At 39.0% G+C, this 288358-nt stretch overlaps 4 protein-coding genes and 1 long non-coding RNA gene across 24 annotated transcripts; 2 read left to right on the forward strand and 3 right to left on the reverse strand.

The window, feature by feature from the left end:
* Window positions 1-1257: 1257 nt before the first annotated feature.
* SSBP1 (single stranded DNA binding protein 1) lies at window positions 1258-23408 on the reverse strand. Of its 15 annotated transcripts, none has more exons than XM_072652544.1 (9): window positions 22114-22244; window positions 21324-21392; window positions 21078-21129; window positions 20343-20404; window positions 16393-16453; window positions 13559-13699; window positions 11053-11140; window positions 5786-5874; window positions 1258-1423 (listed from the first exon to the last, which is right to left on the reverse strand). In XM_072652544.1, exons 4-9 carry the CDS (start codon window positions 20364-20366, stop codon window positions 1380-1382), a joined length of 447 nt encoding a protein of 148 aa, XP_072508645.1. In that variant the 5' UTR covers window positions 20367-20404; window positions 21078-21129; window positions 21324-21392; window positions 22114-22244; the 3' UTR covers window positions 1258-1379. The 15 variants fall into 15 exon arrangements, with proteins under 15 accessions (XP_072508645.1, XP_072508646.1, XP_072508632.1 ...); XM_072652545.1 differs by having other exon boundaries at window positions 21324-21445; window positions 22114-22225; XM_072652531.1 differs by lacking the exons at window positions 21078-21129; window positions 21324-21392; window positions 22114-22244 and adding exons at window positions 22939-23095; window positions 23282-23408.
* On the forward strand, window positions 23331-45826 carry LOC140533158 (uncharacterized). Its single transcript, XR_011976813.1, has 2 exons — window positions 23331-23418; window positions 45354-45826. It is a non-coding gene; the product is annotated as an uncharacterized lncRNA (long non-coding RNA).
* On the reverse strand, window positions 38727-62314 carry WEE2 (WEE2 oocyte meiosis inhibiting kinase). 2 transcript variants are annotated; one of them, XM_072652530.1, is made up of 12 exons: window positions 62170-62314; window positions 61437-61898; window positions 54592-54785; window positions 51704-51755; window positions 50661-50833; window positions 49042-49163; window positions 45483-45629; window positions 43714-43821; window positions 43505-43590; window positions 42254-42424; window positions 40304-40446; window positions 38727-39788 (listed from the first exon to the last, which is right to left on the reverse strand). In XM_072652530.1, exons 2-12 carry the CDS (start codon window positions 61860-61862, stop codon window positions 39623-39625), a joined length of 1788 nt encoding a protein of 595 aa, XP_072508631.1. In that variant the 5' UTR covers window positions 61863-61898; window positions 62170-62314; the 3' UTR covers window positions 38727-39622. The 2 variants fall into 2 exon arrangements, with proteins under 2 accessions (XP_072508631.1, XP_072508630.1); XM_072652529.1 differs by having other exon boundaries at window positions 50661-50872.
* A 13042-nt stretch (window positions 62315-75356) lies between these two features.
* DENND11 (DENN domain containing 11) lies at window positions 75357-131372 on the forward strand. Its single transcript, XM_072652548.1, has 9 exons — window positions 75357-75673; window positions 108428-108527; window positions 115356-115514; window positions 121703-121856; window positions 124677-124815; window positions 126134-126265; window positions 128309-128459; window positions 129302-129370; window positions 130984-131372. Exons 1-9 carry the CDS (start codon window positions 75358-75360, stop codon window positions 131177-131179), a joined length of 1416 nt encoding a protein of 471 aa, XP_072508649.1. The 5' UTR covers window position 75357; the 3' UTR covers window positions 131180-131372.
* Window positions 131373-138119: 6747 nt separating this feature from the next.
* On the reverse strand, window positions 138120-241122 carry AGK (acylglycerol kinase). Of its 5 annotated transcripts, none has more exons than XM_072652552.1 (16): window positions 240974-241122; window positions 233969-234101; window positions 202685-202724; window positions 196691-196770; window positions 189607-189682; window positions 187387-187479; window positions 185239-185271; window positions 183031-183125; window positions 178898-178967; window positions 169923-170002; window positions 155704-155761; window positions 153954-154101; window positions 153211-153308; window positions 149875-149945; window positions 142571-142655; window positions 138120-138507 (listed from the first exon to the last, which is right to left on the reverse strand). In XM_072652552.1, exons 2-16 carry the CDS (start codon window positions 234067-234069, stop codon window positions 138370-138372), a joined length of 1266 nt encoding a protein of 421 aa, XP_072508653.1. In that variant the 5' UTR covers window positions 234070-234101; window positions 240974-241122; the 3' UTR covers window positions 138120-138369. The 5 variants fall into 5 exon arrangements, with proteins under 5 accessions (XP_072508653.1, XP_072508654.1, XP_072508650.1 ...); XM_072652553.1 differs by lacking the exon at window positions 240974-241122 and adding an exon at window positions 240260-240404; XM_072652549.1 differs by lacking the exon at window positions 240974-241122 and adding an exon at window positions 239982-240260.
* Window positions 241123-288358: the final 47236 nt, after the last annotated feature.

Raw genomic sequence — 288358 nt, forward strand, 5'->3', positions numbered from 1 at the left:
CAGGTGAGAAACTGATGTGAAGTACTCTGCCCTGCAGAATAAGCATGTTTATCTGCAGTCCATGAGGATCTAGGAAGAATCTGTACTGTGTGCTTTTCCCCAGGGAGATGTGTTTTTGACTTTTTGTGAGAATCTACTGAGGAAAGAGATTATAACTATTAACTTAAGAGAAACTGAAGAAATGTTTCTTGCCATTACTTGAACGATGCTGAAGAAGAGAAATATCTTCTCTTAGGAAGCTGTTTTCAGTTCTATTTTATGACATGGGTTTAAGAAAAGTTTACTTAATATTTTGAGAGCGTTAAAGGAAGTAATACTGGATTTCCTTACAAATGAAGGAAATAAATTCCAGTACTTTAAGGGTCTGAGATGACTTTAATGGTGACACTGATAATCATCAAAATATAGTGGGGGAGGGGGGTATGCATCCATATATGTGAATGTGTGTGTCTTTGTATGATAGACTGTTTATATCCACATATAAATATACACACATACGAATATTTATTATTTCTTTCATTTGTTTAGTATGTTATTTCAATGTAAAAAATAATAATTGTTAATGCGAAGCACAATGATTGGGGCTCAATAGCTACAAAAGTATGAGTGTAGCTTTCCCAAAGGTCTCCCCCGAAAAGTTACCCTGAAAATAGTTGTAGCAGCACCCTCACATCTCAGGAGAATGAGGTTAAGGGACAGCCACCTGATATACAAATTAGATAGGGTTGTGATCTACTCAAAAGACTTAATATACCAACAAAATGATCGGCCCACTCAAGGGACAGCATTTCAGATTTTCATATTATCCTTGTGGACAAGATGGAGATATATGGGCTACATGAAAAAAAATGGTTGAATGAAGGACTCAGAGAACCATCATGAATAAGTTGCTGTCACCTTTAAGAGACTTCTGCCAGAACACATCCTAGAGACTCGTTATTCTTGGATATTTAAAATTTATAGTGAGCTAGATGAAAACATAGATGATGTGCTCAGAGAGGCCATAGCCTCTAGATTTGTTGAGTCACTCACTGGTTTATGGGCAGGAGGGATTCAACTTCACTGCATCTGTTTAGACCTTTCAGATTGCCCTGTATATATAATACAAGCAGAAAGTTGAACCGATTGACACTGCAAATCCAGTAAGATGTATGTTTGTGTATACAATTTATACTTAAAAAATGTGAACCAGGTTTTAAATACATAAGATACAGAACAAGTCACCCAAGGTTCACAGCACAAGAGACAAGAAAATGCTTTTTGTTCATTTTATATATATGTAAAAGTGTATTTTAATTCTTGTCAAAAGAAATTCCAAAGATCATACATGATTTCAAAATGAGGATGTCCCAACACTGGCCTTGAATGAGTCGTCCATCTCACTCCTTCTCTTTTATGTAGTCACTCAGAAATATGATATTATCTGCATGGAATCCAAAGAGAAAATGGTTATTTTCAGAATTCTATTCCATTTTACCTCTCTCTTCTTCATCAGTCTATCTATGACAGCCATCATTTACAAAGTACTTCAAAGTGTGCACTTTATATATAGTCTCTGTCAATTGGGCCTCACAACCATCCTATAAGGCAAATACTATCATCCCCATTTTACAAACTACAAAATAAGACACAAACATTAACTGACCTGTCCAAGATAACACAACCAGTGATTGCCAGCAACAGGATTTAAACCCAGCTCTTCCTGACTCCAAGTCTAGCACTCTATGCATTGTCATACTTCCTCTCATACATATACACTGTTCACTTGAGAGGAGTAAACAGGTCTCCCAAAAGAACTTGGGGAAAACTATTTTGATTAATCGATACTTATCACTATGTTGCATTCATCTTCAAAAATATTTAAAATTGTTGAAACTGCCTTGTTATTATTTAAAAAGTAGTTACAATCAAAGAAAGCATAGAGAGTTAATGCTATACTGGCCTTGTTAAAAGACCATCTAATATGTGAAGGGGAGATACAAATCAAGTTAAAAAGTAAAAGCAAACTACAGGAGCTAGAAGCTTCTTCAGTCCAGACTGACTGGGAAAAAGTATTGTCATGGAAGAACAGTAGGGGGTATCACCCCACCATTATGGGGAAGTAGCTAAAAAGTGAGGCTAGGGACCAATATCAGTCCTGAAAAACACTAAAAAATAGACATCCCTCTACTTGCAAAAGAGGCAGTAGGGGACCAAAGGCAGAGAATGTTGCAAATGTCACACACAGAGTTGATTTGTATCTTAATTGTTTTTCCTTGTCACAGGGAAAAGTTCAATAGTGGTACACTGGGAAACAACTGGTGTAAAAACAAAAGTCATTAATATAATTTAAAAAAATAAAAAATCATGGTAGAACTCTTTAACTTAAAGAGAAGGGATTACAGCCAAATTTCTGTTCTCACTGCCAGAATTGAAAAATCACACTAACTCCATCTGAAAATCCTCTAGAATAAGTAAGATCACTGTAGAAGCAGGGAAAGCAAGTACAAGGAAGGGTTCTTGAAATCTCTGACCTGAAACTAAGGAATCAATTTCAGACTGAAATAATCTGGATTTAACTGTGTACTCCTAAATTGGATAAAAATGGATAACATATTACCAGCAAGTGTAGGGGATGGCATGCCCTCAAATTATTTTTTCGCATGCCCTCAAATTATTTTTTCTCATTATGTGTCTGTATATAAATGAACAAAGTACAGACAATATAGAGAACTAGAAACTCTAATGTAAAGAGGCAAATTTTACCTCATCTATCACCGAGACTTGCTAGGACTCATGACTGGAAATTATCTTTGAAAAGGCCTACCTTAGATAAGCATGATTACAAAGAGGCAAAAAGGAAGCTGAAACCAATATGAATGCACAGCAAAATTGTCAACAAATTTAGACTTTAAAAAGATACAGAGAGAAGTAGAAGCAATGACACCTGAGAACTCAAGAGTAGCTTGGTACTATAAGACTTGTGTCAGAAACTAACTTCCAAATGATGTGAGACTGGCAATAAACACTAAAAATAGGGGGATAAAAGGCTTTTTAAAAACCCATCCTTGGTGTCAAAATAAGGACTAGGACAAATACTTGGGGTGGATGGGATGATGTTAATGGATAACTGTAAGAAGACTAAACTACTTAATTTTTACTTTGCTTCTGTTTTCTTCCCCAAGAGAAATAACCTTTGAACTGGAAAAAATGGAACAAAAATGGTTAATAAAGAATGGAAATGGAATCTGTGAGGAGACTCTCATGTAGCAATCTAAGTGCTCTCACTGAGTTCAAGTCACCAAGACGAGACAAATTATATGCTACAATCCTGAAAGAATTGGCAAATATGACTACTGTGACCCTGGAGGTGATCTTTAAATTTTGAAAAATAGGTAGGTGCTTGCCAAAGAAGTAGAGAAAGGCAATTGTTTCCCCAATTTTCAAAAAAGTCTTCAAGCACCCTTTGCTTAGGTAGTATGGTGTGGAAGATTTCATAAACTGTCAGATTTTTGGGGACACACTTATCAGTTTTGCAGAATTTTAAAAAATTGTTACATAGGATAGCTCTCTGGGAGTATGGAGGGGAGGGCCTAAGGATACAGGGGGAAATTGAGGCATCATGTACCAAATATTAACCTAATTCCCACCTAATAAACTATTTCTTGAGCCTTCAGTGGAAAAATAAGGCATTGGAGAATTAACAGGTACTCAAGACTTCCAATAGGTCAGTCACCAGATTCCTAATTCTTTTGGTCACAACAATTTATGAAACCACTAAGGTTTGAAGGAAGTGCAATTTACATTTATAGAATGACCACACAAATAAAATAAAAGATTCTTTGACATGTCACTTAGTGACCTATCAAGAAGGGAACAAGCACCTAGCTCTGATAGGGTGCTTGTGCTTGGACCCCACTTCCAAGATCACATTTTTCCCTAGCCACAAAACACTATTGCTGACAGTTTTCTCCCCAGCCCATGACAGAAACAAAATTCAATAATTCAAGGACCAAATTTTTTTTTTATAAGACCTTCACCAATCTGGTGAAACATGACAGTCTTCTCCCCAGCCCATGATAGAAACACTGTGCCTAGCAATAACTCATAAGCAGGCCTCAGTAAGGCAAACTCTTTCTTGCTGTTACAAGAACAAGCTGACCTCTGTAGAATTTCTCTTGTAAAAATAGGACTATCTTCTACCAGCGTAACTATCATGTACTGACTCCCACAGTTACCACATACAATCCAGAGGTCAAGCTATATGTCACCTCCCGAAGTTATCTTGTTATATAGGCAAAACAGACCAAAAATACAACCCTGAGGAAGCCTCCCCTCCCTCCCCCAGCCCTACCCACCTCTTCACCTACGTTTCCAGTAGTGAATAATGCCTGTGACTAGTTATCATCTAATTAGCATATCTGCCAGAAAATCTACTACTTTTCCTATGTAAACTGTAGCATCATTCCTGTTAGGCTGCAAGTTCCCTAAGGAGAGCTGCCCTTCATCCTGGCATTACAATAAATCTTTGCCAACTTGACTTAAAGAATGCTTGAGTCTCTGAATTCATTCCAAATGACCCTCTCCTGTATTTCACTCCTTCAGGGGTCCCTGATCCCCCCAAAACTGCATCAGTCTTGAATTATGTCCTATGGAAATTCATCGCAGCATCAAAAAGTTTTTATAGATTTGATAAATGGCAGTGGAGTTATACTTATCTTAGTTAAAAGTGAATAATGTATTAGTTCATTTGTGTAAGAAGGTATATAGTAGTGGGGAGAAAAAAACATCTGTAACAGTGGGTCATCTCTAAGGAGTGTGAAATTCTAGTTCAAAGAAAAAGGCAAAAAAGGAATGAAACTTCTGGACAGGGGTGGCACACTGGTACCACTTTAAGATATGACCTGTGACAAAAGCCCTCAGTTAAAGTAGGTAATATAAGTCCCATTGTGATTACTATTTGCAGCCATCAAATGGAGTGGTAGGAGGAAGCAGAGACAGAGAGAAAAAATTTCAACTTTAGCTCAGTTCTAAGCAGGCATATAGTATCTAGAAGTTTCAACTGAACTATAGGAAAGTACCTGAGAATTAATCCTCCTGGGTTTCCCATTATCTCTAGAAAGTGCCTTTTTTTAAACTACTTCCCTTTATTCCCAGACCTCACTCTACCCCTCCCTCTTCTGAAAAGTAACCAAAATCAGGGCTAAAAATACACCATAACAGAGAAACTATGCTACCAACTAGTAGTAACAATTCAATTCTATTTTAATGAAGTCAAAGACTTTTCAGACAAGAAATAAACCTATACCTTAGCTAAAGAGTATCACAAAATGAAAAGTTCAATTCAGTCCTATGTTCAGCAATTACACACTTAGTACTTGTCATATTTTAAGATAACACCTTAAAACTTTCCCCCACTACCACAGAGATGAAATATTCTTACTCAACTTTACAGATGGGGAAACTGAGGCTAAGTCACTTGTTACAGGCCTTACAGCCATTAAATGTCAGAGCCAGGACCTAAACTCAAGTCTCCAGATTCTAAGACTCTTTTTACTGTATCACATCGTAATTATCCTGAGCTCCTGGTAAATGTGCAAATTCTTCGGCAAATACACACTTAAAATTCTTCTGACCTGCCTGCCTTTCAAGTCATTTAGTATTTGAGTACCTCATGAAAATATCCCCAAATCCTCAATTCAAAATCTCATAGAACATGCTCTAGACTTTACAAAGCACAAAGAGGATGACAAAGAGTATCTTTCTTCCCCAAAGGATAAATGTTTTGAAGAAAAAAATTTCTCACCCGCAATGATTGTTGTGGCTTGTCGTCTCACATTGTTTTTATCCACGTATTCACCATAGTCTATTTTCCCTTCCACAAAAACTCGAGCCCTGACAAAAACAAATTGTAAACAAGTAAGTAAAAACAGCTGATGCATTCCAACATGTGCTTCTTATCTGATTTGGAAAGGTAAAAATACACACATACAGACACACAAGTATGAGAAAGGCTACTGACATACATAACCACGCTTAAAGTGACAATTTTTGAAGTTCAGAATGACAACGCAAGAGGCATGACTTCTCTAGCAGGCTGTCCTCCCAAGCATCCCCACTTTCTTTCATCTTGTATCTCTCCCCATATACTGGCTCTTCCCCTGATACCTACAAACATTTCCATGTCTTTCTCAACTTCAAAAAACCTTCACTTGGTCCACCTATCTCCACTACCTATCATCTACACATCCTTCTTCCTTCATGGTGAACACATTTTGAAAACTGTTCATTCTCACTGCCTCTACTCCTCTCCCTTCATTCTTCTAAATCCTTTGCAATCTGGCTCGCAACATCCCCATGCACCATGCACCTGAAACCGCCTTCTCCAAAGCTACTGAAGACCTCTTAACTGAATTCAATTAACATTTATTAAGCAACTGGCTACACCTTCACTCATTCCCCTGAGCTCACTGGTGGAGGCAGGAGAGACAGAATACTGCTTTCCACACAGTGCCACTTCGAGGCTCTCACCCTACCACTGCATGACACAGTGACCTCTCTTCCTTTGAGGTTTATGCTATTCACATCAGGGCAGCGGGTTGGTGCAGTGGAGAAAATGCCAGGCCAAGTTCAACTCTAACTTCAGATACATCCTAGCTGTGTGACTCTGGGCAAGTCACTTAACCATGTTTGCCTCAGTTTACTCTTTTGTAAAATAAGCTGGAGAAGGAAATGCCAAACTACTCCAGTGTCTTTGCCAAGCAAACCCCAAACGGGGTCACAAAGAATCTGATATGATTGAACAATTACTAACACACAAGAATGTTGTGAGCAAAGTGATATGTAAAAGGGACAAGGCCTGTCCTTTTCACCTTTGCAAAATCTCTCCAATATGTCCCCTCTTCTCTGACACTGCTACCACTCTGGTTCAGCTCTTCATCAACTGAAATACTGAAATAACCTGTGGGTCGGCCTGCTTGAAGTCACACCCCACTCCAATCCATCCTCCACTTTGCTACTGAAGTGATTTTCCTAATGGAAAATATATTTTTATTATTTTATTATATTAGATATACAGTAGAATCTCAGTTTATGAGTAAGCTGGTTTATGTATGCTTCGCTGGATTAGGAAAAATTCTTCACAAAATTTTTCTTGCAGACCAACAAAAATTCGCACTACAAACATCAAAATCTTATTGAAAAACATCACCCAAATAAGGAAGGTTGTAGCAATGAGAGCCACGAACATTTTTAATAATAATGCAATGTCACATTTCTGTGACATTCTGAAAAAATGTCAAAAACAAGTGTCGTTAGATTCCTAGTCAGAAGCAAACAAAAAAAAAAATCAGTGAGTCAAAACATGAAAGTGATTCTAAAAAACAAAAAATAAGTGAAGGCAGTAGTGTTAGTCTTACTTTTAGTGAAAGTAGCACAAGAGAGAACACTTGTGATGTTGTTCTTATAGCAGATTGTCCTTCTAAGCAATAACCCTTCCTCTTCTTCCTCCCTCTCATCTCCCTCATGCCAGCCATGACTCTTCTCAAAGGTAAAGTGCAGGTTAATTTATTTTCAGTTTATATTGTGTACTAATTATTGCAATTGTATTTCAGGCACATTAGGGACAAAAAACTTACTTAAAATTATAAATAATTATTTTTATATTACTACTTTTAGGGATGTGGTACCAATCATCTGCCTTTACATTATTTCTTATAGGAAAATTCACTTTGCAATACGAACAAATCACATGATGAACAGAATCTCGGAACGATTTAAATTCGTAAACCAAGGTTCTACTGCATATATAATAATATAATATTTTATTATTTTTAAATTTTCTTTCCAAATGGAAAGATCATGTCTCCCTCACCCCCCAACCTCTGACCACACTCAATAAACTCCAGTGGCTTCCTATCACCTCCAGGGATAAAATTTTTAAAAAATGCTCTGTTCAGCAAAGACCTTCACAACCTAGATTCTATCTTTCCAGTCTTCTTACACCTTCCTACCTGCCACACACTATTTGGTCCAGTGACACTGGCCTCCATGCAATTCCACAAACTCCATCTCTTGGCTCTGCGCATTTTCTCTGACTGTCCCTAGAATGCTCTCCCTCCTCATCTTCACCTATATTGCCTTTCCTGGTTTCCTTCAAGTCTCAATGAAAATTAATAGGAAGCTTTTCCCAATCCTTAATTCTAGTGCCTTCCCTCTGATAATTTTCATATTTATACTGTATACAGCTTATTTGTACGTATTTGTTTCCTTGCTGTCTCCCCCGTTGACTAGTAAGCTCCTTGAGAGTAGGCACTGCATGTTGCCTCTTTCTGTATACCCAGCACTTAACACAGTGCCTGGCCAACAGCAAGCGCTTAATAAAAGTTTATTGTTTGACTAAATAAAAGTTGATATTTGGCCTTATTTATCCTCACTGAAATAAAGCTGCTGACACTTAAAATGTACCCCTCCCATCAGTATTAAATATGGTACTTTAAGTCTTCTCTAGGATTTTCACTATAATATACCATAAACTAAACTAGTTGACCTTAAAGTTCCCTTTTGATTAGGATTGTGATTAGGATTATTTGGAAGTTACCAAATGACCATTTCAATTCAGTTGTACCCCATTCTATAATAAGTCATGCTCACCAAAATCCTAACAAAGTGATTTAAGAAGTCTAGGATGCCACAGGTAGCCAATGCATATAAATCCTTGTACTAAATTTCCTTACTTTTATTTAGTCAAACAATAAAACAATACTCGTATATTATTTCCTTACTGGCAAATAAAAGCCAATGAAAACAAGTATGAGAGTTGGCTGGTTATTAAAGTCAGAGACAACACACAACTATGCAGATGGCCATTAGACAACACAGCCTCTCCCCTACATCCCTAGAATATCTGAATCTACATGAACTGCTAAATTCGAAAGTAATTCCACATATATTAACAAAACTATATCTAGTTATCCATTAGAACATAAACTCCTTATAGCTAAAAACCATCTTAATCATTGTACTTTTACCCCCAGAGCCTAGCATAGAGGCTGCCCTATGAGGGCGCTTAATACTTGTTCACTGATTGATTGTTTCAGTCAAGTGCAAACACATACTACTCTTGCTATAAATTTTGGAGTTCTCTCCTAAAAAGGATTTTGCCTTAGTATAAAAAAAAATTATCTATTCTTGAGATAAGAAAAACATTTTTATGGGACTTTAGCAAATAAAACAAATATTTACTGAAACATAATTGTTTCATTTTCCCTCTTTTTTTTTTTACAGGTCCATGACATCCTTTGTACTATTACTGAAATCCTTAATGTACATTATGTTCTATGTCCCCAATTAAACTGCAACCCTCACACTGGAAGAAACTAACTTGTTCAACTTCATATCACCCATAACACACAGCAGAGAGGCTAACACAGAGAAGACATTCAGATATTTGTTGAAAAAGCCATTTCCCATCTGGCAAAGGATATAAAGTTTTCAAAAGAACAAATTCAAATCAACAACCATATGAAAAAGTCTCTAAATCATTAATTAGAGAAAGCAAAATTAAAATAATGGCAAGGTATCACTTTATGCTCATTAAGTTGTCAAAAATGGTCAGAATTTTCAGGGATGACAATGGGAATTGATAAAGGGGAACTGCCAGTTTGGAAATTCTCTCCACTCCTGCAGGTTAGCAACTCATGCATAATTATAGTCTTGGAGAGTTACCTGGGGCCCTAAGAAGTTAAATGACTTGATCATATTCACACAAACGTGTCACAGAAGGATCTGAATCCAGATCTTCCTGACTTAAAGCTAAGTCAAATAGTCACAATATCTTGCTACTACCACTAAACAATGTGTACGTGTATATGTATGTGTATGTGTGTGTGTATGTATGTGTGTGTATGTGTGTGTCCATGCCTCGTTGCCGAAGAAAACCATGTCATCAGAGAAATAATGACATGACTTGCACTTGACTTTGTTTTGAGTGAGGGAGGGCTGTGCAGATCACCAGCCTCACTTCTCCTCCAGAGCCATCTGGATCCAGTGACCAGATATTCATCAGGATGACCGGAGATGACCCAGGATGAGGCAATTGGGGTTAAATGACTTGCCCAAGGTCACACAGCTAGTGAGTGTCAAGTGTCTGAGGTGAGATTTGAACTCAGGTCCTCCTGACTCCTGCACTGCTGCTCTATCCACTGCACCACCTAGCTGCCCCACCACTCAACAATGACAGAAATAGTCAATGTTGAAGAACTGTGGGGAAAGTCTTATTAATACATAACTGTTTGAGCTGCAAATTGGTACAAGTATTCTAGAAAACAATTTGGAATTATATAAGAATTAACTGTCCACACCCTTTGATTCAGTGGTCACACTATTAGGTTTATGCGCCAAGGAGATCAATGACATAAAGTAACTCCCCTCCCCATCCCTAAGTACCAAAATATTCACAGAAGTACTATTCATAGGAACAATAATCTGGAAATAAATTAAATGCCCTACAAATGAGAAATGATTGAGCTTCTCTGTGTGTGTGTGTATGTGTGTGTGTGTGTGTATGTGTGTGTGTGTATGTGTATGTATACATATACGTACACAGACCTACACATATTATCATGCCATAAGGAAAAGAAATATGAACAACTCAGAGAAATATGAAAGATAGCATATGAACTGACACAGAGAAAAAAGAGCAGAACCAAAATAATATACACAATGACAAAAAATGATAAATGGAGACAACAGTAAAAGGTAAGAGAATTCAGGTCAAATGGAAAGTACAGTTTTGGTTCCAAGCCAAACATACTTTCTAGTAAGAAAAAACAAACTACAGGGGTGGAAGAGAGGAAAATTACATCACTGAGCAATTTTGCTTAGCTTTTTTATGGGATTTACGCCTCAAAATAAGATACATCAACAAAAAATTATGGAATGATCCCATCCCTGAAGGTTGTAAACTCTTTCTTCAACTACATGATTCCTACAATCTCCTTGAAGCAAGATGTTTTTGTCCTCAACTCTAGGAGGCATTTAATCCTTCCCATATGTCTTCCTTTCTTTACTTACCCTTTTTTCACATACTGATAGGCCAGATCCCTCAGGCCTGGCCTGAAAACTGATATTCTGTGCCATGTGGTCCTTTGGCTGATATCACCTAAATTACAAAAAGGGGTAGAAATATTAGCAGCCACCGCACAAAGTAGAATCACTGTAATTATTCCTAACACAACAAAAAAGAGAAGGTTCTTTTTAGATTCTGCTGCCTAGGATGATAGCACAGACTAGATCCAAATTCCTGGGTCTTATTAGAAATATACCACAAGTATAGGTAAAATTATTTAACTACGAAGGGAGAGAATGTGAACTCAAAGTTTTAAAAATGAATGTTAAAAACTGTTTTTGCTTGCAACTGGGAAATAAATTGTACAGACAATGGGATACAGAAATCTGTCTTGCTCTACAGGAAAATAGAAAAGAGGAGGATGGGGGTAGGTGATAGAAGGGAGGGCAGATTGGGAAAAGGGGTGATTATGGTGCATGCTGTCCTGGGGTGGGGAGAGGGAAGAGACGAGGTGAAAATTTAGAATTCAAAATTTGTGGAAGTGAATGTTGAAAACTGAAAAGAAAAATAAATTATATTTAAAAAATTATTTAACTACTTAGTTTTCAAGATGCTCAGGTGAGTGGCATCAATGAAGCACAAAGGACTATTAATTAAAAGGCAAGCAACAAACAAGATAAATGAAAAACAACTTAAGTTTAAACAAGAGTTTCTATCTTGACTCAATAATTTAAGGACCAAATTTTTTTATGAGACCTTCACCAATGTGTACAAAACTACTTTTAGCAGACAGTTGTGATGAACTGTTTTGTACAAAAAAATGATTACCTGGTAGCAAATTGTAATTCAGTTGCTCTGAACCTAAAAATCTTTTCAATAGTATTTAAAATTTCTTGACCACACTGCCATCAATTTCTGAGCACACAATTGTTTATATGTATGTTTATTAATATAATATATCTAATATATTAATGCCATGTATATTATAAAATATATGCAAAAAACATTTTAAAAGATAAAGTTGAAAAAATATTTTTAAAATTTCTTTTCTTTTTTAATACTACAAAAAACCTTTTTGTTCTCACTAAAAAAATCATTTCAGTGAGAACAATATGAACATACTATTATTTTTTATCTTGGTCTAACACTTTGTGATTACGATGTTTCAAAAAATCTATGTCAGGTTTATTTCTATAATTGCTTTCAATGGCTATTATAGCAAAGTTCATAAAAATAAGGAGATCCAAGCAGGTGCAACACTGGTCATACTTCAATTCCATCCACCAATTATGCAGTGGTTTGTGTTTGAAATTGAGCTACTTGAAAAAAATTTTCCTTTTTAAATGAACAGAAATGTTAACCTCTTCTTTCTATTCTCCACTCACTGAAAAAAATAGAAAAACCAAATTCTTTTAAAGTGTGCCTTCTTTGTAGAAAACTGAAAACAAACAAACCAACAAACCAATAAATAAAAGTGTGCCTTCTTCATTTGCTTCCAAACTGGAACAATGTTACAGATCTGAAATAATACTGTGAGCCTCAAACTCACTGCCTCTGATTCTTGCTGCTGCTTGTTTACACTCCTGCTAATTATCTATGGCTCAGCCCCTCTTTATTAGGAGGAGAAGGAAAGTTTTAACAGCTAGGTAGCGGGGAAACCCACGTGCCAGGACATCATCCACATATGGTGGCAGCAGGAGCATGGGAATGACTGGCCACTGCCTTTACGGAGAAAAAGGAGTTAAGAGGATGAAGTTAAGCCATATCAAGAATGGACTGCCTGATCACTGACCAGTGAAGGAACAAGTACAGCAGGCCATCTTGGGCAGCAGCCCACCATGTGCTTAAGAAAAGGGAGACAGCAGCAGAGGCAAGCAGCTTGCCGAATAACTGAGTTGCTTTTCTTGGTCCTCGTACTTTATGCGTGCATCCCAAAAGATCGCACAACTTTGGAAAACAGTGCTTTGGAAGATGTATGTACAGTATACTGCCAGGAATAAAGTAGGTTAGAAAAGAAGTTACTGAGGTCACTAAGGCTTCTCTTTTGAAAGTGTACAGAGGAGAACAAAAGGCCAGAAAGAAGCACAGGCAAACAATACAGTTTTAAAAACAACAGGTTGAACTTACTTGAAAAGAAAAGCAAGCAGTACATAAAAGAGATTTGCATTTTTATATAGGATTCTTTTTTGTTATCCTACCTATATGGAAAAGCCCATTTAGTTTTTATTCAAGTCAGAATAAAAAAACACACACACAAGGTGTCTCTATAAGGAAAAGTATTACCCAATTTGTCTTAAGGAAGTCACTATAAAAAAAATAGTATAAAATTGGGGGTCACCTTTGAAAAGAATCAGGATCTTCAGTTTACTTACATAGGATTACAACATAAGTATAAGAAAGAAGGGTGTCTTATAAATAAGATGTAAACTCCATAAAAATCCCATCTATCATCAAATATTGGTACCAAACTAATAAATATACTTGGTTCACCCAAAAGTCTTTGAAACTTACCCTGTTGGGATGTCTCACTTTCTCCCGATCGCCACATCTCATTTGTGGCCAAAGAAAAGATTGTGACTGGATTTTTTCCTTCAGATTGCCTTAGAACAGGATCCTGACCCACTCTTCCAAGTAACTGGACACGATTAAGAGCTGAAATAAAAAACAAAGATAAATGTACAACTGAAAAACAAAATCCTTAACTTGAGAGAAATACTCCAAAGAACAACAGAGAACTAAGTCTTACTATATTTTTAATGGGGGAAATGGGAAGGGAACCATATGCCATACACAGTGCTAAGAATTTTACTAATATTATCTCACTGGATCCTCAGAAGAACCCTAAGAGGTAGGTGTCACCATGATTCTCACTTTATATTTGAAGTAACAGAAGAAGACAAGTTAAGACTTGTACAGGCTCACAAAGACTGTTAAGGGTCTAAAGCCACATTTGAACTTAGGTCTTCCTAATTCCAGGCCTATCCCTCTATCCATTTCACCACTCCAAAGTGGAAGGTAAGAGAAAGTATGTCAGAACAGTGCTCAGGGAAAAAAGGTAGAGAGTAGACTCTGACTTCAGAAATTATTGGTACCAGAATAAAGTCTCAGAGGCAACTCATTACCGAGAAATGAAAGGATAAACAAAAAAACCCAGATATTTACACGAACACAGAACTGCAATAACATTACGATGGCAAGGTCAAACTGCAGCTGAGTGGTTTATTTCAATGAGGAAAAAGGAGAAAAGGTAGATTTCTGCTGATTACATAGAAAATAAAATATAATTTTAAAAAAACAATTTCTAGGATACATCCTGGATACATATTAAGCTCATTGTCCCACACCTTCCACATCTATACAACTGTACAATAAATTACGTTCACAATAACAGCCATGAGTTTTTAAGTAAAAAGTTAAACATACTTTGTTTAATAAGGCAAAAAAGGTAGTTACCTATAAAACTATGCCAGGTAACAGAAGAATTTCTAACTTACTTTCTTTTTCCCCTTGCCATGTTTCCTATAAAATAAGATTTCACAGGAGCCACAAAGGATCAGAGAAATCATTTGGCTCAATCTCTTCCTTTTACAAATAAGGGAACAGAATCAGAGTGAAGTTAAATTCTTGCCCACAGTGATACAAGTAGTAAGTGGCTAGATTAGGATTTGTACCCAGAGCCACTGATTGCAAATCCAATCATCTCCTCTGGTACCACTCCATCACTAACATAAGCTAAAAATCTGGGGACCATAAGCAAAAATTTCTGAAAGTCTGCCTTATTTCTACAAAGCAACCTCTTATTCCTCCACCTAATGTTATAACTTAAGATTTCAGGCCCCTCAAGTCAAGGAAGTAAAGGAAAAGAAGAGTAGGAACCCAAACACCCAACAGGGACAACTGTTCAATAACAGACTCCATTGTGATCAAATGCCAATCCCTGGGCCATAGGTTTTAATCAACAGATATTTGAAACGTTGTTGATGTTACCATTAAGATCAAGCAGAATGAGACCAAGGATGTCCATCAGCTTCCCCTCACCCAGCACAGGTTCTACAGGACTTCAGCTACAGGGAAGAAGTCTCATGATTGACCCAAGTACTGGAGAGAATTGTGATAAGGAGTTCAGGCTGGCAAATACAGGGAGGGGAAAAGGTAGATCGGCCCCTGCTATCTGAAATTCTGCTTAATTTGAACATGTTCCCTTTCTCCCTGAAAATGTTGGAAGGCATGTACATGCCAAGCCTCCAATCCCACATCCTCTTTAGCCCGTGCCCAAATGAAATGCACTATACTACATCATGGGTGTCAGTCTACTTCCCTGAAACTTTTTAAATCTTTAAAATTTTAAGCATTTTAATTACTTAAGAAGTTGAGTGGCATGTAGATGGTCACCCTTTCATCTTGTTCCTCTTCTCCACATTCCTAAAGATGCCAGTATTTCAAATGCTTCCTAGAAACTATAGCCCAATGGTAGGCAACTGACTGCAATGAAGTCTGTAGCTGATTATGATTTCCCTGTTGAGAATCCCTAGGTGAGGTAAAGCTCAACATCTCAAGGAAAAGACTAATTACAGGAAAAGTAGGAAGGCAGATACTTGAGAAGCACTTTGGCTAATGCCTGAACTACTCTTCCAACATCACCAAGTCTAAAGAAGGACCTTCATCCCCTTCTACTTCTCTTTTACTTGTGGAAGAGTGGATATCCTCTTCAAGATATGTTCAGTTTTATGTTCCCCTTTTCCTTTACCATCTCCTCTTAAGTTCAGATTTTTCAGGCAGCTTGAGCTCTAAATTGATCACATACAGGAGAGGAGTAGGAAGTTGTTTGGCAGAAAAAGAGCAGTCTCAGAAATGTCTACTAAGGAGGCCCTTCCTACCTTAGTTAGTGACAAATCAATGGCAGAGCTGATCCCTGTATTTGGAATCAAAGGTTCTGGGCTTAAGCTTGGCTCTGTCTCTTACTCTGTGTCGTGTTCAGCAAGTCGTTGTTGTTGTTGATTGTTGAATTATTCAACAAATAGATTGTTGAATCTATTTCCTCATCTATAAAAATCTTGGACCAGATGCTCTCTAAGGGTCGTTCTGACTAGAAATCTATTCCTCAGTGGATGGGATTGTTGGTTCAGGCACAAAACCTAAGTCAATGAAAGAATTCATAGATCATTTGTCACAGACAAATAAATTAACAGGTTATACCTATATGTATGTCTTCACACACATACATACATAAACACACGTTATATATGTTAGATATATTAAGCATATATAATTTAAGCTTAATTTAATTTAACCTTTAAATGTAAGCTTACATATATAACTTATAACCTTAGCTATCAGCTACTTACATCGTTCAAGAACTAAACCGGTACTTCCTTCAGAGTAATATCTTGCAAATTGACGAAGTACCTAAATAGAAAGAAACAATAGGATAGCTTTAATTTTCAGAAAGCACAAACAAAACAAGTAGCAAAGAAAAATCAATATTTGCTAACCAAGTAATGTTTTTTAAAAAATAAATAGTAAGTTGCTTTAAACAAACTCAAAAAACAATTGTCAACAAAATTTAAAGAAAATATTTGTTGGCTAAAAAAATTACTGAGTGGAATTTTCAAAACAATTCTTCATTATGTATTCAAAGGTACCCTCTTCATCACAAAAAGACTAAGCCTTCCCTCTCTCCAAGGGCATAACAGAGACTATCTCCATCACAAGACCCAATTATGCACTTAAAAATGTCCCTAATGCAAAAGAGAGTACCAGAATAAGACAGCCCTTGACTCTGTCCAGTTACTTCTTTAACTCCTATATGGTCAGAGTTCTTTTTAGGTCACATGGCAAAGCCAATATTGGCACAGCATGCAGGATGGAAACTTCACAGCAGCTTCATATACAAACTGTATTTCAGTTTCACCACTTGCAGGAAAAATGCATATATATATATACATAGGTCCCCTAAAATAAACAATCCCAGAAGAGATGGACATCATTCATACCTGAATGTAAACTACTTTAATCAGACACACAGCTTTGGCTCAGTGCTTAAAACACACAAAAAAGAGAATTCTGAAGGGGAAAGGGAGAGTCAGGAAGACAAGTTCAAACTCAACTTCAGACACTTAGTAGCTGTTTGAACCTAGGCAAGTCACTTAACCTCTGTTTGCCTCAGATTCCTCAACTGTAATATGCAGGATTATTGTGAGGTTTAAATGGGATAATTGTAAAAAGTGCTTAGCACAGTGCCCAGTACATAACACAGTGTCCAGCACTTAATAAATGTTTTTCCTTCCCCTCCCCTCACTCAGAGTAAGGCAAAAGGACGCAGGCGGTAGAAGAGTGGTTCATAAAAGGGGACAGGCAAGAAAGACAAACCAGCAATTTTGCTCCAGGCAGCTAGCTCACCAACAGAAAAATCATCGCTATAAATGGTTGATTGCTAATATATCAGATCTAATTAGGATGACTACAAAATTTCTCCCAATTCAACTCTGTACCCCAATCCACTTCATGCTCTTTCTTCAGAAGAGAAAATAGATATTATGTTGTGATTCTCCTCCTTTTCCTCTCTACTGCCATCATCTGTATCTACTTTGCACGGAATACAAGATACTGGAGCTGATAAAAAAAATTTAGATAAGAAATCTCCTACACTTAACAGAGCTCATACTTTATGATGGTCTTAGGATTGCTCTACTTCCAGGATATCAGAATATATCCCAGTATATACTTAAGGTACATCGTACCAGCACAACTAACCAAACGCACAAATCCTATTTTTAAAAAAGAGCTATAGATAAGTGATACAGTGAGTAGTCTACTGAGTCCAGAACCCTGATTCTCCAAAATCTAATTTTCCAACAGCTACAGTCCTCAAAAGTTCCCAGATATTCTGCCAACAGATTCAAAATCCAGGTCACCCTACCCTATCAAAACAAGTGGAGTTTTTTGCCATTAATTTTCCACTTCAGAAGTGACTACATTAAACAATATACAACTGGCTATTTTTAAACAGAATAACAGTGATCAATCAGGTAAAAGTCCAAGACTTTTTGGGCCTTCAGCAAATGTGAACATTTAAGATAAATAATGTAAGGCAGAACTTTGCTGTGTTATAGATCCCTTTGGCAAGCTGGAGAAACCTATGGAATCCTCAGAATAATGTTTTTAAGTAATTGAAGGAAATGCTAAATTTCAGTCAAAGATTAATGAACTGTAATTTTTAGTGAAGTGTAATTTTTCCCCTTAAAATCGATCTGCAAGGTAGTCTCTTTAAGCCATTTTCATATGCAACAGTTGATAAAAAGAGTAGAAAAAGTATTTGCTCTAAAAGATTTATATTCATTATCTAGTGAAGTTGCATGTTGCTGCTGTTAGGGATGAGTATTTTGATGTCTAATATGAGTAGAAAATGAACATTGTTTTACTATAAACTGCTAAAATATGTATACAAAAAAACTGCTTTCAGACAGGATTTTGGACAGTTTTGGAGAGAAGATCTATGGTTTAGATTCCAGTACTTAGAACTCTTTGTTAACAATGTGGAAGGACATCTTGTCTGTGTGAGAAAGGCTTGATATAAAGACTGAGAAAGATCTATTATTTATGAAAAACTAAAAAAAAGTTAAGTGCAAAGAAAGTTTCAGAGGCATCAAAGACGTGGAGTGCTTTGTTGAAGACTTAAAGGGAGATATATGACAGATACCTCATCACATTTGTACATATGTGATTTATGACTAAAGAACCCAAAACTAAGATAATGAGAAATCATATAAATATATGGAGGCTGAGATATGACTGAAAAAGAACTGTCAATCTGACATGGGAAGTTGTGTTTTTTCAGTAAAGAGTGAGTCACTGAGGGCCAGGAGGCTCTCATTTAAAAAACTTCAGTACAATGAAGAGAGCAGAGGGCAGCAGCAGGTGAGAAGAACTGAAGGAAGACTCAGCAGGGAGGCTGACACTCAGATGGAGCCTCCAGCAGTGAGAAAAGAAGCTTCCACGGATCTCCTGACTGGCCACAGAGAAATGACATCACTGCGAAGGAGCTCCAAACATCCATTGCTCTTCAGCTCCACCTACAGCTGGATAAAGGTAAAGTTTTTCTTCATAGGCTTTGCTCTCTAGAGCCCTGGGGCTAGAGAAGGAAAAAGCAGTGGGGTTCCTGGAGGCTATGGCATCCAGAGGACCCGGTTTAAAAAGTGAAGCAAAACTGTGTGATCTAGGCTACAACTGCACAGAACAGGTTCTGGCTTTAAGCACAAATTCTGGCTGCACAGCACACATCCAGCACAGTGCCCTACTCCTGCCTGGGTTGGTCTGTATAGCCTAGAGCAGGCCTTCTTAAACTTTTTCCATTTGTGACCCCTTCCAGGCTTCTCAAACTATGGGCTGTAACCCCATATGGGGGTCTACTAGAACACCTCTACTAGAGGTTAAGTACTTTGATGAACCCAGCAGCTGTCTGCCTCAAAGAGAACTACTACTCATATGCAAAGCTAGCCCTAGCCAAAGGTGAAGAAAAAATGTGCCTAAGCCATTTTCCAGGGGTGAGGGTCAGAACTGCAGCTTATTAACAGAGAAGCATTTCCATGTAATACAAATGTTCCTGAACAGACCCATGACAACAAGCCTGCAGCTTATTGCAGAGCTGCACCAATCACTTGTTTCTTTCCCTAACATGTTTCTTTTCTAGGCTGCTGCATGTGCCCACTTCACCATACCTGTGTGATCTGATAATACTATTTGTTTTGCCTTATTACTAAGCAAAAGGTTATGTTTCAGATCTACAAGCATCATTATTGTAGAAGGCTATACAGACAGAAAACATACAGGATAGGGGCTCAAGAGTTAGAGTAGTGAGGAAGAGAAATCCCCTAGGACTCTGAGAGTTTGAGTGTAACCATGTGGTGGTGATCTGTCTCTGGTAACTTAGACCAGATAAGTCTGAGTGAGTGTAGGTTGGTAGAGCTAGTCAAATTCAGACAGAAGTAGAGTCTATTACACACCTAAGTGAAAGGCAAGAGACCCCCAAGTCATGCACAGTGTAGATGATGACTGTGGTCCCCCATAACACCCAATTAGTCTTGTCACATTCTGAGGGCATTGGTAGAGATCACAGATTACTCCTTAATTGTCACTACATCCCCATGGTCCTCTTAGGAGTCCCTGGACCTCAGGTTAAAAATTCCTGGTCTAAAAGAGGCTTTGTCCCACCAAAGTGATGGCTTAAAAGTGCTCAAACTTTTGAAACATTTCAGATAGCAAGTGATCCCATTGCTGTTGATGGGAATAAAGTTACCTGTAAACCAGGTCTTCGAAACATGGCTTGTATTTTCTTCTTAGCTGGTTTGGAGTTTCTTCCTGAAGAATAAAAAACTGAATTATATATTACTGTCTATGCCAACTAAAATAGCTTCAAAGTCTGACTTCCGGACGATACATGTGTATTCAAGCTGGCACCAGATTTCTTCATATATAGGGCAAAGGGTTACTGATTTGCATTTTAAATCAAAAAAAGTCTGAAAGCTTCAGAAAATATTTGTAATGCTGTAAACCAGTACTTCTTAAATTGTGGGTCATGACCCCATATAGGATGAGAAAAAAATCTGGCAACAGTAAAAGGTTTCTGAACAAGCAACGCTAAAAATTAAAAATCAAACGAGTAATGAATTGGAGATGTTTCTGGCAGCACCTGCCCGTACTACACTGTGCAACTTCACTGCAGCCTTGGTTCTGAACACAGAGCATGCACACTGCACTGCAGATGCCTTCAGGTCACACAACTCTAACAAATACAGATGAAATGCAAACTAGGAAGCCCTGCTCTCAACAACCTGGCTCTGATGTATGGATAGTCTGTCCACAGACTATTGCTGTCCCACCCTCCCCAGCCGGAGGAAGACTAGAATAGCCTCAATGCCTTCACCACCATACCATCCACTCACTTCTAAAACCCTCTCAATTTATTTTCTGGTTTCATGCAACTCCAACTGCTCTCAACCCACAATCTCTTAACTAACTCCAATGGCCTTGCCTCAGTATTCATCTGCCTTGACTTCTCTCCAGCTTATGACTTTGTGGAGCTGCTGAAAAAAAACAAAAGTGAAATGGTCTCTGCCTTCAAGGATCTTACATTCCAAAGGAGGAAGACAAAAAGCATGTTTAGGATATATACAAAATGAATTCAAGGTAGCTTGAAAGGGCATGCTGTTCCAGACAGGGAGGAGAGATCAGGAAAGTCTCATTCTGTTACACTGCTCTCTTCTGGTCTTCCTCCTACCTGTCTGATCACTTTTAGTCTTCTCTGCGGGATGATCCACCTTCTCGCCCTGACTGTCAGTTCAGAAGACTACCAAATTGGTAGTGGAAGGAATAAGAGACAGACATGATAACTGTCTTCAACTATTTAAAGAAATATCACAGACAAGAAATTGGACTCTTTTTGTTTATCCCCAGATGGCATAAACAGAAGCAGTGGGCAGAAGTTACAAAAAGATAAATGTGGGCTTGGGTAAAGAAAAACTATTAGAGCTCTCCATTAGTGGAACGGCCTGGGGAGTAGGATAGCGGGCTCCTGAACGGCCATCTTCAAGCAAGCTTACGTGCCTGACACACATAATAGGTCCTGAATAAATGCTCAGTAAATTAAATTGCAACCTATATATCCAGCCATAAGCCCTCTTTCGAATGCCAGTACCGTGTTGCCAACTGCCTGTCCATCCCTACACCTAAGCCTCCCGGTGGTATCGCAATCTAAACTGCTTGAGGGTGGGAACATTTTCATTTTTTGTCTCCGCAATTCTAAGGCCTGTGCCAGGGGTACAGGGGGCGTGCAAATTTCATGTTACACTAAAACGAAGGACCAGTGTGGGGGCGGGGGGCATTATTAAAAGTCACACCCCCATCCGGGACATCCACACCAGCAGACAAAGGAGGAGGCAGAGAAGCCAGGTCCCTCATTTCGGAGCCGGGCCCTTTCGTGCTCATCTAGCCCAACGCCCTCATGTACTGTACTACGACTACGGCGTCCAAGGCCCCAGATGCAAACCCGGGTTCCGCCACGTCCTCACATGGGCCCTTGGGCAAGTCACTTAAGCACGGTCGGCGGCCTAGGTGTCCTCAACGGCTTAACGGGGAAGGAGGCGAGCAGCGGCCTCCGAGCCCTCACGGACCTGAAGCTACAGAGGGAAGAAACAGCAGCGCCGGGATTCGAACGCACCCCAGACGCACTTCCGCCGCGTCACGTGGACGGAAGAGACGCTGCTTCCCCGCCCCCTCGAGCTGCCCTCACCCCTCATCACTTTCCCCGCACGCGGTGGGATGGGCAGTCACCGTACCACTCGCTCCCACTCCCGAGGCCACGCGCGAGCGCCTTGCCCACGAGCTGGGCCACTGAGGAGGGCGTCGGCGTGAAAAGCCGGCCCGGCTCACCCCGCCCCGCTCTCCGCCTCGTTCGCTTCCTCCTTCCCTCCCCGCCGTTACCTAACGCGGAGGCCCGCGAGCGGCGCCGAGCCCGGGAGATGGGGAACCCAGATAAAACGTGCCGGAAACGGAAGTGTCGCCGCCGCCGCTACCGCGGCCCTACAGAGGCGCCGGCGCCCCCCCGCGGTCGGGAGGGCCTGAGGCAGCGCTTTTGCGCAGGCCCGAGACCCTGGAAACGAGGCTCCGCGGCGCCCTCGCGCGCTCCTCTCCCTCTCGTCCTTCCTACGTCGTCTCAGTCCCTCCCGGTGCATCTAATATTTATTTACGGCTACTATAGGTTGGCCATTTCGCTTAAGCGCTGGGGATACAATGAAGAAAAACAGATCCCGCCCTCAGGGAGCTTACGTTCGAACGGGGGAAGCCGGAAGTAGGGGGAGGGGACGGGCCCCCAGGGTCTCTGCCCCGGTGCCTACCTGGCGCGGGGGCAGCGCTCGGTCTGTACGACTTCCTTCGTCCGTCAGTCCATCCTCCCGGGGATGTCTGACCGGGCTGGGCTCCAATACCCATCTTCCCTGGGGCCGCTCCACATTGGCCAGATTACCGTCTTGTATTTTTTTTTTCCTTCTTGGCCTTGAATTATAATGATTTTGGAGAGAGAGAGAAAAAATTAGAACAGCCTAAACTCCTAATGATGTCTCTCAAAAAATTAATAAAATAATAAGAATAAACCCTTTGCAAGACAATTGTATAAGGGATCAAGTTAAAGTCATTTCTGAGACAGTCCTAAATAAGCCAAAATAGTCACAACGTGCTTACTCTTTCCTCATCTCACCACCGCCTCCAAAGAGTCTTGTAAAGTCGTCTTCTGTAACAAGGGAGGAGAACCAGGTACAGATGAGCCATTGCCAGTCAGTGACCCGGAAAGGCCCGATCCTTGGAATCCTCGTCCAGCCGTGAGCGCAGGGGGGAGGCGGGAGGGGGAGGGGAAGGGGGGAGGGGGAGGGGAAGGGGGAGGGGGAGGGGAAGGGGGGAGTCTCTGTTCTCTGAAGTAAACTCAGAGAATACCTCTGCCTATGTCAACAAGGCCAGATGGGGCTGACTTAGCATTCTTTATGAGACTCTTAAACCTGAGAGACTATCTTGAATAATGGGAATTTTTCCATATTTTAATATTTGTGGACATGTACTGTACTATGGCATGTCAGTGTAAAGAAAACACAGATATCCTGGGTCATAATTTCAACTGACACTTTGTCAACTCTCTTATCTTATTGTATTTACAATCAATTCAATTAAGAAATCAAATCAATTAAGAAAATTCCTTTCTCATGGCATAGTTAAATACATAGAGACCATAAATCTGAGGGACACAGATATCCGTGGATTGTCCTAAAACAGATTTAAATCTGGTCATTCTTATGTCAAACAGTCAGAGGTTTCCTTCTGACTTCATGATCATGTAACTGCTAAACAATACACATTTAGCCTGTTTGCCTCTTTTAACCAAACTTTCAGGTTGACAGGAGATAATAAAGATTTGAGAAAAAGAGGAAGCTCTGTTCAATACTCTTCTGATTTAGTCTGACCAGGACAGAGTTTAGTAAAATCATTATTTCATTCACTCCAGTCACTATGCCTGAAGGGCCCTAGGTCTCCCAGTGCATCCTGGGTCATCTCCAGTCATCCTGAGGAATATCAGGTCACTGGATTCAGATGGCTCTGGAGGAGAAGTGAGGCTGGTGACCTGCACAGCCCTCCCTCACTCAAAACAAAGTCAAGTGCAAGTCATGTCATCATTTCTCTGATGGCATGGTCTTCTTCTGCAACGAAGGATGAACACAATGCCTCTTGTAACACAACCTAAGATTGCATTAACTTGTTTACCTACCAGCACACCGGTTGGTGTACACTGAGCTTATATTCCACTAAAACCCCACAAATCTTCTTCATACAAACTATCTAACCAAGTTTCACCTCCGTTCCCCATCCTGGACGTATGTATTTGATTTTTTGAACCCACATATCAGATTTTACATGTATCCACTATTAAATGTCATTGTATTTGGTCCATCATTCTAGTGACAAGATCTGTTGGGATCCTAACACTGCCTGCCATCCAACATGCTAGTCATCACTCTTACCTTTGTATAACCTCAAAATTTGATGCATATACCATTTATACTTCATCCAAGTCACTATAAATAATTTAAGGAATATAGCTTATAAATAAGTATGTCACAAGTAAAATACCAAGGCCTGAGCCTTGGAGCAGAGCCCTGGAGTTCACCCTCCAGATAAGACCCTGATCAATCAATGGCATTCAAACAGTTGTGAATTCACCTACTCATTCTATTTAATCCATATCTCCCCTCTGGCACTATTTAACATTTTCATCAATGAACAGAATCATAAAATTGTTTGAAATGACATCAAATTGGCCAGTATTTCTAGCAATTTGGAAGATGAGATTCATCTTCCCAAGATAGGACAAGGAGAAAGTAAATGTGAATAAGTTCAAAGTCCCTGGGTGCAGAAGGAACTCAACTCAGAATCATCAAGAAAATGCCACAAATGAACAGAGTTGTGGGAACAAAGACTTCATCTCAGTTTTCAAAAAGGAAAAATTATGAATCCTGGAAACATAGTACTAATTAGTGTGACCGCAATCCTTAAAAAAAAAATTCTAGAATATATTATTAAATAGATGCTTTGCACACATTTACAAAAGAATGCAGTGAGGCTCTTTTTCTAGAGTCTACTGTAAACCCTACTACTTTGTGGGTTTCTGCATGCTATTTCAATACTTCACCACAAGATGGCTCCCTTATTTGGAAGGTAAAACCTTAAAACTAAACCTCCAATTATATAGCTAATTCATTTTAGAAAAATATAATTCTTTACTAATAAAATTGAATTGTAGAATCATAGGATATTGAACATGGAAGGAACCATAGGGATAATCTAGTCCAACCTCCTTCATTAATCACTCCATTCACAAATATGCATTCATTCTGTCAGAAGCATTTATTGAGAGCTCAGTCACTAGAGGCAATATATCCTGCTAGGTGCCGTGAGAAAAAGAAAAAAGACAGAGTATTGGATCTCATGAAGTTTACAGTCTAGCAGGAGAGATAGAGGACAACTAGGTGGTACAGTAGACAGAGTGCTAGGCCTGAAGACAGAAAGACTCATCTTTCTGAGTTCAAATCTGACTTCAGAGACTGTGTGACCCCTAGCCAAGTCACTTAACCTTGTTTGCCTCAGTTTCTTTATCTGTTAAATGAGCTGGAGAAGAAAATGGCAAACCACTCCAGTATCTTTGCCAAGAAAACCCCAAATGAGACAAATGTAACTAAACAACAGAGGATGTTTCCCAAATAACCAAATTAAATATTAAATGTTTCTCAAATAACCATATTAAAAAGCTAAATGTGAACACATAATAAGACATATAGAGGAATTGTTGTATGGTTTATATATCAACTATGAGAAAAAATCCTAAGTGGAACAAAATATAAAAGAACATAAAAAAATTTTAAGAAGAACATAAAAACATACACACAATAAGGACCTGACTCCCTTTGTAATGTCTCACACATAGCCTTGTAGAAATGGGGCAGAAACTCAGACTGATATCTTTTGCAGAATAAACTAGATTATATATGCATTAATGTGTCACAGATTCACTCTTCGAGTAAATAGACACCCACCCACGCCCACACGCAAGGTAGAGCAAGGCATGGTCACAGTAGACAAGAGATAGTATAAGAAACACCACAATTATATGTCCCCCTATTTCCATCCCTGACTGCCATCCTAGTGGATCATTGAATGAAATAAACATACAGAAGGACCTATTTAAGTAAAGGCATCCCTGGATACTCTCCCTAATCATCTACACTCCTTCCTCACCCTAAAAATTTACTTGAGTCAGTTGCCTCCCCACTGATAAACCAGTTCCAAGTGGAACACATCCTCAAGAGATAAGAGTCCATACCAGTAGAGGCAAACCAAGAAGTGAAAATGCAGCACCAAACCACAAATGCCCTCTCTTCCTGACTTCTAAGTGGTTACTTAGTGGTATTCTCCTAGATATTAGATATCTTCCTAAATAGACTTTTAGGTTCTTGTTTAAGTTCATTCGATATTTCTATCAATATAGCCTCCTCCCAAACCAAGATGTCTCTGTAAACTTGCTTTTAGAGGCTATCAATAAGTATCCTTTAGTTATTTCCCTACAGGCTTCAAATTGGGCTAGGAGCTGGAACTGAGCCCCTGCAGTACTCCTGGGGTCAAAGTCACACAGCTGCTGCTTCCTTCTGAACCTGTCCCTTCCTTTGTACACAGCCTAGGGTACATGAGCACTCCTGGCCCTGACACACTACCTTTAGGATCATGTCCCCTCCTCAGGCTGCCAAGATCTCTGACAAAGCTGCTAATTGATACCTATCCCTAAATCTTGAACAAGGAAGGGACCTTGCTTCATGAGGATGTTTGCAAATCCACTCTGTCCCCAGAGTCCAAAGACCTGTCTCCCTATACCAAGTAGGCTGGAAAAATGACCCACTGTGACTTTTCTCTTGTATTAGTCAATCAGGATTCAGTCTGGTGAGTTTTCTACTAGATCTCTTTGGAAGAGTTTTGGGGAGGACCTCAGATATACTTCTTCCTGCTACTCTACCATCTTGCCTCTACCTACCATTCTGGGCTCTAGCACTGAAATCACCACTTGTGTAGCCTGGTGGCACATATTTATTAAAGGATATTCTTTACAACCAGAGATAGAAACCGAATTCTTCAGGCCTCTAAACCAATATCCAGGTTGGGGAAATGGTGTGAGTATTCCCCAGTTTGGGGCAGTAGTTCCTTTTTGTATAGGAAAAGTCCCATCTCTGACAAGTGAGAGAAATGATTCTTCATGTTCAGTGACTTCAGGATGTTCCTTGGTGGGGTGCAAGAGATTATCTATAATACCTTAATTTCCAGACCTACTTTTGGGGATCTTTTATTATAATAAATGATTCAGAGGAGCAAGAGTAAAAGATGAGAATATTTTCCAATTTATTCAAGGTTAGCTAACAGGAGGCATGTGGAAGGTCTTATCTATGAAAACCATTTTGACCTATGTGGACACTCATCTAGGACGTTATTATTGGGAAAATCAGGTTTAGGAGTAAAAGCAAAAGAAAGTAAGAAATAATGAATACTTTTAGGGCACTAGTTAAATGATATGGGCACGATTCCTCCCAGGAAGGTCTGGCTCTTAAATTGCCTGACCTGTGCCAGTTATTTCAAGAAGGAAACCAAAGATCTTGTGGAAGTGCTCACAATATTTTTCCCTTGTGGTACAATTTTCTCAAGGATTTTAATTCTTGTCAAGGAAAAAAAATCTTCAACTCGCCAGTTTAGCTATCTATGTATGCATATGTTCATTTATCAAGCATTATTGATTCACCAATACTCCTCAGATTAAGAAAGGATACTACTTGCAGTTACAAAGTCTTAAGAAGTAAACATGTCCTTTTACACCTAGTAATAAAGGGTCATAGGAATGAGAAGCCAGACACTATGAAATGAATCACAGCAGTGCTTACTTATGACAGTTCTGTCTTCAGAGATAAGGAATCCTACCAAAAGTCAATATAATTACAACCTGTACTTCATCCACTCCACAAAGCCATCATGCTAGTGATAATTATTTAATGTCATTTTTGGACCTTAATAAGGGCCAGAGCCTGAATTAATCAACCAGAAAAAGAGCCTGAACCTAACAGCCTCTATGTTCTCTGAGTAAACTCAAAGAATATCTCTTCCAAATGTCAATAAAGCCAGATCCAGCTGACTTAAGTACATTTTTCCTCTGTTTAAGGATGTGATCCTTAACTGGATACACTATCTGGAATAATGGGACTTTTCTGTATCTTAATATTTTATAGATATATACTATGTTATAGCATGTGAATGATAAAGAAAACATATCCTGGGTTGTAATTTCAACTGATACTTTGTCAACTCTCATAATGTATTTGCAACTTATTCAACTAAGAAAATTCCTTCTTCATGATATAGTTAAAGACATATGGGGACCATAAATCTGAGGGACACAGACATCCTGGGATTGTCCTAAACAGATTTAAACCTGGTCATTCTTTTATCAGATAGTCAGAACTTACATTTTGGATCCTTGCACATACAGATTAAGCTAGCTTCAGTTAGCTTTAAGGGAATAAATATGAATTTACATATCACTTAGCCTGCTTACCTCTTTGACCAAACTTTCAGGTGGACACCTGATTTTTCTTAAATACAGCTAACTAAATGTCACTTTTGCATGCCAGAAAGGTGGTGCAATTACTTGGGACACACTTATCCTTCCAATAGCTCCAGTGGGTTTCCCTAATTACTATGCTAATATAGTTTATATTTCATTTCCTTCTCTTCAATTACTACTATTCTCCAATCAATTTCTGATGCATCCCAGAAATATCATTGAAGCTTGTAGCCTTTGTATTTACCAGGTGCTATTTTAGCCTTTTGTCTACCTAGGACAGGAGAGGCTGCACTGATACTAATCACAAATTAATTTGTTTTATACCTATTTGCATTTCTTGGCATCTACTCTACTATAGAGTATATGAAACTTGATGGCAAGTAGTATTCCTAATTCAGTTCTTGCCCTAAACTAACAGCATACACTGTGCATAAGAGCTTTTAATTTGTATAATGATAGTATTTAACCATCTAAGCTTGACTTCATATCAAAACAGCAGGAGTCAAACTTCCTTTGCTTATTCCTTCTTGGCCTTTCTAAGTGAAATTCAAAGGGGAAAATGTAAAAACTTTTCAGCCATCATTGCCACACTTCTGTCTTACTTACTTTTACAAATAGCAGTGCTTTCTTGACACTTCTACTTCTCCATCCACTTGAGCCCTTGCAATCTGACTTCAATCCCCTCCCTCAAATTTAATTAAAATGATCTTTCCCAAAGGACCAATGATCCTCTTACTGCCGTAGCCAATGACATCTTTTTAAGTCCTCAACCTTGACAGAGAATGTTGAACTTGGGAGTCTAGAAGACCTGAATTTGAATCCCATTTTAGATACTTAGCTGTATGTCCCTACACAAAGCATTTAACCTCTCTTAGCCTCATTTTACCCTTTTGTGAAATGGGGATAATAGCACCAACCTCCCAGGATTTTTGTGAGTCTCAACTGTGAAGTTTATTATTTTTTTTTCTTCCTTTTTCTTTCTTTATCAGCAGCATCCATATTTTTAGGATCTCCAAAGCTCTTTTGATGACCCCCTATTATTTGGATTCTCATGACTCAGAGTAAGTGTAAAAAGCAATTGTTTCTGTTTTGGTTAGAAATCCTGAGGGCCATCTCCTCCTAGACTGATTTTACTTTTTTTGACTAGGTAAAAGAGGCTATTCTTTGCCTCATTTTCACTTAGCCTTAATCACTGTGTTGCCTCAGATAACTTACATCCAATTCACTTGCATATCATGACATCTCCTTCTTGAAGTCATGGTCCTCTTTGAGAGTAAAGGACAAGCAACAACAGCCCTTTGGGGGGAAGGGGAGGGTACTCCTCCCTTTATGATCTTCTATAGCACTGCAACTCTAATCATTTTCCCTGTTTCTTTCTGAAGGATCATTCTCTTACTGCTCCTTCGACATGGAGAACTCAACAACTCTCTTCTTGACCAGTTTTTCTTCTATGTGCACACTCTCTTCCTTTCACGATCTCCTCTGGAAGCCATGAGTGGCTTCCATTACCATATCACCACAAATGACTTCTTAAAAGAGAGGGGGAGGGGGGAGGGAGGGATTAGGCTTATTCTGTTTGACCCTACAGGATTGAATTAGGACCAATCAATAGAAATTACAAAGATTTAGCTTCCAATTTAATATGAAAGGGAAGACATCCTAAAAACTAGAGCTGTCCAAAAAATGTAGGCTACCTCAGGTACTCCCCCTTCCCCACCCCCCTACTAGATCTGGAAGGCCATCTCAAGATCTACTTGTGAATTTCAACATATTTTTAAATATTCATTGTTTTTAAATTACCAAGTTAATATTCTCTTCCTCCTCCTCTCTGCCCATTATATATATACAATGAGAATGAAAAAAAGTAAAACTCACCCTTACAAAGTCTGTACACCAAAGAGATCAAAGAAAGAGGAAAGAGACCCATATGTACAAAAACACTAATAGCAGCTCTTTTTTAACATTAATTTATTTTTGGTTTTCAGCATTCACTTCCATACGATTTTGAGTTCTAAATTTTCTCTCCCTCCTTCCCCTTTCCCTACCCCAAAATGGCATGCAATCTGATATAGGTTCTACAATATATTCATATTAAACATATTTTCACATTAGTCATATTATAGCAGCTCTTTTTGTGGTAGCAAAGAATTGAAAACTGAAGGGGTGCCTATCAATTGGGGAATAAATAGCTAAACAAGCATATAAATGTACTCTTGAGGCACAATAGCTAAAGAAATTATGAAGGGGACAGTTTCAGAGAAAGCTGGGAAGATCTGCGTGATCTGATACAGTGAATTAATCAGAACCAAAAAATTTTATATGATATCAATAACATTGAAAAGACAACTTTGAAAGACTTGGAAACTGATCAACACAAATGATCAGCTATAATTTTAATGAATTTATGAAACATGCTAGCCACCTCCTGATAGGGAAGTGATGAATTCAGAGTGCAGATTGAGACATATCTTTTCGGACATGGCTAATGAAGGAATGTTTTGCTTGACTAGACATGTTTTTAAAGAGGTTTGGTAGGGGTCTCTCTGATTCAAAAGTTAAATAGCTTTTTGGACATAGATATAAATTGCTTTCCAGAATGGCTGGACCCAATTGTGCATTAATGTGCCTTTTTCTGCACTGTGCCTCTTTTGCCAATCTGATGGGTGTGAAGTGGAACCTCAGAGTTGTTTTAATTTATATTTCTATAACTACTGACAATGCATTTTTATATGGCTATTGATAGCTTGGATTTCTTCCTCTGAAAACTACCTTTTCCTATCCTTTGACCATTTATCAATTGAGGAAATTTCTTATTGTTACATACATTTGAGTCGGTTCCCTATATATCTTGAAAATGAAACATTAGTTTTTCTTCAGAGAATTTTTCCCACCTATCTGCTTCTGTTCTTTCTAGTTAAATGGCTTTTGTTTGTGCAGAAACAGTTTAGTTTTATGTAATCAAAACTATTCATTTTACCTCCTGCGATCTTTTCTATGTCATTTGGTCATGAATTCATCTCCAACCCATAGACCTGACAGGTACAGCCTCGCTTCTCTAATTTATTTATGATTCATTTGGAGCTCATCTTGATTAATGGTATGAGAGAGTAATCTATACCTAGTTTCTGCCAGACTGTTTTCTAGTTGTCCCAACAGTTTTTGTTGAAGAATGGGTTCTTGTCCCCACCTCTTATCAGCATAATTTAGACCATCTTAAGTATTTTTTGTTAAACACAATGAAATTGTGTTTTACACTGTTAGCTTTGATCAATTTTAAGTCTCAGTCAACTGACTTTGCTGATAGAAACCATTTTAAATATCTTCTTTTTAAACACAACCTGTTCTAAAATATACAGACCCATGTGGATCTTTTTGAATTATTAGTACATTAATTTCTTCCACTGTAAAATCAATGAACATCAAATAAGAAATGGGAGCATTTGGTGATGAAAATATATAAGATGAATTGAATCCTAACCCTCCCTTACTTCCTGAGACTAATTACTGGGAAGCAATGTTTTTTCCCCTAATTTAACCTTTTGCCTTTTTCATCAAAGGTAACATATTTACTTGTATGCTAACTTTATTTCTTAATGGAAGAATTAAGTTGCAATATGTTTTATTAATTGAGGCATCTCTGCACTCTGTACTGAAACTGACTCATAGATTCCTCCATCTGAGAGAAATAGAATGGACAATTTATTTTAGAAAAGTACTACTAAAATGTTGAAAATCACTGACTTCCTAAAAACTGATAGTGAATTTAGGTAGTGAACAGAATAGTTAAATCGATGTATCTTTGAAAAGATATTTTTAGTAATAATGATAAATATTATAGCAGAAGTTGGAATGTTAGAGAAAGGACACTGGATTTAGGGTCAGAAAACTGGGTTTCAAATGAAATGTGAGATCTGAGACACATCACATTTCTCTGATTAATGTCTTTCATCTGTATAACAAGGGGGTGAACTAGATAATTTCCAAGTTTCCTTCCAATTCAAAAAACCTATGGTTTTCCCTAAGATAAGGGAAATTGCCTTTCAAATGTGAGTATTGTGAAAGCAAGAATGATCTGGAGAAAAGAAAGTCTTTTTTTTGTACTCTGATAATAGTGGTATATTCAGAAACCAGCAAAATGATGGGTTCTGAATCTGCATTTCCCTTTCTTTTCCTTAAGGGGAGTAGAAATTTAAATTGGAATATAGATGAAACACTTCCAAATCCTCCAGGTAATTAAGAGATTTTTTAATTGGTTCTTTCTATAATGAACTCAACTGAGTATACCCAGATGTGTTCAGCTTATATTAGCATGGCAAGTTAAAAAATCTTTTCTATGACGTTTACTAGTTATGTGACTTTGGGCAAGTCACTTAATCATTAGATAGTGTTTTTCAGTTGTTTTTCAATTTTGAGACACACATAACAACCAATAAGTGTTTATCAGTTTGGGGGATCACATGCTACTAGCAGTTTATCAAATCTGAGAAACATGCATCATTGCATGTTCTTATTAAAGTTCTTATCTTATTACAGAACGACTAAATTATTTAGTCACAAAATGAAGCCTGAAAACAATGGAGTTGCTTATCCTACATTAACGTTATTCCCACAACATATACCCAGGAATTCATCCAAGTAAGAATTAAAAAACAACCCTCACCAATACATCAACTGGCTATTACAAATAATGTTCCACAGATGTAGTTTCCCATCTCTTTGGGAAAAAAAGGAACAATCTTGGGGTCCTCTCTAATTCAAAGATTTTTCCAAGGTAGCCTCTAGACTTCAGTGAAGAGTGAAAATAGGAACAAACATAACAACGTCTTGCACAGAGCATGAACTAAATATTTGTTGGACTCCTTCAGAGTCCAGGAAGGGATTAAAGATGGTAGTGTAAAGATACTAGCAAAACTTCAACCATAAAGATACGGAGGGCCTTGAGGAATAGCACATAATCCCTGCAAAGAATTATTTGTGACTTTCTTTATACATGTGCCCCATGGTAGAGTCGGCATTATGATTCAATCTTCTGCAAAGCTAACTAAACTGCTCAGGTTAAATATTTCAAGGACATGAAGTATTACACTGGCTATGGACATATATAACCACAGCCATTAAGTAACTAAGCACTGGGGGCAAGTAGCCTTTTTATTCTCTGTAAGTTTCTTGATTTTAAAATCATCACATGCTTCTAAAGGCTGTTTGTTTTGTTTTCTTCATGAAGTCCACTATCATTGGGAAATTATGAACTTTTGTGGTATAAACTCTTGCTAGTCAAATTTGTGTTTAACACCACCTTTGTACTGGATAATCCACCTGCCTGAAATGCTCTGTCCTCATCTCTGCCTCTTACCATCCCTGGCTTCCTTTAAGAATAAGCTCAAATCACATCTTTGGAGAAAACCTTCCCCAGGCCCATCAGCTACTAGTGCCTTTCCCTCTAAGATTACATTTTATCCACTTCTATATCCCTTGTCTGCACCTAGCTATTTGCATATCTCCCCTAAAAGAACGTGAGCAACTTGGGAGTAGTAGCTATTTCTGCCTTTTTACGTAACTCCAGTGCTTAGAACAGGGCCTGGCTTAACAAATGGTTGCTGATTGACTGACTTTAAATCCACTCTTTCAAAGTCCAATGCTTAGCGAACAGAACATCTTTCCCTTTCTTTTGACTCAAGTCCTCAAGTTGTGCTCCTTTAGGTATGTTGTAGCTTTTCTGGGGGGGATATTTTGTAGAGCCTTGAATCTTCTTTTCATCTCACCCAGTCTGTCCTTGGCACTTGATGAAGATACTGTCACCAGCCAATTCAGGAATATTCCTAGGATGCCAGTGGGAAAATGGAAAGTCTAGTCACTTCTGGCTCTCGACTTCACAAGTTCTCCCTTCAAAACAAGTCCTCAGGAATAGCTCTCTCTCTTCTCTGAGACCAGATGTTCGAGTCTCTCTGGCCCAATACATAATGTTCAGTATTTTATAGGTGACCCACAAGGTGTGACCAAATTTCCTCCAATTTCCTGTTTAACATAATTCCAGTTGATCAAGGAGTTTTTCCACACAATCTAAAGCCTACGATTGATTGACTCAGTAGAAGCATTTTCACCTGGTAAAGGTAACAGGGCTCAAGCATCTTAATATTTTAAATATTTACTTAATCAGCACCTTCAGACAGCAATTTGAGGGTCTGGTTCCAAGTTAAATTAATTTTAATACCTAGTTTGAATGGCTCTCAGAACTCAGAGATCCCACAAAGCTACAAAGATCCAAATGTAAATGTATAATTTGTTATACTTCCTTAAGCACAATACTCCCTTTTTGGTCTCATCCCTCAGTTACAAAGTTTTGTTGAAATTTAATTAAAAACATTTCCATCTTCACTAATGTCAATCAATTGTTCTTGCAAAAAAAATTTGGGAGGGATTGCATTTTCAAAATTTTAACAAGTGGGCTCAAAACACATTAGCTCTTCATTTGCAAAAAACTTTCTAAAAGTGTTTAGAAAATTGTTTCCAAGTTCATCTGTACAGATGTGTAATTCTTTAAATAACACATTTACATAATTTTTGGCAATATAAGCAGGTTTTAAAATATCTAATTATGATGGCTTCATGCTATCAACTGATCTCAAAAGAATAGCATATTTGCAGAAAGGTTCATCATTGATAGTGAATATAATCCACCTATGATAATTAAGATTCTTGGCCAATGTCTGTCAAGTTTGAATAGTCATCGTTTTTAAACCTCGTGATGTGTGTAATGAAGAACTCATATTATGAAAATAAAAGGTGTCACCTCTGCCACTTTATTGCTCACTTGTACTTAGTTTAGTAGTATCGTCAAACTGTAGTTTCTTTGTAGGAATCTTTTTAAGTTATTTATGCATTGTCAGGTTTAGTTTAAACTAGATAATGTGATCTATCAATGCACTTAACTGGATACATCTATCATAATAAGTCACAATGTACCATAAGCAAATAAGTAAGGGTGTCATTATCAATCCTCCCAGACTATGCACCTCCCACTCTTCCCTCAGGATACTCTGTATATCTTGTATAGGAGACAGTGTGACCATCTAAAATACATACCAAAAGGGGGAGGGCACTAGTATCAGCCTGCATATTTAATATTTGTAAAGTTGATTTCTCATTCAAGATGAGAATAGAATATTTTCTTCCTGCCAATGGATTTTGCATACTTGCCATACCGATAGAAAAGGTGTAGGAATTTGTGAAGGTACCAATCAGCATTAGCACTGAGCCCCCAATCCCACCACCCACTACATTTTTTTGTTCTATATTTCATTGGGGTGCTTTAGTCATTTAGTCTGATGGAGTTGGCTCCCTAGGGAAGTGGTTATGCTCTATATAGTATTTTTACTCTTAACATAGAATCAGTAAGTATCATAGTACTTAATAACCTGAGGCACAGTGTATAAGACAAATTACCTACCAAGCACCTGTGAATTCACTGCTCTTCTAACCCCACAAATTCCCTCACCATTCTTCAATGTAAGATGGCACTCTTCAGGTGTCATTGGTCCTCTTCAAGAAAAAAGAGCCAATAACAACTTTGAAACCAGGAGTTGCAGACAATGTACAATTGGAATTCCCCCTTGCACAGGAAGGCAGGGCATAACAGGTAGTGTAGTAGAGTCCTGGGCCTGGAGTCAGAAAGATTCATCTTCCGGAGTTCAAATCTTGCCTCAGTCACTTACTAGCTATGTGACCCTGAACAAATCATTTAACCCTGTTTGCCTCCGTTTCTTCATCTGGAAAATGAACTGGAGAAGGAAAAGGCAAACCACTCCAGTATCTTTGCCAAGAGAACCCTGAATGGGGTGATGAAGAATCAGACACAACTGAAATGGCTGAACAACAATGACTACAGAAGATGTTTGACTCACATTTCCCATAAGACTGATCATTAGGAGCTCTGGAATTCTCTGCTCAGTGAAGCCAGGTAAACTAGCATTTGAGATCCAGTGCATCCCAAGAAAGTTGGTAATCTAAGGTGCACTGGTTTTTTTACCTCATCTGGTCACAGGTCACCCATAGTAGAAAAGGGAGAGTAGAACCAACCAAGTCTAGCAAGGAGCTTCAACCCAACCTGTCCTTGCTTTTCTTTCTTTTTGAACTCATCATTCCCTAAAGCTGCTGGACAGCATCATTTCCTCTTAGTCTTCTAGTCACAAAATTCCTGCTGTCGTTCCCTCATAGTGCAGGGAAAAGGAGAAATGGTAACAGCTGGAGAACTGGGAACATTGCAGCAAATTACTATGCATATATTTAGCATTTACTTATTTGTGCACCACTAATTTGTGTACCCACTAATGCAGCATAAAACTTTAAGGGTAAGGATTGCTTCATTGTCTTCCTATCACAGAATTGGAGCTTTGGAAAGGACTTTAGCAGTCCATCTCATAAGTGAAAGAAATCCCCACTATGACATACTCAACCAGTCATCATTCAGCCTCTGCTTGAAGACTTCCAAGAAGAGAGAAGATACCATACTTCTCTTAGCAGATCATTTATCTTTGGGACAGCTCAAATTGTTAAAGAAGTTTTTTCTTGACATCAAGCCAAAATTCACCTCCTTGCAAACTACTACTGTTTGTCTCTGGGGCAAAAGAAAGCAAATCTAATGCCTTCATATAAGTGAAGATAGCTATCACATCCCTCCTGATTTTCTTTTCTCCAGTTAAACATCACCAGTTCCTGATATCCCCAGCAAGCATATAGCTGGGGCCCCATAAAGTTTGTTGAATAGGTGAAGCCTGTTATCACAGGGCATGATGACTGAGTTCTTCATGTTCTTAGCTTATAATGGAAACACAAGTACTCATATACTAATATTATTAAAAAAGAGTGTGATATAATGGTGTCCCAGGCTTAGTTTAAGGAAGACCTGGTTTCAAATTGTGTCTCTAGCACTTAGTAGCTACTGATCTTTGGGCAAATTGCTTAAGTCTATGCAATTTAGACAATTTCCAAGGACTTATCTACCAAGTCACATATAGTTGAGATGACAATTCCCCTATTCCAAGGGGATTAAAGATTCTTTGTTTATTTCCATACTTATGACTAAGAGCAATAAGACAAAAATATAACCAAGGCCTCCTATGCACAGAATATGGCATTATCCCTACTTCTATCCTTAATTCTTACACAGCAAGGATAATACTTAAATTATTTGGGTGTGAATAAAAGGAAAATGCTTGAGGTGGTTGAGGGAAAGCAGGAAATATCAAAGAATGATGGGAAGAGAGTGAACACCAAAAAAATATCCAGAAAGTACCTTTTTTACTTTTAGATGACAGTTAATTAAAAAAAGATCCCAGTTCTTCTGAAACTTTGGAAGGAGGCACCATGCCTCATTTCTTCATCTAGTTATTTTATAGCAGGGGGGGAAACTACTTCAGGACTTCTTCAATTTGCTTCTGAAAATGGGAATGGGATTAAGAAAAAGGAGGGACAGTGAGGTGATTCAATGGATAGAGTATCAGGCCTGGAGTCAGGAAGATCTGAGTTCAAATCCAACCTCGGAATACTTACTAGCTACGTAGCCCTGGGCAAATCAATGCCTATTCCCCTCAGTTCCTCATCTGTAAAATGATGACACTTTGGAGAAGGAAATGGCAAACAGTATCTTTGCCAAGAAAACCCAGAGACAACATCTATGGGGTCACATAGAGTCAGACACAACTGAATGACTAAACAACAAAAATAAGAAAAAGGACATATATATTCAAATAGAGTATAACATTTAGACAATTAACAACTATCTTCATTAGACCTGGAGATATTTTCAAATAGATTTTTCAAATGTTCATGTAGACAATAGTACAGAGTAGGCCTATGTTTGCTTGTTAGAATGTAAAAATGTTCCAAAGACTTTTCAATATCAGCTTCTTGAACTCTTATCCAAAAAGTGCTTTTGTCAATGATTTTTCAAGTTACTGACTGTCCTGTCCAAAAGAAAAGAATTTTCCCATGTTTGGCTTTGGAAAAATAAAATCTTTATTTACTTATATGTTCTGTTCATTTTAAAAAGATGGAAAGGGGAAATGACTAAAATTAACCTCTTTAAAAATCACTAGAAACAAAGCCAAATTCTAGTTTTAAAATCAAAAGAAACTAGTGATTCCTAGGGGGGAAAATTAAAGCCAAACAGCCACCAGAAGGAAAAGAGCAAGATTGTGAGAAGACAACAAAATCAGATTCCTCTTCCAAAGTTTTGTCACAGCTTGTTGGCAAGTGTTCCTATTTGCAATTATAACTTCCTATTTCAAATAATGGCTAGACTATTCATGTAACTATAGGAAGAACAGAGAATGTTCTCTCCCTCCAGAAAATATATTAGAAGAATCACTAGTTCCAAACCCATTAGGAATTCTCTGTTGGGAGCAGGCATGACTCAAGTCTATTAGCCTTATTTTCAAAGTTGAGGCAAAGATCCCATCTCTCTCTAGGTAAAATGATATCTTCTGAGGATTCCTTTTGGAAGTGCTACAACAATCACCTCATACTTGAATATCTTACCATTTCATCAATTTCTTAGAGTCCAAAAATTCTTTTGTATCTGTGCTCAAATGCACTAAATGGTGGCATCTAGGGGTGTGAGGGTAGGCAGAGAGAAATGCCTACCAATTACTATTATTTTTTCAAGTCTGTATCCAATTGAAAAGCCAATATACCTTTAGGGGAGAGCTAGACCTAGGATACAAAGTCCAGAAAGAACTTGCAGCAGGAAGTTGCAGTCATTCCTATTTTCCACTTTCCCATTTCATAGCAGCAGTAACTAGTGTCAACTCACGGAATGCTTCTAGAGCCATACCTTCAAAGTGGGGCTGGTTACCATGAGGTTGTATGGAAGGGGAACAGGACTATGCTTACACAGATTTCCCAAAGGTGAAACTGTGTGACCTTTTGGTTTTCCCTCCCACCAATCTACTGAAGCTACTTGATCCAGTTTCAGCAATGAACCCAAGGGATCCAGGAGAGCATTGACTGGTATCTTCTTGGTGACTCTGGGCAAGATGAACTTCTTTTAGTTCCCTAAGATAAAAAAAATTGTTTCATTTCATCCAGCCAATTATCAGTTGTGGCAGGGACATTTTTACCAGTCAAAAACTGTCATCAAAATAACAAGAGAAGAAACTATTAATACCACATCTCACTTTAGTGTTTTCACAATGATCAGGACCAACTACGTGGCAAACAAGAACTCATTTATAATCATTTTTCCAGTCAGATATAACCAACCAAAATGGGAAAACAAAAGCAAAATCAAAAACCAAAAAGAGCACCAATGAAGTAGTAGGCAGCCATCCATTTTTCCCATATTATGAGTAAAGCAAGAGTGTACTGAAAAGCCAAGATTGTCTTTCAGGCAAGACTGGAAGTTATTCAAGACAGGTTTCCTCTATTAGATTGTTGTAGTATGTGATTCCATAGGACAAACTGGAATCATTGGATTCTTTTGGTTAATGGCAACTGTATACATGACTCCAAGTTATAACACAAGTGCTCCTTGACTCTATTCTTTATTGCCTCCAACATTTAGAACCTACCTCTCTAGCTCAGCCGTCTTGGACTTTTCTCTGTCCAGCTCCTTCTGAAGCTTTGCAGTTATATTCAAAGAGGGTCTGAGGACTGAGTTCCTAGCTAAAGCTGCTGCTGTTGGTCTATCCTCTGGTTTAGGATGGATCATAAGCTGTGAAAGGAAGTAAAGTATTAGTACCTTAAATGTGGTCTTTTTGAAGATTTTAAAACTTCTTGATCCCTCTCATACAATAATTATTTATTTAATAATAGTAATTATTTAACAACCAGATCTCTGAGGAAAAAATGCATGTGCAACACACTTTCTTAATATTTTCTCCATCCCTTTAAAAGTCTAGACAATCAACAGAAAAATAAATCAAGCCCTGATTTGTAGTAGTTTGTTTTAACTTTTCCACCTAACTCCAGCCTCATATGTACCTCTTACTAGACGTTTCTAATTAGATGTCCACAATCTTAACAGGCATAAATTGAATCCTTTCTTCACCCTGCATAAAAATGCTTCCTTTTTAGACATCTCTATTTTTTATGAAGACACTACTGTCTCTCTAGCCAAAGCATTAGAGGAACATTTAAAGCTTTCTTTCACCCTTCACATCCAGTTAAAGCCTGTCATTTGTCTCTAAAGAATCTCTAACATCCAGCAACTTCCTTTTCATTTTTACAGCAACCACTCTTGTCCCATTTTCTTAACTATTCATGTCCGAATTATAACAATAGTTTTATTGCTATATTGTCTCTGGCTTCTCCCTTCTTAATCCATTCTGTGCAAAGTTTCCACATAATTTCCCTTCCAGTTCTAAAAATCTATGTTCTTTTGCCCTTCTTTTAAATCAAACAAAAAAAATTATATGAATAAGTCCCGCTAAAAAGAGGAAAATCGCCAATTATAAGCCAACATTTACAAAGTAATTTAAGATTTTCAAATTACTATATGCACATATATGTGTGATATATGTGCAGGTGTGTGTGTTTGTGTATGTATGTGTGTGTATTATAATTGACCCTTATGACAATCCTGAGTAGATGCGATTATTATTCCCATTTTAATATTCACAGAAGGACAACATAAGAAATCCCTAGCTTCCACACCATCATTCGATGTACTTGATTAGTATCAGTTACAGGTTAAGTTTAACTTGGCATTTGAGTTCTCCAACCACACAGACCCAGTCTTCCTTTTTTCTTTTTTCCTGCCTCTTCATTCCCTACATGTACTACATCCTCCTATTATGATCTAAGCTCCTAAAATACAGAAGCTGTTTCATTTTAAAATTTGAATCCTCAGTGCCTGGCACATAATAAATGCTTGTTGAGGGATATTGATCATGGGGACTATTTCAATTAGTGGTGGCCAAATTACCTCAAATCATTCCTATACATCTTTGCCTTTGGTCCTGGTTTTCTCCCTACCTGTAAACACTGGAATGATCTCCCTACCTGGGATGGATCTACTGAAACAGAGAGGAAGAGGGAATATAAAGAAACGCAGAAGTAGCAAAATCAAAATTCATTTGTAAAGGGGGAGGAAAGAGAAAAGCTCCTTGAAGACAGGGGCTGTAGACTTTTTCTTCTTCTCCCTCCTCTCCCTACCATCCAACCTTAGCATAATATTCAGTGTAAGTGGAACACAAATACTTAAACTTAAAGTGCCTTTCCCTCCCAAAGCACAAAAAGACAGATGGCCTTTTTAGAGTGTTATGAAAATGACAAAAAAGATCCAGACAGTAAGACAACAGCTTTTAACTCTTCCCTCTTACACTCCAAGTTCCAATCTGCGTAGCCTCATGACCTTGATCCTACCTTGATGTCTTCCCCTGTTTGCTCTGCTCCTTGGATCATCCTCTTCATTCTTTCCCCTTCCTTCCACTCTCAACTCCACCAATATGCTCTATTCTTCTCATCCAACTTCTATCCCCACCTCCCAAATGCCATCCCAATGTTATAAGAGATTCCACCTTAAGCAAGTTGTAAAAGTCTTCAGAGAGTTTCTGTGGGAGAGCTGGAAGGTTGCCTCGACGGATATGATGCCAAGGCTCATCATTGCCTGGTAATGCCTTTGCCCCTCCAGCCACAGCAATTGTCAACCCAAGGGCAAACACGTCTGCTTTGGGCAGGTATCGATAGTCCTTCCAAAAAAAAAAAAAATGAAAAGAAAAGAAAAAGTAAGGAATCTATTAATGGTAATGAAACTGGGCAAATGGTCTGGGAGAAACTTCACTTGTTTTCTCAAACACACATGAGTATATACATTTTGGACTTATAAGTTAGTTTCTTTGTTCTGGGAGGGAAGAAAAAAAGACAATTTTTTTTTTATACTCAGCTCTTGAATATAAAAGTGCCTTTTGAATTTCAAGGAACCTGACAGAACCATGATATCCTCCAGGAGAAGGATATTTTTAAAAAAAAAAAAAAGATAATACATATAGATAACAGGAAAGAGGATTCTTTTCCTTCCCCCATTATCAAAATCACTACGGGATGCCATGTTATTCTACATTTCATGACAGATATCTTCAAAGAGAAGATTTCCAAGACCCTTGCAGTTACAAGGAGCACTCAGCACTACTGGAAGTATTAGGGGGTAGAGGGGAGGGGTGAAATGAAGGCTTTACAAACAGGAACTTCACAGGAAGATAAGATCTGAATTCATCTGACCTATTGATATTTTATCTCAGAGCAGCATGAAACCTTCTTTACAAACATGTAAAGTCCTTCAGGGCTAGAACAATTTTTTTTTTAATCTTTTGTCTTTATATCACCTAGCATATAACAGGTACTTAATAATAAATACTTAACCTGTACTGATCCATAATAAATAAGAGATTTATCTACAGGTTCTCAAACTATCTGGTCTTGGGACCTTTTCATATTCTTAAAAATTGAGACCTCCTCCCAAAAAGCTTGTGTTTATGTGGGTTAAGTCTGTCAATATTTACCATGCTAGAAATTAAAATGTCTTATTATTATGAAAATAGTTTTGACCTCTCAGACTACTTGAAAAAGTCTCAGGCTCCCCAGATCACACTTTGAGGGCCCCTAATCTAGGAGAATACTTATTTATAGTCTCTCTCCTAAATCTGAGCTGAGAAAGAGATTCTATATTATCATAGGGATACTTTTACATTTCCTGCATATCTGAATGTTAGCAGGTTCAGCAGTGGTCAGTATATACCATCCCCAACTACCTCCCTGATTTACAGTTGTACCTCTTGTAAAATCTCATTGGCCAAGAAGCGGCTATCTCCTTCCTCTACTTGGGGATTCTTGATTGAAGTCACAAGGCCTAAATCACCTAAGAAAAAGAAAAAATCACTTTAAAGGAGATCTCTCCTAGAAGGTCTACAACAAGGAAGGAATTATTAGCACAGATTTCTTCAGACCACTATCAAATGGTACGGAGAGAAGGCAGCCTCACCAATTTTATACATCACATTAGCAGAAAGGAACCAGTCATCTTCATTCTCCCCTTCTTCTGAGACATATGTGACATCATCTTCTTGTTTTTTACAGATGAAGATGTTACCTGTACAGAGTTGGACTTATTAAAGAAGTATCTCTTCTCCTCAGAGAGGAGAAAAAAATTCAGAAAATAATTTGTTTTGAATAAAAGCTCCTGAAATTTTTTTAGCCTATAACTACATCTTTCAGAACTCTTTTTTCCCCTCCTCAAATTCCCTTCCTTTTCATTCTTACAACTATGGTTACTGTCTCTTCATTAAAATTTTCTCTTATCTTTAACATGATGCAATTCAATTAGATTGGATATGGATTATGGGCTATGACCGGAATTTGGCATCTGCTCCTCATGGAGGAACACTCTCTTTGTTTTCATTAGCCCATCTTTTTCAAGTGCTAAACTACCTAACGAGAATAAATGAACACTCATAAGAATGACAATTATGGTTCCTTGAGAGCTTTTTTATGCGTATCTCCACCAGCACTTAACATAGTGCTTGGTGCATTTGTTGTTCAGTCATACGGAACTCTACATGGCTCCATTGTCTTGGTCCACGAGCTTTTTTTTTGTCAGAGACATTGGAGTGGTTCCCAATTTTCTTCTCCAGTGTGCCCCCCATTTTACAGATGAGGAAATGAGGCAAATAGGAGTTAAATGACTTGTCCAAGGTCACATAGGTAGGTGGTGTCTGAGGTCAGAACCGAACTCAGATCTTCCTGACTTCAAGACTGGTGCTCCATCCACTGCATTACCTAGCTGTTTCCTAAATCCCTGGGGGCATTGAGAGGTTAAGGTATTTAACTGTGGCCACCCAGCTAGCTTTGTATATAGTAAGCACTTCATTCAGTTAATACAAGTTGATTAACACCTCTCCCCCAAAATGCCAATTATCTTGATTAACATAAAACACATACTACCATTACACACACACACACACACACACACACACACACACACACACACACACACACACACACACACACACACACACACACACACACACACACACACACACACACACACACACACACACACACACACACACACACACACACACACACACACACACACACACACACACACACACACACACACACACACACACACACACCCTGGTTTTATATAACCCTCTAAGTTCACAAAATATTTTACATTTATCATCTCATTTGATCCTGACAACTCTTTGAGGTTGGTTCAACAAGTGCCATTATTCTCTATTCCCATTTAACCAATAAATAAAGTAAGACTCAAAGAAATTAAGTCACTGGCAAATCATACTGCCATTCTTTCCTCAAGTCCTAAAAAGCAAGAAAACATGTTCTGGGGCCAACTCCTAATACTCCAGTTATTAACACTTGACTGTTCAGTTAAATTCCCACTCTTAAAAGCACACTACTGCATTTTATCCTAGCTATTTCTTCACTCAAAAAAGTGAGGAAATAGTATAAAAAACAGGCATACAAGCTTACTCAATGTCCAGATTTTTGCCAACAATTGTAGTAGGACTTTCTTCTTTTGCTTTCTCAAGGGAAAAGCATATGTAGTTTTGTTTTTTTCTCCCACTTTGACTTTTTTCCCCTTTTTCTCTCCCACTGAAGGAGAATTGTGTCTGATGTTATGCCAATGAACAGAAACATTTGTTTTCATATACCCACGTATTCTGACAACAATGATATTGGAAGGACCTGACAGTAGTAGCAAGGAGAAGAAAGCAGATATGTACTGACTGGGCTTGATGTCTAGGTGCACCAGACCCGACTGATGGATATACTTCAGCCCCATGGAGATTTGCAGGAGCATATTCTTGAGTTCTGGCTCTTGGAAGAAACGGCCAAGTTTCTCATTTTCAGACACAGCAGCCTGCAAGCTCCCACCTAGCAGAGAACAACACGCTGAAGTCAAATGGAGAGAGTTCAAAGGCAATCATGAAGCACAAAAACCAATCTGTTAAAAAACAAATCCAAATCCCTGTGCCTTTGTGTGTAAGAGAAATCTTCTGGGAGAGGCATGAGGAGAAAGTAAAGGCTTTGGGTGAAATAAAAGAGAATAAAAGGAATAGTTTTCTAATACCCACCACAGTACTGGAATAACTCTGCCCTGTTTCCCATTGTGCTAAACCACCGCATGCTCTTTACAAATGACTTGAGCTATGGCCCTCTTTTAGGGAGATCCATGAACAATTCTGGAGTGGAATTATTAATGTTTATAATGCCTACCTCCTGAGGAAGTACATTCAAAGTACTTTAGAGTATCCTAAGTACTATACATTTCTGAAATCATTGTAAAATCCTAAGGACCACTCTAGGAGGTGAGACTAAGGCAGATGACAGATCTATAAGAAGGCCGCTGTATAAAACTGCATTTAGACCCAATTCTGTTCAAAAGTCTATTTTCTATGACTTGGAAGGGAAAATACATCATTCTCCTTCTGAGGACCAGAGTGGTATAGCAGTTTATTACAAAAAAAAAAAATGTTGCTAGAAACTTGCTTGGGAAGAAATAGTTCAATATAGATGACCTTTTCATAAGAAAGGAAAGGAAAAAGTGAGGGATGGATGACAGGAAAAAGAATAAATAAACACACACAGAGAATTGGAGTCCCTCGGTAAGTTTTAAGCAACCCAAGTGATTACATCCTGCTTGGAAGGTAAGGGCATAGACAGTGTAGGAGGAAGAAATACTCTATGTGAATTTCATGCTTTTTGGAGTCTCATTGTTATGATTCTGGGAGATAAATTGGAAAGTAATTTCCCAGAAAAGAGAGGAAGCACACCAAAGTGAACCTGAAAGTCACTTAATACTTAAAGTTGCAAGCAGAGTAATTATATTTTTTAACTCCTCAAGAGCCAGAAGACTCTTTCTCCTTTTTCTATTTTCTCCCTAGTCAAACACTTGATTAGAGACTACTTATGGTTTGTTTTAATATTTCTAGGAATACACTGTGCCTAGCACAAAGCCTGACACCTAGTAAAGACTTATTGCTTCTTGCTGAATTGACTTAATATGGGACTCTAATGGCACTTAGTAGCCTCAAGTGAAACAGTTCTCTTGTTAAAGGGCTTAGGCTAAGGACACATAGCTAGTCAGTATCTGAAGTAGGATTTGACCTCCTAAGTCCAGGTCCCATGCTCTATCCACTAGGCCACCAAGATGACTCTAATTTGGACAGCTCAAGGTATCCTGAGCAGCCAATAGGTGGGCAGCCCTTTGGTCTCCCATATTAGGGGAGCATTTCCAACACGAAAACAGCCAGCCTCTTGAAAATTTGGGCTTCTTTTCAAAAGTTCATCAGGTAAATGAAAACTAACAATCAGAGACATTTTTGGTGGTTCACACCTGTGTATTCATTAGCATGGGGCATTTATCCCAAAAACCAGTGTGGAAACTCCTCCCAATTCCCTATCCATAGCAGTATTTGTAATTTAAAGTTCCCTGAGACACATCAGGCAGCTAGCATATGTGAGAGGGAGAATTTGAACCCCGGTTTCCCTGACTCCAAAACTGGCTGTCTACCTCATTATGTTATGAATACTTCTCTACCCAATGTAAGATTAAACATACAGAATATGGTACTCTTGGGAGGGCAATGAATTAGAAGACAGAGTATCTGGTTTCAAATCCTGGATGTTGTGAGAGACCTGAGGCAAGAAGTTCATTTCTCTGGTATTCAGTTTTTTCCATCTATAAAAGAAGGAGGTGGAGATGAGAATTCTAGATAACTTAGATCCTTTCTAATTCTAAACCCTAGAATCCTAGATTGGCTAGAAGGTACCTAGGTTGTATTATTTCCTTAAATCATACTATAAGTTTATCAAAAACAAACCATACAGAATAGTTTATTAACAAAAGGATAAAGAATTACACTTTCATAGAAAGAGCAATGTGAATTGTGAGATGACTCATGATTCTTGACTAGTTAGACCTAAAGAATTTACTGCACTCAAAATCCAAGGCACTAAAGCTAGGTCACAATTAAAGTGAATAATGAATCTCCTAAAGTAGTTCAAAGTATTTGAACTGGAACTCTTTGAAGCTGTAATTATATCAGATATGCTTATTGATTCCAGTCCAATTCATAAACAAAGTGTGAATTTCAATAATGCAACCACTTTAGGAGAAATCACGCGTTCATACTCATTGGGACCTACCTTTATAGCTTATCTGGTGTGGCTACTAAAATCGCAATAGTGTTCTATGGAAGAAATAACCAGTTTTTTGTTTTTTTGTTTTTTGGAATGGGGCGTATAGGAGGTGAGGCAGGACAGAGAGATGGAGGTAGAGCAAGGATATTATGACCATCACCACTAGGATCCATGACCTTTTGAGAGAAATCTGTTTTAAACAGAGGCAAGTCCATTCAATATAATGTTATCCTTCAGATCCTGGGGATTTGAAACCAATCTACATTCAAAAAGGATCCTCTAGTCCTCTAAGTTTAACCTACTGTAGGCCTATATGAAAGGTATAGATGTAAACAGATTTTCTGAGTTGATCCCACATTTAGAGGCCTTGAAAGTCAACTTATACAAGGGGGGTTTTCTTAACCTTTTTTTATGTCACAGATCCCTCTGGTGAAGTCAATGGATCTCTTCTTATAAAAATATTTTTCATTACATAAAATATATAGGATTATAAAGGAAATCAAGTATGTTGAAATACAGTTATCAGAGTATTAAAAAAAAGTTTATGGACTCCAGGTTAAGAACCCCTACCCATATATCTCAAAGATTCCATCTCTGTATAGCCAGCATATTGAAGATGGCTTTATAATGTACAACCTGAATGTGATGAGCCAAGATTCATTTTTCATCTTGGTATTTCCAATACATGGTAGATATAGGAGAATTTTGCTGAATTATTTTCTATACCCTACATATATGATCTATCCCATATCTACCCCGACATAAAAGTATGTGAATTTTATAAATTTAACAAGTTGTTTAACAATAACAAGTTTACAATTTATAGAGAAGCAGCTATGGAACTTGGATCAGATGTTGAACATAAAACAGGAGGAATCAATAGCCATATGCCAGATTTGGATACCATCGAAGTCAAGGAGCAGAAAATGGATTTGCAGAGTTCACCTACTTCATTTCCCTACCCCTCAGCAGCAGTACCATTGAGACTGTTCCATAGCCATGCTGCCTCTGTGGGTCTATAGTAGACAATCCTTTTTGTAAGTCACCAGCAGCTAGCATAACATGAGGTACCATCAATGGAGGATAGTTCCTGAAGACCTGGGATTTCATTTCACTCCCCAGAGATCAGAGTTCCAGTACTCACCATTGCAGTACTCATTCTGAATGATCATATGGTCATCCTCTGCCCATGCAGAATAGTAACGAACAACATGGGGATGCTGTCCAAGCACTGCATGAGCGTAAACTTCTCTCAAAGCTGAGGTTCTTAGAGACAGAAGGATAACACAATAAGAACATGTACAAAATGTTTTAGAAACATTCACACATATAGAAAATAAATACCAATATTGATGGCTTTAGGAGAAAGTTTCTCAGTGGTTATTGCCAGGAAGGCAAGGGTGCTTCTATTTCTAGTCCCAGTACAAAGTGGAGTGTGAGGGGTGGGCAGAGGGGGAAGATTTGAACTGTCACAATAATCCGTCATGCTTCAATAGGGAAAAAAAAGATACTTTCCTCCATCTTGGAATGACTCTTTAGAGTTCAGTGAATAATTGAATTTTAGTCTTTTGCCCTACCAACAAAACTATAAGCCAGCCAAGAGTATATGACCACATAGGGCTAGTCCTTAAGGAAGGGTGAAGAATATAAAATGGGGGAGAGGAATGGGAAATACATAGAACAGGAGAGTATAATGCTTGGTCAATTTCAGCTCAAATACCAGGACTGTATTTTGGACCTACATCTTTAAATTCTGTATTACCAATTTCTCTTATTCCATCCCAACAGGGCTGTAAAAGTCATAACTAACCTAATTCATATGTCTAATTTCCATGAGAAGAACAGCAACTTCAGTATTTTTATACTCAAGGCTAATTAATGTTTTGTACCGCTTCACACAAAAATGTTATCTGACTCTAGCAACCCAATGCTAAATGCAGTTTCATTTTCCCGATGCCATGGTCAAAGCAAAACTTACATTCTGATTGTTCAGTTCTAGGACAAGAAATGGAAGGCAAACTTGCTAATTTTTCCTCATTCATTAAACATGATCTTGGATGCTTCAACTGTTTATACAAAAGTTAAAGGGAAACTGCCTTAAGTCAACATGAATGTTTTATGGACAGAATTCCTGACCCATTGGATATTTCTAGAAAGGTCCTTTCAAGGCAGGCACATATACAGAGAGCTAATTTGTGCAAAGTTAAAAAACAACAGCTGTGTACAAATCACATTGCTGACTGTAAAGCATTATCAAGTTATTCTGGAAGATTTAATTCCCTGCCTCTGCACCTGAAGTCTTAGCAATGTTATAATAATTAATAATAACAACTAACATTTATATAGTACTTACCATATGCCAGACACTGTGCTAAATGCTTTACAATACTATCTCATTTGATTCTCAACAATCCTGGGAGGTAGATGATATTATTATCCCCATTTTACAGGTGAGGAGACTGAGGCAGACAGTGGTTAAGCTACAAAGCTAGTGAGTGTCTAGGGCTGGATTTGAACTCAGATCTCTCTGACTCCAGGTCCACAGCTCTATTACTGCACCACCCCTTAACTGCCTCCGTGTTGTAAGCGTAACAAGAACACTGAGAAAAAAGCAAGAAGATTTTGTATGGAGCTTCAAGCTGTGCTGTTCCAATTAAGTATCTAAGGATATATTGAAATATTACCATCTTATGAGATTGTGATGGAAATCTTGAATGTTCTGGATGAATTCCTCTACTTCACAGTAATGAAATTTAAACTTACTCATTTGAAGATCCTCCCAAACGTCTTGTTGAGCGTTTAATAGCATAAATATATCCATCCAGCCTCTTGATGCACTTGTAGACAGAGCCAAATGCTCCTACCCCAATTTTTTCTAACTCCAGGAATTCTTTTTCATAGCGGGAAACCATGTTGCTTTCTCTTATGACACATCTCTGAGAAGATTGAAGGAAGGGAGGATGGAATGAAATGTGCTAGGAAGGACATAGAAAGGGATTTTAGTCATCTTGACTTCCTAAAACTATTCTAAGGTCATCAGCACTCCTCTAACCAAATCTAAAGGATTTGTCCTTCTTAAACTTTGACACCAATAATATCAGTGACTTTCTTCTCATTACCTTAATTTTCAATAACCCCATATTCTACTAATTTCTTCTTACACCCCACTTTCTTTTCTTTTTACCCCAAACAATTACTACAGAGGTTTGCTCTCCCAAGCTCAATCTTAGGCATTTTGTTCTTCCCCTATTATCCCTTTAAAGAAATCCTTTACCTCTAATGTTTAAACTGCCCATACACAAATGATTCCTAAAATTGTACTTGGTTTTTACAATTCCCAAAGTCAAACTGATCTTTAATAACATAGTATTGAGGAAATAGGGTGGCAGTAATACCATTTGTACAACAGGGGAAATTGAGAAATAAGACCTCCAAGAAAAAAAGTTAACTTTGCCTTGTATCTCCTTAATTCCCCAAATTTCAATCATTAACAAGTCTTGCAGGCTTATCTAGTTGAAATACGTGTTCCCCTTCTAAACTTCTGATTCTTTATCTCAATCAGTGCTTACTTCTCCCTAATGTCAGATGGGGGCAGAAGCCATTATATTTGGAAAAACATCTGAGCTAATGAAACTGTAAAAGAAATCCTAGGTTTAAAAGATATAGATGTTAATGTAATAGCAAAAAGACCCTGGATTAAAATCCAAACAGATCTAGTCACTGTGTGGTATCACAGACAAATGGCAAATCTCACGAAATAACTCGAATCAGAATAAGAACACCAGGGTCTGGAAATCCTCACTCACCTTGGCAGGAAGTCCTTGCACTCCCTTGTCTTCAGAGAAGTCAGATTCCTCACTAGAAAACCAAACAAAACAACTCAAACAGAACGACTTACACATATAAGAAAGCTGTCCCATATCCCACAACTCCATAGTTAAAGTAACTACTTCTTCAATACCTTTGTCAGGTGAGAAATACTTTGATTGAGCTACCAAATTAACAGTGTAAACAATTTCTAGACACCTATATTGAATCAAGGTATAAAGAAGGAAGAGTCATGTGACTGGTTATAGAGAATCAGTAATGCTCTGTGTCGAGACAGCCATATTGGAGCCCAATTTTTGCTAATCAGTCAGCCCAGTGGTGGTGGAACACTTCCAAGCTCCTTGAGAGGGTAAACCCAAGAGGTGGAGGAAAGAGTGTGTCTTTGCCTCCAACACCTCTTGTCCAAAAGAAAATCTTGAGACCTTAGAAAGGTCCTCAAGATTTAGTTTTCCCAGTCATGGTAACAGTAGACACTTTAGTCACATTTACCACCAGCTACACTGCTTTTGGATTCCTTTGAACTTTTCCATCATGTCTTCTTTCTGTAGTAAATTCATATTTGGGAAATCTCATTCTACAAGACTGAATCTGTCTGGTACTCTCCTCTCATCAGTCCCTTCAGCCCCTTTCATTGGGACCTCTGACCAATGAGGCTGGGACTACGGGTTCCAAGGCATCTATTTAAAGAAAAATCTCAATGCAATCTTCTCCCCGTTTACCATCAGCTACATTGCTTTTGAACTTCTTTTGATTCTCTATCATGCTCTTTTTCCCCAAGTACCTTCTCCTCTCCCATTCCTTTCACCCCCAACCCCCATTGCCTTTTATGTGTTCTCTTCCCTCATTAGATTCTAATCTCCTTGAGGCATTGTGTTTGTATCCCCAGCACGTCACATGGTACCAAGCATATAACAGACATATTAAATGTCTATTGACCAACAGGAGGACAGGTAGCCTCAGGATTCTTCTGGGGTACTTACTCTCTGAACTCAAAGCTCATCTAAAGTGAGCTTCATGTGGACTATGTGAAGGGAAAAGAGGGACTTCCCTTTAACCACAAGCTGTGAGTTCCTTCTTTGCCACTTGGGGATGTTTTTTACCAACTGTTACATCACATTATTAAATAGCCCTAACTAAAAGCTAATTAACTCCACATGACTGTTAAATAATGGGGAGCATACTCCCAAGATAGGAACTTGGAAGAAATGGTATTAGAAGTCAACCCCAACTCCTCAGGGTTACCCCTAGAAACCTGAGGTAAGGAGTAATCTGCTCCCTTCTAGGAACCCAATCAACCTATGGGAGGAGAGTAACCCTAGAATAATGTAAGGTAACAGGCCTCAATAACCACTTACTGGAAGTGACTCATAATTGAGGGGAGATTTGACTGTGACATGTTAAGGTTCTTCTCAACTCAAGAGTCTAAAATAAGTAGACTTAACATGGGTTAAATATACAAAGTTTCTTATAAGACAAGTTTAGCATAAGATAACATCAGGTTCAACAGTAACAAAAGTCTGCTTTCTTGATGAAAGCGATATGTTTCTAGCACTTTAACAGCCTTGGGGACTTGCTATCAACTGGTAATTTCCTATTTAACTAGAGGTTCTTGTTAAATGCTAAATTCTCTTGGGTTTCCATGCAGCTGAAGGCAAAGGGAATGTCAATTCCTTCTAAATTTCAGCACCCAGAGATATGAATCTGCCCACCCTAACTTTCTCTCAGACAATTTCAATGACTAAACCTTCTGAGGATTGATTTTTCCTGCCGAGGAAGGGGATGTTGAGGAAAACAGACAACCAGAAGACAGGATTCACCCAAACATCCATGCCTTTACTTGATCATTTGGGAGTGAAATTTGAGAACATGTTCATATGTTTGAACAAAATCTAGGGTGGGTATGTGTATTTAGTTGAAGCTAATCTCCTTTTCAAGGTCCCTATATTAACAACGGCCATAAAATTCACCACCTTGACTGTCAGAAGTTTACATTAAGTGTTATTTCCAGCTTGTAGTGAGTAATATATACTGGACAAAGGCTACATTTCAAAGAGAGCCTACCAGCACTGGAAGCAGACTAATAATAACTTGTGCAGAAGTTCTATTTACTGATAATTCTGGTGACATTATCCTACTAATCTACACCGGTTAAAGCAATAGACCTAGTCATAAAGGAAATAAAACCCAATTTGAAACGTGAGCATAAGGAGTATCTCTTAACACAACAGATTGCTTCTATCAGTAGACTTTCTTTCCCTGTCAAGGTTTCATATGTTAACAGGGGCACACACAGAGAATTTTAATTTGATTAAAGTGGAAATCTCAATTGTACTTCTGAAAATTCTTCACTATACCTCATAAGACAGATAGTTAATTATTCTTTAAAAAAAATACAAAAATGTTTTTAGCAGCTCTTTATATAGTAGCCATGACAACTTAGAAAGGAGTCTTGTTTGTATATGAATTTATCTGAATATTATGTCATAAGAAGTTCTAAAATAGAAGGAAACTGAGATTTCAAAGAATGGAGGAGAGTAAATTGAGCAGAATTTGTACACTGAAAACATTAGCAAAAACCAATGCTATTGAATGCAATGACAACCCATGAATTTAAAAAGACTAGAGTTAAAACATGCTCCTCCTTGCAGAGAGAGATGAACTTAACTACAGAAAAACATACATTTTTAGGCATAATCAATGTAGGAATTTGTTTTGCTAGATGATGCATATTTGTTATCCATTTTCTTTCAATTTTTGATTTTTTCAATTGTTCATTGGAGGGAGAGGAGCCAATGAGAGGGACAGATTATGAATGCACATAAAACAAATCAAAGGAGGAAAACCAGAAAGGTATGATGATACTCACGGCTCTTCTCCTATTTTCCTCTTGCCACTGGACTGAGAGACCATCCTCCTATAGGATTCTGGGGTGAAGGGGTTCACATTGACCTGATTTGATGAAGACATCTGGTATGTGCTAATGTCAGGTGTAAGTCGAAAGTGCTTAGAACTTCTTGTACATGGCTTTCCAGAAGAACATGTATTACTTGTTAGCAGGGTCTGATTTGAAACCAACAACAAAATTAAATTCCAAAAACATGTCAGGATTGGAACGAATTTTTTTTAAACCTATGATTTCAATGGTAAAGGGAGCTTATGGTGAAACTGCTGAGGCACTGAGACGTTAAGTGACTATCCAGAGTTAGGCAGAGGCAAGACGTAAATACATGTCTTCCCAATTACTAGGCACTGCTTAACATTCTTGCACTTGTTCACTTGGGTGACTCTGTCCCCCACCCCACTATCTAGCTTCTCACTGCCTGTCTAAACATTTCTCAGTCACTGTTCCACGTTAGGTAAATGAAGGTCACCACACAAGACATGCAGGAGCTGGAAACCCTGGCCCCAAGACACTTATTCTCTTTCTTATATAATCCAGGTCCCATCGTTATGTTGCAGTGACAACTCTTTTTAAAAAAAGTGATAATTCTCTCAGATCATACAAATCAGCAGAAGATTTTACAAAGTGAAGGGCTTTTCCAAAATTAGGTCTGTGAGTTATGAAAAGGGGGATGGTGGAGAAAGCAAAATAAAAGGCCTCCAACCTAACCATTCCCCATAAAACAAAGCCAAAGTGGGTAAAAAAAAAAAAAAGTCTCATAGTAGAAACTCATGATGACTTGGCATCTGTGCCTGGCAAAAGGTTAAATCCTTTGTTCTACACTTTTCACGAGGATATGGGAAAATATAGACATTAATATACAGGAAATTCTCACAAAGTACAAACTGGTCATGAATTGGCCCCAAGTATAACTGAATTCTCACTGAACTATGTGAGGAAAATGTTTCCTATTGGAGAAAGAGCCAGCCTCAAAGTCAGTAAGACCTGACCTCAAGTTCCAACTTTGATACAGATTGGCTACATTGGTCTATTCGAAGTTCACTGAACAGGACAGGGCATTTCTGTCTCTGTTCCTTTGTATGTTCTCCCATGCCTGGGGTGCTCTGCCTCCCTCACCTGACTTTTACTTTAAGATTCAGCTCAGATTCTACTTTTGGTAGGAGATCATTCTTAGTTTCCTTTCTAGCCCGTCCTCTGCTTATTAGCAGAGATCACCTTCATATACCCTGTATATATCTTCTGTGTACTTAGATAGTTTTATGCTGTCTTCCCCCACTGGAATATAAACTCTCAGAGAGCAGGAATATTGAGCAGAAAGTTGTTGATTTTCCCCTTCCTGCCTATTTTTTTTGTATCCTCAGTACTTAGGATAATGCTTGGCACATAAGCTAGTGCTTTCTGATTAACTGTCTGAGTGTAGAGCCTGTAACAGAGCAATGTTACCTAGGTGTGTATCCAAAGAAAGAATACCTAAAGGAAAAAGAAAAAGACCCATGTGTTCAAAAATGTTTGCCTCAATTTCCTTATCTGTAAAATGAGCTGGGGAAGAAAATGACAAACCACTCCAGTATCCTCACCAAGAAAACTCCAAATGGGGTCATGAATAGCTAGAAAAAACAACTGAACAATTGGTGCGATGGATATAGAGCACTGACCCTGGAGTCAGGAGAACCTGAGTTCAAATCCAGCCTCAGACACTTCTAACTATATGACTCTGAGCAAGTCACTTAACCCTGATTGCCTCCAACAAAAAGAATACAGTTGAACAACAACAATGACAGAGGGAGTTTCCTCTCTGGTTAGAAGTAGGAGGTCCAGAAAAATAAATAGAATACTATTTAACCTCAAGAGGCAGCTGGTAACTCAGTGAATAGTCAGTGGAGTCAGGAAGACCTAAGTTCCAATCCAGCTTCAGAAATGCCTTTGTTATGTGACCTTGGGAAAGGCATTTAACCTCCATTTGCCATCAGAAGGAAAAAGAGCAAACCACTCCAGCATCTTTGCTAAAAAAAATCCCATTGGACACTATGGTCCATGGGGTTTTGAAGAATTGGTTAAGACTGAATAATAACATTTTACCTCAAACGATTGTTGTGAAATATCAAATGAACCAATGGGTAAGTACTGTAAAATTTATCAAATGTCATTCAAAACCAAAATGACTAAAAATGCATTTTGGTTTCAGTTCAAACATTGAGCACATAATAGATTAAAAACAACAACAACAAAAACAACTTTCCTGACCAAAACATGGTGGTGTGTAAAGAGCTTTGGATTTTAAAGAATCAAAAATAAGAGTTTGAATTCTGGTTCTATCACTTTTGCTAGTTGGCTAAACCTGACAACCTCACATCCAGTTTTCATTTCTGCACAATGAGGCCTTTGGACTAGATTAGGCATTCTTAATATGGGGTCCATGCATTTTAAAAGTAGTTTAATAACTATTTCAATATAATTGTGTCTTTTATAATCCTACATATTCTATGTATTTAAAAATTATATTCTGAAAAGAGGATCCAGAGGCTTCACCAGATGGCCACTAATAAAAAAGGTCCATGATAAAAAAGGCTAAGAACTAACTAGTTGATCTAAGATCCCTTCTAACTCTAGAAGTACTAAAAATTTCTTCCAGGACATCTCTTTTCCATGCCCATTCATTTGCGGGAGACATAAACATTCATTAAAGTTAATTGCCTTGAATTTTGCTACCGGATGGAAACAGTTAACAGTTCATTGAGTTTCACTTCTTTGAAGGTCATTTTAAAACCTTATTCCTGGTCAGCCATAAATTATTGAATGCCAACCACATTTTCATTTTATGTACAGTAGGGATAGTTTATACATTCTCTCACAGCTCTTATTCTATAGAATCAAGGAGGTTAATTTTACTCAACTGTTATCAGGGACAATTCAATGAGGAGGAAAGGGGGAAGGAAGATATGTTGGCAAAATGACAAATGTAAAAATATGGGATGCACAGTGGAATGGGTTAGGCATATAACACGCAGCAGTCAATGACTATAGTAATCTAACGTTTGATAAACCCAAAGACCCCAGCTTCTAGGATAAGAACTCACTCCTTGAGAAAAACTGTTAGGAAAATTGGAAAATAGTATACAAAAACTAGCATAGACCAACATCTTACATCCTATATGAAAACAAAGTCAAAATGAGTACATGATTTAGATATAAAGGCTGATACTATAAGTAAACTGGGAGAGCAAGGAATAGTTTTATCTATCAGATTTGTGGATAACAGAAGAATTTATGACCAAACAAGAGATAGAGAATATTGTGAAAAGCAAAATGGATAATTTTTATTATATTACATTGAAAAGTTTTTGTACAAAGCCAGCAACCAAGATTAGGAGGGAAGCAGAAAACTAGGAAAGCAGAAAACAATATCTCTAACAAAGACCTCATTTCTAAACTATGTAGAGAACTGAGTCAAATTTATAAAATGCGAGTCATTCCCCAATTGATAAATGGTCAAAGGATATGAATGGGCAGTTTTCAGATTAAGAAAGTAAAACTATCTATAATTATATGAAAAAATGCTGTAAATCACTGTTGATTAGAGAAATGCAAATCAAAGCAACAGTGAGGTACCACATCACACCTATCAAATTGGTTAACATGATAAAACAGGAAAATGATAAATGTTGGAGAAGATGTAGGAGAGTTGGAACACTAATTCATCGTTGGTGGAGTTGTGAGCTGATCCAACCATTCTAGAGAGTAATTTGGAACTATGCACAAAAGGTTATAAAACTATGCATACCTTTTGACCCAGCAATATCACTTCTAGATCTGTATCCCAAAGAGATCATACAACAAATGGGAAAAGGACCTATGTGTACAAAAATATTTATAGTAGCTCTTTTTGCCCATCATTTGGGGGATGGCTGAACAAGTTGTGGTATATGAATGTAATGGAATACTGTTGTGCTATAAGAAATGATAAGCAGTGGACTTCAGAAAAACCTGGAAAGACTTATATGAACTGATGCTAAGTGAAGTGAGCAGAACCAGGAGAACATGGTACATAGCAGCAGTCACATTATGCAATGGCTAACTTTGATAGACTTATCTCCTCTTAGCAATGAACGGATCTAAGACAACGCTAAAAGACTCATGATGGAAAATGTGGTCCACATCCAGAAAAGGAACTATTTAGTCTGCGGATTGAAGCATATTATTTGCTCTTTTTTGTTTTTTTCTTTATTATGGCTTCTCCCATTGGTTCTATTTCTTCTTTACAACATGACTAATGTGAAAATACGTTTAATATGAATGTATATAGTGAGTCTATATCAATTTACATACTATCTTGAGGTGGGGAGGGGAGAGATGGAGAGAAAATTTGGAACTCAAAATCAGATGGAAGTGAATGTTGAAAACTAAAAATAAATATATTTTTAAAATATATAGGATCCGTACAACTAGCCTTCAAGGGATGAACTTCCAAAAAGTAAACTATATTTTGATGTCACAAATCACAAAGGGAAGAGAAGGGTTTTTGCTCAGTTGTTTTTCGATTATGTCCAACTCTTCACAAACCCATTTGGGATTTTTCTTGGCAAAGATGCTGGAGTGGTTTGCCATTTCCTTCTCCAGCTCATTTTATATACAGATGAGGAATTGAAGCGAACAGGTTTGAGTGACTTGCTCAGAATCACACAGCTAGGAATAAACACTTATACGGTACTTACTGAGTGCCAGGCACTGTGGTAAGCACTTTTTACAAATATTATCTCATTTGATCCTCAAATAACCCTATTCTCTTCATTTTACAGTTGAGTAAAAGAGAAGTGATTTGTCCAGGATTACAGAGCTAAGTACGTGTGGTGGCCCCATTTGAATTCTGGTCTTCCTGACTCCAGGCCCAGTGCTCTATCTACTGCACCATGTCTGGGAAGGCAGAACAAAAGGCCAACTATAAAAGATGATACAGATGGCAGAGAACTAAGTCTTGGAGACACTTTAAGAATGAAGAAACTGCTTATGTGATTAAAAAAAAAAAAAACAGCCCAAAACAAAAAACAGCAAATGAAATACCCTAGAAGCATGAGGGAAAAAAACTCCATCCTTGTTTACTGATATCAGCAACTGATCATCAATCAGACAGGATAAAGGAGTCTGAGCCCCCTATCCATTTAATAGGTACTTTACAGTAGAGCTTTGCTATTCTTTATATGATCTGAAAAATATATTGGAAGGTCCAGATGGTTAAAGGATAGGAGCAAACACTCCCCCAAAGAGAAACTATTAATAACCATAGGAAAGAATGCTTCAAATTGCTAAATAAGCAAATCAAAACATCTGAGGATTTCCACCTCATACCCAGTAAATTACCAAAGATGATAAAAGAAAGATATGTTGGAGGGTAGTGGAAGGACAGGCACACTAAACCACTGTAGGTTAAGCTGTGGATTCTAGCTATTCAAAGAAGCAGTTTGGAATTAGATAAATAAAGGGACTAATTCTTGGCCTCTTAACCCCAAGGAAGTCATGGAAAAAAAAAAAGAAAAAAAGGTTCCTTTAAAAGTACCAGAATATTCATAGCAGCACTTTTTGTTGTGGCAAAGAACTGGAAAGAAGGCAGACAGATGCCCATCAGCTGGAAAAATGGCTGAATAAATTATACAAACATGCTATTATTGTGCTATAAGAAAAAGTAAGCATAACAAATACAGAGAAGTCTGGAAAGACTTGGAGGAACTGATGCACAATGAACTAAACAAAACTAGGAAAATAATACATACAAAAATACAACAACGTAAAGGGAAAGAATTAAAGCCTAAACTGAATATTTCAGAAATATAATGATATAATATAATAATAATCATATAAATATAATGATGAATATAATGACCAAGCTTTGCCTCAAAAAAGGAGGCATAAAGGCACCCTCCCTTCCCCTTGCAAAAGTTGGATCCACAAATGTGGAACATTGTAATAAAGTTAGACTTGTTTTAATGTTTGCTTAATTTCTCCCCTTATGTCTTCACTCCTTTTTTTAAAGGTTTTTTGTTTGTTTAAATGGATGGTTTTCTATAGGAGGAGAAGAACAGAAGGAAATGTAGGAACTATGAAAAGAAAGATGTCAATAAAATTCATTTTTAAAAAAAAAGAATAAACTAGAAATGCACCTTAATGTGGATAAAATGTGACACAAATTTCATCTCAAATCTTGCCTATCTTCATTTATGGTCTGCCTTCCCCTAATTGATTTTTTCCAATTTATCACTAGTTTCCATATAATTGTTTGCTATGTCTCCCCTGTGAGCTCCTGGAGTGTAGGGGCTGTGTTTTGCCTGTTTGTACTATGCTTAGCACAGTTAAGCTCTTAATAGATGTTTATTGAAGGGCAGCTGGGTAGTGCAGTGAATAGAATGCAGGCCCTAGAATCAGGAAAACCCAAGTTCCAATGCAGCCTCAGACACTTCCCAGCTGTGTGAGCCTCGACAAGTCATTTAACCTGGTTTGTCTCATTTCCTCATCCGTAAAATGATCTGGAAAAGAAAATGGCAAACCACTTCAGTATCTCTGCCAAGAAAACTCAAGTTGGTCACGGAGAGGCAGATACAACTGAAATGACTCGACAACAAATGTTTGTTGACTGACTGATTATCTCAAGAAAAGGTTAGAGTGTTTCAAGTTTGTTAAGATTCATAAATAGAACACTAAATGAAAATATAAAAAGTGATTATGCTTTTTTTCCCCTTCAGAAAATGAAAAACACATTGTATCTCCAAAAGGGAAGTATTTAAGACAGACTTTAGCTATCATCTTTCTAACATGCTTACCTTGGGTGTACGCGGAGAGTCATAAAGTTGCAACTTTTTCCAGGATACTTCTGGGGTCCTAGAAATGTGAACTACAGGGCGTGACAAAGGACTCTGCAGCAAGAAGATATTTGCTGTCTGGTCAGGACTATCTCTGGAATTGCTGTGGGGAGGTGTAGGTTGACTGGAGATCCACATGGGCATCCCCTCAGGAACCACACTAGTCAATGGGGACTGAGGCACGACAATCTTCTCTGGGGTCCGAAATGAGGATGCAGGCCAATGGGAAGTTGGTGAAGAATGTGGAGTAGAGCTCTGGGATGCTTCCTGGAATTTCTTACTGTTTTTTCCTTCCTCCCTTCCTCCTAGATTCCCCACATCTTTTTCACTAGGGAAGGAGATATTCCATTTCAGCTCCAGGTCATCCTTGTTCTTATTTCCTTCCATCTCAGCTGAAAGGGCTTCAAAGTACTGGTCAGTAGTCTGCAGCAGAGAGAAGAGGAGAAGATTTGGTCCTCAAGGTGTGTTTCCCTCTATCCAATACAGTGGTCAAGATGCACCACTGAAGTACTAATTGATACACCTTAAATATTACCTACCAATTGATACAACTTAACCACCACCCACCTCTGTAACCCTCAGCTTATGCTTACAGGACTCACTTGTACTTGGAATAAAGAAAACCTCTTGGAGCCTATGAAATATTAAAACCTACACCCCAACCTTCTAGGTCCTCCACTCTTTCTCCCCTTACCCCTATGTTTCACATGTTAGTCAAACATGGATTTCATTTCCTAGATGTATTTTTTTAATCCCACTAGCAAAAGCTTGGGATGAAGTCCATTCTCGCAGAGAAAAAAGTGAGCAGTAAGCCTAGCACACACTATTTATAAATACTCACCTGCCCGTGTTTTAAGCTAACAGCTTGTAATTACCATTCAGCCCACCGGTACTTAATCACCATAGCTAAAAAGCCTCACATAGACTTTGGCTCTAGCTCAGGTCCCTAATAGGGCAACTTCTCTGGATCCTCTGACATGTTCACCCCAGTGCAGATTCACACGGACTGTATAACTTCAATTTTCAGAGGAATGAGTGATCAAAGGGCTGTTAGGAAGGATAAAAGGACAGACCAAAAATATTCTTAGGTTTTCAGAATTGTAAGGGTCTTTAGGGATCATCTATTCTGTCAGGTAAAAGGCAAGAGAGGAAGATTAACCACTCTTAGAAAATGGATAAAAATTACCCCCAAGAAGACTGCTACTATTACTAAAGCTCTATTTTCTGTAATGGTTTATACTTTCATTTAAAGATATTTATAAGGAAAGATATTTATCTTTCACTACAGTTTCTCATTTCATTCTCATGATAACCTGGGGAGTGGAACAAATATTGCAAAGAGAACCGAAGGGAATAAAATGAAAAAAACTATCACCCAAACTTCTAAAATCAAGCAAGAACATTCGTGGGAAAAATGAATGCCTCTTTTAATTAGACTCTCTGAGTACTTAAGGAAGAGATCCTAAAAGTCTTGAAAGGAGGAGAATTCTCCATTACACATAACAAAGATGGAGACAGAAATAGTTTTCCTCCCTCTCCTTTCTTTGATTTTCCCTCCTATAGAAAACTCCCAAAGGATAAACCTGGAAAGGTTTAAAGTAATTAACACTAAAGTACGAATGACTGATAGGCTTAACCCTTTTAGAGGGGATTTGTTTCCCAAACTACAGGCTATTACAGTTTCTGGATTTAAATCCCACACCTACTAGTTGCTTTGGTCTTGGGTAAATCACTTTCATCATTGGGCACAGTTATGTCTTGTGTAAAATGAGGTAGTAAGAGTAGAACTTGAAAGCCTCTCCCAGTTTTCTATCTAATTCCAAAGATCTCCAAGGGGTATTTGCTGGTTTTTAGCACAGTATCTTGCTTATATGCCTTGGCTACTCAGGGTGAGTTCAGCCAGCACTCAGTTCCCTGGGAAGTCAGGGGATATAAAACGCAAAGAATGAGTTTTATTTATCAGCAACCAGCCCCACCCCACCCACCTGCCCTTCCTCACTTTTGGAATCTATGCTTGCTGCATCTACCCCCCCCCCCCTTCTGAAAAAAACAAGTCACTAAGAATAAAAATCTTTTCTTTCTGGGCCACATTTGTTTCTACCATATTGAAGGCAAAGGTCTAGGAGTGAGATTTTTGTTTCTTTGTTTAAATGTTTGCTTGAAGATGTGTTTTTATTGACAATTACTTTTTATAATTTCTCTCTTTTTAAAAATCTCCAAAAGAGGAGAGGGCCTGGGTTTGTACAGTGTGGGTTGGAGAAGTGATGAGGAAAAGAGACCAAACTTTGCAAAGAACTATACGTGAAACTGTTTCTTCTGTATGTGAAATTGGGAGAGGAGACTAGAAAGAGGGAAAAATCTTAGTCTTACTACTCACTTTACACAAGAGAAAACTGAGCCCAGTGATGAGGGGAAGTGATTTACCCAAGACCATAGCAACTAGCAGGTTTCCAGCATAGCATTTGGGGCCAGGTGATCTGCCTTCTGGCAGTGATATTTCTCCTGGTCCATTTAATCCATCATTTCTGCTTCCCCATCCTAGAAGTCTGGGACTGCTCCTGGGGAAAAAAATAAGACTAAATATAACTCACTGTGACCATATCACAGTGGCCTAAGGAAAGTAAAAGATGACTTGGAGGAAGGGAAATCTGGACCTGTGATTTCATCGTGTAAAAAGCTAGCATTTATGTAGCACTTATTATATGCCAGGCCCTGCACTAACCCCTTTACGAATATTACTTCTTTGATCCTCACCACAACCCTGAGAGGTAGGTGCTATTATTCCCATTTTACATTTGAAGAAATAGGGGCAAACACAGGTTACGTGACATGCCCAACCTCATACACCTAGGGTCTAAGGCTAGATTTGAATCAAGTGTGGGAATTTTCTCATTAGGGGTAGGGCAACATTCTGTTTTCTCTGCAATTTATAGTCTCAGAGAATTGCCTGGGACCCTAAGAGGTTAAATGACTTGCCCCTGATCACATAGTAGGTGACAAAGGTAGATCTTGTCTTCCTGTTTGTGAGGCCAGCTCTTTGTCCACTGGGCCATGCTGCCTGTTTGACTCTTAAAGTTGCTTAAATTTATCATGCTGATTTGACTTCTCCATGAGCTGCTTCTTTGTTCCACATTAAAGAGTGGAAAGATGGTGTGGAATCAAATGCCAGACTCCTCCATCACTACCTGTGTGACCCTGGGAAAGTCATTTTTTATGTTTAATGGGGCTGATGAGAGGTAGAAGGGTGGGGTGGTTTGACCCCCCAAAGACTGAAGTACCAAGGGCAATTTGCCTGAAGAAGAATTCACAGGCTCAAGCATTCACGGACTCAAGGTCAAGGTAAAGATTTGTTATGCTTTTCAGTAGGCAAGAGTTCCTAGACAACCTGCAACCTTAGAGAGGTATAGGTAAAGTTTATATAGGATATTCCACACTAAAGCATGTGCCAAATATGCTAACTAGGTGTTTTGGGGTGGGATTAGGGAGTGGTTAAAGAGTGGTCAGTTCTTAAAGGAACATGCACTTTTGGTATCTATTGCACAGCTATTTTACCTAAAATTCATGAGGAAATAGCCCAAGGGCAGGGGCTACCTGGAGGTGTGGTTTTAGGCCTGAAATGTCACTAAGTGAACTAGTGTCAGGGCTGGCTCAGAAATACCAGGTTGCTCTCATCGATGTCTTGTTAGACAAGAGAAATATAAGGGAGTATGTGGATGTCCACGTCTAGGATACATATGATTGGTTGGTGAGTAGTAAATGTCGTTATGACTCAGTGCACAGTCAGTTCAGTCAGCACATAGTTGGTTCAGACTAATAAGTTTCATAGGTGCAGCTGGCTGCTGTATCAGGAAGGGAGATAACAGTTGTTGCTGGGGCAGGCTGTGTCTTTGGGCTGGGGAGAAACTTCCTGGAGTAGTGTTTTGAGGCTAGGGAGAAATGTGATTTTTTAAAGAGAAATGCGATTTTAGAATTGGGGCCCAAGCACCCCATCATGTCCAGTTTCCTCATGTCTAAAACAAAGGGACTAGATGATTAGACCAGAGATGTCAAATATACTTTAGGCTGCCAGCAAAACTGCTGAGTGTGGCCCACACTCAGTGGGATTAAAACCTAAGTGGGAAACACTCAAAAAAATAAATTAAAAACACAATAAAGCATAGATAACATTACATTTCTGACTCTTCATGACCCAATTTGGGGTTTTCTTGGCAAAGATACTGGAATGGTTTGCTATTTCCTTCTCCAGTCCATTTTACAGATGAGGAAACTGAGGCAATCAGGATTAGCCCAGGGTGACACAACCAGTAAGTGTCTGAGGCTGAATTTGAACTCAGGTCCACCTGACTTCAGAGTCAACCCTCTATCCACTGCTCCACCTAGTTGCCCATACATTTTATAACTCAATCCAACAAAATATCCCTCTAGATCCTTATGTACAGACTACTGACTTCACTTTGTATTTAATACCACTGGACTAGAGGCTAAAGTTATAGCTTTGAGTCTATGATCTTAAGTATAGCTTAATTTATTATATTTAGCATTTATGGAATTCTTTTCAGATTTACAAATCTCTTCACATGTATTTACATGCATGACATCCTTTGATCCTCACCACATAGAGAAGCAGACATTATAGATATTTTAAACCTCATTTGACATATGAAGACACTGAGGCTTAGATAGTTTGAGGGGAGGGTCTAATTTAATAGTATTTTATTTTTTCCAATTACATGTAAAGACAATTTTATACATTCATTTAAAAAAATATGAGTTCCATATTTTCTCCCTCTCTCACTGGCCCCTCCTTGAAATGGTAAACAATTTGATACAGGTTATGTAAAACATATTTCAGTATTAGTCATATTGTGAAAGAAGAAGCAGACCCAAAGGGAAAAAAAACATAAAAAATAAAGTGAAAATAGTATACTTTGATCTGCATTTAGACTCCATCAATTCTTTTTCTGGATGTGGATAGTATTTTCCATTATGAATCCTTTGGAATTGTCTTGGATCATTGCATTGCTGAGAAGAACTAAGTTAGTCATAGTTGATAACTTAACAATGCCACTGTTACTTTGTCCAGTTTTCTCCAGGGTTGTGCTTTGTATCAGTTCATGTTAAGTCTTTCCACGTTTTTCTGAAATCCACCTACTCATCATTTCTTATGGCACAGTATTCCATTACATTCATATACCACAACTTGTTCAGCCATTCCCCAGTTGATGAGGATCCTCTCAATTTCCAATTCTTTGCCACCACAAAAAGAGTTGCTTTAAATATTTTTGTATATGTAAATCCTTTTGCCTTTTTATGATCTCTTTGGACTACAGACCTAGTAGTGGTATTGCTGGATCAAAGGGTATGAACATTTTCATGGTCCTTTGTGCGTAGTTCCAAATTGCTCTCCAGAATGGTTGAATCAGTTCCAACAACTCCACCAACAGTGTAGTAGTGTCCCCAATTTTCCCACATCATCTCCAACATTTCCCTTTTCTGTCATATTAATCAAGATGCTTTTAAAATAATGATAGTTAACATTTAGGGAGCATTTTAGTTTGTATAGTGCTTTATAACCATCTCATTTTACTTCACAACCTCCCTAGTAGGTGCTATTATTATCCCCATTTTACAGATGAGGAAACTGAGGCAAACAGGTTAATTAAGTTCTTTGCCCAGGGTCATACAGCTAGTAAGTACCAGAGGCAGGAGTGAAAGGCAGATTCCCTCCTGATTCCTAAATCCAGAACTTTATTCACTGCCTACCCCTTTTTCAGTCTTGTACCCTGCATGCCAATATGCTGCTATGATTCTGAGGTGCTTCTTGCCAGACTCACTGTTAGCAGCAGTAAATTTTCCTGAAATGTTCCTGATAGTGATGGCTTTCATTACAATGTTCACACTCCCACATCCTTGTTACTCAGCAACAGCACAACTTAGGACCTGGTTGGTTTACTTTATTCACTTGTTGTACTTGTTTTGCTTTGTTTTTACTGTGAAAATCTGAGCTAAATAGAATGATTGGTGGAACATCATGCCCGGTTTCATGCTCTAAGGAGGATATTTGTGTTCATTTTCATTTCCTTTACCACAGCTATATTAAAGAATATTTGGGTTATGCCCTTTCTAGTCTCAGAAACAGATGGAATTAATTTATGTAGCTAGGCTGAAATTATGGTGCTTATTGAATCTTGGAACCCATTTTGTTGGAAAAGGCCCTGTGAGTCTCAAAATAAGTAGGGCAATCACCTATACTCTAATGATAAAGTAAAGTTTGCCTGGGAGGGAGATGGAGAGAATAAGCATTTATATAGTGCACCAGTGTTAAGTCTTTACAAATATTATCCTATTTGATCCTCACAACCCCTATGGGAGGTATTATCCCTATTATCCTCATTTTATGATAGAGAAAATGGAGAGACAAAGTTAAGTGACTTGCCCACACAACTAGTGTCAGAGGCAGGATTTGAACTCGGTGCTTTTTGAACTTAGGTCTGGCATTCTATCCACTGTTCTTAAGCTCTCTTCTAGATCCTACATTCAATGTCCCTATCTAATTTTATTTTGTAATACAATTAGGTCCTTGGTTACTTATTGAAAATTTGTATTCACTTTAAGGATGATTGAAGAGTTTGGTTGACTATATCCATCTGCCCCTTAGAAATTACTTCCCCGTTGGTGTGTGTGTGTGTGTGCGCGCGTGCGTGCACACATGCATGCATGTGTGTGGGTATGTGTAACTGAATGGGTATAGTCATATGCCTATTTGGATGTGGGGAGCTGGGGTTCCCCTGTCTGAATGGCCATTACTGCCATTGGCTAGGGAGGGAAATATAAATGCAGAAAAAGTGTTCCCTATTTTTTTCTTCCCTTGGGAGAGATTTGATTGAGGTGCAGGAGCTGGGGGATGGTACAGAAACAGAGAGCTGGCAATGGCAATCAGTTGTGAGTCAAACGACAATAATGTCGAGGCAAAATGGGATAGAATATAAAGCTCTGATCTTGAAGCCAAGAAAACTTGGGTTCAAATCCTACCTGTGACACTTACTGGACAGGTAACATTAGCAAATCACTTAACTTCTTTCTGCGTTCTAGGCAACTAAGACTAGGTATACTACAGAAAAGGTGCCAACCTGCTTGGGCAAAAATGAGTTTATGCGTTAGGAGTTCCTTATAGTAGTGAAATCATAGGTCCAGTCTCAATTCTTAATAATGTTAAGAAGGTAAAACTCACCTGGAAAGGAAGAAGTTCCCAGTTAGATTTCTCTGGCTTCCTCCCTTAACCCAGGAGTTGGAGTCAAATCAGAAAGCTGAGAGATTTGCCAAGATTTAAAAGGGATGAGATGTCATGGTTTTGTCTTCTGGGTAGGCATTTGGAAAAGACAGACTGCTCTGCTCTCTGAGTCACTGGAGCAGTGGAGGGCTATGAGGGACCATGGAAAAATAATGGGACCTAACTGCCAGAGAGTCTGCCATGGAGGGAGCACCTTGCATGGTAGTAGTTCCCTATCCCTCCCTGTAGGGAGTTAGAGTCCATAGGACAGAGAGGGAGAGACAGAGACAGAAAGGAGAGAGAGATCTCTGTGACCACAGTCTGTAGTCAGAGTTTGTGGAAGCTGGCAATTCATCCACTTTTCTCATTGAGATATTGACTGAAATATATGGAGGGAGACAAAATACACCATTTTAGAAGCATCCTCTGTGGCTAAAATGACTTGTTCTTTCTTTAGAAAGGGCATTCCAACAACTCCACTAACCTAATTAAACAAGTAGGTTATACAGTAAGCTGTTGAGCCTCTGGTTACTGGAAATTCAATATGGCAGAACAATACCTCATTAGGTCCAGTTACCAGCATGCTGCTGATGTGCTTTATACTCTAAGAAGTTTGAAAAGCCACATTATCCAAATTGGTAATGGGGGTAGGTAGGTAGGTGATCCTGTGTAGTATACTAGTAAATTTCTCTTCTTTTCCATTTGGCTACTCAATTTATTTGACGTGTAGAATAGTGAACCCACTCCTGCACTAGAAAGTGAGATTCTATTTCTCTAGAAACTCAGGCTGAGAAATTTATCCCAACAAATGCTGGTAGTTCTTACCTAATAAAAGCATCCCAGCTCACCTGATTATAGGTATTGACATGAAATCGAGGAGGGGAGGAGTCCAGATTGCTAAAACTTGGTGGTCTTCCTTGGAAATCTATCAATTCTAGTCAATTTGGTGACCAAGCACAGTTCCAGAAGTCTCAGGATGAAGCAAGTTATCTATCCATCTTCTGACAGGGAGGTGATGAATTCAAAATGCAGAATAAGACATTTTAAAATATGGCTAGTATGGAGATTTATTTTGCTTGATTATGCATATTTGTTACCAGGGTTTTGTGTTTTCCTTTTTTTTTTTCCACGAGTGGTAGGGAGATGGGAGAGGGAGAGAACATACATGCTTGTTAATTGAAAATCAAGCTGTTAATGAGACAGATGGAGGTGACTGAGTTTTTACCAGAGTTCTGAGCAACTGCTTAATAAATATTTGTTGATTGATTCTTTACATTTGTAATCCCCCATTGCCTACCACGGTACCTGGCACATAAGAGGTGCTTAATAAATGCCTATTGATTGACTGATAAAGCTTTCCTGCTACTTTTGAAATCATATCATTTTGTCATCCCTGTGAGTGCTGTACACCGTCATACACATGGATATTCTTGGAAAGAAGCCAATTTCAAGGAAAGTAATGGGCCCATTCTAAGTGTTGTGTCCATATCGCCTTGACTTTTCTTCTTGTCATCCTGGTACCCAGTGACCCTCAAAGTCACTAGTAACTAGCTAAAGTTAGTCCCCAAAGTCCAGTCTCAGCTGTTTAGTTCCCCGATGAATTTCAGCTAAGTAAAAACTGAGAAGGGTCATTTGATCTTGAGAAATTCCCTGCCTTTCCCTGGGTCCAAGTTTTACTATTCATAAGAAAAATAATTTAAAAATTCTCCCTTTATCTACCTCACAGGGATATGATGAGGAAGAATGAGATCTTTTCTATAACACATTTCAATTTCCTTCAAGAAAAGGGCTATGCACTATTTACTTATATGAGAGTCAGTCCTGAATAATTGTTGCACATCAATTAAAGAATTGGAAAAAAATGAATTTGTCTGTCTCAAATGCCAGGGAAGGGATAGAAGAAGCATTTATTAACCCTTTAAATATAACTGTATTATAGGTACTATGTTCTCACAAGAATCTCATTTGATTCTCACAACAGCCCTGTGAGATGGATCCTATTATTATCCACATTTTTATAGCTGAGGAAACTGAGATAGACAGAAGCTAAATGATTTGCTCAGGCGAATAAGCATCTGAGGCAAGATTTGAATCCAGGTCTTCCAGGGACTTTACAAAGCTAAGGAGGGATTAAATATTGCCTACATGCCTTTACATCTAATCCCTCTTGGCCATTCCTGGCTTACTTGAGAAGAGTGGCATTGAACCAGGATGGTGTTTGCTCTGCCATGCAATCTAAACTTGGGCAAGCAGTCCTGTCAAGAATGGTGTCAAGTATCAGATAATTTTACAAAAATTACCATTGCCTTTACACTAAAAACAATCCATTTTACATATAGGTTCAGATGGCACCCAGTCAGCAACCTATTGTTTGCCCACCTGGCATTCTTATAGTCACGTGTGCAGATACAATTTTTCAGACATAGTTGCAGTTGGCTTGTTACAAAGAACTCCTGGTTCTGCTCTTTTTACTGTGCATTATCATGTATTGATCTTTCCAAGTTTCTGTTTGCTCTTTGAGTTTGTCCTTCTGTGTAGCCACGTCATCCTCACCGCCTTGGTGTATCTAACACAGTCTGCTTAGTCATTTTCCAATTGTGAGACATTTAGGTTGTTTCCAGCTTTTCCCCATTACACCTAGCACAGTGATAAACATCTTTTTACAAATAGGTCTCTGTTTCTCCCTCTTTATGCGCTTGGGAGAAATGCCAAAGGATGGGATCACGGGATTCGGACAGTTTTATGACTTTTGTTGCTTGCCATATTGCTTTCCAGAAAGACCGGGCCGACTTTCATGGTGACTATCACTTGTGAAAAGAGAAGTGGTAGGTACCATGGAAAGAGCTCTGACTTGGGAGACAGAGGATCTGAACTCAAATTCTACCTCTTATACTTACTACTTATATGACCTAAGCAAGTCATTCAACCTATCTGTACCTCAGTTTCCTTATCTGCATAAAGAACAGGTTGAATTCAATGCCTTAAGGTCCTTTCTAGTTCAGTCTTGATGTTCCTAGGACCTGCTTCCCCATTTCTTCTATAACATTCCATTTTGTCCAATGTCATCTTTCCCAAAGTATAGAATCACAGAAGGTTAGAGCTGGAAAGGATCTTAGAAATTCTCTAGTTTAGCCATCTCATTTTACAGGTGTCACAGAAAGTGATTTATTGAAGGTTACAAGGAAAGTTAGTAGCAGAGTCCAGGACTTGAACCTAGGTCTCCTAGAGTCCTTATCTTGTTTCACACTATGACATATCTTTTATGTGAGATTGAGCCTCATGGTTCTTTTAATTCACATTTCTTTAATTATTAGTGCAACTAGACATATTTCAGCTGTTTACTGTTTGGTTTTCTTTTTCGTGAATTACATGATAGGCCAGGGTTTACCACACCTTGGCATGTGGGTTAATTTTTTTCCTAGGAATCTAGGTAGCATCCTAGGAAGACTCTCAAAACTTGAGGAGTTCAGTTCCCAAGGAGCTAAAGACTCAGCTACATAGTTGTTGAAGCAACTTTCTAGTGGCCTTAGGTTGTATTACTGAGACTCCCTGTTTCCCTTGGGCCTGCACATGTGGAGTCAGGGACCTTCCAGACTTGGCAGATTTCCCAAGGCTGAGTGAGGCACCACACCCGACCCTGCTTACTGGAAGCATTTCTATATGGAGGTTAGGGAGGCTGAGTCTTCCAGGTTCCTTATTGAGTTACTTTCTCAACAAAGCTAAGTAAACCTCCCCTTCTTAACTGATGAATAATACATTCCAATATGCAATCTAAACTACCTGGAGATTGGCTTCTTTGACCTACTCCATCACATATCCTTTGACTAAGCAGTGAGGATTGGTAATTATCCTTATAAATTTGTATAAGTAAATTCTAGATATTATGCTTTCATCTGGCAAGTACTTCACAAAACATTTTTCTGAGTGTGACTCCTGGCCCACTAAGTCCCTCTCCACAACAGGTTTAGGCTTTGAACTTAGCAGATATGTTCATGGTTAGGGAGGCAGGGAGGAAGGTGACTGGAAGTCAAACCCCTCTTTGGCTCATGGAGCCAACACTAGAGTAAGTCAGAAAAATCTCTAAAACAAAGCTTACGTAGGACCTACATCTAAGCTCTCCTTTAAAGCAGATAATAATGGTTCTTTCTAGGAACAGTATTCAAAAGGCAATGTGAATATGTGCTTTGGGACAACAGATTATGTCTTTTAGCATTAAAAATGCTAAAGACACAGAAGTACTAGAACATGCATATTAACAAGTCAACATAAAACTATAATTTATCAAATGCTATACTCTCCCAATAGATAAAGACAATTTTGTGGAGTTACTAAACAGATATTTAAGATATTTCCTTTTTTTCTCAGATTTATACTGTCGAAATAACTCCAAGAACAAGTCAGCTACTGCACAGCTTAGACTTTTAGTCCTTCTGTTGCAAAGAAACCCAAAAAACCAAAAATCAAAACCAAAAAACCCTCCCAGCCACAGTACTTTTTTCATTTGAGAAGTATTATGGTGGAAATCATGTCTTACAGGGCATCCTGCACCCAGCTAGGAAACATGCAACTTCTTGAGCTTATGAGGTTACAGCCATGTCTAGAAAACCCGTTTTTAAGGATTGCTAGTGGTTGGATTAATTTTGATCAGAGAAAGAAACAGAAAGGCTCAGAAGAAGGAGTCAAGGTCTTGAGATTTAATTGAAAGCTTGTCCAGGCAAACACATTCACATTGCCAAGTGCTTATTACTGCCATTGCTGCTTGGGGAGGGAGGGAAATAAATCTTTCTCTACTCCTGTACCCATTGGTAGAATTCTGTCCAAGGGAAAGATGAATGTAGGGAAGGCCCCAAAGGGCCAGAAAACATTTCTCCTTGTTCTTCTTATGGATGATTCTTCCTTATTCAATTGTCAATTGTTTTCAGTGCACCAACCATCACTGATGATGGTGAACACCAATGAGTTGCCAAGTCATCCCAAAGCACTTGTCTTTTCTGGAATGGAGCAAAGCACTTGCCCAGCTCCATAGGATTTGCCTCCAGAGCAGCAATCACATGTTTCTCCTGACTATCCCCATTACAATAAACTTGCATTTTTATTTTGATACTATTTTATCATGCTATTTTCTTAAAATTACATAATTAAAAATTATTTGTAGTTCAGTTGTGTCTGACTCTTTCTGACTCTATATGGGGCTTTCTTGGTAAAGACACTGGAGTGGTTTGCCATTTCCTTCTCCAACTCATTTTACAGATGAGAAACTGAGGCAAACAGGGTTAAGTGACTTGCCCAGGGTCACACAGCTAGTATCTGAGACCAGATTTGACCTCAGGTGTTTCTGACTCCAGGCCTGGTGCTCTATCCACTGCACCCACCTAGTTAACCTATCCCCAATAATTTCTTCTTTTGCTTTATTCAAGAATTTAATCTCTAAGATATTTTCCAGTTTTAGATCTATGATTCTATGGATTGAATTAAATTGAGTGAAGTCAAAATAACTTAAGGCCATCCAGTTTCAGCATCAGGTGCAGGAGCTCAATGATGCTCCCTCTCTTGCTGTTCCTATCAGGAAACTGCACATACCTACCTACATAGATACATACAACCTTTCTTCCAAGAGTGGAGTCTCTCAGTTAAAATAATACAGGGACAGACAGAGGGCCTCAGCTCCATACCCCCACCTCTTTCTCCCACCTCTTCAGGGTACCAAAGCTTTGACAGGTATTACATTTGCATTATAATATACAGGGTACATACACATATATATTGTGGTATATGGGAATGCTGTAGAGAGGCCATGTGGTAGAGTGGGTTGGACTGCCTCAAAGTCAGGAAGACCAACCTCTGTGACCCTGGGCAATAAGTTACAGCAATTGTTGATCTATCATAGTGGGACTTTCCTCACCTAGAATTTTCGACACCTTCTGAACAAAGAAAGCATGGTATTTATGTAGATAAATACATGTTGTGCATACATAGATACATATACCATAAGGGCATAGCCATATATGGACACACAGTGTTTAAGTATATAGCTGAGACAATTTGTATACGGTATCAAGCAATGTATTTATGTTTAAATGTATATTATATTTAAGTATAATGCACAATTACACTATATGTATCACATGTAAATGAGTAAAACATATGTATCGCATACAGACTTGCAGGGTATCACTGTGTATATCCCGAGTACGTATATGGTACGCACAATGCCCCCAAACGCCCATCAGCATTTCCAGGACCCAGTCTATACACGCGTGTGTGTTTGGGTGCACATGGGCCAGCAGCCGCAGTCGGGGAACAAACGCAAAAATGCAAGGGTGCCCGTCCTCCGGGGCTCGCCCGCAAAGAGGCACCTGGCCGGAGGAGGGAGGGTGGCCCGCTGGGTGGGGAGCCGGGCGCAGGTGAGCTCCGCGGGCGCTGGCGGGGAGGAAGTGCAGGAGGGAGAGAGGAAGAAGAGGAGGAGGGAGAGGAGCAGGAGGAGGGGAGCCGGGGGCCAGGGCTCCAGGCCAGAGAGGGTCCCTCCCGCCGGGCCGGGCATCCCCGCTAGCCCGCCCCTGCCCCCGCCCCCGCCCCCGCCTCGCCCCGCCCGCGGCTCCTCCTCGCTTCGCCATGGTGGAGCAGGGAGACGAGGCGCCGCTGCTGCGCTGGGCCGAGGGCCCGGCCGTGTCCCCGCCGCAGGCCCCCGAGCTCCAGGCCGGCGGCCGGGGCTGGGGCGCCGGGGGCGGCGGCGGGGGGCCGGGGAGCGGACCTGCGTCCGGGGCCCGGCGGGCTGCAGAACCCGGGAAGAAGGAGGAGGAGGAGGAGGAGGCGGAGGCGGAGTTCGGTCCGGGGCAGCTGCTGCGGCGGCAGCCTGGCCGTCTGCCTGTGGAGGAGGAGGAGGACCAAGTGGTGGCCGTGTTCGTGGTCACTTTCGATCCGCGCACGGGTGAGAGCCCCGCCGGAGCCCACCTGGGCTGTCGGCCTGGCGGCTGAATGGGGGGCCGGGGGGAAGAGGCTTCGCTGCGCGCGCATCGCACCACACACCTGCACCCCAGCCCCGCAGGGCCCCCGTTGGGAGCCGAGGGAGTTCTGTCCTGGGCCACTGTCCCGGGGATTTCTGGCCCCGCGGGCTGCGGAGTCTGACATCTCAAGCCCCTGAGTCCGGGTCTGGCAGCGGGCTTCCCCCCTTACCTGAGCGGGGAGCACGCCCACCTCCGGCTGGGGGGCGAGGTGGGTGGGTGTGTGCGGCCAGCTCGCTCTTCAGGGGACTTCCCCAGCATGGGGTTGCAGTAACCTTTCCATTGACTTTACAGATTCCCAGCCCCTGGCTTCCTAGCAGGTCCTCAAGCCCAGCTGTGCCCACAACCCATCCCCACCTAGCGGTGCTCGCTCTACCTCATTTATCCTGGACGGACCTGACTGGAGGAGTTCCCCTCCTCTGTGCCAAGAGAATTCCTCTAACTACCTTCTCTTGAAATGTGCCATTAGGTATCTTCTGTCCCAGTGGCTAAGTGCAGTTTTCTTTGATCTCAGGATCTCCTGAAGTTAGAAGCAGAGTAAAGAGATTAAGTTTGAAACCTCTTTAAATAAGCCTCTTCTAGGCTATTGGGAGTGGGGGGAGAAGGGAGGAAGAATTTTTTTAGAACGACTGTGTGTCTTTATGTATTTCATGGAGTACTGACATAGTGAGTATTGATTTCTCCTGGGCATGTCAAACATAACATAAATCAAACAACTCATTATCCTTCCCCTTCTCTTATCCACATATTCTTTAAATTTCGTTATTTTTCTTGAGAGCACTACCCTTCCAGTTAGTCAGTAAACATTTATTAAGCATCTACTGTGTGCCAGGCACTTGGTTAAGCTCTGGGGATACAAAATGATGCAAAAGATGGTCCCTGGTCTTAAGGAGCTCACAATCTAATTGAGGAGATGACAAGCAAGCAAATATACAAACTATTTGCAGGGAAAATAGGAAATAATTGACAGAGGGAAGGCAGTAGATTAAAGAGAGATTGTGAAAGTCTTCCTGTAGAAGATGGGATGTTAGCAGGAACTTAAAGGATGCCAGGAGCAGTGGGATTTTAGTTAGAATTTAGTAAGATGAGAAGGGAGAGCATTTCAGAAAGGAAGGGGACAGCTGGAAAAAAAATGGTGTTTTGTTCATGAAATCGAAATGAGACCAGTGTCACTGGATGGAAGAGTACATGTTGAGGAGAGTAAAGTGTAAGAAAATGGAAAAGGTAGGAAAGGACCAGGTTATGAAGGGCTTTGAAAGCCAAAGAGCTGATGTGATACTTAAGGTAATAGTGAGCTACTACAGTTTGAGTAGTGATGATACCTTGGGGTCTGATCTTTAGGAAAATCACTTCGGTGACTGAATGGAGGAAGAATGGATAGTGGAAAGATTTAAAACAGAGAGACCTGCCCACAGGCTTATTAGAGTAAGTCGGAGTGAGGTGATGAAGGTGTACACCAGAGTGATTGCAGTGGCAGAGCAGAGAAGCAGGCATATTTGAGAAATGTTGCAAAGGTGACGTTGGATAGTCCTTAGCAGCATAATGGGTGAGAGATAGTGAGGAGTTGGGATTGACGCTTAGGTTATGAGATGGAAGAACTAAGAGGATGATGGTGTTGCCGTCTTTAGCAATAGGGAAGTTAGGAGGGAGAGAAAGGTTTAGATAAAAGATAGTGAGTTCCCTTTTAGACATGTTGAGTTGAAGATGTGTACTGGACAGTCAATTCAAGATGTCTGAAAGGCATTTGGATATTGGAGATCATAGGTCAGCAGAGAGTTTAGGGCAGGATAGGTAGATTTGAGAACCATCAGCATAGAGATGGTCATTAAACCCCTAGAAGCTTATGAGATCACCTATGGAAAAGAGAAACATCCCCAGGACAGAGCCCTGTGGGACACAGGAGTTATTCCGGTTACACTTAGTTACCCCAGTTTCAAGTTTGGTGTATTACCCTTTTTTCCTTTTCTCAGTCACTGCAGCATATCTGTTCAGATGACAAATCTTGTCATTTTTCCACCTCCTGTTGAGGTTTGTGGGGTGCTGGGGACCCTGAAATACCAACATGCCAGATCCTGCTTGAATAAATTCGACTCAAGCCTTCTTAAAGTCAAAGAAAAACAAAGTTTATTAAAGATTAGCCTTTCTGGGTTTACTCTTAAGGAGCCTAAGCATTTGTAATGCCTGTATTCACAAGGGGGCCAGATAGAATCTCAGCTAGACAGAGTCTGAGCTGGATTGAATCTGAGCGCCTTCATGGAGGCTAGATGGAACTTAAATACAGAAAAAGACTGAGCGAAGAATCCTGGTGCCACCAAGTAGTCTGGGGCCCCAGGGTTGGTGTTGATAGGGGCGGTCAACCTGGAATGTCCAGAGGAATTGATAGGAATGGCCAGGACCCTGGGGTGAATACAAATTGAATCTAGGGAGGATCTTGATGGGAGTGGCTGGCAGTCTGGGGAATGGGATTTTGATAGGATCAAGGATGGGGAGTACAAAAGAGACTTGGGCACTGTGATAATGAAAAGCTTATGGGCCCTAAGAGACTGCCCAAAGATTCAAGGAGGTTCTCAGAGTCAGTACCCCATTACTCCAAGTCTGTTGCATCCATCTCCTTTTTTCCATTCATATAGCTCCTACCTTCATTCATCCCCTCTCACTTCAAGTCTTCCTTGTCCAATCCATTCTGCACACGACTATCAAAGTGACTTCAATAAAGGAAAACTCTGATCATGTCAGTCTCCCACTCAATTAGCAGTGTCTCTATTATTTCAAGGATAAAGTATAAACAATTTTGGCATTTTAAACCTTCCAGAATAGAAGTTCCTCTTGTTGATGAAAACTATGGTCCATTAGACCAAATTAGACTTACTGTTTTCCAAACCCAACACACTTGTAGCTCTCCATTGGTTTTCTTCCATGCCTGAAATGCCCTTCCTGCTCTACTCTGCCTCCTAAAATCCTTCATTTCCTTCAAGGGTCAGTTCACAGGCCAATTGAAGTCTTTACTGATGGCTCTCTTGTCCCATCAAATTACCTTATGTTTAGAGGCAGAGTTACATTGTAAATGAATAGAGAGCTGGCCTGGGAACCCAGAAGATGTGGATTTAAGATGTGGATTTGTCCTGGCCACATGCTTTCTCTGGGAAGCCACTTAATCTCTTAGTGCCTCAGTAATTTAAGACTTTAAATTCCAGAGAAGGTATAAACCTGAATTGGAAAAGGTAGTTGTTTTTTTTTTTTTCATCTGAGAACTCTCTTTGCTAGTGAAATCACAGATCAGGTTTCTGTTGCTACAGTGCACACAGGTTATCTCTCCTAGCCAGGTCATAAACTCTGTTTTTTTAGGGCAATACAGAGTTTTTTAATTGAAAAATTTTGTTTTTCCACTTCACTGTTATCATCATGTCTCCAGCGTGTAGTACAGTGCTTGGTTGATCGGAATGTTTCTAGGTTGAAACTGAGAATGTATATCCTTAATCCAAAGATCTCGAACTAGTGTGATGGCCACTCAACTTAATTGCTGAGTTGCTACTTGGTGTACTAGTAGAAAGAGAAAGGATTTCAAGTCCCGAGTTCAAATTCTTACAAAGCTACTTATTTGTTGTGTAACCCTTGGGCAAGTTACTTATCTATTATGAACCTCAGTTTTTTCTTCTATAGTGGTACAACTACTTAGACCTCCTGTTGATGATTGTTAGGCTCAAAGGAGATTATGCATGTAAAGTGATTATCTGCATGGCAGATGAGCACCTATTATATGCAAGGATAGGATAAACATATCCTTTACCTTTTGGGGAAAGACTTTAAAAGATGGGATTATTATCTTTCAGCTCCACCTAATTGGGAAGTGGGCATTAAGGATCTCTAAGAGATGTTGGTTCCTGTTGGTAGGAAGAGCCTTTTGTTTAAGGACTAAGAGCTGTCCTGGACAAAACTAGCCAGAGAACTAGAAATAGTTGTATCATCAATTCTAGATTAAAATGGATACTTTTCAAAAGGAAAATTCTTCATGCCTACCCACTAATAGACTTGAGCACAAAATTCTGCTGTTCCTGGATAGAGTCTTAGAGGTACTGGGAGAAAAAGGGGTGGCCAAGAGTGGCGAGAGAAAGGATAAGAAATCCTCCTTTAGACTTTTTTTTTAGAAGGGGTACTCTTTAGCCCATTTGAATTTATTAAAGGTTTGTGCAGTGAGTGAATTTATACACTAACTGTATCTTTCCATTTGTGGTGCTAAACACATTTTACAAACACTACTTATGCTTAGAGCACCATTGATCTTGTAGAGGAAGGGAAAGCTACCCTGACCCAGTAGCCCTTGGTGAACAGAAAAGACCAGGACCAAAAAGAAGGTGGTGCCCATCTGTCCCCAATTATTTCCCAGTTAAGAAAAGTTGGGTTTGAGAGGGGTGTGTGTGTGTGTGTGTGTGTGTGTGTGTGTGTGTGTGTTCGTCCTTCATTACTGAAGAAGACCATGCCATCAGAGAAATGATGACATGACTTGCACTTGACTTTGTTTTGAGTGAGGGAGGGTTGTGCAGGTCACCAGCCTCACTTGTCCTCCAGAGCCATCTGAATCCAGTGACCAGATATTCATCAGGATGACTGGAGATGACCAGGATGAGGCAATTGGGGTTAAGTGACTTGCCCAGGGTCACACAGCTAGTGAGTGTCAAGTGAGATGGACTATCTTGGGGGATGGAGGGAGAGAGGTGACAGTATACTTGTATGTCTAGAAAAGAAAAAAAATCTCTTCTAAGAGATTGGTTCCTGTAATGTTAATGGATAATGTTCAGTGATAGTGTACATCAGGAACAGAAATGGTGGTATGGGTCAATTTATCCCAAGTTCCTTTTTTTATCAAAGCTGTTCTCTGTCATTGGCTCAGATAGGAGGAAGGTGGCGTGAGAGGAGAGACAGTCTTGATAAAGGACATTATCTACCTCTGTTTCTTCCCTTTTTTTGGTAGGAAGTAGCTCTTCTGTTCTCTCAAGCTATTATTATGGGCCACAGCACTGTGTCCCCAAATACTTTAGGGCAGATATAAAAATGTAGGAGACAAAATGGAAGAAATGCCCCTAAGAGGTGATTTTTTTTTCACCCTGTAAGTGTTCCATCTTCTGAGGAAACATTTTGCTGATGTTCATTAGCCCTAGGTTAGCATTAAAAATTTTTTTTATTAATTAATTTATTGTTTTCAACATTCATTTCCACAAGATTTTGAGTTCCAAATTTTCTGTCCATTTCTTCCCTCTCCCTACCCTAAAACAGCATGCATTCTGTTTACCACTTCCCCCAATCTACCCTCCCTTTCATCACCCACCCCCTCCTCTCCTTCCCCTTCCATTTTCCTGTAGGACAAGATAGATTCTATACCTCATTGCCTGTATATCTTATTTCCCAGTTGCATGTAAAATCAACTTTTAACATCCTTTTAAAAACTGAGTTCCAAATTCTCTCCCTTCCTCTCTTCCTACATACCCTCATTGAGAAGCCAATTAATTCAATATAGGTTACACATGTGTAGTCATGCAAAACACTTCTGTAATAGTCATGTTATGAAAGACTTAACTCTATTTTCCTCCATCCTACCCCACGCCCTCTTTATTCTATTCTCTCTTTTCATCCTGTCCCTCCTCAAAAGTGTTTGCTTCTGATTACCCCCTCCCCCAATCTGCCCTCCCTTTTATCATTTCCCCTCCTCTATTATCCCCTTTTCCTCCTACTTTCCTGTAGGGTAAGATAGAATTCTATACTCAATTGAATGTGTATGTTATTTCCTCCTTAAGCCAGATCCGATGAGAGTAAGGTTCATGCATTCCCTCTCACATCTACCCTTTCCCTCCACTGTAGAAGCTTTTTCTTGCCTCTTTTATGTGAGATAATTTACCCCCATTCTACCTCTCCCTTTCTCCTTCTCCCAGTACATTCTTCTCTCTCACCCCTTAATTTTATTTTTTAGATATCAACCCTTCATATTCAAGACATCCTGTGCCCTTTGCCTACATATATATATATACATAGATATCTATATCTACATATATAGATATCTATGTATATATGTATGTTTTCCCTCCAACTACCCTAATACTGAGAAAGGTTTCACAAATATCATCTTTCCATGTTGGAATTAAACAGATCAACTTTAATAAGTTCCTTATGATTTCTCTTTCCTATTTACCTTTTCATGCTTTTCTTGAGTCTTATATTTGAAAGTTAAATTTTCTGTTCGGCTCTGGTCTTTTTCATCAAAAATGCTTGAAAGTTCTGTATCTCATTGAATGTCCATTTTTTTCCCCTGAAAGATTATAATTTGTTGGGTAGGTGATTCTTGCTTTTAATCCTGCCTTCTTTGACCTCCAGAATATCATATTTCAAGCCCTCCAGTCCCTTAATATAGAAGCTGCTAAATCCTGTGTTACCCTGATTGTAGTTTTTACAATACTTGAATTGTTTTTTTTCTGGCTGTTTTGCAATATTTTCTCCTTGACCTGGGAACCCTGTAATTTGGCTGTAATATTCCTAGGAGTTTTCCTTTTGGGATCTCTTTCAGGAGGTGATTGGTGGATTCTTTCCATTTCTATTTTACCCTCTGGTTCTAGAATATCAGGGCAATTTTCCTTGATAATTTCTTGAAAGATGATGTCTAGGCCCTTTTTTGATCCTGGTTTTCAGGTAGACCAATAATTTTTAAACAATCTCTCTTGGATCTATTTTCCAAGTCAGTTGTTCTTCCAATGAGATATTTCACATTGTCTTCTATTTTCATTCTTTTGGTTTTGTTTTATAATTTCTTGATTTCTCATAGAGTCATTAGCTTCCATTTATTGTATTCTAATTTTGAAGGAATGATTTTCTTCACTGAGCTTTTGGACCACCTTTTCCATTTGACCAATTCTGCTTTTTAAGGCATTCTTTTCCTCATTGGCTTTTTGGATCTTTTTTGTCATTTGGGTTAGTCTTTTTTTTTTTCACAGTCAATGTGGTGATTTATTTTTCACTAAGATCCTCACTTGTTACAACAGAAAAGGGGTGGGAGAGCAACATTGATATAAAAGAAAGTATCAGTGAAACATTAAAAAAGAGTAGGGACAGTACACTGGGACTCAAAAGAAATAACATGGCCATTAGGATGCTTTAGTGACTATATTCTCTTCACAACAATATTAGGCCAAGCCATATTTACTTACTAGTTTTCGACCATGAAAACCTACTAAGGAAGCTTTTCAGAGGAAATGGCCAAAATGAATGCTTCTAGGCATTGTAAGGACAATTTTTCTGTTGATTTATCTGATCTCTTGAGAGAAAGCATGGTGCAGTTCATGCTGTTTGTGGTCAAGGTTAACCTCCATTCTGACTGGAGTCAAGCATAGCTAGATCCGGAGCCGTACACATTTTCTTGTGCTTTTGGAGGTAGGATAACCTGACTGCAGGACAGCAATTAACATTTACATAGTACTCAACAGTTATGAAGCATTTTTGTGAAGTGGTCCTAATGATTAATTTCTTAACTCCATTTTTAGAGACATTTAGGTGAAGTGACCTCCTCAGGAAAACCCTACCTCAATTAGCTAAACCTTAAGTGAAACCACTAAGGAAGCAGCTGCACAGGAACACTGCTGGCCACACCCTGCTCTTCTCAAGTCAATGGTTCCCTGTTGCTTGCTAAATAAGGACAAACTTCTTTGCCTGAGATTTAAGGCTTTCTACCACGTAGACCCATCCTATTTTTCTTTTTGGTATTTATTTTTTTTGTTACATTTTGGGTTGGGTTAGGCTATTTTTAAGGTGTTACTTTCTTCACTATTTTTGGGGGTCTTCATTAGCAAACGACTCATTTTTCAAGATTTTCTTAAAGCATCATTCTCATTTCTTTTCCCAATTTTTTCTCTAATTCTCTTACTTGATTTTCAAAATCTTTTTGAGCTCTTCCATGACCTGAGACCAATTTATATTTTTCTTAAAGACTTTTGATGTAGGAGCATTGACTTTTTTGTCTTCTTCTGGTTGTATGTTTTGATCTTCTTTGTCACTAAAGTAAGATCTATAGTCTGAGTTTTTTTCCCTCTGCTATTTGTTTGTTTTTCCAGCCAATTACTTGACTTTTTAACTCTTTGCCAAGGCAGGGCTCTGGTTCCACAGTGGAGAGTGTATTATCCCAAGCTTCAGGTGTTTTGTCCAGTTGGTTTCAGAAATAGTTCCAGAAACCTGTAAATTTTCAGTTCTTCCTAGGTGGTATGATTAAAAGAGGGGTGTTTATTTTTCTCCTGACTTGTACTCTGTTCTGTGAGTGACCACAAGCACTCCTTTCTGCCTTGGAACTGTAAGGAGGATTCCCTGTCCTCCACCACCTCCACAAGCTGTGCCATATCAGCATTCCTCCTCTCTCCAGGACTGGGACCCAGATCCAAGCAGGCAAAGCAAGAGAATCCTGCCTCAGTTCTATCAAAGAGATCCCTGCAATACCCCCTTTGATCAGTCGCTAGATCTCCCCACTGTCTGTGGACTGAGAGCACTTCTCTTTCACATAGGTCCAGCAGACCTTTTCTATTGAACCTCTAAGTTGTCTTTGGCATTTGTGTGTTGAGAAGTCTGGAAACCACCACAGCTGCTAGTGATTCAGTCCCCTGAGGCCTGCTCTGGGTTTGCTGGGACTCGATCTGTGTTGGTGTGTTTTGTGTTGGATTGTACTCTTCTCTCAGCCTGGTGCAATAGACCTTTCCTGTCAACCTTTCAGGTTGTCTTGGGCTGGAAATTTGTTTCACTCTGTCATTTTGTTTATTCTGCTGCTCTAGAATTTGTTTAGAGTCATTTTTACAGGTATTTGGAGGGGTTTGGGGGAGAGCTCAAGCAAATCCATGCTGGCTCTGCTCCTCTGTAGGTTGACATTGTTACATTTTTTGACTTGAGCAGTCCACAGGCAGTGTGCACACCTGTATGTAGAATTTGCCTCAGGTGATACCTTTGGCACAGAAATGAAAATGAGAGTATAGACAGCTGAGCAAGCTTGGGGAGAACAGTTTTCTTTGAGGTGTTACTGCTTCTTTTTGATGTCTGGGGCTTCTTTTTCATTTGAACAAACATCTGTGCACTGTGAGAGAAAACTACAAGGTCTGGGTCCTCAGGGAAATGATGCTCTGGGAAGGAGCCTGGAGTGAACACGTATGCAGGTGAATCTGATGCAAATTAGAAAAAGATTAAGTGCAAGGCAGAGGTAAAATAGAGATCTGTTTATTGGGGTGATCCGAGAAGGATGCTTGGAGGTAGCTACTGAGCCTAAAAGGAGGGGAAAGATGCTAGGAGGCAGAGAGGTTATTCCAGTCTGAGAGATTGGTGTGTGCAAAGTCCTTGAGGCAGGAGCCAGGAAGAGTGAAATCAAAGAAGTTTGAAGTGGGCAGGGAAGGGGGGCGGGAAGAGGAGGGCTGTGAAATAAGCTTGAAAAGCAAGGTGAAAGCTGCAGTGTAAAAGACCCGGTCGTGGTCACCTCAAAAATCATCATTTTACTCAGCAGGCAATCTTATCTGTGTATTTGAAAGATTACTTTAGCAAGGGTGTCAAGGATGAAATATAGGAGAAAGACTGGGAGTCAGTAGGAATATTGATAACACATTTACATAGGACTTTGCTCAGCTGTTTCAGTTGTGTCTTATTCTTTGTGACTCCATTTGAGGTTTTCGTGGCAAAGATACCGGAGTGGTTTGCCATTTCCTTCTCCAGGTCTTTTTACAGATGAAGAAACTGAGGCCAACAGCATGAAATGACTTGCCCAGGATCTCACAGCTAATATGTGTGTGAGGCCACATTTGAACTCAGGAAGATGAGTCTTGACTCCAGGTTGGCACTCTTGGCACTGTGGCGCCACCTAGCAGCCAGTGTTGCACAACTACAGAATCTCAGCGTTGGAAGGGACTTAGGAAGCCATTTAGTCCTACATCAGTTGGAGCAAGAGTGTCCTCTACAGTGTTTCTGACATGGTTATTCAGATTTTGCTTGAAGACCTTCTGAAGCAGTTCATTCTACTTTGGAATTCTGCTTTAATTGTTATGAAGGTTTTCCTTACAGCAAGAAAAGGAAGTTTTTTCTTTACATTTGCCCTCTCATGAGTTGTACCCATTGCCTGTAGGTCTGGATGTCAGGCAATTCTTAGTTTTCCTCTTCTACTGTTTAACAAATTCTAAGATGAAGTGATCATTATGTCCACCCTAACAAGTGATTCCTCCTAGTTGGTACAAATCGGATCCAGAATTGACTTTTCCCCTTGTTTGTTACTCTTACCTTTTCACAAATGAAATTAGCATTAAGAAAAGTTGGTAATTTTTTCACTCCTTTTCCTTTCGTAAAGAGTTCCAGCAGGTGTATGGATAATGGAAATTCCCATCACTACCGTATATCATGCTAGGCTTATGGTCCCTTTCTCAGACTCCTCATTTCATTTCTTCTACCTGTGCAGGTGGTTTGTATTGTCCTGTGATGACAATATCATTTTTGTTTCTGCTGCCATTTATTTCTTCATCCAAATGCATGAATGTACCTCACCATTCTACTCATGGTTTCTGAATTTCCTCACATGAGTGACATGCTATTCTACTATCACTACTTACCTTTGAGTAAGGTATACATCTCTAAAACCTTCCATTGATAGGTCTCACTCCACCAGGACTCAGTGAGATCCAGGAAGTCAGACTTTCCTTTTTTTCCCTTTATACAAATATTAGAATTTCTAGTGCATCTTGCTCTGGCTTATTTACAAAATGTTACCTATATTTGTGTGTAGAGACATCTGAGATGAAGGGATTTTTTGGAGTTTTTTTTTTTACTTTTGTTTTCTAGTTTATTGAGATGATAGGTTTTAATAAAACCCAAAGACTCTAGCTTCTGGGATAAGAACTCACTATTTGACAAAAACTTCTGGGAAAACTGGAAAATAGTATGGCAGATACTAGATTTAGACCAACATTTCACAGTGTTTACCAAGGTAAGGTCAAAAAGAGTACATGATTAAAGGGTGTTACCATAAGTAAATTGGGAATATTGGCTCCTCACTTGAATAAGATCTATGAATTTATGGTATGTCTGTTGTCGTTTTTCCTATATTATAGTTACGGTCTTTAACTTGGTATAGAGTCCATTATGTCTCATTGCCTCCCTTTTTGATTGTGTTTGTTAGATTTTAGGCAAATATACTTCTACCAGTTTCTAAGGTGCATATTTCATCTTTGCCTACGAAAAATTGTTTTTCTTACATAGACCAGTGTCCCAGAAATCCAATTCTCATTCTCATACATCATTTTCTTAACCAGCAACTCACTTTCCAGATCTCCTCTTTCTCTTTTTGAATATTCTGCCTCTGATGAGCACCCATGTCCCCAAGGTATTCAGTTCCTTGCCAAAAGCTTCATAATTTTTGGCAAGGCTTCCTAGGTTCTTTCTGGTTTTGTAATTTGTACCCACACAAATTGCCAGAATTGATCCAGTTTGACAAGTTTTGGTAGGTTCTCGTCATGCCCTAGATATGTGCTCCAGGAAGATAGCCCTTTACTATTGGCCTCATCCCTAAATAACAACCACATGACCTGCAGTAGGGAGTCACCCATCACCATAACTTGTCTCTTCTTCTGACCTTACTGGATCATCTTTCACTCAACACCTTTGAATCTATAATGTCATTCCTTGGAGGTCAATAGCTGCTAGTATCAGAGCTAGAATTTGAACCAGTCTCCTGACTCAGTTGAACATTGTTTCTTCTACACATCTTCTTAGTCTTATGTTTTGGCTTTGGCAAGGAGGAGTAACACTTCATTTTTAAGATGAGAAGGAAAGGGAAAAAGGTACTTTTTCCCTTTTTTTTAAATGGGAAAGAAGAAAGTTGGATATCTTCGTTCTTCTCAGTAAAGTAGAGAACCTGATTCTTGGCTGAGATACGCTTAGAAGCTTGAGGAAGAAAGGGTTTTATTAGGGTTTTCTCTTTCCCTTTTAAAAATCCTGTGCTTATTAAATATATACATACAGTTGAAAAGAGGAATATATATGTATATAATATACATACATGCATACATACATAATTCTATACACACACAGATAAAACACTTTCTATGTACAAATGACTTTTCTTTTTATATAATAAATTCAGCAACCCTGCTTGCTTGTTTGCTTCTGGCCTTCCCAGAAGGAAGTTTGGAATGTATTTTGTGTAGAATGAGAGAATAAAGGAATTCACTTGCCTAGTCAGTACAATTTTAAGACTTTCTAGAGTAGCTGCTTCTCGGCTCAGTAGGGAACTGAGAGTTGCTTGGAATATGGGGAGTGATAGATTCCTGGTCAGGGATTAGCGGCAGACAAGTATTTATCTGCCTTGAGATTTAGAAACCCAATCAAAGGGGCTTTAAACTGAAAAGGAAAGAAGTAGAGCTGTGGATATCCACTAAGCTAGACATGATACAGAGTAGTTACTTTGTAGAAAGAAAAATAACAAAAGAGAAACTCTGAAATGTGTGGGAGACAAAAATTAAAGGAAGCCAGCAGCAATACTCTTGGCCTCAGATGGCCATACACAAAAGCACATAGTGCGGTTAATAAGCACAGATTCTAACATAAGCAAATTTGATCTCTTAAGTATTAAGGACACTTGGTGGGCCGGGATCATTGACTGTAATATGGCTTCCAAAGGGTATATACCTTATTCAAAATTAACAGGACAAGTAAATGGCAGAAAATGGGTGGAAAACAGACTAATGCTATACATAAATACAGTTATCTGATAGTAGAGATTACTTTATATTGCACTATTAGTTCTAATTATGATTTTTATTTTTAATTTATATATTATAATTAATATATGTTTAGCAACCAGAGGGGAAGTGTGGAGGGGGACATTTGGGTGAATATCATCAGTAACATCTGAAATAATAAATGTTGTCATCAAAGTATGTTGTAAAACACCTAGAAAAAGGATATAGGAATAAAAGCATTTTATTTGGAGTCAGGAAGTCTGGTTTTAAATCATGGCTCAGACACTTGTCACTTGTGTTGTTGTTGTTTCAGTCATGTCTGACTCTCCATGACCCCAACTGGGGTTTTCATGGCAAAGATACTAGAATGTTTGTCATTTCCTTTTCCAGGTCATTTTACTGAAGAGGAACTGAGGCAAACAAGGCTAAGGGACTTGTCCAGGGTCATATGGCTAGTAAGTGTCTGTGGCTGGATTTGAACTCAGGTCTTGCTGACTATAGGGCTGGTGCTGTATCCACTGTGTCAGTAGTCTATAACTTGTGTACATTTGAGTAATTACTCTGAGTCTCAGTTTCTTCATGTGTAAAATAAGAGGGTTGGACCAGATAGTCGAATACCTAGACACCCTCAGGAACTCTATATTTTCCAAAACCAGAGCAACTAATAAGGTTGACTTATCTTGGTGGTGTTTCATCTTTTAAAAGGTAGCATAATCAACAAGGGAAATTTCCATTTGATTGTCACCAACAAGAAGGAACTGGTTCCTGGGATGTAAGTGATGAGAACTTTGGTTGGGGGGAAAGTAGCCTTCAATCCTAGAATTGGTGATAGAAGAGAGGAAAGCCATGATATGACCCTCAGATTTTGGGAGATAGGACCTCAAAGATTTCAGAGAAAGGAAAAGTAGAGTCCCATAGATTAAAATTCTACAGGAAATGTCAGGAGGGGTGGGAAGATCTCTAGAATAAAATACAGGGAGAGATCTAACTCCCACAATGCAGATGAGGGGGAGTTGTCTAAAGAGAACACTATGGATGCTCAGGAAAATCATTGACCAACTTAGATTTTGACAAAAGGTGAATGCAAAAGTGGCATGGTTGGGTAATCATAGTGTCTGAAAGTTGGAATGAGCCAGGGCTAATAGATAAAATTAAAGACAGGAAAAAAAAGACTTAAAAAATTTATCCTTGGGGGTTGAGGAAGAGCAAAGAAGAGACAGGACCGCTGCTTGATGTGGTTAGGAGCATGATCATGGATGGCAAACAGGACGGAACGTTCAATTCTTAGTTTGCCTATTGTTTCTCTGCCAAGGAAAATGATCCTTGCATTGGAAAGGGCAGAATAAAAGTGACTAATGAGGAGCTGAGCCCCCACATAAACAAGGAGTACTTAACCTTGAACTAGTAAGAGAGCACCTAGCTGTTCTTAAGGCATTGATGTAAACAGTCCCAGTCCTAAGTCCCAGGGTACTGAAAGTACTGGCAAATATCATTGCTGAGCTACTGCCAGTGATCTCGGAGACACTGAAGCATAGGGGAGCTGCTGCAGGATTGGAGGAAGATAAATTAAAAAAAAAAACGCTAGAATCTACAAATTAAAGGCCAGAGAACTTGACTTTGATTCCTGGCAAAATTCTAGAACCTTATTAAAGGGATGATTAGTTGAACATCTAGAAAATTAGGTTGTGTTTACAAAGAGCCAGTGTGATTTCAACAGGAACACCAGGCTAATTTAATTTCCTTTGTTGATAGGTTTACTAGATTGATAGAAAAGGGGACCACTTTATACATAGTTTGTCTAGATTTTAGCAAAGTATTTGACAAACTCAAATTATTCCCGGACAATATGGGGAGGCGTGGTCTGTGTCAGTCATAGAGAGGTGATAGATGCCAGTGCAGATTGGGATATATTTTCTAGATGTGACCAATGCCAAACATTTTGGTCTCAGGATGACTTTACATGTTTAAAAATTATTGAGGCCCTTAGGGCAGCTAGGTGGCACAGTGGATAGAGCTCTTCTGGGAGGTTCTAGCACTGTACCATGACAACCACTGAGTTAGCACTGTCCAGAAGTGGACTGGGCTGTTTCTGAGGGCAGTTGGTTCTTCCTCACTCGAGGTCTTCCCTTCAGGGGCTGTTGGATATGATGAAGGGTGAGGGGGTGGGGGAATTATTGTTGGGGTAAGTGTTGGAGTAGGCGACCCCCGAGTTCCCTTCCAACTCTTAAGGTTCTATGGAGGTTGGTTGTGGTGGTGGTGGTAGTGGGGAGAGGGTACAGTTATCCCTTCCACACAGGGAGGGAAAGGTTGGGGAGTGAGCAGTTGTTGACCTTTGTATTGTACCAGAAAAATAGTCTGAATTTTTTCTTTTTCTTTTATGGGGTGTTTACAGTGCTTAATTGTAAAATTTGGGTTAAGTATTTGGTCATAAACTGTGTCATCTGTGACTTCTGCAAAACTCCCCCAATTCCAATTCAATTTCTTAGGCTGACCGGCACTATATCAATGTAGAAGAGATACCTGTATTTGGTTTTCAGGATTAGGAGAGAGGGAGCAGTGAAAGAGGAAAGGGAAGAGAAATTCAAGGGGAGAAGGAAGTGCAAGGGATGAGTTAACTGAGGCTTAGAGATTTGTATGACTTGCCCAAGGTCACAGGGCTACTGTCCACTGCGGTAACTATTAATAGCTAGCATCTGTATAGGGCTTTAAAATTCACATAGCACTTGACATGTATTATCTCATTGGATCCTTCACAACAACCCTGTGAGGCAGGTATTATTACTATGGTGATCCACTGGATAGAGTGTAGGACTTGGCGTCAGGAAGACCCAAGTTTGAATCTTGTCTTAGACACTTAGTTGTGTGACACTGAGCAAGTCACTTAACCTTTTTGTGCCTCAATTACTTCATCTATAAAATGGGAATAATAGTACATATTTTACAGGGTTGTTGTGAAGATTAAGTGAGTTAATATTTGTAAAGCCCTTTGCAAACCTTGAAGCTCTTTATAAATACTAGCTATCATCTGTTGTTCAGTCATTTAGTCATGTCTGATTTTTAGATTTTCTTTTTAGATATTTTAGATTTATTTTTAGATTTCCTTGGCAAAGATACTGGAGTAGTTTGCCATTTCCTTCTCCAGCCCATTTTACAGATGAGGAAACTGAGGTAAACAGGGTTAAGTGACTTACCCAGGATCACACAGCTAATAAAGTGTCTAAAGTCCTGTTTGAACTCAGGTCTCCTGACTTCAGACTCGTGCTTTATCTGCTGTGTCACCTAGATTCCCAGCTATTATTATTATTATCTCTATTCTATAGATGAGGAAACTGAGGCACTGAGAGCTTAAGGAGTAGTCTTCTTAAACTTTACTCCCCTTCATATACCCTACAACCCAGTGACACTGCCCTTGCTGGCCTCCAACTTGGCACTCCACTCTCTGCCTCTATGCATCTTCACTATCTGTTGTCCCTGTCTAGAATCTTCTTTCTTTCATCCTCCTTGCATCCTTGGCTTCCTTTAAGTTTGAGCTAAAATTCCATCTTTTGTAAGAAGCCTTTCCCACTTCTCAATGTGAGATTATCTCCGAGTTGTCTTGTATACACAGTCAGTTTTGGTGTAATTCTCATTTTGAAAACATTGATTTGTTCCCAACTGATTGATATATTAAGGAACAATTTGAGTACAATGTAAAACTCAAGTTTACTTAGTTGATTCCCTCATCGTGAAACTGCATCTTACTGAACTGAGCACAAAATGCACACACCTCAAAGTAGCAACCTCAGTTTACCACCTTATTCTGCAAACTTGGATAGTAACTCTTCACTCTAACTTGCAAACTACAACCTGTCCCAAGCCTACGTCCGCAACAAAACTTAAGAGCTTTTTCAAGGTGGAGTAGCGTATTTGTTGTCTGTCTTTGTATAGTTGCAGCTGTGCTTGGAGAAAGGTTGACCTGAACCCACAAAGTCTGATGGTACCACTGTTTATTATATTATTTATGTATTAACCATTGAACACCTGCAAAATTGCTGCTTTTAAAAATTAGTTTTCTCTATTTTTTTATGTCACTGACCAAGTTTTTGAATGTTGTGCCTCTAGCCCCATTTTCCCCATAAAGCCTTTGGTTTTTACCTCACGATTTTGCATATTTTTAAGAGCACATAGTTTTACTTATAGTAGAATTGACTGTATCTTGTTTGTATATAGTTGTTTGCGTGTTCCTTCCTCCTCCCCATCATATAATGATTTTCTTGAGGACCAAGACTCTTTTATTTGCCTTTCCCTGGATCTCCAGGTGCAGCCCCTAGCCCGTAGTAAGCTCTTCATAAATGCTTAGTTATTTGACCTAGTCACAAGTTATGTGTCTTGGGTGGGATCTGAGCTCAGGTCCTCTTGACTCCAACCTTAGTATGCACATTACCCCAACTAGGCTGACTTTGTTCACAAATGAGCGCTCAACTTTTCTCCCTAGTACTTTTTGGAGGTGAAGCAACTTGAGAACAGAAAGGAGGAAGTATGAAGTGGTTCAAGATCCATCTCTGGGATAAGTTGATATAGATGTGTATATATTGATTAAGGAATTCTTCTATGCTGGTGGGAATCCATGCCATCAGTAGAAAATTTGGATGCTAGAAAAATAAAATCTAGCTAGGAGCCCTACGAGGTAGCTTAAGAAATAGCGTGGCGAAGCATGGAGAGCATTGGAGGACTTGGAAGGTAGGGTAAGGGAATGAGGAACAAGCATTTAAATATTTTAGCTCCTGCTGGGTACTAAGCACTTCACTAACATCTCCTTTGATCTTTGTGATAACCCTGTGAAGTAGGTGCTGTTATCATTCCCATTTTATAGCTGAGAATACTGAGGCAAATGTGGTTAAGTGACTTGCCCAGGGTCACAAAGCTAGTAAGTGTCTGAGGCCAGATTTGAACTCGGGTCTTCCTGATTCCATGCCTGGTGCTCTATCTGATGTGTCTCCTGGCTGGAATCTGAAAGGCCTAGATTTTAATGCATTTGAACACATTTCCTACCCATTTGACCTAACCTCTCTTAGCGACAGTTTCATCATCTGTAAGATGAATGCATTGGCCTTGATCACCTCTAAGGTTCATTCCAGCTCCAAATTTATGATTCCATGCTAAGTTTTACTACATATCTGAAAGTGCATAAATTATACCTAACATTTTGTTAATTTATGGAGATATTTGTCATTACCTGTTTGAAAGATTATATTAAATCTGTTTACATACAAAATATGTAAATACTGTAGCATTGCTTGACCTTGTGGTCATTTTATAAACAATAATTATTACTCCTTGGAGCATATTCATGTAGTCAGTGAGGTATGTGCTTTTGCTTGTTATCTTATTTGCTTCTCTAAACAAAAGAGATCACAGGGTTTAGAGTTCAAGAAATGGGGTTGTTATTGTTCTGTTGGTTCATGGCACATCTTGGAACAGAGCCCAGGTCATCTGACTCATGTCAAAGAATAAATTACTTCCAGCGACTGGTGGAAACAACATGGCGGATGGATGAAGGAGAGTAAGACAGAAAGGCTGTTTGGTATAATATTTACATTTCTGTACAGGCCACTCTGGACTTCTACCATGCCCCAATTCTTCGTCCTGTAACCTCCCTCACCTGCAGTTCCCACGCTGGATGTACCCTCCATCCCTGTGTCTCCTCCCTCTGATTGGCTGGCTCCTTCTAAGACCTCCCTTTAAGGAGGGTACCTAGACCAGTCATATCTCATCCTCTCCAGGCTGCACACAGAATTCCTCTGCTTTGCCCTTCTCTTCCAACTTTCTGTCCCACCTCCCTTTCAGTTTCTTTGTTTGTGTTAGGACAGGGACTGTTTTTTATGTTTGTTTTTCTTCCCTGTGCTTACTACAGCGCTTAGCACCTAAGAATAGATTCACAAATGCTTATTGACCGTCTGATTACTGAGATTCTTTTACTTAAGCAGAGAGCAAACTTAGGAGGGAGACAGGGAGAAAGCTCCTTCTATCTAAAAGGAATCGTCTCAGTGAAATGCTTATTTAACCCTGTCTTCCTCCTCCCTCCTTTTTTTCCCCATTGGGTTTGGCAGTGAAACCTGATTGTGGCCGCTTTTCATTTTCCTATTAATCTCACATTGACCACATCTTTCCCAGGTTGCTGATGATTCACCTGCTGAGCTTGTGGTTTCCTGGGGAAGTCAGTTTGTGGTCATTGGCCATGATTTCTATTTTAACCTTTAGGAACTCAGTGGAGAATTAAGTGAAATAACAAAGTGTGTATGAAGTGATAACCCACCTCCCACCCCCATTGAGGACTTAATCTAATGGGCTTTAGACACTGGGGAAAAGCTAGCTAGCATTGATTTAATTTCCAGCTTCAAAATTTTACCTTCTTTAGGTCTTTTCTTAACATTGCCTTTGCCTTCTGATGTACAGCTAATATTTTATGCTGTGCTCTTGCGTACTTTTAAAGTCTTTTTTTGGGAATGGTGTCTGGGGCAGGATCTTAGGTTTGTTAGTCTACCCTCCTCATTTGACAGATGAGGAAACTGAGGCTGAAATAAATTAGGTGACAGGCATAAAGCCAATACAGAGGGCAGAGCTGAGGTTTCAACCTAGATTTTCTGACTCCAAATCCACCCCACCACTCTTTCCACTTTACCAGGCTCTCAAGAGTTATTTGTCCTGGTAAAGACCAGACCAGATCTCAAGAGGGTTTTCTTTAGGCCTCTTAGATTGTGTAATTCTTTAAAAAGAATCTTCATACTGTTCATTCATGTCCAACTCTTCATGACCCCATTTATGGTTTCCTTGGCCAAGATAATAGAGGGGCTTAGCAGTTCCTTCTCTGGCACTTTTAGGAAACTGAAGCAAACAGGGTTGAATGATTTATCTGGTCATGGAACTAGAAGTGTCTGAGGTCACATTTGAACTCAGGAAGAGGAGTCTTCTTGACTCCAGGCCTGCCATTCTATCCACTGTACCCCAGTAGCTGCCCCTTTCGTTAAAAAAGAATATGAAACTAGAGTTCCAAGATTTTGGTAACAAATGAACATCCCACTTCTCATTAACTGCTCATAGCCTGGCTTCTGATTTTATCATTCCACTGAAACTGCTCTCTCCAAGTTATTAATGATCTCTTAATGGCCTTTTTTCATTTCCTTCTAGATCTTTCTGCAACCTTTGACAGTGTTGATCACTCCTTGATACACTTTTCTCTAGATTTTCAGGATACCACTTTCTTCTAGTTTTTCTTCTACTGTTGAGGTTTAGGGGTACTTGGACCCCCCAAAATAGTGACATGGCAGGTCCTGTCCAACAGAATTTGACCCAAGCCTTCTTTTAGCCAAAGAAAAATAAAAGTTTATTAAAGAATCCTCCATTTTGGGTCGACTCTTAAGGAATCTGAGCATTTGTGATGCTTGTGTGGACAAGGGGTCAGATTGAATCTAAGCCCTTGTGATAAGGGCCAGGTTGAATCTGAGCATTTGTGATGCTGGAACTAGCAAGCAGGCCAGAATGAATCTGAGCACCTTAATGGAGGCAAGATGGATCTTACGTACAGAAAGACTGATGGAGGGATGTAGGGGTGGCCAAGTAGTCTAGGGGGGATCTTGATGGGAATGGTCAGTAGTCTGGGGCCTGTTGGCACCAGGAACCAAGAGAATGAGAATTTGATAGGATCAAGGGTGGGAACCAGCCCGGGGCAATCTGGAGGTAACAGAGATTTGGGCTTAGCTATAACCAAAGGCTTATGGCCTCTGGTGAATGGCCACATAAAGTGGGAAGATTCAAGGAGAGTTCAAGGGGGTTCCCAGAGCCTGTACTCTGTCACTACCCATATGATCTTTCCTTGTCTCCTTTGCTGAATGTTCTCCCAGATCACACCCACTAATAGTAGGTGTCTCTCAGAGTTCAGTCCTGGGCCCTCTTCTTCCTTTCCAGTGCTTCGTAAACTGTGGGTTTGGCCAAAGTAAAATGTTTCTGAACGAGCAGCAACCAAAAATTAATTAAAGATCAAACAAGTAATGAATCTAAGGTGTTTCTGGCAGTACTTGCCTTTGTGTATTGGGCAACTTCATGCACCCTCGGTTATAAACATGCCCTCAGGCCTTGCGGTGCCCAAGCTGAGTGGAAAAAGTTTAAGAAGCCCTGCTCTATACTACTTTACTTGGTTATCTCATCAACTGCCATGGATTTAATTACCTGCTTATTGCTGACCAGTATTCTATATACTTATCCTGTTCCAGTCCCCCAACTAACCTCCAATCTTGTATCTCCAACTGTCTTTCAGATATCTTGAAGTGAATTTCCAGTAGGCATCTTAAACTCATATGTCCAAAACAGAATTTATTATCATTCCCTCTGAACTGTGTCCTACTCCTACCTTCCCTATTACTGTAGAGGGCAATACTATCCTCCCAGTCCCTCAGGATCACAGCCCAGGAGTTATCCTGAATTCCACATTCTCTCACCCTCCCTTCCCATCCAAGCTGCTACTAAGTCAGCCTCTCTTGAATACTCCCCCTTCTCTCCTCTGACATTGCCACTTCTCTACTGCAATTCTCTACTGCTGGTGGGTCTGTCTGCCTTAAGTCTCTTCCCACTCTTACTCCATTCTCCATTGGGGGCAGCTAGGTGGTGCGGTAGATAGAGCACCAGTGCAGGAGTCAGGAGGACCTGAGTTCAAATCTCACCTCAGACACTTAACACTCACTAGCTGTTAAGTGGGCAAGTCATTTAACCCCAATTGCCTCATCCTGGGTCATCTCCAGTCATCCTGATGAATATCTGGTCACTGGATTCAGATGACTGGAGGAGAAGTGAGGCTGGTGACCTGCACAGCCCTCCCTCACTCAAAACAAAGTCAAGTACAAGACATGTCATCATTTCTCTGATGGCATGGTCTTCTTTGGAAACGAAGGATGAACACACGCCATTCTCCATTGAGCCACAAAAGTGATTTACTAAAGCACAAGTCTGATCTTATCACCCCCTCTCTTCCAGTCAGTAAAACTCCAGACCTTTCCTGTTGCTTCTAGGAGCAAATACAAAATGCTTTATTTGTTGTTGTTGTTTTAAAAAATAATTTATTTTTAGTTTTCAGCATTCACTTCCATAAGATTTTGAGTTCTTCATTTTCTCTCCCACTCTCTCCTCCCCCAAGATGGCATACTATCATGATATAGGCTCTACTTACATATTCATATTAAACATTTTCACATTAGCCATGATGTAAAGAAGAATTAGAACTAATGGAAGGAACCAGGAGAAAGAAGAAACAAAACAAAAGGGGAACAAATAGTCTGCTTCCATCTGCATTCAGATTCCCAAGTTCTCCAGATGTGGATAGCATTTTCCATCATGAGTCTTTTGGAGTTGTTCTAGATCCTTGCGTTGCTGAGAAGAGCTAAGTCTACCAAGTCATTCGTTGCACACTGTGTACAGTGTTCTCCTGGTTCTGTTCATTTCACTCAACATCAGTTCGTATAAGTAGATTTTTTCTGAAGTCAGTCTGCTCATCATTTCTCATGGTACAATAGTGTTCCATTACATTCATATGCCACAACTTATTTAGCCATTCGCCAGTTGATGGGCATCCTCTCTATTTCCAGTTCTTGTCCACCACAAAGAGAGCTGCTTTAAATATATTTGAACATGTGCGTCCTTTTCTCATTTGTATGATGTCTTTGGGATACATACCTAGAAGTGGTATTGCTGGGTCAAAGGGTCACAGTTTTATACATAACCCTTTAGGCATAGTTCCAGATTGCTCTCAGAATGGTTGGAGCACTTCACAACTCCATGAACAATGCATTAGTGTTCCAATTTTCCCACATCTTCTCCAATATTTATCATTTTCCTGTTTTGTTGTGTTAGCCAGTCTGATAGGTGTGATGTGGTACCTCAGAGTTGTTTTGAAAATGTCTGTGTGGCATTCAGATCTCTTCATACCCTAGCCCTTTTTTATCTTCCAAACTTCTTAAATCTTACTCCCCAACAGGGTACTCTTTGGTCCAGTGACACTGGCCTCCTGGCTGTTCCACAAGCTAGATACTCCATCTCTCCATTCTAGGCATTGTCTTTGACTGTCCCCATGTCTGGAATGCTCTCTCTCCTCTGCTCTGACCACTGACCTCCCTGGCTTTCTTCAAGTCCCAACTAACATCTGCCCTTCCACAGGAAGCCTTCCCCAAACCCTCTTAATTCAAATGCCTTTTTTCTGTTGATTATTTCCTATTTATCTTGTATATAGGCTGCTTTGTATATATTTGTTAGCATGTTGTCTCTCCTATTAGATCATAAGCTCCTTGAGGGTAGGGACTGTCTTTGACTCTTTTGGGGGGAAGGGTATCTTCAGTGCCTAGCATAGTGCCTGGCACACAGTAGGCACTTAAGAAATGTTAGTTGGTTGATTGATTCTCATCCTCCATTCATGCAGCATTTGCTAAGCACTTCCCATATGCTGGGCACTTTGTTAGGAGCTGAGGACGCAGACTCAAAACTGAAATAACAGCCCCTGCTATTTGGGACCTTACATTCTGTTGGAAGGGGAAAGCTTAACATGTACTCAGAAAAGTAAATACAAGTTATATACAGGGTATCCCAAAAATCTTAGTGCTGTTTTATGCTTAAGATGGCGCTAAAACTTTTGGGACACCCTAAGTTAGATACCAAGATGTTTCCGAGGATGTGGGAGGTGATGATATCTGGTAAGGGGAGTGGGGGAGGAATCAGGGCAGACTTCTGGGAGGATGTGATCCTTGAGCTGAGCTTTGATAGAAGCTTGAGATTCAGTGAGGCAGAGATGAGCAGGCATTCCTTCCCTACTTGGAATGACAAGTGCAGGAAACAGGCTCTTCTCCAGCTTGAGTACCTCTTCACTTAGTAACTCGATCTTCTTCTGGACATCTGTAATGAAGTCCTTTATGAGTGGTGCTTCAGCCAGCCCTCAAAACTGAACAGAGAGAGTAAAAGCCAGACTATGTTAAGGAAGACAATCATTCCGGCCAGACTTTTTAAATTAGGCCTTGGGCTTCAATGTCTTAAAGGTGAGGTTGGTAGGTGGCTCTGTGATCCTGGGGCCCCCAATGCTCCCTGTCTTTGAAGCTCCTGTGCTGTATGATGAGCTAAGAAAAATAATCCTGTTCCAGTCTTCAGGGAGCACTGGTACTGAATGTGAAATGACCACAGTTCTAAGCATATTCTACTTCACTGCAGGGGGGAAACTCTACTTAAGTTTAGAAGAGGTCTTAGAATCTTTGAGAACTGGAAAGAAAAATGAATGGAGGGAAGCTTATTGATTGTAGCAACAACTAGCTTAGGCACCACCTGTGTGGGAAGTTTCCTAGCCTGGGTGAAGTGGCACAGAGCTGTCTCCTTGTCCCAGCTCCAGCTCCTTCACTTTTAGGCCAGGCCAGGCTGGCTACTCATTTAGAAAACGAAACAGCCAAGAATATGAGCAAGTAAGGTTTCCCTGGCTTTTGTTGCTGTTTTTAGTTGGGTCTGAGTCTTCATGACCCCATTTGGCGTTTTCCAGGTAAGGATATTGGAGAGGTTTGCCGTTTCCTTCCTCAGCTCATTTTACAGATGAGGAAACTGAGGCAAACAGGGTTAAGTGGCTTGCCCAGCATCACACAGCTAGTAAGTATCTGAAGCCAGATTTGAACTTGGGAAGATGAGTCTTCCTGACTTCAGGCCAGGTACTCCCTCCACTTTACCACCTATCTTGTCCATAGGTTTCCCTGGTATTGAGTGTCAGTTTGTGATGAGGGTCATTTCCTCATCTTTAAAACAGAGATATTAATACCTGAACTTGGGTGTCTCCTGAGCTTGTAAGACACACAGACATATGAGTAGTTCTTATTCAAGAACTACTTATTCAATGTTCCAAAAATGGAAGTTGACTATAGGACTTAAAGATGGCATCTTAGACATCGTCTGGTTTGGCCACTTCATTTTCCAGATGGGGGGGCCCAGGAAGGTGATATTTAGGATGACTAGAGTAGTATGTAGCAGAGCTGGGACTGGAACCCAGGTCCTCTTACTTTTAAGTTGGTCCTGTGCTCTATAGTGGTTTCTAAATTGAGAACTCAGCCAATTCTCTTTTACCATTTTCCTCAACAAGTTTATTATTATTAAGGCAATTGGGGTGAAGTGACTTGCCTAAGGTCACACAGCTAGTAAGTATCTGAGGCTAGATTTGAGCTCAAGTCCTCCTGACTCCAGGGCCAGTCCTCCATCTACTGTGCCACCTACCTGCCCTCTCAGCTTATAATTGAGTTCTTTCTGTGAGAATTAAGTCATGGTCTCACTAGTACTGCATCATTTTGTCATCTAATTTCCCTGCCCTCTCTGGGGTGGATTAACAGCCCTTCTGTCCCTTGAGCGTAAGGGAGAACATTTCTCAGATAGGGCTTTTAGAACCTTACCTTAGGATCTCAAAGCTGGAAAGGATCTCAGGAGCCCCCTTTCCAAGTGAGCCTTAATTCCATATGCCTCCCTTTGCTCCTTCCCCTCCTCCATCTCTGTGCCCATGCAGAATGGAAGCCTGGACTTAGTAGTGTGTCTGCCTCTGGAGATAGAATTCTTTTGGTTTCTGCTGACAGTGGACATGGGAGATATGAAAGTGAACATGTTGATTGTAAGATATAAGCTCCTCTGAGGCAGAAACTTGTCTCCCTTTGGTTTTTATATCGATAGTGTGTAACACCCAGCACAGGGCCTGGCAGTAATAAGTATCTACCAAATGCCTCTTGGTTTTTGGCCTGATTGGTGCTTTGACTGAGAACAACAACAAAAGACTTGTGAGGACACTAATATGTGTTGGGCTTCAAGCAGCAGGCATTACGTTTCTTGGGTGGCAAGTGGCAAACTGGATAGCATGCCCGGCCTGAAGTGAGGAAGACTCAGTTTCCTGAGTTCAAATCTATCCTCAGATGTTTACTAGCTGTGTGACCCTGGGCAAGTCACTTAACCCTGTTTGCCTCAGTATACTCATCTGTAAAATGAGCTGGAGAAGAAAATGGCAAAGCACTGCAGTGTCTTTGCCAAGAAAACCACAAAAGCAGTCAGAAACAGTCATCCATGACTGAGCAACAACTAAACAACAAAAATTGTCATTTTACTTATTTTGTTAAATATTTCCCTCTGTCCTGTACAACCTGGCCCCATTAAATTTCTAGTCTTATTGCGTATGACTTACCATCTTACATGCTGTGATTCAAACTGACCTTTTCTTACTTCCTCACATGCAATATTCATTCTTTCTTCCTTCCTTCCTTTCTTCCTTTCTTCCTTTCTTCCTTTCTTTCTTTCTTTCTTTCTTTCTTTCTTTCTTTCTTTCTTTCTTTCTTTCTTTCTTTCTTTCTTTCTTTCTTTCTTTTTCTTCCTTCCTTCCTTCCTTCCTTCCTTCCTTCCTTCCTTCCTTCCTTCCTTCCTTCCTTCCTTCCTTCCTTCCTTCCTTTCATCTATCTATCCATGTCATTATTCCTCCCTCTCCCTCTCTCCCTTTCCCCTCCCCTCATTGCCCTGTCCACTCCACCTGCATTGAGTCTACCCCGGACCTGGAAGGTGCTCCCTCCATACCTCCTCTGCATTGAGTCTACCCCGGACCTGGAAGGTGCTCCCTCCATACCTCCTCTGCATTGAGTCTACCCCGGACCTGGAAGGTGCTCCCTCCATACCTCCTCTGCATTGAGTCTACCCCGGACCTGGAAGGTGCTCCCTCCATACCTCCCCACCATGGTCCCTCTGTTCTTTGAAGATGTATCATCCTCTTCATGAAGCCTTTCCTTATCTGCCTCTACTCCCAGCTACTTTGTATTCTACCACTTTATATAGATTTGTATTTATTAACTTTGTATTTGTTAAACATACCTATATATGCTTATGTTTTCTCTTCCATCAGAATTTAAGTTCTTATCAGCAAGATGGTCTCCTCCTTTGTCCCTGGATCCCCAGTGCCTAGTACTGTGCCTGGAATGTAGTAGCCTCTTACACTTACTGATTGGCTACTTTTGTGATCCTGTGATTGCTATTTTGAAGCCCATGAGATGAGCAATTGAGTAAGGAATTTGTTCCGACTCTGTAAGGAATTAATTCATGCTGTTTATCTGATGCTTACAGGATTGTGTCTGCTACGGCATTTCATTATTATGGTATTTTCCTTGTGAAACTCAAATTTTGACTGTATGACAAGATAATTGGAAGTAAAGTACCGTGTTCTGCTTCATCCATTTTCTGAGAAAATGCTATCACTATTATACAGAATCTACCAATTCAGTGACTTATGGAATGCCTTGAAGTGTAACCTAAAAGACTCTTTAGGTACCATCAGATTTACAGCTCTGATGTGTAAATAGTTATTGAGTAAATATGTCAACATTTAGAATAAAGCTTTTTGCTTCAGCAAAGACGTTCTATCTTTAGAAAAATCATTTTGCGTTTCCATTAGTGTACAGAGAAACAATCATAAATGTTACACAAATATTGTATATACAAATATTACATATACAGTAATAAATGAGCTGTTAAATCTAATTAATAGTTGAGTATTCCTAGGACACAGAGAGGCAGTTAGAGGCTCAGTGGATAGAGTACGGGGCCAAGAGTCAGGAAGTCAGGAAGAAATCTGGCCTCAGACACTTATTAGCTGTGTGACTCTGGGTAAGACACTTCACTCTGCCTCAGTTTCCTCATCTGTAAATGAGCTGGAGAAGGAAATGGCCAAGAAAATCCTATAAGGGGGTCATGGAGAGTTGGACATGACTCCGCAACAACCACACAAGGCATTATCCTGCGGTGGGCATTCAGAAGTGAGGCTATCTGGCTTAAAGAACAGCATTGTCCTGGGAGAGAGGATGACCTACTTTTAGCCCTGGCTCTGTCACTGACTAGTTAAGAGACATTATAGAAGTCACTTTGGGTCTGAGGTTCTGATTCTGGAAAATGATCTGTATGGGCCTTTTGAGTTGAGTATGAGATGACTGGAATGATGGTGGAGGAATACAAAGTATGTACCACACAGTTAATGGGGAGGGAGGGAGGAATGTCCCATGTATAGTAAAATACTGAGAATGGCATTCTTTGTAGGATCAGTTGAGTGCTGAAGTTGGTAGAGCTCTGTGCCTTGAGTCAGGAAGATCTGAATTCAAATTCAAATCAGACACATCCTAGCTGTGTGACCCTGAGAAAGTCATTCTCTGCCTCAGTTTCCTCATCAGTAATGTTGCCATGATAATAGCATATAGCCCCCAGGCTTGTTGTGAGGATAAAATGAGATAATATTTATAAAGGATTTTGCAAACTTTAAAGTGCTATATAAATACTACCTGTTATTATTATTAATAGAAAGGCTAGAAATTGTTGGGTGAGACGCCCATCAGTTAGGGGTTGGTTAAAGAAGTCGTGGTATATGTACAAAATGATATATTCTTATTTCAGAAGAAATGGCAATATGAGGAACTCATAGAGACATGGGAAGGCTTTTGATGAAGCATACAGACCCAAGAGAACAATATACACTGACATCAGTGATACACCTAACACTAGAAGGGGCCAGCTGATCTCTCTTGATTACTTGCAGTGACAGTCTTTATTTAGGAGAACAGAGCATCCTATCTCTCAGTAGAGAAGTGGGAAACTATGAATGTGGAATTCAATATATACTGTCTGACACAATTGCCTTATTTGTTAGACTTTTCTTTTCTTCAAGGGAAGGTTTAATGGTGGGAACGGGATTTGAGTATAAATGCAAATTACTGTAATGTTAAAAATCCACAGATGGTGTTCAGCCAAAAAAAAAAATTAGGATCACAAAATCTTAGACCTGGTGCTGGAAGGGACCTAAGAAGCCTGGTTGCCCAACCCTCTCATTTTAAAGATGACTGTCCTAAAAGTGACTTGCCTAAAGTTACAAGTCTAGTATGTGGCAGAAGTGGGATATGAATCCTGGTCCTCTGACTCTAGAGTCTCTTTTTTTCTTTTCTTTTTTTTTTTATAGTAACATTTCATTTATTCCATGTTGTTCTAGGGCAGCAGATTTCAAACTTTTTTCTTTGCAGGACTCTTAAAAATTATTAAAGATTTCCCCTTTCCCCAAGTTTATATTTAGGTATATTATATCTATCTATATTTACTGTATTAGAAATTAAAGAAGTTTTGTATTATGATGAAAATAATTTTGACCTCATGGACCCCCTAAAAGTGCCTCTAGGACATCCAAGGGTCCATGGGCCATATATTTTATATTATTATTTTTTTCCTTTATTTATTTATTCAACTTTTAACATTCATTTTCACAAAATTTTGGGTTCCAAATTTTCTCCCCTTTTGTCCCCTCCCCCCACCCCAAAACACCGAGCGTTCTAATTGCCCCTGTCTGCCAATCTGCCCTCTCTTCTATCATCCCTCTCTGCCCTTATCTCCATCCTATACCCCTTTACCTGTATTTCTTATTTCCTAGTGGCAAGAACAGTACTCGACAGTTGTTCCTAAAACTTTGAGTTCCAACTTCTCTTCCTCCCTCCCTCCCCACCCCTTCCCTTTGGAAGGCAAGCAATTCAATATAGGCCAAATCTGTGTAGTTTTGCAAATGACTTCCATAATAAGTGTTGTGTAAGAACTAATTATATTTCCCTCCATCCTATCCTGTCCCCCATTACTTCTGTTCTCTCTTTTAATCCTGTCCCTCCCCATGAGTGTTGACCTCAAATTGCTCCCTCCTCCCCATGCCCTCCCTTCCATCATCTCCCTGACCCTGCTTATCCCCTTATCCCCCACTTTCCTGTATTGTAAGATAGGTTTTCATACCAAAATGAGTATGCATTTTATTCCTTCCTTTAGTGGAATGTGATGAGAGTAAACTTCATGTTTTTCTCTCACCTCCCCTCTTTATCCCTCCACTAATAAGTCTTTTGCTTGCCTCTTTTATGAGAGATAATTTGCCCCATTCCATTTCTCCCTTTCTCCTCCCAATATATTTCACCGCTTGATTTCATTTTTTTAAGATATGATCCCATCCTCTTCAATTCACTCTGTGCACTCTGTCTCTATGTGTGTGTGCGTGTGCGTGTGCATGTGTGTGTGTGTAATCCCACCCAGTACCGAGATACTGAATAGTTTCAAGAGTTACAAATATTGTCTTTCCATGTAGGAATGTAAACAGTTCAACTTTAGTAAAGTCCCTTATGACTTCTCTTTGCTATTTACTTTTTCATGCTTCTCTTCATTCTTGTGTTTGAAAGTCAAATTTTCTTTTCAGCTCTGGTCTTTTCATCAAGAAAGCTTGAAAGTCCTCTATTTCATTGAAAGACCAATTTTTCCCCTGAAGTATTATACTCAGTTTTGCTGGGTAGGTGATTCTTGGTTTTAGTCCTAGTTCCTTTGACTTCTGGAATATCCTATTCCATGCCCTTTGATCCCTTAATGTAGAAGCTGCTAGATCTTGTGTTACCCTGATTGTATTTCCACAATACTTGAATTGTTTCTTTCTAGCTGCTTGCAGTATTTTCTCCTTGACCTGGGAACTCTGGAATTTGGCCACAATGTTCCTAGGAGTTTCTCTTTTTGGATCTCTTTCAGGCGGTGATCAGTGGATTCCTTGAATACTTATTTTGCCCTCTGGTTCTAGAATATTAGCGCAGTTTTCCTTGATAATTTCGTGAAAGATGATGTCTAGGCTCTTTTTTTGATCATGGCTTTCAGGTAGGCCCATATTTTTAAATTGTCTCTCCTGGATCTCTTTTCCAGGTCAGTTGTTTTTCCAATGAGATATTTCACATTCTCTTCCATTTTTTCATTCTTTTGGTTTTGTTTTGTGATTTCTTGGTTTCTCATAAAGTCATTAGCCTCCATCTGTTCCATTCTAATTTTGAAAGAACTATTTTCTTCAGTGAGCTTTTGAATCTCCTTTTCCATTTGGCTAATTCTGCTTTTGAAAGCATTCTTCTCCTCATTGGCCTTTTGAACCTCTTTTGCCAATTGAGTTAGCCTGTTTTTAAAGGTGTTATTTTCTTCAGCATTTTTTTGGGTCTCCTTTAGCAGGGTGTTTACTTGTTTTTCATGCTTTGCTTGCATGTCACTCATTTCTCTTCCCAGTTTTTCCTTCACCTCTCTAACTTGATTTTCAAAATCCTTTTTGAGCTCTTCCATGGCCTGAGCCCATTGAGTGGGCTGGGATACAGAAGCCTTGACTTCTGTGTCTTCGCCTGATGGTAAGCATTGTTCTTCCTCATCAGAAAGGAAGGGAGGAAATGCCTGTTCACCAAGAAAGTAACCTTCTATAGTCTTATTTTTTTTCCCTTTTCTAGGCATTTTCCCAGCCAGTGACTTGACTTCTGAGTGTCCTCTCCACCCCCACCTTGCCTCCAGATCCGCCCAGCCAGCACTTGGGGTCTGAGATTCAAATGCTGCTTCCCAACCTCAGGGCTTTGGGCGGGGGCAGGGCTGCTGTTCAGTGTGAGATTAAGTTCAGGTGCTCAGGTGGGGGCAGGGCTGCCTCTCGGGCTCAGTTCCCTCAGGGGGTTTATGCAGAGACCTTCAACAATGGATCCAGGCTCCTGCCTGCTTGGGGAGCCCTGGTCTGCTCCCGCCTCCACTGCTGCCTCCCGAGGGGGCCTGAGTTATGGGGGCACCCCACACCCTTCTTGACCCGCCGAAGAGACCCTCTCACTGACCCTTGTCACCTGTGGGTGGGGGACCCGCACGGCCGCTGGAGATTCCGTCCCTGAAGCCTGCTCGGATCCGCTCCTTCCCGCGCCACACCGCTGAGGCAGGATTGGGCTCTGCTCCAGGTCCGGGGTGCGAGGGACCTTTTGGGAGAGGTTTTCAGGCTCTCTGGAGCAGAAATCTCCTCTGCTCCGTTGTTCTGTGGCTCCTGCTGCTCCAGAATTCGCCGGTGGTTCTTTTTTTACAGATATTTTATGGGCAGTGGGTTCGGAGGTAGCGTATGTGCGTCTTTCTACTCCACCATCTTGGCTCCGCCCCCCTCTTTTTTCATTGTTCCATGCCAGATACAAAAAATATTTTGAAGGAAGAATTGATCAGACTTAATGGGTTACATAAGATGACAGAATGAAGAAAAGACTCCAGGGGTTCAGTCTTTGTTGACTGAGAAACTGGTTATGCCAATGATAGAAAGAAGGGAATTGTGGCACAGAAAGATTTGTTTTTGTTGTTGCTGAGGAGGAGGATGAGTCCATGTATTTGCTGGTTTTTGAACTGATGGAGTTGTATATTCAAGTAGAAATGTCTATAAAGGACTACAGGAAATTCAGGTTTAGAATTTGGGAGAAGGATTAGGACTGGAGATTGAGATTTGGGATAACTGCTGGGTAGAAGTGATGGGGTGAGAAGAGAAAGATAAACAGAATTGAGGACTGAATCTCAGGAACATGTGTGGAAGAAAGAAATAACTAGTATAATATACTATGGAAACCAGTGGAGTAGAAATTTTCATGAAGATGTGTTCAGTATCAGCAATGGTAAGAAATAGTAGAACAGGGAAGGAATTGTTGGATTTGGTCAGACTGTCAAGGTCCTCAGAAAAGTTGATTTTAAGCTAGAGTGGTATGGACAGAAGACTAGTCTTGAGGAAGACTGCTGAAATGAGGGCAGTGGTACAGATCTCATGTGACAAGTTTGGCAGTGAAAGGAAAAAGGGTCTGGTTGGTGTAGTCAAATAGAGCAGCAGATTCAAGAGAAAACACTTATAGGACATAGAGGATGCTTTTGCTCCATGTGTAAAACTGAGGAACAGATGTTCCTTTGTAATATCTATTTCCATATCTTCCAGTAAATATTTGATTGCATGAGTGGCAGGGGAAATCACTTTGACATTTTGGAGGGGTTTGTTTCAGGCTGAACAGCACAGGTCTTGAGTGGCCTACCCTACCACACACTCTTTATGGAGCATTTTCTTCCAGGCTGACCTGTAACCTTTATGTTCCATAGGTAACATGCTGGAATGGTGTCTGCCTCAAGATATTGATCTAGAAGGAGTTGAATTCAAATCTATGGCCAGTGGGTCCCATAAAATTCAGTCTGACTTCATGTAAGTGTTTGTGAACTCATATCCTTCTTCTTTTTGTTTCTCCTCTCCCCTCCAAAAAATTCTTCTATTTTCTAGAAAATTAGGAAATCTCCACCTCACCTCTCACCCCCAACATAGTAGTTTGAGATTTTTCATCAAAGAATGATGTTTTCTTTGTGTCTACATTAATATTATATTCTTAACACACCTCACTTCCCACCCTCAACATAGTAGTTTGAGACTTTTCATCAAAGAATGATGTTTTCTTTGGGTCTGCATTAATATTTTGTGTTCTGGGTATCAAAATCCAGCTGCCCATTTTAATGTGAGATAGACTTTGAGTTGCTGTTTAAATAAGGCATAAACTCTGGTTGTCTGATTCTCTAGTCTCCTTTCAGTTGTAGTACATCAGATACAAGAAATATTTTCAAGGAAGATTTGTTGAGACTTCATAAGGTTGGGTACCTGTACCACTGACCTCCGTAAAGTCGTCTGAACAAATGACTTTTAGTGAAAAGTAGGCTGAAGGGAACTCAAGTGAGTTCTAGCCCTCTGGAATCAATGGCCTGTAACCATGACTAATGCCAGGCCTTGAACAAGGGAAGGAAATAGCATGGCCCCACTGACCACAAGCTCTACTGCCCTGAGAGAGGAAATAAGGAGAGAAAACACCCCGTATAAGGCAAGGACCGTTATCTATGTCACGAACACAAATGTGGAGTGGCCTGATGATTAAGGCTACTGCTGTACATTCTACAAGAAGCCAGTTAGCAGTGTTAACAGAATCTGAAGATATAGGGCTGGAAGATATAGGACTTTAGACTTCACTTAGTTCTCTCTCTTCATTTACAGATGAGGAAGTTGAGGTTTGACAAAATTGACACTTTAAATAATTTTTTTTAAGGTTACCAAGGTATGTCAGAATTAGAATTTGGGTCTTCTGACTCAGAATTCAGTGCTCTTTTTAATATCATATTGGTTGAGAGGCAGTAATGGAAAACTGCTGTTTATAGGGTCAAGAGAGATGGTTTGATTCCTACTTTACACACTGAAGTATGTCTCTGACCATAGGCAAGTCTCTTAATCTCCCTGAGCCTCAGTTTTCTCATCTGTAAAATGGGAATATTACCTCTAGTATTAATAACCCTGACCCTAATAACCCTCTTAGGGTTGTTATGAAAATTAAATAAGATCATTTATGTAAAGTATTTAAAAAATAAAGTCCCAAATACATGTTGGCCATTATTTAAGATTATTATTATTTAATAGGGAAATTGGGGTATAGGAGGGCAGAGGGACTTATGTCCAATCATATAGCATGTGAGTGGAAGAGCCAGGCTTTGAACTCTTGGGCCTTTCTGTATCATAGAGTCATAGCATCATTTTAAATGATTTTTCCTATTGATCAAGCCCTCCAATTTAGGAGGATGGAGGAAAAAAAGACAAAAGATGCCAGCTATAGTGTTTTTTTCCCCTATTCATTGCCATTCTGACACTGGAGCATCATGGGTAGGAGTCATTTGGAAGAGAAATATCATTCTTTTAATCTAGGGCATCATCAGGCTGTAGGGGTTGGGGAGGGCAGGGAGACTTTGAACTTAGCAAAAAGACTCTTAATGAGAGATGGCAATGATGTTCCCTAAACGTACCATGCTAGCATGTGTTGACCTTGTGACTACATAACTTGTTTCCTTTAATAGCCTATGGTGGGGACAGAGTATCACCTCCACATCCCCTACCCACACTCTGGGACCATGGCTTTCTTGCCTCTCACCTTACACCAAAGGCTGCATGCCGCTGTGCAGGGGAAAAAACATTTGGATGTGGAACCTCTAGGAGCCAAGGTTTGAGTCGAATATGTTTTTGTTGTCTCCCTTGGTCAGGTTATTTAATCTTTCTTGGCATTGATTTCCATATTGCAAAAATAAAGGGAATATACATGCACTGACTCCAGGCACTGAGAAGTCATGCAGGTACTATTTGCTCCTTGACAGGTGTTTGAGAATAAGCTGACCATTTGTTAATAAGAAGACAAAACAACTTTTAAAAGAAAGTAAGAGTATAATTTCTATGGAACTAGTTTCCACTTGTCGGTGCTTATGGTGTAGAAAACAAATATTTTTTAGGCACTTAACTGTGTGCCAGGCACTATACTAAGCATTGAGAATACAAAATGCAAACAAAGGTCAGCCCTGCTTTCAGGGAGCTTATGTGATAAAGGAGAAAACTGAAAAACCAGCAGATGGGAGAATAGAGAAGTACTTGCTAAGGGGTATGGTAGAGAAAGACTGAGAGTCCAGAATGGAATCCAGAGAAGAATGAAGACATGGCCAGCCTACATGTTTTCCTATAAGTGGAGGTTTTGGGAAGAACTGCCAGTCAGAGGAAGGGATTACTGGGGCCCAGTGTTCTTCCATAGTGAGGAGGCTGCTCTGGCATGATGCAGAAAGTGTCTGGACAGTCAATTACAGTATGTGGAATGAAGTGCATTCCTTATTCCCGTAGCCAGTGCAATGTTCATTTCCTGAAGATTGAGTTTTTTTGTCCATTACCTATCATGCTACCAGCTCTGGAGATGCTGACTACTGAACTCTTCTTTTTACTATCAGTTGTTGGACTTCTGACTCATGAAGTTTTTGAAAAGGAACAACCCTGCATCTAGAGCTGGGTAGTTATGGTGGCTAAAAATACTATAAAGTAACCAAACCACATCATTCTTTACCTTTGCTCCATTCTTTCCCCAAGAATGGGCCTGTTTGCCATAGGGAAAAGGCAGAATTGATCCATCTGCATTTGCCGTCTTGTGGATGAGACTGAGAGGGGTGCTTCCATGAAATCAATTGCCAGTTCTAAAATAGAGAACTTGAGGTTTCCACAAGTTAGTTAATGGAAACATTTGAAGATAACTCAGCTGTTTAAAGACCTTTAGCATCCTTTCTAATTCTTCTAGAAAGTGACTATCAGTTCCCCAGTTGTGGTCAGAGGGACTAAAATAGCACCATTTCCTTTCTGTGTAATGGGAACCCAAATCTAGGATGATTTGTTCAGTCAGCCCTTACTGAAAAGGGTGCAAAAAGAAATCAAATTTCACTCAACCTTGTATTTAAGCACTGGCCTTGAAGGCTTAGAGATAATCTTCTTTGAGTGCTCTCCCTCCTTTTTTTAAGGGGGAAGGAGGAAATGGTCCTGGAGAGTTTTCTAACCATTTGATGAGCTACCCTTTGCATAAAAGATGGAAGGAAAAAGAGGAAAAGAAGTCCCAAGTTCTCATTGATAGCTAGCTAACCGAAGCATTTATTAAGTATTTAATATTTGTCAGGTGCTATGAATAAATGAAGGCCATTTGTTTTATAGGTGACATTTCAAAGGAGCTTCTGTAACTGCGAACCAATTCATCTGGGGGACAGGTTTAGTCACTGACACTTAATCAGGGTAGTTTTTAATAATTTAAAATTTTCTTTTTATTGTGAACTTAGTCATTGGTACGCAGAGTAAACAAAGAACAAGAAAAATGATTGTATTATAATAAAAAATAACATTTATATATCATTATACAAAGCCCTTTGTGGCTATTATTTGATTCTCACAACAGTGCTGTGAGGGAGGTGCTGTTGTTAGTTTAGTACATATTATTAATATAAAGACCTATATACTAATGTTATGTATAGCTTGTTTCTTACTCCATGGCCAAAAACTGCCTTTTTTCCTCTGGGTTTACTGGCTGTGTTTCTTGCTCAAAGATCAAGCCTTTAACCCAGTTCACTGTGACAACAAATCCCCACCCACCTATCACAGAATGGACTTTTTTACCCAGGAACCCTGAGAGGTCTTCCCCTCCCAGTTTTTTTTGTTTTTGTTTCGTTTTGTTTTGATTAAAGGGGCTATCCCCTTGAGTAACTTAAAGAAGCCTATTCATTGAATGGGTGTATCTCACTCAAAGTAAGTCTGAAAGGGCCAGGGTCTCCCATTGCATTCTGAGCCATCTCCAGTCATCCTGATGAATATCAGGCCACTGGACCCAGATGGCTCAGGAGAAGAAAGTGAGGTTGGTGACCCTGCACATTCCTCCCTCACTCAAATTAAAGTCTACCATAAATCATGTCATCATCTTGATGTCATGTTCCTCTTAGAGAATGAAGGACAAGCACAACACAATGTGCATATGTGTATTCAGTTAGTCAATCAGCAAATAAGTGTTAATGCAAGGTATCTACAGAGCAGACAGAAGATATTCCTAGCAGAAGGCACTGGCTGCTCATTTGAACTAGTAAAAGGCCTCCAGCAGGTGAGTCCTGAAGGAAGTCAGGGAAACTAAAGAGGTCAAGGTGAAGAGGGAGCGCATTTCAGCCATAGGGGCAGCCAATACAAACCTAGGAGATGGAGTGTTATGATGGAGGGCAGCAATATGCTGGTAGAGCTTGATCTTGGACTAGAAAAACATAAAGGAACCAGATTGTGAAGGGCTTTAAATGCCAAAGGAGTTTGTATTGGCTCCTGCAGGTCATGTGGAGCCCTGTGGGTGGCTAAAGGTGGTGGTGGGTAGCAGTTAGGACAATCACATTAGTAGCTGAATGGAGGATAGCTTGGAGTGGGGATTGGATTACAAGTTTCTTGAGGACAGGAAGTGTCTTCTGCCTCTTTTTGTATCCTTAGCACTTAGAACAATGCCTGAAATATAGCAGCTGATGCTTAATGTTTATTGATTAATTAAGAAATGTGCAACAGAAAGACCAGTTATAAGACTGTTAAAGTGGTCCAGGGGAGAGGGGATGAGGGCTGGTCCCAGGCTGGTAGTTGTGAGTACAGAGAAGGGGATGTATATGGTGATGTTGTCAGGATAGAAACCAGATTTGCCAGTGGTGTGTGTTATCGAGGGGTGGAGAATGCCATTAAAGTTGTGGACTGGGTGATGGGGAGGATAAGCAGCTAGGTGGAGCAGTGGACTCAGGGAGAGCGGGAGTTCCTATTTTGCTTCAGGTGCTTAATAGCTGTGAGATTATCTCCCAGGGTTGTTGTGAGGATAAATTGAGTTAATATTTGTAAAGCACTTTCCTTATCTGAAAAGTACCTTATTAATGCTGCTATCAGTACTATTATTCTTAATAACAATAAAAATCAGAAATTTAATGAAAAGATATTGTGTTCCCTTTTGCATTTTTTCAGGTTTTCTTCCTTGCATTAAGAAAATGAAAAGTTTTACTGATGAGTTTTTTTAAAAAAAACAGTTTTTATTTTTCAAGTTCTTTCTGTCCCCTTACCCCTCCACTACCCATTGAGAAAGTAAGAAATATGGTACCCTTTATACATATAAAGTAATGTGCAACATATTTCTACTTTAGCTATCTTTTTTAAAAAAGTAAGGAAAAGAAAGGAATAAAAATATACTTCAGTCTGGACTTTGAGATCATCATTTCTCTCTCTGGAAGTGGACAGCATTTTACATCATAAATTCATTGTAGTTATAGTGGATCACTGTATTGATCAGAGTAGCTAAGTCTTTCATAACTGATCATTGTTTACAATACTGCTGTTACTCATGTCTTCTAAAGTACATCTTTGTATAGGGATATAGTGTGTTGTTTAACCACCTGGAGCAGAAATGATTGGTGGAGCACTTGCTTTCATTGTTTATGCAACATGCATTCATTTCTTATATAAAATATAAGAACACAGTCCAAATTAGAATTCCACAAATCCTGTTTTCTGCTTTCACTGGTCATGTTTCTTGTTTGGGGTTTGTTTGTTTGTTTATTTTGTTTTGTTAATTGTAGAGTAAGATGTTGGATACTGTAATCTTCATGTTTATTTTAGCAGGTAGTGAGTTATGCTGTATATATATTGATAAGCATATTGTTTAGATTTTTTTAAACTGCCATATGGCATGGTTGACTTATTATTGCAAATATCTGTTCATGCAAAATAGGCTAGTCCAGAATAGTGATGAAATTTGTAAACTTTGTGGTATCAAGAGTTTTAAATATAAATTTTATGGAGTCCTGTTTTTACAAAAGGTTTCTGTTGTAATTTTATTTCCAGTTTTCATTTGAAAATGTTCATCATAATTAAAGTTGCTTAAATATAATCGCTTTACTACATTTCACGTACCTGTCTGAGTATTGTCTGAAACTGTTGTGCTACCCAAAGTAATGTTATTAAATCATTTCCATACCTAATCCATTATTCATATTGTTTACCTGCACTGTTATGCCCATGTGAAGGGGCATCTAATTTGATACCACCACCGTCATATTAGATCGTTTTGTGCATTTTGGTAGCATTTTTCAAAAAAACAAAAACAACAGAAAAAGTACTCAGGCAAAGACGTCTTTTGTTAAGAGACAAATGTATTTCCATTTAACTATGGGAAAATATGACATCTTACTGGTATACAATGTTTCCTAAAACCCCTGAACATTTCAGCCATTAAAACATTGTACATTGTAAAGTGAAAAGCCAAAACCAATATTGCTTTTACTGTATAGATTGTTCTCCTGGTTCTGACCACTTCACTTTGCATCAGTTCATGTAAATCTTCCCAAGATTTTTCTGAAATCATTCCCTTCCTGATGAGCTTTTTTGAGTATATCATTACCCACTAACCTTCTCGTCTATTCTCCTCTCCCCAAATCTGGAGTAGTCTTTTACAAATGCATAGGGCTACACCTTCAACGGGGAGGGAGAAAACCTCTATCTTAGTTTCAAACTAAATGTCACTTCACAGTAAGCTTAGTAGAGGAGGAGACTGCTTTGAGCCAAGTCCTTTCTCTCTCAATACTTAAAAACAATTGTTCAGTTTCACCTCGTTTCTGAGTATTCCTGACTTTTTTTGACCATTTTGATTTCCCTCAGCTATTTCCGGAAAGGGCATTTCTTTGGCCTTGCCTGCTTTGCTAACATGCCTGTGGAGAGTGAACTGGAGCGTGGAGCACGTATGAAGTCCGTGGGCATTCTCTCACCTTCCTATACCCTCCTTTACAGATACATGCACTTCTTAGAGAATCAAGTCCGGTAAGTTGTACCTTCTGTGTATGTCCACTTCTATAAACCCCGCCTTTCTTAAAGTTCTTATCCACCAATTAGGTTCCATTATGACAGTACAATTACAGAAGGCTTTTTTTTTCCTAACAAAAGAATTTTAAGCCTGTTAAAAAAAAATTAGTCCACGTTCACAGTGTAACAGTCAGTCCTGGAGTGGGACTTTTCTTTCATATCCTATTACTTATATTTGTAGTTTAATCAACATATTCAGCAGCTTGAACTTTGTTTACCCTAACCAGAATAACCGCTCCTTTGTCTTAGGTATGTAAAAGGAAGCACGCTTTTTTTTTAGATCATTCCTTGTATTAATTTGAGAGGTTCCAGTTATTCCTTATCTGTTGTGCACAGTGTGGAAGAGTGGAGTAGACTTGGAACTCAAGAGACTTTTCTAGGGAATCTTTATACATGTACAACATGGTTGTTCTTTGCTTGAACATATACCTGCATTCAGAGATGAATACCAAAATAGCTTCTAAAAGCCAAACTAACAGCACAAAAATAATTTCTGCTGCAAAGCTTTTACTCTGAGGCTGGAGGGTTTTTAGTGGTTTTGGGTTTTTTTTTGGTGGAGGGGGGTTGCTCTTTTGGCATTTAAAGGGCTTACTTAATTCTCCCCTCTTAATTTTCATGACTATTTTACTATCCTGCCACCAGGTGGCAAGTGAGAGATGTGATTCTTAGAACTGGAAAAGACCATAAGGCCACAGGAGGGCATTTGAATCTAGGGCCCCTGGCATTTTATTGATGAGGAAACTAGACCCAAAGAGATTTTGTGACTTCTTTGCTTTGTACAGCTGCTAGTCAATGTCAGAGCTGGGAGTAGACCAGAAGGCTCCTCCATCCCAGGGCAGTGGGTATTTATAAGTGGTCTCAAGGAAGCACATGCTTCCCCCAGGAACTGTCTTTTGTCATTCTTTATATCCCTAGCACAATTGTTGTTTTCCAGTCATGTCTGACTCTTCTGTGACCCCATTTAGGGTTTTTTTGGCAACGATGAGTGGAGTGGTTTGCCATTTTCTTCTCTATCTCATTTTAAAGATGAGGAAACTGAGGCAAACAGGGTTAAGTGACTTGCCCAGTGTCACACAGCTAGTAAGTGTGTGAGACCAGGTTTGAACTCAGGTGTTCCTGACTCCAAGTCCCAACCTCTGTTCACTCTAGCACCTAGCACATAGTAGGCACTTAATAGCTACTTGACATCAAAGATACTGAGTTGCTGCTCCAGATTTTCCTTGCAGATTTGTAACCAAATGTCATAGGATCATAGCTATAGAGCTGGGAGAAAATGTGGAGACCATCTAGTTTGACCCTTTCATTTTACAGATGAGGAGACTGAAGCCTGGGGAGGTTAAGTGATTTTCCTAGGGTCACATAGGTGGTGGGCATTAGAGGCAGGACTTGAACTCAAGGTTTCCTATGCCAGCACAAGAACTCTCCATTACATCATCCTGTCTCTGATTTTTATATTTTCTATAGAAATATGAACATATTAATAAATAGCTAGATGGCAAGCATCAGGAAGACTGTTGTATTTTCATTTCTGTATTGCTTCAAAGGGCTCCATGCTCTGCTATGAATAGGTGTCTGATAAATGATTGTTGATTGAAATAGTAACTTTAAGTAAACATCTAAGTGGGTAATTTTTGGAACAACTTTTTAAAGCAAGTACAAATCAGATAGAAATGGATGTTTTGTAGTGAACTCATAACTCTTAACACTTCCTTAACACTTAATTTCCTTTTACATATCCTGAATTTTAACTCAGAACCTAAACTTTCTCAAGCATCTTATCAAGTTTTGAATGTATCATCATCCTGTGTAGGCAACTGAGGAAAGCCTTTTTTTTTAAAATTCTTGCTTCTCAGCTGAAGCTTAGCTATGTTTTCTTTCCCTTCCTCTCCCTACTCTATCCCCTCTCTCCAACTTTCCTTTTTACTCCTGCCAGAGGGTCTGCATTTCCTTCCTATCCAAAGCCCATAAGGCAAGCTGAAAACAAGTTCAAACTTTGCTCTTTTCATCTTTGGCTGGAGTTATGTGGCAAGACGAAGGCTTAGGTTAGCTAACAACAGGTTTGTGTAGGGGGCTGGAGACCGGATAAAACTGGCCCTTGTTTTAGGAAGTTATACACAGCAGTGCCCTTCCTTCTTCCCAAGTTCCCTAAAGGAACCATGCCAAAAGGAGAGCCCAAGGCTGGAGACCTGAGATGGAGAAACCTGGAGTGCCTCAAGGGTGCCTTTGTCTGAAGGTTCTGACTGGAAGCCAGCAAACTCGCCCATCTACACTTAAGTTATGACATTTTTTTCTTCCTTATTTGCAAAAGCAGAGATTCCAGTTAAGACTCCAGGGTTGGTTTTTTTGTCTTTTTTTGAGGAGAGGATAAATTCTTAGATATTTAATGACTGGTCATTCCTTTTTTTTCCCCCTTTTTTGGAGGCATTCTGGTGTTAAATGACTTACTTAGGGTCACACAGCTAATATCCCAGGCTGAATTTGAACTCAGATCCTCCTGACTCCAGGCCTGGCCACCTAACTGTCATTCTACAGAGTCTTGATTCCCAGTCCCATGATCTACCTAATGCATACCACTACCTGCCTGCCAGGCCTAGAACACCCAGGGTACTTTTCAAAAATAGGTTTGGTTTATTGACAAGTCAAGGGTAGAGAGAGAGGGTACAAGTGACTTGAGTCCAGTTCCTTAGATTCTCTGGTCAAGTGGGATTAGTCTGGCAAGCACAAAAGTCTACTCTATCCCAAATGAAAGGCAAATCTCTACCTACTTTTTTTCTTCAGTGTCATTGCTCTCAAAAGTAGATATGTTGGTGTTTCACTTCATCTCAGTCCATTCATCTTTATCTATAGACTTATCTGGAAGGATCTCTTAGGTGTTCATGCTTTACAGTCTTGTTTATCTTCCAGTGTCCCTTGGCTTTGCTTCAGAGCTTTGGAACTTGGCAGAATCAGAGTCACAGAATTGCAATAGACCTCAAAAGTCATTGCCTAACCATGCACAGAGAGCATGAATTCCGTCTGCAAGATCCTTGACAAAGGACCACAAAGTCTCTTCTCAAAGACCTTCAGTAATGGGGAGCTTCCTGTTCCCATTCCCCTTCCCCATCCTAATCATTCTATTTTGGGACAATTCTCATTAAAAACTGTCAGAAAATCTTTGTATTGAACCAAAAATATGTCTTTCTATAATTTCCATCCTTTGGTTCTGTTTTTTCCCATCAAAACCAAGCAGAACAAGTCTGATTTTTTTCCCCCTTGGAGCAGCATTAATTTAACACATCATTAACTTCACAAATCCCTACTCCCAGGAACATAGTAAACATCCTCAGTTCCTTTAACTGAACTCCCACGGCATGATTTTTAAGTCACCATCTTGGTCTCTCATGTCTGGATGTCTTGGTTACCTTGTCAGTTTCCCTTCTACAATGAGTTGCCTAGAGAACTCTCTATCCTAGTAGACCTAGGATTTTCAGCCCTGGTATGATGGTAACAGTCTCAATATGCTGGGCACTTCAGTTCATCACCTGCTCCTCCCCATCCCACTGTCCCTCTCCTTTTCCTTCTTATTCCCTCTTTCCCTTCTCTCTCCCTCCCTGCCTCTCCACACTTCCTCTTCCTCCTTTTCTCCCCTCCTATCCTTTTCCCATTCTCTTTCTTCCTTCTCATATTCCATATTGAAATCAGTCAGCTGGTATCTGAGGCAACCATCAAGTGCCTGGAGAAGGTGGCTTTTCTTTGAATGTGGGATCAGGTAAAACTTAAAGTGACAGCTTAGCTCAAAACAGATGAAACAAATTGGGCAATCAGTAAATAAAACTGGTTTCATTGTACCATCACATGTTGTCTGTCATAACCCTTTCATTAACCAAAATAATCCATAGTTGATCTTAAAAGAATTTGGGTTTTCCCCTCAGCAGTGTTCTTTGTAGTGGCTTTGCCTTGTTTAAACATTTCTTGACTTAATTATTGTGGACAGTTTCAGATTTCAGTTGAGCTTTCCATGTGCTGATATCCAGCTCTGTAGGAGATCTGTGAGGTGCTCCATATCTCTTATAGGAAGAGCTTTGCTACCATCTACCCCTGGAATTTTTTTAGGTTGTGAAAGACCTGGATAATTGGTAAAAAACAAACAAACAAAAAAAAAACAACAGCCATTTATTACTTATTACGTGGCTATCTTTGTATGCAAGGGGGAAAAAAGCCATAGCATACCCTGAAATCTGAGTGAGAGCTGTCCTGGAGAGAGCTGTTTCTCTCCCTCCCATCACTCTCCCCTGCTGCCCCCCAAGTAGCTGCTGTTTGAATACAGGCATCAGTGATTTTCTCTGTGGGGAAGAAACACTCCCCCCCTCAAAAAAAAAAAAGCCAAAACATGACTTTGCTGAAGGTCATTTCAAAAACTTGTTCCAGATCTTCCCTGTTCAGATTTATGTGAATAGCTATAGAATATCAAGTTAATTTTTCACATTTTTAGTGTTGACCTGAAAACTTGGTTAGAGAAAAGGCAACATGGCTAAATGCATACATTTTATGATTTAATTAATTAATCAATTCCCCATAAAGAAAACAGTTACATAATGCATTATGGAGCCAGAAATGTTCTGGCTACCCAGTGCAGAAATCTTCTGGATTATATACATTTTGCCGAGAGAAAGGAACTCTCCTAATTGAGCAAATCATAAATTCAGTAAGACGGGACAATTAACAAAGTAATGTTGGTCAGGCCTTGGGATTCCAAGCTGGGTAAACATATGTCTTGGAAGTCCCACCACTAGTAAGTGGCAGGCTTCCTGCCCTAAATAGATAACTGACATAGGAAAGGGTAAACAAAGTTCAATAGAAATTACGACCTAAGATGTCTGTGTTTTCTTTACCATTAACATGCCATAACATAGTATATGTCTGCAAATGTTAAGATACGGAAAACGTCCCATTATTCAAGATAGAGTCTTAGGTTAAAGGTCACTTAAGGAATGTTAAGTCAGCCTTGGCAGGCTGTTGTTGACATAGGAAGAGGCATTCTCTGAGTTTGCTTCAGAGAGAACAAAGAGATTATTCCAAAATTTTATATTAAACATTATCATTAGCTATCCAAGGATTAGTGAGTTAGGAGAAGGTGAATTCTACCACTTAAACAAGAGTTCTTAATCTGATTCCCAAATACTTTTAGGGAAGGGTCTGTAACCTTGGATGGGAAAAAAATTACATCTTTATTTTCACTACATCTTAACTGGAATTTAGCTTTTCCTTCAACTATGAATGTAGGCAGGTGGGTGGTGCAGTGGATAGAGCACTGGGCCAGAAGTCAGGAAGACCTGAGTTCAATCCAGCCTCAGACACTTCCTAGCTAGGTGACCCTGGGTAAGTCACTGAACTTGTGTCTGTCTCAGCTTCTTCATCTGTGAGGTGAGGATAATACATTTACTTCACAGGGTTGTTATGTTGATCAAATAAGCTAATATTTAAATAGTTTGTTGTATAGGGGCTTAATAAATGATCATTCCTTCCTTTGTTGCATATTATGTTATGGTCACAGCATATATTTCCAAAAGAATTTGTGCTCATGGCTACTTTAAAATTACTACAGTTATTAGATCTGCTGCTAGATATATTAGTATATCACAAATTTGTTTTTAAAACATTTTGATACATGCATTTCAATATAAACGCAATCCTAATTATTTTATGCATTTAAAAGCATTATTTTGAGGGGTCCATCTTTGTCACCAGACTGATGGGGGGGGGGTCCATGACATGAAAAAAGGTTTAAGGACCTTTGCGCTTAAAGCTGTGTCGGAAAGGGTTAAAAATCGTCTCTGTAGTCGAAGAGCCAGTGGGACAGTACCAGCTGTTCGAACCAGTCCCCGTCTGAGGTGGCCACATTGTACTGTGGATAAACAATCAGGTTGTGAAGCAGCTTTGTGCGGATGGTACTCCCAAAAGTAATCGATCTAGCCCAAAACTCTGGGGAGAAGATAAAAGGAGGATCCTTTTAGAAATGAGAGTTTTCACTTGTAAGTGGCAAAGCTTAACTATCCTGGTAGAAGCACTAGCATTAGCTGAAAGCACTGGTGTTCCATTAACAAGTACGAGGGTGGGACATGTCAGTTCTCCAGGCTGTTCTCACTGTATGTGTGTGTGTTGTGCAGGCACCAGCTGGAGATGCCAGGGCACTATTCTCATCTGGCTGCATTCTATGAGGACAAAAAGGGTGTGCTTCATGCTGGTGAGGGAAAACCCAACTCTGTGCACCCAGTTCACTGGCTGCCCTCCATCCATCGATACATGTACCCGGAGATGAAGGTGAGTGAGGTCCACCCACAGGCAGCTGTTCTTTTTTCCATTGTGGCTGTGCTGAAGCTTTGTCTCTAAATAGGTAAATGTTGCAAATGTTTCGGTTTTATGTGTGTCACAGCAATCAGATTCATAGGTCTAGATCTGACAGGGCAACCCATTTAGGGTTGGACCTCTTCATTTTACAGATGAGGGAACTAAGGACCAGAGAAGTTAAGTGACTTGCCCAAATTGCTAGCATAAAGGCTGAGATTTGAATCCCTTACTGTGTTACAAAGGAAACAACAGAGTCCAACTGGGAAGGCCTATTGATTTATTCTTGAGTAGAAGTGCTGAGAATCCTAATTATTTAATAAATATCTATATAGGTATATAATATAGATATGTAACCCATTGGTTATAGAAAGTTTATCACTTGAACTGACCATGTCTTAATGCTGAACAGTAACAGTTCTTTTGTTGCTCAGAACTGAATTAGTTTCCTCTTAGAGAATTTAGAATATATGTTGACAGCACATGAGTAGTGATGCCTTAATTGTGGCCCTATGTTCCTGCTGGTCAAACTTCTCAGAAAGGGTGGTCAACTGAGACACAGACTGCATCTTCACTTATCTTTAAATACAAACAAAAGGACTTTTATTAAAGTAGTGATGCATGCACATTAAATGAGTAAACTGTCCTGAAGAACAAGTTTTAAAATGAGATGCCTAGGTACAATTCAGCCCTCTGCTTGCTAAAACTTAATGTTTCATAGTTACGGCTTCACTTAACCATGGTTCGTTCTATCTGGGCTTAGGCAGAACCTTTTTTTGAATATACGTGAATCTTTATTGAATTCAAATGGCTTGCCCTGGAGGCATCATTGGTTTTCCTGCTTCAGGACTTCAGATCCTTTGTGAAAGACAAAAATACCTGCCTACAACTCGTCTAAGGGAAAGCAACGTTCCCGTTGCTCCAAGAGCATTCTTCTCACTACTCTGTTTTCTGTAGGCTTCTCTCTCCATATTCCCTGAAATGTTACTCACGTAGCCAAAGGATACTGTAGTTTTGTTATGAAACCCTGTTTTCAGTGACAAACTTTCTCATTGGTTTCAATAACTCTTCAGCTTCCTCACTGTTCAGAGCTGAATGAATGATCAGTCTTAGCAGATTCTTATATTAAAGGAAATTTATATATATTTTTCCCCCTTACCAACTTTCACACAAAATATTAGTTGCCCTGGCATATAGAGCTTTAAACCATAAAACACTTCCATTCATACCAGAAACTTTTTAATAGAAGAACCCAAAACATTTTTAAAGGAACATTTTAAAAAGGAACATTTTAAAGCAAAACATCTAACAAAGTTTAAAAAAAAGATGTGTTTATATATACATTATATATACATTCTCTCCATATCAAAGGAAGATCAAACTACAATCTACAAACGTATGGAAGAAATAAAGAGCTTTAGTAGTTTTGTTGATTGACAAAAACTTGCAATGGCTGAAAATTTCTTATTCAGGTAGGGGAAGGAGAGAGCATTCTAAGCAGGATGAAAATGATGCGGGTGGAAAAATACAAGGTATGTTCAGAGGTCACTGGGTAGATAAATTTGTGAGTTACATATTTGGTGAGACGTAGGAGATCAGGATAGAAGGGTAGATTGCAGTTCAGAATGTAAAAGGCTTTATAATTAATCCTTAAGGAATTTGGAGTTTATCTTTTAATGGGGCATCACTGAAAAAATTTCATAGAAAAGTGACATAAAAAAGGATCATTTGAGGAGGATTAACTTAAGTCCAAGATGGATTGGAGGGGTTAGACGAGAGGCAAGGTAGCCGAGGCTATTGCTATAGCATGGATGAGGGAAGATGGGAATGAAAATATGGGAATGGAAAGGAGGACAAATTTGGGAGACATTCCAAAGTAAGAATAAACAGGTTTTGGAATGATTTGATATCCTGGGAACTGGAAGAAGGAATAAAAATTAATGAAGTAATTTAAAAATAATTTAAAAATAAAAACATTGGTAGAAGAAATTAAAAAATGATTTTAAGGTTTTAAGCCTGATTGTTTGGAAGAACGGTGGCACCATGAACAGAGAGTAAAGCTGGGACAGGGAAACAATTGGGATGGGAAAGAGTGGTTTTAGACATGTTTGGTTTGATGTAACAGTGGAACCCCTTATGTCAAGGGTTTTCACCCTGGGGTCCATAGACAGATTTAGGGATCTGGGAATTTGGATGGGGCAAACATTTTGATAGCTGTGTTTCAGCATAATTGTTTTCTTTTGTGATCATATTGTATTTCATGCATCTTAAAACAATATTTTGAGAAATCTATAAGCTTCACCAAATAGTCACAGGGGTCCGTGACATAAAGATGAAGGATCCCTGATTGAAGTAGAGATGTGGAGATAGAGTTTAAAGAGTCATCCAGAAACAAGCAATAGTTGGAATGATGGAAATTCACAAGAGAAACGAATGAAGAGTGAACCTAGGGACACATAGTACAATAAGGTCTTCTCAGTAGAAGAGGTTAAGAGGAAGAACAACTAACGAAGGAGCCAAGACAGCCTCTCTCTAACTAGTCTAAACATTTCTGGTTCCTTCAGCTGATTTTTGGATGGCAGTTTTGAGTCCCCTTACCCAAGAGTATTGATTAGTTTACTCTGGATGTGCTTCGCCTTGCTGATGCCCTGACTCCAGATAGGGTTTGATTAGAGCCAAATTCTGGAGATTGGTTGGGGGTACTTCTGTCGTTTGTTTATTGGACTTGGAGATACTTGTGTTGAGTCTCTCCCTGTGGCATTTCCACCAAGCTGTTCATGTCTTTGTCCTTTGCAGATCACACATCCAGCTGGCTGCATGTCTCAGTTTATTAAGTTCTTTGGGGAACAAATCCTTATCCTTTGGAAGTTTGCTTTGCTTCGAAAACGCATTTTGATATTCTCTCCTCCACCTGTGGGAGTTGTGTGCTACAGAGGTAAGTGACATCCAAAGGAAGGGAGAAGTGGCAGGTTCTGAGAGTATTTCTACTAGGACCAATGTTAGAGATGCCATGGCTATTGCTAGATAGGACTAGATGAAGTAAGGAACTGAGTAGCTTCTAAGCTTCTTATTGGTGATGACCATTTTGAGTGATGATAAGAAGGACCCAACACCTCTACAGGGGCAATAGCGACACTGCTTCAAGCAACTGTGAGGGGAATGGTAGGTTTACTTTTGGTGAGGTATTGGTGATCATAAGACGGTCACAGGCTGAATACAGAGCTGAAAGGAACCTCAGAGGAATCCTGTCTTCTTGCTTTACAGATGAGGTCTGAGACTATTCTTAAGATTTAGAGTTGAAACAGTAGAGGTCATTGAATCCAACCTCCTCATTTTATCCATGAGAAAAGTGAGGCCCAGAAGTTAATTGACTTACCTAAAAATCACAAAGCTAGTGTCTGTGATAGGTAGAAAGATTTGATGGGCTAAACATGTAGAACTTAAGACTTGCATTTCTTTTGACATGCTCAGTATATGAATTTATTTCATTAGGCTATAATACAATTTTTTAATTTAATGGAGGGAGGAGGCAGTGTGAGAGACAAATGATTGTAACTGGACAGAATTTGAACTCAAGTCTTACCAACTTCAAGCCTAGCACTCCAGCCGCTATACTATGAGTTTCCTGTTTGTCACAGTTGGAATTGTGGAAAGCTAAGAGGCTAACTTACCTCTTTATATGAGGCAGTAGGGTATTATGTAACCATGGGCCACAGTTTCCTCACTTCTAAAAGGGGGGGAATTGTATTCAGTGACTTCTAAAAGTTCCTTCCAGTTCTATGATCCTCAGACTTCTTATTTTGAAATCGGATGTAATAATCCGCAATCACAACATATTCTGTGATGTGGATTAACACTCTTTATTAAAGTTTTAGTCATACCAGTTTGAAGCCATTATCAGAGGAGAACTTTTAAGGGCACGACTATTTCTTTTAATTTTTAAAAATTAAAAAAATTTTTTTTAAGGTAGGACTGTTATAAGCAACTGAAAGATAAAGGGAGGGAAGGAGAAAAATACTATCTTATATGGAAATATTGTATTTTATACTGTTAGAATAATGGCCATACTGACTGCTGATCTCACTAAGCCTCTTTTCAGTGACCTCTAGAGAAGAAGGATGCATTTATTTGGTCCCATAGCAATGACTGGAGTAGTACAGAGAGCAGAAGACATTGAGTCCTTGAGGGAGGAGAGGAAGAGAAAAATGGTGGTAGTCACTTCTAAATGGTATCTCTTTTCTGCTTGTCCACAGTATACTGCTGCTGTTGCCTGGCCAATGTCTCTCTGCCAGGCATAGGAGGAACAATTCCTGAATCTAAACCCTTTTTTTATGTGAATGTAGCAGATATTGAGAGCCTAGAGATAGAAGTATCTTATGTCGCTTGTGAGTATGGCACCATTTGCAATTCATTCTGATCTGTATTTCTTTCTTTTTTTTTTTTTTAATGCTCAGACAGTAGTAGTTTTTGGAAGGTCTGTTCAGCCCATGGAGCCAGACTTTCCCCTCCTGTGGGGCACAGCATCTTCCAAAGCAACCAAGTGCACCTGGGCCAGCACAAGACAACTTGGCCTCCTTCTGCCAGCCCAGTCTCTCAGCTGGGATGTAGAGAACTTTGTTTGCAAGGAAGGACAACCTTCTGACTGAGTCCACTACAAATTTGTGTTACGTAGCCTCAATTGGGCCTTACTGTGGCTATGCAATACTACTATAACTCCCTTATTAACTCACTCTCCACAGCATCTCTTCCATATCTTTTCTCTCCTCAAACCTTCCCCTTCCCAAGTCTCTCAGGTGGCAGCCTTCCCTCATATTTTACAGAAAAAAACTGAATCCATGATCTCCCTCTTCTTTTTGCATATCATGCACATGCCTTCTGCCATTTTTTTTCTCTACCTATTTCACATGATGAAGTGGCATTATTCCCTACCAAGGCTTACTCCTCTACTGTTCATATGATCCCATTCCATTCCATCTTCTCCAATAGATTGCCCCCTGTCATTTCCGTTTTTTCACTTATTCTCAATCTTTCTGTCTACTGACCCATTTTCTACTACGTACAAACATGTCCATGTCTTTGCCATTCTGAAAAAAACTCATATGATCCTTCCATCCCCACTGTTGTCCTCTGTTGTAGCTAAACTCCTCAAAAAGGCTGTCTTTTTTTCTAAATCCCTTATAATCTGACTTCTGACTTTTATCATTCCACCCAAACTGCTCTCTCCAAAGTTACTAATAATCATCTTTTAGGTGCCAATCCAACGGCCTTTTCTCAGTCCTCATTTTCCTTGACTTCTGTGGCCACTTGATCACTCTCTCCTGGTTCTCCTACATATTTGACCATACCCTCTTTGTCTTCTTTGCTGGATCTTTGCTGTAACTGTACGTCTCCCAGAGTTCTGTCCTTGGCCCTCTTCTCTTTCCTTCTATACTATTTCACTTGGTGATCACATCAGCTTCCATAGATCATGGACCATTTTCAGATCTACTTATTCTGCCACGATCTCTCTGCTGCTCTTCAGTCTCATATCTTCAAATGCTTTTCAGACATTTCAAACGGGATATCCAGTAAACATCATAAACTCGTTATAACCTAAACAGAAATCCTTACCTTTCCCCCTCCTAGCTTCCTTATAACTGTTGAGGGCAACACCATCCTCCCAGTTCTTCAGGTCGAAATCTAGGAGTCATGCTGGACTCTTCTCTATCTCTTATCCAAGTTGTGGCCAAGACCTGCTGATTTTGTGCAGCTTCTCTTGATCATGCCTTCTGTTCCGTGCTACCACTCCATCAGCTTGCTTCACCTCAAGTCTCTCCCTTCTTCAGTGCATCCACCCACCATTCAGTCACTAAAGTTCTTCTCCTGAAGTGCAGGTCTGATCATTTCAAACACCACTTCCCCCACTCAAACTCTAGTGAATAGGATCAAATACACAATGCTCTATTTGGCATTCAGACATTCCATTTCCACTCTCCCTCCTCCTCTCCCTGCCGATCTCCTTAGGCTTCCTTTAAATCCCATCTTCTACATGAAGCCTTTCCTTACCCCTCTTAATTCCCTCCATTAATTATTTCCTATATATCCTGTATACAGCTTGCTTTGTATGTATTTGTTCCCATGTTGTCTTCCCCCATTGGAGTGCAGGAGGTGTATTTGGCTTTTTTGTATCCCTAGTGCATGGCATATAGTAAGCTCCTGAAAAATGTTTATTGATTGACTTTGACTATCTTTTCTTCTTCAAAAGCCCATCTTTATGGGTAGGGGGAGGGAATGAGCATTTATTAAGTGCCTACTGTACACCATTATCTCATTTAACCAAGTGATTTTTCTTCCTTATTCCTGGATGACTTGGAAATTGTTATGGAATTTCCTGATAAAACTATGAAACCACAACCTGGTTTCCTGATCCTTGACCTTGGCTTCTACAGGTACAACAGAGAAGATCTTTGAAGAGAAGCATGATTTGTATGATGTTTATGTGGACAACCAGAATGTGAAGACACACCATGAACACCTGCAGCCACTGCTTAAGCTCAATAGTGCTGACAAAGAAAAATACCGGAGACTTAATGAGCAGAGGTAGTGGGGAGGTGCCGTGTGAGTGATAGGACAGGTGTGAGTAAAATGTGGGCAACCTGCTTTGGGAATGAGAAGGTACAGGAAAAATGGAGATACTGTATTGTTCAGTTGTGCTACTGTTCAGCCCAGGACTACCTGTTATATTTCTTACTCTAGAAGAAAAGGAGGAAGAGAAAGAAACATTAAGCACTACTATGTATCAGGCACTCTACTACAGACTAGAGGTAAAAACAGAAAATGAAGTGGAAAAGATGGGGAAATAAAGGAGGTATAAATGTTGGCGCATGGTCCAGAAGATTAGGACCATGAGCAGATCAGGCCAAGAGTAGAATGGAGACTCCAAGAAGAATTCACCAATGGGAGAAGGGGATGGCCCTTCATTATGTAAACAGGAAATATAGAGATTGTCTGTCCTACCCACTCTGGGAACTTTTCTACTCATTCAGAACTAGCTGTGTAATATTTAGATGAAGGGAAGTAAAGGAACAATGTCCTCTTAAGGAAGGCAGGCTCCTTCTGGAATGCTGTCCCCTTTTTTACCCAAGTTGATTCGGGCCAAGGACCTAGAATGCCCTACCTTTTAAGCAGAAGTAGGAGAGGTGAAATTACCATGACTTTGGGGTTGAAAAGAGAAGGGAAGGCTCTGATTAGTCTCCCTGGCCCATACTCTCCTCTGTCCTTCCTTTCCATTTTTCACTCACCTGGTTTCACACTGCTGGGCCTGCCCCTTGAACTGGTCAGGAAGCCCAGTAATCCACCCTGCCATCTGCATGACATCCTGGAATTCTCAGGCAGTCTGCTCTCCATGGGCAAATACTTGACTACATTCTTCTTTAAAACAGGCAGATGCTGTTGTACTCTCAGGAGGTGGGTGAGGACTGCAACCCATGTGAAGAAGACCTCTTTGTTCTGTAAGTTGGCCCCTTTTCAGGAGTTAGGCATGTTTCTTGTACAGTGTTGATTAAGAGTCTCATCATCGATTCACAGACGTCTTCCTAGGTTTCTTTGAATCCATCCCTTTGTCATTTTGTTATGGCACAATAGGATTCCACTACTATGCCATATGGCAAAATAGGCCATCATTTGTTTAGCCATTTTCTGATTGATAACATCTCCTTGGGTTCGTATTTTGCCATTCCAAAAAAAATGCTATTTTTTTTAAGGGGTCAAGTGATTCCAGTCATCGGTAGCTATTCCTATTATTAAGATATAAGTTTTTATTTATTCTAGTTCTAGTACAGTCACTGGGATGATCATTTTTAGGGTTTTAAATACTAAGCTATTAATTCAGCCTTTCAGTTGTCTTGACATTACTCTCATTCAGTATTATAGATTTATACCAATTAAATGTCAAATTACTCATTTCAGTTGTATTAAAAATATTTTATAAGATTTATTCTAAGGTGTTGAGACCTTTTGTGATCTTCATTGATTCTGTCAGGTAATTCAGTACATTTTTATTAAACTCCCGATATGTACAAGGCAGCATGCCACAGAGGCTAAAGTTGGAATCATGTTTGACCTCTGACACATACTGGCTGTGTGATCCTGGGCAACTCACTTAACCTCTCAATGTTTTAGGCAGTTCTCTTAAGATTAGAAATTGCAAAGAAGTTTCTAATCTGTATTGGTAGGGCAAAACTTCTTTACCTAGGACTTCCCGTACCAAAGAAATCATCCATCCATGTGTACAAGGCATGTGTACTAGGTGCTAGAAAAAACCAGTCTTTGCTTCAAAGGGTTTACGTTATCCTAAGACAGGGCTCTTAACCTGGGATTTCTGAACCCCCAGAAGGTCCATGGATAGATTGTAAGGGGGAGGTGTGTGTCTATGAACCTGAAAGGGAAAAAAATTATACCTTGATTTTCCCTAATTGAAATTTAGCATTTCCTTCAGTTGAATGTAGGCAAGGAACTTCATAGGCTTCATGACTGATATAGGACTCAGCAGCACAAAAAAATGGTTAGGAATCCCTGTATCAGGGGCACTTAACATATAGAAAAATAAACAAACACAAGGTTATTGTAGGCAGGAGAGAACACTAACAAACACCTAAGGCGATTAGTGAGAGCATCAAGAAAAAGGCCCTCGTAAGTTGATCCCTGAAGGAAGCTAAGGTTTTTAAGATGAATTTTCCTCCTTACCTCTCTTCCTTGAAGGATTATTATTCCTCCTTTCTGGACACTCTCCAGTGAGTTCTTGGACCTTCCCATGACTGCTCATCTTATGTCACGTCTGTACCTTCCTCAAGTTTGGCTTAGTTGATCTGTGAAGTTTTCTCCCTCTCGTCTTCATTTTCAGTTTAAAGCTCTCTCTCAAGGCAAAAACAGTAGCTGTGTAGTTGCTCCCTTTGCCTCCCCCCCTCCAGCTCCCTTAAGAAGTCCTTGCTTTGCCTTTTGAAAAGTGAATGCTTTAAAACGTCTTGAACGCAGAAGTATCGATAGTTTCCTGACATTTGAGTTTTCTAGTAACCATGTGGGTAAACCTTGTTCCTTTTCTCATGCTATCACTTGGGCATTGCAGGTTTTTCTTGGAGCAGAACAACAGGATATTCCAGACTTTGCTGGAGGTCTCTGCAAGCCAGGACAAGACCCTGACAGCAGAGCATGCCCGGGGCATGGGCCTGGACCCCCAAGGGGACAGAAGCTTCCTTATAGACCTGTTGGAAGCATATGGCATTGATGTGATGCTGGTCATTGATAATCCCTGCTGCCCTTAGAGAGGGTTGGTGAATGACTCCCTCATGTGAAGAGAAGTGCACCCCTGGAGTTCACCCCACTGGCTCCCAAAGGATCTCATTTTTATTTTAACCAGTTTATATGGAAGAACATTATTTATACTGTTCAACAGATGTAACTTTTACATTTTTCTTTTCCCCTTCCCTATCCTCAAATTGAATGACCTTGGTTTTATATTCTGGCTGTGATTGAACTTTCACCCCAAAGCTGCCCAGGTTTTTGGGCCTGGTCTGACCTTGGGAAGTGAGAGAGAAAGCTGATTTCTTAAGGAGATCTTCTAGAGTGACTCAGGGATGACATCGAGTGGAAGATCTGTTATCAGGACTGGTTATTGGAAGCCCACTTTAAAACACTGGAATGGACTTCAGAGAGGTTGTAGAATTTCTCTAACTGGCAGTGTTCAAGAGAAGACAACCATCTCTCCAGTATGACTGAAATATACCTTTACGTGAAGGCAAGGGCCCAGATACCTTCTCTAAGTCCCTGGATGCATTTTAGGATTTTGATCCTCTGATCTCATCATGATTTCCTGTTTGGTGACAGTTGCTTCAACTAAATGAAGCAAGTACCCTTTTGGTGGCAGTGACTAGGGCAGGACACAAGTATGCTTCTCAATCTACTCATTACTGTAAACTGGTATGAATGTCATAGGAAACTTGCAAGAGTTGACTGAGGCCCTGAAACCTTTCTAGGACTGCTACAGGCATTCCCTTTTCCCTCATTCTATATTCTGTATAGCTCAGGCTATAGCTTGGATGGGGGCTACCACACCCATCTGTCAAAAATCTTCCTACCATTTAATTTCCACTGAGGGCTGTGTATAGCTGGGTTTAAAGAGCAAGGTTCATTTTATAGCATAGAAAAGTGGCAGAAAGAAGACTAATTGTTCAAAGGGGTATGGCAGATATTCTGTGACAGATTCTAGTGAGTACTGGGGCTGATTAGCTCGACGGGTCAGAGTATTATATTAAATGAAGCTAAGGAAATGGATGTGATCTCTTTTAAAGGTCCATATTTTTAGAATGCATTTATGGCATTCTTGACTCTGGTAATTGAAGTGGGTACAGAGAAGTTTAATTTATTCCCTTCCTAGATAGGAAGGAACCTCAACAGTGCCTTCTCTCAGGGTATAGTGGTCAAGAAACCACTGCACATGAGTTGTGGATGCATCCAAGTTCCTTCTGTCTGGATGTCTTTCACAGCCATGTTCTAAGTGGGGAGTAACTGCCCTCCTGTTAACTTGGGGGAAGAAGAGGGGGATTGTTAGTCAGCTGCAGTCAGCAGCCTGCTTCTGTAAGCTACAATGAGACCTTTCATAGTCTAGGCCCATGGAAGTGGTAGGGTAGGAACTATTCTTTCTGTTGGGTCTGATCTGTGAGTCAGTCTCAGTTTCCATAGCTTGGGCTGTGACCATCCACCAGATGCATTGCCATGGTTGGGAAGAACAATGAGGAAAAATAGTGAATTATGGTTTGTTTGGGTTTTTTACCATCAGAGCTGACAAAGGCTTCTGCTTTCTTTAGAAATGTTTGCTGAGCCTGGCTTTTAGGGTGTGAAATTTAAGTACTGTGAAATGCAGGTATACCTGATGGGAATACACTGTCTTTAAAATGCCCCAAACAACTCATAGGCTCTAAGGCTTAAAAAGACCTTTGGGGATATATATATATATATATATATATATATGTAATGTTCAACCTGAGCCATAATCCAGCCTCTTATGTCATTCACTAATTTTGCCTTATGCTATCAAGTAAGGCTTTTACCCTCTAATCCCTGCGGAGCTTAAGCATTTATGTCTCATCACCAAATCCCTTAGAGCAGACTGGAAACCAAGGACCTGGACCTCATGATGGAAAGACACTCATTTAGGTACGTAGGATGCCAGAACAAGTCATTCTGTGGACTCCAAATGTCTTCTTGCTTTAAAGTCCAGCTCACTTTGCAAAGAGAGTTAGATGATGAAAGGCAAGGAGACACGATTCAAACCTGTGTGACGTGAGCTTTCTGATCTAGTTATATCTGAAGCATTCCTTTCCCCTAGTACGGTGATTACCATTCTCGGTTTGCAATACCGGTCCTGGGGCCTGGTGTACTATTGAACCACAGTAAATGATCATTAACTTGAAATAGAAAACATTTTGCTCTCATAGGGCATCAGCCATCAAAGCATCACAGATGTTTTTCATTCCTATTTGGAGTGGGAGGTGGGGGGTGGGGAAACAGGCTAGAGATTAAAAGGAATACGAGGGATTTGCCTAGATAGAATCTGTGGTACATATTTGCATATGTAACTTACCTTGTTCTTCCCTATGTTAAAATAAAGCAAAATTTGAGACCAAAATGTATGTAAGAAACCCATATAGTATGAAAATTTCCATACCAATTATTGATCCATCATATTTCAACCTGAGCAGTGGAAGATGAAGATAAATTTAAAACCTTACTGCTTTCTTGTCCTTTTTAACAGAAGCTGTAGGAATGGAAGATGCTTATGTTTTCAGCAAACTAGAAAATCTTTTAAAATAGTTAGAACTATGAGGTTATTTGCCTTTAAAGGCAAGGAGTCTTTTGGGGTAACTTCCTGTGAAAAACTAGATTGACCTTTTAATGGAAGTGGTATCCCCAGTCAAGGAAAGGTAAAAACTTATACTGTAGGCAATAGTGGAGCTCTGGGCATGTTTTACAGATACCAGCAGTCTTGCCAATCCCAACAGCTTATGCCTGTAAGGACTGAAGGGCATGAAGAGTCAATGTTCTCCCAAGATCTGATGCAGATAGAGCAAAAAAACTGGGGAGACCCAACGATGGAGGTCATGAATAAGGTGTCTTATCAACAAGATCTGTCTTTGCACTTGGCTGATAGGTCCAAGAATCCCTTGATTTGGGTGGTAAAAGCTACAGCCTCCCCAATCCTGAATTGTGACTGCAGAACAGTTCCCTTACCTTTGTAGTGCCCCTGCATCTTTTGTGACCTGTAGGACTTTTTCCATTAAAAATCAATGCTACCAGTTTGACTTGTCAGTCAGATACAGAAGTGGATGGAAAGTTGAAACAGAGTGGGAAGTGCCCTTCAGCATGTCCTTAAAAGATGTGATTAGAAATCTTATCTTGACTACTAATAGGTCTATGCTCTAAAGAGTTATAGGAGATTACTGAATATTAGAAAATCCTGCAAATTGATTTTTTTTTCAACAGGAAAGGGAAAGTTATTTTTCTATCAGTAAGGGACTAAATATTTGAAGGATTTCAAACTGCAGTGCTGGAAGAAGACAATTTTATCATATAAAGGAAATCTACTAAGAAGTCACAGGAATATGATTTAAACATCTTAGCATAGGTAGGGGAGTTGTCATCACATACTAATATTCTCTTCTCAGGAAATAAAGTTTAGTTATTCCTGAAGGAGACAACACACTAGTAATACCAACTGCAAAGGAAATCTATTTCTCAAAAAGCAGTAAAGCTTCCTGTTCCTGATCCATTGGCCTCCGTTAATAAACTCCTTCCTGAGGAGAATACAATACTGAAAAAAGGTATCAGACCTTCTGATGTTGAAAGGGCAAGGGGCAAGGGGGTGGGGTGGGGGAGAAGAAATGACCAACCCCTCTTTCCCCACCTCGTCCCACCCCCCCCACCATTAGAGATTTATTCACTTACTTCAGGTCAATCTTTGGTCATCCTAGGACAACCTGTTAAATTTAAGAAAAAACAACTGATGTAACTGAATATAATCTGATTCTGCTTGCCGTATGACCAGTGCAGCCTCCTGAACATCTTCAAGATGGAAAGCACATCTACTCATGTCATGCTAGCAATAACAAAAACCTGATGGTTTTTCTTCTCCCTCTCCAAAATCCCCTTTCCCTGAAGAGTCTTTGTCTACCACATACAAAACCACAAAATCAGTAGGATGAATACTACCCCAATAACAATGCTTGCAAAACCCTGCTAACTCTTAGCTGTGGCAATTCCAAAAGCCCAAGGAAGGTTAGGGTTAACCCTAATGATAAGACAAAAAATGGCACTTGAATTTGTTTCTGTTGTACAAATGGCTACTGTATAGTTTATATCATACCTGTATAGATCTGAGCCAAGTGGTCTACAGAGGTTGATAATGACCACATTACAGAAAATAGTTTTTACAATTAAAGTTCACATTTTAACATGAACACGGGTTGAATCACTTTCTGGCTGGTGGCAAGGGGCTTGCCTCTGCCTGGGCTTATGTTGGGGCATGGAGCTAGTCTGGGCTGTGTCAGGTCTGTTTTTGGGTGATGCCTGAAGGGTTGTTGCTCCTAGAGGTTCACCATTCCTTCTGGAACAGCAGCCATCCCAGGGAACTCAAGTAGGAGAATAAATTTACATGATTTACATGTTCATCTTGAAGAGAAAGATGAATTATTCCATTTTAAGTGAATAATTCCAGCTCCAGGAGTAAGGGATGCACTTTAGACCAAATATTTTTGTGGAAAATATTAGGGGGTAAGTACTGAAACTGACTTCATTGGTACAAGAAACTCCTTTTGCCTGTCAGGTAAAAAAATTTAATATCCTAATTTTCACTAGAATTGAAATAGTCTTTCAATTACGAATATAGGCAAGAAATCACAGTATAACTTCACTAGACTACCAATGGGATCTATTGCACAATAAGTTCAGAACCCTCTTGAAGTTTGCCTACAGGAGAAATGTCAAAGTGCTGCATTAGATAAAAATGTAATCAGGAAATAATGAAATAAAAATACAATACAACACAGATGATGTTAACACGTAGTTTTTAAAGTCAGTCTGCAGCCCACAGAGATCATCATGTACAGTTTAGTGACCTAATTTCTATTTTGAGTTTGACAATACTGGCTTAACAGTACGGAAAAATTAAGATACAGACAGTATCATTTGTCAAAAATTTTATTCTGGAGTAATCCTTTTTCTAAATTTGGCAAATGATAAAGGTTAGGTTTTATTTAATTCTATTTCTTTTTGGTGGGGGCAGTGTTGTACCCTGAGATCATTTACGATTTATAAGCAACTCTGGGACAGGTTAAAAAAACCCCCAAACATTCTGTTCCTTCTTTACCATCTTGTCCCAACACATTTGTAGAAATGTGTTGTTCTAAGTAGAACACTTGATACCAGATTTCTGGCTGCCCAGTGCTACCCCTACAAATAATTCTTCATTTTTTATTAGATAAGGTATAGTATGGAGAAAAGCATAGAAATAAAGGCACAATGTGGATATATATTCTTAAAGAGCTTGAAGAGCAAACTCATATAGGAAGAGTTGGTCTTATAATCTCACAGTAAAATAAAAGCTGCATAATGTATAAAACAGAAACCAAAGATGCACTTCCACTTAAAAATGTTAAAAACAAAAATGAAAAATGGATAGTGGTAGTGTACAATACTAATTCAATATATACTCTCTATCATCAATCCAAATGCACAATTTGGGTAAAAGACTAAAGTAGTAGAAAAAATAGCCCAGAAAACTGTGTAACTGCTGCTCTGTTTCAGAAAAGAAACTCAGAAGTCAAAACATGGAGGGAGAAAAAAATGGTTTTTGCTGTTGATAGTCTCTATTATAGAAAACATCCTATATATTGCATAAAGGGGGGAAAATAACTGACATTTCAACAGCTCTTTATATTTTAAATATATAGCTGATTTTTATATCAGCTGATTCTCAAAATGCCCCTGTAAGACAGGTAGTGCAAGTATTTCCCATTTTACAGATGAGCAAACCAAGGCAATAAAAGCTCAGTAAACTAGCCCACTGTTCAGAAGCTACTAAGACAGCCAGGAATTGAATCCTAGGCGTCTGACTTCAAATTTGGGGATCCTTCTCTCTACAACAAGAAATTACTGCTTTTTACAATCATGATCCTTTCTACCTGGGCAGGGGCTGAAGAGGAATGATAGGCTGTTTTAAAATTATTTAAACCTCCTCAAAATTAGGCAGTCTAGTCTAATACAAAGAATACGGGTCTAGAGTCAGAAGACGAGATCGTGAGCAAGTTGTTTAACCTAATTGAACCTTTCTTTATCTGAAAAATGAAGATAATATTTACACATAGCTTATCTCATAAGGTTGCTGCAAAGGAAGCATTCCTGAAAACCTGAAAGCATTATAAATTAGTTATTAAAGCCCCTACTTAAGAAAATACAAAGCACAAATGAAATATAGAAATGTACATTAAGACAACCTAGGTAAGCTGTGGGGGGATATTTTGATTTTTTCAGGGAGTAATGAGAGGCAGGGTGAAGGGTTAGAAAGAAAATTCTGCTCAGAGCTGACTTTCCTTCAGGACTTTTTGTTTTTCCTTTCCTGAACTGTGCTTATATTCATTTAAAGGATCAAAATCAGGTGCATCACAACGCCATATTCTAAGTTAAGGGAGAAGTCACTATATATGTGCTTTCTGTTATGGCAGGGTCAAGTCAAGAGAGAAATGAAAATAGCTTGTAAACAAAGGCAATGCCTCAAGAGGTACCAGGGCCAGAAAAAGCCTCCAGGGAAGAGAGCCACCCTAAAGGGCAACAGGGAACACATGAAGGAGCAGTAATTTTATCAGTGTGGACACTCCCATAATGTAAAAACCCCTCTATAATTACGCAGGTGATCAGAGTTTGCTATCAGAGGTGGGGAGGAGATGGCCAGAGTGGCCCCAGAGAAAAGCAGAGTGAGCTACTCAACCCTTTCCAGCTAGGTAGGACCAGGCTAAGTTTCCATCCCACTAGCATTGCCTTGAGGAAGGAAGGTCTTCTGGCCATGCTGACACCTCAGAGGAGCACTTTGGGGGCTGGGGGCAAAAGATGCCTCCACTCTTTTCCATTTCATTATGTGCTGTGTGGCAGAGTAAGCAACTCCTTGAAAATCAGAATATATACCATGGGAAACCAACATCCAAGAGGGCAGACTGTCAAGACAAAAACAAGCACACTTTTAATGGAAACTGATAACATGACAGACGGTAAGCAGGACACTCAGGGATGCTCCAAGTGGTAGAGGGCACTTTGTACAAGAAGAAGCCCCCAAAATAACAGGGTGCTGCTATTCAGAGTGTGGTCCACCTCTCACCCCAAGGGCAGTAGCAGAGCACAGCCTGATGTTCATGCAGTGTCCCCACTGTATCTCGAGAAGAACCAACTTCTGTCCCCTTGTCCATGGTCACTGCACAGGCATCTGGAGCATCTTCTCCCTCTGTCGTGGGTCACAAAAGAACTGGAGCTTCTTAGGTAGCAGCGTCACCTCCACACGCATGGCTTCATACTCCTCACTGTCAATGCTGAAGGACCCATCTGTTCCCTGTAGAGATGAGGAATCCCAGAGCAGAGAACTCAACAGCCACAGTACTAGACTGAAACAACAGCATGCAGTACAGCTGTGTTCTCAAGTCATATGAGAAGAAACATACCTCAAAACCCTGAACACATCCTAACCATGAGAATGACTTAAAACTGAGGCAACTCCAATCTTAACCATTTCCATTAGCTCTTACCACTGATATATCCCATAAATATGTCAAAAACATACAAGATTTAATAAGAAATGTTACAATGTTGGTAAATTTTGTTCAATAGCTTTCTGATTATTAATTCTAGGTGAGCATAAAACATGGAGACACGCATACATTTGCCACCATCATGGAGGATATCTGCCCAGTGTAGAGTACAAATGGAAGAAGAATTCCCCATTGATGATATGGTTCTCTTTTGCAGATGACATTATGCTGAGTGCATCAAGTCATTGTACATATTCCTAAATCAGATCACTTATTCAAATAATTTTTGTATATTAATATGGGAAAAGTATGTAGATAAGAATGACTTGTTAAAATTATGAGGTATAGTTGGATGGTCAATCTACACCTCTAATCCATCAGCATATTAGTGAACGGTCCTTGGAGATGGATGGTGAAGTCTGCTTAGAACTGAATAGGATAAAGTAGGGGAGGGAGAGAGAAATTCCTTAGGGACTTTGAGGAGTGCTTTTAATGATCCTGAGCTTCTTCCAGAAACACAGGCTTACTGTCTGTGTTGTTACATGTGGTGCTACATGGCTAGTTATGGAAGCTTAATTGCCTCTTAAGAATTAAAGTTTAGAGTCAGGCCAAAGGAAATGCATATGATAGGTTTAAGTAGGCTGTCACTAATTACCAATGGAAAATCATGAAAGAATACCAGTGTAATGAATAATCATCAGATAAAACTACAGCTGGAAAAGGCTAATCATATAATGGGGGCAGCTAGATGGCACAGTAGACATAGTGCTGAGCCTGGAGTCAGGAAGGCTCCTCTTTCTGAGTTCAAATCTGGCCTCAGGCACTTAGTAGCTGTGTAACCCTGGGCAAGTCACTTAACCTTGTTTGCCTCAGTTTCCTCATCTGTAAAATAAGCTGGAGAAGGAAATGGCAAACCCTCAATATCTTTGCCAAGAGAACCACAAATGGGGTCATGAAGAGTCACAGACAATTGAAAAAATGACTCAACAACAAAAAACACATAATGAGAGTTCAGGGCTAAACTCCACTGGTAACACTGAGAGACCTACACTTGAGGATGGACCTCAGCAAATTGAATGGACACCTCACCCATTCCCCTATGAAGGACTAATGGGAGAACATGGACAACCTGTACAGGATAAAGAAGACACAGATGAATTAAAGTATGTCATATTGTAAGGAGTACTGATCTTAATGAAATCACACAGGATACAGATGAAAGCTGTTAGTGCACGTGAGCAAATTCAGAAGTGTCATGTTGTCAGTGGAGGATAAGGAGAGACATCTTGGTTTCAGATCTTGAGGCTAGTCCTAAACAGAAGAGGGCTAGGAAATGGATGAACTACAAGGCTTCCAAGAGATAATGACCGAGGTATATTTTGACGTTTTCAATGGAGAATTTTAATGGAAGTCTACATGTAACCTTCAGTAACTGTTTTAACACATCACTTGGAAAAGGGAAATTTTTCACTTACCAGTCTATGTTTTTTTTATTGGAAATATCATCATAAGTTGTCAGAAAGATCAAGAAAACTCTAATTAGGAAATTAGAATATTACCAACAAAGTCCAGCAGCAAGAGACAGAGAAATTCCATTTAAAATAACTGCAGACAATATAAAATACTTGGGAGTCTACCTGCCAAGACAAACCCAGGAACTATATGAACACAACTAAAAAAAACTTTTCACACAAATAAAGTTAGATCTAAACAACTGGAAAAATATTAATTGCTCATGGGTAGGCTGAACCGATATAATAAAAATGACAATTCTACCTAAATTAATCTATTAATTCAGTGCCATACCAATCAAACTATCAAAAAATTATTTTATAGAGTGAGAAGAAATAATAAAATTCACCTGGAATAACAAAAGCTCAAGGATATAAAGGGAATCAATGAGAAAAATGTGAAAGAAGGTGGTCTAGCCATTGTTGTTTGTCCTTGGTTCTCAAAGACAATCATGACATCAGGAAGATGATGCCATGACTTGCAAGCGAATTATTGAATTTAAGTGAAGGAGGACTGTGCAAGGTCACCAGCCTTACTTTCTTCTCCAGAGTCATTTCTAGATCTCAAACTATATTATAAAGTGGTAATTATCAAAACAATCTGGTACTGGCTAAGAAATAGAGTAGTGGATCAGTGGAATAGATTGGGTACAAATTACATTACAGTAAATAGCCATAGTAATCTAGTATATGATAAACCCAAAGATCCAAGCTTTTGGAATAAAAACTCATTATTTGACAAAAAATGCTAGGAAAACTGGAAAAAGTATGGCAAAAAGAAGGTATAAACCAGAATATCACACTAGAAACTAAGACAAGGTCAAAATGGGTACATGATTTACAACCTAAAGATTGTGAATATGCAAATTAAATAATAACATAAGCAAATTAAGAAAGCATGGAATAGTTTTATCTGTCAGGTTTGTAGATAAGGGAAGAATTTAGGGTCAAAGAAGATATAGAGAGTATTACAAAAGGTAAAACAGATAATTTTGATTACATAAAATGTAAAAGGTTTTGCACAAAAAAACCAATGCAATCAAAATTATAAGGAAAGCAGAAAACTGGGGGGAAATTTTTGCAACAACTCTCTCTAATAAAGGCCTCATTTCTCAAATATATAGAGAACCAAGTCAGGTTTATAAAAATACAAATCATTCCCCAACTGATATGAACAGGCAATTTTCACATGAAGAAATCAAAGTTATCTATGATTATATAAAAAATGATCTAAATCACTATTGATCAGAGAAACGCAAATTAAAACAACTCTGAGGTAACACCTCACACCTATCAGATTGGCTAATATGACAAAAAAAAAGAGAAAATGATGGATGTTGGAGGGGATGTGCGAAAATTGGAATACTATTGCACTGATGGTGGAGTTGTCAACTGATCCAACCATTCTGGAGGGCAATTTGGAACCATCCCTAAAGGGCTACAAGAAACTTCATACCCTTTGACCCAGAAATAGTGCTGCTAGGTCTATATCCCAAAGACATTCCCAAAAAAGGGAAAAGGATATATTTGTACCAAAAGTATTTATAGCAGCTCTTTTTGTGGTGGCAAAGAATTGGAAATCAAAAGAACCCCATTAACTGGGAATGACTAAACAAGCTGTGGTATATGATTGTAATGGAATATTATTGTGCTATAAGAAAACACAAGCAGGATGATTTCAGAAGAACCTGAACTGATGCATAGTTAAGGACCAGGAGAACATTATACATAGTAACAGCAATACTGTCCAGTGAAGAACTGTGAATGACTTAGCTATTCTCAGCAAAAACTGATCTAAGATAATCCCAAAGGACTAATGATGAAGCATACGATCCACTTTCAGTGAAAGAACTGATATTGATTGAATATAGACTTAAGCATGCTATTTTTCACTTTCATTTTTCCCCCTTTTGAGTTTTCTTGCACAAAATGACTAATATAGAATGTTTCACATAATTAAAAAAAAAATTAGAATCCCCCCAGGAAGAAAATAGTAAATCCTGGACTTTTCCTTGAACTTTCTAAGGCAGAGTGAAGAAGGACATTCAGTGTTGGGGGCTAGGATCTCTGAAAAAAACCCATCCCAAGGAGGAATAAGACTAAGAGCTTGCGTTTTATAGAATGCTTTACATCTTGCAAAGCAATTTTCTTAATAACAACAACCCATGAAGTACTCACATTTAATGAATGAGAACACTCACAGGGGTCCTGCCTTTCTTCATACAGCTAGTAAATGTCAGAGCTGAAATCTGAATCCAGGTCTTCCATCTCCAATCTAGTATAATTCCATTATGTCATGTCACCTCAGAGGAGTTAAAAGACAGAAGATGCAAGCCTGCTACCCCTGAACTCTTACCTCAGGAAGAAGCAATGTACACCGGCTGGCTTGAAGGTACTCAGAGCCTTCAGGACACACAAGAGGGTCTCTCATCTTCTGACTTCTGTTAAAGTAGGAAAAAGCAAGCTTAGAAAACTGACAGAAGTAATTGTAATTAGGAATTTACAGTGCAGTGAAGGAGTAGACTCAAGGTAGAACTAAGGCCGCAGCACACAGAAGCCAAAGATAGAAAATTCCTAAACATAACCAAACATGGCAGCCAAAGCCATTGTCCATTTCTGACACAAACTCTCACTTAAACACAATGCATTACCAAAGCCTGTATGAGAATACACAGCTGTGCATTACAACAAAGATTAGCTCTTTAATTCAAAGTAGTCCTGCCTCTGCTCATGTCCTGAGCTCTTAAAATAATCTAAAAGGAAATGCATCAACTAAATCAGAATGAAGCTGTGTTGTAAAAGATAACCAAAAACAACAGAACAGACGACATTCCTCCTCCTGCCGCCATCTTTGAACTCTTGATATCAGCCTAGGATCAATAACACTGATTCTCAAAAGACAGCTTTTACTCTAAATCAAATCAGATATTCACCTAAGAATTGCTAAGAAATCCATTCAATTTCTATAGCTCCTTACAGTCTGTAAGTGCTTTCCCTCATAATAATAAAGCTAGATGACACTTACATAGTGCTTTACGATTTACAAAGCGCTTTTCTTATTACGACACCGAGAGGTGAATTATCCAAATATCCCTGTTTTACAGAAAGGGTCATCACAGTCTTAGAGAGATTACATGATTTGTTCATGGTCACACTGCCAGTAAGTACCCTTCCTACCTCTCACTTGGGCGATTACAATAGCTTTTTAACTGCTTACACTTTGTCAAAACTACTCCTCAACCCATCCTTTACAGAGCTGTTAAAGTGATCAGATGTGACCATGCTGCTTTCCCACCAACAGGGAGTCAGTTCCTTATGACCTCTAGGGTCAGATTCAGCTTGGTCCAGTGAAAGGAGCACAGACTCTGGAGTTAAGAGAACCTGCCTCTGGTGCTCACTAGCCACATAACCTAGAGAAGTCACTAAATGTCCCTGGGCCCAAGTTCCCTTGGCAATAAAGGAAGGGGTTGGACTAGTTAATTTCTGAGGTGTCCTTTCAGTTCTAGGTCTATGATCTTATGACCCTATGGTTGGAATTTAAAGCCCTTCACCTCCCACTGGGCTTATGCTCCCCTTTAAGCATTCCATGATCCAACCCAACTGGCCTTCTTGCTACTCCCCACACATGACGTTATAGCTCCCATATCTATGCCTCTGGATAGGCCTGAAATGTACTCCCTCTCTCACCCAAACTCTTGTATGATTCCTCTCAGATGCTAAGGTGTTCCCTTCAAAATCACCTTTTATTTTGTACACACTATGTACATGTTGCTTTCCCCCACGAATGTAAACTCCTTGAGGACTATTTTCATTGTTACATCCCCTACACCTAGCACAGTGCCAGCTTAATCCTTGTGGAGCCACAATTCAAATCCAAGTCTCCTGATTCCAAAATCCAGCACTCTTACCACTATAGCACACAGTCTCCATGGCCTTATTTGTAATTATAATCTAATTTTGTATCCTCTCCCCCCACTGCCAGATCTTAAACTAGTGCAGGGCTAAGATACTGGCATATTCCCCAGTGGCCAGCACAGGGATCTGCAGTCTTATTATTAGTATTATTAACACTAACAACTGAAGTTCAGAGGGGCTGTGACTTCCTCAAGATCACACAACAGCTAAGGTGTAGAGGTGGCCCTCAAGCCTTCGAACTCCAATGCTTTCTCCTTGTGCAAAGTTGTAATTCTCTCTTCTTCACATGAATACAATGAAAAATCAGTATCTGAGTCTTGTGCTACACTCAAACTCAGTTGTTATTAAATCTCCAAAATCCACTGGGCAAATCAAAGGCATAGGCATCAAATATCAAATTCTTTAAGAAATGAAGAAAAGATAATAAGAAAATGAAGTGAATCAATTCAATGTCTATTTCCTAGTCTTCTAGCTATTACATCTTCAAATATGAAACCTTTACTAGATTTTAAAAGAACGTCTTGAAATCCCAGATCTTATTCTACTTTTTCTGCTATCAATTATTCAGATGCACTGAATGCCATTCCCCTGTAGTGAATAAAAGCAGATATTTTGCTTAACGAGAATGACACAAAAAATAACTTTCACCCATCCTGAGTCTCCTCTGCTATATGGTCATGAGTCTGTAGTTGTTGGGATTAGACAAAGGTATCTATGGTCAACAGATAAGCAAGGCACTGTATGATACACACAACCTAGGTTGAAAGTCTGGAATTTAGAAGAAAGTGTTTCTAGGAAATCACCAAATGACTGAGTAACCCTTGAGAAGCAAATGACTTAAAAACCTGAATGGTAACTATTGAGGAGATGGGGATGAGAGGAACAATAGAAAAAAATAGGAGAAACCAAAAGAGAGGGCAGAAGTTGGGCAACTACTGGCAGAAATTTTTGGAAAAAAATAAAAGGAAGTATGATTTTAGGAAAAAGGGAAATATTTTCTTACCAGTAAGAAGTGACACAGTTGGAATATAGGCTCTGGCTTAGTAACCTCAGATTTGAGTTATGTAAAATCCTGACTAAAAGGATTCACATAAATGAAAAAAACAAAAAACCCAAACCTTTTGTTTCTCTTTTTCAATATTCTTCTTCTAGCTAAATAAAAAGCGTAATCATGTTAATAATACTTCAAGACTATAAAGATACCAGCTAAGGGTAAATGATCTTTCCTTTTGTCCTTTCAAATTCATTTAGAATCAGAATTTTGGAGTTGTAAAGGTCTTGAAGATCTAGTTTCTCTCCTTCTCTATTATCTAAAAGATAAGGCTATGGAAGCCCAGAAAGTTTAAGTTATTTCCTCAAGGTAACAGAGCGAGGAGAAAAATTGGTCTCCTGGGTTTGTCTCAAACTGTTTTGTGGATTTCAAGAAGGGTCATAACAGCAATGAAGCCTTTCTTTGTATGAGGAAGTGGCCAGAAAAAAGGATAACTGATTCCACAAACAAGATGTGAGGGACTCTCTTTATGATCCTCCATCCTGAGGAGTGGAGCCAAGATGATGAAGTAGAAGCATGAACCCACTTGAGCTCTCCCCCCAAACCTCTCAAAAAATCTGTAAAAAAATGACTCTAAACAAATTCTAGAGCAGCAAAAGCCATAAGATGAGAGACTGATGCAAATGTCCAGCCCAAGACAACAGGAAGGGTCTATTGCACCAGGCTCCAGAGCAGAGCACAGTTTGGCATGGGCCATGCCAGTGTGGATGGCGCTGGAGCAGGCCTTAGGAGACTGAATTGCTGGAAGCTGCAGTGGTTTCCAGACTTCTCAACCCACAAACACTAAAGACAGCTTAGAACGTCAATGGGAAGGGTCTCTCACCTGGCTGAGAGGAGAATATGGTCTGGCCCCAGCCCCAGGGTGGTGGCAGCCACTGCTGAAGCAGCAGCTGCTCTGCAGCCCTCCACTTAACAAAGAGCTCAAAGATCAGGAGATTGGCTGGAAAGATAAACAAATGGGGGAGAAAAAAAAAACAGACTACAGATTCTTACTTTCTCGATGATAAGGTATTTTCTTACGTCATTGGTGAGGAGGGAGATCAAGAAATACAACCAGAAGAAGACAACAAAGTCGAAGCTCCTGCATCCAAGAAAAATATGAATTGGTCTCAGGCCATGAAGACCTCAAAAAGAATTTTGAAAATTAAGTAAGAGAAGTAAAGGAAAAATTGGGAAGAGAAATGAGAGTGATACAAGAAAATAATGAAAAACAAGTCAACATGCTGAAGAAAATAACATCTTTGAAATCAGACTAACCCAAGTAGCAAAAGAGGTCCAAAAAGCCAATGAAGAGAAGAATGCCTTAAAAAGCAAAATGGGCCAAAGGGATCCAAAAGCTCACTGAAGAAAATAATTCCTTCAAAGTTAGAATGGAGCAAATGGAAGGTAATGACTTTATGAGAAATCAAGAAATTATAAAACAAAACCAAAAGAATGAAAAAATAGAAGACAATGTGAAATATCTCTCTGGAAAATAACTGACCTAGAAAATGGATCCAGGAAAGATAATTTTAAAATTAAAATCTCAAAGTCATGATTAAAAAAAAAAAAGAGTCTAGACATCATCGTTCAAGATATTATCAAGGAAAACTGCCCTGATATTCTAGAACCAGAGGGTAAAATAGAAATGGAAAGAATCTACCAATCACCTCCTGAAAGAGATCCCAAAAGGAAAACTCCTAGGAATATTGCAGCCAAATTCCAGAGTTCCCAGGTCAAGGAGAAAATATTACAAGCAGCCAGAAATAAACAATTCAAGTATTATGGAAACACAATCAGGATAACCTAGGATTTAGGAGCTTCTACACTAAGGGATCAGAGGGCTTGGAATATGATATTCTAGAGGTCAAAGGAGGTAGGATTAAAACCAGAATCACCTACCTGGCAAATCTGAGTATAATACTTCAGGGGGAAGAAATGGACATTCAATGAAATAGAGGACTTCCAAGCATTCTTGTTGAAAAGACCAGAGCTAAATAGAAAATTTCACTTTCAATACAAGAATCAAGAGAAGTATGAAAAGGTAAACAGTAAAGAGAAACCATAAGGGATTTATTAAAGTTGAACTGTTTACATTCCTACATGAAAAGATGATATTTGTAACTCATGAAACCTTTCTCAGTATTATGGCAGTTGGAGGGAATATTTATTTTTATACACACACACACACATACACACACACATGTATGTATGTACGTACGTATGTATGTATGTATGTGTATATATGTAAATGTGTATATGTATATGTGGCTATCTCTCTCTCTATATATGTGCGTGTATGTATGTGTATATCGAGAGAGAGAGAGAGGGCACAGAATGAGCTGAATATGAAGGGATGATATCTAAAAAATAAAATTAAATGTTGAGAGAAATGTACTGGGAGAAAGAGAAAGGGAGAGGTAGAAAGTAGTAAATCATCTCACAAAAAAGAAGCAAGAAAGAGCTTTCACAATGGAGAGGAAAAGGGGGGAGATGAAAGGAAATAAGTGAGCTTTTCTTTCACTGGATTTGGCTTCAAGAGGGGATAGCATACACACTCAATTGGGTATCAAGTTTATCTTACCCTACAAGAAAGTAAGGGGAAAGGGGATAAGAGAAGGGAGATAATAGAAGGGACAGAAGATTGGGGGAAGGGGTAATCAGAAGCAAACACTTTTGAAGAGGGACAGGTCAAAGGAAAGAATAGAATAAATGGGAGGGGAAGAGGACAGAGGATAATACAGTTAGTCTTTCACAATATGATTGTTATGGAAGTGTTTTGCATGACTGCACATGTATAATCTATATTGAATTATTTGCCTTCTCAATGAGAATGGGTGGAGAGGGGGGAAAGGAGATAATGTGGAACTCAAGACCTTAAAAATGAATGTTAAGAATTGTTTTTATATGCAACTAGGAAATATGATATATATTAGCAATGGGGTTTAGAAACCTATCTCGCCCTACAGGAAAATAGAAGGGAAGGGGATAAGTAGGTAGGTGGGGGGAAATAGAAGGGAGGGTAGATTGGAAGAAAGGGTAACTAGAATACCTGCTGGCCTAGGTTGGGGGGAGGTGGAAGATGAGGAGAAAATTTCAAATTCAAAATTTTGTGGAAGTGAATGTTGAAAACTGATAATAAATAAATTTAATTAGGAAAAAAAAGAAAACATGGCCCATCAAACTCTTCTTACCTAAATAAAGCCAGATGATTCTTCATGTTTCTTTTTTTAAATAATAAACTTAATTCACACACACACACACACACACACACACACACACACACACACACACACACATTTTTATACCATGCCTGCATCTTTTGATGGGAAAGTGGCTAGAAAGCTGGCTTCAGAATCAACGAGATTTGTGCTCAAGTTCTAACACTGACATACTGGCTGTGAGTCTGTGAGCAAGTCACTTAGTCTTTTAGCATCCTAGGCAACAACTCTCTAAGACTAGGTTGCAGAAAAGCTGCTAATCTGTACTGTTTCCTCAGCTGGGAGTTCCCTTTACTAATGAAATCACAGGTCTCATCCCTAATTCCCATTTCTCTGTTCCTGCCCTCCTAGTTCCAACTGTCCTAATATGGCTAAAATGTTTCTTTTGGAGGAACCCAGCACTACACGATTCTCTTGTCCTATCCCTTCCAAAAATCCACAAGTACAACAGAATTGCCATTACAAGGACCTGCTCCTGGTCCTCAAACTGCATGAGATAAAATGCTGATCAGGAGGGAAGATTAATTCTATCACTAGATGGCAGACTTAAAGACAGGAAATTTCATCATTATCTGGCTTCAGTAACAAAAGAAACCAAAGCATCTATCTATTCTCTAGGAAAACAAAAGGCACTTTCCACATACAGCAAATAAATCCAAGGCTGTATCTATTAGCTGAAGATTCTACACTGACTGCAGGAATGGCACTCACTCAAGTATTCACAACTCTCAACTTTGGCAGCAGTAACCATGGGGACCCTGCTGTGGATAAATGTGCTTCTCCCCTCTTCGGGCAGCAGAGGGAGCACTAAGAATGAAAACCAACTAAGTGGCAGATGAAGCCTATTCTTTGGCCCAGGACCAGCAAGGCTGTGCAGTGGAATCTTGGGGAAAGGCTCTGTGAGTCAAGGTCCGGAGCAGGGGTTATGTGTGCAGGGGGGCCAGTATGAGTTTGCAAAGAATCTCTCTGCACAAGGCCTTTTCTGATCCCCAGCAGCCAGTGTCTTCCACCTCTTCCTCTCCCCAAGTTCCCTTTCTGCTAGGTATGCTCTGTATATACAGTGTCTCTCCTGTTCAGATGTAAGCTCTTGGAAGGGACTGAAGGCAGGGATTCACTTCCCTGTTGGCTTTATATCCACTGTACCCTAGCATAATCCCTGGTACATAGGAGCCATTCACTAAATGTTTGATTAACTAAAAAGTCCTGGGAAAGGAAAAAGGTAAGCTGGTCATTAAGTTCTCTCACTTTCCTTGTAGGTTAAACGCTAGTATGAAGTATGTATGATCTCCTCTTAAAGGCCTTGAAAGTGCTGTGGAGCCATGCAGGGAAGCCCAATCTGAAAAGCTAAACTAAATTCCAAGCAGAAGAAAAAAACCCAACTCCAACAGATTCTTTCTTTTGATTCTCAAGACCACTGGTGAACCTGGAGAACACTAAGGTCTAAAACCTCACCCCCTTCATTTCCCAAGCCAGCCTCTTTTCCTTTGTACTTACCCCAGACTTATGAAGTCACTTTTACTGACAGTATCTGGTTCAATGCAAATGTTCATGAAATCTTCTGTGCCCTGAGAAAGGGAGTTCAGAAAACTCTTATTAGTGTTTTTAATACCGTAGCTAATAAGATTTAGCCTGGATATTATCATCGGATAATGGCCAAAGGAAGTTCAGTTCAATTCAGTAGGGTTTTAATAAATGCTGAATGTGGGGAAAGCCTCGTGTTAGGTGAGGGAGGAAGGTAAGTTGAGAAGGACACAGTCCCTGCTCTCATGGATCTTACAGTGTACAGTCTGGCAGGAGGAGGCTCATGCTCTATGGCTGAGAAGTATGTTTGTGACTTTTTCCTTCAGGGACCCTGACTTTCACTTCTGTTTCTCATTTCCTAAGCCGAAATAATTCAGAGATATTAATGGCTGAGACTGGTCACTAAAAATAATAATCAGTAATATAATTAATGTAATTTCTGGTCCCATATGCAGACCTTCCTTCTGATTAGTCACTTTTAGGCCATGGAAATGGTTTTCAGATTCTCCATTCTCACTGATGCCACCGTATGGAGAGCCACATACAAGCTGTACAATACAGATTATGGAAAGAAAGGAGGCCTTATATGGTGGTACAGGTCTCTCTTTCTACAACCTGCTGCTGCTGCTGGATTCATGGCAAGTCAATGGCCAGTAATGGAAACCTAGTTCTCCGTGAAAGAATTCCAGTCCCCATCATGTAGGGTTCACATGCAGCCAATGGCATACTTTCTTCTGGTTATAGTATTATTTGAGCATCCCTCAGTTTAATTCTTGCTTTCCTTCACTAAGTTAACTGGGAGACATTTAGGAGGACTACCACTTATCAGAGGGCATGGAGAACAGCAGTAATAATTTATATTGCCCTTTAAAGGTCTGTCAAGTGCTTTAGACAAATTAACTCATTTGAACCTCCCAAGAACTCTCTAAGACAGGTACCATTATTATTTCCATTTTACAGATGAAGAAACTAAGGCTTAGATTAAGTGACTTGTCCAGGATAATGCAGCCCTTAAGCGTCTGAGTTAGTATTTGAACTTGGGTTCACGACTCCAAGTAGCTGCCATGTGCAGTATTTCAAATACCTGTGATTTTGTCAGTTTGGGAATTCCTTCCATCAATGCAGACTGTAATCTGTTTACAACTCTGATAACTGGCTGAGGTTCAGAGAAGTGACTTACTCATGGTTATATAGAAAATATAGGTCATATGGGATTTCAACCCAAGTTTCCCTGACTCATAGGGCAGTATTACCCACTATTCCACACTGTCTCAATTCCATTAAAAAAAAACAAAAAACAGTAATTACTTTAGTCCCTTTCTGGGTGAGAGTGGCCAAAAGCTTCTTTGTAAGGGCCAAAGTGACATACTAGAACATAACACAACCAGTAACACACACACACACACACACACACACACACACACACACACACACAGAAATGCAATCTCTTTGACTCGGGCACACCTTGGTGTCTCTTACTTGCTGGTGCTGTGATTTCTGTACTCCAGATCTCCTATCTGGTTCCTATCCTGGCCCTTCATGCCTTAACTTACCCTCTATGAACTCTACTCTTCGTCTGTTTGACCTTAGATATCCAGCTGATTTATCCAATCCCATTTGCTCCTGTGGACACAACCTCATGCTCATCTAACCTATAAAACGTGCTGTATTCCTACATAGTCAGATTTCTAGTCTTGATTCTTCCTGACCAGCCTTATTCTGGACAGCTTGATTGGCCGGGGCTAGCAGCAGCCCTGATAAAAATGGTGATTCTCAGAGAGTAGATGGTTCTGCCTCTACTGGCAACTGCTATTCTAGGAATGACAAGATGGGAGTGGCGTATAGAATCACTAGTGACTCCTCTCCACCTAGAAGCTTTGAGACCATGGTGACACTATACATCAGATTTAAACAAATATCACTGAGCTTCTCAATGGTAACTTATAATCTGTCCAAAATGGTAACATGGGCAGATGCAGAAGTCAGGTATTACCTTCTGCCTGAGAGGTTAAAACAATGATGACAAAGAGAACTAAGGAAATATTTACAACTTCAGCTGCACTGATTTTTTTTTTTATTCTGTATGATTAACCAGCTTTTCTTAGATGGTCTACACAAGAATGTCCATTATATCTGCACCCTTGGGGCTCTTTTCTCCTCTTTCTTTGCCTGATTTTAACTTTAAATTCAAATTATAATCAAAATCCAAATTATTCCAAACAAATATGCTATCTAGATCTCGATGCCTCATCCTTCTCTACAGATACAAACAGCAAAGATGTAAAGGTAAAGCCAACAGAGGGGGTGAAGACACATAGGGTTAAAAATGAAAACAGTCTCTAAATGGTTATGTGGTACATCCTGGTAGAAACATGAAACTCTTCCCAACTTTTAAAACACTTGGTAACCTTATATAAGAACTGCTATTCATATCAATGAATAAATGAAAGTTTATTTAAACTAGTTTTCAGACTCAACTAAAGTATATAATTCTTAAAAATGTTATCTTGATCATGCTTTTTATCCTCTTTGTCAGCACCTGCCAATTTGTAGGAGGGTTAACTAGTTTGTGACTTCACTGGTTTTTACACGTGAGTCCATCTATGATGCCAGTATCATCCATCACATCAAGTGACACAGAACATATGCTTTTTCTATTAAATCACCAATGAAAGAAAAATCTAAGGTACTTTAACAATCATCTTGGAACTCTCTAAATCAGTGATTCTAAAATATGTAATATAGGTCCTTGGGCTGGATCACAATGCAAATCACATAAAACTCTTTTAAAATTTATACTGACAGGAGTGAATTGATGGGGCTGATAGTCTACAGGGCTTTGTGGCCTGTCAAAATGGCCTCCAGGGCAGAAAAGCTAAAGACTGCTCTAAGTCAAAGAATTCTTTACTAGAGCCCAAGAAGCTTGAAAACAACCATCTTCCCCAACTATTTCAGATACCATGGAGTGATAGGAAAATAACTGGACTGGAAATCAGGGGATCATCCAGAGGCTCCAGAAGAAACCTCACCTCCTTGAGCCTCAGCTTTGTCATCTAGAAAGTGAAAAAGTTAAACTTCATGTTCCCTAAGTTTTCTTCCAGCTCTGACATTCTATGATTCCATGTGTCACTAGCCCCATCCCACAACAGTATGTCATCACCCGCTGACCCCCATCCTGACTCTTTCATCTCTATTTTTTCATTCATTTACATGGTACAAACCAAAACACTGAGTTGTAGAAAAACCAAGTGACCTATGCTGCCTCACTTAAGGACACAAAAATACTGATTTATAACATGACCCTCTTACCATCAGGTCAGGTCGACTGTTCCGAGTTGTGATGGATAATTCAAGGGTGGACAGCTGCACTTCTTTCCAGACCTCTGGCTTTACCTTCTGGGAGACGGCTGTGTGAATCCATTAGGTACAGGTCAATTACTTCCATTAGTGTTCCACTACTACCAATGCAAAATAAATGACTGGGGCCGTCAGCTGCTCAGTTCCACATCATTCTGCCAGCCCAGTCTTTCTGCTTCTTCTGCTTTATTTATTGAACACCTCACTTATATATAGAGGGGAGGGAGAGCCAGAGTCACTGTGGAAGACCCATGCAGGAAACAATCCAAGCAAGAGTAGCAGCCAAAGGAATAAAGAAGAGGGGGCCCATTCTTTGCCACAAAAACCAAACAAAACAACACAAGAGGTCCTTACTGCCATCCACTGGGCTCAGCATGCTGGTATATAATGAACACTGCTGGGGCAGAGAAGAACTCAAACCAATCTATTTGGCAGTGTGGGTCCTGTGCTGACTGGAAGCAGAGGATGAACCAAATGACCTCTGAAGGTCTTTCCCAACTCAAGCAATGTCTCTATATTTACTTTTGGAATGTATGGTCCTCAAGAGAAGGGACTGCTTCACTCTATTTGTATCCCTCACATCCAATACAGTGTCTGCACACAGTAGATACATAATAACTATCCTTACTGACTGATTATGGAAGCACTTTTGAATAGCAAGAGGGTATCCCAGTCCTCTAAATAATCTCCCTCACCATCCTGAGAACGCGTCCAGTATGATGCAAGCCTTCGGAATATCCTCCTGTATAAAGCAGGCCTGGGAGGCTTCTCTTCTGGTTCACTGGGTGGCCTCTCAGTGGGTCCCACATATGAGATGGAGGCTTGATGTGTCTGAGGCCACTCCTAGATTAACATGAAGATTAAAAAAACGTTGCTAATGACAACCAGAGGTCTTGGGGCAGAAAGGTAAAAAGCTCCTTTTCTTTACTGTGAAATCTGTGACCCTAGAAGGAATTTGAAGACTGAATCCTTAAAGCTAATTCCTCATCACAAAGAGATTTAAGGAATCTTTACTTCAAACCAACAATTTAGTACATGAAAGTCCTTCCTTTTAAAATAGGGAAAACCATGAAGATAATATACCAAGAAGAAAAAGTTAATAGTACTATGTGGAGTGAATCATTCCATAACAAATTCAGTTCACATATACAGATGCTAATAAAAACAAAAGTACTGAGTTACATCAAGTGGAAGACAAAAATACTAATTTTCTGCTTCCAAATCCTTAATTAGGTCATCTCTGGTTTCATTTGTCTCTCACAAATTAGCTTCTCTCCTTTGAACTTCTGAACTTAGCAGTGCTGAGGTGTGAGTGTGCATGTGTATACAGCCTGTAAATGGGCATGTAATACAACGTTCTAATATAGAAAATAGAGATCCTAAAAGTCATCTGAGTTGGAGAGCATCCCAGGTAAAGACATCTCTTTTTCAGATCTGGACCTGTGATTTGGGGGCTAGAGAGTAAGGAAATTCTATGATGAAGAAATTCTGCTACCCCCTTTCCCCCATCTTTTTTAAAAACCAGTGCAGGCTGGGGAGGTTAAGTGACTTACTGCCCCCAAAATCTCATATTCCAGATTACCCTCTGTGGCCTCAAATTCTAAAACTTTCTTTCCTTTCTTCACATAAATAGCTTCTTAACCTTTCTTCTTCTATATTAAAGCAATTGCTTAAATCTCTGAGTCATGGACCCTGTTGTTGAAACTTGTAGATCCTTTCCCACAGTAATGTATAAATAAAAGATACAGGATTAAAAAAATCCTAATTATATTGAAATATGGTTTCATTGATATATTAAAATTATATGTATGTGTGTACTAAATTTCACAGATTCCAGGTTAAAAGCCCCTGATATAAAGCCTTCTGTAACTGTCTCTTAAGAAAGGTGTTTATTTCTTCCCAGACTTTACAGTCTAAAAATCCAGTTAGTTGATTTTTCCTTCACATGTCAACCCACAAAAGGCACTTATCTTTTGCTTATACATAATATTAACAACATATATCTATTCCAATTTGAGATCTGTTCACAATACAGAGAGATGCATATCTAAACACAAATGCAAACAAGTCTGTCTAGGTACATATATCCACAGAAAGATTAGTACATATTTGTACATATTAATACACACACATTTTTTCAGATACATAGACATCTACACAAAGATAAGTCAGCATGCTTATGGTTTCTACAAGAGTAGAAAATAAATGAATAGGTTAAGTAGTGTTAGAGGGGTAGATGGGGATGGGGGAAGTAAATGAGTAGCTATGAGAGAAGACAACTTGTCAGCAAAAAGACTGTTTCAGAGATGCAGTCTTGTATACATGCAGTTCCCTGCAAAATGAGATGAAATATGTTCCATTCACCCTCATTTCCCTTTTCTACTACAAACAAAATGAGAAAACGTCCTTCTAATTGTAATTTTCCATGTTTTGTGTTTTACTTACCTTAAGAGTACTGAAAAAATAAGCAGCTTTGGTTTTAAATGGTCCAAGATACCAGTACCTGAAACAGATCAAGATAAAATTCTGATTAGAAAATATGATCAGAAGAACAAAGGGATACCAAGGGAATTAATGAAAAGAAACACTAGGAAAGGTGGTCTAGCCAACACCAGATCTTAAATTGTATTATAAAGCAGCAATCATCAAAACCACTTGGTACTGGCTAAGAAATAGAGGGGTAGATCAGTGGAATTGGTTAGGTACGCAAGAAATAGTAGTCAATGACCATAGTACTCTACTGTTTGATAAACTCAAGGACCCCAACTTCTTGGGTAAGAACTCAATGTTTGACAAAAACTGCTAGGAAAACTAGAAAACAGTGAGGCAGAAACTGGGCACAGACCAATGCCTGATACTATATATCAGAATAAACTGTATACCATCTAGGTATAAAGGTTGATACTATAAACAAACCTAGGAGAGCAATTTGTCAGATTTATGGAGAATGGAGGAATTTATGACCAAATAAGAAGCAGAGAACATTATGAAATGCAAAATGGATAACTTTGATTACTTTAAATTGAAAAGTTTTTGCACAAACAAAGCTAATGCAACCAAGATTAGGAGGGAAGCAGAAAACTGGGAAAGAATTTTTACAACAAAAATATAGAGAACTAAGTCAAATTTACAAGAATACAAGCCATTCCCCCAATTGATAAATGTTTGGTCAAAGGATATGAACAGGCAGTTTTCAGAGGAAGAAATTGAAGCTACCTATAGTCATATGAAAAAATGATCTCAATCACTATTGATTAGAGAGATACAAAACAAAACCTCACACCTATCAGAATGGCTACCATGAGAAAGCAGGAAAATGACAAATGCTGGAGAAGATGTAGGACAGTTGGAACACTAATTCATTCCTGGTGGAGCTGTGAGCTGATCAACCATTCTGGAGAGCAATTTGGAACTATGCCCAAGGGACTATAAAAATGTGCATACCCTTTGACCCAGCAATATTGCTTCCAGGGCTGTATCCCAAAGAGATCATAAAAATGGGAAATGATAGTCAAAAACTGGAAATTGAGGGGATGCCCATCAATTAGGGAATGGCAAGACAAGTTGTAGTATGAATGTAATGGGATACTATTGTGCTATAAGAAATGAAGAACAGGAAGACTTCAGAAAAACCTGAAAAGACCTAGGAGAACATTATACAGAGTAACAGCCACAGCGTGCGAGGACTGTTTTTGATAGACTTAGCACTTTACAGCAATGCAAGGACCTAAAACATTTTCAAAGGACTCATGATGCAAAATGCCATCCACATTCAAAAAAAGAACTATGGAGTTGGAACGCAGAATGACACAGACTATCTTCTCTTTTGTTACGTTTTGTTTTGCTCATTGTTTCTCCCATTCCTTTTAATTTACCTATGCAACATGACTAATATGAAAAGGTATTAACAGGAATGTATGTGTAGAGACTATATAAGATTTCATGCTGTCTTGGAGAGGGAGAAAATTTGAAACTCATGAAAGTGAATGTTGAAAACTGAACGCAAAAAAATTAATAAATTTGGAGGCAAAAAGTAAAATATGATTAGCAAGATTTCCAGAAGTCCTATCTATCTGATCGCACCACTCAAACATAAATGTAAATATCTATACCCTTGAGTACATAGTGATAAGTACTTCAGGATTATAATGGTAAGAGGGACATACGTAGACCTAAGGTCAGAAAAATGTGTGTCAGTAAAAAAAATCTTCTTTTCAATAACAGATATTTCTGCATGAGAGGTCAGTCCAGGAGGATTAATGGGAGAACATGAGCAAGAGCGGCACAGAAAGAAAAGGCTTGGCTGGGTTGTGAACTACACCATTAGAACCTGAGAAGCAGCCAGATCTACTGAAAGATGATGGAGAAGGCAGCAGTGTCTTTGTACAGAAAGGCAAGACCAGTAGGATTACTGCCGCTAGTACTAATCGAATATGCGAGAATGGGAGACTGAGCTATTGTCTAAAATGGTATATAAGCAGTAAATTTTTATGTGATAAGTTGCAGGAGAGAGATGGCCAGCAACAGGTTTGAGAAGCTCCCAAGGTAGATCCTTATCTTAAAATTCATAAATAACTGACTTCACATTATCTGCCCTTGATACAATTCAACAGACACTTACAGAGCTCCTTATAACACTCAGAATTGTGCCAAATGCTGTGAGATACAAGAGAAATATGTGGCTTGATCCCTGATATTGAAGGAACTTATAACCATGTCAGGGAGATAATATACATAAAATGACAGAGAACAGCACCAAAAAGTATGTGATTGCGAGAGAAGTGGGCAAAAGACCCTCTCCGTCCTCCTGCCTCCAAAAAGAACTCCAGGCACGCTGACTTGAGCTACTTTATTGTGAGCAGAAGGACACAGCTGAAGCAGTTAGTGTCTGTCAGTGTCTCATTCTCACCTCTTGGAACCAAAAGCTATTGAAGGTGGAGGATCCTAGAGTCCTGGAAAAGTTCCATTCTCTATGTGGTCCAACAGGAAGATTTCTTTAAGTGAGACCACTATACTGAGACAATAATGTCCTTATCCATCTCCAATACTTGAGTATACATTTTCTCCAATAAGTATACTATTCTTTTCGTATAACCACCTGTGTTTTATGAATAAGCATCTTTTCTCTGTTTCATACAATGTTACTTTGAATAATGTTTAACTTACGAAAGCTGCTCTAAAAATCTCTAGATAAGGAGACCCTTATGTAATCATGCTCAGAGTAGACTGCTGTCCCTCTTAGAATCTGTCCTGGCTGGCTGGCAGAATAGCTGCTTGTTTCACTCTTGGTTGACTCCTTATTGCTATTATGCGACCCCGACCCAGATTAATGAGGATGACCCTTTGGGGTCCCTAGAAAATTCCACTACATGATAAAACACTAAAATGAATATAATCCTGTGCCTAAACAAATGCTAAGTACAAACGCTAAGTACCAAGGATTTCAAGAAGGGAAGGGTAACGGAAACTTTAACTTATTAAGAAAGCCTTAAAGGAGAAAAAGGAACCTAAGACAGGCCTAGAGTTCTAGAGGAGCTATGCTCAGAGGGCATTACAGACTAGTGCAAGAACATGAGAAAAGGTCAGAAACAATGGGGGGGGGGGGGGTCTTAAGAAAGACCAGAGTAAAGCCAGAGACACGTATATATATTCAATTTAGCTAGCAATTAAGTGCCTCCAAATGAAAGGCCAGTGCATCCTCAAAGAAAGGATTCACCCTTAAGGAGTTTATAGTTCACTGAGGAATAATAAGAGACAAGATCAGGCAAGTAGGATAGGGCCAGATTATCAATTCAAAGACAGAAAGAGAAGCTGTGACTTGACACATTAGAGAATGGAAAGCTATTAAAGTTCTTAATCAGGAGAATGATATGATCCCCATTGATAATAAAGCCAAGACCTTCCTTCTATTCCTGAATAGGTAAGCTCTCCAGCTTATATAGTTTGCTTCCTACAAAAGTTCTGTTTCTTCAACTGCAAAAGAGGTAAACTTTCCCATTTCCCTGCTGAGGTTTCTAATTTCTAAACTGCCAGGTCCCCTCACATTTCAATGGCTATGACTTAGCACTATGCAATTCTTCAGCAGGCCTAGGAAACTGTCATCCTGGTTTCTTTCCATTGCCCAATCAGGGCATTTCAGCTGGTGAACGGTCCCATTTAAGATGTTAAATTGAATATCAAGCAGCATCCTAAAATGCCTTGATCAGACAGCTGTCACCAGATGGAGCATGGCCACACTCCTAGCCAAGTCTGTAGCACAATGCTATCAGTGCTGAGCTGTGTCTGCACTAGGTTGGCAACTGCACCATTTGCCCACTCATACATTTCTCAAAAAGGCTACCAACAAGTTTTTGATGTTGAAATTTGGTTACAAATTAAACAGAAGGTTTTGTATAATAAAAAAGATAAATAAAAACAAAACTGTAGCACAGGTACAAATGAAAGGATGAGAAATATATACAAGGATGATGAGCAGAACACAACAATACTTCCATAACTAAACAGGGTGAACACTAACAAAATACTTGGCTGCGACAGACTTTACATTTAGAAGTGGAACAGGTACAAAGATCCAGTTCATTATTCAGTTCAATTCAATAAGCACCTACCAGGTATAAATCTACTCCCCTAAGGTCCGGGGATAAAAGATAAAATAATCAAACAACCCTTCCAGGCAAGAGGAGAAAGGAGATGTCATGACAACACGGAAGCCAGATAAGCAAATACAAACAAAATACAAAGTTATTTTGGGAAGGAAGAAGCACTAACACCTGGGGAGGGAGATCTCAAGGGTCTCCTGTATCAGGAGCTGGGATTTTAGTCTAGCCTTAAAGAGACTAGAGGTGAGGTGGGAGAACATTCTCAGGCACAGCAAACCATCAGTTCAATGTCACACACAAGGGGTGAGACGTGCAAGGAGAAGTGCAAGTTAGTTTTGCTGAAAGTGTAGTATGTGTGAGGGACAGTGATGGGAAGCCAGTGTAGAAAGCTAGGCAGGAGTGCGATTGTGAAGGATTTTAAATGCCAGAGGAGTTGACTGTTGATCCTAGAGGCAACAAAAGGCTCCTGAAGCTTCCTGAGTAGTGGAATGATGCAGACAGCCCTGTGCTTTAAAAGTATCACGTTGACATTTGTATGTGAGACAGATTGAAGAGGGAAGGGAAAGAGGTGAGAAGACCAATAAGGGGTGGGGTTGGGGGTGGGAGGGAGAGAGAGAGAGAGAGAGAGAGAGACAGAGAGAGAGAGAGAGAGAGAGAGAGAGAGAGACAGAGAGAGAGAGACAGAGAGAGAGACAGAGAGAGAGACAGACAGAGACTGGGAAGACTCAAGGATAACTCTGAGGTTGTGAACCTGAATGATTAGAAAGACAGTGTTATACTCAATGGGAATGGATAATTTAGAAAGGGGGTGAGTTTTGTGGAGAAAGACCAAGTTTCATTTGGGACATGATGAGTTTGAGATGCCTCTGGGACTCCTAAGTAGGGATATTTTGTAGCAGTTGATAAAACAAGACTCAAATTCAAGAAAGGAAGGAGGGCTGCCGATGTGTAATTTGGCAGTCACGTGCATAGAGGCAATAACTAAATCCATGGGAGCTGATTAAATCACTGGATACTGTTCAGTCATGTCCAACACTTCTTAATCTTGTCTGAGGTTTTCTTTGCAAAGACACGAGAGCAATTTGCCATTTCTTTCTCCGGTGGACTAAGGCCAACAGGGTTAAGTGATTTGCCCAGGGTCATACAGCTAGTGAGTGCCTGAGGCTGCATTTGAATTCAGGTCTTCCTGATTCCAGGCCCAGTGCTATATCCACTGAACCACCTAGCTGCAGGTATAGAAAGAGAAAAGATGAGGGTTTAGGACACAGACCTCTGATATGGTCAAGTAGAATTGGCAGGAGCTGGATAATAAGTCAGCAAAGAAAACTGTGAGCAAAGGCTCAGACAAATAACGGAAGAATCAGAATAAAGTAGCATCACAAAAACTCAAAAAGGAGACAATATGCAGGAGGAGAGATGCCAACCATGTCAAATGCTATAGAGATCAGGAATGTTGAGAACTGACAAGAGACATAGCAGTTAATTAATAAAATGTTAAATATGGAGTGAGCAGTTTTATTGAGTGGTATGGTTTGAGGCTTAATTGTGAGGGATGGAGAATTAAGTGGGAGTTGAGGAAAAGGAGGTGAGTGCAGACAAATGTTTCTACGAATTTGGCTGTAAAAAGAAAAATATAGATATAGGGCCAATGCTTGAGGAAGAAGCAGGGTCAAGTAAAAGAGTTTTTTTTTTTCTTCAAATATTAGGGAGAAACATATTTGTAGGGACAGGCTGAAGATGGGAGAGGGAATGATGAAGAGAACTGATTTCTTATGGGTGTGAGGAGATAGGGCAGACCATGCTAACCTCTTCCTCACAGAGTAGTGCAAAGGAGAAGAGAAGGGTTAAGTGAAAAGACGTTTTGAGGAGCAGGAGTGAGGAGAAGGGGGAGTTTATGATGGATGGTTTCTGTTTTCTCAGTAAATATGGCAGGAGATAATGATGGAGGTTGAGAACAGCCACTGTGGAAAGTGTGAAAGAGTCACTCAAGGAAAAATAAGAGAACTACTTAGTTATGGTGAGAATCCTTTAGAAATTAGACAAATTTGCAACAAATTGAGTCAGCAGTCAGCTCATTTTCTCCAAAAATGTTCAGCAAACAAGAGTTAGAATGCAGAAGGCAGAGAGTGGAAATAACCTAGGGTTGGGACTGGCTGGGTGAAACTGCTGATAGGACAGAGAGGGATGCAGAGACAGCTGAGTCAAACACAAGGTCAAGCCTGAGAAGAAAAGGAAGGAAGGTCAGAGCAGGGATGAGAGGCTGGGAATATGGGAAGTAGGAAAGAGAATGGAAGTTATACTGACAATGGAGGCTAGATTTATAAGGCAGGAAGAAAGATTAAAAGATAAGTTATGACTAGTGAGAGAAATTCCAGTTATGGATCATGGAGATGAAATAATTATGAGGGATCAAGGGTATGGCTATCCTTGCAAGTACTAAGACAGAGCGAAAGTTCACAGGAGTTCAGGAGAGTGATTAACTGGGAGGCCTGAGTATTTGAGAAGAGACAGATATGTATGGTGGAGTACCCAAGTAAAACCACAGGGGTCTTGAAAGAAAGGGAAATCGTGATTCACATAGTGATTCTCAGAAAACCTGTGAGAAGGAATTGTACCAGTTTACAACAAAGATGTAGTAAACCTCAAAGGCAGAGAGTTCTGTGTGATAGTGGCAAAAGCATGGTCTAGAAGTCCTACTTCTCTTCTTGGCAGAGGCATGATAGAAACCACTCAGCCCTGAAGAGGATACTTAGGCAAGGTTACAATGCTGCTTTCAGAGGAGCCTGCAGCTGCCCCTTCTCTCTGTTCCTTGTGATCCCTGCACTCAGATTCGCCCGTAAAGACTTAAAGGTTGTCCTTTGTTTTTTCTCTCTAACTTACCTCCCACATCGGATCAGTTACCAAGTACTGTCAAGCCCACCTCTACAATCTCATGCAAATCTGTCCCCTCTTCTACAATCACCACCCTAGGACAACTACCTGGATCCTTGCAGTTACCTGCCAACAAGCCTTCCCATCTTTGCTCTTTCCCTGCTATGATGTATCTTTCACATCACTGCAAGAATAAATTTTCTTAGTAGTAACATATAAAATAAACCCACAAAAATCATTAGCCTTTCTGAATACTAATGCACCCTGGCAAGATGATACTAAAAAAACCCAAAATGCAACCATATTCAAAGTAAATATGGTAACTAGTGACTCCTACAGGTAGCTTTATTCAGACTGTATAAAGTATCTGGGAGCCTATCTACCAACACTCAGGACATATGACAATACCAACAAAACACTTTTTACTGGAATAAGGAAGAAATAAGAAAGTATTAAATAATTGGAGAAATATTAATTGCTCATAGTTGATCTGTGTCAATATGATAAAAAAAACCCACTGATACTGTTTGAAACTAATTTACAAAGTTAATGACATACCAATCAAATTACCAAGGGATTATTTTATAAACAGATATTTTTTATAAATATCTATTATTTATAACAATAGATAAAATAACAAAATTCATCTACAAGGACAAAAGGTCAAGAATCTTACAAGGAATATTTTTTAAAAGTAGGAGTGGAGGGAACCTGGCAATACCAGATCTCGAATTATACTACTAAGAAGTAATCATCAAGAGATTTAGTCCTTGTTAAAAAATATAAAAACTGACCAATGGAAGAGATCAGATAGTCAACACCATCTAGAAACAACTGAATACTATCGTACAGTGTTTGATAAAGCCAGGGACACTAATTACTAGGGTAAGGACCCTATAAGTAAAAAAAAAAATTACTGAGAAAAATAGAAAGTAGTCCAGAAGAAATTAGGTATAAATCTGGAGTTCTGTGAATTTGTTTTAAAAGTGTATTTGGTAGCTATGCTTTAATATAACTCATTTAATTTGTAATCTTATATATTTTATGTATTTAAAAATGTTCTGAGAAGGGGTCCAGAGGCTTCACCAGATTGCCAAAGAAGTCTGTGACACACACAAGCAAGGGAAGACCTTCTGCTTTAGACAACTACACCATGCCATAAGCCATGATAATTACAAATGGATAATGTATATTATAAACAATGTAAAGATGAAACGGTCTTATCATGAAAATTTAGAGGACAAAGGAAGGAGATATGTTTTATAACTATGACTGGAAGGGATGGAGGGGGAAAATCCTTAAATAAGGGAAAGAGATAGTCATAAAAGACCAAATGAACAAATGTGGTTACAAAGATAAACAGGAGTAAAGTCAGTTGATAATAACAGATGTCGGGGTGGGGAAGGTGAGGCATTTACATTTCATTCATTGAAATTAAACTGTAAGTGGCTATTGAAGTTTAGGAGGCTATAAAGTTTTTAATAAAACATTTAATTTTTAAAAGATAAAAAAACTTTCACTTCTATAGATTTGGTCATGTCACTCATCTCTTTCAAAAAACTTTAGAGGGTAATGTTACTGCACCATAAGAAACAACAAAAGTAATGGTTAAAAAGTTCTGGGAAAACTAGCATGAACTTATGCACAGTAAAGTCAGAAAAACCAAGACAATTCATACAGTAACAATACTGGAAAGAAAAACAGTTTATGATAAAACTCTGATAACTGCAGTAACCAACCATGACTCCAGATTACTTAAGATGAAGTATAAAACCCACACCTCTTGAAAATGGCATGATTATGGTAGAAGGATGGACCTGCTCTAGCTCTCCCCCCATAGCTCAAAAAATACCTGTAAAAAATGACTCTAAACAAATTCTAGAGCACACCAATTGACAGAGTGAAACAAATTTCCAGGCCAAGACAGCCTGAAAGGCTAACAGGAAAGGTCTATTGCACCAGGCTTAGAGCAGAGCATAGCCGCCCAGCCTGGGCCACCCAGCATGGACAGGACTGCAGCAAGCTTCAAGGCGTGAAATCACAAGTAGCAGCTGCGATTCCCAGATTTCTCAACCCACAAATGCCAAAAACAGCTTCAAAGGTCAGTAAGAAAGTTTTTTAACCTGGATGAGAAGGGAGCATGGTCCAGTCCCAGGCTGCGGCAGCATCCACTTCTAGAGCCCTCTGCCTAAAGACCCTGGGGAAATCAAGTGGCTGATCTGGATCTCAGCCTTGAGTGGTGGTTCTGGGGTGAAGAGGAGCGCTGGCTGGTGAGGTGAAGCTGTTGGTGGCTGTGGAGAGGGAATCCTATTTGCAGTTTCAGGGCAGAAAGAAGTGCTTTTGCTTGTTCATAGGCCAGAGCGCAGACTAAGAGAGGAGGAAACTCCTCTCCCTTGATTGTGCCACCTTGGAGGAACTGAGAAGTTACAGGTCCCTAGAGTATACCCTCCATTTGACAGAGGACTCAAAAGTCAAATAACTGGCTGGGAAAATGCCCCAAAAAAAGGGAAAAAAAATAAGACTATAGAAGGTTACTTTCTTGGTGAAAAGGTATTTTCTTCCATCCTTTCAGATGAGGAAGAACAAAGCATATCATCAGGCGAAGGCATCAAAGTCAAGGCTTCTATATCCAAAACCTCCAAAAAAAATAAAAAAATGTGCAATGGTCTCTGGCCATTGGAAGAGCTCAAAAAGGATTTTGAAAATCGAGTAAAAGAGATGGAAGAAAAATTGGGAAGAGAATTGAGAGCGATGCAAGAAAATCATGAAAAGTGAATCAATAGCTTCCTAAAGGAGACCCCCAAAATGCTGAAGAAAATAATATCTTTAAAAATTGATTAACCTAAATGGCAAAAGAGGTCCAAAAAGCCAACGAGGAGAAGAATGCCTTCAAAAACAGAACAGGCCAAATGGAAAAGGAAGTTGAAAAGCTCACTGAAGAAAATAGTTCTTTAAAAATTAGAATGGAGCTTCCATCTGCTAATGACATCATGAGAAACCAAGAAATTATAAAACAAAACCAAAAGAATGAAAAAAATAGAAGACAATGTGAAATATCTCATTGGAAAAACAACTGACCTGGAAAATAGAACCAGGAGAGATAATTTGAAAATTATTGGTCTACTTGAAAACCACGATCAAAAAAAGAGCCTAGACATCATCTTCCAAGAAATTATCAAGGAAAACTGCCCTGATATTCTAGACCCAAAGGGTAAAATAGAAATGGAAAGAATTCACCAATCACCTCCTGAAAGATCCCAAAAGAAAAACTCCTAGGAATATTGTAGCCAAATTCCAGAGTTCCCAGTTCAAGGAGAATATATTGCAAATAGTCAGAAAGAAATAATTCTAATATTGTGGAAATACAATCAGGATAACACAGGATTTAGCAGCTTCTACACTAAGGGATAGAAGCGCTTGGAAATATAATATTCCAGAGGTCAAAGGAGATAGAATTAAAACCAAGAATCACCTACCCAGGAAAAATGAGTATAATACTTCACGGGGAAAAATGGCATTTCCATGAAATAGAGGTCTTCCAAGCATTCTTGTTGAAAAGACCAGAGCTGAATAGAAAATTTGACTTTCAAATACAAGAATCAAAAGAAACATGAAAAGGTAAACAGGAAAGAGAAAGTCTTAAGGAACTCATTAAAGTTTAACTCTTTACATTCCTGCATAGAAAGATGTTATTTGTAAGTCATGAGACCTTTATCAGTATTGGGGTAGTTAGAAGGAATATATATATGTAGGTGTATATGGGTATGTATGTATGTGTATATTATATATGTATAGTTATGTATATGTACATGGGTGTATGTATACATACACACACACACACACACACACACACACACACACATAGAGGGCACAGTGTAAGCTGAATATGAAGGAAGAATACCTAAAAAAGATAAAATTTACTGTTGAATGGAATGTACTAGGAGTAAGAGAAAGGAAGAGGTAGAATGTAGCAAATCATCTCACATAAAAGTGGGGAGAAAGAGCTTTTACAATGGAGGGAAAGGGGGGGGGTGATGAAAGAAAATAAATGCACCTTACTCTCATGGGATTTGGCTTAAGGAGAGAATAACACACATGCCTTTGGATATGGAAATCTAATTTACCCTGCAGAAAGGCAAGGGGCAAGGGGGTAGGAGAGGGAAGATAACTGAAGGGACTGCAAATTGGGAAAAGAGATAATCAGAAGCAAACACTATTGTGGCACAGGTCAAGGGAGAGAATGGAATAAATGAAGGGCAGGATAGAACAGAAGGAAATGTGGTTAGTCTTTCACAGCATAACTGTTATATATGTAGAGTTATGTATATGTACATGGGTGTATGTGTATATATATACATATATATGTATATACACACACACACACACACACACACACACACACACATATATATATATGGAAGTGCTTTGCACTGTTACACATGTAGGACCTATACTGAATTGCTTGTTTTCTCAATAAGGGTGGGTGGGGAGGGAGGGAGAGAATATGGAACTCAAAGCTTTAATGAATGTTAAAAATTGTTTTAGCATGCAACTGGAAATTAAGCTATACAGGCAAAGGAGTACAGAAATCTATTCTGCCCTACAGGAAAGGGGAATGGAGATGGAAGAAGAGTGGGTAATAGAAGGGACGACAGACTGGAGGAAGGGGTAGATGGGGTGCATGATGTCCTGGGGTAGGGAATGGGGAGAGATAGGGAGAAAATTTTGAATTCAAATTCTTGTAGAAATGAACGCTGACAACTGAAAAATAAGTAAATTATATATTAAAAAAAAAGAAAGAAAATGGGGTGATATATTCCGGGTATAGAATGATATATGTGTGTGTGTATGCACATCTTTATGTGTAGATATAGACATACACATGGAGGCAAATATGTGGATTTGCATTGCTTCAATGATAATTTGTTTTATGGATAATATTTTTCTTTTTCTTTGAAGGGAAGCTGGTGAGTGGGAGGAGAGCAGAGCTGACTATAGACTTTAAAAAAAAAAGTTAAAAGGGTCATTGAAGCATTTTTTAAAAAAATACATAAAAACCCCCAAATTTTAAGGAAATGTAGGCAGTCACACTGCTTTGGAAGGGACATATTGAATTATTATATACTTAAACAGCAAGCTATATGTAATGAAGATTCTCAGTTTCAGATACAACCCTCTTTTTCAGGTTCTGTTTTATTTAGGGAAATGTTCCTTTTTTGGTTAGTATTCATTAAATTCAGAATAAAAAATGTAATTAAAAAAAACTTTTCAGTTGATCCCTATCGCCTACTGAATAAATTTCATACTTCTCTCTTACCTGCTTTTAAGACCCTCAGTACTTTGGCATTGGTCTTCACTTCCCATCTTTTCTCCTATTATCTCTCTCTATGACTGACCCAGCAAAATCAGACTACTCTGTTTTTCCTAAAAACTCTCTCCCATTTTCATGTCTTCTCTAATGTTCTCTCCTAGGCATGGAATTTTTTCTTCTTGAAAAATACTCATTTTAAGTTCAGTTCAAAGTCACTTCTTACATGAAGCCTTCCCTGACACCACCATGTAGGACCTCTTACACCACTTCAATTTGTACTTCTCATGTAATAGTGTTTAATTCTCTGTTTGTCCCTGTACTACACTATAGGCAGTGTGAAGGCTGGCCCATGTCTCAGTTATGCTTTTATCTCCTCCAGAATTGAGGGCAATGCTCTCATGTAGCAGATACTTAGCAAATGTTTACTGATTCACTAACTGCAATAATTCCATAGTCCCTGCTGATGAGATCTCCAGAAATGAATTCGTTTTCTATGAGAGATCTGTGATACTCCCACTTTATTTCTATGATAGGCTATGACATGACCAAACAATCCCTCTTTTCTTACCCTCCAAGGCAAGGATCCCTTGCTCTCCTAGTGCAACAAAAAAAGGGTGCTTCTTCTTTTGGAGAAGCCCTTCTACCCATTGGTGTGGGAGGAGAAGTGAGGCTGGTGACCTGCACAGCTCTCCCTCACTCAAAACAAAGTCAAGTGCAAGTCATGTCACTATTTCTCTGATGGCATGGTCTTCTTCAGCAACGAAGGACCAACACAATCCTGTGAGTAGACGTAACTGGCTGAATGGGGACCCAGCTAGCTGGGTAACTCAACTCCTCCTCTCCTGTCTGATTCCCCTTCCTTCTCCTCTCCTAAGGAAGGCAAATCTGGATAGCCAAAAGATGCCCAGGTGACTTGGATTTTAATGGCCTCCTTTCCCTTTCCCTTCCATTCCTTTTCTCCTGTTCTTTGTCCTGTCCTCTCCCAAAACCTTAAACCTCCCGCACTCTGAAACTGGGACGCCAAGGGGCCCCTGCTTAAGGGCTCCTCTGGACCTGCCGAGCTTTAGATTGAATAGTAACTGTTGCTGTTTCCCACCCAGCCTGATGTCTTTCTTTTTCTTGGCCTCATTAAAGGGGCCATGCCCTGGGTACTTCTTAAACAAGCCTATTCAATGAATGGGCATTGCCTCACCCTAAGTGAGAACCTGCAAAGACCTTGACCTAAAGGGCCCAAGGTTTTCCACTGCATCCTGGGTCATTCTTCAGTCATCCTGATGAATATCTGGTCACTGGATTCAGATGGCTCTGGAGAAGAAGTGAGGCTGGTGACCTGCACAGCTCTCCCTCACTCAAAACAAAGTCAAGTGCAAGTCATGTCACCATTTCTCTGATGGCATGGTCTTCTTCGGCAATGAAGGACAAATATAAAACAATCTACCCACTGGTGTAGAAACAAGACCTATGAAGTGTTTCCCTTGTGCCAATCAGACCATTAAAAACACCATGATCATAGCTCTAAACTCAAGACACTCTTGCCCTCAGAAGGCCTGTATTTAAATAGGAAATCTATTGCCTTCCTCAAACAATATCAATCCAGTAAAAATTAATGAACTGGGAAGCTCTCCTAATACTCTTCGGGTTTAGGATGGCCAGCCTCCACAAAAATAACCTCTACCTTTATAATTCAAATAAAACTCAACTTAGAAGTCTGCCAAATGGGGTGAAAAATGCCACAAAAGGAATGAAGCATGGTATCTCTAAAACCCTAAATAAGCAGAATCTTAAAAAAAAAAAAATCTATGAATATATCACTCAATGAAAACCCTAATAAGGAGAATACAAAGAAAGAAAAAAACACTATTTGTAAAATAATACTACATTACTTGCTAACTTTCACTCCTGCATCTCTGTAGGATCCCCATCTGAGACCAGATAATGCAAAGACAGGCTGTTCATTTTCTCCCTGGAAGTTAAGCAAACACAGGAAACAAAGGTTAATGATTCCAATAACATAATTTAAAATTTTTTAAGTCACTTTTTGGGGGTTCTAAATTCTCTCCTTCACTTCTGCCCTCTACCACCCACTGAAAAGAGCAATAGGATACCCATTATATATGTGAAGTCATGCAAAACATATTTCCATATTAACCACGACATAATTTTTCTGTTAGTGTGCAGGTTTACTTTCTTAAACTGTAACATAAACATGGAAAATCTTTTCAAATTGTAAAGAAACTAGATTGCTGCTCTGCACGATGGACATGACCCTCAAAACAAGTCTTACTTTTAAAAAGGGCCAATCCTTGGCTATGCTAACACAGGGATTGACCAACAATGTTGTGTTGTTACGTTCAGACTCTAAAGCAAAAAATGATTTTACGATACTTATTAGTTGATGTACAGCTTAGGAGTTGAGCTTATCACAGTTTCTTTTCCTTAATCTACCTTTCACAAGGACAAAGATGATTGGAGTCTGCCATCTTTGTCAGTCTAGGAATTTAATAATGAGATCAGAGCACTGGCACAACAGAGTATCTCAGAAGACTGGCCATGATGACAGTCCTATTACCTATTATTGTTGGTGGAACACTTGTGGTTTACTATAATTCCAAGTTCTTAGAATATGGGGGAGGGGGATCTCTCTGCAGGTATCCATAATTCCTGACAGATTCTGAAAACGTTTTGCCATGTGCTGCATGATAAACATTTCTAATCTAGTCTGAAGATCTGAAGGTAGTAGTAAGTTATGTGAAGGGCAGCTAACCCAGAATGCTTTAGAGATGAAGAAGAGTGAACTCTGGAAAAGTTGCTAGGAATGATACCTCTTCAGAGAAAATAAACTGTAAATAACCAGAATTTTTTCAAGGAAAAAATTCCTAGCAGTGACTACGGTAGCTGTGGAACCAAAAGGTATAGAGAGAGGTCAAGTCATCAAGCAGCTACTATCAGACTAAATTGAAATTCTCAACAAAAAACTAAATCTAAGCAATAATGAACTGGGAAAGTATGGTAGAAGGGGCAGTTAACCATTTTGCATTTCTAACTGGAAATCCTTCAGAGCTGATGTCATGGCTAACCTGGGGAAAGACTAGGGGAGATTGGGAAGATTATGCCTTGGTTGATATGAAAGTAAGACACTATGTAGGAGAGAAATTGAGAGTGAGTCCTAAGAAAAGTATAATTGCAGAAGAAAAATCACCTATGAGATTCACCTAACAGGGGCTTTAATTTGAGGATACCTTTGGAGATAGAAGAAATTAAGTATGAGCAATCAACAAGGCTTCTTCTCCCTGAGGGCATAGACAGAAAAACAGTAGTGATGTGAATGTTGATGAAATGAACCTCTGATCTAGATATATTCAGTAATCAAAGATAAATGATATGGACTAAACCCTATAGAAAGAATACAGATGAGTCCAAGGCTACAGGAGAACCATTCTTACATATGCCAAAAGTGGTTTTCAAGCTAAGTTTCACTCACTGTTTTTGGATATTTTATTAAAAACATAAAAACTGGAACCTAAAGGTGTATCCTCCTATTGGGGAATGACTACACAAAATATGGTACAAATAGTGGAATACTATGGTTCCATAAGAAATGATGAAATGGAAAAATTCAGAGAAGACTGGGAAGACCTATATGAAGTGATGCAGAGCAAAGTAAGTGGAAAAACAATTTATACAATGACAAAAAACACTGTAAGGAAAAACAATTCTGAAAGAATTTAAAACTCTGATTAACCATGAGTCCAAAAATAAATAAAGATGAAACACAGCACTCTTTCCTGACGAGATTAAAATCTATTTTCAGATATGGCTAACATAGGAATTTGTTTTGCTGGACCATGCAGCTATTTATAGAAAGCTTCACTTATTTGTAAAATTTGCTGAATGGAGAAAGGATAGTGGGGAAGGCCATATTAAATTTTTTTTAAAAGGTTGCTAACTGAAAAAATAAAAAACAAAACCAAAAATTCTTCTTGAAATCACAGAAAGAAAATGCAGGTCACATTAAAATTATTGGGGTGAGAAGGAAAATATAATATGAATTTCAATAGTAATCTTTGACTGAAGGCTCATTTTGATGCCTTATCATGGTGTAAAGATAGATGGCTCTAAGTTCTTGAAGGCTATGATGGTGAAACTTAAGTCACAGCAGGGCTTGCTTAATCCAAGCTTGAGTCTGGATCTGGGGATGGACTGTGCATCTCCTATCTGAGGACCAGACAAGCTAAATTCTGAAAAGTTCTGATAAGGTTTCTTTGGTCGCAACATCTCATCTCCTAAGGCTTGTAGGGGTTGTGAGCTACATCAATGGAGGAGATGCCAACTGTGAATGATGAAACAAATGGAAAGTGTGAAATACTGAAGGAAAAAGTATCATTTTTAGCAAGAGAAAATATCCTCAGCAACTGTCTCCGAGGAAAATCTTAAGAAAGAGCCAAGATGGCAGAGTAGAAAGACCCACATACTCTAGCTCTTCCCCCATAGTCATAAAATACCATATAAAATGACTCTCAACAAATTCTAGATCAACAGAAGGCAAAGAATGACAGAGTGAAAGAGATTTCCAGCCAAAGGTAACCTGGAAGGCCTATCCCATGGGATGCTGAGCAGAGTGGAGCTCAACCCTGGCCACACGACACTGTGAGGAACAGAACTGGAACAGGCCTCCGGGGCAGAAACCCCTGCAGAGAAGGTCTCAGATCCCTCAATCCACAAGCTCCAAATAAAGCTTCAAAGGTCAGTGAGAGGGCTTTCCCAGCTGGGCAAGAGGGGAGCAGGGTCCCTTCCCTGAGCACGGGCCCCAGATGGTGGCAGCAGAATCCATCTGGGAAGCACTCCACCTAAAGCTCCTGGGGGAATTGAGCAGCTGATCTGAACCTCAGCCCTGAGCACGGTCCTGGGGTGAGGTGGAACACTAGGACCCTCCTCTTGACAAAGGATTCAGAAGTCAAGTAACTGGCTAGGAAAATGCCCAAAAAAAGAGAAAAAAAAATAAGACCATAGAAGATTACTTTCTTGGTGAACAGGTATTTCCTTCTATCCTTTCAGATGAGAAAGAACAATGCATACTGTCAGAGGAAGTCAAGGCTTCTGCACCCAATACCTCCAAAATGAATATGCAATGGGCTCAGGCCATGGAAAAGCTTGAAAAGTGAATCAACAACTTGCTAAAGGACACCCAAAAAATGCTGAAGAAAATAACACCTTTAAAAATAGGCTAACTCAATTGGAAAAAGAGGTCCAAAAAGCCAATGAGGGGAAGAAGGCTTTAAAAAGCAGAATTAGCCAAATAGAAAAGGAGGTTCAAAAGCTCACTGAAGAAAATAGTTCTTTCAAAATGAGAGTGGAGCTGAGGGAAGCTAATGACTTTATGATAAACCAAGAAATTGCAAAACAAAACCAAAAGAATGAAAAAATAGAAGATAAAGGGAAATATCTCATTAGAAAAACAACTGACCTGGAAAATAGATCCAGGAGAGACAATTTAAAAATTATGGGACTACCTGAAAGCCATGATCAAAAAAAGAGCCTAGACATAATCTTTCATGAAATTATCAAGGAAAACTGCCCTGATATTCTAGAACCAGAGGGCAAAATAAATATTGAAAGAATCCACTGATCACCTCCTCAAAGAGACCCGAAAAGAGAAACTCCTAGGAATATTGTGGCCAAATTTCAGAGTTCCCAGGTTAAGGAGAATGTATTGCAAGCAGCTAGAAAGAAACAATTCGAGTGTTGTGGAAATACAATCAGGATAACACAGGATCTGGCAGCTTCTACATTAAGGGAATGAAGGGCTTGGAGTAGGATATTCCAGAAGTCAAAGGAACTGAGATTAAAACCAAGAATCACCTACTCAGCAAAACTGAATATAATACTTCAAGGGGAAAAAATGGTCATTCAATGCAATACAGGACTTTCAAGCATTCTTGATGAAAAGATCAGAACTGAAGAGAAAATCTGACTTTCAAATACAAGAATCAAGAGAAGCATGAAAAGGTAAACAGGAAAGAAAAATCATAAAGGACTTTTTAAAGCTGAACTGTTTACATTCCTACATGGAAAGATAACTCTTGTAACTCTTGAGAATTTTCTCAGTATTTGGGTAGGTGGAGGGATTACACACATACACACACACAGAGCACAGGATGAGTTGAATCAGAAGGGATGATATGTATAAAAAATAAAATTAAGGGGTGAGAGAGGAATATATTGGGAGGAGAAAGGGAGAAATGGAATGGGGCAGACTATCACTCATAAAAGAGATAAGAAATATCTTTTTCAATGGAGGAGAAAAAGGAAGAGGCGAGAGGGGAAAAGTGAAGCTTACTCTCTTCACATATGGCTTAAGGAGGGAATAACATGCTCACTCAATTTGGTATGAAAATCGAGCTTACGTTACAGGAAAGTAGGGGAGAAAGGGACAAGTGGGGTGAGGGGAATGATAGAAGGGAGGGCAAATGGGAGAAGGGGGTAACTAGAAGTAAACACTTTTTGGAAGGGACAAGGTCAAATTAGAGAATAGAATAAAGGGGGGACAGGGTAGGATGGAGGGAAATATAGTTAGTCTTACACAACATGACTGTTATGGAAGTCTTTTGCAAAATGACCCATATATAGCCTATACTGAATTGCTTGCCTTCTCAGTGGGGATGGGTAGAGAGGGAGGAAGGGAGAGAAGTTGGAATGCAAAGTATCAGAAACGAATATTCAGAATTGTTATTGCAGATAACTGGGAAATAAGAAATACAGGTAATGAAGAATAGAAATCTATCTTGCCCTACAAGAAAAGAGAGAAGACAGGGATAAGGGAAGGGTGGGGTGTGATAGAAGGAAGGGCACATTGATGGAAGGTTATGAGGTAGGGGGAGGGGAGAAATGAGGAGAAAAATTGGAACTCACAATTTTGTGGAAATGAAAGGCATAATCTAAAAATAAAAAAAGAAAGAGCCAAGTATAATGGCATCCAAATAAAGGAGTCCAGGTCTCAGGTCCTCTATTTTATCTTATTAGGAATGGCTGCATTTTGTACCAGTTTGTCAACACACAAGATTGTTTTTGTGTGTAAAGGTCTAGTTTCTGGGAATGGGGTCAAATTTTTCTCAAATCTAGGCTTCCAATCCAAAGGATTCTATTCCAGGAGAAGCAATCCCTCCTCTTTTAACTAGGTACAATGAACCCATTGTATGGCTAAAGGAAGATGTGCCAGACATAGTACTAGTTAGCCAATAAACATTTATTAAGTGCTTACTATGTGTCAGGCACTGTGCTAAATACTGGGGATACAAGGAAATACAAAAGACAGTACATGCTCTTTAGGAGCTCATGGTCTGAAGGGCAGAACAACATGAATATATATACAAACAAGATTCATAGAGGATAATTTGGAGATAGTCAATAGAAGAAAAACACTAACATTAAGCCAGGATTTTTAATTGGAACTGGTGGAGATGAAAAGGGAGAGAATTCCAGGCATGCGGAACACAATCAGTGAAAATGCCTGGAGGTAGATATGGAGTGTCTTGTGTGAGGAGCAGCAAGGAGGTCAGTGACACTGGATCAAAGAGTACATGGTAGGGAGTATGGGGTAAGACCCCTTGAAAGGTAGGAGGGGGCCTGGTTACGCAGGGCTTTTACATTTGCTCCTGGAGATGAGATGGAAGTGGGGGTTCATAGTCAGACTTGCCCATGAGAAAAATAGTTTCAATAGCTGAGAAGAGGATGGACTAGACAGGGGAGAGACTTGAGGCAGAAAAAAAAAACAACCAAAAGGCTACTGCAACAGTCTAGAGAATCAGTTGTTAAATACTGTGAAGGAAGAATTGACAGGACTTGGCTTCAGAGTGTACTATAGGCAATACACTGACTAAATAGGGGAAGAAGAGTGATGAAAATCAAAGTTCTGAAAGAGCTACTGCTCAAATTATGAGTGGAAGAACATGTATATGCTATAGTATTAGATGTATACACTTAGGGATACAATTTAAAAACATTTCTCTAGCACAGGAAGGTCCAGATCCTTATGGGCTAAGATGGCTATGGGGTATTAATTACCTAGTCCATCAAGCCTGAGTCTCTCTTCTGGGAAGGCTTAGAAAAGGCAGTCCAACTGCACAAACAGCTTGTCCCCATGTGAGAAAACTGGCAGGTGCCAGGTTAAGAGGTTGATTCACTAAATGAATGCCATTTGGAGGTATGATTTGCTAATCCACAGGTGGATTTTTTATATGAGGAACAATAATACAACCACTGTCTGTTGAAGGAGAAATCAAGAAGAGATCCTGTCCAAATTCTTCCAATACTATTTTGGAAAATGCCTCCAGACTGTCTTGGTTAATGAAGTTGAACATTTTTCAGCAGAAGATTGTAGAAAAATGGCAGAAGGGGAATGAAATGTTGAAAAGGGAGAATGAAGTGGGGAGGTTAGAAGACACTTCTGAGGTTCTAAGAAGAATTACTTTTTTGGACTGAAGATTAATATATCCCTGACTTGGAGAAGATGAGCCTTCTAAACGGCTATGTGGGAACCTGGGGCTGGAGTAGAGGATATCCTGGGCCTGGGATTCAATTCTAAGTGTAACTGATCTTGAAGACTTAACCCTGGATTAAGAAAGGGAGAATGATCCTGACTTACAGATAATCTCCTAGGAAATCACCTTTCAAGTAGTAGTGATACCAGATACAATACTTGTTTTATTTCCTTCAAGTCTAAAAATTTCTTATGAGCATGAATCACATCTTATTCATTTTTATAATCTCTCAGGGCACATGGGGGTCAGACAAACAGAGGCAGACTTTCACCTTTAAAGAATTTAAATGAATTGAATAAGGATACTTTATCTGTTATGGAGCAGTTAGACGACAAAGTGGTAGAGCACTGGGCCTACAGTTAGCAAGATCTGAGTTTAAATCTGACTTCAGACACTTACTAGCTGTGTGACCTTGGGCAAGTCACTTATCGCTGTTTGTCTCAGTTCCTCATCTGTAAAATGAGCTGGAAAAGGAATGGCAAACTATCCCAGTATCTCTGCTAAGCAAAACCCCAAATGCGGTCACAAAGATTCAGACAACTGAAATAACTCACCAATGCCAACAAAACTTCATCTGTTGATTAACTCCCTAAATGAACCTGGTCTGGAGGCTTAATCAGGAATTTAACTGAGCTGAGTAGTGTTAGGGCAGGGAAAAGAAACCAGCTCCTTTTGATCTTAGAAGGAGCACTCATCTATTTGTCAGGAGGACCTCAAAAGAAAAGAAGAATTAACCAATGACTGGTAAGAAATTCACCACAGTTGAAGACTATGGTCTCATACGGGTCAACGCACTGCAGAGAACACCACTTAGGCTGTGAGGAAAAAAGGAAGGAGAGGATAGGCAGGGGAATGATGTTCCCTCTCATTTTAACCTACATGTCACTCATTCATTTATATTAAACACTTACCATGTCTAAGACACAATGATAGTGGTTAGGGAAATTAAGACAAAAAATGAAAACAGTTCTATGTGGACATAACTCTCTAAGAGTCTCTAAGAGACTAAGAAAGTCTCTAAAGGGGACATTAGAAAGAAGAGAACCAGTGATGCTTCTATCTCCATTTCAGATACAATAATAACATTGATGCTGGCTAATATCTACATAGCGCTTTTAATGTTTGCAAAGCACTTTACAAATATAAACTTATTTGATCCTCACAACAAGCCTAGAAGGTAGAAGCTGTTATTATCCTCACTTTACAGATGGAGAAATCAAGCCAGGTATCTGAGACAGTATTTGAACGCAGGTCTTCCTGATTCCAGTTCTACTGCTCTATGCATTGTGTCACCAAGAAATGATTCTACTCATATCAGGCACCATACTATTGATTTGATGGGGACAAATGTCTTTTACTCAACTGCAATACATTCCCAAGAATTCTTAACTACATGTCTGATTAGAATTTGAAAAGGACTACATGGGTGGGAAGGGGTGGCACAGGGAGAAGGAGGCTGCAGGTAGAAAGAGGTATAGCAGTTAAATAATTTATTTTCCTAATCTACAAAGAGATCAATCCAGGAAACCAGGCCAAATTTACTTTAGCTGGGTGCAAAAGAAACCAAAGTAGTCTGGAATGCTACATTTTCTGAGGATCTAAGAACTGATTTGTGGATGTTCTTCATTTCCGTGGCCATGCTAACAGTATAAAGAGTGGTTATAAACTAACAATAACTGAATCAAATCACAAAAAAAGGAATATTTAAACAAAAAAGCAAAACAAAAGAGGACATGTTGAGATAATAGGCATGGTCAAGAAGAGTCCTTTCTATCTCACCTTGGTTGCAATGTCAAACTACTCCATCTTTGTCCTCCAGACACTTTCTCTACTGTATCACATGGCAGTCATAAAAAAAGAACATATAGGCTTGGTTGGGGATGGTGGTAGAAAATAGAAAGGAGAAAAAAAAAATCACAAAATTCGTACCATTATCTCAATCAGGCAAAATTAAAGAGCCACAGGAAATGTCTGAGGGCAGATCCTAACTTCCTTTGTAACTAGCAGCATTTTTAAAGTGTGCTTTAATCTTATCCATCATCTTGGAATAGATTTTAAGGGGCCTTGAGCATTTACTTCAGTACAGAGCACTCCTTTTATATACATAAACATAAAAATTTGTACATCTTCAATGTGTAAGCAGTCAGCTCAAAATACCACAATAATTATAACAACTAGAAACAAGGCAATGGGTTTTTATCTTTGCCTCCACATTCCAGACCCTCCCTGTCACTAATTTTTCAAAAGGGAACTTCACTGACAGAAAAGGAACCTGGATATGGCAAGTAATTACTGAGCAGAAATTCGAAGGCATTACCTACCTTGATCTGCAGCACATCAAGTGGAATAGTTTCTCCTTTCACAATGGCCAATGTGGCATCTGTAATGTGCCTAAAAGACAATCAAGTGGACATAATTCACATTCAGACAGCATTTAAGGTGTACAAAATACTTTCACTGACTTTGTGATGCAGGTACTATAGTTTTCTATCCATTTTACCGATGTGAAAACTGAGGTTCTGAAAGCATTTGCCTATGCTCACAGGTTCTGAACATGAGTCTCCTAACTACACATCCAGCCCTCTAGCCACTAACATGCTGAAGAAGACACATGCAAAGCCTATCTAGTGTGTGGGAGGAGGGAGGGGGGATGGCTAGGAAATTGTAAGGATCACATATCCCTCCCAGTATTTAAACAATCAAAAGAAAAGAACTCTACAAGGTGTTCTAAAAGTCTTAGTGAATTTTTCAGCACTAGCTTAAGTAATAGCATAAACAGCTATTAAGATAGCTATGTAATTAGCTTTAAAAGCCTAGAGCAGCACTAAGACTTTTGGGATAGGCTATATATGAGGTCTGATATGAAGATACAAATATAGGCGAAAGGCCTGATGTGGACAAAAGAATAAAGACAAATGGTTATTGAATTCATTAGCAATTAACACTCCAGGAATGAAGCCAAAAACACGATAATAAAAATAACAACAATAATTTTAGTTCTTTGCTAAGACATTCAAGCCACTAAACAAAAACATCCCTTTAAGAGTCAGAGAACATGAATACAAGAAATGTGAGAGCTGAAGTTTCCTCCAACTACAGAACCTCAGGACGTTCTGTCCCCCAGAACTCTAGCATATGCTTCCCCTTAGAGGCTAACTACCACCATTACAGGTGCATGTGTGCTTGGAACCATATGCCGAAAATCACCTTACAAGCTACAGGCAGAATAAATAATTAAGCAGATCTCATTTAAGAGCTCTAGCAGACAGGTCATTATGTGGCTGTTTAGTCCTTCAGTCATGCTGAGTTTAAGATGTCTACTGGACATCTAGTTCAAGTTGTCTAAAAGACAACCGGAGATATGAGACTGGAGGTCAGCAGAGAGGTTAGGGCAGGATAGGGAGATCTTAGAAAAGTCAGCGTGGAGATGGTAACGAAGTACACAAGGAGGTAAGATCACCAAGTGAAGTAGTCTACAGGGAAGAGAGAAGAGGGCCTAAGACAAAATCCTGAGGGACACCTAAGGTTGGAGGTGTGGTCTGGAGGGGGAGGCCAATAAAGGAGACAGAGACGGAGCAGTCAGATAGGTAGGAGAACCAGGAGAGAGTAGTATCCTAAAATCCTAGAGAGAAGAATACTATCAAGGAGGACAGGAAGAGGTAGAAGAGAATGAGGGTTAAAAAAGGCCTTAAAAACATGCATATCTGAGCAGTTGCTTAAATTATAATCTGAATTCCCAAGTAGCCAGGTTAAAATTTAAGAGAGAATCCCCTTTTTCTCTTGCTATTTGAGAATTAAACAAATCACCTAGGTAACAGTTCATAATAGTTCCTATCTCAAGGCACTTAGATACTTACAAGGTGTTTTGTGTATATTTTCAATAATCTTCATGTCAACATGAAGAGGTAAATAAATATTACAGTTTTAGATAATGATGAGGTAGGTGAGGAACCAGGCTCACATAGCTAGTGGGCATCAGGGGTAAAATACAACTTAAATTTCTTATCCCTCAGCTACCCAATCTGTACAGGGACTACTTGTAGCTCATCTCCAGAAATAAAAAAAAAGGAGAAGGCAGTATGAAGTCCACTCAGATGTCCTTTCCTCTCTTTTGTCTTCAAGGGGTTGAATTACTTATCTTTTGAAAATAGAGCACTTAGCAGTTCAAAGTATGGAATTAACCACTTGAGGAAAGGGGAAATTGTATACTCACTTCAATTACATTCATCTCAAAAAGAAACTTACCAACACCACTCTAGGTCCTAAAAAAAATTTCCTTTACTTTAAGCAAAACCTAGGAACACTACTGTACATTTAAGTGCTTAGCAGTTTTTGATTAAAAGAACTATCTTCACCTTCACGTAGAACACTGCTATGTCTTTAAAAACTCAGGCATATAATTTCTGAATTGTTTTTTAAAGTATAGAGCAGAAGTCAATCAACTTTTGGCCTTAACTGTCATTGTTCAGCAACTGTCCAAAGCCAAAAAGTAACACTTCAGCATATCACCACACTTTAGGATTAAAACCAGAATGGATTTTTATAATAGGATCCTCAACTCATTTACCTGAACAATCCCTACATTCAAGGTTCTTTTTTCTCTAAGATAATTATAGCATAACAAATTTTATGAGCAGTGCAAAAAAGCAATATCTTGTTCTCTTTAGATAGCCTTATGCATTTGCCGTAATACCAGAGGCTGCAAACATTCTGAACCTAGGCTTGGCTGACCTGATTACACAAGAGCCTTGTGTATGCTTACAAATTAATTTTAATTTAATTCTTAAAAGTAGCAAAAGGAGCAGTAATATTTTAATTATGGGATAAGCAAGCCTAAAAAATGGGAGTTTGTCCTTTTGGTGAAGAAAGACTAGCCTTGGGCTATGAGCAATGAGGATGACGGAAAAGGTATAAAGGATAAGGACAGGTATAAAGTTCCAAAGACAAGTTTTCCCTCCAAGGGAAAGGTTCTGCCTCGAGGTTTCCTAAATTATGTAGCAAGAATATGTTGGCTAAAGCAGGTCAACTGATCAATACTGAAAGGAAGGAAAGAGAAGACCTCAATAGCAATGAAGACCCAAATCACAGAAGGCTTATGTCAGGTAAATAAACCTCTTATCAATTCAGTGTTTTTCAACTGCCTCTCTAAAATCTTAGCTGAAGAGAACAAGCCCAGCTAATTTAACTGGCCTCTTGTACCAATCTGTGGTTTCCGGGTGGCTGGGGATGAGCTGAAAGCTACCTGTCGATTTAAGGGCCAAATCACTAGAGGAGTTTTAATGAAAGATGTGATTTTTTTTTTTTTACTTGCTAAATATCTGAGATACTATATGGTAAAAGCATTTAGAGGGCAGAATGCTTTATATATGGAGAAACATTAAATGACCTAGTACTTTGTAACAACTAAAATAAACTTAAAAAAAAAGCCTGAAAAATAGACTGCAGTTCAGAAATTTACACAGATAGATCACATTAGGTTTATAAAACTTTTCTTTTTTTTGAGGGAACAGAAGAAGGCAAGAAGAGTCTCTTGACTCTTACTCTAAGATTATTTAACTGATGAAAAGTTATAAAAAAAAATTGTTTGTGATTATTGCATTTTAGGGGCCAGCGTTGTATGTGACTTCTGTTTGACACACTGATTTGGTCTATGAAGTTACCCATGAAAGGAAATATTAGGTTGTGAGTTCATTTGTTTATAGGGTTATACCAGTGAGACCAGGTTTAATTCAAGCAATGACTACTTTCAATTCCCTGGCCATATCTTATTCACAAGAGTACACTGGGAAATGGGACCTAGAAAATCCTTATTACTAGATTATTAGATCATTATTACTACCACTCAAGGCAAAGCAAAGTGAATAACAACTCCAATTCTAAGTTCTACTGATGGGAACAACCAGAAGTGTTACTAAATGTAACATTTGACAGAAAGGTCATTTATTTAAGCATTTATTGCTATCTTTGCGCTCAAGAACTATCTTTCTCATTACAACCCATTTCTTCATAAAGGAGCCCACATTCCTACCAGGGCTTTTATAACTATTTTAATTCACCTCTCTCTCTTTCCCTGTGACTTAAAACTTTCAGTTTTATTGATCATTTCTAAAGTCTTTTTAGCTTCTGCTTTACCATTTCTCCTCTAATTTTCAGAATTTCCTCTTTTTTTTGCTTATTTTGGGTTTATTTTGGCTAACTTTTAAGTGAATATTCAGCTTAATACTCTCCTTTTCTACTTGACAATTTCTGTCTCTAGGGATATAAGTACTGCCTTAGTAATAACTCAGAAATTCTGGTACATTGTTCCATAGTTACCATTTTGTTTCACATAATTATTGTTTCTATATCTTCGATATGTGACTACAAGCTAACAACACTTTTAACACATTATATATCACACATGTAAGTTTTTCCTTCCATTCATTAATGTTAAATTCCCACATATACAACCTACTGGACTTTGTTTTCACTTTCAGGGAAGAGTGTATTGCTCAAACTGCAGGTCTGTCCCAGTGGGATAAATCCTATGGGGATCTTACTGAAGATAACCTGGAGAGGTGAAGAAAAAAAAAGCAAGAGAATGGGAAAAAATTAGGTTAAGAAAAGCCCACAGCTGTGCTAGTTATGACAATACAACTCCTATTCCTGGAAATGGCACCCAGGTATCAGTGCCAAACTAGGCACTTCTTCAAACCAGGGAATCAATGAATAATGACTCAGAATTTGGCAGAAAGATTCTGGAGAATCCACCAGTGCCAACAAGTTAGAAAAGAGCTTTGTGAGATAAACAGGGCCATGATCATATGGATTGATGCAAATACACTAAAAATAAACAGAAGGATAGAATAAATTAGGTACCCCTTCCTCCCAATTTGCAAATGCTGAACAGAGAATTCAAACACTTGAATTTGATTTAAAAAATTAAATCAAACTTCATTTTTATTTAAATATATTTTTATTTTATTTATCTAAATTTTAAAAATCCACGGTTCTATGAGATAGACTTGCTTTATCATTCAAGATGCTGGGCCATCTCCAGTTGTCCTGATCTATATTTGCTCACTGGACCCAGATGGGTCTGGAAGACAAAGTGAGGCTGGTGACTTTGCACAGCCCTTCCTCACTCAAATCAAAGTCAACTGCAAGTCAGGTCCTCATCTCCCTGATGTCATGGTCCTCTTTGAGAACAAAAGACAATCATTCAAGACAAAATTAAATATGACAGAGGAAGGCAGTGGTGTATGAACTGGGTTCAAATCCCAGCTCTGTCACTTACAAGGTGACCTTATGCAGGTCAGTTTGTCCTTTGAAGTCTCAATGTCTTCACCTGCAAAATGAAGGGCTGTGATACATGACCTCTAAGGGCCCTTTGAGTTCTACCTGCATGATTCATAGCTATCCTTTTCAGTTTAAAAAAACCCCAGTTTTAAAAATTATTATTTTTCTTTCTCTACTACGAAGACTTCAATTTATAAACCAATCACAGTAAACTACATGACATGTATGCTACAGCAAGATGATCTAAAGTAATGAATTTATACAACTCTGCAGCTTACACTATTGTACTCTGATGACTTAAAACAATCTGCATTCCCCATGAGCTGTCTTTGTGTCAAAAATTCTAGACCAAGGGAACCCAGAGGACCTACAACATGACTCATTTGAATTCAACCTACAAAAGAAATTAAGTTGGCTTCTGAGGAGGAAGAAAAGACACCATTTTAGAAATATACAATATAACTGGAAGGGGTTTACCAGAAAGCTTCACTAATAGCCTAGATGAACAGTCAACAAATAGGTGAACCTCCCATTCCCCCAGTAATAAGCTTTCCAATGGTCCAGTTAAATGATAAAGAATACTGCTTATTGGCTGTGTACTCTGAGAGGGTCAGAAAAACTATAGAGATCAAATCCGTACACTAGGGAGTGCTACTAATGATAAAAAGGCAATCTCCCTTAATATGTTAGTAAATTTATCTCCCTTTCAGTTTGGTTACTCACGTTGACTTCCAGTCTGGTGAGGAAAGATTCTCGCTGGGTTCTCTAGGAAGGAACCCAGGCTGAGAAATTTCCTGACACTTTAACCATTCCTATTTTCACCTCCCCTACCACACCACTTAGAGAGGGCTTTAAGTTTCTTCAGGAAGCAAAAAAAAAAACATCTCCAAGTTCCTCTGGTTTTGTAACTGATGTGATTCTAATGGAAAATTCCCAACTGAGGCAAACAGAAATGAGGAGCTAGTGAGACAAGGAAGGTGGCAAGGGAACCAAAATGCAGCAAATACCATGGAAATGATGGGCATAAAATATCCCCAAAGACTGTTTCTGTAGAAAAGATTCTTTAGAAAACAATTTTTTTTCCTGCCAGGAGAAAGGAAGATTATATAGTAAAGCAACAGTGGGTACAAGCTGTTGGGAAAGTCCTAGATGGACCTGTTACATGAATAGTCGACGATGTTCATTGTGATAATGAAAACACCTCATTGTAGAGAAGCCAGTACTTCCCGAGTACTTTTTCTCCCCCAAATCAAGGAAGTGCATTGTAGGAAGTTCTTTCAATGAAATGCATAGAAGACAGAGAGAAAGAAAATAACAAGGAATAAGAGGGAAATAAAAAGGAGCAAAATTCAAAATTTAGAGCTTAGAAGTTCCACATGCTTACCTCATCTACTCTTCGAAGAAGTCCAGTAACAACCTACAAAGAAGTGTAAGAGATTTTACAAGCACTTCCTTCACCTTACGGAATTAGAGTCAGTTTAAATAGAAACCTACAACATTCATCATCCTGTTATTCCATCTTAACTTCCAATGTAGCTGTTTTAAAACATTTCTTACTCAAGTCCCATGCTGTTCTCTTACCCTCTGCATTTACAGCAAATAATGCTTTCTCTTACACTAGGAAAATTAAGGTCAGTTTGGGGCCTCTTCCTTGACTCCACTGCTCCAAACCTCTCCGAAATATTCCCTAGAGCACTCTTCTTCCCTTTCCTCACAGAAGCAGTATTCACAATCTTCAAAAGAAATAATCCTTCTCCCTAAAACCTAGGTGCAATTCCCCTCCTCCCAACTTTTTCAGTTTATTCAAAACTAAATTATCAGCCTCTCATTTTCAGACCAAAACAATGCCAGCAACAAATATTAAATACTATCAAGTTTTACTTTTCATTACTTTGCCCAGTTTCATCCCTGAGGCCTACAAATCACTTTCCACATATAACCTTTTCTGTTACAATACTTCCCCTCCTTCCAGGCTCTGGTTAGGTTCATCCTCCTATCTTTTTGACTCATATAATTATTAATGTTCTTTCTCAACTTATGTTGTTAACTTGCTTTAGAAGTTGCATTCCCTAGTAAATATGAGTACTTTGAGTACAGATACTATTTATAATTGTTTCTAAAATACTTTTTGTATTTTGTATCTCCCAAAATCTAATAGCTTACTTAACAGATATTTATCAAATTGAAGTCATTCTTTCTTATCCTTTACAGCCAAAGAGCCTATGTGACATCTTCCTGATCTGATCAAAGTATCATATAATTCACTGGAAAGCAATTATTGCAATACAAAAACAATTTATTCAGGTTATTTATTCAGTATAGCCGTTAAAAAAGGATCTCTGGGAAATAAAGAGGGTGTCCATCAATTAGAAAACGGACACAAAACTATGTTATAACATAGTGGAATATTTTTATACAGTAAGAAACGAACAGAAGGAATTCAGAAAAACAGGCAAAGATGTGTATGACCTATTTACAGAGTGAAATAAACAGAAGCAAAAGAACATACACAAAAAATGATTACAACATTGTATTTCAAAATATTACTAAAAAAGAAGAGTAAATGAAAAATCATTGATTGTTACAGAGAAGATGCTCTCCTCAGGGAGGAAGGCAAGCACTAAGGCAAAATGTTATCACATGATCAGATACAGTCCCTCTGTGAGATGTTCTGTTTAATTGTTGTTCTTTGCTACAAAGAAAGGTTCAGTATGAGAGAGGAATGGAAGAAGAGATTTCCCAGGAATGACTATGATGTAAAGACAAAATGCACCATCAACAAAATATGTTAAAGAGATCTCTAAAATAGAATGTCTAATACAAGCATCAGATAGAAGTCTAACTAGTGCAGTTTTCTTTTTTTGGGATCTGTGAGGAAAAGGAACCACATTACACTAGATAAAGCCTTGAAATGAGGTATTGGTATTCATTAGGCAGCAGTCAAGGAGAAAAGCAGTGGTAAGGGCTGCATTTGTGTGTCTTTAATAGCTTTCTGATATTTAATTAAAGATGTCAGAGTTTGCTGCACAGAAATGGCAAACTTTTCAAGGAAAAAGGTTCATTGCCTTTATGAAACCAAATTTTAAAAAAAGTAGTTGAAAGTTGAAAAGTTGAAATGAAAAATCTATGCTGGCGTAAATAGGTAAGTCCACTCTACATACAATGAAGGGGGTATAGGAAGCGGTATGTATACTAAGGTTTGCTTATATGTCATATCACAAAACTTTCTCTCACAGTTTGACATACTGATATCACAATAAAAAAAAAGTCTTCTCCATTTTATCTCATGGCTAAGTGAAATGTAGTAAACATGGAAGGAAAATTCGCCCTTGGGATGAAGGTCTTAGAGAAGTGGGCAAAGAGTACAGCAGAAATTTTACCACAATACACATTTCAGAAAGTTGTAACTACCCTAAAAATTAGAGCTTAGAAAGAAATCATTTTTCTGGAACATAGCCATCCCTCAGCAGCAACACACTAAGACCTGGTGTCTATTTCCTCAATATCCTTTCAAACAGCAAAATACTCCTACCTCCTGCAGAGTTCCATCTCCACCTGCGACAATGATCATATCTGTGTTTTCCATTAATTCGAGCAGCTTCTTGGCTTGTCCTTCATAATCTGTCTAGGATGGAAAGAAAGCCCTGGTTCAATTGAACAATCCAAGGACCACAAGTACCCAAACTTTAAAATCTTGAACTTTCAAGTTAGTCACCCCTCAAAAAGTAAAGTATTGATAACTAACATGTTAACAAAATAATAACTGGGCCTAAGTCCTGCAAAGGACCTCAGAGATTTCTAGTCTTACATTTTATACGTGAAAAAAACGAGATCCAGAGAAGTTAAATGAGTGATCTAAAAGTATATGGTCAGGACCAGGGGCAGGTGAGGAAAAAAGCTCCCAGCTTCTCAAGCAAGTGCTCATTTCATCACTACATTTATTCAATACTTTTCTTTTCAAAGCAATACAGAAATTAAATGCACAGGTGTGAATATACTATTTATTATTCCACAGGTGTGTGGGATAATCCCAAGAGTATTTTCTTGCAAAGGACAGAAAAGATATTTCTATGCTATTTGGGAGGAGAGCAATGTTTGTACTTAGCAATCTGTACAGCTGGCATATAAAATCTTAAACATATAGAGACAGTATTTGTATCTGCTTAGAGCTAAGTATCGACCTATAGAAGCCACTTAAAAAAATGAAATGTGCTTATCTTTGTGACAGAACAATACTTTAAAAGTCACCAAGGAACTAAAAGAAATGAAAACCATATCCAACTGAGACCATATGGGGAACACTCATATGGGCAAAACTTAGCTGTACAGTAGCTGCAACAAATTCAGGTAAAACAATGCTTTAGAGATGACTCTGGGGCCTCACTTCTTACTCAAGGGAGGGAAATTGACAGCACAGACTAACCATTAGATCACAGAAAGAAGTTACAGTTTAAGTCTGAGGAGCTAGTTTTTAAAATACATTGTGTAACATTCTTGTTTTAGGAGCTCTGCGCAATAAACTGATAAAAATAGAATTCAGAGTAAAAATACGAATGCAGCCTCATAAAATAGCTGGCAAGACAGAATCATATACATGTCTATTGATCTCTGAATGACTCATCCCCAATATGCAACAAACACTTCAATCAGATTTATAGTGTTTACAGGAATTTCTGAAATAGTATTATTTCTTTTTGTTTTTCCTTCTTCCTCTTAATTAAATCATTGAGCACTTACAAGGGTAGAGTTCCTTCTAAGGAGAGAAAGGAAGGCCTCTCTGAGGGGCTACAGTTATACACTCAGGCACTGAAATAATCCTCAGGAAGAAAAGGAAATTCTCATGGTTATAACAACCCTTTTCATCTAAGAAGCAATAATTTCATGATATAATGCCAAAATACAACAGTGAGTATTTTGACCTTTGCTTCTTTAACATGCCTGAGAAGGAGAAATCATTTTTCACTTTCTCTTCCAGCCTATTATGTGATTTTGGTTTCAAAGGACCAAAAGGCCTTCTATACAGAGTAGCTGGATTGCTGTGGTTCATCTCTGAGGAACTGTGGAGAATAGTAAAGTTACCAAAGGATGGAAGATGGCCACACTGATTGACTTGTACAAGGAGGAAGACTGATTCTTTAAATTCAATTCAATAAGCATTTATTAAGTGCCTACTATGTGTCAGGTACTGGGCTTAGGGTTGGGGATACAAAAAGAGGCAAAAGATAGTCCTGTCCTAAATATTAGGATGCTAGCTCCTTATCAGCTGCCATGCTGCCCTGATCAGAAACCAACTCTTCGAGGATCTGTCCCTTTTCATACACAGAGCTCCTGCCCTGATGTCCCACTACCCTGACTTTCGGTGGTCACTGGAACCTACTATATCTAGATCTGGCCCCAGCAACAATTCAACAATTCACTTATCCTTCCCAGCCACCATTAAGTCTGTCATTGTTCCTGGAAAGGATATGTCAGTCTACTCCTCTATGGCTCCACCCACCATCTCTGTAATTTTCCAAACCACAATATCCTCCCCTGGCCTCTACTTCCCTATATATGTTGTCTCTCCATATTGGAATGTACGCTCCTTAAGGGCAGGGACAAGTTTCATTTTTGTAATGTATCCCTAATGCTTAGCACAATTCTTGGCACATAAAATAAAGGGACTCATTCATTCAAGAGGTCTAGAGATATATAGGGTGGACTGTTCTATGGATCCATTTTGTGTAAAGGTACACTGATAAGTCGGTCTCACCTTGACTACAGTCACATCCATGCCAGATAGGTGTAAAATTGGGGCAGCATTCTTTTCAAAAAGATTTCTGGCTTTTCTGTAAATAGGGAAAAAGCAAGAAAAAAATATTTTAAGAAGTCTTTCAAAGGGAGATTTAAAAGCCTACACACCTTCTATAGAAAAGAATATGAAATAACACCATGGACCTTTAAGGCTTTACTCTATTCACTGAGTTATAAGAAGTACAAAAACCAGAAAAACTTACTAAATAAATCATTCTTTGACCCAGAGATTCTACAATTGGCATTTGCCCTCGAGGTCAAATAAAGAAAAGTCTCATACATGCTAAAATATTTATAGTAACACTTTTTGTGGCAGCAAGAAACTGGAAACCAATGAATACCCACCTATCAGGAAATGGTTGATAAACTGTGATATATGAATGCAATTAAATATTACTAAGCTATGGAAATAACAAGCATGAAGAATTCAGAAATACAAAGACAGCAGTACCAGGAAAAGAATATAAACAATGAATTCAACAACATAAATGAAAAACACGCTAAAAGGAAGCTGAATTCAGATTAATTGCAACAAAATTTTAGATGCAGAGAACTGAGGACTCAAGTCTATTCTCAAAAGAAAAATGGGAGACAATGGAATGTTGTACATGCACTTTGTCCACCTGTTTTTCTTTGTTTTTAGAAAAGGCGTGATTTAAGGAAATGATGTGAGGCTAAAAAATCCATTGATCCAGTTATGCAGCTAGCTTCTAACACTAAGACACTAAAAGGATAGAAAAATAGACTATTTTCACCACTAGAATAGTAGAATGGGTACTGGGTCTTTCCCAAATGGAACTAAGCTTTCTAGACAAAAAAAAAAAAAAAAAAACAACAAAAAAAACACTGAAGTGAAATCCACTCTGATTAGTTGCCCCTGAACTCCACATTCCAACTCCTACTCTGTGCATTCACACAAGCCATTTCCCATGTCTCGAAAGCACTGCCTCACCTCCAGCTTTCAGAACTCGTACTTTGCTTCCAACCTTAATTCACCTGTTATTACTTTTGAGAAGTTTTTTCTGATCATCCCACTTGTTAATGTTCTATGAAATTATACTTATTTACTTACTTGAATAAACACTGTGTCTCACAGAATGTAAGCATCTTGAAAGCAAAAATTATGGTTTTTGTCCTCAAGTTCCCTTAGCACAGGACTATGCACAAAAAAGACATTTATTAAATGTCTACTGAACAGAAATGAAACATTTTCAAGATCCAAGAGTTAGAGAAATGACTTGTATCAATAAGAACAGTATTACTGCTAGGCAAAAGCTTCAAATTATATAATTATATGTGGGATCAATTACCAAATTTCATCTAAATTCTTATACTAATAATTGAAGCAGATGAGAGACTCAAGGGCAACTAAGAGCAAAATTCTGTATTATGTGTAATGGAAAAGCACTGGAAACTTTCCCATTAAGATCAAGGGTAAAATAGTGATGCTCACCATCACAAATACTATATGATATAGTGCCAGAAATGCTAATTTGCTGCTGATGAATTTGTGAATTAGTCTGGCCAGTTTAGAAAGTAATATGAAATTACACAACAGATGTTACAAAATTGTTCATGCTTTTTGACATAAATAATACTACTACTATACCTCAAGAATAATCATTAGTAGGAAGAAAAAGCCCTATGTGTACAAAAACAATCACACCAGTAATATCTGTAATAACAGAAGTTGGAAAATATGTTCCCAACGAATGACTGAAAGATGGACTAACAAAATGTGGCATATTACTGTTTGGTAAGGAACAGCAAACATGAAGAATTCAAGGAAACATGGCATGGTTTATATTGTGATACAGAGTGAAAAAGGCAGATGCATTTATACACTGACTACATTTATATACATTGACTACAATTTATACGTTGACTACAATTATACAAATGAAGATAAAAGAAATGACAGCTTAGGTTACACACAAGGGATAATGTTGGTACTTGTGAAAAGTATAGTCTTCCTTTATTTTGGATGTGAAATTTTTTTTATTATGAACTTAAATACCAAGAATGAACATTTCCACACACATATTAAAACATGAGAAACTATATGAAACCATGAATCACCACTTGCTTAAAAAAAAATTATAAATTTTATATGTGATGTTCCAAACTGTCCTGATTGGCTGTACTTTCTTCTGAATTTCCTTTGGTTCCCTTCTGTGCATTTTCAAAATCATTATAATTTTTTTTAGTATCTCTACTTCACCCTTGCCCCCATTAAAAACTGAGGAAATAAAGAAAAAAAAATTCTTGTATCAAATAAGGCCAGTCAAGCAAAATGAATCCAAACAGAGGCCATCTCCCAAAACATCTCTGCTCCTTTATTTTTTTCTCTCAGTTAACAGGTGGCCAATGTGCTTCATTGAAGGGTCTCTGGTGTCAGCCAATCAGCATTTATGAAGAACCTATTATGTACCAGGCACTGTGTTTAACATCTGGGATACAAAGTAAGGCAAAAAGCAGACCCTGCTCTCAAGGAGTTGAGAGTTCTGAAATCTTTCACACTTGTTTTGCATAAATGGTTCTCCTGGTTCAGCTGGATTCACTCTGCTTCGGCTCATATTACCCAGGATTCTCTAAAACCATCTCCTTTGTCATTTTTTTAATGGTGCAATGACATTTCATTATATTCATATGCCACATTTTTTCTAGCCATTTCCCAAATGTCCAAGAAGTAATAAGACACTCCAGTCTGACTTGACTTCTTTTTCTCCCCTCCCCTACATCATCGCTCCTTCTGGATCAGAAAGTTTATTTTGCTTGTGGTTATTCCCTCCCCAATATTATCCTCCCTCTGAACCTCCTCCTTATTCCCCCTTACTTGTTTCCCACACTGTGATGCAATTCTATGCTACACTTTGTGTTCAAGCTTACTTTGCCCCTTTCAGATAAAGGAGGGGCTCACCTGATGCCCCCTCTCCCATTCCTTCTCCACATTTGTATATTCTTCTCATGTACTCCCAGTTATGAAGAATACCCCCTCCTCTCTCCTTTCTCCACCAGTGTATTCCTCCTTTTACCCCTCTATTCTCTTTCTCCTCTTCAAACTCTCAGAATGGAATCAATCTACTCCTTGGATTGTTGTTTTGTTTTCTTAATTTAATACCCTTTGAAGACATGAAGAGACACTTGTTTCTTCTCCCTCATAACACTCCTTCCCAATGCTCAAATCAATTTACCTCTCTAGGTTTCTCTGGACTCTTGTGCTTATATTTTAAAATTTCCGCTCAGCACTGCTCTTTTTCATCAGAAAAGGCTTTAAAGTCTGCTATTTCATTCCCAACCCCCATGTGGGATTATACTCAGCTTTATCAAATAAGTTATTGTTGGTTATAAACCTACCTTGTCAGCCTTTTAGAATATTATATTCCAAGATACCTGGTTTTTAGTAAAATAATGATAATAACAGCTAATGTTTATATAGTACTTACTATGTTAGGAACTGTGCTAAGGGCTTTTTACAAATATATCATTTGATCTTCGTAACAACCCTGGGAGGTGTGTACAATCATTATCTCCATTTTACAGATGGGGAAACGGAAGCAGGTAATGGTTAAGTGACTTGTTCAATGTCACATATTAAGTTTTAAGGCTGGATTTGATTTCAGGTCTTCCTGACTCCAGGCTCAGTGCCCTAATCACTGCACTATCCAGTTATCCTAAATTGCTTCATTCTAGATGCTTGCAGAGCTTGGAGCTCCTTTCAAAAGTAATCAGCAGACTATCTTTACATGGTCTTCAGGTAAGAGATCTGGACAGTTTTGATTTATGACTTCCTAAGATATAACGTCTAACCTTAAAAAAAAAAAATCATGGTTTTCAGGGAATCCAAATGATTCTTAATTTCTTTCCTTGATTTGGATCTCTTGCCTTTAGAGGTCAGCTATTTTTTATTTCAGATACCTTACATTTCTTCTATAAGTTCAACTGTTTGATTTTGTTCTAATATTTCTTGCTGTTACAAAAATTCATTAGTTTCTATTTAGTTTCTTCTAGTTTTCAGGAAATCCATTTAGTAATGGTAAGATTTACCATTTTCTCTCTGAAGCTACTTATTCTCTTTCCAAATCTTTCCTCAGAGTTTGTCTTTCTTTTTAAATCTTGCTTCATTTCCTCTAAGTACTGATATAGTATTTGTGTGAAATCCATCTTAGCCTCTAAGCCTCTATTTGCAGTTGTTACTCTCTTTTTGTAAGATCTCTAAATTTGCTTTGCAACAGTTGATATTCATCATTGTTTTCTTTGATTTCTTCCTCTCTTCAGCTTTAATTTCTGAACTGATATTTTGTACCAGGACCCATTTCTAATCCTTGTTGCACTTTTGGGGGAGTTGGTTGGTATTTCCTGGTCTCATCCTGGATCCTCTGGGTTCTAGTGCTTATCTCCACCTCCCAGGATAAGGCGGACTGGAACTTAAGATTCAGAGTGCTAGATTTTCAGAATCTTTTCTGGGCCCAGGTTCTTGAGGTCTGCGCACTGAAGCACTACTGGTCACTGTTCATTGCTACTCCCCAAGGCTTCTAAGATCTCTCCTCTGATACTTTCTCAGGGGAATTCTTCACTTTGCTACCTCCAGAGATAGAGCTATACAGGTCACACTCATCCTGTCTAAGGCTGTGGTGAGAGGATATTCTGTACTGGTGTTGGCTTTGTTGGAGAGGCCTTTTTTCCTATTGCCTATGAACTTCTGGCTGACTTTCTGTGCACTTCCAAAATGAAAAGTCATTTACAGTAATTTCTGACTGCACTTCTTGATCATTATTTAGTCTAGAGCAAATGTCAGTATTTTGCTGGAATAAATTCAAGAGAGCTGGGCAGTCTGCCTCCTGTTCAGGTAACTTATCTTGACAGGCCTGAGCTTCCCTTTCTTTTTAACAAATAATAAATTATGAAAATACATATTCTATGTATTTTATTGTTTTCAAGGAACTTACTTTGTTTTTATGTTTTTTGTTGAAATAAAATACATAAATTTAAAAAAAATTATCATGCACTCACTTTTAGCGTATTGAATCTTGTAAGAGACATCCAGGCAACTGAAAACTTCTAACTGCTGTATCTTACAGTCTGTATCAGAAACATCATCCATTTCTTCCTCTGTTCAGGGAATCACTTGTTTGGTGCTTTTCACACAAGTATATATACACACGCATCTTTCATATATAATATATATTATATATAGTCTCATATACAAAAATATATGTTATTATTGTTTATTACATATAGTGTGACATTTGAACAGACCTTACATAATATTGTCTTGATAAATATATTTCCACGATAACAGCAGTAGCATTATAACCAAGCCTTACTATAACACAATCCCCACTGCAATGACATTTGTTCAACAGCAATACTATAGTTCCCATGGAACTTACTGTACCCTATAATAGTGTTTCATAAAATCATGTTTTTCTAAAACTAGCTAAAACACTACACCAAGCAGACCTGTATAATGCTGTTTTGTTGCTTGTTCTATCAATTTGTTCTTTAGACTAGACATATATTTTCAAATATTTTATTTCAGTTGTAGGACAAACTATTCTTTCCATTTGATTTTGTGGTTTGGTTTTTGTTTTCTTTTTTACAACTGCTATGGTTGTTAAAATATTATGAAGAGCTGAAGTGAAGCTGTGCCTCTCTAATCCATCCTACAATTATGTCAAGAGGATAAACTAGTGATATTTCAAATACTCACAAAGCATGAAGACCTTACTCTGTGTGCCTGACATTGTGCTAGGTACTAGGATCAGGGGTGGGAAACCTGTGCTAGATAACAAACAAAGATGAAAACAGTCCCTGTCCTCAAGGAGCTACTGCTACTTGTTGTATGTAGGTGTATGTATGGCCCAAGTAGGGCCAGGATGAATTTTTAAAAATGCTCTTGAATTTGAATAGTGTGTACATTTTCTAAACATGACTAGATTTAAATAGGCTGCTATTCAGGTAAGTTACTTAAGGAAAGGGAAGTTTTATGTGCTTTTGTATCTCTTTCTGTGCCTAGCACAGTGAGAAATATACACCCATATATGTGCATACACATGTGTTGCAGGCCCATGTGTATACACGTGTTTGTATTTCAAATGATGTGTACTAAATATCAGTCACCTTGATTTTGTCAGCAGGCTGAATGTAAATCAGGTCCTGGGCTGACGTATGTTTGTATCCTTGTTACTTTGATAACTACAGCCCTTGTTCATCTTAGCAATTTCACTGGACACCACCCTAAATCCAGGTATTCAACAAGTTCTGAATCTATTACCTAGGCCAGGTTTTACATCTTGCTTAGAGGCAATGTGGCAGAGTGGATCTTCTTTGGACTTGGAGTCAAGAAGACCAGGGTTCAAATGCTGTCTCTGACATTTAGTATCTAGATATACAATCTTTTCCACAAGAGTGAGCAACATTATTGAATGAGTGTGGTTTTCTAAGATGACTACCCTATCAATACATTTATCAAAAAGAAAATCAATTTTCATAGTAACAATACTTAAGTACAAGCCAGGTATCGAAGGGGCCATAACTAACTTCCTGTTACCAATGGTTTTGTGTATCTGCCTCCCTCTGATCTTAGCTACCTGGATCAGAGTGCCAAGGTCTGACTGGAAGAAAAGTAGGAAAATTAGCTCTTTTGACTTAGTCTTGAGTTACAGTTTTTCTCTTATTAACTGTCTATCCAAAACTCTTCTCCAGCACCTCATCATGGTGTGCTGGTAATCTTAGGTTCTCAAAAGCAATGATAATCGCTTTAAATCGCTTTAAAAGTCCTCTGATTAATTTAATGTGTCTGAGGTCAAGCTAGTTCAATTAGAAAAGTTTAGCCCCAAGGCAGGTTCAGCATGATTCATGTTTCAACTATGACCATGCTGGAAGATTATCCATGCTGTCACTAAAGCAACCTGAGTGACACCAGCGGAGGAAGCTCCAGATCTCTGAGTTATCAAAGTAAGTAATTTATATTTAATGAAACATACACATACATGAGCGCACACACACACACACACACACACACACACACACACGCTTACCCTTTGCAAGCTGCAGGGTTGAGAAAGACAGTTGCCTTCTTCACTTGTGCATTGGAAGGAATGAGTTGATTTCCAAATACCTAAGAAAATTAAAGTTTTAAAAATGGATTTTCCCTAGTCCTTTATTTAGCTACTAAACTTATTATTTTGTGCCAAAATAACTCATTCTCAACCTGTACTGCACTTAGCCTTACCAGAGATGAAGTAAATGCCTTCATGTCCCTATATTTACAAACCACAGCATGCCTAAATGTCAGAAGACAGTAACTATTTGCTCAATCCTATAAACTGTCACCTATGAGAGGTGGAATGAAATGACAATCCTACTGTGGGTAGAAATTATCTTGGTTGTTACAGTACATGTAAAGTACTAAAATTATGAAACTGTTCGGTTACGATTACTGGAAAAGACCTTCTCTGTAGGGGTAGCAGCGGCTAACTTGTCAATGACTCATTCCATTGAGGCAATGAGGAAGAATCAGCAGGTGGATATGAAAAGCTAGGATCCATTAAGTGGGCACCAATGAGTATTCAGAAGACACCTGATCTTGGGTAGCCCTGTGATCCTGGATGAGTCACCATGCCCAATGGCTCCAAAGGCTGGGGTAGGAATAGGGCAGAAAAATAGACTGCACAGGGTTAGGAGATGAGAAAGAACTAGGTTTGGATAAATGTTTGCTGATAACTGTCTGTTTTAATTGTCCTTCAAATGACTAGGGCCAACGTGCCAGAACAGGGATTAGTCTTCATGCTAGAAAAGGGAAGAAACCCTACTGTGGACTGAGTCAGTTACTTGAAATCAGAACAACTATTTAGAACCATATAGAATGGGTATAGTGAAGACAGATTTACAAATAAATTCAATTCAACAAGAATCAACTGAATATTGACCTGTGGTCCAGGCAGTGGGGAAACAAAGACAAAAACAAAATAGTCCCTGAGCCTACAGAGTTTGTGTTCTACCAGGAGGGAAAAACCATGTATGCAAACAAATAAATATAAAACAAAAATAAAATAAATACAATTGTTTTGAGCAGTGGGGGAAAACATTAACAATTGGGAGCATCAGGATAGGCGGCGTGTAAGAAGCGGCATTCTGCTGCTCTTAAATAAACCTATGTCACAGAGTCTGTGACAAAGGTGGCCATGGCAATGTCCTCTAAGCCCTGAGCCCTTCCTTGTCAGATTCCAGGACTTTGGTAATGAGAAGTCACAGGATCCTGACACAGGGGTAGGAATTAGAATCTAAGAATCAAGTTGAGAGTAGATGATTCTTTTTGGTCAACCTAAATTTGACCATCTTGAGTTTTTGTTCCTTATTCTATCTACACTCTTCATTAATTCTTTGATATAGCTTTTCAACTCCAACTTTATCTTGTGCAAATTAAGAGAAGGCAGGTTTATAGACATCTGGTCTGTGGAGTACAAAACAAGTCAACTTTCCTTTAGATTCTGGGAGAAAAAAACCTTCCAGTGAAACAAATTTGAAATTGTGCAAAAGAAAGCTTTTCCTAGTTTCCCAGGGCATTTTATCAAAAGAAGCATGTTAATTTTAACCTTCCCCCCCCCCCCCAGAAGAGAAATATCAACAGCCATGATCAAGAAGACATGGCCAGAAAGGCTATAATCTGTCAGAGGGGAAATTAAACCCCTTCACCATTTCCTTGGTTGTTAAAGTATTATCCTTATCTCTTTAATTACAAAAGCTATTTATATGAAATGTTGGTGTTTATTAGACAATTTTTATGTTATATATAAAAACCTATCAATCTACGACCTCCTTTTCATAACCTTGCAGTACTCATTCTATAGCCCTACAAAGCAAAAAGACAGATCTGAAAAGAAGATATAAAATATAAAAGAGAATCAGGAGGCAATGAGAATACAAGAACAAAAGGTGGGGAGGGGGAGGGGGAGAGGGCAGGGAGGTGTGTCAGTGTGTGTATATAAAATAGAAAAATTGATAGCTTTTGTGGATAGAGAAAAATACTAGACTGAGGCTGGAAGTGGAAGCAGGAGTAGATCTTTCAAAATGAACGAACTGAGGTGAAGAAAGAATCAGTCAAGCAACAAACGGTTAAGGAGAAAAAGACTAAAGGGGACTGGGAAAGGGGAGAAAATATGAAAGCTACATTTAAGCAACTGGTTCATATTTATATGGAGATGCATGTATGTGTATATCTACCTATATATCTATAAACAGATACACATATACACACACAGATATGTATATATCTTCTTAGTCTTCATTATCTCTAGTCTTATAAAAGTAAGTCCTCCCTGAATGATTCAGGTAGTGGCATAATCCAAACAAGAAATCTCCCATGCCCCTTAAGGAAGAAGATATAGGTAAACAGAAATAGCAAATCTACCTGAAAGATTTATGAGTATAACCTCCAGCCCTACCCGTGTGACAGGAAAGGAATTCTGCCAACCTCCTTATCCAGCCTGCCCATGATTACTGTACACAAAAGGTACTATAAGCTTGTTGGTACAAGCCTTTTACCTCTCAGAGTGTAAAACATTGCTGCTCCTGGCAGATGCCACTGCTAGGGCCTAGACTGCACTCCTGGAAATGGATAGGGAAGCACAGTACTGCTGTGCCACAGAGGGGCCAAATGAAGCAGCTGAAAACTCAGTAGCCACAGAACTCCTATACATGTGTCTCTGCACATTTTTTGAACACATCATCAATGATTTATTATAAAAAATTCTATTCTATTTTAAGCAGCATGTGGTTGTTCCATGGCACACAGTACACACTTAATAAATGCTTCTGACTGACAACTAAGCCTGAGCAAATTTAGAAAAACAACTTGTTCTTTTTGTAATCCGGATAAAGATTTTTCCTCCAGCCATATCTGTATTCTCAGGAGCCAGACTATACAACAAAGGGTCTCCAAGGTCTAGCTGAAAAAGTAGCTGTACTTTTGAACGTGTAGTACAGATAAAAGGCCCCAGACAGTTTGGTCTAGTAGAACTACGGCCTATTTAGGTGAGATGTTGATTGTTAGGATAAGTTGTCCTCTCTAATTCTGGCCAGAATGTTCTAAATTTCATGTTGGGGTTGGGGAACAGGGGGTTAGGGAAGAGAGATCCAAGGATAATCTAGTGCCTGTGGTCAACTGAGGGTCAATTTAGACAAAATGGAGTCTACCTTCAATAACCTTCATTCATTTCAAATGACATACTGTGCTGGGCAATGTGCCTAGAAGTCTTGGAGGAGGGGAAGGGAAACATACATATATAGTGCCTCCTATGTGCCAAGTACTATGCTGAGTACTTTACAAATATCTCATTTGATCCTCATGACAACCCTGTGAGGTGGGGACTATTATTATTCCTACTTTACAAATAAGGAAACTAAGGAAGATGGGTTAAGTGACTTGCCCAGGGTCACACAGCCAGTAAGTGTTTGAGGACATATTTGAACTCAAGTCTTCCTGACTGTAGGCCCGGCATCTATCCAATGGGGCACCTAGCTGTTTCTAGGAATACAAAGATGACAAACACCATCTTCTTTATTCTCACAAGTTTATTATCTATAAAACAAATTAGCCAAGAGTTTAAATGCAAAGGAAAGGTCTCACTGGTGACTCTGCATTCTTAGAGTTTGAAGTTTACTATGCAGCTAGCTATCCATGTTGCCTAGTTGTATACTTTTATTTAGAATCCACTACTTAGTGATTAAGCAAGATCTCCATGGTTTTGAGTGGGTACTTTCTCATAGGTTGATACAATAAACAATCTATTCAGTTCAGTAGTTTTTCCAGTCATGTCTGACACTTCATGACCCCATTTTGGGTTTTCTTGGCAAAGATACTGCAGTGGTATACCATTTTCTTCTCCAGTTTATTTCATAGATGAGGAAATTGAGGCAAAGAGAGTTCAATGACTTAACCAGGGTCACAGAACTAGTAAGTATCTGAGGGTAGATTTGTCTTCCTGACTCCAGGTTCAGCTCTCTATTCACTGTACCACCTAGCTACCCCTATAGCCTACCATTTTCTGATAGGATGAGGAACTCTCTTTTTTGCCTAGTCACTGAAAATCTTTAGGGTAAATTTACTTGTCTTTGCTTTATTATTGAAAATTTGGAAACTTTTTCACTAATCCTTGATTTAATCTAACTACACAAGCCTTACTAGAAAGTTCTATTCAAGCTTAACTATTAATATTATAAAATTCCTTCTGAGTTGGTATAAGCCTCTGAGACTTCAGGCCAGATTAATGTTAAGAGCCCTTCCAATTTCCTACCAATGACAATGGCTTTTTTCTTTACTTTTCAGTCAGTTCAGTTTTCTTTCTAATTCTAATTCAAATGTGGTCTATTTACTTGTCTAAATTTTTTAGATCAAGTTAGTTAGAAAGTGTCCTTCTAAACTTCTTATTCTATGAGCAAGGAAGATTTGCTGTTAGTAAGTTATGCTCACTCTCCAAACAGCTTCAGGGAGATCATGGCCTCATAACTGCAACTCTATACCAGTCTGGCAAAACTGCATGACTGCCACTTCCCAGCCAGAAGCAAGTAACTTTTACTCCTTTCTTAAAGCAGTCATCTTCCCTCTCCCAAGAGGAATTTCCAGTTACTACCTGCTAGCTTAGCTGTTACCTGCAATTTCAATTAAAAAAAACCACTTTCCTCAACAACTTAGGTGACACTACCACCTGAAATGTTTACAGCCTGTTTTTGTAAAGTCTGTATTAGCAAGAGGGTTCTTCAGAACTAATTCTAAAGAAATGTCCCTATCAGAACAAAACATTTCTAAACAACATTTTAAAATGGAAAACTTGACAAGATTTTAAAACAGAGTTAAAGTGGTTTTATCACTCCCACTTTAGTGGGAATCTATTAATAGTATGAAACATCAGTAAATCTCTGAAAATATTTCAGGAATGAATGTGAATTTGTCTACCACCCACCTCTCCAGCTCAATGTACTGTTCTCTTTTCCATTGATGATTTTAGTGATTTTTTTTGTATTTCTGACATGATAAGCTTAATGGATACTTAATGTATTTTCAAAATGTCACCAACTCCTTGAAACTTGGGACTCATCTTGATTAAAGAAAGCTACAAACCCACAGAAAAGGCAGCCTGGATTTGGAGTCTGAAGGCCTAAGTTTGAATCCTGACGCTTCCACTCACTACCTGTGGATCCCTGGACAAGTCATTTAACCTGACTAGGCCTTGGTTTACTCATTTATAAAATGAAGGGAGTGTATCAGAAAACTTCTAATGCCTTTTCAAGTTATATATGCTCTTATGCGAAGGGGAGCAAAATATAAAGTGAATATGGTGCTCTCTTGTAAACTGCAGATAAATGTGGCAATTTTCCAGAAGGATAAAACATAGGTCTAGAACAACAAAAAAGAATTTTGAGATGGGTTTTAATAGTATCAATTAATAAACTTTGAGAGGCAAGTCCCAAAGTGGTAGTATTACATGTGTGTATAGTCCTCAAAGGTCATGTAGATGTAGGGATGGCCCACAATTGGATCAGTCTTTCAGAGGTCATTCCATGCAAAGGCAAATCTAAGGAGCCCAAGCTAGGCCAACTATGAAGCTGTAGGGTTATTATTTCAGGTTCCACGCCCCCCCCCCCCGTTTAGTCTAAAACCCATTTGGGATTTTCTTGGCAGAGGTACCAGAGTGGCCAGCCATTTCCTTCTCCAAATTCTTTTACAGATGAGGAAATTCAGGCAAACAGGGTTAAGTGACTTGCCAAGGGTCACACTGCTAGTTAGCATTCCTATAGAACCAAGTAAGTGGGGGAGAAGTGGGTGGGAGAAGGAAACAAAGTGTTATTGTTCACCAGATGGTTAATCAGTTCCTGTTCCATTAGGAGTTGGCTCACAGCCTGAGGCAGCCCCTCATTTTAGGAAGAAATGGCCTCCGCTCCAGGGATGTGAGGCACTGTATCTGGCCAAAGACCCCGGAACAGTCAGCGATAAGAAAGGTGGAATTTAATTTTATCACACCGAATGGTATTACCTGGGCTTCTTGACAGGCTGCTCTCCTTAGTAGGTTATCACTATCAGGGTAAAAGAAAAAAGGAAATGGACATTAGCTTTCAATGAAAAGTTTAGAATTCAAATAAAGAATTTGTTTTGCCAAACATATGTAAACATTCCTTTAAAATTACTAAAAGTCTTAAAGAGCAGATAACATAGCATGGAAAAACTTGAAAAATAACCTCTCTGGAGAAAATTCAATATTGGTCATCTCTACAATCTCCATTTTTATTCCTTCACCAGCTAAATTACTCTGGTCACTGGATAAGGATGAAATCGTTTGTTTCTTAATCTCTTTTCTTTTTCCTGCAATTTCATTTAAAGTCAGACTTCTCTTTTTTAATGTCACTGTCCATGATATCATAAGTAGGTCATTTTTCGCATAACAAAGATCAGTTCAGAAAAGAAAATTCAAAGGAGGCTGTCAGAAAAAGCTCATCTATTTAGCTTCAAGGTTTTAAAGAAGCTTTTAAATACAGTTTGCATCATTACGGCACCAAGTCGCTCTTCTGGCGAACAATTCCACAATCTTTTCAATGGAAGGCTCAGTGCAGAATGGATGTAATTTGCTGGCAGTACTAAGATAGCAATTTCAAGTCATTCTAGGCCATTATGAAAATCTGTGCTTGGATTGGGCAACTAAAAGGCAATTCATAAAAAAAAAGAAAGAAAGAAAGAAAAAAGATCATTATACCTTCACTCTTTTCTCTATGCGTTTCCACTAATATTTAGTGTTCTTTACATTTCAATACAAATTCAAATCCATTTTCTTGTATCTATTATTGAACTAAAAAAAGAAATAAACAGTTTCTTGCTCGCTCTTTACTACAGCTACAGGAAAGGGCTGCCTACTTATTTTCTTATGATATAGCAAGGCCTGAAAAAACATCCTGCTAAGCTATAAAAATCTCTAAATTCCAAGTTAAATAATACCACTCATCTAGAAAGTAGAAAAGCTGCTAGTTTGAATGGTATTATCTAAGAACAAAGTTTCATTACAATTCCAATGAAACAAGAAGCTGACTTCCCTAGCTGGCTTTGCAACATGAATGTAATTTAGTGTAACCATAAGACCCTGGATAGAAGGTCCCTAAATCTGAGTTCCCTAAGGCTCTGTTCTGATTTTTCTGTTCCCACCTGGTTCTGTACCCTCTCTTGCTCATTGTCTTCCATGGATTCAATTGTTATTTCTATAAAGGTGATTCCCAAATCTTTGTTCGGTTCCAAAACCAGTCTCCATCAGTGACCTGAACTCCAGTCACACATTAGCTCCCTGCTGGACATCTTCACACAGAAGTCCTTTGAGCATCTTATTAAAAAGTCCAACACAAAACACATTATCCAACATGTGCCCTTCTTCCCCCTGAAAAACACTATCAACAACAGACCCAAATGTTCCTCTAAACTTTCCTGTTTCAGTTGAGAGCATCACCATACTTCTCCCTCATTCTTCACATTAATCAGCTACTATGTCTTGCTAATTTTGCCTCTATAGTATCCCTCACTCCCACCCCCTTCTATTCGGTCTCAAAGCTATGATTCTCATTTAGACTCCCCATCAACTTTCATCTAGGATACTGAAATAGTCTCTAAATTTCTCTCTCTGATTCCAGTTTCTCCCCCCTCCAATTCATCTTCCATACCATTGTCAAAATAACTGATCCTAAAGCAAAAGACACTCTCCTGCTCAAAAATCTAAGCTCATATTACTTCCAGAATAAGATAGTGAGTTCTCAACCGGCATTTAAAGTCCTTCATAATTTGACTCACAGCAACTTTGCCAGATTTTTTTCATATTATTCCCTTTACATTCGATTTCCTCACTGTTCCTTCAGACCATTATAAAGGCTGCCCCCATGCCTAGAATATCCTCCATTCCTCCCAGAAAACTTGACTTCATTCAAGGCTCAGGTCAGGCACCACCTCATAGAGGAACTCCTAACTCCTTTTGTTAATTTGTTTGTAGGTCAGGTCCGCAGTAGAAAAAAAGTTCTCTCCTTTGTGCTTCTGAATGCCCAAATGCACTTCATATAATGATGAATACACAACACAGTGTATGAGGCAACCCTAGAAGAGAAGATTCCCTGGCCAAATTCCATCATTTGCTTGTGCAAACGATGTATTAGAGGGCAAACTGCAGCCCAGAGAAGGGGATGTCATATCCATTTTGTGTTCTGATCATGTGTGATATAAGTGACAGAGCAATGTCTCTTCCTACAAAGGGGGTCTCAGGTAAAGAACTGGAAACACATACACATACTGACATTACAACATCACTGCTAGCTAATTATATTTCTGAATTTTTAAGGGGCCTCATGATACAGATTTGTCATACTCTATAAATAAGGTTCTTAACCAGGGGTTCATGAACTTAAAAAAAAAATCAATAACTCTATTTTAATATAAATGATTTCCTTTGAAAGTGCATATATTTTATGCCTTTAAAAACATTATTCTAAGAAGGGGTTCATAGGCTACACACTGTCAAAGAAGTCCACAACACAAAAAAGAACCGTGTATTACAATATCCTCTAATACTATATGAAGGCAGGCCCTATATTATGTTGTATGCATGATCCTTGCACGGCTAACAAGAAGCCCACTAATTCATTTTTTTGAACCAACCAATTTTGATGCCCGAAGGCCACAAGAGATGAATCTTAGGAAGACAGGGATAAAGAAGCAGGGACCTTGGGGTATAAATCCACAAAGACATCTTTACCACCTTTTACCAGCTTCCTCATCTATAAAATGAAGAGACTGAATGAGATGACTTCTCAGGTGCCTTTCAGTTCACATCTTTTATCCCGTAACTGAGCCACTATCTGCACTGGCACTAGGTGACGTGGCCAGAGATGTAGTCCCTTAAGGAACTGAATAGATATGAACAAGATGCCAGAAGCAGTTATGTCTCACCCTATCATGGATAAGCATCCCCGTGTCACTGAAAAAAAGTGAAACCAAGGCTAAGCATGGGCTCTGTGATACTGAGGGAAGGGCAATGTTTTCACTGATGTATAGACTTCAGAGATGGGAGGCTCTGACCACCCTGGCAAAATACATTATAATATCTATGCCTTCTAACAGTAGCACAGACTTTCATCAGCCCCCACTAAGGAAGCATGATGTTACTTAACTGTTCTGGAAAAGTTTTATCTCATAGTAGAAGAGCCAATAAACTGTTCATGACCTTTGACTCAAAGATTCTACAGTAAGACATATCCCAAGGAGGTCAAGGGCCAAAAGGTCCCATTTTTATCAAAATATCTACAGGAGTTCTTTTTACCTGGAAACAAAAATGGGTTACCTATAAAACTGGGAATGGTTGAATAGACTGTGGCTTGTGAACATAATGGAATGTCACTGAACCCTACAGAATGACAAAGAAGGATAAATCAGAGAACTAAGAGAAAACTTGTTATGAACTGATGAAAAGTGATGAAAGCAGAATGAAGAAAACAATTTTCACACTAACTAAAATAGCACTAAAAAGGCAATTGACCTGAGGTTAACAGTAATAACATGATGGTCCATTAAAACAAATGATTAAATCCACTTCCCAACTCTCAGTAGAGAGGTACAAAATGTTGCACGCAGTAACAGAAGCTGCTTTTTTAATTTTGCTTAACCATTTAGTTGTTTTTTGTTTTGTTTTTTGTAACACAGGAGAATTCAACATGGATTTATGGGGAAATGGCAGGTGTAAAAAACAAATAAAACAAAAACAAATCAGCTGTCACCCAGAACAATGTGGGAGGATCAATTTCTCTTCCGTTATTCGTTTCCGATATAAAAACAGGCAACCATTTATGAGTTAACCTAAAGTATTTTATTACAGGGTAGCAGAGTATGACAAAGTATTTTCTCTACTCTCCTCTTTGCCTACTGAAATCTGTAGGATATGTAGGGTTGTTTGTTTTTTATCACAGCTGACAGAGTATTAATGCTGTAAGGACTATACATAAAAGATGGCAGCCCATGATAATGGAAAAATATGTAGAAGTATAGAGAATATATACAGTAGATTATTTGAAGGTGATAGCACTCAGATAATACTGTTTATCCTAGGGGTAAAATCATCCATTCTTTCTATTACTTTTCCTCCTATAATCCATGTACTACTTGGCCTGTTGAACATGAGCCCTCCTTTTATGGGTTGCCTACCACAGTCAGAATGTGAGCTCCTAGAAACTCCTGGTTTTACTTGTGTCCCTAGTGCTTAGCAAAGTGTTTAACCAAGATTTTTGCATTCCATTTCAAAGACTAGGTTAAGTTACAGGTACAAAGCTGTATATTATTGAATTAGTTTGCCAGAAGGCAGTATGGTATAATATAGGGCTAGACTCAGTCATGAGTGACCTTGGACAAAGCACCTAAAAGCACTTCCTCTATACTGTCTCACCTGAAAAATGGGGACAAAGACCTTACAAAGTTGCCCAAAGGCAAGTACTTGTAAACTTTAGAGCATCACAGGGATGTGAGCTATCATTATCACCATCATCACTATCATTATTTTGTTATTATTATTACTGGTTCTATATTAAACATTAATCATTCTTTGCTAGCCCCTCCCAGTTTCAGTCAACTGGTTCCTTTTCTAAATTAAATCCAACTGGTTATTGTATTTCATGCTAATTAACTCATGAATTTATACCACCTCCATCTTCACCTAAGCTATCTCTTTCAGCCACTTTGATCACTGGAGAAGTGAGGTTCATTTCTGTCACAGGTTAGACACCTTACTCTTTTCTTTATAATAACCTAATTCTAAACATACTATTATCCCTTGACTCTGCTCATCAAAAATTTCTGAATTGGCTTTTTGTATTTTCAGAGACGCCAGTATATTTCATGACTCTGTCTATCCAACAACCATCATTTGAACTTTTTTTTTTTACTCACATGCCAAGCATCAAGCTAAGTTCTCAGGACACAAAGAAAGGCAAAAAACACAAGCCCTGCCCTCAAAACTCTCACAGTCTAATGGAGGATACAACATGCAAACAGACATGAACATACAAGTTATCTGTAGGGTAGCTATAAGCAATATAAGAAAGAAGGCAAAGCTTCACATAGAAGGTAAGATTTGAGCACAGTCTTGAAGTTAGAAAAGCCAGGAGGCAGGGAGGAGGAGGGAGAGTATTCTAGGCATGGGAGAGACAGGCCAGTGAAAATACATGGGAGTCAGGAAATGCGAGGGTCTTACGTGAATAACAGCAAGAAGGCCAGTGTCACTGGATCACAAAGTACAGTAAAGTATAATAAAACTGGAACAGAAGAAAGAGTTTGAAATTATAAAGGGCTTTACAAGTCAAACAGAGGATTTTTATTTGAACCTGGAAGAAACAGGGATCGCCGGGAGATTGTTGGGTAGAAGGGGCGTTCTGGTCATATGTGAGGTGAGTGAGGTGAGACTTGAAGCAGGGCAATCAGCTGGAATACTACTGCAATAGTCCAAGTGGGAGGTGATGAGGGTCTGCACTAAGGTGGTGGCAGCAGCAGAGGAGAACAGGGAGTGCGGAAGAGAGATGCTGGGAAGGGTAATTTGGCAGGACTTGGCAACAGATTGGATATATGGAATGAGTGCAAGACAGGAGCTGAGAATGATAGCCTGGGTGACTGGGAGGATGGGGGTATCCCCAACAGTAATAAGATAGTTCAGGAAGAAGGGAGGGTTTGGGGGAAAGAGAAAAAGAGTTCTGTTGAGCTTAAGCTCTTTATAGCACAATTAATTCTAGGTGTACAACAGGCAGTTCATGATGCAAAATGAAATCAAGAGAATTTAGGGCTGGATAAAGAGAAGAATCATCTACCCAGTGATGATAATTGAACCCATGAGAACTGATGAGAAGATCAAGTAAAATAGCATAGAGGGAAAAGAGAAGGGCCAGGAGAGAGGTTTAGGGAACACTCACAGTTAATAGACATGGCCTAGTCAGCAAAGACAACTAAGGAGTGTTGAGACAGGGAGGATAAGAACCAGCAGAGAGCAGTGTCATGGAAACTACACAAACTACTTATCTAGCCCTAATCTAATTGCTGACCTCTAGTCTCACATCTCCAAATACCTATTAGACATCTCAAACTGAATGTCCAGTATACATCTTAAACTCACAATGTCCAAAATCCAACTCATTTATCTCCTGCCTCCTCTAAATCTTCCCCTCTTCCTAACTATCCTTTAATTGTCAAGGGTACCACCACTGTCCCTGTCACTCAGGATTGTAATCTAGGTATTATCCTTGACTTCTACTTTTCTCTAAACCCCATCATCTACCCTGTTGTCAAGGCTTGTAAATTTTACCTTCCTAACATCTCTAACATATGCCCCTTCCTCTCCTTTGAAATGACCATAGCACCAGTATTGGACTTCATCTCCTCAAAGCTAGACTATTGCAATAACCTGCTGTTTGGTCTTCCCACCTCAAGCCTCTTCCCACTCCAGTTCATTTTCTACTCAGCTGGCTGCCCAAGTGATCTTCCTAAAGTACTGGTCTGACCAGGTCACCTTAGTACTCCAATAAATTCCAATGGCTTCCTATCACTTTCAGGTTCAAATATGAAGTTCTCTATTTGACCCTGATAATCATTTAATATCATTTTTGGACTTTAGTAAGGGCCAGAGCCTGAATTTATCAACTAGAGAAGAGCCTAGACCTAATAGCTTCTTTGTTCTCACAGTAAACTCAAAGAATACCTCTTCCTATGTCAACAAAGCCAGATGGGGCTGATTTAGCATTCTTTATGAGACCCTTAACCTGAGACACTATCTTGAATAATGGGACTTTTTCTGTATCTTAACATTTTGTGGACATATACTATGTTATGGCATATTAATAGTAAAGAAAACACATAATTTCAATGGACACTTTGTTAACTCTCTTATCTTATTGTATTTATAACTTAGTCAAATAAGACAATTCCTTTCTCATCGTATAGTGAGACATATATACAGACCATAAATCTGAGGGACACAGACATCCTGGGATTGTCCTAAAACAGATTTAAGCCTGGTCATTCTTGTATCAGACAGTCAGAACTTATGTTTTGGCTCCTTGTACAAGTTCACTAGCTTAGACTAGCTTAAAGAGAATACACTATATGCATTAACGTATCGACTAGCCTGTTATCTCTTTTAACCAAACTTCCAGGTCAACAACCCTCAAAGTCAAAATAAAAGACCAGTCCCTGCTCTCAAGAAGCCTATATTCCAAAGGAGGAAGACAATCCACAACAGGGAGCTGAAGTGGGGAGAGGGTTAATGATGGTTTTGAAGTGCAGGGGGAAGATGGAAATGATGGTTCTGAAGTTGAGAAAATCAAAGGCAGAGCCAGGAGAGTAATGAAGGCTGGTTAGCTAGGCCACTCCACAAAATGGAGGCTTCAAGAGGAACTCATCAGTGGGAGATGAGGACCAACTTGGAGAAAGATATTGCAGGGAGACAAAGCTGTGGAAGTGGCTTGATGTTTCAGGGGCAGGAAGACCCCAAGCACTGAGAGAAGATCCAGGAAGAGACAGCTGCTGAAGCATGATTTTGAAGTCAGGAACAAAGCTGGGAGAAGAAAGGTAGAGGAAACAAAGATACAAATTCATATTCAAATTCTACCTCTCATTAATAAATGAAAATGGGCTATTTTCATGAACCTTTAGAGAAAGTGATCATGTTATTTTAGTATTCAAGACGGACAAGAAGAGGAATTATTGGTGCAGTCAGATTTGAAAAAATCTAAGCCAATGGTCAACACAAATTAATGACCAAAAACTCTAAAAGAAAAGTAGACTCAGTAAGGATGGATAGATGGCTCCCCACAGTGAAATTCTTATAACAAATAATCCAAAACATGGAAGAAAACATTTAGGATATGTATATGGCTACACGTTACTCTGAGGAACTCAAAAATAAAACACATGTAGAGCAAATGGAATGATCACATAACCAAGAAAGAATACAAGAGGGCCAAGGCCCTCTAAGATAATGCCAAGATAGTCAAAGCCCCAAATAAGCTGCAAAATGCTAATGACAATAAAAATAGATTCGAAAGGTGGATTTGTAGCAAGAAAAACAAAGAAAGGATTCAATCATTGCTTTAGGTAGATTGGTATTAACAGTTCATGTATGACACAGAAAGAAGAATCACTGAATTCCAATTTTCCTTTCATTGTCTCTGTTAAGAGTGATCGTTTCCTCCAAACAATAGAGTGTCAGAGTGGAAGGGGCAGTAAAGTGGGACTCAGGAAGCCCAGTTCCTAGCTTTACCTTTACTATAAATGGCATCTTTAAAAAGGCACTTAACCCCTCTGGGCCTTCAGAAATTTGAAGGGCTGACATGTGGCAGAGGGATCACATTTATTTTGCGCCACTGTAGAAGAAGGGGTACAAATGGTAGGGAGAAAGATCTCAGCTCTACGTGAGAAATCACAGTCAAGACAGCATGAAATTAGAATAGATAGCCTCATAGAATCATAGATTCCCATTTCCTGGGTGCATTCAATAAAGAGATGACCTCATTAACCATTTGCAAATGAATTTCCTAAGTGGAGTAGGGGGTTCGATAGATTACATGTAAAGTAACTACCAACTGGAAGATTTTGGTAAAAGCAGAACTAAGTGCCATAGAGGGGAAAGGTAAAATAATCCTTACTGAGGAAGAGAAGCAACCAGGGTATCTGCAGGTGGTGAGTGAAAGAAGCCTGGCCACTCTTTGTCAAGTTTAACCCAATTCTAGCAAACACTGAGATTGATGAGCTAGTTTTTTTCATAAATGATATTGATGTAGTTGTCCTTGTCTTGCCACTTGATGTTTAAAATATCTAGTAGATTATATCGACAATAACTTTGAGAATCAGGATGTGATGACTATAGCATACGCAAGTCTCACAATCACAATAAAAGTTTGAATACTAGGAGTGGACCTTTACCCTTTAGATCCCCCATAGTTTATGTGGGGTCTTTGAGACCAAAAGATACTGCAGGGAATTTAAAAAAAAATTTTTTTTAAGAGATGGATAAACATTATCACTAAGTGGAAAAAAGAAGAGCACGCAAATGTACAAAGATTTTTTAAAAATCCATGGACTATAAGGAATGAGAAACTGTAGTTTAAAAATTTGAAAGAGGATGAAAAGTTAAATTTTATGTTTAAGGCTTCTTTGACAATTTTTCACTTGCCAAAGATGAGGCCTTGGGAAGAAAGAATTTAGAAGGCACCAAGTTAGGAAAATTTGCTGATGTCCACATGCTAAAGACTTACAGGGCATGAACTTTTTTGCTATCACAGGTAAAGGATTGCTCTAAATTTATTCTAAGGCATTTCTAATGTTTCATTTATTACTGCAGAATGGCAGAATAAGATGACTGTATTACAATAACAACTTTGCTGAGAGAGTGAGAGAGAAATCATACTGATCCATCTGATTCCCCTCAAAAAGGCATTTCCCACTACAATCTAAAAGCAAATTGTGTAGCAATCTGTACCACCAGCTTTTCCTTTAGAGCATGCCAACATAGCTTATGCTTTAGAGAAAAACAGACTCCAAGCATTTATAACAACCACTTCAACTTATATGAAACTATTTTCTTGTACTGAAATTAAACATTATATTGCTAGTAGCTGTGTCCTCCAGCAGCCCTGTGGAGCAGCAAAGGATTGGGGTGGGAGTAGAACCATAAAGAAAAATAAACTTCATAGAACGATATGTCACCGAGTGAGTAGAGGTGTGTGCGTGTGTGTGATATATATATATATATATACACACACCTTGGTTCAGAGAAATGCTTGATCATCTAGGCTTAGACAGTTACTAAGGAAACTGGTGGAAAATGATAGTTCTTCATGTGGAAACCCCCAAGGGAAGAAAAATTGTTCATGATGTTTGAATGGTTTTCAGGATCTTCTGATCTTTTGACTAAACCAAGAGATGAAAAATCTTCTGCTCCCTGCAGATCTCCTCATACAAACCTTCATTTTCCTTGATCTATCTGTCACCTGTTACTGGAGATACTAGGTCTTACTTCTAAATAGCACAGTGAGAACAAGGGCAAAACAGCTGACAGTATTCCTTACCTAACACCATCAATTGGTTGCACAAAAATAATATAGCAAGTGAGACACCATTATGGAAGACAGATAAAGCATGCAATTTATGTCTTGTACAACCTGTCAAGTGACATCATGGAGGGGTTTTATAATGTTATGACAGGGTTAAGTTATAATGTTATGAGTGACTTTATTTCAAAACAAAATTGGTGGGGATGAGATTATGTGAGGGACCGTATGTCTGTATCTAGCTCCATAAAGAGTCATGAAGAAGTGCTTCTGGTAGCTATGTATGGCAGTCTAGCTATTTAAACTACACTGATTTCTATAGGTATCATAAAATGTGTGAGAAATAAGATACCATACAGGCTATCAGAACTTAATTCACAGTGAAAGCCTACAGCAGCTGCGTGACTGCGCAAATTGCTTAGCCCCTCTGAGCTTCATGTCTCATATTTACAAAATAAAAAGAATACTATTAATTACCCATCTCCCAGAGCTGTGAAAAAAAGAGCTTTGTAGACCTTAAAGCGATTTATAAACTCCATTGCAAACTCCAAAGAAATGTATAAACCATACTGTATTCATCTGTATTTATTCTTTGTACATTTATTCTGTATATACTTACAGACAGGGTGTCCCAAAAGTCTTGGCGCAGTTTTAACCTTCAGCAGTAAGACTTTTAGGACACCCTGTCTATCCATTAGGATGTAAGCTTACTGTAACTGGGGATTGTTTCGGTCACAGTACCTGTACCTCCACTGTCTAGCACAATGTGTGGCACATAAAAGGCACTTAGTACTTGTTGAATGTTATCATATAAAGCAGTGTATCTTCAGATCACATACCAACTTAAAAACCACAAATTAACATTATCTATGTTGTATTGTATTTTTATTTTGTTAAATATTTCCCAACTACATTTTAATATGGCTTAGGCAGCACTCAGGAGTATTGGGGGCTGTATGCAGCCCTGTTTGACAACTCTGACATAAAGGACAATTAGGAGTCAAAATTTACTGTTGGAATGGCAAAAGGTTCACCACATTTCCACTTAAGAATTTAAAACTGAAGACCACTTTTAAATTAACTTCTTTAAAAATCTGTAGTTGAATTTAGCAATTGGCTGACAGTGAAAAATTCAAGTCAAAAGAAGCTGGCAGGGATATAAAATGTAGCAATGAAATTAACCAGCTAGCAATAATATCTGTTCTCCGGAATTGAGCCAAGGTGGAATTAGTAGCAATACATTGTGTGCCAATAAAAACCTTTTTCCTTAATCCTTAAGGCAACAGATACTATATAGCTCAGTACCATGGGAAAGATATACCTGGTCCCATTTTACAGACAACATTTGTACTCTGTTGAAGGACCTGAAGTCTAAGCGCATCTTTCCTGGAATATTTATAGCAAAATGTAGCATAACTGTGACCTTCATCTTTTTTCTCTTTATCACACAGTGCTTTATGTGATCACGAAAAGTATTAAAAAGCAGCCAGGCAGATATCCATTTATTAAAGACACCAAAGTTTGAGTACTATGTCTGCTAGTCTCTGCACAGGTCAGTTCCCCATCCCACCGACACAGGTATATAGATATATGCCTGCCATTTTCTCACATATCTTGAAGGGTATTCCCAGATCACTGCAAATGCCAGCTGATATATAGTAGGCCATTCTACCTCAACCTTCAATGCTCCTCATTGCTACTTCCTACTATATGAGTTACTCTGCCAGATACACGGCTTTAGCTCACCACTCCTTCGGGAAAATTTATTAATCAACAAATACTGATTAAGTGGCTACTATACACAAGATATTATGGTAGGTACTAGGGATACAAAGACAAAGAATGAAACAATCCCAACTTGCAAAGAACTTTCATCATAATAATGGTAAGAGAAGCTCCCAGGAAGGATCTCAAGAAATTATTTGCTCTACCTTTTGACCCACAAGCAAATAAATGTCTGAGCCATCCAAGATTTACTGTTATCCATGGTCTTCTTGAATGTTAAGGACAGGAACTCTATCTCTTCAGGTATAGCAAAAACTGGAAGACCCCTGCATATACACAAGATATATTATGGTAGACTTATCACGTCTGATATAATGTCCAATGAGTATACCTTCTGTGAAGTCAACACATTCACCCCATGGTAAGAATTTCCATTAACACCATTAAGTAATGGTGGCACAACAGGAAATATGGTGAGAATCAAGTGGAAGATAACCAACTACTGTGGTTTTTCCAATCCACCTTCAAGATGGCACAGACCAAAAAAGGCAGCTGATGCATGTGCTACAGAATAATGCAAGCTTGCAAGTCACCTCTTCTCTCCATCTTTAGGCCAGATCACACCTAAATTATCCTGGTCAAATAAGAATCTATCCTATTTTTTAAAGACCATCTGAAGAGAAAATACTACAGCTCTACTTAGTAACATTCTAATGTTGAATAACATTCACCAACAGAAACATTTCTTGCTATCTAATCTAATTTTCCCATGCTGGCACTTCTCTCTCAAGAACTCTGGATTTGACCGTGCAACATGTGAGACACTGGCATAGGACCGCTCAGCATGGCATACCCACATCAGAAAAGGGTGCTGTGCTCTTTGAGCAAAGTAGAATGGAGACAGCACAAAGTAAACACAGGATGCACAAATTTGGGATATCCACCCCAAATATTCACACAGACTATCTGTGCCCAATCTGTGGTAGGACGTTCTGAGCTCCTATTGGTCTGATCAGCCACAGTCGGACACACTGAAACTTCACTTTATCATGGTGATGTCATTTTGGTCCTCTTCGAAGACGAAGGACAACAACCAACCACTTCATTTTCAGACCATTGTGGAGATGGATCCATATTAACAAAGCCTATTTTCACTTTTTATGCTTCAGACTAGCATTCTAGAGGCTGTTTCTTTATAAACAGTTTGCCTACAACTTAAATTTTTACCAGTTGATGAATAATGATATTTTGCTTATAGCTTCCTTGTCCAAACACCTATATTTCCTATAGCTTTGGTTAACTGAATAAATGAGCCTGCCGAATATTTTCCAACTGAATTCTGCTTTTTCTATTAAAAGGTAAATTAAACTAAAGGTAAATTAAAAGGTAAATTTAAAGAAAACTACATTTAAATTGGATACACAACATCGGACAATTTAAAAAGCACATACTGTACACCTATAGTTATGATAAGGGTTCCTTTCTCAATAATCTTCAACTGTTATCAATCATTATTTATCTAATTCTAGTATAGTCTCTTGAAGAGAACATGCTCAATAACTTGCCACGACTCTCTCTCCACATGACCACTGACTGTCCTGAACCAACCCCATAAGGTCAAAGGCCCTTACAGGCAGCAAGGGATAACCCTGCCTTGACCTCTGGCTGCTCGGCTCTCACCTACAGGATAGCTAACACCTCAGGCTTGTTTTCAACTGGATCTGGTTTCACTTGGATTTAAAGACCTGGTCCTCAGCTTCTTCCCAGCTAAGGGCAGTCTTTATCTAGCAGTGCTAGATAAGATAAAGTAAGATTTTAGTTAAGCCTAAAATATGGTCTTTAGATCTCCTTCCCTGTACTTTCAGTCAGCAATTTGGGTGCTCAGGCTTCTGGTATCCTTTTTCATTTCACTGTGAGAAGAAAGAGAAAGATCACACTACATGCCCTTTATTTAGAATAGTGATTTCCCAGTGACTGCCTTTTTTCCTAACTAGGTTTTTTTCTTTTTGCACCTAGGTGACTCTTATTCTTAGTTGTTTCTCAGTGAAGCTACAGAGTGCATTGTTTCTATTTTACATAAGATACCTAAATTTCCTGGTGTGATGGAAAGAAGAGTAGATGCAAAGTCACAGAAGGCTGAGGTTCTGTTACTCTGCACCTTGGACAAGTTACTTAACCTCTTGAGCCTCAGTCATCTGTCAAAAGAGTGAGTTGGATGAAAGTCTCTTCCAGTTATAAAACCTAGGATCCTATCCATGAAACAGCAATTCTTTTGCAATCTGGCCTCTGACGAAGTCAGTTTTCAAAGAGGTTCTAGTGTCACTTAATTTTTTAAAAAAGTTTTAAAATAGAAATATAAAGTAATTTCTTCACACTTCTGTCTCCTCTCCCTTCTCAACACATACACACACACACACACACACACACAATTTCATATCTTAAAAGACAATAACACACAACATCCATTTAACTAGAATGAGTCTGTGCCCAATTCATGCTTTTTTTGTCCCATACTGCACAAAGTGTCTTTCCCTATATATTCTTGCTCTTAAGAACATGTCAAATATTTATTTGGGAATCCTGAAGCTTTTAGGACCATTTCTGTAATTCGCTGTAAAAATTCTTCATTGTCTTAACCCATGTCACAAACAATGATTGGTTCACGAAGTTAACTGATGGACAAAAATGTGGAGCTTAAGGTGATTCAAAACCCCAAAGTCTACCGCATGTTTCTTCTGGGTAAAGAGAAAATACTTTCCACTTAGCAATAATTTTCTATTAAGACACGTGACTGGATATTTTATGTTATTGTAGTACTTGACACCACATCCAATTCACTATCCACTTTAGGAAATTTAGTTTCAGTGACCTGCCCAAGTTCAGGCTGTTATTTACGAAGTATGAAATGGAACTCAAGTGTCTTGAGTTCTGCTGTAGTGTTATTTCCACCACGCTTCTTCAATCTTTGAAGGAAATCCCTAATTTTAAAAAGCACCACAATATGCGATTATTATCTCCATTTTACAGATATAAACATATACACACACACATATATCCATACACACACTCACAAACATATATACATACACATGTATGTATGTATGTAGCTAATATAAAAATGTCAGGAGGGTTTTGATACACTTTTTCTTGCAGTAGTTCTAACACTTACTGTTTAGCTGATATAAGCAAGTCCTCAAGAAACAAAAATGTTTAAAAGTATTTTGCTTTCAAATTGTGCGTAGATGAGACAGTCAAGAGAAACTTGGATCCATATTCTGCTTCTGACATTTGATAGTTGTGTGACTATGAACAAGCTACTTAACCTCTGTCTGCCTCAGTTTCCTCATCTGTAAAATGGAGGTAATAAAAACATCCACCTCCCAGGCTTGTTGTAAGTATCAAATGAGAAAATATTTGTAAAATGCTTTGTAAACATCTCAACATCTCCTATGTTAAATGAGGATAATGACAGCTTATTTACCTTAGAGTTGTAATGATTAAATGAGATAATTATGGTAAGAAGTCTGATAAAAATATAAAATGCCATAAAAATGTTGGTATCAATCAAATTAGATAATATTTATACAGTTTTTGACACAGTGACTGGCATATAATAGGCACTTAATAAATGCTTGTTCTCTTCCAATAAATAAATAAATTAAAAGCACCATAATAAAGTAGTACAGAACTATTTTTTCTTGCACTACTCATTTCTCCCTTACTCATTGTGACCTGCAGAGAAATGAAGATCTTAATGAGATTTCTTCTTCTTATAGGCCCAGAGTTCTTAATTTTTTTGTACCACAGACCCCCTTTTAGAATGTTTTTAATAAGAATAAAATATAAAACATTACAAAAGAAATTTATTATGCTAAAATACAGTTATCAAAACATTTTTAAAAATTTTAAAGTCCATAGACCTTAGGTTAAAAACCCCTGCTCCAATTTCACATTTTATTTTTTTCTCCCTTTAATGGCCCCTAACTGTTGTAGATTAATTTTCTTATTCAGACTTCGTGTTACCATAACAGACAACACTTGTGTCCCAATAATCCTAAAGACCAAAGAGAGGCCCAAGTCTTTTTTCATCACTGAGAAGACAAGGCCTTCTGAACCTCAGACAATCCGCTTTCATACCACAGAGGAATGTTCTATTCATCTCTCTTTACATTTCTTTGTCAGGCCTATTGTTTACTAGCTTCTCACTTCTAATTTTTACAGTCATCCATTCTCTGTTTACCAACTTCTTCCCATTTTTCTGCTCCTTTATTCATAAATTTCTCTTGCTTTCCTCTTTGCCCTCCCCTCCATATCTGGTTCAACAGTTTCATTTCATTCATGAATTAGTTGTATCAGCCAGCCTAAGTCATGTCTCCTTTCTCTTTTGTCAGTGATTACACCCATCTATTAATCACAAGCATTTATTAAACACCTACTGTGCTAGTGCTGGAAATATTAAAAAGACCAAAAAACCCCAATATCTGTCTCCAAAGAGGTTTCATTCTACTGGGGAAAACAACACATAAACACAAAAAACAAAGTAAATGCCAGGTCATTTTTGGGAGGTGGGGGGAGATACTAATATCTGGGGAAGGAATCAGGCAATTTCTCATTGAACTGACTTTTGAGAGAAGCTATGGATTCTGAGTCAGAGGTTAGGAGGGAAAGAGTGTATTCCAGGTATGGGTGCAGCCTGTGTAGAGACACTAGGAGGGGAGATGGATGGAATGAGAAAAATATGAGAAAAAGCAGGTAAGTCAATGAAGCTAGAATATAAATAGGGGTTCAGGGGAATGATACAAAATAACCCTGGAAAGTGGGGCTTAGAGCCAGACCATGAGGAGCTTTCAATGTTTAAAAGAGGGGTCTGCATTCTATCCTAAAGGTAAGAGGAAACCTCAAGAGCTCTAGGAGAAGGGGACCAATGTGCTCAAACTGTACTTTATTAATAGAATTTTGGTAGCTGTGTGGAATGGAGGATGGACTGAAGAGGAAAAGGAGAACAATTAAAATGTTATTCCATTAATCTATGTGAAAGGTAATGAGGAGTGGGAATCACAGGAATGGAGAAAAAGGGGTGCATATAAGAGGGAGGATTGTGGCAACTGATTGTATATATAGGGAAGTGAGGGACAGAAAATGACTGAGCCTGCAAACCTGGATGGCTAGAAGGATGGCAATGCCCTCTTCAGAGATAAGGAAACTAGGGAACAGAATGGATCTAGGGATAAAGATGTTTGAGATGCCTGGTTTCATTAGGCAGCTAGAAATATGTGAAAGGAGCTCAAGTGGGAAGAAGGGAGAGAGAGAGAGAAAGACAAGGAGAAAGTGAAAGAGAGAAAGTTGAGAGTTACCTGCAGAGGTAGCTGAATCTATGGAATCTGGTCAAATCATCAAGAGAAAGAGCATAGAAATAAGAAGAGGGTCAAATACCGAGTTGGGAGTTGGCCAACTACAGAGGATGGGAATCAGGGATGTTAATCTAGTGGGGGCATGGTCAGACAGGAAGAAAAGATAGCAGTGGTGTTAAAACCCAGAAAAGAGAAGGGATCCAAAAGCTGCAAGGAGGTAAAGAAATAAGAAGACTGAGAAAAGACTTTTGGATATTTTCATTCACAATTAAACAACTATTTCTTAAGCCCCAGCCACAACCATGACACTATGCTTCCTTTACATAACCTATCAAAAAGTGAACTGTCTACCTGAAAATGAATGAAGGACATTAGCATTAAAAAAAATTTTCATCAGAATCTACTTTTATAGATAAGTGGTATAAAGTGCTAATCCTATCCCAATTCATTTGGCTCTACAGTAGACCCCCACAACCTTTGTTAGCAATCTCCATGAAGAGAAAATCTGAATATTACTTTTTTCCCTTAGAACACAAGCTTCCTAGTCGGAAGACAGTTCTGGTTCTAACTCTTGCTATCCTCTCCAAAGAGCAGATTCCACTTCACAACCAAACTCAATCTATGACACACATAAATCTTCTAAACAAGACGTAGGTACAATAAAATAAGTTTTAGATTTATTAGCACCTATTAGTTGGAAAAGGGAATGGAAGGAGAAAGAAAATATAACTAATGTACACTGCACTTTAAAAAAAAGTCTGACTTCTAACAAACATAGTTTGATAGTTACATTACTTAATTGCTAGCAAATGTACTACTTTAAATAGCTCCCACAAACACCCCAAATCTCAGCATCAGCTTGGACACTCAGAAAGAGATGAACCTTAAAATGGTTTTTAAAAAGATGTTTCTTTTAAAGTTCAACAAAATCTAAAAGGATGAAAATACATGGGAAGGAAAAAAAATCTTTCTTCTTTCAGCTGCAAATGAGCCAGCCATGACCCAGACAGCTAATTCCAGGAAGTCAAAGGCTAGTATGAAGTGGTGTCAAGTTGGAGCATCCCTTCTTTTTCAAAAACACAGGAGACACCAGAAACAAAACACCAAACCCCCAATTCCAAAACCACAATACTTTACCAAATCCTTAATCTGTCCTAAAACAGAAAACACAAATCTAGCCAAGCAGTCTCATGCATACTAATTTCACCTTGGATCTGACGCATTTCCATTTAGATGTCTCACTGACACGTGGCAAATTCAACATGTCTAAAGCTAAGTTGACCATCTTCCCCCAGAGGCCAACTCCTCTTCCTGACTTCCCTGTTCCTGTTAACAGTGTCCTCATTTTCCCCCAGTAATTCTGAATGCAAATAGACTTTCCCTGCTCCCTTTCTTTCACTCCTGTCAAATCAGTCACCAAATTCTGCTCATTTCTTTTTTCTAAATGTCTACCAAATCTATCCCCTTCTTGGTATTCCAACTCTTACCAGGTTGGTTCAGACCTTTTTCCCCTCCCTTATACCAGGCCTACTGCAAGAGCACCCCTAATTGAACTTAACCTGTCTCTGCTTCAATTTACTCTGTATATCGCAGCTAGATTAATGACACTAAAAACACTATTGTGATATCATTTAAGTGCTCAAAAACTTTCAATGGTTCCCCAGTACTTAAATAAGACCCAAATTCATTCTGGCCCTTTAGATTCTCCACATTCTGGACTCAACCTATTTTTCCATCAATCTCTTTAACCTGACACTCCAGGAAAGCTGACGTAGCCAAAGAAGCACTGCGCTTTCCTATCTCTAGCCCTTACTCAAGTAATTTTCTCCATCAAAATCACCCTTTTCTCCACATTACCACTCTTGAAGTCCTATCCAGGTTGAAAAAGCCTGGCTCCAATGCCGACCTCTCTGTGTTGCTTTCTCTAATTCCCAGCCAGAAGTGATCTTGCTCTTCTTCTATAGAGGTTATTTCATACACACAACTGATACTACATACTACTTGCATGCTGGTATACTAATCTTAACTCCCCTTGGAACATAAATTAAAGGGAAGCAATTCTGTCTCTTCCTTCTTTGAATCCCTCTCTGTCTCTAGCACAATGCTTTGTACACAGTGGATAGTCAATAAGTATTTGGTGAATAAATGAATGGAATATCTCATAGGAAAACACATTCTTCTACTTTCACCTCTATTGAAACTATAAAACTCAACCAAGGGCCTTAATATATACTAGTGCTTATTTTCATTTCATTTCAACAACATTTACTTAGTACCTCCTAGATCATGTATCGGGAAGGCTGCACACTGCAGATAGAGAGATAGATACTATACAGCCTATATTCTCTAGGAGTTCAACATACAATCCATTCATTCAAACAGTATTTGTTAAACACTTGGAACATGCCAGGCACTGTGATGGCCTAACAGAGACAAAAATGAAACAGGTCTCATGGAGACGAATGGAATAAAATGAGAGTATGAGAAAGGTACAAAATGAGAATTGACAGAATGTTAGACTTAAGAGTCAGGAAAGCTTTTTTTCTTGGGTGATCATGTAACCACTCTGAGACTCAGTAATTTTTATCTATAAAATGGGGATAACACCTATAGCATCTACCTCTCACAGCACTACTATGAATGTCAAATAAGATAACATTAGGAAAGTAGCATTTTGTAAACCTTGAGGTACTATACAGACAAGAGCCATTATTACTTTTAGCTGAGAAGGAAGAAGATGAGTAAGAAAAAAGATTCTGACTGGGGAAAACAAATCAGCAAATGCTTCACTGAGGAAGTGCCATCTCAAGGATAAATTGGATTTCAAAGGCAAAGCTTTGTCAGAAGTAGGGGTAGTAGTACATGTGTGTATGGAGGGTGAGGATGATAATAAGTTCTTTTTCAGACACATTGAGTTGGAGGTGCTTCTAAGACACTCCAGAGGAATCAGAGATTGCTACTGGGAGCTCAGGTGGAAGGCATCTGAAATAAAGAATGATAAAACTGCCAAAGGAAAGTACATAGAATAGAGAGAAGCAAGGACAAACTTTGGGGAACATCTACCTTAAGGCATTAAGAAAAGAAAATTAATAGCTTAGAAAAAGCTTAACAGCTTAGAAAAATGTTATTAAAAAAAAGCAGTGAGAATTAGAATTGGCCAAATGAAAGCTAATGACTCCAAGAAATATCAAGAAATAATAAAACAAAGCCAAAAGATGGGGGGGGGGGAAATAGAAGAAAATATGAAATATCTCATAGGAAAAACAACTGACCTGGAAAACACACTGAAGAGAGAGAATTTAGAACTATCTAAAAACCTAGACATATTATTCCAAGAAATCATGAATCAAAACTGTCCCATTATCTTAGAACCAGAGGGCAAAGTAGAAATTGAAAGAATCTGCAAGTCACCCTCTAAAAGAAACCCTAAAATGAAAACTCCCAGGAATATTATAGACAAAATCCAAAACTCTCAGGCCAAAGAAAATATATTTCAAGCAGACAGAAATAAGTAAAACATCAAGGAGGCACAATCAGGATCAACAAGATTTAGTGGCCACCAATATAAAGGAATGGAGAATTTGGAATATGACATTCTAGAAGGCAAAAGATCTAGGCTTATAACCAGGAATAATCTACCCATTAAAAACTGAGTATAATCAAAAAAGGGAAGAAAAGTGACTTTGAATTAGAGAAATTTCAAGCATTCCTGATGAAAATCAGAGCTAGGTATAAAATATGAAATATAAACACAGGAGTCAAGAGAAATTTAAAAAGGCAAATATGAATGAGAAGTCATAAGGACTAAATAAGGTTATAATGTTTACATTCTTAAATGGGGAGGTATGTGTAGTTCCTCAGAACTTTTTCATGACCAGGGTTTACATAGAAAGGTTCTAATCAGACAAAGTGCCTAGGTGTTGTGTTGGGATGACCTCAAGAGAAAAATGGAATGGGTGGGGAAGAGGAATGTACTGGGAGAAGAAGAAAGGAAGAGGAAGAAGGGAAAAATTATATCACATAAACATTATTATTATTATTATTATTATTATTTTACATAATATAGAAGGGGCAGTTGGTGGGGGAGCAGGTGACAGGAACCTCACAATGTGAAATGGTTAAAGGAGGAAAGAATACATACATTCACAGTGAATGCAGAGTGAAACAGGAAGAAAATATTAATCAGATCCAAAGAAGAGACAGAGAGGTTCAGTCAAAGTAAAATGGATAACTCTGATTATATTAAACTAAAATATATTTGCATAAAAAAAATCAATGCAGCTAAAATGAGAAAAAAAAGCAGAAAACTAGGAATAAATACTTGCGGCAAGTTTCTCTTCTTATTTCTCGAGCAGAACCAGGAGAACACTGTACACAGTAACAGCAATGTTGTGCAAGGATCAACTATGATAGACTTAGCTCTTCTCAGCAATGCAATGATCCAAGACAATTCCTAGACTTATGATGGCGAATGCTATCCATGTCAGAGTCTGAATTCAGATCAAAGCATACTATTTTCACTTTTTTCCCCTTTCTGATGGTTTTTGCTTTTTGTTCTGATTCTTCTTTTACAACATGAGTAATTTGGAAACATTTCACATTATTGTATATGTATAACCTATATTGGATTGTTTGCTGTCTTGGAGAGGAGGGAGGGAGAGAAAAAAATTTGGAACTCAAAATCTTATAAAAATGAATGTTGAAAACTCTCTTTACATATAACTGGGGGAAATTAAGTTCTCACTTCTAAATATGTGGAGAATTGAGTCAGATTTATAAGAATAAATATCATTCCCCAATTAATAGTCAAAGGATATGAATAGCTATTTTTCAGAAGAGAAAATCAAAGCCATCACTAGTCACATTTAAAAAATGCTCTAAATTACTAATAATTAGAGAGATGCAAATTAAAGCAACTGTGAGGTACTACCTCACACCATAATGGTTAAAATGACAAAAATAAAAAAAAAAAGGAAAATGTCAAATAATGAAGGGAATTTGGGAAAATGGGTACACTAATTTACTACTGGTAGAGCTGTGAACTGTCCAATCGTTCTAGAAAGCAATTTGGAACTATTTCCAAAAGTAACAGCAAAACCCCATTAAACTGCACATACCCTCTGATCAAGCAATACTACACCTAGGTCTAAACCTCAGAGAGATCAAGAAGAAGTACCCATATATGCAAAAATATTTATAGCAGCACTTTTTGTGGTAACAAAGAATTGGAAATAGAAGGAATGCTTTTCAATTGGAGGATGGTTTAACACGTTGTGGTATATGAAGGTGATGGAATACTACTATGATGAAAGGGATGGTTTCAGAAAAACCTGGGAAAACTTGTATGACCTGATGCAAAATGAAGTATGTAGAATCAGGAGAACACTTCATGTAGTAACAGCAATATTGTAAAAATACTCAACTTTGAAAGCTTAGTAACTCTGATCAACACAATGACCAACTACAGTTCAAAGAACTCTCGATAAAACATGCTATCCACTTTCAGGTAGAAAGCTGTTGGATTCAAGATTGCAGAATGAAACATTTTCTTCTATCATTTTCTTTTTCTTGGAGACATAGCTAACGTAGTCATACATTTTGCTTGACTATGTGCATTTGTAATGGATTTTGGGTTTTTTGCCTTTTCAATGAGTGGGGGAGAGAGAGAATTTGAAACTTTCAGTTTCAAATTTCAGTTTTCAAGAAAAGAAAGTTGAGTTAACTTTTTTTTTAAATGAAGGGTATGGACCAGATAACCTCAAGGTTCTTCCCATTTCTAGATCTTACACAATTTTTACAAAGCCACACATAAATGATTTCTGAATTGTTAGTCCCACTGCCTAAATATTATTTTCATTTGATACATGAGGAAACAGAGATGCAATAATTTCTCCATGGTTCTACAGCTAGTAAAATATCAAAGTCAGGACTTGGATTCAAGTTTTCTAATTCCAAGACTACTGTTCTCAGCATTATGCTCTATTGTTTTATAGCACTTGGCTACTTCTGACAATTTTTAATAATAAAATAACCCAAATTTACATAGCACTTTAAGGTTTACAAAACATTCTCACAATAACTCTGTGATGTAGATAGTATAGGAAAGATTATCCCCATTTTACACTTGAAAAAACTGAATTTCAGGTAAGTTAATCGACTTGTTAAGCCAGGTCCCACAGTCAGTGAGTACCAGAGGTGGAGTCGTATGATTCTTCAATAAGTACTCTTTAGACATCATAGCACAGCAATAATAATTCACATTTAAATGCCTCATAGTTTCATAAAGCATTAAGCTATCTCATTGTGAATCTTAGCAATCCTGCAAAATTAATAATCTGAGTATTATCATCTGTGGTTCAAAATAGGACATAAAAATGAGGGGGTAAGCAACACTACTCCAGACAAGAGAATCAAGATTTAAGATTATAGGGCAACCTAGAACTACAGTTCAAAACCGATAAAATGATGTCTCATCAGGATAAAAGGAAAGTCCTACCAAGGGTTCAAAAAATTAATCAAAGTGCCAGATGACTATAATTTTTTGACATGAGTTCATGGAAAAAGAACTGGGGTTGATCCGCAAGTATAACAGAAGTCAACTTTGTGAGGTACCTACTACAAAAATTCACAATTTTAGGTTGTATTTATAGTGTACAGAACAAAGCAACTAATTGTTGTACTGTGCTCAATACAAGTTGGAACACAACTAATGTACTGTATTCATTCTGCTGCCATATTTGTAAAGGGAATTGATCCACTGGATATTATCCAGGAGGACTATAACTCTAAGATGTATAGAAACTATAATATAAGAAAACTATGAAGGAACTGGAAAAAAAAATTCTAATCAGAAAAGAGAAGACTAAATGGAAATGGATAATTTTCTTAAATTACATTAAGTGGAGGAGCCCAGGTCACATGAGCAACAAAATAGCAGACTAGACATTTTCTCTGCTTCCAATGACCTCTCAAACTTCTCCAAAAGAGAAATTAAGCAGCAAAGATAAATCAACTTCAATTGTTTCCATGGCCTAGAACAGCCAGAATTTTTAAAAAAGATTTAAAAAAACCAGACCACAACCCAAAGCCAACCCAAATTAAGAACTGACTTCACTGACTGAGCTCTTTCAGCATCCTTCTCCCACTTCCCACACTGCCAGCAGTGAGTCTGTACTAGCAGACCCAAGGACATGATAGGGATTTATAACAAAACTCTCTCCCCGACACCCTGATACCTTCTCCCTCCTTCCAGTGCCATGAAAACCCTGGCTCCAGGCAGCAGAAGTTTACTCAGGCTTCAAAAGCCAACTCTGCCAGAACTCTTCAGGAGCGAAAGCCTACTGGAATTTGTAACCCAGAACGACCAGGTCTGCAAAGCTCTAAAATGCTGGTGTCTGTGAAAACAGGTATTGGGCCAAAGAAGGGAGGAACAGAGGAAATGGGATAGGAAATAATTCAATAAGGGGCTATGAAGAATTCTACCAAGCCTGAAGGAAATAGCACTACACTCGGTTTAGGCTAGTTCTGACTACCCAAAAGTCACTTGGGGAAGAGACCTAGGTATGCAAAGAAATACCCAGTGAAGGAAGAGGCTGGCACCCAGTCCCCAAACCACAATTAAAGGGAAAGGAGTCAGGAAGTGACAGAAAAATAAGGGAGAAAAAAAAAGGAAGGAAAATACCAAAGATTTCAGAAGGAAAACTTATTCTCTCACTAAGAACAGGGGTGGAAGGTGGGGAAGAGTTGAAATATTCAGGGGCAAGTGGTACCTGAAGTGCAGAGTGGAGAGCACAGGCACATGGACACTTCTAGAGGGAGAGGGGTGTGTGCCTGTGTGTAGGGAGTCAACAAAAGAGAGAATAGATCAATGGTGGGATGCATACTCAAAGGCACGACACCTGCAATAACTGTCACTGTTCTGGAAGTAAAGCACAATGGAAAACGGCAATCCATGGAGTAAGAAGGCTTACAAAGCAGTGGCAGAAAGCACCTAGGAGGGAGAGCCTGAAATGGACACTTTGAACTGCATGAAGAATACAGAGAAGAGAGAGGCCAGAAAATTACAGGGGCTATGAATCAGAGAATGAGAGTCTAGAGTAAATGTGAAGAAAAGAGAGATGATGAAGAAAATAAGAGAAATCTTTTGGAAAAGGGTGCTAAAAAATACAATTTAAAAACTAAGGAATAGGACTAGCTGACAGGAGGACAGGAAGTGAAAATATCAAATGAGAAGAGGGCAAAGAGAAGAGGGTCACTGGGAACTAGGCCAACTTAAAAAAAAAAAAAGATTGAGTGAAGAACTTAATAACAGTATTATTACATTGAAAATTAGTCTATCGAAAAAGATAACTCAAACTGAAAAGCTTCTGCACAATGTAAATGCATCTAGGATAATGGAAGTGGTTAACTGTGAGAAAAAAATCTTTCTACCAAATTTCTCTTATAATAATCTTACAAATATTTATTTCTTCTCTATATATGCAAATTAACTAACTGTGCAAAATATTATTTTAGCATAGTTACATATCTTCTTTAAGATACTAAAACAACTTATTCTGGAAAGAAGAAAAAGGAAATTCCTAGGAGGATACCTTATAGACTATGTTCTACAAGATCTAGTCTGGGAATTAATTATAAATTGAATCTGTATAGTTTTGCTATCCCTGGTCTCTCTTAGTCCTGTTTTGATCTTGGACAGTTCTGTTTCAGAACGACAATTCATGTAGTATATCTTTATGCTCACCAAGTGGTTGAGCAGTCAGGCATGTGGTCCATGAGGAGGAGGCTGCCCCTTTCAAGTAAGAAAATAATATGCTCTTCAGAGAAATCCTGATATCACTTTACAGAGTTTGCTACTCGTTAAGGGCCTGTGTGCCAGGGCCTAATTCAGTCAGACAAATCACAAAGGATCATTACCATGGCTTCATTATGTCTTGTGTAAGTATATTTTGCAATAAACTGCATGCTAATGAAAGGAAACACCCAATATTTTCACGTGGCAAATATGAAATGAATTTAGACCTCATTCTTCTTAAAAACATCACACAAAATACCCAGAGAAAACCAATGACATGACTGACATGAAAGAAAAATATTAGTAATTAAATTATGTTATTGTCACTTAAAATGGTATGCCACATACTTTATGCCACCTAAAAATATACGATTATTTCAAAGGCATGTCTGTAACTGGCAATGAAAAGGAAAATGATGAGAAACCAAACTATTAGTATATGAGAAGAGTTCTAATATATACCTACATGTTCTTTGGTTAAACTGTGCTATCTTTCCTTTGGTCAACCACTAGTCCCAGTGAAAGGACAACTCAGTTGGAGCTATGCATGGAAGGCTTTTAGTCACCTATTTCTTTCACCACCTGGTATTTTAACAAATTTCTTTAACTTCATTCATTTTCAAGCAGTATGAATAAAAAAACTTGTCAAAGCTATCGTTAGGCAGATTTGTGATTTTGCCATTTACTAGCTCAACCTGTTTTCAAGAACTGCCCTTATGGAATGTCCATAGATTGGGGAACAGCTGAACAAGCTGTGGTACATAATTACGGTGGAAAATTATTGTATTCTAAGAAATGATGAGCAGGATGCTCCCAGAAAAACCTGGAAAGACTTGCGCAGGCTGATGCAAAGTGAAATGTACTGTGTACAAAGTAACAGCAACATGGCAAGATGATCAGCTGTGAATGACACAGCTCTTCTCAGCAACACAATGATACAACATAACTCTGAAGGACTTATAAAGAAAAATGTTAGCCATCCCCAGAGAAATACAGATTGAAGCTTACTTTATTTTTCTTAGGTTTTTTTCCTTGTCTGTGTTTTCTTTCACAACATTATTATGGATATATTTTGAATGACTATATATGTATAACCTATACTGAACTGTTTGCTTTCTCAAGTGGTGTTGGGGGTGGAAAGGGAAGAAGGGAAAGAATTTGGAACTCAAAGTTTTAAAAACTAATGTCAAAAATTTGTAATGCGTAATTGGGGAAAAATAAAATATGAAATAAATGCTTAAAAAAAAAATAATTGCCCTTGTAATTCTAGCAGGACTGCCAGGTGGCAACTGGACCACAGTTACACACACTGAGTAGTTTAAGGAACTGAAGTTGGTGATTAGAATGTTTTTCCAAACCAAAACTTAGTACAAAAAAAAACTGTCTATAGAAACTTGAATCACTGGAGGAACTACCCACATCACTGAGATCAAAGATCCCCTAAAGAACTGAAAACTTCCTTTAGTAAAATAATATAGCTTCATAACAAATACAAAGGGTACACTTCCAGGTCATGTGATCAACAAGATCAAGGACTACACGTTTTCTCTGATTCCCCAGGATACTTCAAACCTCTCCAAAATGGAAATCATGCACTAAATATAAAACAATTGCTCCATGGTCTAGGATACCTGGAATCCAAAAGAAAGTAACAAAACCCAAAACTCATGAACTGACACTCACTGACCCTAAGTTTACTTAACACCCCTCTACTACCTCCCATGCTACCAGCTATGAGGAAGCACTAGCACACCCAAAGACCTGACAGAGGCTTACAACAAAAGCCAGTCCTACACACAGGTACCCCCTCCTTCCTTATGGAGTCATAAAGACCCTGGCTCCAGGCTACAGAAGTTTGTCCTGGCTTCAGTGGCCATAATCTTGGTCACTCAATTTTGGCCAACTACAGTATTCTCTCTAGTTGGAATTACCTTCTGCCTTTCTTCACCCCTCACCTCTCACCCCCACCATTTCCACCTACTGCAATCCTCTTCATTTTTCAAAGCCCAAATCCATGAAGCCTTTTCTGATCAGAGAACTAATGAATGGAGGGAGCAGAAGAGGACACCAAGGAAGGGGACCACATGGAGGGTGCAGGAGCTCTGTGACCCTCCACTAAGCCAGAGGGAAGAGCACAGCTCCTAGCTAGGGCCAGTTTTGACCATTCAAATGTCACTTGGGACAGAGACCCAGACTGGTGAACGGTGAATTTCTCAGTGTGAGATGCTTTAAGATCCAGCGCCCACAGAAACCATCATCAAAAGGAACAGTGAGAAAGTGACGAGGGGAAAATTGGAGTGATTGAAATCATCAAAGATTTCAGAAATAAGAAAACTCATGAGAGAATAAATCAACATTGAAACCATTAACAGAAGGAAATATGGCCTCCAGATCTAGTAAACAAGTTCAGGCATCTATGAATAAATACTGTGAAAGGAAAATGAACCAATACTTGATGATATAAAAGACCTTGTGGAATGTAAAGAGAACATACAACTACAACATGCTGTGGTTTAAAAGTTATACGTGATTTAAATGAGAAGTGAGAATTATGAGCAGAATACATGGCCTAAAGAGCAAAAATAATGGGTAGAATAGAAAAACTGGAATCTATGGCAAGTCTCACCAAAGAAACAAGAGAGAACAGATTGAAAATGTAAACACACAGAAATGAAAGACAATCTAGAAGAGAAGCAAAAAATAATAACATGAAAAGAAAACATGCTCACCATGCAAAAAAAACTTCAAAATATACAGATTTCAAAGACAGGATATTTAAAGACAACTTAAGAATTCTAGATCTCCCATAAGATCACGACAGGACAAAAAACCTTAACACAGGAAAAAATAGAAGAGAATTGCCTAGAACTTCTGAACACAGAAAATAAAATACTAACTGAAATAATTCACAAATCTCCAGAAAAAAAGCTATATAAGAAATAAAAAATTTAAAAAGAACTCTTTCCCACTACTCCCTAATACAAACCCTCAGTTTTTGTCAAAGTAGAAAAGACAGGCTACTCAGTATCCCTGGAACAGGCTTCATGCATTCAGTTATAACTATTCCCTCTAGCTGGAATTACCTTCTTACCTTCTCCTTGCCCCCATCTCCTTTTCCATTCACTGAAATCATAATCATTTTTCAAGGCTCAATTCCATGAAGCCTTTTCTGATAATCCTAATCAGAAATGCCATCTCTATATCTAGAAGTCCTCATTTTTTCTAACACCAGTTATTTTTAGCACTTAACTGTAAGACACTTAATATAAAATGCCTTGCATTTAAGTTATTACCATATATAGTATTTCCTTCCTCCTAAAATATCATAAACTCCTAGAAGGCACAGAGCATGTCCCATGTACCTTTGTGGCATTCCCCACAGCACAGCTAGCTCCTATTTTCTGTACTCCCTGAAAATATAAAAAAAAGGGCTTAGGTTTACTGGGGAAGCTGAGATCCTATATATTGGCAAATTTGTGTTTTACTAATAAACTGACTGGGCTCAGAACTTTTTGCCTCAGTCTACCTTAATGTTAACTGTTACATAGGTAAATAAGAAGTAGCACAAAAAAAAGTAGCAAGGTCATATAAAAATAACGTTGAGAAGGTTAAGATCCACTAAGAACTTGTTTGGTCAAACAGCGAAGACAATAAAAGGAGCTTTTTAAAGCTATCTTCAGAGCAAGAAGACCAAGGAAGAGATGGGATAGTACCTTTTTCAGTTTGATTCTAGTAGAATGCAAACTCAACAGAGATGAGAAGCAAAAAAGTGAATGGGATCTTAGGTGGTATGAAAAGATGTCTAAGGTTTCAAGCAGGGAAGATGATAATCTCATTTTATTTACTATGTTCAGAATACAGTTGAAAACTACCTCCATTTCAGGTGTCATTTTTAGGACAATGACAAGCTGGAGTACAGCAGAGACTGGTAAACAAAATAGTACAATTTCATAATTCTAAACAAGCACTCAATAAATGTTTATTGAATGAAGGCAGAAGCAGGGGGATGTGCTAAGAGTGAAGGTTGGGGTTTAATGGACTTGAGGCTCAATATGAATTGGTAATATGATAGGGAGGGCAAAAAGCTAACACAACCTCAGTATTAATTTACAAAGACACAGTAACCATGGGAGAGAGGTTGAGACTCCCTTTGTACTCTGTTCTGGTCAGATCATATCTGGAATACTATGTTTAGTTCTGGGTGCCATATTTTAAGAAGGATCCTGATAAACAGGAGTGTCATATGAGGGTAACTATGACAGTGAAGGCATTAAAGACCAGGCCATCCAAGAATCAGTTGATATTTAGACTGGAGAAGAGAAGCATCAGAGGAAAAACTATTTCTGTCTATATATATTTTAAGGGTAGTTAGGTGAAGAGGATTTAGACTTGTTCTCTTGGCCTCAGAAAGCAGAATTAGCAAAGTGGGAAGGAATTGTAAAAATGTGGACTTGGGGTCAAAATATAAAGGAAAACTGTCATTAATAATCTGTTGCCTCAAGAGACAGTGAAGTCTACAACACTGAAGACAACTTGTCACAGAAGGCACAGAGATGACTCCTGTTCAAGGATAAGCTGGACCAGACGATTGCTAAGACCTCATGACTCTATGATTCTTTGTAGGAAAATGAGCACAGTAGAGAGAATCTGGAATAGCTACTGAGCAGATTGTGCCAGGGAACCAATAAAAGGACTGATGAGCAGCACGAAGGGCTATAGAATTTGAGAGGGAGAGATTTGCATCTTTCTCCATCAGCATCATAACACCCACAAAGAAGGCAGGAAATAGCAGTATGGGGGCAAACAAGGTTAGGGAGGGACTTGCCAAGGGTGGGGTAGAATAAGTGCAGCAGTAAAGCACATTAAGTGACCAGGGAGTCAAGGCTGCAAGGGAATCAACTGTCATTAGAAGGTAATGGACTAGGAGGGGTTGAGTGATGAGAGGTCCTACAGGAGCAGAAGAATAGTGGGGTTAGGAGCTATAAGCTTATTGTGAGTGGGAAAGCAGGAGCAAGAACAGGTTAGGAAAAGTGCAGAAACTCTAGAAAGCAGTACAAAAATCCTTAAGCCTAGATTCCCCCCAATCATAGGAAATAATTCTGACTTTTCCCCACTTAGAATGCAGAAAACAGCCCTTCTCCACCTTCTGTTCTTTAACCTACAGATAATAACTTATTAATTGACAATTCTACTTAGCTTCCTGTAACTTCTGGTTACAAAAAGAGTTTTAAAAAAAAGAACTTAAATTTAGAACAGAAAATGCACAAGGTTTTAATTAGTTTCATTATATCACCTCTCCCCTACAGTCACTTTTTATTTTTCCCAAAAAAGAAAAATCAGATAATCACCAGTGTTTTCCATACAGCCAATGTCCTCCCCAGGTCAGCAGGCAGGCACCAAATGTAGTTTTCTTCCAATGGTTCCGAAAGGTTTTGACAAGTTGAGTCATTTTCTCTAGTAGACCAGCTAGTTTACCAGAACCTGGAAGGGAAGAGTGGACATTAGCAAAAGATCTCCAGGGTGATCATAGAATATTCATAATTTTTCTCTTACTTCTAATTTGTTTTATTTTTCCATTTTTTAATCCTCTCATTTTTCCTTTTATTTTTGCTTAATAAGACATCTCCACTTAGATGGCCCACTCAACATATTCAGAAATCAATTTCTCTAAACCTGTACCTTCTTCTAACTTCTCTATTTCTATTTAAAGCATGACCATTTTCCAATTACCCACATTCAGTCTTTGATTCTTTCCTCAAGAGCATGCCCACATCCAATCAGCTATCAAGTCTGATCAAAACTTGTTCCATGATATCTCTTGTACTAACCCTCCCATTTCTTATTTCTGCCATCTCCTTGGCAGTAACGACTTACCTCTTCTTTCCCAGACTACTGTAACCATTCTAACTGGTCCTCCTACTTCCATACCTTTCAAAACCCACACATGTAATCTTCCTAAAAGATTGTTCTGAGCATCACTCCTTTAACTAAAAACCCAAGGGTAGTACTCCACTGCTCACTAGTGGTATTAAAAGTCTTTTATAATGTAGGTCCACTCCATGTTTTTCCACCTTATCTTTTCCCCTTCCATGAAGTCAAGAATCTAACCAAACTGGGCTATTTTCCATCCCCCATTCCCAGCCTACCCTCTTCTTTCCATGTTTTTGCTCATGTCACTGTTTTGCAAGTGTAAAAGGATCTTCTCTTTCCCTTCCTCTCCCCACCCCTTCAGATAATCATAGAATCTCAGCATAAGACTTGGCCTTAACAGTAACCAGTCATCATTTAGCTTAACCTCTCTTCTCTGCCACACCTCTGACAATCATTATCCAGTCTCCCTTGGAAGACAGCACTTTCTGAAGCAACCCACTGTACTCTGAACAACTTTAATTATTATGGTATCAAGAGTTACTGGATGCAACTTTCACCCATTTCTCCAAGTTCTGCTCTCTGGAGTGGAGAAAAAGAAGGTGACTTTTTAAAAAAGGAAACTTTTATTTCTAGTTCATGTAAGTCTTTCTATGCTTCTCTGTATTCACCATATTTATCACTTCTTACAGCACTGTGATATTATATACTGCAACTGGGTTAGTCAGTCCTGAATTGATGGGTATATATTTTGTGGAAAAACAAGTCTAATGCCTTTCTACAAGATTCTTTAAAAATAGTTGAAAGCAGTTGTCACATCATCACCTCTAATCTTCTTCACTAGGCAAAGTGACTGAAATAAATAAATACTTTATAAATGCATATTGACCAAGCTAAGCATTTCTAGCTCATTCAAATGATCTTTATATGGTCTATAGTCCCATCACCTCTGGATACCCCCTACCTTTCAATGTCCTTTATTAAAATGTTGTGCCCAGAACAAAACTCAATATTCCATATGTGGTTTGATCAGGATAGAGAACAAGATGACTGGACTCCTACCCCTGGACAGGATGCCTCATTAAAGGATTTAAAGTATTTTCTTCTACCTTCTGAAGAACCAAATTATCAGTAAACCAAGTGAAGAATTTTATTAAGCATTCTGCTTTTGCCAGTGTTCTAGCTGATATCCTGATACGTAAAGTTCCCTAGCTCAACAATATCATGCCTCCAAGATAGGATTCCCAAGATCCCAAACTCTGAGTCTATCTCCTCCTTCCGTACAAATGGGTCTAGAGCACAGGTGGGGAACCTGTGGCCTTGGGGCCACATGTGACCTTCTAGGTCCTTGGACACAGCTTTTGACTGAGTCCAAGTTTTACCGAATGAATCCTTTTATCAAGGGGATGTGTTCTTTGAAATTTGGATTTGGTCAAAGGGCCACCCTTGAGAACACAGAGGGTCACATAGAGCCTCAAGGTCACAGATTCCCCACCCCTGGTCTACAGCATATTCCCCCCAAAATTGCCTGTTCCTTCCTCCACTGATTCTCATTCAAATGGTCTCCATAATAACTTCTCTTCCAGCTCCTCAATTTTCTCATGTATCTGCTTAATAAAAAACTAATTCAACATTTACTCTGTTCTTTGTTTAGTAAAAGGAACCCTTCTAGGGCCAGTTCCCAATTACGAATTTCATCCCACCAAATCTCACTGAAACAATGAGGATGAGTTTGCCTCCTAACATTGAGTTCTAGAATTCACCTTGTTGATTATCTATACTTTGTGCATGTGTATAGTCACCTAAGAAAATGGCTTTTGGGGGGGGGGGGGGGGGCAGATTGTCTCCTGTCAATTACTGGTCCTTTCTATTCATAATCTTAGTCCTATACTATACCTGAAGCATAAGCAGAATCACCTCCAAAACACTGACAAGCCTATGGGCAAAAACAATTCAACAGATTTTGATGTGAAGTTTTCAATACCCCTCCAAAAAGAAGCCAATAGAAGCTGACAGGAGGACAACTAGACGAAAAATGTAACAAATGATGTATTTTATAATCATTTACTTTTATAATGAATGGAAGTGGATATTTAAACCCCACTATGCCAGGGCCTTCTGAGCATACAAGGAAGTATATAGTACTTAAGAAGAAAAAGCTAGAAAGAGGGGGCAAACTAGTCTAAGTAAACACAATGGAAATTTGTACAGGGGAACCAGAATCATTAAAGTATTCTGGGACTGTTGCTAAGAAGAAGGGGCTTCACAGAAAAATTAGAAAAACCAGCCATGCTCTTTCATTCAGCATCTTTAAGAGAAGGGAACATGGCTTACGTAGGTCCACAGAAGGGAAGATAGAAGGAGAGGTGAGGTCAACAAATAAAAGGTACTTGAGCAATTCTCTGAACTAGGGTAAATCAACCCACCAAAGCAACTCAGTGACATCTTTCCCTCCTTGGGGCCAGAACTGAGAAGTCCTAACCAGGGCAGCATAATGACTTCCCCACATCAGAGCAGGTCTGATACCTGCAAAGTGGGACTAGGAAGGGCAAGACTGGAAAACAACCAAGATTTCATCAGGTAACCTTGGGTACAATGGAGTTCAGGGAACAGGAAGAGAAAGATTGTAATGATCTCAAATTCCTTCGGGTATCCTCACTCCATGCTTCAGGGTAACATGGGTATTTATAAGCATCAGAGAAAATCCACTCAGGCAGGTCAATTTGTTTTTCCCACAACTAAAGTGATAAGTAGGGAGCTACCAATCACTTAGGAAACTGGAAGTTTCCAGTCTGAAAGGTAAGCTCCTTGAAGGGAGGGGAACAAGCATTTTAAAGCCTCTACTCTGGGCCAGGGACTATACCAAGTTCTTTAAAATGATCTAATCTGATCTGTACAACAACCCTGAGAGACAGGAGCTACTGTAATATTATAATTATAATGGTGTGAAGCCAGATGTGAACTTGGGTTTTCTTGATCACAGGCCCAGTGCTCTGATCACTGTGCCTACCTAGCTGCTTCTGCCAAGCAAGATGGATTTCATTTGTTCTTGTATTCCCAGCACCTAGCAGAGTGTTTGGCTAAGAGCAGGCACTTAATAAACACTTGTTGACAGACAAAACTATCTGGAAGTTTCTAGATACAGAGGGGCTCAGGGACTGACTGGGGAACACCAGGCTTGAAAAATCAATTGTTTTAGGGTTGGATTGATTTGAAGTCAGAATTACTGGATTCAAATTCCAGCTCTACAACTAACTGCTTGTGTGACCCTGGTAAGTAACTAACTTCTCTGGACATCAGTTTCCTCATGGGTACAATGAGGGGGTTGGAATGAATGGTCTACAAAGTCCCTTCAGACTCTAATTCCATGATCCTAGTGGTCATTTTGTAAGATATCTCGGGGAGGGAAAGGCACCAAAAGAATGGAAAAAAATGAAAGACAACATTAATGTCCAAAAAAGGCAATCTAGAAGACATTAACAACTACAAGCCACAGCTCACTTTCTCATCTTTATACAAGTTTTTTTATAAGAATGGTCTAAACACCTTTCAGAGTATTCTTGGTGAAATGATGAGAAGGGAACAGACAGCCTTTCACAAAAAAATTTCTACAGCAGGCCACATTTTTACAAGCCCTTAACTGACTAAAAGCTGCAGAGAATTACCAAGACCCAATTATATTTATTGGCTACAAGAAACACCTGACTTGGAGAATCAAAATGCAACATTAAAGGCTTTCCTCCAATGGGGTATCTCTGATCCGTAGGATCACATAAGATTCCATAATAAATGCAATTAGAGATAGCAATCCAATGCCCCTGTAATAATCGCTATCCAATGAGGCACAAATCAGTGAGAATATGCTTGCCAAAGATATAGCGGAAGATGTCTTGTAAAGGGAGGACTCCCCAGATATGAAGATGTTCTCCAGGTCTATCATTTCAGAATGATAAAGTGCTGAACGTGGTAAGCCAAGGCCTCCTCAATATGACCCATGACTATTCAAAAAGTATCAGCATTATCCATCCATGAAGAAAAAACTAAAAGAAAAAAACATGCCTTTTGCCTAGATTATGGCATTTAGGTAGAAGGCAAGGCCATTAACTGAGGTAGCACATTGGTACATGTATTTAGGACATGTACTTCATACAGATAATGAATTGGAGCCCAAAAATGAAATCTAGAAAACTGTATAGTACTTCTAACAACATCAACCTGCTCCCTGGTACACTCATCTTTTTAATACCAATGTTCTTCTAGAGATCCCTTGACACTTAGCAGTCTTGCAATGCCACAGTTCTCAAAGATGTGGATGACCTGAGGTCTATAGAGAAGTATAGGTAGGCTAAACAGTATACATGCATGAACACAGACTAAAGGAAGAAGCTCTTTCCTTTTGTTACCATGGTCCAATATTACATAATAAGGAAGGCTTAGCAAGAGCAAATGTAATCTTTACCTTAACCACTCTCACACTTTGACTTCTTCACCAAAGAGTAGTAGTTTGGGAAAAGGAAGAACTAAAAAATGGCAAGTTAAGAAACAAGAATGGACAGGACTCAAAGATATGTATTTTATAGCTGAAGTCAAAAAGGAATTGCTGTTCTGTAACCTAGGGAAGTGCCCCGGGATTCAGCTCTCTCTCTACTGAGTCAGATCTAGCTGGGTCCTTCATTCTCTGGTCAGATTTCAAGAAAAGTTAGTTTAGGGATAGGTTCCAGGGCTAAGCCACCTAAACATCAAGGAAGGCATTTCTGCATTTTTCTCCCTATCAGAAAGGGGTATTAGGACATGCCCAGATTTTTCAGTCACCTGACCCAGAGGAATTACAACTTTGGGTAAGAAAAGAACTGGCAGGGTCAGTAATATATCTGAAAGATCATGGACAATAGGAGACAAATTATAAGCCTAAAAATGGGCAAACGATCCCAAGGTGGGGGAAGCGAACACAATCTATTGATTAATCTATTGATTAAGTGAGCTTAACTTCCATTCCTTGGAAAATTCTTCAATGAACCAAAGTGATGGCTGGTAAACATCTAGAAAGGGCAACAGGGGCTACAATTCTCAGCACGGCTTCATCTAGGGTGGACCATGCCACACTAACCTCACTTCCTTTTCTGACAAGTTACTGAACTAGTCAATGAGAATGCTACAGATAGAATTTGCCTGGATTTTGGAAAGGCTTTTGATAAAGCACCTTTTCTACTCTTATGGAGAGATATAAATTAGATAGTAAAACAATCGGCTCCAGATGACCACTTGCCGCCAGGACAGAATGAGGGTCTGCACCACTCAGGACCAGGTCCCTCGGGTTAAATCCAACACCCAGCCTGAATGGAGCGGCTGGAACAGCTCCCGACACACGGACAAGGACGGGAAGACGCCGTGAATTCTAGGAATCCTACAGGATCCAGTCCAGAGCGGGCAGCGAAAACGCCCAGGCGCCGCAGCGGCGCGGCGATGACCAGGTGCCTGAACCGCCGGCCTTACCCAGCAAGTACGGGAGCCGGACAGCTGGACAATTAATTCTACGCCAGAAGGGTTCCGTTTTTAACAGCTGGCCAATGAATGTGGGCTTGCACACCACTCCACACGTGCCAGAGACCTTTCATAGCTACCGTCTCCTTACATCCTCCCACACACCGGAGGCAAACAGAGGGGCCGGAGGGGAAGGAGAGCGGGCCGAGCGAGGGAGGCCAGGCCGCCCCCCACGAGGCTCCGCCCGCTCCCGACCCGGCCCGGCCCGGCGCCCGGCCCGTCCCACTCACCGCCTGCCCCGCCGCCCAGCAGCGCCTCTACAGGCCTCGCTCCGCGTTCCGCGCTCCACGCTCCGGGCCGCTCTTCCGGTGTGCAGACTTTAGCTCTTCCGCCCCGGCCCGAAAACCGCTGCCACCTGCGCTCGGGTTCCGCGGCGCTGCAGGCGCGCCCTGCCCCCGCGGCCCGAGGCGGGAATGCCCGGGAACGTCCGAGGGCTCCGCTCGGCCTCCTCCCTTCCCTCTCCCCCTCCCCCTCTCCCTTCTCCCGCCCCCTCCCCCAGCGCAGCCATCCACATGAATCTGAGCTCGGGGCAGGGCATCCAAGCAGCGTTCCCGCTTTCCCAAAAGCACAATGGACACAGGGTTCGTAGACCCCGGGGCTTTTCAGCTGGAAGAGCCTCTAGTCCCACCGCCCGTTTTACAGACGAGGAAACTGAGGCACAGAGAGGGGAGGTGACTGTCAAGGTCACGGAGCGGGTGGGCTTCCGGACCCAGTCCGGTCCTCCCGCTGCCCATCTTTCACACCGGGACTCACCGGTCAGGTTGTAAAGAGGAATCAACCAATCAGAATCCTTTGTTAAGTGTCTGCGGTGTCTCAAGAAGGTTACTTTGTATCAGGGAAAACAACACGTGCTAGCTATACGTATGTATTATATGTATCTACACATACACACACGTACGTATATGTATATATATATGCATGTATAGATATAGATAGATACATACCTGTGTATGTCACACACAAAATAAAATCAAGGTCATTTCAGAAGCTGGGGAGATCCGCAAAGGCCTCTGGGAAGAGATCCTGTTATAGCACAGTTTCAAAGGGAACTTGGGCTTCTGAGTGAGAGGCAAAGGTGAAGTCTGAAAAAAAACCAGCCAGATCTGAGATGGAGTGGCTTTTGTAAGGGTCAGCAGGAAGGCCAGTTTGACCAGAGAGTGCAGTGAATGAAAAATAACCTGTAGAGGGAGGATAAGACAGAAACCGCACTCATTTCATAAGATTCAGATGGACTCATCTCCCAGTCATCTTGTAGTCTAATATTTAAAAGAACCCAGTGACAATAATGCACTGTTGGTGTTGTGAAATGATTTAAGTATTCTAGTGAGCAACTTGGAACTGTCCTATAAAGCTGTGCATATCCTTTGACATAGCAATACCACTACTAGGTCTGTATCGCAAAGAAATTTTTAAAACAGGGAGGATCTATTTGTACAAAGGTATTTATAGCAGCTCTTTTTGTGTTGGCAAAGAATTGGAAATTGAAGGGATGCCCATCTATTGGGGAATGACTGAACAAATTGTAGCATGATTGTGGTGGAATACGATTGTGCTATAAAAAATGACAAGTACAATGATTTTAGAAAAACCAGGAAAGAGAGTAGAACTGATGCAGAATGAAGTGAGCAGAACCAGGATATTGTACACAGTAACGAAAATATTGTACGATGACTGATAAATACACAGCAGGGCTGTTATTGCAGGTTCACTCTTGATGTGATCAAACAGGAAGACAGCTTCAGAGGAGTTAATAATCTTATTTTATTTTAGTCTAGTCTTGTCAAAGGGGTTGCTGATAATGGGAGCACCAACTCCTTCCTACAGCATTCCCTAATCACCCTTCTGGCAGGGGCTGGCAACTACCCTCTACAACTTGATGGGGTCAATCAAGACAGACATATCTTGTGCACTACCCTAATCCCCTCAAGCTTCAATGGGGGCTTGTTGAGGCAAATACAGATTCTCCCCAAGCCTTGATGGGGGCTCATCAAGACTCGAACATCATTCCAGCTTGTACATTCAACCCTAAGGTTTCCCCACTCACTGACCAGTGCCTACCTGCTTTATAGGGCAACAAAGAAGGCACATTGCCAGCAACAGTCTCACAAGTTTACATTATTTCACCATTATATCTCACTGTACAGTTGTAGTGATATTTATAATTTTAAGCACAAATGTTTATAGTATTTATCATTATATAACACATTATATATTGCACAAGGGTAGTGGAAATGTTTACAAGTCATGAGCCTGGGAAATAAAGATTTTTATGGCTGTGGATCCTGGGAAACTAAACTCTAAGAAAGAATAACAAAAATCCACCTTACACACACTACAATCCACCTGAGTTACAATGGCTTAGCTATTCTCAGTGATACAATGATCCATTCTAAAGGACTCATGATGAAAAATGCCACCCCCCTCCAAAGAAAGAACTGATGGTGTCTGAATATAGATTAAAGCATACTATTTTTTCTCTTCCTTCCTTTCTTTCTGACTCTCCTTTCTTTGAGTGTTCTTCCACAAAATGACTAATATGGAAATGAGTTTTACATGACAACACATATTTAATTGCTCACTGTCTTAGGGGGAAGGGAGGGGTAGAATTTGGAACTCAAAACTTTTTAAAAATTGTTTTTTCATGTAATTGGGGAAACTATTATTTTAAAAAACAGTTCAGGAAAGAGGTGAAAAAAAAGTCCCCTATCATTATTGAAAGAGAAATCAATCAATAACCCTTTATTAAGCACCTACTCAGCACAGGCACTGTGCTAAGCACAGAAGATACCAAAAGAGGTCAGACAGTCCCTGCCCTCAAGGAGCTCAAGGAGCTCAGAGTCTAATGGAGGAGACAATAGGCAAACAAATATATGCAAAGTAAGCTACGTACAGAAAAAATAGGAAATAATTATAACAGGGATGATAATAGAAATGAGTTCCTCTATAACCAACCATACAAGAACATGATAATGGATGGTCTCATGCATTGTTGTAACAATACCTTGACTCGTCTGCCCCCGTCTAAAATGCTCCCTTTAACCCTGCTTTTTTGTCTTCTTAATTGTAAAAGTATATAGTCACTTCTCCTTGTCACCTACCCTTGAACAGAAAATAATCTCATTCTGATAACAAATTCTAACAACTGTATGACAAATATTTTCCCAGAACCTCATTTTTTCCTTTTGATTGATTCCCCTTTCCCGCACCCTTCCCTTTTCTGTGAAAGATATTATTTATTCTAAATTGCAGCAAAATGCTACTGGTTGGCTGTGTACTTTAACTGGGGCTGAAAAGTTATAAAAACTAACTGTATCCTAGGAAACTGAAGCTGCTATGGAGAACAGTCTTCTGTAGCATGAGAATACATTTCCTTGCTTTCAGTTTGGCTTCCTACCTTTGACCTATAGTCATTAGAACCCTAACCATGGGTACACGTCTCTCCCAAGAAGTCCCATTCCTCTTGGCGGAAGGAATTTCTTGATAGTAATCACCCTGGAAGTGTGGACTGGAGTCAGGTTTTTCCTATTATCTCAAAAAAAATCATTTATTAATTACCTACTTTGTGACAGGCACTGCAGGGCATTGTGGGTACAAATATAATGAATAAAACAATCCCCACTCACAAATTTGCATTCTAATGGGAGAGACGGCAAGAACATGCATAAGCATATACAGAACAAATATAAAGAGAATAGATAAATATTGAAGAGGGAAGACAGTAGCCCTTAAGAGTATCTGTAAAAGCCTTCATATAGAAGGTGATACTTGAACTGTGTCTTGAAGGAAGAGAGGAGTTCTGTGGTGAGAAAGGAGTGATTCTAGGCATGAGAGAAGACCACTGCAAAGACAGGGCATTGGGAGAAGGAAATTCATTGCTGAGGGACAGACAAAAGGCTACATTGGCCTTGGATCACAGAATATGTGGTGGGGGGCAATATGCAATACATTCAGAAGGTTGGAGCAAGGTGACAGAGTATTTTAAAAGCTGCACAGAAGAATTTATACATATACAATTATCCCTTCCACATCATGATTTTCCCCAATGCTGTTTCGATATATCAAGGGTCAGCATAAGAAATTAAATGATAATTTGGGGGGAGTTTTGTGGGAGCCCTAGATGACACTCGAAGGCCAGCAGTTGACACAGAAAAATACTTAACCCAAAATTTACAATGAAATACTGTAAACACCCCGTAAAAGAAAAAGAAATTATTCAAATGTCTTCTCTGGTATAAAAGGAAGACCAAAAAATTTTACATGGATTTTCCAGATCTTGGAGCACCTCACCTTCAACCCCTTTGATATGGAAAGGATAACTGTATCTGATTCTAGAGGCAATAGGAAACCACTGGAGTGTACTGAATAAGAAGAATCTCTCCTTAACCTGATCACTTTTGTCTTAAATTGATATTAGTTGTTAGTTGTAAATTAGATTGTACAAAGATCCACCTTCAGTTTCCTCATATGTAAAATAGTGATAATGATGGTATAGTACCTGTGTCAAAAGATTGCCATGAAGCTGAAATGATCTAATGTATTACAGCATTTCACAAATCTGAAAGTGTATGTAAATGTCAGTTTTTAGTATAACCCTCATTTATAAGATTTCTACATGTCGGTCTGAAACCCAGCTTTATAATTTTCGTATTTGTGGAGTTTCCTGATGTGCACCCATGTAACATCACCTGGTGAGATGCATGATCATAAAGAGGAAGGCAGGTCGGTACAGTAGAAAGACCACTAGTTCTGCAGTCTGAGGACAAAGGTTCAAATTCTACTTCTGACACTTTAGGGAATTTACTTTTTTTCCCCTCTGGTCTGTTTCCACATCTATAAAATGAGGAGTTTGGACAGCATGGCTTCTGAAGTCCCTTTCAACTCTATATCTGTGATCCTAAAAAAGGACTTTTGTGGCAGTGAGCAGTGTGAGATCATTAAAAGATCTGCAGTTTCCCAAATGTCATCTTCCTGCCTACCAAATTCTGGGCCTGCTTTGTTGTCTATATGCTGCATTTGTCCAACTTAAACATATTTTGTTGTTGTTCAGTAGTTTCAGTTGTGTCTGACTCTCTGTGACCCCATTTGAGGTTTTCTTGGCAGAGATACTGGAATAGTTTTCCACTTCCTTCTCCAGCTCATTTTGCAGATGAGGAAACTGAAGCAAACAGGGTTAAGTGACTTGTCCAGGGTCACACGTCTGAGGCCAGATTTGAATTCCAGTCTTCCTGACTCTGCTCTATTGACTTTGCCACCTAGCTGCCCCAGTTATACATATAATGCAGACCAAATGAGAGAAGGATTGGTCATGTATTAAGGATGAAAGGCAAATGAATGCTACACTCATCCTTATGACATTATAGATATTAAGATATTCTTAAAACAAAAGAATCCAAGGAAAGATCCAAGAGAGAGTTGGTACAGTAGACAGAGCATTGGACCTGGACTCAGGAAGACCTGAGTTCAAATCCTACCTCTTAACACTATCTAGCTGTGTGACATTGGGCAAGTCATTTAACATCAGTTTCCTCATCTATAAAATGGGGATAATAATAACACCTGCTTCCCAGGTAAGGATCAAATGTTGTTGTAAGGATCAAATGAAATAATACTTCTTAAATGCTTGGCATATAATGGGTGCTTAATTAATGCTAGCTGTTTTTTTAATCACCTAATATATAAATACTAGCTATTATATATATATGCATATATATGTAAGATGGACAACTAGGTGGCTTGGTTGTTGTCTTTCATTCTCAGAGGATCAAAATGACATTACTGTGTTAGAGTCAAGTTACAACGTGTCTGACTGTGACTGATCAGAGAATATGCTGTACCACAGGTCAGGCACAAATAGTCGATGTAAACATTTGGGGTGGATTCTCTAAATTTTCACATCTCTCATTTCTTTCCAGCTACTTCAATTCTGCTTTGCTCATAGAGCACAGGATCTTCTCTGATGTGGGTACGCCATGCTGAGCAGTCCTGTGCCAGTGTCTCCCATGTCATACAATCAATTCCAAAGTTCTTAAGAGGGACCTTGAAAATGTCCTTGTAACGCTTCTTCTGACCACCATATGAGCACTTACCCCCTGTGAGTTCTCTATGAAATATTCTTTTAGGTAAGCATATGTTTGGCATTTGAACAATGTGACCAGTCTACTGTAGTTGCACACTCTCTGCAGCAGAGTTTGACTGCTTGGCAGTTTAGTTCAAGAAAGGACCTTGGTATATAGTATCTTATCCTACCAAGTTATCTTCAGAAACTTCCTAAGAATTCAAATGGAAGTGATTCAGTTTCCTGGCATGGCAGTAGTATGTCCAGGTTTCACATGCATGCAGCAACAAAGTCAGCACAAACCTTCAGTTTGGTAGTCAGTCTAATAATACTTCTTCTCTCCCACACTTTCCTTTGGAGCCCCCCAAGTATTGAACTAGCTCTGGTAATGCATGTATCAACCTCATTATCAATGTGTACATCGCTAGAAAATATGCTGCCAAGGTAAGCAAACTTATCCACAGCATTCGAAACCCCTCCATTTGCTGTAACTAATGGGTCCATGTATAGGTGGTAAGGTGCTGGCTGATGCAGTACCTGTATTTTCTTGGTGTTAATTGTTAGGCCAAAATTAGCACAAGAAGCAAAGAAATGATCCATATTTTGTTGTATCTCATCCTTAGAGTCTGCACGGAGTACACAATCATCTGAGAATGAAAAAATCATACACCAACACTCCTTCCATTTGGTCTTGGCTTGTAGCCTTTTCAAACTGAAGAATTTACCATCAGTGCAGTAGCTGACCTTGATACTGTGTTTGTCCTCATTGAAGGCGTTTGACACCATGGCTGAAAATATCATGCTAAAAAGCATGAGAGCAAGCACACAGCCTTGTTTCATTCCATTGATGACTGGGAAAGCACAAGAGCATCGTCCATTATCCAAAAACGGGGTAAGCATGAAGTCATGAAACTGACATACAATACTAGTGAACTTTTCTGGGTAACCAAATATTGACATAATTTTCCATAAGCCCACATTTCTGACTGTATCAAAGGCCTTGGTCAGATCTACAAATGTCATGTACAGACCTCTGTTCTGCTGCTGGCATTTCTCCTGGAGTTGTTGGGCAGCAAATACCATATCAACCATTCCTCAGCCCTTTTTGAAGTCACACTGGCTTTAGGTAGATAATTATCTTCCAAATGAAGGATCAGTCTGTTAAGAAGGACTCTGACAAGAATCTTGCCAGCAGTGACTAAGAGACACACCACACCATCCACCCCCACTTTCCCCCGCCCTATGATTGTCACAGAACAATCTATTTCCTTTACCTTTATAGAGATGGACAGGGGAGGCATCCTTGAACTCCTGGGGGATAACCTCCTCCTTCCATATTACCCAGAAATTTTCAGTCAGTTTTTGCACCCCCACCTTGTAAGTCTCAGCTGGAATAGAATCAGCACCAGGTTCTTTGCCACACAAAAGAAGCTTAATGGCATTCAAAACCTCTTCTTCCCAGTGGATAGAATGCCAGGCCTGAAGTCAGGAAGAACTGAGTTCAAATCTTACCTCAGACACTTACTAGCTGTGTGATCCTGGGCAAGTCACTTTAACTCAGCTTGCCTCAGTTTCTTGTTCTGTAAAATGAGCTTGAGAAAGAAATGGCAAGCAGCTTCAGTATCTTTGCAAGAAACCTCAAATGGGGTCACAAACCAGACTGAAAACAACTGAACAACAGCAGAAATGTGTAAAATTTTGGAAAGACCTAGATAAGAATGTGTAAGATGGGAAGGCAAAGAGTAGTTGGGATCTGCATAAGTGGAGGGGATACCCATAGTGCCAAAATCACCCATCAATCCAAGTATCAAATACTGGCAATCAAACCTGTGATTGCTACCTATCACCTGGTCCTCCAAGTGTGTATTCGTCCTTTGTTGCTGAAGAAGACCGTGTCATCAGAGAAATAATGATGTGTCTTGCACTTGACTTTGTTTTGAGTAAGGGAGGGCTGTGCAGGTCACCAGCCTCCCTTCTCCTCCAGAGCCATCTGAATCCAGTGACCAGATATTCATCAGGATGACTGGAGATGATCCAGGATGAAGCAATTGGGGTTAAGTGATTTGCCCAAGGTCACACAGCTAGTGAGTGTCAAGTGTCTGAGGTGAGATTTGAACTCAGGTCCTCCTGACTCCTGCCCTGGTGCTCTATCCACTGTACCACCTAGCTGCCCCACCTGGTCCTCCACTCTTCACTGGGATAGTCCACTTCTCACAATCCATCCTTTTCTTGTGAAACTTTCATTATCCCCATCCTGCATCTCACCTCTGTCCCTTGACTGTTTCCACAGTTAGAGCAAAGCCTGAGGGGCACCAAGATCCAGAGGAATTAAATCTCTGTCTAGGTCAGCTACTTTGCTCTAAAGCCTTTTGGAGTTATAAGTGACATGCCTTGGACAGCTAATGGTAACAGATAATAAAGCTAAAGAGGTAGGGTCTAATGTATGTGAAAGCAAGTTAAATTTGCTCAATTACACAACCACAAATATACCCCATGTCACATGTATCCAATGGGATTAAAAAAGGGAGAATGGCTGGATTAGCAAGAAGATCCAACGGTTAGAAAAATAATTCAAAATATTCAAAAATAATTCAAAATCCTACTGAAAACCAAATATGTCCTACTGATAAGAATAACAAGGATTTACATACCACTTTAAGGTCTGCAAGGTGTTATAAATAGGCCCTCCCTTGACCCCCTCCCCTTCTAGAGTAGGGCTCACATCTGGGCCCGATAACAGAACTAAAGTCCAGAGTGAGAGTCTTTTATGACTGTCCTTGAAAGAAGAGGGCACATTCCCTACTATGAGAGAAGTGCCCACCTTAAACAAAGAACAAGACTTGCTGTGAAATCAGAAAAGCTTTTATTAATTTTTATGTTTATTCCCCCTGAATGAAAGGGTAGCTCCTAGGGAAGTACTACAATTATTCAGACCAATGCAAGCCTTCTTAGACTGCTCCAATTCAAATCTCCTGCCTCACCATCTATTGGCTAGAAGGAGCCTCCTGAACATCTCCCTTCATATTTTCCTCACTGATAGGCTTCCCTTCAAACGGCTCATCAAGCCTGCGCATAATTTTCTTGCCTTTTACCTGATCATGGTAGGTCACAACTCTGATTAACTATCATTTAAAGCTGGGAAGAGTTCTAACCCTGTGGAAACAAAATTTCTTTTGTGTTTCCCCCACAAAGCACAAAGCATATCATCTCATTTAATCCTCACGACAATCCCATGCGGCAAATGCTTCTATTATACCCATTTTAGAGATGAGGAAACTGATGCTGAGTTGGCCAGGATCATATACCTTGTAAGTATCTGAGGGAGCGGTTTAAACTCAGGTCTTTCTGACTCTAGGTCTAATAGTCTGTCCATGATGACATCTAATGATGGTGGGTGAGAACTATCTGAGTGCTCACTTCTTCCCTCACCCTTACATGGTTCATATTTAAGAGATTTGAAGTTTTGGGAAATGAACTTCAAAATGTTATTCTTGACAATCTTAGAAAAACATGGATAGACTTGCACAAAATAAAGAAGCGTGAAATGAGAAGAACCAAGAAAACAATATATACAGTAACAGCAACATTGTTTTGAATGACTAAATCATTTTTAATATTATAAATACTCTAATTACAGAGGATATATGAAGGAAGACCCTATCTGAATCTAGAGAAAGAATTGATAAAAGAGAAGTAGGTATAGAATGGTTTTACATATGTGTGCATGTATACATATATACATACATATACATACATATTTGTTTCTAATGGTAGCCATTTTGGAAGATGAGAAAAAAGAAAAAAGGAAATTTAGATGATTATTTACTTATTTATTGCTTTATTATTTATTATTACTTTAGATGTTTACTTATTTATCATTTAAAAGTAATATCAAATTGTACATAATAGATTTGCAATTTCGTGTACAATCATTTTTTTTCTATTCTGTGTTATGGAAATGCTTGTTTTATTTCTTAAATTTAGAATAAAATAAAATTAAAAAAAATCTTATTCTGGAGAGTAAGAAGAAAGCTCCATAAGTATGTATATGTATATGTATATGTATATGTATAATGTTAAGGTGTCACTCTCTCTGAGGATAGTCTGGATTGTTGGATTTCCTATAAACAAGAAGAGAAGGTTCTAAAGGGATTTAGCTAAGGCTATTTCAATTCAATTTTCAATTCAATCAACATTTACTAAGTACCTACTAAGGGACAGGCACAGTATTAACTTCAGGGATAAAATTAGAAAAAGAAGGACAATTCTTGGTCTCAAGGACTTTACAATCTAATGGGGAGACACTGCACACAAAAGAAAGCCAAGAGTGAGAGGATGGTTTGGGACGAGACCTAGAGTCAAAACCAAGCAGAGTCCCAGATGGAAAATGGAGAGTCAGCAGGAAAGTGCCAAAGGTACTTGGTACTGTAAAAGGGAAGACTTTGGGAGGAGTTTATTTCTCCACCCTCCAGTTCTATAATAAGAGGGGAGTATTCCTTTCTGAGGACAAACAATGACCCTACCCCTAAGCCTCACTCTTTTCATTTTGTTGAGCTAAAAACTGGTGAGAGACAGACTGAAAAGGAGTCTAGCCCATTAATTCAAGGGCTGTGGACTCTAAGATAGGAATTTCATTAATATTAGTAGCTCCCATCTACATAGGACTTCAGGATTTGCAAAGATGTGTATAGGTATATGTATATATATATATAATATGTATATACATATGTATGTATGTGTATATGTATATATTGGAAAATATACATGTATACTTCCCTATGAACTCTAGGTAAACCTGTGCAGTAGATACGAAAAGTGCATGTTGCTTTATGAACTAACCACTCCTTAACCACTCCCTGGTTGTTGACCTTCTTTCTTGAAGAAAACCACAATAACATTATCATGGTAAAGTCAGGTTTCAATGTGTCCTACTGTGGCTGATCAGACCAATAGAATGCTCTACCACAGACTGAGCACAGATAGTCTGAGTCAACATTTGGGGTGGATACTCCAAATTTGCGCCCAAAGTGGGGGCCACATGGAGCTGTGGTTTTAGGCCTGAATCATCACTAAGTCAGCTAATGGTCAGAACTAAGGAATACCAGGCTGTTCTCATCAATGTCTGGTTAGACAAAATAAATGTAAGGGAGTATGTGGATGTCCAAGTCTAAGATGTATATGATTGATCAGTGAGTAGTAAATGTCATTATGACCCAGGACACAGCCAGCTTTGGCAGTACACGCTGATTCAGACTAAGTTCTATAGATGGCAGGAAGGGAGATAACAGTTGTTGCTGGGGCAGGCTGTTCTTGGGCTGGAGAGAAACTGCCTAGGATAGTGTTTTGAGGCTAGGGAAAAATGTGATTTTTTAAAGAGAAATGTGATTTTAGAATTAGGGTCCAAGCACACCCAAGCACCCCATCAACACCATACTGCCTCACCAGTGGTGAGAGCTTTAAGTACTGAGCAGATGTCTGTGGCACTCAGAAAGAACTAGGGAGCACATTTAGAAGATTAAACCAATAAAATGGTAGCACTACCATGGAGCAGATGCTGCAGACTTCATGGCAGTGACTCAAACCAGCAGAAGGACTGCTGCAGACGAGAGAAGAACCCCATGGGAAAAGATTCTTTATCCAGGAATTGTATCAGCTGGTGACCCAATTAATAGAGTACTGGGGCCTGAGACAGAAAGTCTAGGGTTCAAATATTAGTCTCCAACTAATTACACACAGATTAACTACGTGACCCTGTGTGAGTCACTTAACTCTGTTTACCTCAGTTTCCCCAATTATAAAATGAGAATTATAATAGCGTCTATTTCATAGTATTGTTGGGAAGGTCAAATGAGTTAGCATTTGTCAGGTACTATATAAATGCTTTTTCCCTTTTTCCTCTCTTGTTAAATATTCAAGTTTATTTTATTTTTACTCCCTATTTATTTTTTCTCTCCTCCTCCACCTGTTGAGAGGCAAGAAAAACAAATCCCAGTACAAATATGTATAGTCATGCAAAACAAATTCCTGCATTAACCATGTCCTAAAAAGAACAAAGAAAAGAAAATATGCTTCAGTCTGTCCTCTGAATCCATCACCTCTTCAGCTGACAGTGGGAAGTATTTGCAATGAAAGATTTCAGGGCTGAGGGATAAGATGAGCTTTTCCTACTGTAGAATATCTAATGTCAGTTGATTTTTGGTTGTTTTTAGCTTTCAAATGCCAACTTCAGCTCATTCTGAGTTTTAGCACTCAGAAGTGTAACTAGGAATTTTCCCACATAGAACAAAATCTGCTGGGGTGGGATTGGGGAGTGATGTGACGGTGACTACAGGCACCCAAGGGCAGTGTCTGATTTGTCTGTCATCCTTCCCTGCTCTCTAGTGACCCATAACCCCATATTCTCCTTTGTCTTCCCTTTCCCTCAGCCCCTGGTGGTACCTGTAGCAGATGAAAGACTGAAAAATAAAATGTACCAAGGCTGTGGGAGGAAGGAAATGTCTCTGCCTCCCCACCAATGTCAGTACCTTGGGAGTCAAGCCTTGGTTGTACCCCTCTGTTTATGGCTTTGCTCTCTACATTATTTATAAAGGACTTTGCAGCACCTCTGTCGTAATTTTATTCTTTGACCTTGCTTTTACATTTTCTAGAAGTCTAATAAAAATCTAAGGTAGTCAGTGGGTTTTCTGTATAGCTATATCCATGTCTTTAGTTAACCTCACATTTTGTTCATCAGAATTACTTATTTTTCTGTCTTCAGAATTTCATTCTTGCTTCTCATGTCCTCCCCCTCTATACCAACTTGACTTGCTCCTGTAGAATTTTAGCCTTCTGTATCCTATCAACTTTGTCATTTTTTTAGAGGACTGTTAGCAGTCTACACACCATTGAAAATCATGAGTCACCTTGCCTCTAGCACGTGTTTTGTAGCTTGCCAATGCTTGAGTTTGCAATGCTGTAAATCTAATTCATTTCACTCCTTCTTATCTGGAATAGTCCAGTTCAAGCTCTGTGGTTAGCATTTAGCATTTCCCCATCCAATCTCTGCCTTTCCCCGGTGAAAGGAAAAAGAGGCAAAGAGAAAACAGAGTGCTATTTGTCTACGTGGGCAAAAAGAAACTATTTGCCTCCTCCTCCCTCTCCCCCAGTAGAACCATTCCTTATTCTCAGGGAGCTTTGGAACCTATTTTCCATAGAATACCAAGAGTCTACTATACTGACAATATAACAAATTCTTCTTTGCAAAGATGAAGCGGTCACTACTTTGGGGGAGCAATGCATTTCCTGCTGCTACTGGGTCAATAGTATCATGGGATGGGAAGAAAGGGCAACAACATATATTTATTGGATCACAGATGTCTGGCCATGGAGGGGACTTTATTCAGATCAAAGAATTGGGAACCAAAAAAGAGACCCCAGAGGTCATCCACTCTAACATCTTACAGATGAGGCTTTCGAGATGCCAGGTGACTTTCCCTTAAAACTAACTAGTAGTTTGTAATGGAGTCGGAGCTTACACACAGGCCTTCTGATGCCCAGTGTGATTCTCATTCATTATCCCAGGTCACTATACACATAGTATTGTGGGAAATTGTATTGGTTTCCTCCTGTTCTCTGTCATCAGATCCTTACGTCCTCAATTATATGACATTTCCATAAGGTGTCCCATCTCAGACCCAACAAGCATCACCATAATCTTTTAGAGTAGGCCTAAATCCTAAGATTTGGTTGGCAAGATGAGAACGCTGACCACTAGGTGGCTCTCAAGACCAGGTGGTGAAAAGAAAATTGGGCCTGAATACCGCATAAATGTGTTTCAACTCTGCCTGTGGCTGATGGGCCAGCATCCTGTAGCTATTTCTATGATTGTTAGCGATCTTGGGAATGCCATGACTTGAATCTGATACAAATGGTCTCCCTTCAAAGCTCGGTAGTTTGCTCTGTGATACCCTACAGGGGTTGGGACTTAGTGAGAGTTCTTCCCTGAGGCATTAGGCTTGTAACTGGGGCTGCTTCAGATCTTGGGGCCTACCAAATAGGATCTTATGGGTCTCAAACCTTCAGTACTTTAGTGTTGTCAATCATTCACATTTACATAACTCTTTGTGGTTTATAACACATTTAAGTGCAGACACACTTTTTTTTCAGTGATTTTCATTTGTATCCAAGTGTTTGTAACCCCATTTGAGGTTTTCTAGGCAAGGATACTAGAGTAGCTTTCTGTTTTCTTCTTCAGCTCCTTTTACAGATGAAGAAACTGAGGCAAACAGGGTTAAGTGACTTGCCCAGGGTCACACAGATAGTAAGTATCTGAGGTCAGATTTGAACTTGAGAAGATGAATCTTCATGACTCCAGACCTGGCACTCTTATTCACTGACTACCTAGCTGCCCATATAAACTATACATATATATATTATATGTATAAGATATACACTCTGCATATCATACGCATGCTATATATTGCATATATATTATATATAAATTGTTATTCACATGTCATCTCCAGTCATCCTGATGAATATCTGGTCACTGGATTCAGATGACTCTGGAGGAGAAGTGAGGCTGGTGACCTTGCACAGCCCTCCCTCACTCAAAACAAAGTCAAGTGCAAGTCATGTCACCATTTCTCTGATGGCATGATCTTCTTTGACAACGAAGGACAAACACAATGTATACATGTATGTCTAAGTACATATTATCAGACCTGTGATTTCCTTAGTGTAGACAGCTTATATCAATGCGGAGTAATACTTCTGCAACTTATATTCTTTGAAAGTTATCTGTTGAAAAGTCAAGTGACTTATACTGGGTCACTTAGCTAATATATGTCAGAAGCAGGATATGAACCTAGCTAGGCATTCCTGACTCAGAGCTTAGAACTCTACCCACTCTTCCATTGTAGACCCTCAAGTGCAAATATTATCATCCCCATTTCACAAATGAGGAAATATAGGCTCAGAAAAATTAAAAGTGACTTCTGTCCATGGTCACAAAGCAATAAATATTAGAATTGAGACTGGAGCCTGGGTTTCCTAAATCTAAATGTGGTGCTGTTTTCACTGTGACACTGATTTATCTTTAACAAGAAACCTCTCCAAAAAAAAGATTTAGAGCCAAAAAGGATTTTGGAAGGAAGGGATAATCCAGGAAGGGAAGGAAAGGAAAGGGAATAATCATTTATTTATAAGGCACCTCCTATGTGCCAGGGACTGTACTAAGCACTTGACAAAATATAATCTCAGTTGATCCTCATAACAATCCGGCAAGGTAGGTGCTGTTATGTTCATTTAGCTTTGAGTAAACTGAGGCAAACAGAGGTTACGTGGCTTGCTCAGGATCACACAGCTAGTAAATTATTTGATGCTAGAACTGAATTCAGGTCTTCCTGACTCCAGGCCTAGCACTCTATCCACTGCTGCTGTGAGATCAGGTTTAGAGTTGGAGGAGATTTTAAGCCTCTCATTTTATAGATGAGAGAACCGAGGCCCAGAAAGATGAACCATAGGTAGTGAGATAACTAAATTGAATTCAGATCCTCTTACCCAAAATCCATCATTCTTTCCACTCTTTCCTCCTTCTTCTAGACCAACTCATTTTTACAAAAAAGGAAATTGAGACTCAGACTAGTTAAGTGATTTTCCCATGATCACACAGCTAGAGGGCATCAGCTAGAGGGATGTAAAGCCAAGTCTTTTGACCATATGTAGAACACACTTTCTTATAGGGGTGGTATCTGTTCTCCCTAGCCTGGATATCAGAGCCAAATGTGGTGACTAGGAACAATCACTTTCCTATGTACCCTGTGCTACTGATAGGAGGACAGTTATTTGGGGGAAAAAGAAGGAAAATCTGTCATCAAGTACTAAACAAAAACCAGGGGGTTCTTATATGTTTACTATTAGTCTAGAAAACCTTCCATCATGAATAAAGCAAAGAAAATAGGAGTGCCTCTCCCCGCCTCTGTGCACATTTCTGAGGCTGTATGTTTCATGAGTTCTTTTCCCTTTCCAGACACTTCGTGATGGTCATTGGAACCTGATTTTATATGTAAGAAAGTATTTGGGGGCAGGGGGTTAGAGGAGTCCTCAGGCAGGACTCTAGAGGCAGAGGGAAATTGTCATCATAATAGCACATTTAAGGTTTACGAAGCTTTTTATAATATTAAATATCATTTGATCCTCTCAACAGCCCTAGGAGATAGGTGCTAATATTATCCCCCTATTACAGATGAGGAAGTTAAAGCAATTAGGTGAAACAGTGGATAGAGAACAGAGTCTGGAGTCAGGAAGATCTAAATGCAATCCCAACATTAGATGCTTACTAGCTAAGGACCTTGAGCAAGTCCTTTAATCTCTATTTGCCTGTTTCCTCATCTGTAAAATGGGGATAACAATAGTACCTATCTCCCAGGCTGCTGTGAAGATCAAATGAGGCATTATTTATAAAAGAAATGCACATTGTTTGGCATGCAGTAGACGCTATATAAATGCTAGCTGCTATGTTGATGATGGACCATTTGTGTCTGACCTGTGGTAGAGCATTCTGATCAGCCACAGTCAGACACGTTGAAACTTGACTCTAGCATAGTGATGTCATACTGGTCCTCTTTGAGAAAGGACAACAATCACTATTATTAATTATTATTATTATCATCATCATCATCATCATCATCACTATTATCATCATTATAGCAGACAAAGGTAGAGCAACTTGTGTTAGACGACACTGATATTAAATATCTGAGGCTGGATTTGAACTCAGGTCTTCCTGACTCCAGCAGGTCCACTGCACCCCCTAACTGTAATACCATAGCTATCCTTTTGGGGAGCTCTCTGGTTTTATTTGCTCTGGCAAAGGAAAGGATAAGAAGAGACTTTGCACTTTCACATTTCAAATGATCTAGGATCTCATCAGGCTGAATACTCCCTTCATAGGTATGTTATATCACCTGTCTGGTCTCAGCTTCCTCATTTGTAAACTGACGAAATTGACCTAAAGTCCCTTCTTGTTCTAACATTCAGCCATGTTAGACCCAGCCCTCAATGCCTAAGTGTATAATCTTAGGAGTTTCTATGGCCATCATCATCATTATCATCATGAAGGAAATGTTATGGTGAAGAACTCTGTGAATTTAGCTAGCCTTGTCCTTAGAGGCATGAAGTGCTAAAGTCAGGAAGACCTGAGTTCAAACTTTGCCTCTTATTATCTGTATGACCCTGGACAAATCACTTATGTTTGCCTCAGTTTTCTCAGCTATAAGAAGTGGATAATAATAGGGTTGTTATAACAATAAAATGAGATAATGTTTGTAAAGCATTTAGCACACTGCCTGCCACATAGCAAGTACTATAGAAATGCTTATTTTCTTCCCTGCCCTTTCCTTCCAGATGCATAGTATGTTATTGGGTATCCTGGAGGTCTTTAAGGCTTTTCAGAGCTTGTGCTCCATTAACATAGGCCATTCAAAGCTCAGGGTTATCTCTAGGCCATTGGAATAGGCCCTCAGTGGAGGAAGAAAGACTTAGGTAATAAGAAATCAATATATTTATAACCCACTAGTTTGCTGTCAGCACAAAAATGGCAGGGTTACTAAGTGTGTTGTGCAGAAATGTTCTCTTATCCAGAGAAGACTTCAGAGCAAGTCTCAGCTGGCCTTAGGCCTTACATAGCCAGCCCTTAGGACTACAGAGACTTTGCCAAGGAGCATTCCAGAGCCATCCAAGCTATCAGGTGGCTAACACCAGAATTTAACCTCTTTGATGAAAGGGATGATTCCCTTTTTGTCTTTGTCTCTCCAGAGCCTAGTAGAGTGCTTTGTACATAGCAGAAGGAGTGAGGAAGCAAGCAATTAGAATTAATTATGCTTCTACCATGTGTCAGACACTGTGACAGATTCTGGGAACATCAAGAATAGATAATACCTTCTCTGGTCTCACTCCCCCAACCTGCCCTTCCCAGTCATGTGCCTAGAGGGCAGCTACTACTAGGTGTTCTAGGGGTAATCTCAACAGATTGAGGAGTGTGGAAGAAAATCACTTTGGCCTCTTTGCTTAATTTTGTTATTTCTTAGTGTCATTAGGAGTGAACTGGTCTATGAGGTCTAGTCCTTGGGAAATTTGAGGATACTCTTCACCTGATTCTAGTCTAAATGTCCATGTGGAAACTTTGGGAGAGCCTGTTCATGTATGACTGATTGGCTTGCACTGTGTGAAGGTAAAAAGTTTTCTAGCTTACAAATGAACCAAAAGAACTAATGATTCATCCCTTTCCTCAAAGAAATTAAATTCTGCTGTTAGCCATCTGATAGGTTGGATGGCTCTGGAATGCTCCTTGGCAGAGGCTCTGGGGTTACTGAGCCAGGACTTGGTGGGCATATATAAGAAGTGAGCTGCCCCTTTGTCACTCTTTTCCCTCTGAAATTATGATGAGGCAGGGCAACTTTTGAGTAGCCTTTCTGGGAGCTGAGTGGAAGAAAGGAGGCTGCCTTGTCTCCCACTTGGCCATGGGGGCTGTGAGTACTTGGCTTCCTCTGTCTCTTTGTTCTTTCCTGATCTTAGGCAAATAATTATTCTGAGATAGATATATCCAGAAGGGGGGAGTTTGAGTGATCCAGAAATCCCATAAGTAGCAGTGTCCGTTGAAGGGGTAGTGGCCAGTAGCAGTGGAAATGACTTCAGTTGTACATGGAACGATAGTTATCCGAAGAAATTTAGCTACAACTTCAGGGAGCATGACCCCTCATGGTAGAGAGATATTCTGGCTATGGACCATGTCATTGACTGCTGGAACCCATCAGAGAGCTATACCTAAGGGGAATATCATTAGGAGTGTACGAAGAGAAAAAAGGATTTTCAGGGGAAGGAGACAGGAAGTACCCTTTTGCTAGACTTTTTTTTTTACATGTTACTTGCTGCCATCATATATGTTTAAGTCTCCTTTTCCCATGGACATTGTGTATACTTGTAGAATAGAGTACTCCAGGTTTGAAAGAAAATGTTTTCTTTTGACCCAGCAATACTGCTTCTCGGACTGTATCCCCAAGAGATCATAAAAATGGGAAAGGGTCCCACATGTACAAAAATATTTATAGCAGCTCTCTTTGTGGTGGCCAAAAACTGGAAATCAAGGAGATACCCATCAATTGGGGAATGGCTAAATAAATTATGTTATATGATGTAATGGAGTACTATTGTGCTGTAAGAAATGATGAACAGGAAGACTTCAAAGAGTCCTGGAAAGACTTATATGATCTGATGCTGAGCGAAAAGAACAGAGCCAGGAGAACTTTGTGCACAGCAATGACCACAGCGTGCGAGATATTTTTCTGGTAGACTTAGTACTTCATTGCAATGCAAGGACTTAAAATGGTCTTTTAAGGCAAAATGCCTTCCACATCCAGAGAAAGAACTATGGAATTCAATTGCAGATGGTAGCAGATCATTTTCTTTTGTATTATGTTTTGGTTTGTTATATGATTTCTTCCATTCATTTTAATTCTTCTATACAACATGAATATGGTGAAAATGTATTTAATAGGAATGTATGTGTAGAACCTATATAAAATTGTATGCTGTCATGGGGAGGGAGGGAGGAAGTGGGGGGAAGGGAGAGGGAGGGAGGGAAAGAAAAAATCTAGGTTGTATGGTAGTGATTGTGGAACACTGAAAACAAATAAATAAATTTTTTTAAAAAAAGAAAATGCTTTGTACCATCTTTTCTTACTTTAACTATCCTGTTAAACACTTTTTCTAAAAGCCAATTGAATCACCTGCCTGATTTTTAATGAGGAGCACACCAGTAGGGGCTTTAGAGTAATAGTACTAGAAGTTCAGTCCCTTAAGGTTCTTCCAAGAACCCTGATAATGGTAGACAGCCAGCCCTCTTTGGATGCCAAACCTTGATTGTGAGTTCAAGTTGGGGGGAGTGAATACCAGAAAGAATGCTACATTAGATTGATAAGGGGAGGGTTAGATGGTCACCCAATCTGTCTCCCCTTCCAGTTGTAGTCAAAAGATAAAATATAATCACAAGATGTTAATGAGGTATTAAACTAAATTTAAGGGTACCTCTAACCCTGATCTCTTTATGCAGCGATCCCCTACATCTCTGATTGCGTCAAGAAAGGAATTAAAGGAACTGGTTGAGCAAACAAATTAGCCACACATCTGGGGACTTGAAATAGCTAAACCTTGAGGAGTTCATGGAAGTCAGTTAAGGCTCAGAGAGAGTATGGTAGCAGCAATTTGTCCAGGGGGAAACAGTAGTTCAAGATTAGGAGAGATTTCAAACCAGTAGGAACCTGTGGAGGAGACTATAGCAAGGGGACAGGGAAGAATATTTCTCTCATATTTTCTCCTCCTCCTCCTATCAACCATATAGCTTTGGAGGAAAGCTACTAGACCATTACCTTTGCACTGTATGTAGTGGAGAGCAGGGACACCCTCCAGCCTGGCATGGATAGAGAAAGGAGAGTGACCTCCGGCATCTATCACAGATTACCTTCCATTTACACTGTATATCTGATATATGTACAGTTATTTTCCTGTTGTTTATTCGCATATGTTATTTGCATCATGTAGCCCCCCCCCCCCAAGCTTTTTGAGAACAGGAACTATGTTTTTGCTTGTTTGTCAGGCCTAGAGGCCTAAGGGCTACCCAAGTCTTACCTTACCTATCGCAGGTCTTCGGCTGGCCAAACCGGATAAACGTATGAGAGAAGAGACTATCCAGAGTCGAACAAGGGTTAGGCTTTATTCAGGGTCTTGGTTACATGTGCAGGGGGAATTCTTCCTCAGGAGAGAGAAATCCTCTTCCCAAGGAGGCAAAGATCTTACAGTAAGAGAATGGAAGCCGGAGTGGGAGAGGAAAGAGGGAAGAGGGGAGAGGGAAGAGGAGCCTTCTGTCCTCTAAGGGCCCCTCAGCGCTAAGAGCGCCTTCAGGCTTTCCTGACCCTACTTAAGCTCTCCCACCGCATAGTTTGCACCTGAATACCGTGCCTGTTCTCAGCCCTTAGACAACAATAGGTGTGCTCAGACTATGGATTAATCTCGAGGGTGGGGATGCTCTCCCCAGCAAGTTTCCCACGGGGAAGAGGCAGAAATGCACTAGATAGCCCGGGTCTCACACCTCAATTCCCAGCTGTTCCCTGGGGGGCCTCATGAGAACGCTAAGGTTTAGAAGTCCTCACCTTTACCTGCCCGAGACTGTCCACATAGAACTGAGCTTACACCCCCAACACTTGTTTTTGCATCAATCTCCCTTTCTTAGCATAATCCCTGCCAAATTGTAAGTGTTTAATAAATTCATATTACATGCCCATCCAAAGAGGATCTTGAAAACAAAGACTTTATAGCCCTGTTCTCCACATAGTTCCTGTGGGTTTTCTTTTGTAGAGCTACCTGAAATAGATCTGAAGTTATGGTTTATTTCACAAAAGAGCTGGGACCACTCCCCTGTGAAAAAGAGGCCAAACTAGGAATGAAATTCAATGAATTTGTAGTTCTTCAGGGGGAGAAACAGCAGCCCAGGAAATAACACCAGCTTCTCTGCATGGAAGCAGCAAGCAGAGACTGAAGGCAAAAGAATGATTCCATTGGGACATATCCTTAGGAGTGTGAATTGTCCGTATACTCCTTCTCCCTCTATCAGCAAGGAAAACTATGGGAAAGTGTGTTTCCAAATGTGTGTGGAGGGCTTTCCTTATTTACTTTGCTATATTGTTTTAATTAAGTGCCTTTTATTTTGAATTAATATGTTATCTTCTTTCATCTGGGGAAAGGAAAGCAATGGTGGGAGGCTCATGAGCTATGGATTTGAACTGATGATAACTCAGAGAACCTGGAACTTGGGCATCACTTTGAGGGCCCATGCTGAAGGCATTTTAAAGCTGAAAGTGAATTTTTAGAGACAAGTTTAAACATGAAAAACACGAACTTTGAAAAATTAGATGGCTTATACAGCTAGTTAATTGTAAGGTACATTAGAAACCAGATCCCTGACTCCCAAACCAGTCCTATTTCTGTTACATCACGTTGTAGCTCCTTATCACATCTTCATGGGAAGGACTGCTCATCACTGAGAGGTTTTAGGACACCCTCATGCCACTGTTAAATAGTTGGGGATCCTTGTCTGATCCCCAGTTCTATATGGTACATGGCCAGAGTATTGTGTATGTGGGAGAAGTAAGGTCTACTAAGGCTGGCTCAGGGTTTCTGGAGGGCTAGGAGAGTATGAGGTAATGAGACTCTCTTCTAATTTTTCCTCCCAAATGGAGTTTGTAGATAAAATGGAATTCCTCCTGGTTTCACTTGCATGGGTGACAATTAGAGGGTGATCTATTTTTCATTTTTCCCTTGGATAGAAAACGATGATGGTGAGAGTAGAGGGTGGGAAATGCTCTGCCAAAGGCAGGGCAGCTGATAAATTTGTCCCTTAACTTCATGACATTTTCATCTTTCAGAAGATGAAGGAACCAACCAGTTTCACACTTGAATTTCATCAACAAAGAGGAATTGGTAGATGAAAGAGAAATTACTGAAACCTCGGAAACAAGTGACCACTTCATCACAGTTTGTGAAAGATGGCCAGTAGAAAGCCCAGTATAGTCTCATCAATACACTACATTTAGAAAATATAGATTTCAAAAGATCCAAAAGAATGAGAGGTAGAATCCAATGGTCTAATATTTTATGGGGAAAATTAGCCCAAGAGAGGAGAGAAACTCTCAAGAATGAAATTCTGAAAACAATTTTGAAAGCCTTCTTAAGAACTGATCAAAGCAATAACCTATTTTGGTTCCAGAAGACTGAGGAGAAAGTGTGCTTATCCACTTCTTAAAAGAAGGGTAATAAGACTCAAGGTGCAGAATGAGATAGACATTTTTAGAAATGGCAAATGTATGTATTTGTTTAGCCTAGCTATTGCTTTTTATAAAGACTATGCTTATTTAAAAATTTTTATTTAGTGGAGGAAGCTAGGGATAGTGATAGGAAAAAAGGAAAGAGAAGAAGGCCATTGAAGCATTTTTTTTTAATGCACAGAAGAAAACTGAAAGAAACTCAGAAGAAAACATAAATAGGATAGCCTTGAAAGTAATATGTTGAATTCATTTCATCATTTTTTAAAAAGCAAGTTGTATGTAATATTCTTTTTTTTTCATATTTTGTCCCCCTTTTCTGTTCCACTTCGTATTTGGAAATGGTTTTGTGGGGGTTTTTTTGGTGTTTCTTAAATTGAGAATAATATTTTTTTTAAAAAAAGAATGAAATATTGGAGAAGCAAGTAGATTTCCAGATAAATGAAAAAATGTAGAACTACCTATAAGTACTGATTCAGGTACCCTGGAAACTCAGCCACTAATTTAGATCTTTAAAACACATTTATGAAGATGGACACAGAATTAGTAAGAATGAATACAGAGGAATGGTACATTAAATTATGAGCTCCTCAAGGGCATGAACTATCTTTCTTTGTCTTTCTTCGCACCCCCAGTACCTGGCACGTGGTAGATGCTAGGTAAATGCTTACTGATTGACAACTGGCTGACTGCCACAAACATGTAAGTGTAGTGGGGGGGATTAACTATTGTTCCCCCTCCCCAATCCAGCTGATGAAAATGCAGAATATCAGGGCACATGTAACACAGACAGTGAAGCCTTAAGATTTAAAACAAAATATGAAGAAGTTACTCAGACAAGCTTAGTGGAGTTAGAGGAGGATCAAAGAAGAGATAGGACCATTGTTAGGAGTGTATTGGAGGAGGGCAACGGGCAGTAGTAAGAAAGCTGCATTATTCAAATATCATTTTACTTCTGTTTTCTCTTCCAAGAAGGATATTTGGGCTAAGGTAGACAGAACAAAAATGGTTTTCAGGGAGTAAAAATTCAAGAGCATTTAGGTGTCTTTAATTCACCAAGACTGGACAAACTACTTTGAGAACCTTGAAATAGGTGACATATAATTCCTGAGCTGCTATGTATGGTCTTGGAGAGATCTTGGAAATCAGGAGAAGAGTTCCAGGAACAAGGCAGGTGAAAATATTCAGATTTTAAGAAAAAGGGAAGAGGTTAGTCTGCAAACCACTGGTCCATGAATTTGGCTTCTTTCTATTCCTAGGCAGTTGGAGGAAATTGTGAAACTGGGTTGACTGGGTCCATCACAAAATCATGATCTCATCTAGGCCCTTACTGCAGCAAGGCAATCCTTTGGTTATACAACCCTAATCAATATCCAATCCCACTCACCATACTGGCTATTCCAGACATTCTCATTTCTCCTCATTTCCTCCTTTCCTGCCCCCCTTCCCCAGCCATGTCAAGTCTAAGGACCTTTTCTCAATGCTCATTCTTTTGTGTTTCCCTTACTTCTCTGAAGCTTTAATCCCTCTTTTCTTAATACTCTCTTCTCTCTAGGTTTTCATGATACTTCTCTCTGCTCGTTCTCCTTCTACCTGTCTGCCTTCTCTTTCTCAGTCTCCTTTGCTGGATCTTCATTGAATTCACATTCACATTCAATAACTATGGGTATCCCTAAGGGTCTGTTCTGCACTCTCTTTTCTTTTCCCTCTCTCCTTTCTCTCTTGGTTATCATGTTAGTTTCCACTATAATCGAGATTCACTTATAATCTCTAGTTCTGGGCTTTCTCCTGAGCTCCAGTCCCACAATACCAAGTGTTTTTTTGGACATTTCAAACTGGACACTTTGTCCTCTTATATCTTACTCCTCAGCATGTACTCTTTAATTTTAATGACACTGGCCTGTTGGTTATTACACAAATGAGACTGTCCATCACTCAGCTCCAGTCATTTTCTCTGACTGTTCCCTATGCCTCAAATACTCTCCCTCTTCAGTTCCAACTATTGACCCAGCTGGCTTTCTTTAAGTCCCAACTAAAAATCTCACCTTCGACAGGAAGCCTAGGTCAACAAGATGGCACAGTGGATAGAGAGCCAGGCCTGGAGGCAGAAACACTCCTCTCTTGCTGCTTTCAAATCTGGCCTCAGACACTTACTGTGTGACCCTGGGGAAGTCATTTAACCCTGTTTGCCTCACTTTCCTCTTCTGTAAAATAAGCTGGAGAAGGAAATGCCAAACTACTCTAGTATCTCTGCCATGATGTCATGAAGAATCAGACATGACTGAAAAACAGTTGAACAACAACAGACAGGAAGGCTTCCCCAAACCCCTCCTAATTTCAGTACCTTCTCTCTTTAAATTATTTCTCATTTGTCCTACATATAGCTTGCTTTGAGTATATTTTTTTGCATGTTGTCTCATAATGTTCCTCAAGGACAGGGACTTACATTAGTAAACTCCTTGAGAGCAGGGAGAGCCATCTGCCTAACACAGTGCCTGACACACAGCAGACACTTAATAAATGTTTATTGATTGACTGATTATATCATCTCAAACTGAACGTGTCAAAAACGTGTCATTGTCTTTCCCCTGTAACCCTTCCTTTTCCCCAACTCTCCTGCTTCCTCTTACGGGCAACACCATTTTCTCAGTCACTCAGGCTCTCAACATTGGCTCTCTCATGTTTATCCCACACATCCAGTCTGTTTTCAAGTTATTTTTGCCTTTATAACATCTCTCATCTATGTCCTTTTTCTCTGTTTGCATAAAGCTACCACCCTAGTGTAGGCCCTCCGTCCCTCATGCCTGGACTATGGCAATAGCTTGTTGGCTGATCCCTTTCCTCAAGTATCTCTGCATTCCAATCTGTCCTAACTCAGCTTCCAAAGTGACTTTCCTAAAGGGCAAGCCTTACCATGTTTCTTCTTTACTCAATAATTACCAGTGACTTCCTCTTACCTCTAGGATCAAATAGAAGGTATTCCATTTGGCATTTAGAGACCTTCACAACCTGATCCAGTCTTTATAATTAGACTTTACTCCCTTCCAAGTAGTGAGTAATCTGGCTCCAGAGGTCTCTTTGCTGTTACAAGGCCCGCCAAATCCCAGTTGTGTGTTTTCTCTGCCAGTCCCATATTTGGAAAACCATCCCTCCTCACCTCCACATCCTGGTTTTCCTGGCTTCCTTCAATATTCAACTCAAATCCCACCTTGTGCTAGAAGCCTCTCCTGACACTACTTAGATTCTGGGATATAAGTTCTGATGCACTTGACATTGAATATTCTCTTAAATATGTCTCTTTCCTTCATTTTTTCCATGTTATGTTCAGCCATTTCTTCTTCTCTCTCATCTCCATGTGACAAGACTTAAGATGTAGAAGGAACTTTAAACGCTTTATTACTTTAAATATTTTCTTATTAAGTGCTTTTTAAAAACTTTAAATTGTAATCCAGTCACCTTATCTTATAGATGAGAAAACTGAGACCTGCAATTCATAGCAGAGGCAGGTTTTGAACCCAAGTTTTCTGACTCCAAATCCAGTGCTCTCTATTATAAAACACTACCATAGCTTCATAAAATCTCCTTCCTTCATGCAATCAAACTGTGGGTATTACCAAACACACAGTTCTGTACTCTCTGCTTTTCTTCCTTTATACTAATTCCCCCTGAAAGCTCATCCTCAAAGCTTAACATGATCCTGCTACTGCACCTTTCAAATCTTTAGCTCTAGCCCTAATGTCTATCCTAAGCCCTAGACCTGTATTTCTAGCTGCTATTTGACTCTCCTGCCACTACTTCAAACTCAATATATCTATAACACCACTTAGGTGGGAAAGGAATTCTGAGAAATGACCTGCAGAAAGGACCTTCCCAGTGCCTATATATAGAAAAATTGAAAATAGTGATCCTCAGAATAAAGCTTTAACTGAAATTTGGCGAGGTGTGGTTTAGAGGTCCAAAGAGAAACAAATCTTTAATAATACTTCCTACCTGACATCAATAAAGTAAATAAAATTCCATCTCCTACTTTATCTTTGCACAAGTGGTTTCCCATGTCTAGAAAGCTCTCCCTCCTCACCTCTGCTTTGGAGAATCCCTAACTTGTAAAAAACAGCTCCAGTACCACATCCTGGATGAGGCCTTTCCTGATATATCCCCAAAGTTTTTAGCTCTTTCTCTCTTTCCTTCTTCTTTCTTGCATTCTCTCTCTCTCTCTGTCTGTCTTTTTGTCTTTGTCTACCTTTCTCTCCCCTCCTTTCTCTCTTTCTCTGTGTCCTGTTTCTTTTTCCCTTTCTCTCCATCCTCACCCCCCCCTCCACTCTCTTTCTCTTTTTTTGTCTCTGTCTCCATCTACCTTTCTCTTTCTGTCTCTACCCTCCTCTCTCTTTCTCTGTGCCCTGTCTTTCTTTCTCCCTTTTTCTCTCTTCCTTCCCCCTCTCTCTTTCCCTTCTCCATCTCTCTCCTCCTTTTCCCTCTCACCTTCCCTTTCTCTCTCCCTCTGTCTCTGCCTCTTTCAATTACTTTGAATACTTGTGAACACAGTATATACAAAATATGCATAAATTAAATACAAAGTAATTTTAGAGGGGGAAGTCTTAATAGCAATCCAGTTCAGGAAAGACTTCTTGTAGGAAGTGACCCTTGAGCTGAACCTTAAAGGGAACTAGAGTTTCTAAGAGACAAGACATGAGAAAGGCTTGGGGGACAGCCTCTACAAAGACAGTAAGATGGGACTTGAATGTCATGTGGAGGGACCAGCAAGTGGTGCATTTGTGATGAAATATAGAACATACTAGGAAGACTAAAGTATAATCAGCCTGGAAAAATAGATTAGAGTCAGTTTTCTTTTGTATACATTGCCACCTGAATACTTTGAACTTAGGAAACTGGTGCCCATTTTTAGGGTGGTCCAAGGTAGAGATTTTCCCAGATTTCTAGTTATGAGTTTAAGTTGAAAAATAAAAAAAGCAACATGGTTCATTTAAGCATGCCCAGGGTATATACTACAAATGTGTTACATATATGATTTAGTTCATTATTTCATCTCTCATTTTAGTTCCTCTTCTTATCTCCGTCAGTGGTCCCACAGGCTTAAGATCTATGCCACCTTGGACTCGTTTGCCCTCCTTTTATCTCCCATAGTCAATTAATCATAAAATACTATTGATTCTTTCTTCATAATATCTTCCAGATGGGCCCTTTTTTCTTCATCATCAATGCTACCACTCTGGCCTATTTCCTCATGCTACGATTATTGACATCTGGACTCATGAAAGGCGCTTGGGAAACATTGGAGCAGAACCTGAAAACAGATGTTGGAAACTGCTTCAGTAGACTGGAAAGTCCCATAAAGTGAGCAGATTTCAGAAATATCGATGTACAAAGGAGGGAAAAAAATTAAAGAATCTTATGCTTGAGGTCCCATGGGAGAAGTCCTTGAACATTCCTAGGGATGTAGATGTACAGTCTCAGGAAAGTGAGAAAAGCAGGAATGGAGAGCAGTAATCAGGGAGGTGAATGGGATCAGATGTGAAATTCCCCTAAAATTGGAAATATGTCCACAGCATGGCCTGTAATTTAACAAGTACCATAAATATCATTAATTGAGCTAGAAAAGAGAAAAAAAGAGGAAGAGGGAAAGAGAGAAAAGGAACAAGGGAATTAAGAAGAAAGTCTTGCAAAAAGTGAATGTTAATGAAGAGCATTTTGGGGGAACCATTTGGAAGGGGCACAGGAATTGTCTTGCAAAATCTATACTCCTTGGGTTCCTGCACAGGGAAAGCCTTTGACACTTGTTCGTTGCTGGTAATGACTGTATTTTGGGTTAATGGTCTTGGCTTTTTGCCTAAATTTACTTACTTTAGATTGTGATCATTTCTATTTGACAGACAGTGCATTGGGTTGTCATTCAATTTATCTAATTGCCGCTCTTTCGATTCAGTCCCTGATGACCAGTAACCTGATTACTACAATTGTAGGAGAGCTTGAACTGAATAGTGTACAATAAGTAAAAATGTACCCAATAATGAAAATACACAAATTAAATAAAAATCTCCCTATACATAGCAGGGCCCACTGGAACAACTCATGTGAGTCATCAGTAAGACCAGTCCTAGCACAGGAACTTACACAATGTAGATACTCTCAATAAATAGTTTATTGAGAGAAAAAAATTACATGTTTAGCTCAACTTTCAAGATCCCAGTCAGTTCTAATATACCCATCTTTTTATCAAGATAGTCTTATGTAGAAATCACTAATTCTCATGCAATATCATAATGGCCAATAAACATTTATTAAGCATCTACTATACGCCATGTACTGTGTTAAGTGCTAGCGATACAAATATGAAAGAGAAAGACAAGCCTTGCCTTCAAGGAGTTTATAATCTAATGGAGGAAGCCTACCTACAAAAGGAAGACAAGGAGAAATGGGGGAGAGAGGAAGGAAGGGAAGGTATTGGGCTCAGATCATGATGAACCACTCCAAAGGACAAGAGCTAGAATGGAAATAAGTAAAAACTATTGGTATATATCTTTCTGTTGATTACATAGCAGTAATTATTGAAACATTCTAATACAGGCCAAGAAATATAATGGTAGACCAATGGTATACATTAGGTAACACAGTAGTAAATGACTGTAGTAATTTAACATTTGATAAACACAAAGATTTAAGCTTTTGAGGCAAGAACTCATTACTGGACAATAACTGCTGGGAAAACCAGAAAGCAGTCTGGTAGAAACTCGGCATAGACCAACATCTCACAATCTATGGCTAGATAAGGTCAAAATAGGTAAATTATTTAGACATTAAAGGGTAAGAAAATTCATAAGAAAATTAGGGGAGCATGGGAAAAATGACCTGTGAGAACTATGGATGAGAGACTTTATGACCAAACAAAACAGAGAAAATCATAGGAGATAAAATGGATAGTTTTGATTATATGAAACAAAAACATTTTTGCACAAACAAAACTAAAACAGCCAAAATTAGGAAGAAAGAAGGAAATTGGAGAAAAACAATTTACAGCAAATTTCCCCAAAAAAGGTCTCATTTCTCAACTATGTAGGAAATAGAGCTAAATGTGTAGAAGAAAATAGGAGCCATTTTCCAGTTCATAAATGGTCATCTGATATTAAGAGGCAGTTTTCAGAAGAAGAAATCAAAGCTATCCACAGTCATATGAAGAATTGCTCTAAATCACTGATAATTAGAGAATTACAAAGTAAAACAACTGAAGTACTCCATACCAATTGCATTGGCTAATATGGCAGAAAAGGAAAATGACAAATGCTGGAGAGGATGTGGAAAAATTGGGACACTACTACCCTGTTGGTGAAGTTGTGAACTGGTCTAACTATTTTGGAGAATGACATGTGTGTGTTTGTCCTTCGTTGCCAAAGAAGACCATGTCATCAGAGAAGTAATGACATGACTTGCACTTGACTTTGTTTTGAGTGAGGAAGGGCTATGCAGGTCACCAGCCTCACTTCTCCTCCAGAGCCATCTGAATCCAGTGACCAGATATTTATCAGGATGACTGGAGATGACCCAGGATGAGGCAATTGGGGTTAAGTGACTTGCCCAAGGTCGCACAGCTACTGAGTGTCAAGTATCTGAGGTGAGATTTGAACTCAGGTCCTTCTGACTCCCACACTGTTGCTCTATCCACTGCACCACCTAGTTGCCCCAAGAGAATGATATAGAATTATGCTCAAAGGGCTGTAAAACTGTGCATACCTGTTGACTCAGCAATACTACTACTAGGTCTGTATCCAAAAGATATCAGAGAAAAAGGGAAAAGGATCTATTTGTACAAAAATATTCACAGCAACTTTTTTTGTGGTTGCAATAAACTGGAAATTGAGGGGATGTCCATCAATCAGGAATGGCTGAATAAGTTGTGGTATATGATTGTGAAGGAATTCCACGGTGCCGTAAGAAATAATGAGCAGAATGGTTTCAGAAAAACCTGGGATAACTTATATTAACATGCAAAGTGAAGTGAGCAGTGTACTACTGCACATAGTAATATCAATATTGTAATGATGACCAATTACAAAAGACTTAGCTATTCTGATCAAGATAATGATCCAAGACAATTCCAAAGGACCCGTGATGAAAACTGCTATCCATCTCCAGAGAAAGAATTGTTGAATTCTGACTGCAGATTGAAGCATGATATTTAAAACTTTCTCTTTTTTTCTTGTTTTTGTATGTGTTTCCTTTTGTAACATGGCTAATATAGAAATATTTTGCATGTCTTCACATATATAATTGATACCACATCACTTGCCTTCTCAAGGGGGAGGGAATTGGAATTTGTACGTCTGTGCCTTGATGTATGTGTACACGTATATGTAAAAATTTGGCTCTTTTTCTTGCAAGAATATTCTGTTTTATTAATAATATCTGGCACTAAAATGAGGGATTTGGACCAGATGGTCATTGGAATCTTTCAGCTCTAGATAAATAACAATAATAATAATAGCTAACATTAGTGCTTCAAGGTTTGTAAATCCCTTTCCAAATGTTATCACATTATATGTGTGATTCTAGCATCCTATAATTACAAAATGCTTTACCCATGATCACATGGCTAATATAGGATAATAGGAAAGTGGCTGCTAAATACCAAAGAGAATTCCCACCCTACCCCTTCCCTATTACCTTTTTAAAATACATTGAACGAAAGTTTTATTTATTTATTTTTAAAAACAATAACTGCAGAAATGATTCAACAGACAAATCACTGTGATTCAAACTCCCCCCAAAGATCATCTTCTAATGTTACATGAACGTGACTTCATACAATGTAGAAGGGGGACCGTCAGCAACTTGAGGGTGAATACTCCCTGTTAATCATTTCTGTGACTTGGCCTCAGAAATGTGTTGTAGCTTCTGCTCCTGGGCCACTGATTTGCTCTGTAATAAATAGGCATCCCCTTCAAGGGAGGTTGCTTTATTATAATTTTTTTGCAGCTATATTTTAGAAAGGAGAAGACTATTCCACATATGCATTTGTATGTATGTATGTATGTATGTATGTATGTATGTATGTATAAGGAATAAGGGGCGGGGTGAAGACCAAAAGACTGAAGTGAGGTATTTTGGGATTGGTCTCATGTCAAAACTGGGTTGAGTCTTTCTACCTAACTGACTTGTGGAAGTATTTGGATGTAAACAAGATCATCTGAGTGAGTCAGCATAGAAGAAGAATCATGAAGAAAATAATTTGGGTGCAAGGTGTCTTTTTATAGTAGAAAGTTAACTGGATTGGTGGTCAGGAGACCAGTGTTAAAATCTCCAGTTATCCACATGTTAGCTGTATAACTCTGGGTAAGTTACTTAATGTCTCTATCCTTCAATATTCTTCTCTGTAAAATGGAAATAATGATACCTATGTATTAAGCTCACAGGACTGTTGTGAGGATCAAAAGAGAATTTATGTAAACTGTACAACACAATATCATTGTCAGCTGTTGTTATGATAATGATTTCCATTTTTAAAACATTAAAACATTATGACCTTTCTACAATGGAGGCTTTTTTATCTTAAAAAGAGAAGAATTATCTTTGCCTTATTTAACGTGGGTGTTAGTGGAATAAGTCCTAGATCCTCATCATGGGTCTGCCACAAATTAATGTATGACCTAGGGCAATATAGTTTTTCTAAGCCACACTTTTCTCATCTATAGAATGAAGAGGTTAGAACAGATAATCACAACATCCTAGCCATCAACTCCCATGATTGAGACTTAAATTAGATGGTATCTTGCAAGTGTCCACATTTATCTCTGTTATATTTTTTTGGGTGAGTGTGGGAAGAAAAAGCTAGAGGAATAGGCCAGGATGTGCTGGAGCCAGCTTGTACCCTGCTTAGGAGAGCCAATTGTTAAATTTTCAATGTGAACATTTATGCCTTGAAAATCCTTGCAAATGCTACAAACCGGGGCTTAATTTATTGTTTTGATGATTGTCTAGACTTTAAAAAGTCATGGAGAAAATGGTAATAATGCAGATTAAACTTAAAAGTATGTCATGTATACATTTCTCCTTCTTTTCACTTCCTGCCCTGAAGCTAATTGTAAAACATTTACTAGTACAACCCTGGGAATAGGTGCTGGGATAAGGCAAAAAGAAATGGTAAAGCTTCTAAAAACAGCATCTTTTGTTAACCACCCCTCCAAACTCTGGGGTATACTAGAGAGTTATGAGGGTATTTGAAATCATCAGAAGAATGGTTCTACATGAGCACAACCTGGAATTATCATTCTGGACATGAACGTGGACCACATGCAACAAACTGTTCTTCTATCTGGCCCAACAATCTTTTTCTGAGGAATGAAGTTGGCTCTGTCACTATTCTATAATTAGAATGGTGATGATAATAACAATAATTTTCTGTGTTTGTTTCCTACTTTAAAGTTTCCAAAGCATTTCATATGCATTATGTTACTTGAGCCTCCCAAATAAATTGGTGAGACAAGTTCTAAAGACATTTAAAGTCATATGGCACAGTGGATAGCAGTGCTAGACTTGAAGTTAGAAAGACGTGACTTCAAACTCCAGCTCAGACACTTCTTGGGAATGTGATATTAGATAAAGGACTCAATTCTTCTTAGTTTTTTTTTTTTTAAATTTGCATAATGTGTATTATAATAGCACTTGCCTCGTAGAGTTGTTGTGTGGATCAGACAGGGTACCATATGCAATATTCCCATTTTACAGGTGAGGTAACAGGCCATAAGGCTTAAGCAATTTGCCTATGTTTCCATAGCTCGTAAATTACAGAAGTAGAATCCCTTCCATGGCCTTCCCTTATCTTAATTTTTTATACCTCCTCATCTTGGCCCTTCATCCTCAAATTCCTGCTGATGAAAAAAATAAGTTGAAAGAGAATCAGGCAGAAAAGATGGTTGAGTTTTTGTTGTTGTTAAAAAAAATCACAGTGTTGCTGGGGAGGACATGATTTGAATTGACTTGTTAAAATGGCGTGTATTGACTTGGGAAATCTAGACTAATATACTTATGGTTGGAAAAGGAAGTCTGCATTAATCACTTTTTGAACATTTGGAAGCAAGAAAATGGCAAAGAGATATGAAATTGCATTGCTTATGTACATAGCACAAATTGAGGATGATGGAACTTGGGTCAGGATGGGAATTACATATGGCAATCTCACTTGGCTGTCATGGAATAGTTTATGAACAAGAAATCTCTGCTGTTGCTGACTAGTGAAAACTCATAAAGTACTGTGTTAAAATTAAGATTGAGAGATGCCACTGTTGAGCATACATCAAGAAGGTCAAGTCAAGAAAAGTCCCATATATATCAAAATATTCAAAGCAGCAATTTTTTTTGTGGTAGCAAAGAATTTGAAACAAAATAGTTAACTATAAATTGGATAATGGATAAACAAATTATAGTACATGAATATGATGGAATATTGCTGTTCTGTAAGAAATTATGGTTCTGAAGATTTCAGATCAATACATATTTTAAAAAGGCTCAGTATGTTATAATTAAGAACAAAGAGAAAGAGTTAGCTAATTGTATTTTTTAAAAAGAGAGGAAAATCAAATCACCAATATAAGAAGGAAGAATAATAACAAGTGAAGAAACAGCTCAAAATTATTTTGCCCAAATATAAGATAAAAATTGATAACTTCAAAGAAACAGATGAATATTTATAAAAATATAAAAGACATAGGTTAACATAAAATCATACAGAAAATTTAAAAAACCTAAATTCAGTAAGAGGATTTGAACAAGTTATTAATGAATTAACATTTGTCAGTTTTCTCTTTAGTCAACTGACCAAATGAGGTAATATTTGTAAAGTGCTTAGCACAGTGCCTAGCATGTAGTAAGCATTATAAATGCCTATTCCTTCCCTCCATTTAAAAGAACCTGGGCACAGATGTATTTATAAGTATATTTTATCAAACAATTAAAGACCAATGAATACCAGTAGTATGGAAATTGTTTGGCAACATAGAGGAAAAAAGATATCTTAGAAAATTCCCTTTGTGGTATAAGTATGGTTTTGATACTAAACTAAGGAGAGAGAAATCAGAGAGAGAAAACTATAGGACAATATCCCTAATGACTATTGATGAAAATGCTGAATAAAATATTAGCAAAGAGGCTAAAGCAATATATTTTTTAAATTATCCACTATAATAAGCTTGGATTTATAGCAGACATATAGGGATGGTTCAATAATAGGAAAACTATAAATGCAATAGACCATAATAAAAATAACTATATAAATCACAGGGTTACATCAATAAAATTAGAAAAAAAAACTTTTATGATCCAATATTCATTTATATTAAAATCTCTATAAATTATAGGAATATTGTACTTTTCCTCAAGATGGTAAATAGTATCTATTAAAAATGAAGAATTAGCACCATTATATAATTGAGAAGACCAGAGACCTTCCCAAAAGATTAGGGGTAAAGCAAAAATATTCATTTTCATCACTATTACTTCATATAGTTCTAGAAAGGCAATAAATCAAGAAGAAGAAATTAAGGAAATAAGCAAAGGACCCATATGCACAAAAATATTTATAGAGACACTTTTTGTTACAGCAAGGAATTAAAAACAAAGTGGGTACCCATCCATGGGGAAATGGCTGACTAAATCCTGGTACAGGAATATAATGGAATATTATTCTACCATAACAAATGATAAAAAAGACAAATTTAGAGAAAGTTGGGAGAACTTGAAAGAACTGCTACAGAGTGAAGTGAGCAGAACCAGGAAAATCATTTATATGATAATTAGGTCTTCATCAAGGAAAATAACTTTGAAACACTTAAGAGCTAGGATCAACATTATGAATAGTCATGAAGCCAGACAACTAATGATGAATCATGCTTCCCATCTTTAGGCAGAGAGGTGATAGTACGTTATAGGACGTACATTTTAGACTTGTCTGTGTGGTTTGGGTTTTCTTAATGATGTGTATTTTCTTAATAATGTAGGGTGCTTTTTTGGGGGGATGGGAATCATTTTTAGGGGACAGAGAGTAGAGAGATAAATGACAAAGATGTCAAAAAAAGAAGAAAAGGAAAAAAGCTTCAAGGAAAAATTTAAAATGCAAAAACAAGAGCAACAAGAAGTTCAGGAGAGGGCACAGATGAGCAAGGCAGTTTTAGAACTATGTTAAATTTAATTTAGACCTTAAAAAACATGTGCCTAATGGAGATTCATGGTTGTATGTAGTCTTTTGTTGTTGTTCTTTTTTTCCTGAGTAAGCTAGTTTTCAACTGCTTAATTTTGTTTTTCTCAAGAAATATGTATTTTCTCTCCCTCCTACCTCCTCCCCATTAAGGGGGAAAAGAAAACCTTTGTAACAAATATGTATAGTCAATCAAAACATTTGGACACCTTGTCTGGGTCCGAAAATGTATGCCTCATTTTGCATTTGCAGGCCATTCCTTCTATTTCAGGAAGAAGGTAGCATTCTTCATCATCAATCTTCTGGAATCGTTACTGGTCATTACATGAATCAGATCATTATACTGATCTTTATATCGATCAGATTCTTAAGTCTTTCCAAGTTGTTTATCTTTGCAATCTGTTGTTTTTTAATGTAAATTGTTCCCTTAATTCTACTCACTTCACTCTACATCATTTCTTATGTCTTCCAAAGTTTCTCTGAAATTATCCCTTTCATTATTTCCTATGGAACAATAGTATTCTATTACCTTCACATACCATAATTTGTTTAGCCATTCCCCAACTGATGGGCAAACCCTTAGTTTTCAGTTCTTTGTAACACAAGAAGTTGCTATAAGTTTTTTTTTCATATAGGTTCTTTTCTCTTTCTTTGGGGTATAGACCTAGTGGTGGTATTTCCAGGTCAAAGGGCATGCAGCATTTACTAACTTTTGGGGGCATACTTCTAAATTGCTTTCCAAAATGGCTAGACCAGTTTTCACAGCTATACCAATAGTGCCTTACTGTAATATGCCCATTTTCCCACAGTCTATCCAACATTTGTTATTTTTCTTCTTAGTCAACTTTGTCTTTATGATAAATGTGAGATGGAACCTCAGAATCACATTAATTGGCATTTATTAAACTATTAGTGACATGGAACTTTTTTATATGGCTGTTGATATTTTGGATTTCTTCCCTTGAAAACTGCTTATTCATATCACTGGAACACTTATCAGTTAGAGAATTTTGTTCTTTTTTATATAAAGAAAAGTTCATGCTTGGTGGTGGTTGTCAGATTCATAATTATGAAAGAGAAAAAAATTTAAGCAATTAATAACTTCAGTAAAGCAATAGACACAAAATAAACCCATAAAAATCTTTCTGTATGTCATTAACAAAACCCTAAGTAGGAAAAGCCTAAAAAAATCCCATTCATAATAACTACAGAATTTTAAAAGTATCTGGGAGTCCTTCTTTCAAAATACACTTGGTACTTATAAGAATAAAACACTTCACAGAAATAAAGTAAGACAAATATTTGGAGAGATATTAACTACTCAAAGAGGTTGTCAATATAGAAATTGACCTGAAAGCCAGAAAGAGCTACTTCTAGCATATACATAGAAGTAGTTTAAATCACACTTCTAACACAAACTGGCTATGTTGGTCTGGGTTAGTCACTTAGAACTTTTCAGTGCCTCAGGCAACTCTCTAAGTGACCATAAGTTGCAGAAAAGGAAGAAGAAATTTCCTCAGTGAATTCGCTTTACCAATGAAATCCCAGATCCACTCCTTATTGCTTTTAGACTTATCCTTTCCACATTGTGACTTTCCCCATTGCAATTTTGATATATAGCGGGTTGACAAAAAAATTAAAAAGAAAATTTTTGGTAGGTTTGTGGAAACTGCAGATGACATAGGAAGGCCAGCAGATGAAACAGAAAAAGTTTAGAAACTCAGAAATCCATAAAATATATGTAGTATAGTATTATATAATATTGACCCAAATTTTACAATACGGTACTATAAACACCCCATAAAAGAAAGAGAAAAAATTCAGACTTCTTCTCTGATACAAAGGGAGGCACCACACCCAAATCCATGTGATGTGCATAATTGTTAATGGTTGGGCCATATTAATGTAATAAAAATACTTATATTGTTTGAATTAATTTACAGATTTAATACCAAATTAATTAAACTACCAAAGGGTTATTTCACAGATTTAGACAAAATAATAGCTAAATTTACCTGGAGAAACAAAATATCAAGGATCTCAAGGGAAATGCTGAAGAAAAACAGGAACAAAAGAGGCCTCACAGATCTCAAATTATATAGTTGTTGTTCAGCCCTTTTGGTAGTGTCCAACTCTTCAGATGCCATTTGGGGTTTTCTTGGCAAAGATACCAGTGTGGTTTGCCATTTCCTTCTCCAGCCCATTTTACAGATGGGGAAACCAAGGCTTGCGCAAGATCACACAGCTAGTAAGTTTCTGAGGCTGGATTTGAACTCAGGTCTTCCTGATGTCAGACCTAGCACCCTATCCACTGAGTCCTCTTACATGTTGCTCATTACATGTTAATATAAAATATTTTTATGAAAAATAACTATTTTCCAAAACAAAAAAATTAGTGAGAATAATATCATTTTACATATTCTTTTGCAAGTTTTCTTTAATATCAAACTAACAGAAAACAACTGGATTCTTATAATTACTCCTTCTCATTTCAATCTATTGCAATATGTTGTTTTTGGTTGAAATACATGAAGAAGATCTGGCCTCGCACAGATATGTAGTTGGAAAAGGAAAATTAATGTCTTAGAAAGATTAAATCCTTATTAGAGCATATAGAATCCCCTGATCAGGACACATATATTTATAGCACTTGAAGTAACAATTATGTGAAATATGGTCATCGGTTCCAGCCCAATGGAAATATGCACTGAAAATTTGAGTAATGTGACCACATGGGGCCACAATGAGAAATTGTTGCTTTGAAGCACTGGCCTAACAGGCAGCAGAGAGCAGCTATATGGCATAGTGGATAGAAGGCAGGGCCTGGAGTCAGGAAAACTCATCTTCTTGAGTTCAAATCTAGCCTCAGACACTTACTAGCTGGGTGACCTTGAGCAAGTCACTCAACCCTGTTTGTCTCTGTTTCCTCATCTGTAAAATGAGCTGGAGAAGGAAATGGCAAACCACTCCAGTATCTTCGTCAAGAAAACCCTCAAATAGGGTCCTGAAAAATTAGACAGAACTGAAATGACTGTAGCAGTAATTGGCAGCACGTTGTAAAGCATAGTGTACTGAGTCTGGAGTCAGATGAGTTTGAATCCTTGCTTATTAGATGTGTGACCTTGGGCAAGTCACTAATTCCGATAGACTAGTGTTTCCTCATCAGTAGAAGGGGGCTGAATTTGGTCATCTTGCAGCTCTAAATTTCTGATCCCATGGTCCTATGTAGAAATTCCATTGATTTTTCAGAGCCTATTGTAGTGACTACCTCTTTCATGAAGGCTTTCTTATTCACCTCTTACTGAAGGTGATTTGTTAGTATCCCACACATGGTAGGTCAATACATATTAGTGTGTTGATACTTCCCTGTTCAAAATTCTTGTGCACTTATCTGTATTGATGGAATTAGAGATACTTAGGGTGAGAAGGGACCCTAAAAATCATCTAATCCAATCACCCAAACTATAATCCCCTGTACAATTATCCCTGACAAGTGATCATCCAGCCTCTTCAATGGTACATGCAGAGCTGAAAGAGGCCTTTGTTGATTTTCGCTAAGTGTTTCAGTTGTGACTCTTTGTGAGCCCATTTGGAGTTTTCTTGACAGAAACGCTGGAGTGGTTTGCCATTTCCTTCTCCAGATCATTTTACAGCTGATGAAACTGAGGCAAACAGGGTTAGTGACTTGTCCAGGGTGACACATCTAGTAAGTGTCTGAGGCCAGATTAGAACTCAGGTCTTCCTGACTCTGTGCAGCGCAGTAGCATGCCAGACTATTCATCAGAGTCATGTCTTCTCTAGGCTAAGCATCACCAGTGCCTCCAGTCATCCTTCATAATTTCATAGATTAAAATCAAGCTGGAAGACTTCAGAGGTCAACCCTCTTATTTTATAGATGAGAAAAATGAGATTAAGTAACTTGCCTAAGGTCCCACAAATACTGAGAAGCAAGGTCTGGACTTGACCCAAAGTCCCCAGACTGCAAATTCAATGCAATTTTCCACTGCAACACAATTATCTTCATATGATGCTGTTTGGGGCATCCTCTTCTGGATGCAATCCAATTTGTCAATGTCTTTCAAATATGGTACCCCAAATTGAACATAATGTTTAAGAAACGATCTGTCCAACACAAAGTTTAGTGGGACTATTACAACTCTTTATTTTCCTAGACACTATTACTAAAGCAACTTAAGTTGGCATTAACTTTTTTGGCAGCCATCCCACACAACTAATTCATATTGACTCCACTAAAATCCTTAAGTCTTTTCCACACGAACAGTGCTATTAAGCTGTGTCTTCCCATCTTGTACTAGGATTTTGGCTTGCTGATGGAGAGGAACAGTAGTGTGGTATAATTCAAAAAGGAGAGCCAAACCCAGCATTTCTATTTGGTTTTTGAATGCATTTCTATTTGGTTTTTGAATGCATTTCTGTAGTTGTAGATGAACATGGGCATATATCACAAACTTTGGAATTCATAATACTACAAGCAAAATGACATAAACGTGCTGCGAATAATAAGGAGGCACCATGATGCTCCAGCTGCAGAGAGAGAGAGAGAGAGAGAGAGAGAGAGAAAGAGAGAGAGAGAGAGAGAGAGAGAGAGAGAGAGAGAGAGAGAGAGAGAGAGACTAGTTATTCCGTTTTCCTCACCCACTGCATGCTGGGGCTGGATAATCTCATGGTTCAGATTAATGTAAAGCACCACACTAAACACAGTTCTTCTTATTCTCATTCTTTCCCACTCCCCATTCCCAACCCTTCTCCTCTCAGTCTAACATAACTGGATCATTCTTTCCATGAAGAAAGAGTAGGAGAGAAGATATGATGGGAGTCAGGGGTGAGGGGAGGATTAAATAGTTTTTCCTGGGAACAGAAACTGAGGTGTGTCAAGACATGTCTAACTTCTGAGAAGTTGTATGTGACATTCAAAGAAAGAGTAGCCTTCTCTGTTTACTTATGGAGAGGAGATTTTTGCTTTTTAGTGGGAAGGAATATCTGTCTCAGTAAAGTCACAGTGGAAAGCTGAAAACTTGTGTCACTGCAGAAAGAGCATATTACGGGGAACCAAGTAAATTGGATTTTCATGATGACTTGGCCTCTAACCTGATGCCTTAGTCACTCATTTATTCGATAAACATTTATTAAGCACTTACTATATAACAGGCATTGTGCTAAGCTCTGGGAATACAGATGGGTCATTTCATTTGTCTGGGTTCTAATTTCTTTATCCGTAAAATGAGGGAGTTGAACCAGAAATACCAATCGTCTCTTCTAGCCCAAAACAAAAATGATTGCTGTCTATTCTAAATAGTCTCAGTAAGTAAATGGTTGAAAGATAACTTCAAAGGTTGATAGAGAGTATTCCCAGAGTCAGGAAGACCTGGGTTCAGGCCTCAATTCTGACACAAACTAATTCTGTTACCCTGAACAAAAATATTTAACCTCTTAATATCCTAGGACATTTTCTAAGACAGGGTTCTTTACCTTTTTTTTTTGTCCAGAATTCTTTAGTCAGCCTGGTGAACTTAGACTGTGAGTTCCTAAAGATCAGGGACCATTTTTGCCTTTTTTTGTATCCCTAACAGTGCCTGGCATATAGTAGGTGTTTAATAAATTCAAGTTGTTGTTGGTGAATCCTACGGACCCCAGGGGTCGATTAGTTACGTTGCACAAGCATATTGACAGGAAGATCGCAATCACACAGGATTTAGTAGCATATCTAAAACCTACAGTAATTTTGAGGTAGTGATGAGCATTAATGATATTTTAAGATTATTTGCAACAACTGTAATGTGATATGAAAGTATCTGTGATCTCTGCTAGAGACAAAGTTGCAGGTACTTCTAACATGACTGTGATTTGCTCTTTATATTAATAACGGAAGAAAAAGCTAAATTTTATTGAGAGGGTAGTAAAAATAAAGAGGTAATTTCTTAACCCAATCATGTTCATGGACCCCCTGAAACCTACCCCATGGATAGAGAATCAAGTTCATGGACCCCCTGAAATCTACCCCATGGTTAAGAACCCTTTCTCTAAGATTTTCAAATCCTAGAGGAGGTTCCAGATTGCCTGGGCTTCTCAGAGAGTTTCTTAGACAGCAATTCCCCATGCCTGTGATATCCTAGGCTAGACTTAAAAAAAAAAAAAAAAGCAAGAAGCAAATGGGAGAAATGGTGATGTTACTCAGGTTGAAGGCTTTGTTTAATAATACGTCAGTTTTCAAATATGCACAAGAAGATTAGCCACAGGAACTTTGCTTCTGACTTTTCTGGCTTACTGAGCCTTCACCGTTTTAGCTTAAGCTATTTTTCACAGATTGTAGAAATGTAGAGATTGGAAAGAACATATTTTAGTCACTAGGCACCATGCCATGCTCAGGAGCATAATGCCACCTGCAGATTATACCACGGAGCAGTATCTTTCAAAATGCGACATGTACACATTCCCCAACAAAATCACTTTCTTTGGCTAGAAGCTCCTCGGAGAGAATAAGAAATGTGCAGAAGTACTAATTTCATCTGGAGAGCACCAACAGGGGGGACGTAGCAAGGACTAGGAACTCAGCCAGAATGAGTGAGAAAAAGAAGATAAATATGCTGTGTCATCAATTTTAATCCCAGGGTATTAAATCCAGGGTCTGATGTGAGCTCATGTTAACTAGTTTTTGGTTTAGGGGACAAACTAGGAATGATTACTCCAGAACATTCCCAGTGTACCAATCTGTTTGTTTGGATTCTTCTTATCTTCAGCACCTTACGTAATACCAGACACATAGTAAGTGCTAATAAACACTTGTTTTTTGATTCAGGACTCCATTTCTGAGATAATGTGGCAAAGAAGGGGAAAAATGGTAATCGTGGTATTAATGTACTTAGTGTCTGAAGGTGTGGGTTTCTGACTCAGTTTCCACTACCTGTTATTTGTAGACTAAAAGATCTCTAAGGTTTCTCCTAGTTCTATGTCTTATGGTTGTTTTCATGTTCTTAAGAGGACCTGCCCAATGTAAGATCTAGTCTAGGGGCTGACTTGGACTTAGCCTGGGTGCCCTCATAGGGTTGCTCTTGGATTGGATCAATGTCCTTTGGCATTTGGTACTATCAGCTCTGGCATGATACAGGAGCTAGACGAGGGGAGAAGAGGGGAGAGAAGAAAAATTGGAGAGCCAACATAAAGGAGGAATTAGACTATTAATTATCTCTTAGAAGGTGGCAAACCATTGCCCTTCTTGAAGAAAACACAGTATGGTGGAAATGGCACTGAATTTGGATTCAAAGGATCTCAGTGCAAGTCCTAGGTTAACTGGGGGTGTTATTTGTCTTTTGCTTTCGAAAAGGATCAATGACATCATGGAATGATATCTTGACTTGCTTGAAACCAGATTTAAGTGAGACAGAGTTGTGCAAAGTGGTCAGTCTCACTCTTTCTTCCAGAGTCACCAAAGTCCAGTGGTGAGAGAAAAGTCAGGACAGCTGGTGATGGCCCAGGTTGTAAGTGAATGACCTTGGTGTCTTCGATGTCTGAGAAAGTTTTGAACTATATACAACTCCTGCTTCAACCACCTTTGTGGCCACTGGAACAAATTGATCTCATTCATCCATTCCACTGGTGGAGGTAATCTTTATGTGCTTGGGGTAGCTATCCCCCTAACACACCAACAGGTTTGAGAACCATCAGTTACCCTCAACTTGATTTAGCCTATCTGCTGATATGTTTTTTACCAAGGTTGTAGACACCACAACTATTCTTCTTGGAGCTATAGGTGAAAGTTGGGTGACCAGAGTTGGACACCAAATGTGGATGAATTGCACTGAAAAGGATTCAGCAAGCCTTCACATGAGAGGTGCTAGTCGCCCCTGAATATTCTATACATCTGCTACAAGATAGGTAGGGCAGTGGATAGAGTGTCAGACCTAGGTTCAGAAAGACCTAAGTTCAAATATGGCCTCAACATACTTACTAGCATGATCCTGGGCAACTTCATTTATCCTTTATTTTTTTGCCTTAGTTTCCTTGTCTGTAAAATAGAGATAATAATAGCCCCAAAACACCTGGGGGATAAGGAAAGACTTTCCATGTGAAATGTCATTTGAGTTGAATCTTGAAGAATACCAAGGATTCTAAGAGGCAAAAGTGAGGAATGAGGGACAGATTATGCAAGAAATGGGATGCTAAATTTAAGGAACAGAAAATAGACCATTTGGTTGAAAAAGAGTTCGTGAATGGGACAGCATGAAATAAGAAAAGGTAGGCTGGAGCTAGTATGTGAAGGGCTTTAAATGCCAAGCTGACCAGTGTGTATTTTATCCTCGAAAAAATAGGGAGCTATCAAGGATTATTGAGCTGGGGAATGACATGGTTAGATCAGTGCTTAGGAAGACATACTTTGTCACTTGGTCAGAAACTTTGTTTTTAGAGATAGAAATAATAGGGTAGAAATGAAGATACATTTGAAGATAAAGATTCCTTCCTTTATTTGCTTCTGTAGGAAGGTATGCTATCCCTTCCCTCCTGGATATACAGATCGTGTTCCCTAGACTTTTCAACCTTTATTAAGGATCATTTCTATTTGTTTGGGAACAGTCTCTCCCATTTTGCATTGGAATAACATAGCCTAGATCTGAGAGGTACCTTCTCCACTTACCAGTTTTCCCATCTGAATCCTCAGAGTTCATAACATCTGGCAACTGAATCTGGATTCTGATAAATCTTCTAATGTCAGTCACTGAAACATTGCCAATGACACTTCCTCCTTTTCCTTTTGCCTTGACCAACACAGCCATTGACCTAGTTTTCAGGACATAACTTTTACCACCCCCTTTTTGCTTGAGATGACACTGCTACTTTGTCCCCAAAGAAAGGATGGATAATTGAACAGAATACTACTCTGCAATATTCCTCTGATTGTTTGATATATTATATTGTTAGGAAAAAACTCCACTGAATTTGAGTTGGAAGACTAAAGTGGTACAGCACAAGAAGTAATTAATACCTCTAGAGGAAGCTCAGAGACATAATGGACAAACCACTGGACTTAGAGTTGGGAAGATTCTTGCCTCGGTTAGTAGAGAAATGATCTTAAGTAAGTTACTTAACTGTTCTCAGTCTTAGTTTTCTCATCTGTAAAATTGGGTGAGGGGACATGATGGTCTTTAAGGTCCCTTCCAGCATTAAATCTATGCTTTTCTGAGTCAGAGGACCTGGGTTAAAATCTTGCTTCTGGCCTGTGTAAGCTTGTGTCCAACCTCTGTGGGATTCCGTTCTTTAACACATAAAATAAAAGGGCTGGACTAGACGCCATAAGAGATTGTTTCCACTTCCAGATCTATGCTCCTATGTCCTGATTTCTGCTCAGGCTGTAATCAACAAGAAATCAATAAGCATTCATTAAGTGCTTAACGTGTGCTAGGCAATGAGGTAAGTGCTGGAGATTGTTGTGTCAGTGACAGATATAAGCAAAAGGAAAGACTTGCCCTGCCCTCCAGGAGCTTGTATTCAAATAGGGGAAGATAACACAGGGAATCCAATTGGAAGCGGGTGGTGAAATCCAGAGAGTGGGAAGTCAAGCTGGGAGAGCAATGAAGGATAGATGGTCTAGGCCCTTTTTCAAAATGGAGTTTCCAAGAGGAATTCACTGGTGGGTGCTTCTTCATTTACAAAATGAGTGGATTTGATAGGGTCTTCCTCCCTCTAAAATCTCAGGTCTTTTGGTCATTCCATCTATACTATAATCCCTTATATTCCCTTTATGATTCTTGAGAAGCAACACCACTACATCATGAAAACCCCCCCCACCAGTGTTGGAGTCAGAAACCCAGGTTCAAATCCTGGTCTAGCCACTTCTATCTGTGTGAAGTTGGGCAAATGATTACATTTCTCTGACCCCAGCTTTTTAATATGTAAAATGAGGGGTTGATCTAGATAATCCCTACAATCCCTTCCTGTGATCTTTCTACAACCAACCCTTGTCGGAGTCTCATAGAGTTCAGTCCCTCAAAGCAAGCATGCTACATAGGATGAAGTCTCTATGCACCAGATAGAAATGCGGTCATTTCTATACAGGTTGTAGACAATCCTACTCATACATACATCTAGCTCTTGCTCTTTCTGTCTCTCTCTTTCTCTCTGTCTCTGTCTCTCTCTCTCACACACACACAAAGCCCTAAATACACTGTTATGTAACTGGATGAGAAGCTTTATATTGAGTGGGTTATAATATGCATGGATAAGGAGGAGAGAGACAGTAGAAGTCTAAAGAGAAAGATAGTAATCCTAGAAATAAAAATATTAACTTATTTATTAGCTTACTTAAGTGTACTGCTTGAGGCTTTACAAAAGCCTCACAGTGACCATCTCAGATAGGTATCATGAGCATTATAAGCTCCATATTACAGATAGAGAATGCTGAGGCTCATGTAGATTAAATGATCACCTAGCTTTTGCTTGTCAGAGAAGGGTTGTGACAGGTCTTTATGTCATCCCATCGGGACTCTTTCTTGGGCATCAAGCTGTGGGTGAGAGGAAAGGATACTCACTGTAAGCACACTAATGATTTGGCTCTCCTAAGGTTCTGTGCCTTTTGTCTATGCTAGTGGTGTTCTAGAGAGGAAGACACCTCGTCCTAGGGCCTAGTTCAGATAAAGGGAAGGAGATGGCTGCCAGAGGGAAGGTGTGGGGGAAGCTGCCTCTGAGCTCAGCTGAGATTTAATACATTGATTTCTTTCCTTATTTTTTTCCCTGAGAGCTGTTGTTGGTGATTGAGTGGGGAGGTTGGTGAGGACAGCAAAGGCTTTTAAAGGTGCCAATACTTCAGCAAGAAATAAGGAATGCTGGCTGCTAAAAGAGGTCGGCTTTTCTACTCTGCCCATCCCTGCCTGGCTCCATTTTTCTCTTTTTTTCCTTTCATTTTCTGGGATGAACTTGCCTGTCAGTCAAGGATGAACGGCTTTAGTGAAAATGAGGCACAGAACATTTGGGCATCTGGGGAAGGAGAACTGTGTGGAGAGTCAGGATGCCCAACTAAAGGCTTTGCCTTTAACTGTGTGGTTTTAGTCTAGTGCTTTAACTGCTCTGTGGATCAGTTTTCTCATCTGTAAAATGGGGGGTGATAATGATTTCTCTAGTGACTCCAACAGGAGGCTCTGCTTAAGATTAAGGAACCTGATGTTTATAAAAGACTTTAGAAAGTTAAAGGAAAAGGAAGGGTGGGTCAAGGCCCCTTCTGAAAGTTTATTATATTTTAATTATCACTTCTTATCCTGAGATGTTGCATCAATTCAAGTTTATTAAGCATTCCGGAATGTATAGGATCTCTCTTCCAAACCTGAAAGGGTGAAAGCAAATACCATCCAGGCAGAAAATACAGCCTTGACCCTTTAATTAATCATACAATTCCACAGCAAGGGAATCCATAAAAAATATCCATGAAATCACTTGAAAACACTATGTAGCTACATGGAGCAAAGAATCCTTGATTATGAGACTTGTATTCAAACTCTCCTTCTGCCACTTTGATTTATTTCCATTCAACAACCTTTGCAGTTTTGTTTTATCAGATAAGGCACACTGGACAAGTTACCACCATCTTTTAGACTCGGTTTCGTTGTATAGAAAGAGGTTCCCAAGCCTGGTGGGGCAGAGTGGATAGAGAGGCCTCCTTTGGAAGTCAGGGTCTGCCTCTCACTAGGTGTGTCACCTTGGAAGAGTAGCTTAATCTTTGATTATTTCAGGCAACTTTTTTTCTTCTTTTTAATAGTATTTTTCCCCAATTTCATGTAAAGACAATTTTTAGCATTTGTTTTAAATAAAATTTTGAGTTCCAAATTTTCCCCTTCTCTCCATCCCCTCCCCTCTGTCTAAGATGGTAAGCAATTTGATATAGGTTATATATGTGCAATCATGTACAACCTATTTCCATATTAGTCATGTTGTGAAAGAAGAGTTTGCAAAACAATTACAGTTTTTAGGCAATTCTTTAAAATGGTTAAATTATTGAAGACTGGTCAACCTGTGTGAGCCACTTTTTGTACTGAGAGTTCCCTTCCTAGATCTGATTAATTTTTTTTTAATTAAAAATTTTAGTAAAAATATGAAAAATTCAGAGAATCTGCTTGAAAGTATTATATACTGTAACTGAGTGTATTGAATTATTAATTGTTATTATTCAATGAAAAGAACAAAATCTTTTCTGGAAGAATTTTGTAAAAATTCAATCTTG

Source organism: Notamacropus eugenii, chromosome 3 (assembly GCF_028372415.1).
Source record: "Notamacropus eugenii isolate mMacEug1 chromosome 3, mMacEug1.pri_v2, whole genome shotgun sequence".
Lineage (NCBI taxonomy): Eukaryota > Metazoa > Chordata > Mammalia > Diprotodontia > Macropodidae > Notamacropus > Notamacropus eugenii.

Bases quoted from the DNA above. Each gene is read 5' to 3' on its own strand.
- SSBP1 (XM_072652531.1), bottom strand. From the start codon at position 23,032: ATGGGTATTGGAGCCCAGCCCGGTCAGACATCCCCGGGAGGATGGACT. The intron at 20,405-22,938 runs GTAGGCACCGGG...TTTATTCTTCAG, and splicing joins GAGCGCTGCCCCCGCGCCAG to GAAGAAACTCCAAACCAGCT. The intron at 1,424-5,785 runs GTGAGAAATTTT...GATTCCATGCAG, and splicing joins AGCCACAACAATCATTGCGG to ATAATATCATATTTCTGAGT.
- WEE2 (XM_072652529.1), bottom strand. From the start codon at position 61,862: ATGGAAGGAAATAAGAACAAGGATGACCTGGAGCTGAAATGGAATATC. The intron at 54,786-61,436 runs GTAAGCATGTTA...GTTTCAAATCAG, and splicing joins ACTCTCCGCGTACACCCAAG to ACCCTGCTAACAAGTAATAC. The intron at 45,630-49,041 runs GTGAGTACTGGA...GTTCTCTGCTAG, and splicing joins TCAGAATGAGTACTGCAATG to GTGGGAGCTTGCAGGCTGCT.
- DENND11 (XM_072652548.1), top strand. From the start codon at position 75,358: ATGGTGGAGCAGGGAGACGAGGCGCCGCTGCTGCGCTGGGCCGAGGGC. The intron at 121,857-124,676 runs GTGAGTGAGGTC...TGTCCTTTGCAG, and splicing joins ACATGTACCCGGAGATGAAG to ATCACACATCCAGCTGGCTG. The intron at 128,460-129,301 runs GTAGTGGGGAGG...TCTTTAAAACAG, and splicing joins CGGAGACTTAATGAGCAGAG to GCAGATGCTGTTGTACTCTC.
- AGK (XM_072652552.1), bottom strand. From the start codon at position 234,069: ATGACTCAACTTGTCAAAACCTTTCGGAACCATTGGAAGAAAACTACA. The intron at 185,272-187,386 runs GTAGGAGTATTT...ACTTCTTTGTAG, and splicing joins GAGATGGAACTCTGCAGGAG to GTTGTTACTGGACTTCTTCG. The intron at 138,508-142,570 runs GTAAGAGTTCAG...TCATCTCTACAG, and splicing joins GTACATTGCTTCTTCCTGAG to GGAACAGATGGGTCCTTCAG.